Genomic DNA, 288,358 nt, shown 5'->3' with positions numbered 1-288,358 from the left:
TGTAGTTGTTGAGCGGCTTCACTGCATCTATATTTTATGTTTCGGACATTCAATAAATAAATAAATAAAAAATAATAAAAAATAAAATAAAACATTTAATTCTCTGGCAACAGCTCTGGCGGACATTCCTGCAGTCAGCATGCTTTTATTGTCCTCCGCACAAGGTGCACCTGTGTAATAATCATGCTGTTTAGTCATCTTCTTGATATGCCACACCTGTTATTTTGGCAAAGCAAAAATGCTCACTAACAGGGATGTAAACAAATTTGTGCACAAATTGAGAGAGAAATAAGCTTTTTGTGCATATGGAACATTTCTGGGATATTTTATTTAAGCTCATGAATCACAGGAATCATGTTGCGTTTATATTTTTGTTCAGTGTACAATGAGGGGAAACAGTTCTAATAAACCACATGGTGATCAACGATGATAAATTCTTGTGTAAATGAAAAGACAAAACATTGTAACAATGGTGATTTCTGACAACTGTAACCGCTTGGGACTGATGTGACAGCGTGCACAAGACCAGAAAATGCAGTTATCAAGAGAAATGATAAAGAATGTTGTTGAATTGGGACTAGAGTTCACTTAAAACAGAGTTTGTAGTTACATAAAGTGTACTCATCAGGAGTCAACTGTATATCATTACTCAAAAAATTTGAACAATATCATGAATGAGCAGCGTTAAGACAGAATGGATGAGAAATACTCTTAGAAAGACGGAAGGAGATTCAGGAGATTTATTTTTTTAATGTATCAATAACCACTACCTCATGGCAAAACATTTCAGTGCTTTTAACACGATATGTGATATCAAATGTAATTGTACTTCATTAACATACAGGCCCAGACAGCATCCCCAGCCACGCCCTCAGAGCATGCGCAGACCAGCTGGCTGGTGTGTTTACGGACATACTCAATCAATCCCTATCCCAGTCTGCTGTTCCCACAATGCTTCAAGAGGGCCACCATTGTTCCTGTTCTCAAGAAAGCTAAGGTAACTGAGCTAAACGACTACCGCCCCATAGCACTCACTTCCGTCATCATGAAGTGCTTTGAGAGACTAGTCAAGGACCATATCACCTCCACCCTACCTGACACCCTAGACCCACCCCAATTTGCTTACCGCCCAAATAGGTCCACAGACGATGCAATCTCAACCACACTGCACACTGCCCTAACCCATCTGGACAAGAGGAATACCTATGTGAGAATGCTGTTCGTCGACTACAGCTCGGCATTTAACACCATAGTACCCTCCAAGCTCGTCATCAAGCTCGAGACCCTGGGTCTCGACCCCGCCCTGTGCAACTGGGTACTGGACTTCCTGACGGGCCGCCCCCAGGTGGTGAGGGTAGGCAACAACATCTCCACCCCGCTGATCCTCAACACTGGGGCCCCACAAGGGTGCGTTCTGAGCCCTCTCCTGTACTCCCTGTTCACCCACGACTGCGTGGCCACGCACGCCTCCAACTCAATCATCAAGTTTGCGGACGACACAACAGTGGTAGGCTTGATTACCAACAACAACGAGACGGCCTACAGGGTGGAGGTGAGGGCACTCGGAGTGTGGTGTCAGGAAAATAACCTCACACTCAACAAAACTAAGGAGATGATTGTGGACTTCAGGAAACAGCAGAGGGAACACCCCTCTATCCACATCGATGGACAGTAGTGGAGAGGGTAGCAAGTTAAGTTCCTCGGCATACACATCACAGACAAACTGAATTGGTCCACCCACACAGACAGCATTGTGAAGAACTCCAGCCACTTTAATAATGGGAATTGATGGGAAATGATGTAAAATATATCACTAGCCACTTTAAACAATGCTACCTAATATAATGTTTACATACCCTACATTATCCATCTCATATGTATACGTATATACTGTACTCTATATCATCTACTGCATCTTTATGTAATACATGTATCACTACCCACTTTAACTATGCCACTTTGTTTACATACTCATCTCATATGTATATACTGTACTCGATACTATCTACTGCATCTTGCCTATGCCGCTCTGTACCATCACTCATTCATATATCTTTATGTACATATTCTTTATCCCCTTACACTTGTGTGTATAAGACAGTTAGTTAGATTACTTGTTGGTTATTACTGCATTGTCAGAACTAGAAGCACAAGCATTTCGCTACACTCGCATTAACATCTGCTAACCATGTGTATGTGACAAATACAATTTGATTTGATTTGATTTACATTCAGTCTATAATCAGGAGGGCATTTAGTAAATACTGATTCTTACATACAATAGTCATAACAATAGATAAAAATCCATCTCAATTTAACCTTGCGCAATAACCTAGATGAGGTTGCACCCCTAAAAACATTTCTCATAAGAAACTAGCTCCCTGGTATACAGAAAATACCCGAGCTCTGAAGCAGGCCTCCAGAAAATTGGAACGGAAATGGCGCCACACCAAACTGGAAGTCTTCCGACTAGCTTGGAAAGACAGTACCGAAGAGCCCTTACTGCTGCTCGATCATCCTATTTTTCCAACTTAATTGAGGAAAATAATAACAATCCAAAATTCCTTTTTGATACTGTCGCAAAGCTAACTAAAAAGCAGCATTCCCCAAGAGAGGATGGCTTTCACTTCAGCAGTAATAAATTCCTGAACTTCTTTGAGGAAAAGATCATGATTATTAGAAAGCAAATTACGGACTCCTCTTTAAATCTGCGTATTCCTTCAAAGCACAGTTGTCCTGAGTCTGCACAACTCTGCCAGGACCTAGGATCAAGAGAGACACTCAAGTGTTTTAGTACTCTATCTCTTGACAAAATGGTGAAAATAATCATGGCCTCTAAACCTTCAAGCTTCATACTGGACCCTATTCCAACTAAACTACTGAAAGAGCTGCTTCCTGTGCTTGTATGTCTTCCATTTCCTAATAATTGCTCCCACAGTTGATTTCTTCAAACCAAGCTGCTTACCTATTGCAGATTCAGTCTTCCCAGCCTGGTGCAGGTCTACAATTTTGTTTCTTTCCCTTGACAGCTCTTTGGTCTTGGCCATAGTGGAGTTTGGAGTGTGACTGATTGAGGTTGTGGACAGGTGTCTTTTATACTGATAACAAGTTCAAACAGGTGCCATTAATACAGGTAACGAGTGGAGGACAGAGGAGCCTCTTAAAGAAGAAGTTACAGGTCTGTGAGAGCCAGAAATCTTGCTTGTTTGTAGGTGAGCAAATACTTATTTTCCACCATAATTTGCAAATAAATTCATAAAACATCCTACAATGTGATTTTCTGGATTTTTTTTCTCATTTTGTCTGTCATAGTTGAAGTGTACCTATGATGAAAATTACAGGCCTCTCTCATCTTTTTAAGTGGGAGAACTTGCACAATTGGTGGCTGACTAAATACTTTTTTGCCCCACTGTAAATGCAGAGATGTAAGTATATACACACACATTTGCATTCCTACTGAAATTGAAAACAATTGAAACACAAAACAAAAGCCTTATACAACTTATCTTGTTGCATATTCCAAGCTTTGGATATACATTTTGCAACCGATATCACTCTGGATAGCCAAGTTTCTCTTCATCACTACTCCAGCATAGTCATTTTAAGGGTATTTTCTGAAGTTCCCAGTAAAGTCAATACTTAGACAAAGACCCCTGCTAGTTCAGCTGAGTTTAAGCCTGGTGAGGAGGGGACATACAGCTCAGTCCAGTCAGGACACCTAGAGGAAATGTAATCAGACTAACACAGGGACACATCTCACACCCAATGGAACAGATGAAAAACAGGATCATCACCTCACTCGCTCCCGTTATGAGAAAAAGAAATATTAGCAAAATGAGAAAGGAAGAAAGAAAGAAAGAGAAAAAGAAGGGCATAACGGATTCACGTGGGGGGGTTAAAGCCTGAGAAGACGAGATGAGATGAGAAAGAGGGCAATACAGGGAGAGAGAGAGAATGAAAGAGGGGGGGGGGAGTAGCATAGTAAAGGAAGCACTTGCAGCAGTCAGATTAGTGAGGGAAGCTGCAGTATATGTCATTCAGGCAGATTTCATGAAGCCAAAATCAAAGCAACAGCTGGAGGAAAAGGCCATGGAAAGACAGGAACATGTCAGAACACGGAGAGACAGGAACACGTCAGAACACGGAGAGACAGGAACATGAGACAGGAACATGAGACAGGAACATGTCAGAACAGGGAGAGACGGGAACATGAGACAGGACCATGTCAGAACACGGAGAGACAGGAACATGTCAGAACACGGAGAGACAGGAACATGTCAGAACACGGAGAGACAGGAACATGTCAGAACACGGAGAGACAGGAACATGAGACAGAATACGGAGAGACAGGAACATGAGAACAGGAACAGGAACATGAGACAGGAACATGAGACAGGAACATGTCAGAACACGGAGAGACAGGAACATGTCAGAACACGGAGAACATGTCAGACAGGAACATGAGACAGGAACATGAGACAGGAAACACGGAGAGACAGGAACATGTCAGAACACGGAGAGACAGGAACATGAGCCAGGAACATGTCAGAACAGGGAGAGACAGAGACACATGGAACACGAGACAGGAACATGAGAACAGGAACATGTCAGAACATGGAGAGACAGGAACATGTCAGAACACGGAGAGACAGGAACATGAGACAGGAACATGTCAGAACATGGAGAGACAGGAACATGAGACAGGAACATGTCAGAACAGACAGGAACATGAGACAGGAACATGAGAACAGGAGAGACAGGAACATGTCAGAACACGTCAGGAACATGGAACACGGAGACAGGAACATGTCAGAACACGGAGAGACAGGAACATGAGACAGGAACATGTCAGAACAAGAGACACATGGAGAGACAGGAACATGAGACAGGAACATGAGACAGGAACATGAGACAGGAACATGAGACAGGAACATGAGACAGGAACATGAGACAGGAACATGAGACAGGAACATGTCAGAACACGGAGAGACAGGAACATGAGACAGGAACATGAGACAGGAACATGTCAGAACAGGGAGAGACAGGAACATGAGACAGGAACATGAGACAGGAACATGTCAGAACACGGAGAGACAGGAACATGAGACAGGAACATGAGACAGGAACATGAGACAGGAACATGTCAGAACACGGAGAGACAGGAACATGAGACAGGAACATGAGACAGGAACATGTCAGAACACGGAGAGACAGGAACACGTCAGAACACGGAGAGACAGGAACATGAGACAGGAACATGTCAGAACACGGAGAGACAGGAACACGTCAGAACACGGAGAGACAGGAACATGAGACAGGAACATGAGACAGGAACATGTCAGAACAGGGAGAGACAGGAACATGAGACAGGACCATGTCAGAACACGGAGAGACAGGAACACGTCAGAATACGGAGAGACAGGAACACGTCAGAATACGGAGAGACAGGAACACGTCAGAATACGGAGAGACAGGAACATGAGACAGGAACATGTCAGAACACGGAGAGACAGGAACATGAGACAGGAACATGGAGAGACAGGAACATGAGACAGGAACATGTCAGAACACGGAGAGACAGGAACATGTCAGAACACGGAGAGACAGGAACATGTCAGAACACGGAGAGACAGGAACATGTCAGAACACGGAGAGACAGGAACATGAGACAGGAACATGTCAGAACACGGAGAGACAGGAACATGAGACAGGAACATGTCAGAACACGGAGAGACAGGCACATGTCAGAACACGGAGAGACAGGAACATGTCAGAACAGGGAGAGACAGGAACATGAGACAGGACCATGTCAGAACACGGAGAGACAGGAACATGTCAGAACACAGAGAGACAGGAACATGTCAGAACACGGAGAGACAGGAACATGTCAGAACACGGAGAGACAGGAACATGAGACAGGACCATGTCAGAACACAGAGAGACAGGAACATGTCAGAACACAGAGAGACAGGAACATGTCAGAACACGGAGAGACAGGAACATGTCAGAACACGGAGAGACAGGAACATGAGACAGGAACATGTCAGAACACAGAGAGACAGGAACATGTCAGAACACGGAGAGACAGGAACATGTCAGAACACGGAGAGACAGGAACACGTCAGAACACGGAGAGACAGGAACACGTCAGAATAAGGAGAGACAGGATGGTATCTGCAGGAGAATACCAATGAGTGTGGTTGTGTGCGCTTGTGTCTGGCATGTGCTTGTGGGAGGGCCTATCTGTGAGGGTGTATGAGTGTGTGTGTGTGTGTGTGTGTGTGTGTGTGTGTGTGTGTGTGTGTGTGTGTGTGTGTGTGTGTGTGTGTGTGTGTGTGTGTGTGTGTGTGTGTGTGTGTGTGTGTGTGTGTGTGTGTGTGTGTGTGTGTGTGTGTCATTCTAAGTAATTCATAAATCGTCCTCCCCACTGCCTTGCAAGCTTCAAGGAAATTTCCTGTGAAACTAATGCTGCTATCTTCAGGGGCTAATCTTTTAAACAGTAGCTAACTGAAGCTTCAGAATACATTTTGACGCCTGACTTTAAAAAATATGTTTAAAAAAATGCTAACCCCATCAAAGACTCCATCCACACTAAGAAAAGAGAGCAGTGTGTGAGCACCCAAACCAACTTTTTCCTCAAACATCAACTTTGGCACTGGCCTTGCTTGAAGCACCCTTGGGTGTAGATTATTGAAGCAGTGCCCTTTTTTGGCCTAAAACATTGATAAGCTCTGCTCTCGCTCCATTTTGGACTAGTCTAATACATCCTGTAAAACTCCCTTGCATGTGTAGCGGGGTAATATTTATCATTTATCTATATTATATGTACCTCACATGCGACCCGTAATAGGACTATGTCATTTGTATGTTAACAAAGTCTATTAAATGAATTATCTGACTCCGTGACGATGATTTAGCAATATGCAAGAAACTATCGTTAAGTTGAAGTAATACAAAGGTCAAGAAAGGTTTAAGAATTGTCTATATCAAAGGCAGATATTTAATTATATCGTAAAATGAACGGATTCACATGCAAAGGGAAAGGGAAGGGGGATACCTAGTCAGTTGTACAACTGAATGCCTTCAACTGAAATGTGTCTTCCACATTTAACCCGACCCCTCTGAATTAGAGAGGTGCGGGGGCTGCCTTAATCGACATCCATGTCTTCGGCACCCGGGGAATAGTGGGTTAACTGCCCTGCTCAGGGGCAGAACGACACAAGGCATAAAGCTTAAGTTACAAGACAATACTAGCATTATAACACATTATCCTAGGCATGATCAGAGAGAGAGAGAGAGAGAGAGAGACTGAAAGGGCATGCCCCAAGAGTACATGGGGAGGAGAGAGAAAAAGAGAGAGTTTATCTCACCAGCGCAGGTCAGGAACAAGCATCTCAGTTGTTTGGATTCAAAATATAAGTTGTTGACCAATAACATTACTGTTGAGTTAAGACAGACCTACATGATTGTAAAGGCAACATAACCTCTGCTTCACAGAGAGATGAGACAATGGGGGATGGCAAGAGCAACACGGAGAAGACTTAATTCCTGAGAAGACCATAAACATGCTTGTATACAGTTGCTGAGTCACTTCGGGGGCTGCCATGTTTGTCTCTTATATGCTCATTTGTTAAACTTCCTCATTACTACTGTACAGTACTGAACTGAACTGTAGAAATGCTATTGTATTGTGTAAAGATGGCTGCTATGTCTTCATCTGTGCATCTTCAGTCAATTTATCACAGCTGCAAAACACATTTCCAGTATGAGATAATGAAGCTAATTCGATGAGGGTAATTCTAAACATGCACATGGAGAGAGACTGTGGCCGTCTTTTTGTTGTTGCTGCTGAATTCATTATCCAAACTGAATTAGGCTGTATTAAAACCCCCTAGAGTCGAATGACACACCCAATCGAATTAGCATAATAAGCAAATCCCCATCATTTATGTTTATGAACCAAACGGAAGCAAACAGAGCAAAACGAGAGTTTCTATTGGGAGGTCCCAACCCCTTTCGTTCCGTTTGCTTCTGTTTCAGAAAAGTTTTGCAACAGAATCAGCGTAATGAATACACCCCTGTTTTTTTTAGCATGGGCTTTACCTCAATCCACCGCATCTGCCGATGTCGGCCTTCCGCATTGGCGATGGAAGGTGGCAGAGCAGCAGTGGTGTTTGTCACAAAAATGACTGTAACGACCTAACGGTTTGGGCTAGAAACTAATATGACCCCTCTATGGAAAGCTGAGTCTCTTTTGCTCTACTTCACAAGTGTCACAGGACTCATCTGAAGGTAACCTATTATGGGGACACTAAATTAATGGGGGTGAATAGGGCATTGCCACAAAGGGGTATGGCTGTAACGTAACAAAATGTGGAAAAAGTCAAGAGGTCTGAATACTTTTCCGAAGGCGCTGTATATGGGTCATTCCACTGTAAAAAACTAAAATACCAAATAATCTGAGCTTTCTTAAATCTCTCAGATATAGGACAGACACTAAAACATATTTCCTTCTGGTACATTCTTTTGGGACTGTTTTTCCATGTATGAATGTGTTATTCAATGTGTGTCTATGTGCTGTTCAGTGAAGGGAGTAGTACACAGCTTTGTACGAGATCTTCAGTTTCTTGGCAATTTCTCACATGGAATAGCCTTCATTTCTCAGAACAGGAATAGACTGACGAGTTTCAGAAGAAAGTTATTTGTTTCTGGCCATTTTGAGCCTGTAATCGAACCCACAAATGTTGATGCTCCAGATACTCAACTAGTCTAAAGAAGGCCAGTTGTATTGCTTCTTTAATCAGAACAACAGTTTTCAACAGTGCTAACATAATTGCAAAAGGGTTTTCTAATGATCAATTAGCCTTTTAAAATTATAAACATGGATTAGCTAACACAACGTGCCATTGGAACACAGGAGTGATGATGGCTGATAATGGGCCTCTGTACACCTATGTAGATATTCCATTAAAAAATCTGCCGATTACAGCTATAATAGTCATTTACAACATTAACAATGTCTACACTGTATTTCTGATCAATTTTATGTTATTTTAATCAACAAAAAATGTGCTTTTCTTTCAAAAACAAGGACATTTGTAAGTGACCCCAAACTTTTGAACGGTAGTATACATGCATGCGTTCACATACACATTCACACACAGACACATGCACGCGCACGTTTACACACACACTCACACACGCACGTACGCACGCACACTCTCCCCCCCCACACACACACACTGCTCTGAAAATGCTCCAAGGCATGTGGGTCTTCTCTCCACTGAGCTGCCATGCCCCATCTTCATTAGTGTCAGGAGCAGTGTTGGTGCTCTGGGTTAAAAGCTTTAAATATGAATCATGATATAACAGGGTACGCCAACATGCGGCAAGGGGAGAGACAGGGCTAGAGAGAGGAATATGAGAAGGCAGTGGAAAGGGCAGCTTTTATCAGGAACCACAGCCACGGTTTGTCAAGGACAGGACTGGTGCCACAATCTCAGAGAAGGAGACCATAAAACTGTGTGTGTGTGTGTGTGTGTGTGTGTGTGTGTGTGTGTGTGTGTGTGTGTGTGTGTGTGTGTGTGTGTGTGTGTGTGTGTGTGTGTGTGTGTGTGTGTGTGGTGTGTGTGTGTGTGTGTGTGTGTGTGTGTGTGTGTGTGCGTAGGTGCGTGCGTGCGTGTGTGTGTGTGTGTGTGTGCGCGTGTGTGCGTTTGTGTGTGTTGCTATCAGGGTATGTGTGAAGAGGGGTATATACAGACAGGGCTGATGAGCAAGAAGCTGACATTCGAAGAGAGCAATAGGAAAGTGTCAGAATCAATATATTGATATTGAAACGAGGTGGGGATGAGGACAGGAGAGTGGAGAGGTCAGGTGTTGACGGACCAGGCAATCAATACAAATAGAGAAAGAGGAAGAGATATTTCCCGGATAAAGATAACCCAGGTTGCAACGGGTTCTCTCTCTCCCTCCCTCCCAACATGGGAAACATATGTTTACATTGACAAAGCAAGTGAAATAGATAATAAGCAAAAGTGAAATAAACAGTCAGAAATGAACAGTAAACATTACACTCGCCATTTCAAAAGAATAGAGACATTTCAAATGTTATATTATGGCTATGTACAGTGTTGTAACAACGTGCAAATAGTTCAATACAAAAAGGGAAAATAAAGAAATATAAATATGGGTTGTGTTTCTTCTTCACTGGTTGCCCTTGTGGCAAAACCCCCTTCATCTACAGCCCAAACACTACAGAGTCAACCCACTGGATCCTTCATCTACAGCCCAAACACTACAGAGCACTCCCTGGATCCTTTATCTACAGCCCAAACACAACAGAGTCAGCCCACTGGATCCTTTATCTACAGCCCAAACACTACAGAGTCAACCCACTGGATCCTTCATCTACAGCCCAAACACTATAGAGCACTCCCTGGATCCTTTATCTACAGCCCAAACATTACAGTCAACCCAGAGCAAACACTCAGAGCACTCCCTGGATCCTTTATCTACAGCCCAAACACTACAAACTCCCTGGACCTTTATCTAGTCAAACACCACCCACTGATCCTTCATCTACAGCCCAAACACTACAGAGTCAACCCACTGGATCCTTCATCTACAGCCCAAACATTACAGAGTCAACCCACTGGATCCTTCATCGACAGCCCAAACATTACAGAGCACCCCCTGGATCCTTAATCTACAGCCCAAACACTACAGAGCACCCCCTGGATCCTTCATCTACAGCCCAAACACTACAGAGCACTCCCTGGATCCTTTATCTACAGCCCAAACACTACAGAGTCAACCCACTGGATCCTTCATCTACAGCCCAAACATTACAGAGTCAAACCACTGGATCCTTCATCTACAGCCCAAACATTACAGAGTCAACCCACTGGATCCTTCATCTACAGCCCAAACATAACTGAGTCAAACCACTGGATCCTTCATCCACAGCCCAAACACTACAGAGTCAACCCACTGGATCCTTCATCTACAGCCCAAACACTACAGAGCACTCCCTGGATCCTTCATCTACAGCCCAAACACTACAGAGTCAAACCACTGGATCCTTCATCTACAGCCCAAACACTACAGAGCACTCCCTGGATCCTTCATCTACAGCCCAAACACTACAGAGTCAACCCACTGGATCCTTCATCTACAGCCCAAACACTACAGAGTCAACCCACTGGATCCTTCATCTACAGCCCAAACACTATAGAGCACTCCCTGGATCCTTTATCTACAGCCCAAACATTACAGTCAACCCACTGGATCCTTCATCTACAGCCCAAACATTACAGAGTCAACCCACTGGATCCTTCATCTACAGCCCAAACACTACAGAGCACTCCCTGGATCCTTTATCTACAGCCCAAACATTACAGTCAACCCACTGGATCCTTCATCTACAGCCCAAACATTACAGAGTCAACCCACTGGATCCTTCATCTACAGCCCAAACATTACAGAGTCAACCCACTGGATCCTTCATCTACAGCCCAAACACTACAGAGTCAACCCACTGGATCCTTTATCTACAGCCCAAACACTACAGAGTCAACCCACTGGATCCTTCATCTACAGCCCAAACACTACAGAGCCAACCCACTGGATCCTTCATCTACAGCCCAAACACTACAGAGTCAACCCACTGGATCCTTTATCTACAGCCCAAACACTACAGAGTCAACCCACTGGATCCTTCATCTACAGCCCAAACACTACAGAGTCAACCCACTGGATCCTTTATCTACAGCCCAAACACTACAGAGTCAACCCACTGGATCCTTCATCTACAGCCCAAACACTACAGAGCCAACCCACTGGATCCTTCATCTACAGCCCAAACACTACAGAGTCAACCCACTGGATCCTTCATCTACAGCCCAAACACTACAGAGTCAACCCACTGGATCCTTCATCTACAGCCCAAACACTATAGAGCACTCCCTGGATCCTTTATCTACAGCCCAAACATTACAGAGTCAACCCACTGGATCCTTCATCGCCCAAACATTACAGAGTCAACCCACTGGAATCTACAGCCCAAACATTACAGAGTCAACCCACTGGATCCTTCATCTACAGCCCAAACACTACAGAGTCAACCCACTGGATCCTTCATCTACAGCCCAAACATTACAGGGTCAACCCACTGGATCCTTCATCTACAGCCCAAACACTACAGAGCACCCCATCTACAGCCCAAACACTGGATCCTTTATCTACAGCCCAAACACGACAGAGCACCCCTGGATCCTTCATCTACAGCCCAAACACTATAGAGCATCCTTCCTTTATCCTTTAGCCCAAACATACAGCCCAAACACGACAGAGCACTCCCTGGATCCTTTATCTACAGCCCAAACACTACAGAGCAACCCACTGGATCCTTCATCTACAGCCCAAACACTACAGAGTCAACCCACTGGATTCTTTATCTACAGCCCAAACACTCAACAGAGTCAACCCACTGGATCCTTCATCTACAGCCCAAACATTACAGAGTCAACCCACTGGATCCTTCATCTACAGCCCAAACATTACTGAGTCAAACCACTGGCATCCTTCATCTACAGCCCAAACACTACAGAGCAGCCCCTGGATCAACCCACTGGATTATTTATCTACAGCCCAAACACTACAGAGCACCCCTGGATCCTTCATCTACAGCCCAAACACAGAGTCACAGAGTCAAACCACTGGATCCTTCATCTACAGCCCAAACACTACAGAGCACCCCTGGATCCTTCATCTACAGCCCAAACACTACAGAGTCAACCCACTGGATCCTTCATCTACAGCCCAAACACTACAGAGTCAACCCACTGGATCCTTCATCTACAGCCCAAACACTACAGAGTCAACCCACTGGATCCTTCATCTACAGCCCAAACACTATAGAGCACTCCCTGGATCCTTTATCTACAGCCCAAACATTACAGTCAACCCACTGGATCCTTCATCGACAGCCCAAACATTACAGAGTCAACCCACTGGATCCTTCATCTACAGCCCAAACACTACAGAGTCAACCCACTGGATCCTTCATCTACAGCCCAAACACTACAGAGTCAACCCACTGGATCCTTCATCTACAGCCCAAACACTAGAGTCAACCCACTGGATCCTTCATCTACAGCCCAAACACTACAGAGCACCCCCTGGATCCTTTATCTACAGCCCAAACACTACAGAGTCAACCCACTGGATCCTTCATCTACAGCCCAAACACTAGAGTCAACCCACTGGATCCTTCATCTACAGCCCAAACACTAGAGTCAACCCACTGGATCCTTCATCTACAGCCCAAACACTACAGAGCACCCCCTGGATCCTTTATCTACAGCCCAAACACTACAGAGTCAACCCACTGGATCCTTCATCTACAGCCCAAACACTACAGAGTCAACCCACTGGATCCTTCATCTACAGCCCAAACACTAGAGTCAACCCACTGGATCCTTCATCTACAGCCCAAACACTACAGAGCACCCCCTGGATCCTTTATCTACAGCCCAAACACTACAGAGTCAACCCACTGGATCCTTCATCTACAGCCCAAACACTACAGAGTCAACCCACTGGATCCTTCATCTACAGCCCAAACACTACAGAGTCAACCCACTGGATCCTTCATCTACAGCCCAAACATTACAGGGTCAACCCACTGGATCCTTCATCTACAGCCCAAACACTACAGAGCACCCCCTGCATCCTTTATCTACAGCCCAAACACGACAGAGTCAACCCACTGGATCCTTCATCTACAGCCCAAACATTACAGAGTCAACCCACTGGATCCTTCATCTACAGCCCAAACATTACAGAGTCAACCCACTGGATCCTTCATCTACAGCCCAAACATTGCAGAGTCAAACCACTGGATCCTTTATCTACAGCCCAAACACTACAGAGTCAACCCACTGGATCCTTTATCTACAGCCCAAACACTACAGAGCACCCCCTGGATCCTTTATCTACAGCCCAAACACTACAGAGCACCCCCTGGATCCTTTATCTACAGCCAAAACACTACAGAGCACTCCCTGGATCCTCCTCCTGAATCCCCTCACATCCATTACATTTCCTCAATAAATATTCTAAACCTATTTCAAATGTCTGGTCCTCAATTTCTGAATTTAGCAGTCAGAGGTTCCTCAATGTCGCTAACGACATGGCTACAAGTTTGTTTATATTGTTACTCACCGCATCATCAGGGTTGGGTAGGTTACTTTCTAAGTGTAATCCATTACAGTTATTAGTTACCTGTTCAAAATGGTAATCTGATTACTTTCAGTTGCTTTTGGATTACTTTCCCCTTTAGAGGCATTAGAAGAAGACAAAAAGGATCCATCAAACGCATTTGATGTGTCATCATAGTGGTCTCTGTGTCACGGTTTTCATATGGTGAAGGAGAGTCGGACCAAACTGCAGCGTGTATATTGCGATCCATGTTTAATCAAACAACGTAAACACAAATAAACACAAAAACTACAAAACAATAAACGAAACGAAAACCGAAAACAGCCTAGAACACCCCACTAAGCTACAATCCCACGAAGCTACACACCACATACAAAAACCCATGTCACACCCTGGCCTGACCAAATACATGAAGAAAAACACAAAATACTTCGACCAGGGCGTGACAGAACCCCCCTAAGGTGCGGACTCCCGAACGCACCTCAAATCAATAGGGAGGGTCGGGGTGGGCGTCTGTCCATGGTGGCGGCTCCGGCGCGGGACGTGGACCACACTCAGTAAATGTCTTAGTCCCCTCTCCTTGCGTCCCTAGATAGTCCACACTAGCCGCCAACCATGGCCTAGTATTCCTCACCCAGAACCCCACTAGACAGAGGAGCAGATCGGGAGTGAAAGGAAGCTCGGGAGTGAAAGGAAGCTCGGGAGTGAAAAGAAGCTCGGGAGTGAAAAGAAGCTCGGGAGTGAAAAGAAGCTCGGGAGTGAAAAGAAGCTCAGGACAGAGGACAAGCAGTCTATAGTTTTATCTCATAAGTTTTTGAGCTACAGCCATCCTGAGTTGAAATTAATTGAATTGGATTGAAAAACGGCAGCTATTCCAAGGATTATTTTTCTAAGAAAAGGATGGTCCATTCCATGTCACAAGTTGTAACAGTCTAATGTGGAAATAGGCCATAATGTTGCCTTAGTTCTCCTTAATGGCACTGTGTAAAGACACCAAGGAATTCAACTCTGACTGTGTTCTAAGAGCTCTATGGAGACATTAAAGACCATTAGAAACCATAACATGGAAACCAGTAGAACTGCTGTAGCCTAATGGTTTGATTGTTCACCAGGGATGGTCTAACAGTAACTAATACAGACTGTTTTTGAAGGGAATAAACCACACACAAAGGACCATTTCCTGGACACAGATTAAGCGTAAAAGAAGGACAAACTGAATTACTTTCATCGAGGACTGGCATGAATTGTGAGGATGACCACACACAAAGTTGCAAAGAATATGTTGTGATCTATTTAATAAACACAAGAGACCAGCAAAATGGACAAAAGGGTGTTGTGGTATAGCAGGAACAGTGTTTTCTACAGTAGTGGTCAAAACCTAGCACTTGCACACTACTTTATGGTAAATAAGACAAAATTTCAATGAATAATTTCTCTGAACAGGGAATACATTACATAGTATGGAGAAGCAATACTCCAAGCCACAGCTTCATACTACTTGTCAAACATAGATAACTGAAACTGTATATTAGTTGTTGGGGTGGGATTGGCATGAGGTGTTTGGGGTTCTGAGGGTAGGAAGATTGTTCCAAATTGGTTGTTGGATACTATATTTATTGAATATTATCTGAATTCTATAAATAAATTAAAATGGCCAATTTGGGTGCAAAATTAAATGATATTTCAACAAAATAATGTTTCAGGAATGCTAATCGTATTTGTTACTAACTACAGAAACGATCTCAGAATAATCTGAGATGGTGGGAGTCGAAATCCTTTTTCTTGTGCTTTTTGAGGTGGAACAACCCTGTGACAATCACCTGTCACTTCCGTTACCAACACCTCGGTGTGGACAGTCCTTCTGGGTTGATGTGGCCCATAGACATGCATTATGGTGCATCCACAATGAGCACTATGGAGAATTAGCAGAGCCATGTGACGCTTAAAAAGAGGCCACATATTAAGACGATCTACTTCACACACACACATGCACACACATGCACGCACACACTGTTGTTCTTGAATTCCTAAATTAGTACACTCCCCTTCATGCAGAAATGTTCTCTCCAGTGTACTGAAATGATTTAGAAAAGCCAAGTGAAGCTTAAAAAAAAGAGGCCACATTTTAAGAGGATCTACTTCACACACACACGCGCACAAACACACGAGCACACACACACACACACACACACTTCCTGGTATGGTACCTACTATGTGTGCATGAGCTTAAACATGCACATAATTGGGAGCCTAAACATGTAATGTACATATAGAATCCCTTTTCATTTGATTAGAGCTCAGTGGGCTTAATAGTATATACAGTATTTGTAGTTTATCTTTTACATTTACATTTTACATTTAAGTCATTTAGCAGACGCTCTTATCCAGAGCGACTTACAAATTGGACTTTTAAAAGGTATTAACTTTTAATGTGGTATAAACACAACCAGTCGTGACGTTTTCATCTGATAGTCAAACAATCACTTCAAAAGGCTCCTCCTGTAAGCCTGGTTACCTGCGCACGTTCGTTCACTCTAAAATAATTCCCGCATCCATACAGTGCACTGTGCACCCGCTATTTGAAGAATGGGAAGAGACAACAGAACACCAAGAAGTGTAAGGAAGGACATTCGGGTGATTGACATTCATCAGGCCTACACTTGTACCCTGAATTGGTGCGTCCACTTGTCCGCGCACGTCTCAGTCTCGGCAACTCAATATCTGCCACCGCAAAATGTCCCTTATTGTCGAACCACACCACATTTTGAGCTATTCCACACATCTTCAAGTTCATTCACACATTTTTCATGTGTGTTATACGCATTAATGATACTGTAAATAATAGTGTAATACCTTACAGTTTTTGGGGGGGCATTTTTGTTTTAATTATTGTGATAGGTTCATGTTCAACCGGTAAGGCGCACACCAACTATTTGCAGCACTAAGCCCACCTCAACTACCATCATTTCCATGCAAGTGACCATGGAGTCAGACGACCACTTAACGCCGTGAACCGCATCTAGAAGACGATCGATCGATATTAGCCAGCACATGAAACTAATCATTAGAGGAGCCAAGCGGCTCAATCTCTCCCCTTAAGCAAAGTGCAGGCTCTTCCATAACACCCAGGGAGAGAGGCTGTCCCTCGGTGGTCCATATACAGGGCTAATGGACCTGCAAATGCAGCCTGTGCCTGGGCCCATCCTGGTGATATATACCAGGCAAATGGACAGGGCACTTGTCTCTTCATCCCGGATAATCGTCTTGCAGTATCTCGGCTGAGCTAATAGTTAGGGTAACTGATGTCTTGTCCTGATCAATGCCAAGCTAATAGTGGATGAGCAGAGTGCTTTCGAAAGGCGTTGAGGTAATGGTGATGGAATCAGACGCTGTCTGTCATCGAAGGTATTTCCCCTTTAGTAAATGCTGCCTCTGGGGTTGAGTTTGAATTCTGGCACTTCTTCAGTTCTAATCATAGACCACTTTATTTGACTAGTGCGTGTGGACTGACCTCAATCCTATAGAGAATTTGTGGGCAGAACTGAAAAAGCGTGTGCAAGCAAGGAGGCTTACAAACCTGACTCAGTTACACCAGCTCTGGCAGGGGGAATGGGACAAAATTCCCTCAACTTATTGTTGGAAGCTTGTGGAAGGCTGCCCGAAACTTTGACCCAAGTTAAACACTTTAAAGGCAATGCTACCAAATACTAATTGAGTGTGTGTAAACTTCTGACCCACTGGGAATGTGATGAAAGAAATAAAAGCTGAAATAAAAAATTCTCTCTACTATTATTCTGACATTTCACATTCTTAAAATAAAGTGGTGATCCTAACTGAAACAGGGAATTTTTACTCTGATTAAATGTCAGGAATTGTGAAAAACTGAGATTAAATGTAGTTGGCTAAGGTGTACGTAAACTTCCGACTTCAACTATACATGCATCTGTTGGTCATAGATACCTTAAAAAAGGTAGGGGTGTGGATCAGAAATCCAGTTAGTATCTGGTGTGACCCCCATTTGCCTCATGCAGTGCGACACATCTCCTTCACATAGAGTTGATCAGGCTGTTGATTGTGGCCTGTGGAATGTTGTCCCACTCCTCTTCAATGGCTGTGCGAAGTTGCTGGATATATGCAGGAACTGGAACACGCTGTCATACACATCGATCCAGACCAACTCAAACATGCTCAATGAGTGACATGTCAGGTGAGTATGCAGGCCATCAAAGAACTGGGACATTTTCGTCTTCGTGGAATTGTGTACAGATCCTTGCAACATGGGGACTGTGCATTATCATGCTGAAACATGACGGGATGGTGGCGGATGAATGGCACGACAATGGGCCTCAGGATCTAGCCACGGTATCTCTGTGCATTCAAATTGACATCGATAAAATGCAACTGTGTTCATTGTCCGTAGCTTATGTCTGCCCGTTTCAGCATAACCCCACCGCCACCATTGGGGACTCTGTTCACAACGTTGATATCACCAAACCGCTAGCCAACACGACGCCATACACGCTGTCTGTCATCTGCCCAGTACAGTTGAAACAGGGATTTATCACACTTCTCAAGTGTGCCAGTAGCCAGTGAAGTGAGCACTTTCCCACGACGCCAAACTGCAGTCAGGTCAAGATCCTGGTGAGGACGATGAGCACACAGATGAGCTTCCCTGAGACGGTTTCTCACAGTTTGTGTAGAAATTCTTCGGTTGTGCAAAACCACAGTTTGATCAGCTGTCCAGGTAGCTGGTCTCAGATGATCCCGCAGGTGAAGAAGCCTGATGTGGAGGTCCTGGGCTGGCGTTGTTACACGCTGTCTGTGGTTGTGAGGCCGGTTGGACCTCCTGACAAATTCTCTAAAATGACGTTGAAGGCAGCTTATGGTTGAGAAATTAACATTCAATTATCTGGCAACAGCTCTGGTGGACCTTCCTGCAGTCGGCATTCCAAATGCACGCTCCCTAAAAACTTGAGACATCTGTGGCATTGTTGTTCAACAAAACTGCACATTTTAGAGTGGTGCACCTGTGTAATGACCATTCTGGTTAATCAGCTTCTTGATATACCACACCTGTCAGGTGGATGGATTATCTTGACAAAGGAGAAATGCTCACCAACAGGTATTGTATGTAAACAAATGTGTGAACAACATTTGAGAGAAATAAGCTTTTTTGTGCATATGGAACATTTCTGTGATCTTTTATTTCAGCTCATGAAACATGGGACCAACACTTTACATCAGGGATCACTAGATTCAGCTGCGGGACAATTTTTTTCTTGAGCGAATTGTCAGTGGGCCGGAACACAATTAAGCAATAAGGCCAGAGGGGCCCGAGGGGGTGTGGTATATGGCCAATATAACACGGCTAAGGGCTGTTCTCTCCCTCACCAACTTTAAACATCTGCTAACCGACCGCTGCAGCTGTACATAGTCCATCGGTAAATAGCCCACCCAATTTACCTACCTCATCCCCATACTGTTTTTATTGATTTACTTTTTTGCTCTTTTGCACACCAGTATCTCTACCTGCACATGACCATCTGATCATTTATCACTCCAGTGTTAATCTGCTAAATTGTAATTATTCGCCTCCCTCCTCATGCCTTTTGCACACAATCTATATACACTTTTTTTTCTTTTTATACTGTGTTATTGACTTGTTTATTGTTTACTCCAAGTGTAACTCTGTGTTGTTGTCTGTTCACACTGCTATGCTTTATCTTGGCCAGGTCGCAGTTGTAAATGAGAACTTGTTCTCAACTAGTCTACCTGGTTAAATAAAGGTGAAATCAAAAATGAATACAAATTATGCACGACGCAACGCGAAGTGCCTGGATACAGCCCTTAGCTCTGGTATATTTGCCATATACCACAAACCCCCAAGGTGCCTTATTGTTATTATAAACTGGTTACCAAAGTAATTACAGCAGTAATAATACATGTTTTGTCATTCCCAAGGTTATATACGGACTGATATGATTTAACACAGTAAAACAGGTGCTTAGGGTGAGTTAGAGAAAATGCTGAAGTGAAGTAGCCAGCTGTACGTGACCCATGAGAGAATATAAGGTGTGATTGTGTGAGTGTGTGTGTGTGAAACATAACAGTCGACGTGCTGATCTTTCCCATCAAGTTCTGGGAAATGGACAGCGTACTACTGTGTAGACAGGATTGTTTAACAAGGCCCGGACCAATACTTTTCACTTCCAATTCTCTCTCAGTCACTTTCTGGAAGTTATTGATCTAGCATGGCCAGGGGGAACATAGTCAGCTGCAAAACCATACAGATGTAGGCTTTTAATTTGAGCCAGTTTGCTACAGCAGGGAAATAATCCTACAGCAACAGGACATGTGAATTATTATGTGGATTTCTGCAACAACAAAAAAATCTCAGCGACAGAAGAGTGATCAAATTAAGGTCCTACATCTGTATACAGCTAAAATGCCCCACCTCTGATAGCATTTTCAATCTTTAGTAAAAAGGAGTGGGAGAAGCAGAGAGCAGAGCACCCTGTCAGAGTCAGGCTGAACACCACAAAAGAAGAAAAACAACAACATGACAGTATACATCTCTCTCGACCCTCCTTTTCACAGAGTACTGTCAGCACTACATTTCCAAGCCAGGTAGTTATTACTTTCCAACAAATTGCCATAGCACGGTAATGGGGAGATGGAGAGAAGTAGCAGACCTTGGTGCCTGGCAGATTCATGAAGAGCACACGGCTGTGCCGACAGAGAGAAAACACACTGAATAATTTCAGTTAGCGCTGAGATTTGGAGAGTAGCTGGGTCAGGGGAAGGGCAGGTCTCCGCACCTCTACATTATTCATCCAACTATGCAAGGATACATCCAGGGTGACTTACATTGCTCATCATTTACATGCTATTGCTTTATGAATTATTGAGTCAATGATTTGTGGGGGAGTTGAACTGTGAAGGGGACATGGTGGAGGCTGTATGGACACATATAGGGATTGGTCACGTAGCTGTTAACGTGCAGGCTGTGCAGTTAAGTGAAACTTAGCCAAGCTCCTCCAGTATACTGTAGACCAACTGAGGGCTAAATTAATTCTGATTTTGTGATGCTATTCCATAACTAAAACTTTCACATTTTGGAAAATGTAATTGGTAGCATTTGAAACATGTGGGGTTAAAAGACATTGAAATGTATTTGAAAATGTGCATTACATTAGTATCTCCTGCAGTTCAACTCAGGCCTCAGTATATCTTTATACAGTTGTGACATCAATGTTTAAATTATTGGTTTTACATACAGTACGCATCAAAAGTTTGGACACACCTACTCATTCCAAGGTTTTTCTAGATTTTTATTATTTTCTACATTGTAGAATAATAGTGAAGACATCAACACTATGAAATAACACGTAGTAACCAAAAAACTCTTAAACAAATCAAAATATAGTTTATATTTGAGATTATTCTAATAGCCACCCCTTGCCTTGATGACAGCTTTGCACACTCTTGGCATTCTCTCAACCAGCTTCATGAGGTAACCTGGAATGCATTTCAATTAATAGGTGTGCCTTGTTAAAAGTTCATTTGTGATGCGTTTGAGCCAATCTGTTGTGTTGTGACAAGGTTAGGGTGGTATACAGAAGATAGCCCTATTTGGTAAAATACCAAGTCCTTTTTACAGTAAGAACTTTATTACTTTAAGACATGAAGGTCAGCCAATCAGGAAAATTTCAAGAACTTTTAAAGTTTCTTCAAGTGCAGTCGCAAAAGACATCAAGAGCTATGATGAAACTGGCTCTCCACAGGAAAGGAAGACCCAGAGTTACTTCTGGTGCAGATAATAAGTTCATTAGAGTTAACTGTACCTCAGATTGAAGCCCAAATAAATGCTTCACAGAGTTCAAGTAACTGACACATCTCAACTTTTCAGAGGAGACTGCTTGAATCAGGTCTTTTTGATCAAATTGCTGCAAAGAAACCACTACTAAATGACAACAATAATAAGAAGAGACTTGCTTGGGCCAAGAAACATGAGCAATGGACATAAGACTGGTGGAAATCTGTCCTTTGGTCTGATGAGTCCAAATCTGACATGTTTTATTCCAAACGTTGTGTCTTTGTGAGACACAGACTAGGTTAATGGATGATCTCCGCGTGTGTGGTTCCCACCGTGAAGCATGGAGGAGGTGGTGTGATGATGTGGGGGTGCTTTGCTGGTGACACTGTCTGTGATTTATTTAGAATTCAAGGCACACTTAACCAGCATGTCTATCACAGCATTATGCAGCAATATGCCATCCTATCTGGTTTGCGCTTAGTGGGACAATCATTTGTTTTTCAACAGGACAATGACCCAAAACACACAAACCAGGCTGTGTAAGGGCTATTTGACCAAGGAGAGGGATGGAGTGATGGTATCAGATGACCTGGCCTCCACAATCATCCGACCTCAACCCAATTGAGATGGTTTGCTGGTTGACAGAATGCCAAAAGTGTGCAAAGCTGTCAAAGGGTGGCTACTTTCAAGAATCTAAAATATATTTTGATTTGTTTAACACTGTTTTGGTTACTACATGATTCCATATGTGTTATTTCATAGTTTTTATGTCTTCACTATTATTTTACATTGTAGAACACAAAAAAAAATAAAGAAAAACCCTTGAATGAATAGGTGTGTCCAAACTTCTGACTGGTACTGTATATAATAATTAATTAAATTAATTTCAGATCTGCATGTAAAACATTTACATTTGATATTTTAGTCATTTAGCAGATGCTCTTATCCAGAGTGACTTACAGTTAGCACGTTCATCATAAGATATTTAGGTGGGACTACAACATATCACAGGATATGAACATTCCAGCTAAATAATGGACACATTTTAATACACTAATATCTATTAATAAAAAATCTGATAACAGTAATATTTTACACACACACATGAAATAAAAAGCACAGCCATTCATGCAGTAAACCCTCTACACTGTAGAGTCTACAGGATCGGTGTCCCCCCATGGGACGGTTGAGCTAATGTGCGCTAATGTGATTAGCATGACGTTGTAAGTAACAAGAACATTTCCCAGGACATAGACATGTTGGCAGAAATTATTGTTAATCTAACTGCACTGACCAATTTACAGTAGCTATTACAGTGAAATAATATCATGCTATTGTTTGAGAAGAGTGCACAGTTATGTACTTGAAAATGTATCAATAAACCAATTAGGCACATTTGGGCAGACTTGATACAACATTTTGAACAGTAATGAAATGGTTCATTGGATCAGTCAAAAACTTTGCACATACACTGCTTCCATCTAGTGGCCAAAATGTAAATTGCGCCTCTACTCCTAACTCGTAGCGGCCTTTCTCTTGCATTTCAAGGATGATGAAAGAAAGAAAAGATATAATGTTTTTGCTTTGTATTATCTTTTACCAGATCTAATGTGTTATATTCTCCCAGCACATTAATGTCACATTTCCACAAACTTCAAAGTGTTTCCTTTCAAATGGTATCATGAATATGCATATCCTTGCTTAAGGTCCTGAGCTACAGGCTTTTAGATTTGGATATGTCATTTTAGGCGATAATTGTAAAAAAGGGTTCGATCCTCAAGAGGTTCTTAACCACAAAACGAGTTACCATTCATTATCATAATATGAAGAGCTGTGCATCAATGGCTGACATTGGTGGAGGATAACATGTCTCTTTCATGTCAGAGCGCCCTTTAACTGCAATAAAGATCAATATTAATGCCCGTGCAAATGCCTCTTGACATGGCTAAAGATTAGTACAGTAAACAAACATTAGAATGTCACTGAATGAGACCTTTATTTGGCCCTCTAGTTTTTTATTTTTTATTTAACCTTTATTTAAATAGGCAAGTCTGTTAAGAACAAATTCTCACTTACAATTACTGCCAACCAAAATGCAAAAGGCCTCCTGCAAGGACAGGGGCCTGGGATTAAAAAGAAAAAAGAAATACAATATAAATACAGGACAAAACACACATCACAACAAGAGAGACGACACAACACTACATAAAGAGAGACATAAGACAGGAACATAGCAAGGCAGCAACACATGACAACACAGCTTAGTAGCAACACAACATTACAACAACATGGTAGCAACGCAAAATGGTAGCAGCACAAAACATGGTACAAACATTATTGGGAACAGACAACAGCACAAAGGGCAAGGAGGTAGAGACCACAATACATCACACAAAGCAGCCACAACTGTCAGTAAGAGTATCCATGATTGAGTCTTTGAATGAAGAGATGGAGATAAAACTGTCCAGTTTGAGTATTTGTTGCAACTCGTTCCAGCCGCTAGCTGCAGCGAACTGAAAAGAGGAGCGACCCAGGGATGTGTGTGCTTTGGGGACCTTAAACAGAATATGACTGGCAGAACGGGTGATGTATGTGGAGGATGAGGGCTGCAGTAGATATCTCAGATAGGGGGGAGTGAGGCCTAAGAGGGTTTATAAATAAGCATCAACCAGTGGGTCTTTCGACGAGTATACAGAGATGACCAGTTTACAGAGGAGTATAGAGTGCAGTGATGTGTCCTATAAGGAGCGTTGGTGACAAATCTGATGGCCGATAGTAAATCACTGTGCATCACAGATAATACAGTGTTTTAATTGACCCCTGTATAGGCAATGCACCTCATCTCATCCGCTCGATCTGATCAACTCTGTAGGGGGTGTGTGGATCTCCCCCAGAGGTCTCCAGGACTACTGCCAAGATTAAAGAGAAACAGAGGTCAAGCTAACAAGCTAACATATGTGTGTGGCTAGCCTAATAGTGAAGCCAATGTAAAATCGATAGGTAGCATGCGCTAACGGATGTTTGGAAACCCTCTGATCTTGCGTGATGCTTTTAGCATTAGCGATCTAAAAGCATTGGAGGAAGCCAATGATGTGATTAGAGTGCGGGATGGTTTGTATCTTCTAGCAGGTGATGAGAGGAAAAGAGAAGCTTGAATGACAGCAACCATGGGTCATAGGACACTGCCACTTTCCCCACAATGGAGGACCAGTAGGCCAGTAGGACACATGCAGTCTCCCCACAATGGAGGATCAGTAGGCCAGTAGGACATATGCAGTCTCCCCACCATGGATGACCAGTAGGCCAGTAGGACAAATGCAGTCTCCCCACAATGGAGGATCAGTAGGCCAGTAGGACATATGCAGTCTCCCCACCATGGATGACCAGTAGGCCAGTAGGACAAATGCAGTCTCCCCACAATGGAGGACCAGTAGGCCAGTAGAGCACATGCAGTCTCTCCACAATGGAGGACCAGTGGGCCAGTAGGACACATGCAGTCTCCCCACAATGGAGGACCAGTAGGCCAGTAGAGCACATGCAGTCTCTCGACAATGGAGGACCAGTGGGCCAGCAGGACACATGCAGTCTCTCCACAATGGAGGGCCGGTAGGCCAGTAGGACACATGCAGTCTCCCCACAATGGAGGACCGGTAGGCCAGTAGGACACATGCAGTCTCCCCACAATGGAGGACCAGTAGGCCAGCAGGACACATGCAGTCTCTCCACAATGGAGGACCAGTAGGCCAGTAGGACACATGCAGTCTCTCCACAATGGAGGACCAGTAGGCCAGTAGGACACATGCAGTCTCTCCACAATGGAGGACCAGTAGGCCAGTAGGACACATGCAGTCTCTCCACAAAAGAGGACCAGTAGGCCAGCAGGACACATGCAGTCTCCCCACAATGGAGGACCAGTAGGCCAGTAGGACACATGCAGTCTCCCCACAATGGAGGACCAGTAGGCCAGCAGGACACATGCAGTCTCCCCACAATGGAGGATCAGTAGGCCAGTAGGACATATGCAGTCTCCCCACCATGGATGACCAGTAGGCCAGTAGGACAAATGCAGTCTCCCCACAATGGAGGACCAGTAGGCCAGTAGGACACATGCGGTCTCCCCACAATGGAGGACCAGTAGGCCAGTAGGACACATGCAGTCTCCCCACAATGGAGGACCAGTAGGCCAGTAGAGCACATGCAGTCTCTCCACAATGGAGGACCAGTGGGCCAGTAGGACACATGCAGTCTCCCCACAATGGAGGACCAGTAGGCCAGTAGAGCACATGCAGTCTCTCGACAATGGAGGACCAGTGGGCCAGCAGGACACATGCAGTCTCTCCACAATGGAGGGCCGGTAGGCCAGTAGGACACATGCAGTCTCCCCACAATGGAGGACCGGTAGGCCAGTAGGACACATGCAGTCTCCCCACAATGGAGGACCAGTAGGCCAGCAGGACACATGCAGTCTCTCCACAATGGAGGACCAGTAGGCCAGTAGGACACATGCAGTCGCTCCACAATGGAGGACCAGTAGGCCAGCAGGACACATGCAGTCTCTCCACAATGGAGGACCAGTAGGCCAGCAGGACACATGCAGTCTCTCCACAATGGAGGACCAGTAGGCCAGTAGGACACATGCAGTCTCTCCACAATGGAGGACCAGTAGGCCAGTAGGACACATGCAGTCTCTCCACAATGGAGGACCAGTAGGCCAGTAGGACACATGCAGTCTCCCCACAATGGAGGACCAGTAGGCCAGTAGGACACATGCAGTCTCCCCACCATGGATGACCAGTAGGCCAGTAGGACACATGCAGTCTCCCCACAATGGAGGACCGGTAGGCCAGTAGGACACATGCAGTCTCCCCACAATGGAGGACCAGTAGGCCAGTAGAGCACATGCAGTCTCTCCACAATGGAGGACCAGTGGGCCAGCAGGACACATGCAGTCTCCCCACAATGGAGGACCAGTAGGCCAGCAGGACACATGCAGTCTCTCCACAATGGAGGACCAGTAGGCCAGCAGGACACATGCAGTCTCCCCACAATGGAGGACCAGTAGGCCAGTAGGACACATGCAGTCTCTCCACAATGGAGGACCAGTAGGCCAGTAGGACACATGCAGTCTCTCCACAAAAGAGGACCAGTAGGCCAGCAGGACACATGCAGTCTCCCCACAATGGAGGACCAGTAGGCCAGTAGGACACATGCAGTCTCCCACAATGGAGGACCAGTAGGCCAGCAGGACACATGCAGTCTCTCCACAATGGAGGTGGGCCAGTGGGCCAGCAGGACACATTCAGTCTCCCCACAATGGAGGACCAGTAGGCCAGCAGGACACATGCAGTCTCTCCACAATGGAGGACCAGTAGGCCAGCAGGACACATGCAGTCTCCCCACAATGGAGGACCAGTAGGCCAGTAGGACACATGCAGTCTCTCCACAATGGAGGACCAGTAGGCCAGTAGGACACATGCAGTCTCTCCACAATGGAGGACCAGTAGGCCAGCAGGACACATGCAGTCTCCCCACAATGGAGGACCAGTAGGCCAGTAGGACACATGCAGTCTCTCCACAATGGAGGACCAGTAGGCCAGTAGGACACATGCAGTCTCTCCACAAAAGAGGACCAGTAGGCCAGCAGGACACATGCAGTCTCCCACAATGGAGGACCAGTAGGCCAGTAGGACACATGCAGTCTCTCCACAAAAGAGGACCAGTAGGCCAGCAGGACACATGCAGTCTCCCCACAATGGAGGACCAGTAGGCCAGTAGGACACATGCAGTCTCCCCACAATGGAGGACCAGTAGGCCAGCAGGACACATGCAGTCTCTCCACAATGGAGGACCAGTGGGCCAGCAGGACACATGCAGTCTCCCCACAATGGAGGACCAGTAGGCCAGCAGGACACATGCAGTCTCTCCACAATGGAGGACCAGTAGGCCAGCAGGACACATGCAGTCTCCCCACAATGGAGGACCAGTAGGCCAGTAGGACACATGCAGTCTCTCCACAATGGAGGACCAGTAGGCCAGTAGGACACATGCAGTCTCCCCACAATGGAGGACCAGTAGGCCAGCAGGACACATGCAGTCTCTCCACAATGGAGGACCAGTAGGCCAGCAGGACACATGCAGTCTCCCCACAATGGAGGACCAGTAGGCCAGTAGGACACATGCAGTCTCTCCACAATGGAGGACCAGTAGGCCAGTAGGACACATGCAGTCTCTCCACAAAAGAGGACCAGTAGGCCAGCAGGACACATGCAGTCTCCCCACAATGGAGGACCAGTAGGCCAGTAGGACACATGCAGTCTCCCCACAATGGAGGACCAGTAGGCCAGCAGGACACATGCAGTCTCTCCACAATGGAGGACCAGTGGGCCAGCAGGACACATTCAGTCTCCCCACAATGGAGGACCAGTAGGCCAGCAGGACACATGCAGTCTCTCCACAATGGAGGACCAGTAGGCCAGCAGGACACATGCAGTCTCCCCACAATGGAGGACCAGTAGGCCAGTAGGACACATGCAGTCTCTCCACAATGGAGGACCAGTAGGCCAGTAGGACACATGCAGTCTCTCCACAATGGAGGACCAGTAGGCCAGTAGGACACATGCAGTCTCTCCACAAAAGAGGACCAGTAGGCCAGCAGGACACATGCAGTCTCCCCACAATGGAGGACCAGTAGGCCAGTAGGACACATGCAGTCTCCCCACAATGGAGGACCAGTAGGCCAGTAGGACACATGCAGTCTCTCCACAATGGAGGACCAGTAGGCCAGTAGGACACATGCAGTCTCTCCACAATGGAGGACCAGTAGGCCAGTAGGACACATGCAGTCTCTCCACAAAAGAGGACCAGTAGGCCAGCAGGACACATGCAGTCTCCCCACAATGGAGGACCAGTAGGCCAGTAGGACACATGCAGTCTCTCCACAATGGAGGACCAGTAGGCCAGTAGGACACATGCAGTCTCTCCACAAAAGAGGACCAGTAGGCCAGCAGGACACATGCAGTCTCCCCACAATGGAGGACCAGTAGGCCAGTAGGACACATGCAGTCTCTCCACAAAAGAGGACCAGTAGGCCAGCAGGACACATGCAGTCTCCCCACAATGGAGGACCAGTAGGCCAGTAGGACACATGCAGTCTCCCCACAATGGAGGACCAGTAGGCCAGCAGGACACATGCAGTCTCTCCACAATGGAGGACCAGTGGGCCAGCAGGACACATGCAGTCTCCCCACAATGGAGGACCAGTAGGCCAGCAGGACACATGCAGTCTCTCCACAATGGAGGACCAGTAGGCCAGCAGGACACATGCAGTCTCCCCACAATGGAGGACCAGTAGGCCAGTAGGACACATGCAGTCTCTCCACAATGGAGGACCAGTAGGCCAGTAGGACACATGCAGTCTCCCCACAATGGAGGACCAGTAGGCCAGCAGGACACATGCAGTCTCTCCACAATGGAGGACCAGTAGGCCAGCAGGACACATGCAGTCTCCCCACAATGGAGGACCAGTAGGCCAGTAGGACACATGCAGTCTCTCCACAATGGAGGACCAGTAGGCCAGTAGGACACATGCAGTCTCTCCACAAAAGAGGACCAGTAGGCCAGCAGGACACATGCAGTCTCCCCACAATGGAGGACCAGTAGGCCAGTAGGACACATGCAGTCTCCCCACAATGGAGGACCAGTAGGCCAGCAGGACACATGCAGTCTCTCCACAATGGAGGACCAGTGGGCCAGCAGGACACATGCAGTCTCCCCACAATGGAGGACCAGTAGGCCAGCAGGACACATGCAGTCTCTCCACAATGGAGGACCAGTAGGCCAGCAGGACACATGCAGTCTCCCCACAATGGAGGACCAGTAGGCCAGTAGGACACATGCAGTCTCTCCACAATGGAGGACCAGTAGGCCAGTAGGACACATGCAGTCTCTCCACAATGGAGGACCAGTAGGCCAGTAGGACACATGCAGTCTCTCCACAAAAGAGGACCAGTAGGCCAGCAGGACACATGCAGTCTCCCACAATGGAGGACCAGTAGGCCAGTAGGACACATGCCGTCTCTCCACAATGGAGGACCAGTAGGCCAGTAGGACACATGCAGTCTCTCCACAAAAGAGGACCAGTAGGCCAGCAGGACACATGCAGTCTCCCCACAATGGAGGACCAGTAGGCCAGTAGGACACATGCAGTCTCTCCACAAAAGAGGACCAGTAGGCCAGCAGGACACATGCAGTCTCCCCACAATGGAGGACCAGTAGGCCAGTAGGACACATGCAGTCTCCCCACAATGGAGGACCAGTAGGCCAGTAGGACACATGCAGTCTCTCCACAAAAGAGGACCAGTAGGCCAGCAGGACACATGCAGTCTCCCCACAATGGAGGACCAGTAGGCCAGTAGGACACATGCAGTCTCCCCACAATGGAGGACCAGTAGGCCAGTAGGACACATGCAGTCTCCCCACAATGGAGGACCAGTAGGCCAGTAGGACACATGCAGTCTCCCCACAATGGAGGACCAGTAGGCCAGTAGGACACATGCAGTCTCCCCACAATGGAGGACCAGTAGGCTTAAACGGTCCTTGATTACTCAACCACTTGGACCACCTTGAAAGAATGCACTATAACTTCATTAGTGCAAATACCAAAAAATGCTCAATAGTCTATTCATCATTATGATGACTAACTAGTAAAAATCTCCATGGACGCCTGATTTTTACACACCTAATACCCTCGGGGATGTTTCATCATTTTGAATGGACGGCTAATTAACTTTTTAGTGCTGATAAGTGTTTTATTTACATTTTTATTATCCCCCAACCCACCTTTCTCTCTCTCCCTCCTTTACAAAATGCTTTGCGTTTTCAGCTGTAACGTCATATAATAATATAATACATCTTAAATCTCATTACTCATGGTCTGATTTAATTTGGAGACTAACTGCACCCAAGACGTTAATAATGTAAAAGAGTATATGAATATTCATGACTGTATCAGTTGGCTTGCTTGCATCGCCACGAAACGTCTAATGTAAGAAAATAATAATAAGTGCTTTTGAGTTTTGAGTCACACAAAATCAGCCATGATGGATAAGTAACAGACGCAATTATGTCTGGCTTTAAAAATATGTTTATTGGATATAACTGACGAAAATGTGAAATGTATAAACAACATGGAAAAGGGTTATATATCAAATCAAATAAACATATTTGGGAATATCAGTTTTTTTTTGTTGTATCTGAGTTTTGACCTTTGTCTCTTGACATTTGACTCCTGGCTCAGTGCAAAAATAGAACTGAATCTGGCTCTTTCCCTTTGGACTATAGTTTCCCAATAGCTATCACACTGTAGTGCATTGGGAAAGTATTGGGAAATTCTTCCTGAACTCAAAAGCTATATTTTTAACTTTCCACGTCATCATGATGATGTGTTTTGGATATGACAGATTACTCTGTTTGACAGCACACCCATTACATAGCAGCTCCCCCATGAGCTTGAGACAGCATCCAACTCTTCACTCTCTATCCTCTCCTCCCAAGCGCTTTCCAATAACAGCTGAACACAAAATTTAAGGCTCTATCCTCTGAACTGTCCTTGGGTTTCTCTGTTCACAGATCCATATTGGATCCAAAGCTCATATTTAATTGAACTATATTCTGGAACTCTACTATTTATAGCTAAACTAATCCGTACTGTAAAATGCTTCCCATTTTCCCCTGTACTCCCAGGGCACTCCCACCAGGAACACATGAGATATTCAGCACTGCCGCACTCGTTCAGGTCACTTTGTGTGAGCGTCAGGGAGTAGAAGGGGGAGTACATGGGCACAACCATTCCATTACTAAATGATTAGTTGTGTTTGCAAACGTATCTAATCCCCCCACGCGTGCTGTCATGGTCACGTACTCAAAACGCCCCGGTACACGCAAAGGGAATCCAACAACACAGCACATGTATATTTCAAAGGCCAAACTTGGAATAAGTAGGCAACTAACATCCCATGTGTTTAACTTTTTGGGGGATGGAGTGTTCCTTTATTAAATGGGTATTCATATTGGATGTTGCTCCTCTTGGTAAATATTGGAGCCGTATGTGTTTACAAACTAGTTTGGCCTTGTCACTCTCCTATACTTGCCAGTAAGACAACATTTAATCTAAGTACAATACAGGTTTACACCATACACTAGGTGAAAATGACACAGAAAAGCTTTGAGTATCACCAAACAGTACAGACGAAGGTGCTGGCACTGACTGATCTTGTACAGAATATGTTAGATAATATTTATGGGAAGTCCTTACTATAGGGAGGGCTGGGGGAACATAAGGTCCCTGCTCTCAGATAGGGAAAATGAACAAGCTATTGGGGACGTGGGAGTGAAGTCCTTTAACGATGAACGGTGAGACTGGGTGAGATGGGAGGAATTGGGGCTATTTTAGGGCGAACATTTGCAACCTATACTTGTAAAAAAATGTTTAAAAAATTGAATTTTGAGCTAGAAGTTCATAGAAGCCACCAACCAACCACTATTTGTGCACAAAGCAACCAATAATCTTTCATTTTTAATTAAACAGTCAAGGGTGAGCTGAGAAGTCCTCACAAAACCCCTGAACATAAAAAAAAAAAAAGGCCAATAATTTTTATCTTGAGGCGATTCCTATTTATAATAGGAAAATGACAGTTCAGATTAGGATCAGTGACAGGCATTTGCTGCCCTCTGCTGGAGATAAGTGTTTTAGCGAGACAACGTGACTGGAGAGCATGAGGTAAACAAAAAATGGCAAATTCTTTATAACAATAACAACAATCGAGCATTGTATGAGGTAATGGAGAGGTTAAAATGACTTCTGGGGTATGTGGACTGTCTGTATATTATCATAAACATTGAATAACAAATTTAAAGCCACAGACATGAACACCTTAAAGCGTGTGGCTTCACACCTATGGATTCTTGTACTATCCTAACTCAGATTCAGCAACATATGGGGCTGGGCTTGGTTAGTGTTCATGGTTAGAGCTCAAATGACCCAGACTGATGTTTTATTGGCTGATAAGTGCTGGCCAGTATCCATGTCAAAGTATTCTACTAGTGTACTTTACTAAAGGATATCCCCTCAGTACAGCTTTGCTGCCATCAAGTGTTGGTTGGTTTACTGAGGTGATACAATTTTTAAATGTTATGTTAGGTAGCTATAAACAATTACAAATAAATTTGATTAGATGAATATAAAATTTTAATGTTGTGTCATGGTTTAACAAAACAATCAAGTAATCTTGTTAAACACCCAAGCCTAGACAAACCCTTTCTGAAAACATTCAGATACTATACAGAACAAAAATATAAACGCAACATGTAAAGTTTTGGTCCTATGTTTCATGAGCTGAAATTAAAATTGTGCACAAATCTGTTTACATCAGTGTTATTGAGCATTTCTCCTTTGCCAAGATTCCTGACAGGTGTGGCCTATCAAGAAGCTGATTAAACAGCATGATCAATACACAGTTGCTGGGGACAATAAAAGGCCACTAAAAAATGTGCGGTTTTGTCACACAACACAATGCCACAGATATCTCAAATTTTGAGCGAGCACACAATTGGCATGCTGACTGCAGGAATTTCCACCATTGCTGTTACAAGATAATTGAATGTTAATTTCTCTACCATAAGCCGCCACCAACATCGTTTTAGAGAATTTGGCAGGAGGTCCAACCGGCCTCACAACCGCAGACCACGTGTAAGCACGCCAGCCCAGGACCTCCACATCCGGCTTTTTCACCTGCGGAATCGTCTGAGACCAGCCACCTGATGAAACTGAGGAGTATTTCTCTCTGTAATAAAGCCCTTTTTTCTTCAATTAACTGATTTCCTTATATTAACTGTAACTCAGTCAAATTGTTTAAATTGTTGCAAGTTGCGTTTATATTTTTGTTCAGTGTCGATTCTGAATAAACGTCCCTTAAATAAATGAAAGTCAGAGTTTCCTAAATATTGTACAAATCTAACGAATTCACCATACTGTCACGCCTTGGTCATTGTATTTTGTGTTTTCGTTATATATTTGGAATACCAGGGTGTGACATGGGTTTATGTTATTGTATTTTCGTATTGGGGTTTGTAGTATTTGGGATCACGGCTGATTAGGGGTGTTGTATGGGCTTGGCTGCCTGAGGCGGTTCTCAATCAGAGTCAGGTGATTCTCGTTGTCTCTGATTGGGAACCGTATTTAGGTAGCCTGAGTTTCGCTTTGTATTTTGTGGGTGATTGTTCCTGTCTCTGTGTAGTTTCACCAGATAGGCTGTAATTAGGTTTCATGTTCCGTTTGTTGTTTTTGTATTGAGTTATTTCATGTATCGTTCCGTTTTCCTTCATTAAAGATCATGAGTAACAAACACGCTGCATTTCGGTCCGACTCTCTTTCGACAAACGAAGAACGCCGTTACACATACTATCTCAAATCTATTATTAATAAACTATCGTATATTCGCTGCCAGAGAGAAAATAAATCTACTTTAAATTACGTAAAGTGAATATCCATTTCTAACTTTTCATACGTGTCATTGTAGGTTATCACTAATTTATATACAAATATTAAGAAAAAGGTCATACAAAGACAAAACTTTTGTAAATGTATAATTAGATCATAAAACACCGTCGCCAACGGTAGACTCTCAACCTGGAAAGGAATATATAATTCAACAACATCAGCTATAATTCACAATGCTCTACAATGTATTTGTAAACAGACAGCATTATGCTATGAACAGGGCCAAAGTCTCTGTCGTACTTATTAATAGATTAGCCAACGACTGCTTTAGTCTACCGACATGGATTGTACTGTAAGAAGGGAGACACTTTCTTCTGGAACAACAAAGAACCTACACTTACGGGGGACACACACACACACACACACATGAATTTCACACGGGAACACAGTGTTCTAAAAACACGTTTTAATGTGATCTTACGTGAAGTTAATGTGATAGCGTGACAACATGGAAAGCAACATGTGACTACATGAAACTACACGTGAAGACGTGGTGGTCCAAAAAAAACTTTTCACATGACATTTTATGTGAAATCATGTGGTTTTTCTGTAAGGGTACATCTGTAGGTTCAGTGCCAGTCTGTGGCTAGCAAAGCTGGCCAAGTGACACCTGATGACTCACTTTCAGCACTGTACCTATCACTCTCCCTCAATCAATGTTTAACAAGCTGCTGGCTTTGGCTTCTAATGTTCCAAACACTAATTGGATTCGGGTTGCAATACCCATGGATTACTATCTAAAGTTGTATGACTAGTTTTGTACTAAGTAGGGGTTGAAAGAGAGCACAAGCCTAAGTGTTCAAGATCAACACTAGTGGAAATATTATGCTATTAATAATTAAGGCTCAGCTAATACGGACAGGGTCTAGATTCTAAACCACTTGGCAATGTCCAAGTCTCAGCAGCTTGCACAACGCATTTCTGTGGTCCGACTGTTTCGTTGTTTAACCAACCTAAAAATTACACTATTCTCATATGTAACAGAAAGACTTATCTCTACATAAGCTAACATGTTTTCAGCTTAACACTACTTTAAATGACCATTTAGAATAGAGGCAAAAACTCCCACCGAAGGTTTTCATAATGGACTTTTCCTGCTCAACAACTTTAAACATGAGCAGAGTTCTTTGAAGGTAGGATGACTTCGAGGCCTGGGTAGGTTTTTATACACCACGACAAAATACTGCTAAGGGCGTAAGGCCAACATAAGTTATGTTAATATCGCTTGCTACTGTACATTTGTCAGGAATTGACCAACTGTATTCAGGTGTACTATATGTATTTGAATAACATTGGTACACCCACTGAAGTTACGATCCTCATTCACTGAAACCAAATGCCAGAGATAAGCATGCTATTCTGTGTGGTTGGACTAAACAATGCCTATCATGTACAGGTATTCACTAGAAAGAAAGAACTGTTTGCTTGCCTGTAGAACTATGTGTTTTTTCTATGTAGGCCTACTCTTAACAAAACAAAAACACAAACATTTTAACCCTCATTGTTATAGGTTTTCATTTGTAAAATATATTTACAATAGTCCATCCTCCTTCTGAACTTAAGTGCCAAGAAAGCCCTAAGCTATATTTTTCCTAATCCACTATCAAGCGAGTACCTACAATTTCATAAGACTGTAATGTTGTTACACAATCAAACGAATAAAGTCCTGTGCTCTGTACCAGTCAGATCACACATAAACATCACATTGCTCCTGTGCAACAGACCTCACACACATTGAAAAACACTCGTGTTCTTTGCTACCTACTGTGCTAACAAACTAGGAAGGCGCACATACTTTGTTTTTTACTTCTAATAAAAAACAATATGCATTATCTCTAATGGTTGTACATTGAAACCCTGTCAGTCATAAGTGTAATTAATAAATCTTCTCTGCACTTGCTAAAATCCACTGAAGCCATTCATATTTGATTATAGTGCATTTTGTGGATATGAAAATGTTCCACTAAGTCCTTTTCTCCCTTTCATTGCCAGAATTTCCGTTGGGGGGTTATCTAACGCTGTGTGAAAGACTCTGGGAATTCATATCAAACAAACATTCATCTCAATTATCACAACCTCTCTTCAATCGGAGTAAACTGAGTGTCAGTTCTGAACACAACACTTTGTGCTGCGTAGTTCTCAGTTTCCGTTTCCCCTTTTTAAATACGCTTGTTTTGTGTTTGTTGCCATGTTGTTGCCATGATGACTCTGCTCAAAGAGTGTAAATACATGCTATGTGGCAAACTCCCAGTATCTATCTGTACTTGGTACCTTATTAAAACACCAACATTACAACATGTCATAACACATTTATAGCCTTTGTATCAACTGAAGGGATAGTTTGAGATTTTGTCAATCAAGCCCTATTTTCTACTTACCCAGTCGGATGAAGTCATGGATACAATTTTTATGTCTCTACGTGCAGTTTGAAGGAAGTCTTTAAGCCCATACAGCACTGCAATCTATTATTGTTGAATATACAATACTTAGAACAGGGATCATCAACTAGACCCAGCCGCGGGTTGTTTTTTTTCTTGAGCGGATGGTCAGAGGGCCGGAACATAATTACTAATAATTTGTAGACTGCAAATTGACCGCAAGACGCCCAAACAGATATGTCTGACTAAAACATAATCATTTCACGTCTCTCTATTATGCGTGGGAATACTTGGGAACAGATTTGTTAAATTGAAATCACTTGGGAGCTGATTTCCTGGTGTTTCTACAGTCTTTTATGTCCTACAATGAAAATCTCAGAAAACTTTGAGGGGACAAATAAAACCACCCAAGGGCCAGTTGGGGAACCCTGACTTAGAGTATGCAATATGTATGCACAAATGTTTTCCATGAACATGAATCGCCTAACCTGCTTTTCATCTTCTGCCCTAAGGGTCCCAACTGAAATGTAAATACAACAGATTCACAAAGCTGGAATTAGCTTTGGGGCCTGAGCATGTCTACTCTGCACTGTAGATTAAAGACTGCAATGTGAACAGACCTTTACTCTGGTTCAAATCAGAGCAAGGCAATCTAAATATGGAAATGATCAGATAAAATAAGTGTTGCTTAAACTTTCCAAACTCAGACTGAGTGGTCAAGGGGGGCTAAATATAAACCCTGTGGTCCCTCCTGTCTGACCACTGCAACAGTCAGAGCAACTCCCGAGCTAACCTTTTCTCTAGCAGTCTGTCCTTTCTTATGAGAGAAAGAGAGGATGAGCCTTGTGAGGACAAGATGCTAAAGAAATGTAGTTCTAATTCTAGAGGGCATCCATAACTGAGTGACATAACTTCCAAAATGTCTGAGTCTCACTTTTCTCAGGATCAAACTGCTCCGAGGTTTCTCCTCTCCACATTGTAACTCAATCTCAATACATCTCATACTACTGTATGTCCTCAAAGCCGTCACTTGCAGTGTTCTCTGTGAATTAAATCAAATGGACATAAAAGGAACCACAAATAAACACCACAGCACAGCTTCAATAGGACCACATAGGAGCTCGGACCCAGCCGAGCCCTGTAAGTCAATTCTGTGTTGTTTATCGCCCATAGGTTTCATTTAGCAGAGTGCTCAATAGCCCTGTGAGCCAGAGAGGGGCCATGGATCCCTATGGGCTGGGGGCCAATGCGGCGGGGCCTGATACTCTGTGTTTACAGTCCACAGGGAGATTGGAGGAATGGCGGTGTCCTCTTCCGCCCCATCAGTACTTGTTAATGCCAAAGATCCGAACTCCGTGAAGCTGGGGGAGCTTGGGAATGAGCACGGTCATCAGGGAGACCGTGTTGACCACAAAGTGGGCCCGGTCATACTTGGTGTAGAAGCTGGTGAGGATGTAGCTAGGGGGAGAGGGAACAAGTATGAGGAAGAGAAGGAAAGGGTAGGTCAAAGAAAGACTGGAGCTGGGTGAAGGAGGTCATTTAAAAAGGTATTGTCTGGATAACTACAGGTATCTGTTTTTTTGGTCGACAGTTACGTCTTTCCAATTCACAATGCCACATGTGAACATGTCAACTGTTGTGGAGGACTTTTGAAGATCAAAGTGACAAGGACTAAAATAAAATGTAGCGTAGAATGTAAGAGGACGTATCTGCAAATAGATCCATCATGGTTCATTGACCAAGCATTAGTGACAAACCATCTGTCAGCAGTGTCTCTAAATAGAGCCTTCCGCTGACAGCAGGCACCACAGCAGCCCAGACTCCCCACTGCCCAAAGACTGGCTGGACGAGGCTGCTGAAGTCATTAACAAGGACAGCGAGAAAAAAACTGTACTTAAAAAAATAGGCTAATGCTTCACTTCACAGTCCTATCACTACTAAAATACCATTGCAACACATTGCATTAAATTATACTTTATAAAGGACTATAAGTAGTAAACAGACTATTATTTTATAAATAGTCTATAAAGAATAAGGTAGTGTTGATGTCCTTACAGGACGATAGGAGTGATGGTGAGGAACTTGCGTGAGGCAGTGAACTGTACACCATAGTCCATCTGCTCCCAGTATGTGTAGAAGCGAGCCTTGCTCTGGTCCGGAGTTTCAAACGGGGTTCCTTTCACCAAGTGTAACAACAGGTACATGCACTGCAACACACACACACACACACACACACACACACAGAATAGTCAGTCAGGAAAGCTGTTATATAAAACATTGTACTGGGTAAAAGAGATACTGTGAAATTGTCAGTAGCCTAGAACCGCAAATCGATTTAGTTTGGAAAAGGATGTGGAAGCTGATCTGTTCTGTGACTTTTCATAGCAATGAAAATGCCACAAACAGAGACAAAGGTTCCAGACTGCCCCATGGACTATTGCTTTTATTCACTTTCACTCAGCACACTCCTAGTGACTGTGCAGACTGCAGAGTAGTTTGCTTATGGAGACTACCATTGTGTGCAATAACAGTGACTGGACCATCCACCTACAGTACTTATGTTATACAGTGGGTGAGATGCACTGGTGGCCCTAGGCATAGCCTACTAAGGTGCCTACTACCCACCAGGTTGTGTATGAGGTTGGTGAGCGTCCAGACCACGGGCACACTGGCGAAGGGGATGCTGAGCAGGATGACATGCAGCAGGCCGATGCCCAGGAGGTAGGAGAGCCAGATGCCCCGGCTGTTCATTACCCGTGTGTTGGGGTTCACCTCGCTGTGTGCCGTGCCCACATTCATGATGTCACGTTACCACGCTCCTCGTCTGCTTGGGGTCAACGTTGAGTGGTGGGAACAGAAGGGTGTGTGTAATTCCTTAGGTATGCCAGCAATTACGAATGATGCAAGCAATGCGACTAAGCTACAGCTTGACTATTCCATCCATGCACTGTTCATTATTGGACCCTATTGGGAGGGGGTGGAGTCCCTAGATAGGCTAAATTTAGTTGGAATGTGGTGCTGAACTAGGTTTTGTGTAACTTTGAGGAGGGGGAGTCTTGCAGAAATGTAGCAGAAAGTAGATTAGTTTTGGTCACACAGTATATTGGATACTCTTTAAGCATCAAAAATAGTAATTAAATAGATATGAGAATTACAACATAGTCATGACCCAGCATGTAGTGCAGGCTGAATCAACTCACATTCTTTCAGCTCTTCCAGAACTTTCCATTATTCAATTGAATTATGACATTATGATCTACGATATTGCATCATGCACTAGGACTACTCTATTCCAATATCAATAATACGTAAATAAAGTAGCCAAATAAAACAAGATAATACTTACAGGAGAAAATGGCTTCAATCGCACTTTTAGCTTCAGTCCGTTATATCGCTGTTTTCCTCTTATTCACTATCGCCTTCTCTGGTTAGGTAATTGGCATCAATAGGTCAGACTGCTATATCGTTTCGATTAGTCATTCATTCAAATACCTTCTTATTGCTTTCTTATGCAATGTTATTCAAGTATTCTTCAGTTTATAGCCCGACATTCACTCTAAACAGTTCCACTTCCACTACCAGCCAGCAATTCATGTAGAACGTCATCATTTTCAGAGCTCCACATTTGGACGTTGTTTTTTTATTTTTTTTATCGCTCTTAGCACTGATTGGTGTCTTTACATCACATGGGTCAAATTGACCAATTCAAATGGAATGCGTTGAAAACGTCACAGGAACAGGAGGGCGAGGGCACTTTTCATGAATGCAGAAAGGCACATTTTGAAAATAAGTGTTACATTTCAAGCATTATAAATTACTATTATCAGTAGGTCAACCTTTGATATCAAAACGAATGGTAAGAGCTTGATTTTTATTGTACACAAATCACCAAGTATTCACTGATAAATTAGATAGTAATTGGTCATTACACAGTAATAACCATTTCATATATTATTTGTTTCTTAGGAATTAATCAAATAGAGCACCACAGGCACCATTTGCTTCTGCATCTGCATTGCTAGCTCTTTGGTGTTCTGAGTATCTGTATAACACTTTGTGACAACTACTGATCAGAAAAATGGCGCCGACAGAGAGGGCTGCCTCGCTTCTAGTCCTTAGGAAACTCTGCAGTATTTAGTTTTTTTATGTATTATTTCTTACATTGTTCACCCAGAAAATCTTAAGTGTTATTACATACAGTCAGGATTATTTTTTACAAGCATTTTGTTACACTCACAATAAGGGGAAAGGGGCATACCTAGTCAGTTGTACAACTGAATACATTCAACTGAAACGTGTCTTCCACATTTAACCCAACCCCTTTGAATCAGAGAGGTGTGGGGGGCTGCCTTAATTAACATATTTGGCGCCCGGGGAACAGTGCCTTGCTCAGGGGCAGAACAACAGATTTTTACCTCTGCTGACCATGTGTATGTGACCAATAAAATTAGATTTGATTTGATGTAAAAAAAAAAAAAGGTCTTAATAAAATACATTTCATTTGGTAAGCTACCAACATAGTTACCAATTGAGTTAAATTCTTTGATGTAAGAAAAGTAGGCCTACCTAACATGTTATCAAGTACACTACATGACCAATAGTATGTGGACACCTGGTCGGTGAACATCTCATTCCAAAATCATGGGCATTAATATGGAGTTGGTCCCCCCTTCACTATTCTGGGAAGGCTTTCCACTAGATGTTGGAACATTGCTGTGGGGACTTGCTTCCATTCAGCCACAAGATCATTAGTGAGGTCGGGCATCCCAAAGGTGTTCGATGGGGTTGAGGTCAGGGCTCTGTGCAGGACAGTCACGTTCTTCCAAACCGATCTGAACAAACCATTGCTGTTTGAACTTCACTTAGTGCAAGGGGGCATTGTCATGCTGAAACAGGAAAGGGCCTTGCCAAAACTGTTGCCACAAAGTTGGAAGCACAGAATCGTCTAGAATGTCATTGTATGCTGTAGCGTTAAGATGTCCCTTCACAGGAACTAAGAGGCCTAGTCTGAACCATGAAAAACAACCTCAGGCAATCCTCCTCCACCAAACTTTACAGTAGGCACTATGCATTGGAGAAGATAGTGTTCTTCTACCACTTCACAGCTGAGCCGCTGTTGCTCAGAGACGTTTCAACTTCACAATAACAGCACTTACAGTTGACCGGGGAAGCTCTAGTAGGGGAGAAAATCGACAGACGTGTTGACATCCTATGATAGATTTTTTATTTTTTATTTTTTTTAATGTAAAAACATTTTTTTAGAAAAGCCTGTTGCGCACCAACTCACTGCCTTCCTGAAGACAAACAATGTATACGAAATGCTTCAGTCTGGTTTTAGACCCCATCATAGCACTGAGACGGCACTTGTGAAGGTGGTAAATTACATTTTAATGGCATCAGACCAAGGCTGTGCATCTGTCCTTGTGCTCCTAGACCTTAGTGCTGCTTTTGATACCATCGATCACCACATTCTTTTGGAGAGATTGGAAACCCAAATTGGTCTACACAGACAAGTTCTGGCCTGGTTTAGATCTTATCTGTCGGAAAGATGTCAGTTTGTCTCTGTGAATGGTTTGTCCTCTGACAAATCAACTGTACATTTCGGTATTCCTCAAGGTTAAGGACCACTATTGTTTTCACTATATATTTTACCTCTTGGGGATGTCATTCGAAAACATAATGTTAACTTTCACTGCTATGTGGATGACACACAGCTGTACATTTCAATGAAACATGGTGAAGCCCCAAAATTGCCCTCGCTAGAAGCCTGTGTTTCAGACATAAGGAAATGGATGGCTGCAAACTTTATACTTTTAAACTCGGACAAAACAGAGATAATTGTTCTAGGTGCCAAGAAACAAAGAGATCTTCTGTTGAATCTGACAATTAATCTTAATGGTTGTACAGTCGTCTCAAATAAAACTGTGAAGGACCTCGGCGTTACTCTGGACCCTGATCTCTCTTTTGACAAACATATCAAGACTGTTTCAAGGACTTCTTTTTTCCATCTACGTAACATTGCAACAATCAGAAACTTTCTGTCCAAAAATGATGCAGAAAAATGTATCCATGCTTTAGACTACTGCAATGCTCTACTTTTCGGCTACCCGGATAAAGCACTAAATAAACTTCAGTTAGTGCTAAATACGGCTGGTAGAATCCTGACTAGAACCAAAATATTGTATCATATTACTCCAGTGCTAGCCTCCCTACACTGGCTTCCTGTAAAGGCAAGGGCTGATTTCAAGGTTTTACTGCTAACCTACAAAGCATTATATGGGATTACTCCTACCTATCTCTGATTTGGTCCTGCCGTACATACCTACACGTACGCTACGGTCACAAGACGCAGGCCTCCTAATTGTCCCTAGAATTTCTAAGCAAACAGTTGGAGGCAGGGCTTTCTCCTATAGAGCTCCATTTTTATGGAATGGTCTGCCTACCCATGTGAGAGACGCAAACTCGGTCTCAACCGTTAAGTCTTTACTCATCTCATCTCTTCATTGGGTCATATGATTGAGTGTAGTCTGGCCCAGGAGTGTGAAGGTGAACGGAAAGGCTCTGGAGCAACGAACAGCCCTTGCTGTCTCTGCCTGGCCGGTTCCCCTCTTTCCACTGGGATTCTCTGCCTCTAACCCTATTACAGGGGCTGAGTCATTGGCTTACTGGTGCTCTTTCAAGCCATCCCTTGGAGGGGTGCGTCACTTGAGTGGGTTGAGTAACTGGGCTGGCGCCCCCCCTTGGGTTGTGCCGTGGCGGAGATTTTTGTGGGCTATACTCGGCCTTGTCTCAGGATGGTAGTTGGTGGTTGAAGATATCCCTCTAGTGGTGTGGGGGCTGTGCTTTGCTTTGGCAAAGTGGGTGGGGTTATATCCTTCCTGTTTGGCCCTGTCCGGGGGTGTCATCGGATGGGGCCACAGAGTCTCCTGACCCCTCCTGTCTCAGCCACCAGTATTTATGATGCAGTAGTTTATGTGTCGGGGGGCAAGGGTCAGTTTGTTATATCTGGAGTTCTTCTCCTGTCCTATCCGGTGTCCTGTGTGAATTTAAGTATGCTCTCTCTAATTCTCTCCTTTTCTCTCTCTCTCGGAGGACCTGAGCCCTAGGACCATTCCTCAGGACTACCTGGCATGATGACTCCTTGCTGTCCCCAGTCCACCTGGCCGTGCTGCTGCTCCAGTTTCAACTGTTCTGCCTGTGATTATTATTATTTGACCATGCTGGTCATTTATGAACATTTGAACATCTTGGCCATGTTCTGTTATAATCTCCACCCGGCAGTAGGCCATTCTACTGCCAATGTTTGTCTATGGAGATTGCATGGCTGTGTGCTCGAGTTTATACACCTGTCAGCAATGGGTGTGGCTGAAATAGCCAAATCCACTAATTTGAAGGGGTGTCCACATGCTTTTGTATATAAAGTGTATAATATGTAGCCTACATGTGTAACTGCCTTTTCATATTGATATTAAATAGATAGATGAATACTAATGGAAAAAGTAGGCCAACAGTAAAATAAAGTGTTACAAAATAGATATTTTTGCCAAATTGCACAATTTGATCAAAACAAATAGTCTAGCTCTTTAGAGAACTCTGACGTCCTTCCAATCATAATTTGATATTTGTGCACAAAAGAAGGCCATTGACTCCTATATCTGGTGGGACAGTGGAGGCTCCTCTAGGCTAGAAGCAGTGAGAATGATTGACGAGGTTGATGCCTGAGACTCCCAAATCAAAGAAGATCAAGAGTGTCATGTTCTAGATCCTCAGATAAGTCCAAACACTAATTTAGGGAACACCATTCCCTAAAGCTGAAGGGGTCAGCTATGTTCCATTTAACTGGGTGGTTATGTGATACCCACTGTTTTCTAAGGATACCCCAGAATTGAGTGCCATTAAACAGGTTTGGCCAGCTGACAAGGTATTATCTCATGGTCATAGCTCTGGGTGGTGTGTTAGAGATGTAAACTTAGATCTACCGTCACATGCAAATACAGAACAATGCTCTGAGATCCCAGCTGGCATTGGAAACAATGAGAAAAACCATAACAGCGCCGAAGATTCCTATCAAGTCATGGCCATATCATAATAGCTATACTTTTGTCATGGTTATCAAAGCTAAGTAAATTATAATATATATATTTTTGGGGGGGTACTTTTTACCCCCTTTTTGTGATATCCAATTGGTAGTTAAAGTCTTGTCTATTCGCTGCAACTCCCGTACAGACTCGGGAGAGGCGAATGTCAAGGGCCATGCGTCAACTGACACAGTGCTCGCTTAACCGGGAAGCCAGCCGCACAACTGGCAACAGTATTCAGCTTGCAGGTGCCCAGCCCGCCACAAGAAGTCATTAGAGCACAATGCGACAAGGACATTATTTACTGCTGCCCTTAAACTATTTGTTATTTTTATCTCTTACTTTTTTGGGGGGGTATTTTCTTAATTAAAACTGCATTGTTGGTTAAGGGCTTAGGAAGGAAGGGCGTATTCAATATATATTTTCAATGCCTGGGGGAGAAGGAGCAAGGTATTGCTTGTTTGTATAAATCAACCTTATCGTTATAATTTGATAATGTGTTTGTTGTACATGCTACGATTTTGACTTATGCATCTAATTTGTCAAATATAATATCCATAATAATCCATAATAATTCTCAGAAGTGACAACGTTCTCGTCATGAAACATTTCTAACCTTGCTGTAGGCTGAAGCATGGGCCTAGATCTTCAGCCCACTGTGGATATCTTCCATGTTTTATTGTAAAGCTACAGTACGATAAACACTCAGTCTGACGTGGGTGGAAATGTGATCCCTGGCCTATAACAACTCTGGATACCTTGGTGGATGATCAAATGGAAGCTTCAAAGTCCTTGTGGTCTTTTTTCCTCTTCCATCTCTTTTTCTAACACACGTTTAATAGTTGTTCAGATGTGTTCTGGAGCAGATTACATTTCTATACTCTCTGGTCCCTCGAGGCTCTCCCAGTGAGGCTTTACAATGTAACATGTTAATAGGACAGCTTTTAATGACGAGGTACCGTTCATGCTTAGATTCACTTTTGGCATTATTGTCTCTCTTGCTCTCTCGGGCCTTCGTTTCTGTAACATAAACACAATTTTGACCACTCCGATTCAAGGCTAGAACTACTTTTTTTTTTTTCTAGTGGTTCTAATGCATCTGACCTGATGTGTATTTTGATAGTGTTTCTATTTCCCTTTTGAATGTATTGTGTTGTTTACTAGGTGTTTTCCAATTAATTTGGACTATTGGCTGTTCTGTGACCACTCCCTCCTCAATCAGGGTTGATTGGAAAATGCTTTGATCAAAAGAAAATACATTGTACAGCAGGGGCGCAACTTTGGTTTTAGAAGTGGAGGGGACCTCTTTTTTTAAATATATATATTTTTTACATCCAGTCGGATAAACACTCCAAATAGCCTACCCGACCACTTGGAGGCGTCTGCATGGTCCTAAAGCAAACCTTTGCCTCGTTTTGTATCACATTCCAATGATAAATCTGGGGGGTGTCAAAAATGCAATTTCAGAATGTGGGCAAGCAGTGAAAGTTGCGCCCCTGTTGTACAGTATCATTCTAATTTTGTGCTACCTTATGTAGGCCATGCAGATGAAACGCATCACATTTTTCAATCTTTGTTCCATAGAACATGCCATACAAATGAAGGCATTTCAATTAATTATATGAAGAGTGCCTTGGTTCACCTTCTTCTTTTTTACCCAAGAGCACCTTCTATTTACAAAGACATACTATTGTGGACCCAAGAAGCGCTTCCCTTCCTTCTATTTTCTACATGGCCAATTTTGACTTTGCCACTGGCCTATCTAAGGAGATATCGCTCAGTTCTGCCTTCAGGACAAGAATCCTGACAATAAACATTAACTAGCCCTTAAGAATCTCATGTGACCAGTAGATGTCACCATCCTCACATTTCCAACTGGTCGCTTCCCCCCTCTGGGATTATTCTGACTGAGAGTGAATGGTACACCTGCAGTGAGAACCAATTGAACATGTAGTCAAGCTAAATGTGAAAGTGGACAGGACAGGACAGGTATGTTGGACATTGGTCATAAGACGTATGATAATGGAACAGAAAGGCATGATGTTGGGTAGTATGCTCATTGTTCATGCAGTCCATTATACAATGTCTCTGCCCAACTCTGCATTCTGTCACCCTCTGCCAAAATACAATTTAAATCAATCCCTTGTTATTTGAATTGTAAAACTAGCCATACATAGACATTTTTTGTTAAAGCAAAACTAAGGTTGGTCACTACAAGATGGAAGGACACATTTGCTATTGGCTCTGAGATGTGGCATCACCTTGAAATACAACACGACACTGTTACTGAAGTACTATAACTTCCAACACTGACTTCCCATCAACCTTTGAATTCAGCAGCACATTTGTATTGATTCAAGATAACATTGCATTTCACTAACAAATGCTACAGTGCTAGCTATAGTTTCTTTTCACTGACTGGGAAGGCATATAGTGCTGACATTGGAGAAGGAGAAGACTTGACATTGGAGAAGGAGAGGACTTGTGACCCGGGCTGGGAGAATGCTGCTAGCTATCGGTGCTGGAAAAGTCTGTCGCAGGGAGTCCATTATTGGCCCTGGAGGAAGCTGGGGATTAGAACACCAAAGAATTTCAATAAAATAAGTGTCTGTTTGGGGGGGGCTTGGGAGCGGGTGCAGAGGGGGCTCCCTCATTGTCCCATCAGTGACTGAGAGCGAGAAGAGGGGAGTGGGAGAAGCATTGTGTTTGCAGAGCCCTCTGAAGGTGGTGGTTATTAGGGGGGATGGCAAGAGGGCTGGCTGTTGACTTTGTCTTAAAGAGTGTGAACAAAGTCGCTGGTACATAGCCCCTCTTCTCTCTCGGTCTCTGTTCTCTCTCTCTGTTCTCAGACCACCTTGTTTACGAGTGCCATGAATACTGCCCCTCCACTCTGAGACCCCTGCCACCCCCAAACCTGCACGGCGGCTCATTGTGGGGCTTAAGTGCCCTTTAATTAGGCTTGGGCTCAATGTCCGACTGAAGACCGCCAGCCGAGGGTTTAAGGCTCTTCCCTCCCTGTGTGACAGTGGCTTGGCCTTCCACACCAACAGGGGATCCTGCTGCATAGCTAAAGGATGAAGTGTTTGCTGCTCTAATGAAAAAGGTTTGTTTGGGGGTGAGTTTTTGTCGCTCTTTGTCCCCAGCTTACAAAAATCCTTGACAAAGGCTGCAGCGATATTATCCAAATGCTCCCATTTCCAGGACACGTTAGCATTATAGCGTTCGGGAGATCCAGAGCAGATGGATGAGGATGCAGTCTCTGGATACAGAGAGGCCTACTGGTAGAGTGCGCCAGACATTCATGACAGCATACAACACAAGATGCATTTCCGCTGCAGATGGGACACATCTGCAACATCGTTGCATTGTCCCGGAGTGAAACAAAAAAACTGTGAGACATTGAATTGTATCTCTGTCAAACACATGTAGAGGCACAGGTGCATGCACATGAACACAAGCAACACACACAAACACACACCATTGTTATTGTGGTGGAGCGCATTTCATTATCATATCAGGGCAAGACAGAGGACTCCAAGTATGACAGGGGGAGACGGGCATTGAGAACTGACTGAACTGCGCTGGCTAAATGAGTAATTTCTGGAAACCCCATTGTGTCAGGAGCTTACAGAGTTAGGGATTTGAAAGAAAGAGACAGAGGAAGGAGAGAAAATGGGAGCGAATGAAATAAAAAAAAAGACAGAAAGATGGTCTAAGAAAGAACTAATGAAAGAAAATAAGTGTGTGAGGGGAGGGCGGAGTTGGGCGTGTTCAGAAACTTTTTCGCTACAGCCCAGTGTGTGTAGACACCCTCCTAATCCTGGTTTTATTGGCTGCCTGTGTCCGGCCACATTGGTCGGATTGAGTGGGAGTGGGCGGGAGGCGGGGGGCTGAACACATGTCCTCCTTTGTAGTAATACGCTGATCAGGCCTGAGAAAGAGCCGGACTTGGTTACAGCCTTTCTCAGGTCACCGTAGAAACCAGCACAGCAGGGGTCCTCTATGTGTTCCCCCCCCTCCTGGGCATATACTGATACAAGTACATAGTCTCTCTCTCACTTACACACAAATGCTTGAGGACGAGCACACGCATGCACAAGAATAGACACGCACACATGTTTTATGTCACTATTGAGTTTTTGACATACATCCATATATTACGTATTTAACAAACAAAGATTAAACAAGTTCTGATGTTTCACAGAATAGCCTACTTCTCAGGCTGTCATGAGTTATCTTCAGAGAGAGATATAGATACGTATGGTATCAGACAGACTACAGACGTAGCATCTTAATTTGATCACCCTGTTGCTGGATAATTTTAATAATTTTAACTTGTCGTGTATTTGTGGTTTAAAAAGGCTTCGGAAGTTTGTAATTTTCCCTTATGAAAAATGGCTCAATCCCTACAAAAATTACAATTAATTATAATCCACATAATAATGAGCATTTTCTGTTGCTGCAGGAATATCTACCTGCTGTAATAAACTGGTTCAAATTAAGATCCTACATCTGCACAATGGAAACTCTCCATGGGTCACAGTTCAGGACCAGGTTTTATAGAGTTGTAGATTCTAACTGTAAATGTCCAGACAGTTTATCACATTGTGGCTTTGACCTGCAGGGAAACGTGGTTTCAATGTTGTTCAGATGCAGACCATTCCATCGCCTCCAATCGTAAATTGCGCACTTGTCACATTCCCCATCCATCCATCGTTGGCCCCGCGAAGCGTCGATCACTCCTCAAGAATGCTGAGCTCGGCACATTTTCAAACTTGTTCACCGTAGCACAGGACAATGTCTGTGATCGAAAGCAGACCTTAGTTCCTTGTCGTGAGCCTCACAGATACATACCCCATCTTGGCGGGTACGTATACAAGGCCGTATGTCATTAATGTCAATATGACTCTAACATTTTTTTGTGGATAGTGACTGATGTTTTCTTTTCTCAAGCCAGGCGATATTTGGTCCCAAAGTGCATCGGTCACAGCTTCTTTGTTGTGGGGGAAGAAAACAGGAGGAGAGCGAGGAGTGTATTCTGTGACTGACCTCTAGGCTGGGGTCACTGGGCTCTGTCCCTGTGGTAGGTAGGCAGCTCTCCCCTCCAGAGGGCACACTCCCAGCCCCTACTGTGAAACCTTTCAGCCCCTTCCTTCAGCCCCTCCGGCACTCACTCCCTCCTGCCCTGGGGTAGAGCATGACCACCACCACCCCCAGGCAGCACATCAGTTGTCACCAGACAAACCTTACCCTGGGGTACATTTCATAGCCACACCAGAGAAGACGAGAGCTTTGATTGGTGGTAACCAATAGGGTTTATTTTAGGGATGTTGAGAGGTAGTAGTATAAATGAGGTTTGGATGAAGGGCCAACATGATCCTCATGGGTACTGCATGCAGAACATTAAAGCCGTGACCAATTCCTCTTTGAGGCACCTGTGCCACTATGTCTACATCAGTCCAAAAGCTACAACAGATCATCAAGGAAATCATTTAGACAAGTTTAGTCAATGAATAATATTTCTCAAAAGGATGACGACTTCAGTGAATAGCTGTGTGTCTCGTAAGAAATATAACGGTTGAATAAATCTCACGGTAAATCACTTTTAAATAACTCAGATTGATCTTGTTTTGACTCAGGCGTGATGTCACGGCATTGTGCAGTGTTTCTGTTAGAAAGAAAACACCATCTGAACACACAGAATCATAAGAACATAGAGGAACCACTAAAGAGCATTAGACATCATTCTCTAACCACACGATGCAACACACTGGCAAAACTCTAATAACAAGCTGTTCAACCGAGAATAGATTTTCTCTCTATAGGGGAAACATAAGAAATGTATCAATTTCCGCTAACGTACTGCAGTCTTTTCATGGGTTCATTTATGTTTTTGCTGTTGTGGTACAGTACATCAATATGCCTTTGTTGAAAATAAAACGTTTCCCTAAGTCTTGCTATAAATAAAACCCCGTGACTCAACAAAAGTGTGAAGTTTGTAATGGTCACAAATCAGTTTCCAAACATCTAAATTGACTTTGGGTTAGTTCTAGAAATAGTGCCCCCTTCTCCCTCCTCTCTCTCCGACTACTGCCTGCCCCACAGCCCATCAAAATGACAATGGTATTGATGTAAAATGTGTCACCTTTGGCCCACTACAGTATATAAACTTACGTGACTGGCTCGACCACCACGTTTTATGGCTTTATTGTGTCTCCTTTTATGTCCTCTTGTCGGTGTGGGAGGACAACAATTTAGAAAATCCACTGTAAATGTCTCCCTGTGTGCGTGACAGAGAAAGGGTGTGTGGATGCACTGTATGCACATATATCCGGATCAATTAGTCAGGGCACAACCCCTTAAAAATGGAGTCAACACTTCCTCCCCCCGTATGCCCTCCTCTCTGTTGTCAATCCCAAAGCCTCCATGAAGAGGCAGGCCTTACATCCTTTCACCTATCCTCAGCCACTTTAGGGAGTGCTTGCTTTGAATTATCATGGATGAAATAGATTGAATAAGAACTCTACCTTTTTCCTCTGTCCCTCCCTATACCTCCCCTCTCATTTTCCCTCCCTCTCGCCCTCCCTCTTTCTCTCTCCTTTTTTTTCACATTACCAGGGGGTGGTGTGTGATTGACAGATGGGAACAAATATTTTTTTTCGTAACCTAAGGCCATCCTCTGTGATTGGCTTGCCAGCTGACATCTCCAAACCTCGCTCGTCTCCCCCCTTTAATATTGGGCCTGTGGATGAGGCATCCTGAGGGAGAAAAAAAGTGGAGAGAAAAAGATATCTACCTTAGGAAAGAACCTCAGAGAGGGAGGGAAGGACAGGACGGGTAGGAGCGTGTGTGTGCGTTTGTGTATGTGTGAGAGAGAGAGACTTACTCTCTTAACTACAAGGAGCCAGACACACTTCCCTGGCCCGACTCAAAGAAGGGGGAAAACAGGAGTTTTTTTTTTGTTGCTTCAATTTCATTTAAATTCCCCTCCCTCAACAATCAAGCTTTTGCTAAACCTTCTCCTCCAGGAAGCCTGTTCTTCATTCCCCATTGGACATTCTATGTATTGATCCATTTCCACTCCTATCACCACAAGGCATACCTCATGGATTTGTACCTGATTGGATATATGATGTGTGTGTGGTTGTCCAGCTGGCGGGTGCTTGGAGGTTATCCCATCTGGTGGTGAGTACAATCTAGAGTTTCAGCATCAAATCCTAGTGCTGCTATAGACTTTTGGTCAATGATCATTTTTAGAGGGCAGAATAGAGTGCACTTTCAGTTGACTGCGTGGAAAAATGTTCTCCAGCCCAGTCCAAAAGAATCTTAACCTCAAACACTGGTGTAACGGAAAAGGCTTGCCGTTCTTTTCCTCTTCACTAAGGTCCATTTATCTTATTAGATAAATGTTGTGATGCTAAGGAGGTTGGAATTGTAGTTTTGAACATGAAGCTTATTCAATATCTATAGGGATTTTTTTAAAGGAGCCTGGAGCGTTTCTAAATAGCGGTTGGAATTAGTGTAATTATTGGTTTAGATAATGTCTCCATCCTCCAAGGACGATGACAACGTTGAACATCTTCAGGACAAACTAAAATTGTATAAACTCAACCATACATTTTGTGAGTCCAAATATATAAGTACTTTGTTGATTTTGTTAAATAAAACTATACTTTTATGTTTGGAGTCATACAATCAGGACCTTTTAAGTCAGCGTCATTTTGTTTTGTTTTGCCATTGTGGGTCCATATTCTACATTCTGGCCGTCAGCCCCCAATCATGCCGTGTAACTCTTCATTGTTAACTGAATGTTCTTCATTGGTTTTGTTTTCGAGGGAGTTATTCACAAAAAGTGTTAACTGTTTAGTACCATCAATAGTGTTTGAAATGACTTAAAGCCCTCTCATTTTGAAATTCTCCAAATCAATGAAATCAACAAATTTGTGAGACTGCCACAGTGTCAGATCTAATTGATACACAAATGGTTATAATACATTTTAATATACTTAATATAAACAATAATTAAGCATATACTTTGCCATTGAATTAGTATTGCAATATTTCCGAGGTCTATGGGAGTTTGTTAGTGTCATGATACAATCAGGTTATGCTCTGTAGGGCTTTACGTGTCTTTGTTGAAATATTCCAGAACCCGTTTGGCACCCTCACGTGAAATGTAGAGGATCATCTCATTACAAATTCAGCTTTATGCATCTGACCTCATAGGCCTTGCTCTTTTGTAACATGAAGTATTTTATTTTGGAGATATTTGTGAGTAGGTGTATGACAAAGCTTCTTTGGATCCCGACACAATACTTGTCAGAGCTACTGCACTTTTAGTAGCCCAGTTAGCATGTGGTCCCACAGCGGTCCTGCCCAAACCACCAAGCATCTTCTGGTTTCATTTACAGAGAGGGGAGCTGCCAAAGACACAGGCCACAGGGATGAAGTGTTAATGGCAGGACGACTTTACACCCACTCCCTTGATTCAGCACACAACATAACAAAGACACCAGGATTCTCTGTCTGAATTACCTGCAGCAGTTCTCTGCTCAAGGAGCTTACATGACACTGGTGTAATGTTCAGCTCCGGACAATGCGCACCACCTTTGATTTGGATAACTCATTTGAAGTGGAGGGTGGGGGAGGTGGAGAGGGAGAAAAGATTAAATGGCCTTGTATAGCTTCAGGTGGTCAGACAGGTGCTGAGGAATGGATGTCATGGGGCGCTGTCACTGTCGTCGTGGAGCGTTGTCGAGCAAATCCAAGAGTGGATAAAACAACGAGATGGGTACGTGGTGCGTCAAGGGAGAGGGTGCTAAGTTTCAGCGAGCCGGGGCTCCTTTCAGCTTCAGGGCAATGACTTGGTCGTAAATTCTCCAGCCAAGTGGGGAAGGGAGGGGAGAAGGAGTTTTGACTGCACCATGCCTGGCAGCCAGTCACACAATCACAAGATGGGGTGTCGAAAACAAAACAGAGCATAAATAACTCTGGAGATGTACATATGCACAGAGGAAGAGGTGATAGAGTGAAATAGCTAGCTAATGAAGGGGTTTGGAGAGGAGCTGGAGCTGGAGCTGGAGCTGGAGCCCCCAATGACGGCCTACCCCGGATGACGCTGGGCCAATTGTGCGCCGCCCTATGGGACTCCCAATCACGGCCGGATGTGATACAGCCTGGATTCGAACCAAGGACTGTAGTGACGCCTCTTGCACTGAGATGTGTGCCCACTCGGGAGACCGCTGCGCCACTCGGGAGACCGCTGCGCCACTCGGTAGACCGCTGCGCCACTCGGTAGACTGCTGCGCCACTCGGTAGACTGCTGCGCCACTCGGGAGACCGCTGCGCCACTCGGAGACCGCTACGCCACTCGGTAGACTGCTGCGCTACTCGGTAGACTGCTGCACCACTCGGTAGACCGCTGCGCCACTCGGTAGACCGCTGCGCCACTCGGTAGACTGCTGCGCCACTCGGTAGACTGCTGCGCTACTCGGTAGTCTGCTGCGCCACTCGTTAGACTGCTGCGCCACTCGGTAGACCGCTGCGTCACTCGGTAGACTGCTGCGCCACTCGGTAGACCGCTGCGCCACTCGGTAGACCGCTGCGCCACTCGGGAGACCGCTGCGCCACTCGGTAGACCGCTGCGCCACTCGGTAGACTGCTGCGCCACTCGGTAGACCGCTGCGCCACTCGGTAGACCGCTGCGCCACTCGGTAGACCGCTGCGCCACTCGGTAGACCGCTGCGCCACTCGGGAGACCGCTGCGCCACTCGGTAGACCGCTGCGCCACTCGGTAGACTGCTGCGCCACTCGGTAGACCTCTGCGCCACTCGGTAGACCGCTGCGCCACTCGGTAGACCGCTGCGCCACTCGGTAGACTGCTGCGCCACTCGGTAGACTAGAGCCATCTGATAAAGGTTTTGGCAGCCTGATGCCCATCTCTAATATAAATGTGTGGTATTTGGAGAAAAATCTGTGCTTTTTTAACTTTGTATAGTATGTCTATTACTCACCTCTTACGCTATACATAAATATAGTACATCTCACAAGTCTCATCTTATATATCAAGTATTTTGGAAAAGATTTGTGGCAAAGCCCTGTACTGCTTCAATACTGTATGGTGTCTTTTGCCAGGCTATAAAACTGGGATGTATGAAAATCTTTTCTTGCAGAATTTTGCGCCTGCTGTCGTTCATTGTCATCAGTCTTGTCCTGGAGGCAAAATTAACTGATTTCCCCTTAGATAGGCCAGCTGCAAAGTGATTGGAGAAAAAGGGTTGATATGCGTCAACTTTGTATTCTACACTATACTATACCTACAGTAGGCCTAAGTGTTTGTCATCATGGTAGAATGATGAGAACAGCAACTTAAAAAGATCTTGACAAATCATCAATGTAGTTTAGGATGAGCCCATCACACATTCAAATACCATCAACGCTTGGTGTACACACAAGTAATCCCTAAATGAAAGCGCTAAAGCTAACCTGTCAGCCAGTTCAGTCATTTCTGTTTGTATTCATGTTATAGACAGTGGCCATGATGAGTGAACGTTGACACTCCACATCGCCCATGTCTTACCCATTAGAAACTCTTCAAATACCAACCTTGGTGGAACAAAGATTTGAGGTGTACATTGCCGCAGAACCGCTAAACATTTACATCCAGCAGACTATTACCCCACTTAATATTCTGGTAATCATGGCCACTCTTCTGTTACAGAGGGAACCAGAGAGAGGATGTCACCTATGGAAACTGACTGAGCTGTGGCATTACCTTTTAATGCCAGAGTTTCTGGTGACTTGGTGAAATGTAGTTTTTAGCCGATCAGTGTAGCCTCCGGTAGCACCAATTTCAACACTGCCCTAGTTGGCATAATCACATCAGTTGCATGGAATCCACTTCCTGCAGGTCAGAGTAGGGATATATGGAGCACCAAAACTATCTATTTGCTACAATCGTGACAGACAAATACAAGACATTTGTCAATACCACAGACATGGAACACAGGAAATTGCAGAAATATGATGTTAACATATTATAACGTACATTCTCATGTCTGTTGGTAGTGAAAGCAAAGTGTTACTATAATAAAATAATACACAAAGGAAGTTAAGATTAAGGTATAGAAAGTAGATAGATGAAAGGCAGTGACATAGATATTGTATAAAACTAAAGCCCGGACCGATATATATTCACCAATATTACTATATTCACCAATTTTACTATATCGGTATCGGCCGATAACTCGATAAACCGATAAACGATATTCAATAAATAGGATGAGAAAAGGGAATCTCATGCTGATCTGAACACTGTGGCCATTCTCATGATGTGTCATTAATGTATGAAATCAACATTTGAAGCATAGTTATTAACCACCCCTTTTTTTCAATTTTCGCCTAAAATGACATGCCCAAATCTAACTGCCTGTAACTCAGGCCTAGAAGCAAGGATATGCATATTCTTGGTACTATTTGAAAGGAAACACTTTGAGGTTTGTGGAAATGAAAATGGAATGTAGGAGAATATAACACAATAGATCTGGTAAAATATAATACAAAACAAAACACTATTTTGTATTTTTTTTGTACCATCATCTTTGAAATGCAAAAGAAAAGCCATAATTCCAGCCCTTCTGAAATTTAGATTTTGGCCACTAGATGGCAGCAGTTTATGTGCAAGGTCTTAGACTGATCCAATGACTCATTGCATTTCTGTTCAAAATGTTGTATCGAGACTGCCCAAATGTGGCTATTTTTGTTTATTAATACCTTTTCATGTTCAAAACTGTGCACTCTCCTCAAACAATAGCATGGTATTCTATCACTGTAATAGATACTGTAAATTGTATATTGCAGTTAGATTAACAAGAGTTTAAGCTTTCTGCCAATATCAGATATGTCTATGTCCTGAGAAAGTTTCTTGTTACTTACAACCTCGTGCTAACTGCATTAGCCTACGTTAGCTCAACCATCCCGTGGGCGGGACACCGATCCCAAAGAAGTTTTAAGACAATTGCTCTTTTGGATGGAAATTTATGAGAAATCACTGTGGAAAAATTACACTTCATTTTCCCTGCTGTAAAACAGTATATCGTGCAGATATATTGGTATTCAGTACGTTTCGCCCCCCAACCAATCAGAATCAAACCCAAAAAAATCACATCAGTTGGGCCCTATATAAAAGGTTAGGTAGAGAGAGAGAGAGAGAGAGAGAGAGAGAGAGAGAGAGAGAGAGAGAGAGAGAGAGAGAGAGAGAGAGAGAGACGTGAAGTCTAAACACTGATTCCCTCTGTGATATGTGGGTAGCAGAGTAAATGAAATGGTCAATCTTCTCTAAGTCATGCCTACCATACACATCCCCTGTACTGCCCACCCCTGCCAGCTCTTGTGGCTTAAATGCGGGCTCTAGGGTCCATCTCTGGGTCTCTGGAATGTCATTATGTGACTGTGACCCCCCTGAAGGGGTCACTTTAATGATCCTCAGTGCGAGAACCTCCTCCGTCTGCAATCCTGGTGTGAAAAGATCAAGGATGTTCAGACATTATATTGAGCAGTGCAATGGGAGGGAGGGGAAAGAAAAGGGGAAATCCTTACAGAATGGTATTATTAAGACCGGTAAGGTTCCATAACAATGGCAGCGGCTGCCATACAAGCGGGTGTTAAAGACATCCCTAATGCCTGTGAGAATTATCTATGACTAGTATAGTGACTTCGACCAGACAGAGATCTGTACCATGTGAAATGCAAGTTTATTTTCCGATTTGGCTAACCTCCATTCTGTACAGTTGATATTGGACTAGCCTACATCACTTGAGCAGGTGGATAACGTTCCCTATTTGTGCCCCAGTTTGGGTTATATTGTGCTGTGGTTCCTTTGCCGCAGTGATAGCTACAGTAGCTAGCTAACTGCTTGAATTGCAATCGATGTACGTCATCCGAGTGAGCTAACACTCAGTTGACACAAAAAGAGCCTGACACCTGACTGTCCAGCTCTACAAAACAAACCACTGGCATGACGTTATCCAGTCTAACCAGACGGTTGGGAGAGAGATTCAAAGGAGGCTGGTAGTTCAAATTAGTAAAGGAGATTCCTAATCTCTGCATATCATCAAAGAACATGTGATGACAAAGTCCCACAGTGCAGGGCTATTACCTGCGTTAAAACACAGGTCAGGACAGTTCCTCAAAGAAAAATAGGCCAAAACGCCAAGAGGCACAGGAGTCCTCAGGGGCACACACATGGACTGAGAGGGAGAGAGAGAGAGAGAGAGAGAGAGAGAGAGAGAGAGAGAGAGAGAGAGAGAGGGGAGAGGGAAGTTATAAAGAGGGAAGGAACAAACTCCTTCACTCTGAAACAGAAACCCACACACGCACCACAGTATAAACCTTCATTGGCCAGAATTGCCCATTTTTATAGCTCCTGTTTGAAAATCTGCTACTGGGCTCCCGAGTGGGGCAGCGGTCTAAAGCACTGCATCTCAGTGCTAGGGGCATCACTACACACCCTGGTTCGAATCCAGGCTGTAGCACAACCGACCATGTTTGGGAGTCGCATAGGGCAGCGCACAATCGGCCCAGCCTCGTCCGGGTTAGGGTTTGGCCGGGGTAGATAAGAATTTGTAAATAAGAATTTGTTCTTCACTGACTTGCCTAGTTAAATAAAGGTTAAATAAAATGAAAAAAATACTGGGCAGTAGCTAATCATGAACAAGAAGCAACCTTTAGACAGGCCTGGTGTCTGGTGACAAATTAGTATTGGTCACACCTGTGTACCCTAAATGCTTAATTATAGTCAAACCTTCCCAGGTTATGTCTCAGGTCATACATGTATGCACAACACAAGATTCCAGATACACTATATATACAAAAGTGTGTGGACGCCCCTTCAAATGAGTGAATTTGGCTATTTCAGCCACACCTGTTGCTGACAGGTGTATAAACTTGAGCACACAGCCATGCAATCTCCATAGACAAACATTGGCAGTAGAATGGCCTTACTGAAGAGATAAGTGACTTTCAACGTGGCACCGTCATAGGATGCCACCTTTCCAAGTCAGTTAGTTTCTGCCCTTCTAGAGCTGCCCCAGTCAACTGTAAGTGCAGTGGAAACGTCTAGGAGCAACAGCGGCTCAGCTGCGAAGTGGTAGGCCACACAAGCTCACAGAACGGGACCGACGAGTGCGTAACTCGTAAAAATCCTCTGGCCTCGTTTGCAACACTACCGAGTTCCAAACTGCCTCTGGAAGCAACGTCAGCACAAGAACTGTTCGTCGGGAGTATCATGAAATGGGTTTCCATGGCCAAGCAGCCTAACACAAGCCTAAGATCACCATGCGCAATGCCAAGAGTCGGCTGGAGTGGTGTAAAGCTTGCCGCCATTGGACTCTGGAGCAGTGGAAACAACTTCTCTGGAGTGATGAATCACGCTTCACCATCTGGCAGTCCGGCAGACTAATCTAGGTTTGGTGGATGCAAGGAGAACACTACCTGCCCCAATGCATAGTGCCTACTGTAAAGTTTGGTGGAGGAGGATTGTCTGAGGTTGTTTTTCATGGTTCCGGCTAGGCCTCTTAGTTCCAATGAAGGGAATTCTTAGTGCTACAGCATACAATGACATTCTAGATGATTCTGTGCTTCCAACTTTGTGGCAACAGTTTGGGGAAGGCCCTTTCCTATTTCAGCATGACAATGCCCCCGTGCCAAAAGTGAGGCACATACAGAAATGGTCTGCCGAGATCAGTGTGGCCTGCACAGAGCCCTGACCTCCAACCCATTGAACACCTTTGGGATGAATTGAAATGTACAGTAAATCCCTGCATCAATGTTCCAACATCTAGCCTTCCCAAAAGAGTGGAAGCTGTTATAGCAGCTAAGTGGTACAAACTCCATATTAATGCTCATGACTTGCATCACCGCCAGGTATGGCAACTGCTCGGCAACCGACCGTAAGGCACTACAGAGGGTAGTGCGTACAACCCAGTACATCACTGGGGCCAAGCTTCCTGCCATCCAGGACCTATATACTAGGTGTGTCAGGCGAAGGCCAAAACAATTGTCAGACTCCAGTCACCCAAGTCATAGACTGTTCTCTCTGCTACCGCACGGCAAGTGGTACTGGAGCGCCAAGTCTAAGTCCAAAATGCTCCTTAACAGCTTCTACCTTCCAAGCCATAAGACTGCTGAACAGTTAATCAAATGGCCACCCAGACTATTTGCACTGACACCCCCCCCACCTTTGATTTTACACTGCTGCTACTCAATGTCTATTATCTATGCATAGTCACTTTACCCCTACCTACATGTACAAATTATATTGACTAACCTGTACCCCACACATTGACTCGGTACTGGTACCCCCTGTATATAGCCTCCTTATTGTTATTTTATTGTGTAACTTTGTTTTTGTCATTTTTTAGCAATTTTTTTTCTTTAGTTCATTCAGTCAGTAAATATTTTCTTAACAAATTTTCTTAAAACTGCAATGTTAGTTAAGAGCTTGTAAGTAAGCATTTCACGGTAAGGTTGTTGTATTTGGCGAATGTGACAAATAACATTTTATTTGATGATGTTCTTTTTTTAAACTTTGGAATTAGATGTTTGACGAGCAGGTATCCACATACTTTTGGTCATGTAGTGTAATTCAATAAATGTTATGTTGAATCAATATTGTTTCCACGTAATTTCAACCCACAAATTCTGTGATGACTTTGAATCAACATGGAAAACTAATTGGATTTGAAAAATGTAATTTTTCTCACCCAAATTTGAACCTTAATCAAATGACAAGGTGATATTTTTGGTTGATTTCACATTGACAATTCAACCAAATGTAAATCAAAACGAATGGGCACTGTCTCACAATGCTAGGAGAGGTAAAGCCAGGGTAGTCACTGATTACTACTGTTTCCTTTGGATGGTTCACACAAACACTTTGTAAACAGGCCATGCCGTTTTCTATCTGAACAGTTTCAGTTGTGTCTGTGCTCTGACATACAGAGCGAGACTGAGAGCAAGCAAGAGAGAGAGAGAGAATGAGAGAGAAAGAAAGAAAGGGCTATTTCCACTATGACTGGCACTGCTGCACTGAGTTAAACACAGTCAGTCAGAGTGTTCTGTCTGCTCCCCAGCGAACTGCAAACTGCACGGCTCTCACACTCAGTGTCGCTTCCTGACAGGCAGGTTCACAAGTTTACACCCCAGCTCCCTGTTCTCCTCTGTTCTGACTGCAGGGGCTCCCTGTCCCAGCTTTGCACTCGCTCTCAAAGTATTGAAGGAGGGAGAGCAAGAGCGAGGGAGAGAGGGATGAAGGGAGAGAGGGATGAAGGGTTTGAAGGAAGAAAAAAAAAACAGGTTGGAAAATTTTTCTGGGGTCCTGTCATTTTTTATCTGATCAGCCCAGAGCTGTTGGACTACAAATCAAAAGTGTGCCAAAGAAAAACAGAACACAACAACACAGAGAGGAGCTGTGCATTCCAGCCTCCGCCAGGAAAAGTCCCATCCTGGGGGCGAAGCCGACAACTTCCTGTGCCCCACTTACACTCTCTTCAGAGTGTCTTTGTCTCTCCTGTGGATTCTGTGGTTGGATTATAATTGAGATTCCGATGGCAATGTTTTGGTGTTCATCCTGAGTGCATGAGGCCTCATTTAGCACAGACCTCCAGGGTAAATCTGACAACTTCTGATGTCAACATAGAGCTAGAATAAAGTTTGATAGCACTTCATTGTAGAGAGCGCTCCTATAGACCGAACAGTCTATGGACTTTATATGGTGTCTAACTATCTGGAGTCTGAGTTTCATCTTGGTGTGATTGATAAGACAACTATCGTACGCAAATGGGACTGCAAATGGGAATCATGATTGCAAGGTGTCCCGGTATCTTTTCTAACTGTCCCGTTATGGGTTTTAATGTCCATTCTAGAATGCCCTAGCCAATCAAAAATGAGTATTCAACAATGCTGTGGTATAAGATGAATTGAATTAATCAAATCAAAGTTTTTCACACATGCACAAGACTGATTGGTATTCATCAACAACTATCACTATGCAAATGTGTGGTGGAGAAATCTTAAATTAATCCCACTTCTCTCTTACAACACAGATCTATCAGCAAGTCATTATCGACGGGTTATATTATGTGTAGGGGTGGTTGAGACTGAGTGTTCTACGCAAACAAACAAGGTACAGTCAGTCATCACATTGAAATTAAGTTAAATGTGATATGAGTCAAAAGGTTGGTATATCAGCATCCGCCAAATGTTCAGCAGGCTGTTATCTGTTTTATGAAGTAGCCAGTCAACACACTCAACAAGCAGGATAATGCAGTGGGTGAGGCTATGGTACAGTAGTTTCACTGAACATTCAGTTGAATTATAAGACAGCAATTTGTCCCCACAGCAGGGTATTTATCTGGATATAAATGGGGTTTAGGTGGTGGATGTGACAGTGGGGGTGGCCAATGGCGTGGTCAACGATTGAACATTTTAGAGGCTCTTCTCTTGGCCGCAGAAACAGAATTTGCTGTCTTACAGCTAATTTCCTGAAATTCTACACATTTTGCCATGGAGATAAATTTTTGACAATTTTAAAGCTGGCATCCTGCAATTCTACACATTTTGCCATGAGGCTGAGAGAACATTTGCAGTTTTAAAGCTAATTTCCTGAAATTCTACACATTTTTCCATGGCTTATACCCGAGTGACTCAAACAACAAAATCAATTGGGGCCCCATGCCATGACAAAAATACTCCTGAATGCATAGCTTACATTTTTGTGATTGTTTGGTCTCAAAGAATATCTTATTTAAAAATACATAGGTCCATAATAATAATAATAATAATAATAATATTTTGTGCATTTCTTTGAGAAAAGAAAACAAGAGCACTAAACATGTTATGTGACGTTCATAGGAGCACATCAAATTTGGTGTCAAATGAAAGCAAAGTCTACATGTTTGAGAAATTAAGGCATACAGTATATACATTACAACCATTTTCCATCTGACCAATTAGGAATAAGCAAAGGTTTTGGAAAAGGAAGATCTATCAGAAAAAGTATTAAAAGGCATTAGAAATACATCAAAACACATCAATATTTTCCAATTTCTCTCATGAGGGGGGAGGACAATGAAAGTTCACAGGTGTAACAAGTAAATGTAGACCTATCAATTAGTTATAGTGTTTTTACTGATAACAATTTGGTTTATGATTTATTAAGTCGGTAACAGAATGACCAAAAAAATCTGTAAAAGAATGGCTACAACTGAATTGGCAACAATGGGAATTCATAGTAGTCACACACCAAAATTGGGTCACCTGCTACTGTTCTCTCTTCCACTGGCATACTGTTTGGTTCAGCTTATAACAATTTTCTTTCTTTTTCTGTCGCTAGGTGGTCAAATCAATAGTGTGAAAACAGTCTGGACAACCCCTCCCTCTCTCTCTCCCTGTCTCTCTTCTCACTCTCTCCAGTTAATGTAATTTCTCCCGGCCCTTACTGACACCTACCCATGAGCTCCCTCTCTTTCCATTCACTGTAACCAGCCCACTCACCCACTGAGCACCGAACGACACTGGACGTCCACGGACGTTGAAAAATTGTTGAAATTGGGTCAGTCCAAATTTAAACCAATCATAGACATATATTTCACAAGTTTGAACAGCACAGTACAGTACAGTAAAGAAAAGTAGGTCAGTACAATACAGTTGTTAGCTACCTTTTGAATTTGTTTCCCGTGACGCGGTTAGCCGCAGTTGCTGGGACCGCTATATCTGTCCAGGGATCCAGCCTCAGTTGCTGGGACCGCTATATCTGTCCAGGGATCCAGCCTCAGTTACTGGGACCGCTATATCTGTCCAGGGATCCAGCCTCAGTTACTGGGACCGCTATATCTGTCCAGGGATCCAGCCTCAGTTGCTGGGACCGCTATATCTGTCCAGGGATCCAGCCTCAGTTACTGGGACCGCTATATCTGTCCAGGGATCCAGCCTCAGTTACTGGGACCGCTATATCTGTCCAGGGATCCAGCCTCAGTTGCTGGGACCGCTATATCTGTCCAGGGATCCAGCCTCAGTTGCCGGGACCGCTATATCTGTCCAGGGATCCAGCCTCAGTTGCTGGGACCGCTATATCTGTCCAGGGATCCAGCCTCAGTTGCTGAGACCGCTATATCTGTCCAGGGATCCAGCCTCAGTTGCTGAGACCGCTATATCTGTCCAGGGATCCAGCCTCAGTTGCTGAGACCGCTATATCTGTCCAGGGATCCTGCCAACCAAAAGTTTGAAGAGCTGCTGGGCGTAGCAGCTAGCCTTGCTGCTAACTAGCTAACCAGCTAGCAACGTTTCCTTAAAAGCTTGAACACAGGCCATAATGCGGTTAGCCCTTGTGGCTGGGACAGCGAATTATCTTGGGCTAGTGGCTGTCTAAATCCCTGCTGTTTGTTGCTGTTTAAATCTGCCCTCAGTATTTGGACAAAGCTCTTGAAGCTACACTACATGACCAAAAGTATGTGGACACATGCTTGTTGAACATCTCATTCCAAAACCATGGGCATTAATATGGAGTTGGTCACCCCATTGCTGCTATAACAGCCTCCACTCTTCTGGGAAGGCTTTCCACTAAATGTTGGAACATTTCTTCTGGAACTTGCTTCAATTCAGCCACAAGAGCATTTGTGGGGTTGGGCACTGATGTTGGGCGATTAGGCCTGGCTCGCAGTCTGCATTCCAATTCATCGCAAAGATGTTAGATGGGGTTGACGTCAGGGCTCTGTGCAGGCCAGTCAAGTCTTTCACACAGATCTGGACAAACCATTTCTGTATGGACCTCACTTTGCATGGGGGAATTGTCATGCTGAAACAGGAAAGGGCCTTCCCTGTTGACACAAAGTTGGAAGCACAGAATCATCTAGAAGGTCATTACATTCTGGGGGCAGGTAGCGTTCTCCTGGCATACGCCAAACCCAGATTAGTCAGTCAGGCTACTAGATGGTGAAGCGTGATTCATCACTCCAGAGAACGCATTTCCACTGCTCCAGAGTCCAATGGTGACGAGCTTTACACCACTCTAGCCGATACTTGGCATTGCGCATGGTGATTTCATGAAGCTCCCGATGACCAGTTATTGTGCTGATGTTGCTTCCAAAGGTAGTTTGGAACTCGGTCGTGAGTGTTGCATCCAAGGACAGACAATGTTTACGCACTATGCGCTTCAGCACTCAGCGGTCCCGTTCTGTGAGCTTGTGTGGCCTACCACTTCGCAGCTGAGCCGTTGTTCCGGGGCCTCTAACAGGGCAGAAATGTGAAAACACTGACTTGTTGGAAAGGTGGCATCCTATGACGGTGCCACGTAGAAAGACACTGTAAGGCAATTCTACTGCCAATGTTTGTATATGTAGATTGCATGGTTGTGTGCTCGATTTTATACACCTGTCAGTATGGGGTGTGGCTGAAATAACAGATTTGAAGGGGTGTTCACATACTTTTGTATATATTGTTTATTTTTGTACAAAATATCTAATAATGAAAGAGAAGGATTGCTGTTTAGAATTTTGACAAGTTAGTGTGGGAGAGGTGGAAAAACTATTGTTATCCATCAATAATAATAATAATAATAATAATAATAATAATAAGCCACCAGGCATAGAAACTATTGAGAATGATAGCAGACTGAATTGCCACCCCTATTTGCGTTATCTATTTGCATCATCTTTAATAAAAGCTTAAAGAAGTGTATGTCTGTTCTAAGTAAACTGATGGAGAGGATTGTGTTTGACCAAATACAATGCTAATTTTCAGAGAACAAGTTAACTACTGACTTTCAGCATGCATATAGAGAAGGGCACTAAACTTGTACTGTACTGACGGATGATTGATTAAAATAAATTGATAATATATTTGATAGTTGGAGCTGTATTCTTAGATTTCAGTGCAGCTTTTGAAGTTATTGATAATACATTGTTATAAAAAAAACGAATCACATTGTTGGAGAGTTATTTAACTAATAGAATCCATAGAGTATTATTCAATGGAAGCTTCTCTGTGGTGTCCCTCAGGGCAGTTCCCTTGGGCCTTTACTCTTCTCTATTTTTACAAATGATTTGCCACTGGTCTTACTCAAAGCTAGAATGACTATGTGTATGGATGACTCCACATGTCAGCACCCAAAGCCAGTGAGCTCACTGAAATGCTAAATAAGGAGCTACAGTCAGTATCAGAATGGGTGATTATTAATAAATTGGTCTTAGATACATCTAAAACTAAAGGGCATTGTATTTGGTTCAAAACGTTCTCTAAAACCTTAACCTTAACTTGAGTTGTACATAAAGGGCAGCAGACCCATTAAGCAAGTTGAGAAACCTAAACTCCTAGGTATATCATTGAATGGTCAATTATCATGGTCAAATCATATTGACAAAGTTGTTGTGAAGATGGCGAGGGGTGTGTCTGTTATTAAAATACATGTTGTGTTTTTTACACAAAAATGAACTGTACTAGCGCTGTTCTTGTCCCTTCTTGATTACTGTCCATTAAAATGGTCAAGTGCCGCAAAGAAAGAAAGCAGCAGCTGGCTCAAAACAGACACACACACAGACACACTCTAACACACACATTATTGTTGTTGTTGTATTGTTTGTATTATGTTTCAGTTGCATTGTTTGTATATCGTCGTATTTTAAATTTATATGGCACTCCTTGTCTATCAGTGTTTTGTTACTTTTCATGTTTTGTGTTTTTTTATGGACCCCAGGAAGAGTAGCTGCTGCTTCAGCAAAACTAATGGAGATCCAAATGAACAAATAAACTGTACTGTACTGTGATGCCCAAACTTTTGAAACAGACGTCTATGATTGGTACAGATTTTTACGGTCCAGACCAACCAAATTTGGTATTGTTTGGGGACAGAGCTCATTAGAATATTGGGCCAGTGAGTAGAATTAATACCCAAACATGCAAAGGAGGTTATTACATTTTTCTACCTTTTGTGTACCTATTCCGGATACATCACTATGAAGAGAATAACATTCATAATTATGCATTTCAGTATGGTACAGATCAGGGACCCATAATTTAATTATGTTACTGTAATTCCGTTACCAGGTGTTAATCCGCTTCACTTCACTTACTGTAGTTCAATAACCAAAATATAGTTTTTTTTAACTCAAGGTGTCATATCATAGCTGACACCCCGTTCTTTTTGCAGACATCTTGTAATCTTAATTCGGAGCATATACATAGAAATCGTGGTTGCATAAATCCCGAGGGAGATTTTGACAGAAATTCTGCTACCAAATTTGTTTCTGCACAGTGCTTCCAGTAAATGTGTTTTTGTAAAATTCTCAGTGGAAATTGTTCCAAGTAGTCTTTGTGCATAGAGTTGTATGGTTTGTTTAATTTTGCAATCAATGGTTTTTGTTTGGCCTATTTTAAAAGTGAAAAATCTGAGTCTCAGCGTAATTCTGTTACTGTGGAATGAATAGCCCTTCTCGACATAATCTATATCTGATTGTAGTCGTTTAAGTTTACACTAAAAACGTTTTACCATCCCGTACATTATGTTTATTTATTTTATTTTTTACTGTTTTGACTTCCTTTTCTATGCAGAAAAAGCACTGTACAGTAACTATGACAGGGTAACCATGTGTGCACCTAAATGCATGGCATGATAGGAGTAAAGCCTTTGAGTACAAGTAGCAACAGAGCCATCCCCTCTACACAAGCACACATCACCCTATTTTCCATGAAGCTTTGAACAGTGCCTGGGGAATAATGCATAGAGGGATGGATTGTGACAGGCTGGTTCTCTCTAATCCTTCTCTCCCTATCTGTTTAGCTCTCTCTTCCTAGGCCCCATTATGGTCATAGTGCCATGGGCAAACGTTGCATTTTTGCCGATTGCAACTCAGTCAGAAGACATTAGCAATACCCCTCCCGGAAATGTTGGTTACTGCAGTTAAGTGGCCTAGCCTACCTGCACTTTACTCAAGCTAAAGGGAGTTTGACAGCTTGTTGGGCATAATTGCTGCTCTCCATTCAACATCTTCATTGTTGCGTGTGTGTAGCACGTGTGAGTAGCCTAGGCTAGCCTAAAACCAGGCATGCATTAGCATATATTCAGGAATTAAATTGTCCATCTATTAACTGAACCGAATCCCCAGCCCTGTAACATTGCATGGATCTTACCTGATAACTTTTCATTGCTGAAAGAACGGCTGTCTGTCCTGCCGGTCTAGATAGTTCGTGTCGGTTTACTCTAGTTGTGTTTTTGAAATATCACATAGTGGCGACTCTCTTTGATATGATATATGTTTGGTAAACCTTTACAAGATTAAAGTTAGCAACGTAATAATGGTGAAGGTCTAAATGGGGCGCCATGTTCCCGAAGTTATGTTAACTCGTTGACAACTTGACTGGCATTTTCTGCGCTGTGAAAAACGTGTAGGCTATTTACATCAACAAGTAAACTTGAGCAATAATGGACCAAGCAACCACAAATCTAGTTCCAGAAGTGTTCCTCGTGATGAGGGCTCCAACAAAATGGTGAGTTCAGCAGTGACTTTAACAACACAAATATAAAGCATTATTGGAAATCCTAAATAATTCAAATGTGTCTACTAATACAATGACTGAAGCGATTTAAAACAGCAACTACATAGTCAGTGTCCTGTTCTTTTATAGGCCTATTACTGGATATATGGATGACAAACTGACAACAATATTGGTGAATTGAGATAGCTTGCTTAGTTATCCGCTTCACATGGCTACATTCAAATGATAGAGCATGGGATGAGTTGTAGCCTAGGCCTATTGAGGAAAAAAGTTGTCAACATGGTATAACAGCACTGTCATAGGGACATCATTTTCAGGAATATGCCCACTCACTTTACAAAGTAAGCCTATAGGCCTAATACAACTGAGTGATTGCACATGTTACAGTTGACATTGGCTTTATACTATTGGAGAGATTAAGAGGGCTACACATTTTGAGGTAATTGTCCTTGACTGGTGTTGAGCTGAATGCATGACTGGAGGTTAAAGTGATGATAGGATAGGAGGCCTAGTTGGTCATGAACTTCAAACTGCTCCTACATGCCACCAAGCTCAAGGCAATGAGGTCAGGTGTCATGCTTAAAGTGGTTGAGGGTCGCAAAGTGTTTTCTGTGCCTCTGGGCATGGAGTACCTGGCTGTCACAAAGGGAAAGTCTGCTCTTAGACAGGTATGACATTTTGACCCCAGTGATGTAGACCTCCCACAGAGATAGCTGCAAAATATTCTAGCCACACATACTGATTGAATCAAAGGTTATTCAGCAGCTAAGGGAGTGGTGAAGCAAACCTTCATAAAAGACATATGGAGCAGAAACGCAACCATCACAGAGGCTTTGCCCCTGTGAAAATAGCCTTGATAGATATGTCCTTAATTTCAACCGTTTTGCACTTTGTGGTGAAATCCCTTTGTCTCCTCTTCTTCGTGTCTGTGGTTTCTAGTGGCCCATATGCTCACGTCGAGTTGCTTTTGATACTGAGAAAACCCCCAACCAGCAGTACTAATCCCCCACAGGGCCAGAGGAGGCCCCACAGTCACAGACCTGCCTAGGCATGCACCTGCCAAGCAGTTTCTGCTCCTCTGTCTACTCCCCTAGAGCGGATTCCCCCGGCATTCTGCCTCCCTCAGCCCATGCCCTGCTGCTTCTGTGCTCCTCTCCCACTTGGTTGAGACACATCGCTCATGGCTTCCAAGAAGCGAGGCAAAGCCAACCGGCTCAGCGTGATATACGCACAGCGCTCTGTCTGTGTGTGTGTGTGTGATATGCCTGGCACCGACAGGCTTCTCCTCAGATCTAAGACTGTCATTAGCACCTAGCCAAAGACAACCCTTGCTTTCATCTCGTCAGTCCATTACAGACCAAGTGAGGCTCATCCTTTACAAACAAAATAAAAGAGGACGCAGAGCCTCAGCGTGTAGTCTAAACACGCTAAGTCCACAAGAAAACCCTCCTGCGGTTAAGTAATTGACTTCATCAGACATCGCCTCCGAAACTGGTGCGTCAGTAGCAAATGTACCAGAAGGAGACGGGGCGAGCCGATTGGCTGCGTGGTGCCAGGGATGGGCTCCACCATGGCAGGCAGCTCCATGCAGGGCCAGGGCATCAACTCAGGTCCGCCCCATAGCAGGTTGGGAGATTAATGGGCAGTAGCACAGCTGGCAGACTGTGTAATTACTCAACTTAGTCACTCAGTCACTCCAGACAGAGTGAAGTCAGCAACACTTGAACTCAGTGGCATTTCTGGGATTGGCCGATGAGTTTACAAGGTCTTCCCTCATGCCTGAGTAAACATGGCCTTAGATTACTGGATAACAGAAAAATATGGATAGATAAAAAATGACCGCACTCTAATTACCAGCACATAAATCAGAGGTCTATTTTTGTGCAAGGGAACATGAAATGTTATGGAACTATTTATTCAGTTGATATCATTGGGATATTGTTATTGGGCCGACAGATATTTATGAATACGAACACATGTTTCAAGTGTGTGTTTAAAATAACAAAACTGAGCATTGAAATGAGTTAGAGGTCTGAAGCCTGGGTGAATGCAGGTGAAATTACTTTAGCTTTACCGGGCATATTTTAATATTTTGAGATAGGACTGCTCACTGCAATAGACTTTGAACTAGTCACTTGTCTTCCCTCCATCTTCATTTAGTCCAGAAATTGCATGATCTTTCTGAACATTATTGGTATGTTAGTGCAATATGAACATGTGGCAGGCCAGGCAGTGATGACTGTTGACAGTCTCACATGTTCCATCAGCTTAGCTGCAGTACTAGCCAAGCCATTCAGCCTGCTGTCTCAGTGTGTAAGCCCCATTGGCAAGCAGTGAAACCTGGGAGCCTGCTGTAACAATGCTCACCTGTATTCCAAAGGAGATCAAAAAGCAAAAGTGTGAGGAAGGTGGTGGTGGTGGGGGGGGTTGTGGCTGGGAGAGAAAGCAAAGCGTACATGAGCTGTGAACTTTTCCCTCTGACTTCAATGGCTTGGCTTTTGTGTTGGGGTGGCTCATCTTTCAGAGTCAGTGGCTGCCGTGATAGAGCTGCGCCCCGCGGCTGGCCTGAGGTCTTCCCGAGTGGCGCTCTGATCTGATCAGCACCGATTGTTCCCCATGATTCTCTCTCTCTCACACAGTCTCTCTCACACATCCTCTCTTACACTCTCTCACACTCTAAAATGTCTGTGTATGCTGATGAAAAAATCAGTACAGTACAATATCATGAAACAGATAAGGATCATGAATGCTCTGTCTCTTGAGAGAAGCTACTGCTAAATTATAGTACTGTCAATTTAGCTTACAGGACTTAATATCTGCAGCAATGTGTTGTGGTGCATGGTGGATTGCGCCACTTCGCATAGGTAGGTAAGGGCATGTTTATAAAAGTGGCATACACTCGCAAATAAATAAACAATAAAACCTCAATGTCATAACTACTTTATGGCAAACATAGCATCTTTAAGAAGGTGCAGTTTTGTTTGAGCCTGTCATCACAGTAAGCATGTTAAAACATGGACATAGCAAACATCACCTTTTCCTCTCCTTCCCTTATCTAAGGAGAAAAAACAGGCAATTAAAATTAATTACCTTGATGAAACTATAATGGTTTCTGGCATCCCTGTCTGAGCTGGGCTGTCTCGTTGTGGTGATTAATCCATGTTTAGGCACATCTTTGCCAGCACGCTGGTGAAGCACAAGGAGTTTCAGGAATGCCATATGTCCAATACGACACATGGCACAAACTTAACTGCACGCACACACACACACATCACATCACATCACATATCAGAAATTAGGCTAATAACAGAGAATTGAGCATGTGTGTTTGTGTGTGTCTTATCTAGAGGAGAAACTAAGAGACAGATTAGTGTGTGTTCTCTTTCGGATCATCAGGATCTGCAGGGGCTAACAAGAGGGAGCTCTTTGAAAAGTCAATACTAATAGGTCATATCCCTTTCTTGAAGAGGGGCTATTAGCTTCTGTAAGTGCAACTGCATTAAGCACTCATGCAGCCAATAAAACACTCACTGAGTCAACCCAACCCCCACAGAAAAACAATAATCAACACCACCTACTGCAAAAGCAACTCTGAGCACAGAATATAAGTTTCATTTTGTATATCAAGAGGCAATCTGCTTTCTTTCTTTGAACAAAATGCCTCTGGAGGGTCTCCCTGGCATATATAACCTCCCTGCCATTGAGGCAGTGAGTTCAGGGAGGGCCCTCTTTTCTCAATGGCAGCAGATCCTATAGATGGCTTCTCGTTAGAAAGCTGAATGGAGATACAGAGAGACTGACAGACTGTGTAGGGTAGGCGCTAGACTAGACAGTAATATACTGTAGGTCTGGATGGGCAGGTACATGACACACTCCCCCGTCCTTCCCTCTCCCTGTGTTGCAGGTCCCTAGCTTTGGGGCAGCAGTACTCGTCTCTGGGCTCCCAACCCATCCTGTGTGGCTCTATCCCCGGCCTGGTGCCCAAGCAGCTGCGCTTCTGTCGCAACTACATCGAGATCATGCCCAGTGTGGCCGAGGGCGTGAAGCTGGGCATCCAAGAGTGCCAGCACCAGTTTAGGGGGCGCCGCTGGAACTGCACCACCATCAAGGACAACCTGGCCATCTTCGGGCCCGTACTGGACAAAGGTAGGCCTCCTACTGTAACAGGACTGTTTGTATGAAGAATACAAATATACTCTTTCCTCTATACTGCCAGTGAGGTATTCATATGAGGGATGTAACTGAGATATCTTTGGGATATATGAATTACAGCCAAGTACCATATAAAACATACAAAAAAAACGCATTGATGTACAACAACCATGGAATTTGACTCCTCAGTAAAAGATGAGCTAATCTGACTTCAACAGGCGATTGCAGGTTGTATGAGGAAACTACTTTTTCTCATAGCGGTGATAAAAACATTAAAGGGACATATCAGCAGTAGTGGAAAAAGTACCCAATTTACTCATACTTGAGTAAAAGTAAAGATACCTTAATTTAAAAGGACCCAAGTAAAAGTGAAAGTCACCCAGTAAAATACTACTTGAGTAAAAGTCTAAAAGTATTTGGTTTTAAATATACTTAAGTATCAAAATTAAATGTAATTGCTAAAATGTACTAAAGTATCAAAAGTAAAAGTATAAATCATTTCACGTTCCTTATATTAAGCAAACCAAACGGCACTATTTTCTTGTTGTTTTAAGTTACGGATAGCCTGGGGCACACTCCAACACTCAGACATAATTTACAAAAAAGCATTTGTGTTTGGTGAGTCTGCCAGATAAGAGGCAGTAGGGATGATCAGGGATGTTCTCTTTAAGTGCGTGAATTGAACAACTTTCCTGTCCTGCTAAGCATTCAAAATGTAACAAGTACTTTTGAGTGTCAGGGAAAATGTATGGAGTAGAATGTACATTATTTTCTTTAGGAATGTAAAAGTTGTCAAAAATATAAATAGTAAAGTAAAGTACAGATAACCCCAAAAACCTACTTAGGTATTACTTTAAAGTATCTTTACTTAAGTACTATACACCACTGCATATCAGTGAGAAAATGGGAAACAAGGTGTGTAAACAAATGTGAGGTAAGTACCGTAAACTGACATGGGGATAGAAGAACCCATTGCTCTGCTGCTGAGCACTGCCTGTTCTACATGCTCCTATTGACAAATGACCCGCAGGGTAATTACAGTAATATACACCTTTCCTTACTGCAGTGAGAAAGGAGCGCTGGTACAAGCACTGACAGATTATTTGACGTCCATCCATCTCGCTACCTTCAACATCACATTTGTCTTTTGAATCTGTGTGTCTTCTTCTGAGCTTCCCAACCTTGTTGATGTTTTCACACATGAAAGTAAGTTAGTGTTATAAATCTCTCAAGATTAGCTCACACAATTACAGTTGATACACAGTTGTCACAGTTAATACACTGGAGATCATCTGCCAAGCTTTTCACAGTGAATACTAATCATCAACGGTCTTAAGACTGACTGGGTGCTTTAAACAATCTGATACAAAAGCACAGAACGCACTAAGAAAACAGAACCTGGGGTGCTCGGAGTAGGCCTTTAAATACCTAATGATGAAGATGGGTCTTTGTGTTGCGGAGTGAGGCTGCTGATTGGATATTAATTAGCCTGCGTGTCAGAGGGAAAGGGATCTGGGCAGGAATGGGCAGTGTGAACCTTCATCTCTCTCCTAAAAATACATTTTAAAAAAGGGAGCGGGAAGGCCAAATGAGATTACATGCAATAGAAAGGGGCTGGAGGGCTCAGCTCAACCCCTACTGTGCCTGAAGACCAGTGCGCGCCTCACACAGCCCGGCTCCCACGGACGCCCCATTCACACGCCCTTTTGACTCTGTCATGAAAACAGGCTGAAAGGGAATCTCCCAACCTACCCTAGGCCGGCATGTTGGGGTGAGGTGGAAGGAAGGCAGGGGGTGCTGGCGAGGGAGGGGGGGCAGCCTGAATCGGGAGTGACGGCATGGGGTTGACGAGGGAGGGGGTCCCAGACCAGGGTGGCTATACCCTTTCCCCATCATCCTTAACTACTATGGTGTTTATGGTGGTGGCTACAGGCGGAAAATGGGGGGTTGAGGGTGCAAAGTGGCGGTGGTAGTGGAGGATGGGCTTTCAGGGTGGTGGCGGAGAGAGGGTGTTGGAGGGGGGGAGTTTAGGGATTGCCAACTCTGGGCAGAGCGGGGCTGCAGGGGCGCGAGTCGCTGGGCCCTTTGTGTGGGTAATCTAGTGTGACACAAGGGAAACAAAGGCGGATTGATGGGCCCAGCAGGTAGCAGGAGCAGCGCAGCCTTGGCTGACAGCCAGAGCTCCTGGGGCCCACAGCTCACAGGCCCCCGTTGTGGAGAGCCCAGCATGGCTTGCCAGGGCTAGCTGGGACTCCCCCTCGCCTCTCAACCAGAGGTGTGTGCGATCCAATCAAACAAACATTGAGGTTTTAGCACAAAAATTACGTTTTAGCGCTGTTTACCTAGAATGAAGCACACTGGAAAACATTTTTGATTGTGGGCACTTTGGACAATGTCTTTAATCATGGTTTTGTGACCATATATTTACAAGATGTATTACCTGATTGGATATTGTGTGAGACATGTTGTCATGTAGATAACAGGGGTGATGTTTAGTGTTAGTTCAGTAACTATATTACATTTCCACTTCCCAGGATTTCCCATCAGTGCAGCCATATGACCTCTCACCCTATTATGAACTGTGACTCTATTCAGCCATTCACATAAAGGTTTCACTCAAACAAAGGCTTAAATGCAAAAAATAACGTCATTAAAGGTTGTGCGCTAATTAACTTTATGAGCGCGTTAAATGTCCCCTAGCGACCGAAACGACAACATTTTTCAATTATCTTTCTCTCTGTTTCATGCAAATTAACACTACAAAGACTTGTAGATCGCCTTGCACTGTAGAATAACTAACTTCCCTGCAGGTGTTTAGTAGAGAACACTACTAACTGCAGTCAGTTTTAGAGGGGCTAGGCCTCTCTAAATGCTTTAACAGTGGCTCCATTGCAGAGTGGGCCCTCCCCATACCCTCTGTGTGTGTGTCTCTGCCGGTGTGTGTGCAGTGCGAGGTGGTGCAGTAGAGAAATGGGTAAGCCCTCAGCACACACAGTAAGTGAGCTGCGATTGTGAAACAATGGTGTCTGGTTACATAATAAGTTGTTCCGTTCAAAGGAGGCGTAACTCCATCTCTCAGCACAAACACGGAGCAAAGCAGACGCACTGCAAGGTTTCTACCTAGAGGCCCTGTGGGCTCTGACAGGGAGGGGGGCGACATTCCTTAAATACTTTCCAATGCAAAACAGCACACCTCAGGGATGACAGAAGGTCATTGAGATCTCACTGAGCATTAGGCCCTACTGACACCAGCCACAATATGGCGATGCCACAGCTAGGGGACATGTCTCATGTAGCCATCTCTACGACGCTTTCCAAAATCGGTAGAACACACCACCCCCCAAAAATAATTAATCGCTGATTTATTGTTACCGCAAAAATGTGTCAATTTATCGCAATATGGATTTTTGTCCATATCTCCTAGGTCTATGGTAGATGTTGAGATGATGAGAGTGAAGAGAATTTCACCCAGTGTTTTCTACACTGATCAGGGCCCAATGTTTTAAATCCTCTCAAGGACTTTTTTCCTGAAAAACATTATTTTTGCAGTACATTGTGTGTCAACCAAGTATTTATCGCTATGATATATGAATACCTGCTTGAAGGTGAAAAGCTGTGTTAATAGGTTTGTGCCCAAGGGTGTCATTTTCATTACCCCTGATGTATGGAAGTTGGCAGCAGTGAAGATTGCAGAAACTGTTTTGTTAAGAAGATGGTACTAAAGATTAATTGATTGAATTTACTCCTTCCTTTTTCTCGCTAGCCACCAGAGAGTCGGCGTTTGTCCACGCCATCGCCTCTGCGGGTGTGGCGTTTGCTGTAACGCGGTCCTGCGCTGAGGGCACGTCCACCATGTGTGGCTGTGATTCCCACCACAAGGGTCCCCCGGGGGAGGGCTGGAAGTGGGGCGGCTGCAGCGAGGACGCTGAGTTCGGGGTGCTGGTGTCCAGAGAGTTTGCCGATGCCAGAGAGAACCGGCCCGATGCACGCTCTGCTATGAACCGGCACAACAACGAGGCAGGACGCACGGTAAATAGGCCTACACTGGCCTACACTGAGGATTTACTAGAATGGATATATTGGTTATACATACTATACAACGTAAATATGTAATGTAAATACACATACAGTAGAAGTCGGAAGTTTACATACACTTAGGTTTTCCACCACTCCACAAATTTCTTGTTACCAAACTATAGTTTTGGCAAGTCGGTTAGGACATCTGCTTTGTGCATGACACAAGTAATTTTTCCAACAATTGTTTACAGACAGATTATTTCACTTATAATTCACTGTATCACAATTCCAGTGGGTCAGAAGTTTACAGTTGACTGTGCCTTTAATAAACTGCTTGGAAAAGTCCAGAAAATTATGTCATGGCTTGAGAAGCTTCTGATAAGCTAATTGAAGGTGTACCTGTGGATGTATTTCAAGGCCTACCTTCAAACGCAGTGCCTCTTTGCTTGACATCATGGTAAAATCAAAAGAAATCAGCCAAGACCTCAGATTTGGTTTGTAGACCTCCACAAGTCTAGTTCATCCTTAGGAGCAATTTCCAAATGCCTGAAGGTACCAAGTTCATCTGTACAAACAATAGTAAGCAAGTTTAAACACCATGGGACCACGCAGCTGTCATACCGCTCAGGAAGGAGACGCGTTCTGTCTACTAGAGATGAAAGAACTTTGGTGTGAAAAGTGCAAATCAATCCCAGAACAACAGCAAAGGACCTTGTGAAGATGCTGGAGGAAACAGGTACAGAAGTATCTATATCCACAGTAAAACGAGTCCTATATAAACATAACCTGAAAGGCCGCTCAGCAGGAAACCGCCATAAAAAAGCCAGTCTACGATTTGCAACTGCACATGGGGACAAAGATCGTACTTTTTGGAGAAATGTCCTCTGGTCTGATGAAACAAAAATAAAACTGTTTGGCCATAATGACCATTATTATGTTTGGAGGAAAAAGGGGGAGGCTTGCAAGCCGAAGAACACCATCCCAACCGTGAAGCAGGGGGGTGGCCACATGTTGTGGGGGTGCTTTACTGCAGGAGCGACTGGTGCACTTCACAAAATAGATGGCATCATGATGGAAAATTATGTGGATATATTGAAGCAACATCTCAAGACATCAGTCAGGAAGTTAAAGCTTGGTTGCAAATGGGCCTTCCAAATGGACAATGACCTCAAGCATACTTCCAAGGTTGTGGCAAAATGGCTTAAGGACAACAAAGTCAAGTTATTGGAGTGGCCATCACAAAGGCCTGACCGCAATCCTATAGAACATTTGTGGACAGAACTGAAAAAGCGTGTGCAAGCAAGGAGGCTTACAAACCTGACTCAGTTACACCAGCTCTGTCAGGAGGAATGGGCCAAAATTCACTCACCTTATTGTGGGAAGCTTGTGGAAGGACACCTGAAATGTTTGACGCATGTTAAACTATTTAAAGGTAATGCTACCAAATACTAATTGAGTGTATGTAAACTTCTGGCTCACTGGGAATGTGATGAAAGAAAATAAAAGCTGAAATAAATAATTCTCTACTATTATTTTGACATTTCACATTCTTAAAAAAAGTGCTGATCCTAACTGACCTAAGACAGGGAATTATTTTCTAGGATTAAATGTTAGGATTTGTGAAAAACTGAGTTTAAATGTATTTGGCTAAGGTGCAAAAAGTAGCACTTCATCTTGAAAGACTGGGTAATTATCTGATATAAAAAAGTTGCCCCTGCCTTTCATGCCTCACATCCCATCCGAAATTCCCTGACCAGACAAATAACCTGAGTTAGTTGAGGGGGAAGAGAAGGGAATCAGCCTGGACTTAAACCATCACTCGTTGCTGTCATTGCTCAGTGAAATATCTGGCGAGCTACTCCTCACCAGCACGCTGAGGGGCAATTGGAGAGACCACACGGCAACAAGGCAGCCTTTTGATCTGACTAGACAGGAGCAGGGAGCCCACAGGAGCTGCAAAAGGCAGGCAGCCCTGTCACAACCCCTCTCCCTCTCTCCATCACCCTGATCCTAGTCGCCCCACCTGGCACTCTTACACTCCATTGTTTCCCCCCAGGGCCCCTGGGAGATGCCAGGGGCCAGACGAGCCCAGGACATGATGTCAGAACTAAGAACCCCTCCACCCCTCAGCGCCCCCACTCCCCTCTCGCCCAAAGGTGCCACAAGCACCTGCCTTCCGGCGCAGGTGGGGGAATTCTGCAGCTAAATATAGCCAGAGAATTAAAGCTAAGCAAATCTAAACAAAGGCTAAGAGAGCCGGTGGCGTTGCTCAGGTGAGTGCAGTGACTTCTGAGGGAATTAGCTGCTGCACACTGCAAAGGCCTGCCTCTGTTTCACAGCTGCCTGAACTGAACTACACCTGAAGACTCAGCCAAGTAGCATGTTGTTCTCAACCTACAAGTCGGTCGTCACTAGCCAGGTTATTGGTAAGAGTAGTTAATCAAATGGACTTTCCGGTAGTAGACTGACAAGCTACCAATCGATATCACATTTACACTGTGCTGAAAGAAAACAGGATTATTCTATCAGTTTCTGAACTGTTTCCTTCTCCCTATTTCTCTTTTTTACCCAGACCATCCTGGACCACATGCACCTTCGCTGTAAATGCCATGGCCTGTCTGGCAGCTGCGAGGTGAAAACGTGCTGGTGGGCACAGCCCGACTTCCGCATGCTGGGTGACTACCTGAAAGACAAGTATGACAGCGCCTCGGAGATGGTGGTGGAGAAGCACAGAGAGTCGCGTGGCTGGGTGGAGACGCTGCGCGCCAAGTATGCCTTCTTCAAACACCCCACGGAGCGTGACATGGTCTACTACGAGGGCTCGCCCAACTTCTGCGAGCCCAACCAGGAGACGGGCTCGTTCGGCACCCGCGACCGTGCCTGCAACTTGTCCTCGCACGGCATCGAGGGCTGTGACCTGCTCTGCTGCGGCAGGGGCCACAACACCCGGACTGAGAAGCGAAAGGAGAAGTGCCACTGCATCTTCCACTGGTGCTGCTACGTCAGCTGCCAGGAGTGTGTGCGTGTCTACGACGTACACACATGCAAGTGAGAGCCTGTGCCCTCGCTCGGACAGACGGACAGAATGATGGACCATAGCGCCCATCGCAGACACACAAACACACACTGCAGTCCTTGCGTATATACAGACAGACAGGCACCAATGAGGAATGGCACTTTGTACTGGAACTCTATTCTTCTGCACCCTTGTAATAAAAAAAAAAACATATCCTTCTTCCAAGCCCTGCATCCTCCTCCTCTATTTGAGTAGGTAGTTCCACGAACGGACATATGGGAGGGCCCATTTCCTTTGGAACAAGCTGTCAGTTTGACCTGTTCCCATTCCTGCACCATTGGGCCATGACCCCTTCTTTATTTATTTCCCCCACACACGGCTGTGCAGTAACCAATGACTTTCCAGACCGTTGCTATTGAATTGACATATTTTTAACTCACACCTGATTCCACCAGTCAATCACCTGGCTGGCTGACTATTGAGAACTAAACCAACTCTCCAACAGTACTAAACACACAGCAACAGCCCAGGAACCTACCATTTTAACTACTGAACCCACTGAGTGGCTGTTACTGGACCCTTCCCTCCTAAACTAAACTACTGAGCTGATGAAATCTCCTCTTTCCCAACCCCTGCACACTGTACTGATACTGAACTACAGCTGTCGCCTGGCTGGGATGCCTGATGCCTGGAAGATATGCTAGAGCCTGATTTTATAGCCCCACATTTCTGAAATATTAGCAATGGGCCAGGACTGGAGGTGGTATGCAGGAGGGGACATGTGCAGGAAACAAACACACTCGTTTCCACTAACGAACATTTCTGCACGTATGTACTATTCAGCTGAACAAGAACTGTCTAGAGGTAGTGAAATGTTGGCTATTGCTATTTATGAGAGAAAATACATTCTTCTTGTCTTAACCAGTTACATTCTAACATACAGTAACACAACTGAGATTGTTCATCTCATTCAGATCAGAGACGTTTCGCTGTAATTTCCCTTTGAGTATGAAACAAGACAGATTTACAGTATTTGAGGAAATTATAATGAATTATAAACTGGGTGGTTTGAAGCCCTGAATGCTGATTGGCTGAAAGCCATGGTATATCAGATCGTATACCACGTGTACGACGAAACATGTATTTTTACTGCTCTAATTATGTTAGTAACCAGTTTATAATAGCAATAAGTAACCTCTGGGGTTTGTGATATATGGCCAATATACCACGGCTAAGGGCTGTGTCCAGGCACTCTGCGTTGCGTCGTACATAAGAACAGCCATTAGCCGTGGTATATTAGCCATATCCCACACCCCTCGGGCCTCATTGCTTAAATGTCATATAGAACAAAATATTCACAACAAACAGGTAGGGTTCAGGTATAAGAGACTTTATTGGATTCATTCGTCATCAGTTTATTTTGCACTTGCAATAGGCCTAATGCTAATTAATTATTCTACTCATAGCAGTCATACTACGACAATGAGATCATTTATCCAACACACTGACATTTCATTATGTTCCTCATAATACTGTGAAGTCCTTGTCTAAGCTCTAAACCCTTCTCTCACCAGTGAAATGTGATGACAAGTGGAGACCAGAGGGGAGAGAGCAGAAAGTGTCCTAATAGTCTTCAATAGGCCTCTTTCCTCATCTCCTTCCCTGGATTGCCACTGATGTGAAATGTCTTGACAATAGAAGCAATATGGTGGAATCCTGTTCAGAGATTTGAAGTATCTGTGGGAAACAAATTAAGGAGACAAGGGTAGGGGGGGTTACTTAGTGTTTTGGGACACAGCCAATGTGAGTGAAGGTGAATGTGTGTTTGTGCTGCTTCCAGTGACGGGTGTTAGAGGGACGGCAGGCAGGCATGCTGGCTTCACAAACGTGGAACCTGTGAGAGGTTTCCACACAACATGTTCTGACAGTCCTACGTGCTTCCTATTCATTATATTTAACAACAAAAATACAACTTACCTAGGTAGTGTAGACTCCTCCCTTTGTGACATAGCTTAGTATCTGTGTCACCCTCAAAGGCTCTCCCTACACGGGCCCTTTCTGTGTTCAGTTCCTTCCTTTCCTCACCGCTACATCCAAAGTTTTGTACAAAGGTTTTAAAGTTAATAATTCCCTTTTTATTTTATAATCTGAAAATGTTATGTTTTTATAAATATAATTTATTATACAATGTATATATCTGTATGACTGAACTAAGATTATATATTTGAAGAACAAATGATTGGCTCATGCTTTTGCTTCTTAGACAGAGGTACTTTTCTAATCATTGCAGTTTGTGGGCATCGATTCCTCTACGTTTCCTTACCAAATCATGTATATGGGCATTGCACATAACACTACTGAACTAATTTCTTACATGGCAAGCTGTGATGGTGTTCCCAACTGTGATCGTTATCCATCATACAATCCTTTCAATACTATAAATCAGAATGTCAATCTGCTCTAGGACACATCTGTGAAATGTCTCATTTGCCTCGGTCCATCTCATTTCCCCCTGATAATAGGTGAATGACAAGTAAATTACCACTGCATCTGCAGCATCAATCAATAATACACATATTTATAAAAATGTTCAGAAGAGTACTGTACCAAATCTTCATTAATACAATTTCAACTTGCCATAAAACGTTTCTTACAGATTTTGGACAAAAGGCGCACTGGTCACAGCAAATAATATATAGATCTGGTCAATATACATATATACACTCAGTGGCCGATTTATTAGGTACATTACCCATTCACAAAAATGGTTAGCTCCTACAGACACGTGGCCAAGCTTGCTATATAAAGCAGACAGACCGGCATCGAGGCATTCAGTTATTGTTCCATTTAACGTTAGAATGGGCAAAACGAGTGATCTAAGCGACTTTGATGAAAGGTCGAAGGAGAATCGTGCAAGCTAACAGGCGGGTCCATGGCCCAATCCTGCTTGTTTACAACGGTACAGGCTGGTGGTGGGTAAGTAATGGTGTGGGGAATGTCTTCCGACCCGGCACTGGATGGTGTACCTAATAAACGGGTACTTGACATGTGATTATCTGGGGGAAAAATAACTGCATACTGTAGCTACTGTATGTAAATGGAAGTTTGTTAGGCATGCACACAAATGGGGTGAGACGTGGTGCAATAGTGTCTAATATCGACATTATCCTTCTATTTTAGGGTGCAAACACTCAATAGAGTACCACAGTATGAGTCAAAATACGAACGGCCCAGTACATCACGGGGGACAAGCTTCCTGCCATCCAGGACCTCTATACCAGGCAGTGTCAGAGGATTGCCCTAAAAATTGTCAAAGAATCCAGCCACCCTAGTCATAGACTGTTCTCTCTGCTACCGCACGGCAAGCAATACCGGAGCGCCAAGTCTAGGACTAAGAGGCTTCTACCCCCAAGCCATATGACTCCTGAACACCTAATCAAGTGGCTACCCAGATTATTTGCTCTTTAATTACTTGTTACTTTTATTTCTTATTCTTATCCATATATTTTTTTAAATGCATTGTTGGTTAGGGGCTCGTAAGTAAGCATTTCACCGTAAGGTCTACTACACCTGTTGCATTCGGCGCATGTGACTAATACAATTCGATACCCATTAAACCTAGAGGTCAAACAGGGAAATGGTTCTAGAAACACTAAAAATTAGGGGTGTGTTTCGTGTAGGCTTAACCTGGCGTGACGTTTTGATAATTGTGACTTTCATCAATATATTTGCCTGTATTTACCTCCCCCCAAAATGAAATGCCAATTAGCAGCTAATGTGGCTATCTTGAAGAACTAAATGTGCCATGATGATCTGGACGAGACTGCCAAATTGAGGCAAAGTTAAGAATCTCTGGATTAACTATATGTTAGCTAAATGTATACTGGGGTAGCCTAGTGGTTAGAGTGTTGGACTAGTAACCGGAAGGTTGCAAGTTCAAATCCCCAAGCTGACAAGGTACAAATCTGTCGTTCTGCCCCTGAACAGGCAGGCCGTCATTGAAAATAAGAATTTGTTCTTAACTGACTTGCCTAGTTAAATAAAGGTAATTTAAAAAAATAAACGCAACAATTAATGGTTTTACTGAGTTACAATTTTAACAAATTCATCAGGCCTAATGTATGGATTTCACAACTGCACATAGGCCCACCCACTTGGAAGCAGACAATTTCCCCACAAAAGGGATTTATTACAGCCAGAAATACTCCTCAGCTGTCCGGGTGGCTGGTCTCAGACGATCCCCCAGGTGAAGAAACTGGATGTGGAGGTCCTGGCCTGGAGTGGTTACGATGTGGTCTGTGGTTGTGAGGCCAGTTGGGTGTACTGCCAAATTCTCTAAAACGACATTGATGAACATTCAATTCTCTGGCAACAGCTCTGGTGGACATTCCTGAAGCCAGCATGTCAATTGCACGCTCCCTCAAAACTTGAGATATCTGTGGCATTGTGTTGTGACAAAACGGAACATTTTAGATTGGTCAGTTATTGTACCCAGCACAGAAATAAGCTTTTTGTGCATATGGAACATTGTGATCTTTTATTTCAGCTCATGAAACATGGGACCAAACACTTACATTTCTTTAAATGGACAATTCTGTAAACTGTCTTATGCACATTGACCCAATACCTGTTAACAAACGTACCTGCTAGAGATGACGTGCAGGAGCTTGCAGGGATTTGAAGTTTTGTGTGATATCTACTTTGATGCTAATTAGCATTTTTGAATCAGAGAGTGAATAGAGCCAAAAATATTGAGATGAACATGTTTATCAAAAAGTCACACCAGGGTAAACCTACACAAAACACGATCCTTATTTTAAGTGTTTCTAAAAGGCAAAGGCATGCCAGAGGGTCTCCAACGATCCTTCGTAGAGAACAGCACAATGCAGAAAAAAACAACCTGTCAACAGTATCATGTGTGTTCGCACACGTGTGTCTGTGAGTGGTTGGGGAGAGGTTTCCTTCTAAAATGGTCTGGGTCTGAAAATGAATCACTTTTTCCAGTTACTAGCTAATCAATATTAGTAACATTATTATTAATTCATAACAATTATTCACAAAACAGACTGCTGTGATACTTTGGTCCTATTAGGTTTTGTGTGAGTAGAGTTAAGAGTAAGGCTTGGAACCATCATTTCCTGGAATGATTATAAAATCTAAGCACATAATATATTAGAGCACACACAATACATGCCGCAATTAATCAGTTTCACCATCATGTTGCGCATATTCAGCATATGATGCATTTATAGAGAAGTTTGACTGGTCAGTTATGCATACAATTTGAAAATTGCTTTGTCAAATGCATTATGCCCAATGTTGGAGTTGTATCAAACTCAAATAGGTCATCATATACAGAGTACAAAACATTATAAACACCTGCTCTTTCCATGACAGACTGACCAGGTGAAAGCAAGGATCCCTCAAAATTAGTGTAGATGAAGGGGAGGCGACAGGTTAAAGAAGGATTTGGGACAGCCTTGAGACAGACATTTGAGAAATGGATTGTGTAGATGCCCATTCACCCTCTGAATGGCACAAGACTAAATATTTAAGTGCCTTTAGACGGGGTATGGTAGTAGATGCCAGGCACACTGGTTTGAGTGTGTCAAGAACTGCAACGTTGCTGTTTTTTGTTGTTGTTGCTCAACAGTTTCCCATGTGTATCAAGAATGGTCCCCCACCCAAAGGACAGCCAGAAAACTTGACAACAGTGGGAAGCATTGGAGTCAACATGGGCCAGAATCCCTGTGGAACGCTTTCGACACTTTGTTGAGTCCATGCGCCAACAAATTTAGGCTGTTCTGAGGGCAAAAGGGAGTGCAACTCAATATTAGGAAGGTGTTCTTAATGGTTCATACACTCAGTGTACATGGTTTTGCATACACTTTTCTCATGTTTAGTTATAAACATACATTTGATTTTTATACATAAAATCCCCTGGAGTGCTAGCAGCACAAATCACAACACTTTGGATGCATCTCAAATGGCACACTATTCCTTATACAGTGCACTTCTTTTGACCAGGGCCCATAGACACCTGGTCAGAACCTAGTGCACTGTACAGGGAATAGAGTGTCATTTGAATCACAACACTTTGCCTTCAGAAATAACAATTACAGACTTAGTTTACACACACAGAGAAATAGTGCTGATGAGGAAGGAGGACGACGCTGGTCGATCGAGTTGCCCTCGAAACACACGGTACAGCGATTTACGCGGCGAGCGTTTGCGATGGCCAGATTAGGTCGGAGATATATAATCTCTCGCTCACTCCATCTTGCCGGCCGCATACGGGCTTCCACTCCTCGCCCACTGAGGGTAAAAGACAGAATAAAAAAAGTGGGAGGAGTTAGAAGAGCAGGAAGGAAGAGAAAGAATCTGCTAATTTTGTTCCAAACCCACTCTAACACGCCCCTGCTCTACCCTCTGTTCAAGCACTTACTGTGAGAGGCAGCTACTGCTGGGCAATGCAGCTCCACCATGGGCTTAGATGGCTATGTGCTTGTCAGAACCCAGCCTGTGGGGAGGGAAGGAAATATACATGGATTAAACAGTCAACCAACTACACAAGAATTAGCTGGTGTGAGATTGGGGACAGAACAGAATAGTGCTCTACTTACGCTCCCTGTTCTCTCAGCAGGGTCAAGAACTTACTAACTCGGTATTCAGGATCCATCTGGAAGACACACACGTTAGCTCTCTGTGCATATGTCCATACACTGGCCTACATAGCCTCCTTTCCTATAAACGTGTCGAAAAGTACAGGCAGGCCCGGGGCCAGCACAGCAAACGTTTACGCAGGGCTGTCTGTAATTGGCTGGGAAGGTGTGAGTGAGGGGCTCACAGAAACAATGTTACGTAACAATGCAGATATGTGGTAGCATTCAAATATGGTCGTCTTCTCAGTTTATGATGGAGATAACGACTCAGTGCACAGTTTATTAGGTACACCGCCCTGTTCACAAACATTTTTCACGTGGCTGTGGCTTGCTATATAAAGCATGCAGACAGGCATGGAGGCATTCAGTTTTGCCCATACAGTTAGAATGGGAAAAAGCGAGTGACCTAAGCGACTGAGCATGGTATTATTGTCGGTGCCAGACAAGCCAGATCCAGTATCTCAGAAACAGTCGTCCGACTGGGCTTTTCACGCACAACAGTGTCTAGGGTTTACCGAGAATGGTGCGACAAACAAAAAACATCCAGTCAGCGGCAGTCCTGTGCGTATGTGTAACCTTTATTAAACTAGGCAAGTCAGTTAAGAATTTGTTCTTAACTGACTTGCCTATTTAAAATGACAGCCTACCACGGCCAAACCCGGACGACGCTGGGCCAATTGTGCGCCGCCCTATGGGACTCCCAATCACGGTCGGATGTGATACAGCCTGGATTCAAACTAGGGACTGTAGTGACACCTCTTGCACTGAGATGCAGTGTCTTAGACCGCTGCGCCACTCGGGAGGCTGAAAACAGCTCATTGATGAAAGAGGTCGAAGGAGAATGGCAAGAATTGTGCAAACTAACAGGCGGCCCACAAACAGGCAAATAACGTGGTAGTACAACAGTGGTGTGCAGAACGGCATATCGGAACTCACAACCTGTTGGTCCTTGTCACGGATGGGTTATTGCAGCAGACGACCACACCGGTTTCCAATCCTATCAGCTAAAAACAGTGGGTACGCGATCACCAACACTGGACAATTGAAGAGTGGCGAAACATCCCCTGGAATCCCAGTTCCTGCTACGTCATGCTGATGGCAGTCATGATATGGCGTAATCCTGCCTGGTGTCAACGGTACAGGCTGGTGGAAGTGGTGTAATGGTGTGGGGAATGTTTTCCTGGCACACGTTAGGTCCCTTGTTACCAACTGAGCAACGTTTCCATGCACCAAAGAATTCAGGCTGTTCTGGAGGGGGGTCCGACCCGGTACTAGATGGGTGTACCTAATAAACTGGCCTCTGAGTGTATATGATTGATTTGGACTGAACACGATTAACTGTGTTACATAAAATATGTGGAATTTCAGACATGACCTCGAGTTCATGCTTTTCTATAGAGGAAACAGGATTTGAAGATGTGTGTGTATCATGTGTGTGTGTGTGTGTTTGTGTCACGTCAGTTGGAGCAGGGAGTCTGTGTGCAGCATGTCTCGGCAGACACTCGTTCATATTTCTCCTGGATGGAGGGAGGGAGCTGTGCGTGTGTGTGTGTCGGTGTGCCAACTCAACATGGCTGCATTAGTGCATACCACAGCAATTAGGCTACACGGCATTCAGCAGCCACATGGACAAGCGAACAGAGACCATACAACCAAGCACACCACAGCCACATACCGTAAACTATGGTTACTACTATACAGTAGTAACACTTGCACTGGATTTTTACACCCTGGTCCTTGGGAACCACATCTGATTCAACCAATTCAAGTCATCTTCCAGCCCTCGATTAGCTGAATCGGGTGTGTTAGCGCTGGGCAATAACAAAAACATGCACCCCTCTATGAGGAAGTTTCTGGACGGGGCCTAAGAGAGTAACGACCCTCACAACAGTAGATAAGACATTTCCAAGGTGCGATGTGGTCTTTATGTGTGGCATCCCTCTACTAGTCAGAGCATGTGAACACATAAGACAGGGAAGTATGCGGAGAATGATCGGGAACTATAGCGATGACATTTTTGGGGCTCACCACAAAAATCACTTTTGAATCCAAACTGGTTTTAATGAAAGGTCGTAATTAACAGCAGGTTGTTTTGACTGAAACCAGACGAGATTCCATCTGTGACTCCCAAGACTGTGGTTGTCTAGGCCCGGGGTTCTCCAACTCACACTCTGGGAGAGCTAAAGGGTGTGTGTAGGCTTTTGTTCCAGCCCAGCAGTAACACATCTTAACCCGCTAATCGTGGTACAGATTGAAGAAGGCCACGGTTAGGTGATTATTTGATGGTTAGTGCTGGGCTGGAATAAAAACGTGTCACCTAAACCGGGGCTTTGTCTCTGTCACCTGCACCGCCATCTCGATGACCATCGTCAGCTTCTTGATGCCGATCCACACCGCCTGGCTCTTCACAGCCATGGCAATGGCTGCCCGCTCTTTCTCCTGGAAACTCCCCAGCATCTACAGCAGACACAGAAGCAGTTTAAAAGCTCACTCAACAAATCCATCACTACTTATCACAACTTTAAAACCGGAGAGCGAGGAACATCCATTTCTGTGTGTGTGTGTGTGTGTCTGTGTGTGTGTGTGTGTGTCTGTGTGTCTACCTCCAGGGCTTCAACCAGCTGCTCTCCTCTAGAGATGTTGGGGATGTGGATGGTGGTACTGAAGGCGTCCAGCATCTCCATCTCCTGCAGCACGTCCTTCCTGCTGGTGGTGCCAATGATCAGCAACTTACGGCCCTGTGTGTGTGTGGGGGGGGGGGGGCACACATGATGGAGAAGGAAATTAAGCTCAGTGCCAGACAGGGCTTCCTGTACCATATCATGTACGGAAGTGTATCAAACACATTTCAAAACGCCGTGCTTCACATCATCAACGGGTTGGAAAAGGTGGGGTCCCTACTGCCTAATATGAGCCTTGTGGATTTTTATCAACCTTTTGCATTTTTATCAAGCTTGATTCTGGTCAGTCTGTCAGTCTCTCCACGGTCAACCACCTCTACATAGCTGCTTAAGTCTAGGTGACTCTGAATCAGGAAAGTGAATAGTTTCTTTCCCCAGAGGCCCTAGTCGCTCGTTCGGGGCCAGAGGAGAGGAGGATTATGGGCTGCCCCCCCCCATTGTGCGGAGGGGGTGTGCCCATGCATGCAGATGAGGTACCACACAGGCGGCGGTGCTGCCAGGTTGTCCCCCCACCCCCCCGGCTCTCTCACAGAGCCCATTCTCTTCTGTTGTCCCCCCTCGAGGCAGGCCTCCCCTGGCCTCACCCGGGCCGGGCACCCCGCTGGGCCTGGAGCTTCACAAGCCTGGAGAAGCAGCCCCGGCTCCCATTCACACCCAGCACAACAGCCTGCCTGGACCAATACATTATCATACTCATTGACAAACGCTCACAGCTGAACGTAGGCCTACAGCCTTAAATGTGGTAGTGTCTTACATTCAGGAGATATAGCTCCTGCACACAGAAACACAGGGGTAAAGATGTATACTGTCCCACAACTAGGATACACTTTGATTCACTCTGCATGGAAATGACTTGCATTACTGAGGGCATCAGTACGATCTGCTGACATCTGTCTGTCACTGGCAAAATAACGACTAGAGCATACACAGAAACATTTAAATGCTAAGACTAAACACACACACACACAAGTAAGTGCCAAAGTTCACAGAATACTGACTTTGGGAGGGGGTTTCTTGAGGAGAACCAGCAGAGCTTGAAGGACCAGGTTTGAGAAACGAGGGCCAATCGGGACATAGTCTGAGAACAAGGACACCAAAGCACAAAGAGAGAACGAGAATTTTGAATAAATATTCCGACCTCGTGATTCAATGATCTGTGGACTTTTACCATCAAAGTGATGCTTGGGTTGAAAATATAAGAGCATGGTTTTCCAACCCATGGTTCTTTAAAAAGGTCTGTAATCCTAAGCAAACTGCCCAGTGTTTACTGTATGTTACAACCCTGAACTTAGGATACTTAAAAAAGAAACGAAAAGGAGAACAGTGTAACCACAATGCAAGCAGGACCTTACCCAGCAAGCGTTCAATGTCGTCCACCACTACACAGCTCAGCTGGGACTTGTAGGCATCGTCAAATATCTGGAACAAAGAGGGTTAAGGGTGGTCAAGACACAGGTACTGACACAGATGTGTGTGTGTGTGAAACCCTTTCCTCACCTTCTTGATGGCCTGGCACTTAGCGATTTCAGAGTGACCGATCATCTTGTCAGGAGAACAGATCTTTATAAAGGGAAACTGGGATTCCTCTGCGATCTTAGCAGCTAGGGCCGTCTTTCCACTGTTGGGGGGACCTAGGAGAGAGAGAAAACAGGAAACTATATATACCGCTATCCTGTATTTTGAACCAAAGGAAGTCTTAATGATAATATGACTATTTGAATAAATATTTGCATTTATCAGTATGCTTAAATATATCTTTCAGCTCTTATAATGCCAAACGTTGGAAAAGGTCTTTCTTTTATACATCTTCATTTTACCATATTCATGCTGGTGTCCCATTTAGCAGTAAAGGGGTAAAAAAATATATACTATAGATACTATACATGTTGCAATGTTCTATAGTATATTCTATAGATGTGTTGCAATGTTCTATAGTATATTCTATAGATGTGTTACAAGGTTCTATAGATGTGTTACAATGTTCTATAGTATATTCTATAGATGTGTTGCAATGTTCTATAGTATATTCTATAGATGTGTTACAAGGTTCTATAGTATATTCTATAGATATACTATAGAACATTGTAACAGTTGGTGTCATCGCTTTTCTTACATGCACTGACTTTGCTCAGAGTTGCTTTGCTGAGGGAAATTTTAACTACTATGTAAGATGCTGTGAGATGCTCCTGTGTGGCGCAGTGGTCTAATGTGTCACTACAGACCCTGGTTCTATCCCGGGCTGTATCACAACCAGACGTGATCGGGAGTCGCATAGGGCGGTGCACAATTGGCTACGCGTCATCCGGGTTAGGAGAAGGTTTTCCCGGGGTACGCCGTCTTTGTAAATAAGAATTTGTTCTTAACTGAATTGCGTAGTTAAATAAAGTTTAAATAAAATGTGCTTGTTGTATCTAGCTACCTTAAGATAAATGCACTAACTGTAAAAGTGTGTGTGTGTGTGTGTGTGTGTATTACCTTCCAGGAGCACAGACACCAGCGGTGTGCGGTCGCTGTTCTTAGTCTGCTGCACCAGCAGCTCCCCATCATCCAGCACAGCAGTCACCGGGTCGCCCCACTTTATGATGCCATTCATGATGTAGCTGGCATAGTCCTCAGAGTTGGTACCAAACGCCTGGCCATTGGAGAGAGAGAGAGAGTCAGCTCCACTAAACCAGGGATCCTAAATAGGCAGCCCGCTGGCCAAATTCAGCCTGCGGGGGATTTTATTTGGCCCCCCAAGTTTTTTTCGGAAAAACATTCATTCTTGAATATTAAGACTGTATAATTACCAGGACATGAGCTCAAAGTGATTTTAACGAAGGAAATCTGTTCCCAAGTATTCCCACGCATAAATAGAGAGGCATATGTGATCGCTTCCAAATGTAATCAAGGTTTGAAAATATTCTGTTTTTGTCATATACTATATCTGTTTGGGGTTGCTGCAGTCAATTTGCAGTGTACAAATGATTTATAACTATGTTCCGGCCAACCGACCATGCACTCAAAGAAGAATTGGCCCACGGCTGAATGTAACTGGGGACCCTTGCACTTAACCATCCATAGCCTGAAAGGGTCCCTTATTAAAATCACTTATGAAAAATATCTCAAAATGATTTTAAAAAATATCTCATTCCCTGCGTATAGTGGACACTGCCATCAACTACAAGTGGATGATGTAAGTCCAAATGTTGAGGGGGACTTTTGGATGTAGGCAATGGTAAAGAGAGGGGTCTAGAGAAAGGTAAAGAGATGGAGGACGGAAGGGGTCTACTCACAGGTTTGATGTCGTTGTCCAGCGAGGCCAGGAAGTCATCTCTGTGGACCTGCAGATTCACAGCCTTCTCCAGGTCCACCTCCACGGTGGCACTGGCCTGCAGGGGGACAGAGGCATGTTATTAGGATGGTCCAATACAGACGGTTAATAGATGTTCAACTATCAACAAACTGTTCGACTAACTTTAATGCTAAGACCTGACACTAGATTAATTAGACAAATTGTGGACAAAATGTTCAAGCTAATCATTGATAGTATCTACCTTTATTTAGTCCTGTAATGATGACAAGCTAATAGTGACTTTTGGGTCTTACTGATTTAACACACACACACATGCACGCACGCACGCGGCCAGATTAAGTGAGGTGGTAGTCTGTTAAGTGGTCTGCCCCCCCCACCACACTCCTGGACCATATTAGAGGGTGATGACATGGACAGAAAAGGGCTTACACAGGTGGAATGGCTGGAGTGCTCCCTCCCCTCTGTCTCTCTCTGTCCTTATCACTCGTTTTCTCCCTCCCTCCCAGACGAGAGTTGTCTGACCTTTCCGCTCTGAGGGAGCACTTTGTCTCATGACTGATTGTGAAATAACTACCGAGACCTACAGCCCCTTAACGCATAAAGATGTTCAGTTGTAGAGTTGATGTTGAAGAGGGGATAAAAACGCCCTCTATCTTGTCCAGGGCTGCCCAACCCTCTTTCTGGAGATCTAACGTCCTGTAGGTTTTCAGTCGAACCCTAACTTAATATATCTGAAATGGCTACTTAAGGTCTTGGCGAGCAGCAAATAACTAGAACCAGATGTGCTAAATCAGGGTTGGACTGAAAAACCTTCAGGATGTTAGCTCTCCAACCAAGAGGGTTGATCTAGGCTAATGAAAATGGCCGCCTGTGTGTGATATTGACCTTGATGTGTCGGTTCATGGCAGTGGACTGGGCAGCTCTGACCAGCCCCTCCAGCTCGGCTCCGCTGTAGTTCTTGGTCTCGGCGGCCAGCTCGCTGACGTCCACGTCGCTGCCCAGCAGGTTGAACTGGCGCATTTTAGCCGTGTGGATGTTGAGGATCTGGACACGCCCCTTCTCATCAGGCAAACCTGGGGGAGGAAGCGCGAGGGGAAACGTCTCGTATATATCTGTGTTTTTTTTACCGCGTAACTGCATACTGTACAAGAGATGGACCTGGAACAGTAGAAATGTCTGGGTGTTGTTTTGTTGGTTGTCGGGTAAAAAGGTACAACATCTATGAATAACAATGTCTTCCTCAGAAGAAACTACCTGAAAACAAACTAATACCGGAATACAGTAAACTAACAAAAATTAAGCAAGGTCTTTGGTTAGGGTGGATGCTTTGTGGTGTACTACGTTGTGCTTTCTTACCGATCTCCATTTTGACTTCCAACCTGCCTGGTCTCAACAAGGCCTCGTCTATCAGGTCCGGCCTGTTGGTCATTCCTTAGAGGCACAGAGGGAGAGATAGAAGGAGAGGGAGAGATAGAGGGAGAAGGAGGATGAGATAGAAGAAGAGGGCAAGAAATGCATAGCTCAGATAATCCCGCTCATCTTCTCAGACCACAACTCGGCCGGTCAGTCAAGCAGACTGTGGCCCTACTATATACTATTTTAGAAAGTACTGTTTAGTAAAAACGTAAGCAGTAAGCAACAAATATCAACATACTACTCAACCATACTGATAAGGCGTCATCTAACGCGCAATCATGCTTGTTGCGTGCCATTCATTCATTTTTGTAGTGTCCCCTATTCTGTCCCCTATTGATTAATTGATCTTATAAACTGGTTGGTTCGAGTCCAGAAAGCTTATTGGTTGACAGCCGTGGTACAGTATATCAGACCATATACCACAGGTATGACAAAACATTTATCTTTACAGCTCTAATTACGTTGGTAACCAGTTTAAAATCGCAATAAGGCACCTCGGGGGGGTGTGGTATACGGCCAACATACCACAGCTATGGAATGTAGCCAGGAAATCTGCGTTGCGTTGTGCTGTAGAACAGCCCTTCGTCATGGTATTTTGGCCATATACCGCACCCCCTTAGGCCTTAATCATACTAAACAAAAGATAAATAACTTTGATTTTTCAAAACGAATCCAAGTAGTTGGACTTATTGCAACTGTTACAGAGATGGTTGTTCCAGTTTCGAAGGTTGAGGTAGTCTTGTTTGACAAGCTCTTCACCATAGCAGTCGCTCTGAATGCAGGTTGTCGGTGATAAAAAAGTTCAAATTGTTGAATATCCTCCCTCTGGCTGGATTCCAATAGGAATTACAAATCATTTCACTAGCCAGCATATTGTGACTTGCAGATCTGATATGGCACATGAGCCAGGATCATCAGATCACAATGTGAGACTTCAGTGTTTTGTTAGACTTCAGTGGGGCTTTTGGCTTTATCGATCATAGTTGCTGCAGGAAAAACGTGTGTTATGGCTTTACGCCCCCTGCTATATTGTGGATAAAGAGGTACCCATTTAACAGAACACAGAGCGTGTCCTTTAATGGAAGCGTCTCCAACATATCCCGGTAGAATCACGAATTCTCCAGGGCAGCTGTCTAGGCCAGTGTGTCTATGTATGCGGATGACTCAACACTATACGTGGCAGCTACTACAGCGACTGAAATGACTGCAACACTTAAAGAGATGCAGTTAGTTTCAGATTGGGTGGCAAATAATAAGTTAGTCCTAAATATTTCTAAAACTAATAGCATTGTATTTGGGACAAATCATTCACTAAACCCTAAACCTCAACTAAATCTTGTAATAAATTATGTGGAAATTGAGCAAGTTGAAGTGACTAAACTGCTTGGACTAACCCTGGACTGTAAACTGTCATTGTCAAAACATATTGATACAACAGTAGCTAAGATGGGGAGAAGTCTGTCCATAATAAAGCGCTGCTCTACCTTCTTAACAACACTGTCAACAAGACAGGTCCTACAGGCCCTAGTTTTGTCACACCTGGACTACCATTCAGTTGTGTGGTCAGGTGCCACAAAAAGGGACTTAGGAAAATTGCAATTGGCTCAGAACAGGGCAGCACGGCTGGCCCTTGGATTTACACAGAGAGCTAACAGGAATAATATGAATGTCAATCTCTCCTGGCTCAAAGTCGAGGAGAGATTGACTTCATCACTACTTGTATTTATGAGAGGTATTGACATGTTGAATGTCACCCATGCATACCCTACAAGACATGCCACAAGAGGTCTCTTCGCAGTCCCCAAGTCCAGAACAGACTATGGGAGGCGCACAGTACTACACAGTACTACACAGAGCCATGACTACATGGACATCAAGTAACTGATGAAAGCAGTACAATTATATAAAAGAAAATGATACAAATACACGTTATGGCGGGGACAGCGGGGACTGTGAAGCAACACAAACATAGGCACAGACACATGCGTCCACACACACACACAATAACATATGCACTATACACACACATAGATGTTGTATTGTAGATATGTGGTGGTGGTGGAGTTGGAGCCTAAGGGCACACAGTGTTGTGAAAACTGAGAACGTATTGGAATGTTTTTAAAATTGTATAACTGCCGTAATTTTGCTAGACCACAGGAAGAGTAGCTGCTGCTTTGGCAATGGGGATCCATAATAAATACAAATACAAATGTTAGGGAAGAACTAGGCCATAACTAAAGGCCTTATGAAATGTCTAATATATGGTCATAAATGTTTTACTTTTAATTCAAACACATTCACTTCAAGGTTTCAGGACTATACGTTTTTGACTGCAAAAACCACACCTCCGTCACTAACACACACATTCATGGGTCGGTATGTCTAACATAGACTTGAAAGGCATGCTGGGAAATATGTAAATGAGGCTCTACATCCTACAATGTTAAAACATCCCAAAATATTACTTTAACACAACGAAGTGTTCTTTTAAAGATGCATTATGTAACTTTTTGGGCGACCTGACAAAATCCACATAGAAATGTGTATTATAGCTTTGTCATTCTCATTGAACGCAAGTCTAATAAGTGGTTGATCTGTTCTATATGCGCCATTTCTACGTTTTCCATTTTAAAGTTTCCGTTTTTGGCTCTTTTACTTTCAGGTTTGTACACCAGTTTCAAACAGCTGAAAATACAATATTTCTGGTTATGGATAATATATAGCGGTTAAGATGGTACAATGATTCTCTACACTATTGCTTGTTTTGGTACATAAACTGAAATTAGGAAAACTATTAGAATTTTTGCAACAAGGAAAAGGCGAAAACAATTCTGCATAGTGCATCTTTAAGTCGGAATTTGCAACACCCACAGTGTTAGTGATCCAACACTCTTAGGGTGTTAGTTTATCAACACTTTGAAAAGTGTTGGTTTAACACTATTTCAGTGGGTCACTCAATCAATTTTATATTTGAGATTCTTTAAATAGCCACCCTTTGCCTTGATGACAGCTTTGCACACTCTTGCATTCTCTCAACCAGCATCACCTGGAATGCTTTTCCAACAGTCTTGAAAGAGTTCCCACATGCTGAGCACTTGTTGGCTGCTTTTCCTTCACTCTGCGGTCAGACTCTTCCCAAACCATCTCAATTTGGTTGAGGGCAGGGATTGTGGAGGCCAGGTCATCTGATGCAGCACTCCATCCCTCTCCTTCTTGGTCAAATAGCCCTTACACAGCCTGGAGGTGTGTTGGGTCATTGTCCTGTTGAAAAAAAAATGATAGTCCCACTAAGCCCAAACCTGATGGGATGGTAAATCACTGCAGAATGCTGTGGTAGCCATGCTGGTTCTAAATAAATTACAGACAGTGGCACCAGAAAAGCACCCCCACATCATAACACCTCCTCCTCCATGGTTTACGGTGGGAAATACACATGCGTTCACCCACACCGCGTCTCACAAAGACACAGCAGTTGAAACCAAAAATCTCCAAATTGGACTCAAGACCAAAGGACAGATTTCCACCACAGATTTCCACCAGTCTAAAGTCCATTGCTCCTGTTTCTTGGCCCAAGCAAGTCTCTTATATTATTATTGGTGTCCTTTAGTAGTGGATTATTTGCAGCAATTCGACCACGAAGGCCTGATCCTCTGAACAATTGATGTTGAGATGCGTCTGTTACTTGAACTTTGTAAATCATTTATTTGGGCTGCAATTTCTGAGGCTGGTAACTCTAATGAGCTTATCCACTGCAGCAGAGGTAACTCTGGGTCTTCCATTCCTGTGACGGTCCTCATGAGAGCCAGTTTCATCATAGCACATGATTGTTTTTGCAACTGCACTTGAAGAAACGTTCAAAGTTTTTGAAATGGTTTGTATTGACTAACCTTCATGTCTTAAAGTAATGATGGACTGTTGTTTCACTTTGTTTATTTGAGCTGTTCTTGCCCTAATATGGACGTGGTTTTTTACCAAATAGGGCTCTCTTCTGTATACCACCCCTACCTTGCCACAACACAACTGACTGGCTCAAATGCATTAAGGAAAGAAATTCCATAAATAAACTTTTAACAAGTCACACCTGTTAATTGAAATGCATTCTAGGTGACTACCTCATGAAGCTGGATAAGAGAATGGCAAGAGTGTGCAAAGCTGTCATCAAGGGAAAGGGTGGCTACTTTGAAGAATCTGAAATAAAATAGATGTTTTTTTTTTTAATTGTGTGAATTTGTTTTACCCCTTTTTCTCCCCAATTGTTAGTAGTTACTATCTTGTCTCATCGCTACAACTCCCGTACGGGCTCGAGAGAGACGAAGGTTGAAAATCATGCGTCCTCCGATACACAACCCAACCAAGCCGCACTGCTTCTTAACACAGCGCGCATCCAACCCAGAAGCCAGCCGCACCAATGTGTCGGAGGAAACACTGTGCACCTGGCAACCTTGGTTAGCGTGCACTGCGCACGGCCCGCCAAAGGAGTCGCTGGGGCGCGATGAGACAAGGATATCCCTACCGGCCAAACCCTCCCTAACACGGACGACGCTGGGCCAATTGTGCGTCGCCCCACGGACCTCCTGGTCGCGGCCGGTTACGACAGAGCCTGGGCGCGAACCCAGAGTCTCTGGTGGCACAGCTGGCGCTGCAGTACAGCACCCTTAATCACTGCCCCACCTGGGAGGCCATAATAAAATATATTTTGATTTGTTTAACACTTTCTTTGGTTACTACATGATTCCATATGTGTTGTTTCATAGTTTTGATATCTTCACTATTATTGTACAATGTAGAAAATGGTAATAAATAAAGAAAAACCCTGGAATGAGTAGGTGTGTCCAAACGTTTGACTGGTACTGTATGTGTGTCTGTGTTTCTGTGCGCACATATGAATATGCGCATGTATGTGTGGTTTACCTATGACCAGGATGTTGTTGAGCTGCTCTACTCCGTCTATCTTGGAGAGCAGCTGGTTGACCACCGTGTCGTGGACACCTGTGCTGCCTGCCATGCTGCCACGTTGCTTACAGATGGCGTCGATCTCGTCAAAGATGATGATGTGAAGCCCACTGTTGGCGCCCAGCTGTGGAAGGAGAGAGGTATGGGTGAATAGAGCAGGAGGAAGGATTCTGTGGTCACACAGGCAATGCAGTGCTAACTTAGGAGAGGATGTAGAATGTCTACCACTCGCAGCCATGGCTGTTCTGGGCTAAATTCTCCTTTCAAAGCCTCCTCATCCTCCCTCTGCTCTACCATGGAGGGACAAAGTCCACACAAACAGAGAAAGAGAGAGTTTGTGTGAGGGAGAGACCGGGAGAGACCGAGAGAGACCGGGAGAGCCCGAGAGAGACCGAGAGAGACCGAGAGAGAGAAAAAGAGAGCGATGTGAGAGAGACTGTTAGCAAGAGATAGAGAGAGCGGGGTGGGGGGTTATCTGTCCATCTCTGGCCCTGTCAGTCTCCAGACGTAGCATTTAAAGCAGGTGTGGAGCTTGGCTTATTGTGGGCTAGGTGAGAGAGGGGGACAGAGAGGGGGGCAGAGATAACCCAGCAACTCATTAGGTGGCGAGGAGTGAGGCCGTCACTGTCACACCGGCGTCACCATGGAGTCTCAATACACAACTGTCCCCCAGTATGGAGAAACCCACAGACTTTTCCACCGTTATTATTACTAATATGCCTCTTTAAAGGGCAAATCAATCTTCTGCAGGAGAAATTAGCTTCTCTGTGAAGATTTGTGTGATGCTTATCTGTGTTTCGTGGAGTAGGCTGCATATTGGCCTCAGGATAAGGAATCCATTTAGTATGACATCTATTTGATTGACTTGTTATCAGGTATGTTGTGCTTGATAACCACACAAGTAATTGCAGTGAAGGTACTGGGTGGATTTAATGACATACACAATTGATTTACTGGTGTGTGTGTGTGTGTTTGTGTGTGTGTTTGTGTGTGTTTGTGTGTACGCATCTTACTGAGTTTTTATCTATGTCACATAGTGTTTATGATTTTTTTTCTCCCTCCCACCCTCTTCTGCTCGTCCTCTGCGTCGGCGAACAGCTTCCTGATGTTGGCCTCGGACTCTCCCACGTACTTATTGAGGATCTCGGGGCCGTTGACCACCTTGGGCTCGCGGGCGTTCAGCATCTTCCCAATCTGCCTGGCCATCAGAGTCTTACCACAGCCAGGAGGCCCGAACAACAGAATGCCCTTCACATGCTTACAGCCTGACAGGGAGGGACACAGACAAAACGTTCAAAGAAACACATCAGACTCGGTGTGAATGGTTTGTGTGCGTCACAATCGTATCAGCGTCGGTGTGAATGGTTTGTGTGTGTCACAATCGTATCAGAGTCGGTGTGAATGGTTTGTGTGCGTCACAATCGTATCAGAGTCGGTGTGAATGGTTTGTGTGCGTCACAATCGTATCAGAGTCGGTGTGAATGGTTTGTGTGCGTCACAATCGTATCAGAGTCGGTGTGAATGGTTTGTGTGCGTCACAATCGTATCAGAGTCGGTGTGAATGGTTTGTGTGTGTCACAATCGTATCAGAGTCGGTGTGAATGGTTTGTGTGTGTCACAATCGTATCAGAGTCGGTGTGAATGGTTTGTGTGTGTCACAATCGTATCAGAGTCGGTGTGAATGGTTTGTGTGCGTCACAATCTTATCAGCGTCGGTGTGAATGGTTTGTGTGTGTCACAATCGTATCAGAGTCGGTGTGAGGTGACTTTGGCCTTAAAGTCATTGTCCGATCTCATCCCTGATATCATATGTCACATCCAGATATGAAACATTCCCAAGGTATTTAAAGTTCACAAGTTCAATTTGTGAGAATGAGCAGGAAAAAACTGATGAATGGGCTAGATTTACTGTATTTACTGCTATGATTCACTACAAGTTGACTCTGTGGTGTGTTTCTTATAAAGATCAAGTCTTGTGATTAGACCCAACCAATTTGGAGCAGTTTTGGGTCTAGACTGAAACCCAGACTGCATTGGTCCTAGCAGCTTTTTGCACCTGTTTAGTGACATTTGCTCCCGACTCATCGAGGGGCCAGAGATAGACATCGCCCCTGTCATATATACGTGCTGAAGGGGAGACAGACAGGGGTAATGAGGAGGGGCTCCAGGTAAACCATTATAGTGTGTGTGTGTGTGTGTGTGTGTGTGTGTGTGTGTGTGTGTGTGTGTGTGTGTGATCCCTTGCTGTCTTCCTGACTTTTGCGGGAGTGTGAGGAGACATGGAGAGAGTGAGAGCCCCACCACACACACACCTCCCCCCTATGATCATCTCTCTCAGCACCTGCGCTCCCTGACACTCCCCAATTACACCCTCACCTTTAGACTCTCCTCTATCAGGGCTCGCCATCTCATTAGACCAGCCAGCTGGCCACAGCCAGGGGCCAACTCCTGCACCCCATAGCACCCAGCCGCCCTGCTTAAGGTCATCTCTCGCACTCACACTGGACGCCACGAGGCTAGGACTGGGGCTCTTTCTCTCTGTGTGTGTGTGTGTGTGTGTGTGTGTGTGTGTGTGTGTGTGTGTGTGTGTGTGTGTGTGTGTGTGTGTGTGTGTGTGTGTGTGTGTGTGTGTGTGTGTGTGGCAGAAGAGCACCTGACTTGCTTTCACTATGAACCATTCTTTAGTGATGGGAATCAGCATCGTAATCTGAGACATGTCAAACAACTATTTACCAGTGCATGCAAGGATTATTCCATGGGGGATGGATGCCTGCGTCATAACTGACAGATGACTGACGAATGAGAGCAGCTTCTCGAGAGGACACTACATTGTCTGTCCAATAATGGACGCCCCCTTGGGCCTAACCGAGTGAGTGAGACAATTCATTTTTCAAATAACTAGTTTACCGGTAGTCTAGTGTTCAGTAGTGTTGTCAAACAAAGAGAGAAGTCTTAAAAGTCTGAAACTACATTGTCAGTCAAATAATAGTATCCCCGTTCGGTCCACTTGTTTGAGACTTTGTCACAATGTGCAGTAGTATTGGTCTGAAAACCAATGCCATCAGAACACAGAGAGTCTTATTCATATCATGGTGTTTCATCCAGAGACCGATTGTGTGATTTGGTTTGGCTGGCTGTCCTGCCCTCCCCCCCCTCCCCTCACAGTGGCTAATGGTCTGTCTGACGTTAGGCTGGAACACAGGCTCACTGGGACCTTGAAAAGTGGTTAGCGGGGGGATGCGGTGAGAGAAAAATACACAGAGAGCTATAAAAAGTACAAGTAAGAGAGCGAGAAACTGAGTGTGCAAGAGAACAGGCATGTGTGAAAATAAGACTGAATACAATGGATTGAGTGAAAGTCAAGAAAGAGAAACTGCTGTTGAGAAAGAAAGATCTGGAGGACGAGAAAGACCAACAGAGACAGAGAGGAGCTCACCCATCTGCTCCACGATGTCTGGAGGAAAGACTCGAGAGGCGAAGGCCCTACGGAAGATATCAGAGAACTCCTTGTCCAGGCCACCGATGCCCATGCGCTCAAAGTTCCAGTCTGGGTTGATGATGGACTGACGAGACTCTCTGGTCTTCGCTTTCCCTTGATTTTCAGAAAGGCAAACACACAAAAAGGGCTAAATACTTTGTTAACCTCAGGTTCTCATCTATTTAACGTTTGACATTTTCTTCTTAGTGTTTTGTATGTGTGTAAACCTAGCACCAGTGGCAGCTCATAGATGGGGAATGGTGCAAAGCTTTTAATGTATTAACTAAATAGTCCATCAAAGACATAATGAAGAAGATGTACTCTACATGCCACTGAATGAATGACACTTTCCTCTCTAGGAAACTTTCGCCATCTCAATTTCGTCACTCAAAACAGCTGAAAGCAAGGAGAGGATAGCCAAACATAAAAAGTGGACAGGGTGCCCCCTTGGGGTCGTATTGGGTTACAACAAGCACATGCCACAAACTGATAAAGTCAGTCAGGGTGGTTTAGTGAGGCCGAGTGTCACTTAGCTTAGCCTTGTAAACACATCCACTTTGGTTCATTATGGAAATATCAAGCCTAATTTGTTTACATCTTTATATCCCGGGTCTATTACGCTTTGAGCAGACCAACTTGTCAGATATACACAACCCTGATTTACAAATACCGTAACGGAGTGAGACTAAATAGATTTGCTGTAGTCACTTAATACAAGACAGCGTTTTCCACATGAGAGCAAGCCGAGGATGACACTTACCAATGAGGGTAAGAGAGGAGCTCTCTGCCTTCTCGAAAACCACCTGGCTGTTGCCCAGCAACAAGCCAATGTCAATCTGTAAAGACCACGGAGATAGAAGACAGTTAGGAGTGAGATGGTGGACAGAGAATTCCACACGTTTTCTATGAGAATTTACTTTACTAACTAGCTAGCACCTTCGGTGTGGCTTACATCACCATGTTGTGTACACAATAACTACTGTATAGTGTAACTATAATAACTCAGGAAAAAAAAGAAACATCCTTTTTCAGGACTCTGTCTTTCAAAGATAATTGGTAAAAATCCAAATAACTTCACAGATCTTCATTGTAAGGGTTTAAACACTGTTTCCCATGCTTGTTCAATGAACCATAACCAGTTAATGAACATGCACCTGTGGAACGGCCGTTAAGACACTAACAGCTTACAGACGATAGGCAGTTAAGGTCACAGTTATGAAAACTTAGGACACTAAAGAGGGCTTTCTACGGACTCTGAAAAACACCAAAAGAAAGATGCCCAGGGTCCCCGCTCATCTGCGTGAACGTGCCTTAGGCATGCTGCAAGGAGGCATGAGGACTGAAGATGTGGCCAGGGCAATAAATTGCAATGTCCGTATTGTGAGACGTCTAAGACAGTGCTACAGGGAGACAGGACGGACAGCTGATCGTCCTCGCAGTGGCAGACCACGTGTAACACCTGCACAGGATCGGTACATCCGAACATCACACCTGTGGGACAGGTACAGAATGACAACAACAACTGCCTTACACCAGGAACGCACAATCCCTGCATCTGTGCTCAGACTGTCTGAAATAGGCTGAGAGAGGCTGGACTGAGGGCTTGTAGGCCTGTGGTAAGGCAGGTCCTCACCAGACATCACCGGCAACAACCCACCGTCACTGGACCATACAGGACTGACAAAAAGTGCTCTTCACTGACGAGTCGCGGTTTTGTCTCACCAGGGGTGATGGTCGGATTCACGTTTATCGTCAAAGGAGTGAGCATTACACTGAGGCCTGTACTCTGGAGTGGGATCCGTCATGGTCTGGGGCGGTGTGTCACAGCATCATCGGATTGAGCTTGTTGTCATTGCAGGTCATCTCAACGTTTTGCGTTACAGGGAAGACATCCTCCTCCCTCATGTGGTACCCATCCTGCAGGCTCATACTGACATTACCCTCCAGCATGACAATACTGCTCGTTCTGTGCGTGATTTCCTGCAAGACAGGAATGTCAGTGTTCTGCCATGGCCAGCAAAGAGCCCAGATCTAAATCCCATTGAGCACGTCTGGGACCTGTTGTATCGGAGGGTGAGGGCTAGGGCCATTTCCCCCAGAAATGTCCGGGACCTTGCAGGTGCCTTGGTGGAAGAGTGGGGTAACATCTCACCGCAGGAACTGGCAAATCTGGTGCAGTCCATGAGGAGGAGATGCACTGCCTTACTTAATGCAGCTGGTGGCCACACCAGATACTGACTGTTACTTTTGATTTTGACCCCCCCCTTTGTTCAGGGACCATTATTCAATTTGCTAGTCACATGACTGTGGAATGTCTGTTGCTGAATCTTGTTATGTTCATACAAATATTTACATGTTAAGCTTGCTGAAAATAAACGCAGTTGACAGTGAGAGGACTTTTCTGTTTTTTCTAAGTAGTTATGATTAGTTATAGTGTATGAATAGTCCTATGTAATGTAACATGGAATGGTGCTAATCTGACTAATAAAGCTCATGAGAGGGTTGATGCTGGAGGTACATGTACATTGTGCTTCTTCCCAGCGCCTGCATTTCCCTTGAGGATGCTGGGGTCCATGGCCTCGATGTCCTTTATCAGGAGGCCAAATAGCTTCTCGCAGAAACTAAACACCAGCTATATAGACAGAGAGAAACAGGATGAAAAGTGGACAATATGTCATAAGAATGTAAAGCATAACAGCATGTGAACAAATACGTTGTGACAATTTGCTACGGTTTGTAAGTACACCATTCTCAAAGGTTCTTGCACGCCATCAATGAGTATTTCGATCATCTAATCGATGGGGATAAACAGGATTTGTTAAGGATCGCCTTGCAACAGACGATGGAAGTTGACTATTGCATGTGATACATTTTGATTCCCCTGACATCTTACCATTGGATGCAGAAAAAGCCTTTGATAGGTTAGAATGAGAGTACCTACAGATCGCACTAGGTCATATGGGCTTGTGTGCTAAATACATCAATCTGATTTTGTACGCCAACTCTTGCGCAATGGTGATGACCGGCACTAACTGCTCCTCCTTCTGTCCCCATCTCTAGAGCTTCTGTCCCCATCTCTAGAGCTTCTGTCCCCATCTCTAGAGCTTCTGTCCCCATCTCTAGAGCTTCTGTCCTCATCTCTAGATCTTCTGTCCCCATCTCTAGAGCTTCTGTCCCCATCTCTAGAGCTTCTGTCCTCATCTCTAGATCTTCTGTCCCCATCTCTAGATCTTCTGTCCCCATCTCTAGAGCTTCTGTCCCCATCTCTAGAGCTTCTGTCCCCATCTCTAGAGCTTCTGTCCCCATCTCTAGAGCTTCTGTCCCCATCTCTAGAGCTTCTGTCCCCATCTCTAGAGCTTCTGTCCCCATCTCTAGAGCTTCTGTCCTCATCTCTAGATCTTCTGTCCCCATCTCTTCGTTGCTTCTCATTCTCTCACTTCAGCCTCTTGCCCGAGCCGTACGGCAACCCAATGCCATAGAACCAATTATCATTAATGGCTCTTCCCATTTTATCTCGCTGTACGCAGATGATGTCCTCTTGTTTTAAGCAACATTTTTATTGAGTACATTTAGTAGCTTCTCGGGATCGAAAATTAACTGGCTAAAGTCTGGACTGTTGTCCCTTAACAATTCTAATGACTCTGTAATAGCTGGTATACCTTATGTTGAAGACCTTAGATATCTGAGCATTGACAAGAGTCTGGAAGTGATTGTGACAAAGACATATACTTCCTTTCTAAACAAGTTTGAATGTGATTTAAAGAGACGACTCAGTCCTCATTAGCTTCCCAGTCTTGCGTTTCTGTAATTAAAATGAATGCGTTGCCCCTTATGAACTTTATTATCTCTATGATTCCGCTGTGTCTACTATCAGGATACTAGGACAGGCTTCATAGTGCAATCATAGAATAGCAAAATACAAATAATCAAATGATCGACTTTACAAAGACCCAAGCCTGCTGTTGGGTGGGGTGTTCCGGATGTTACATTTTATCACTGGGCTTTTGTATCACGACCAATTCCAATATAGATAGATCCCAGTAGTGACATAGATTGGCGGTCAAATGAGGAGAAACTTGTTCTTTACGCGGTTTGTTCGTTATCCCCTTGAAACAAGCTAGATTTCATTATGGCCCAATCATTTCTAAGGTTCTGTCTATGTAGACATTAGCAATGAGAGACACACTCATGTAGTTTGTTGTATTCCCAATGGAGTTAAAACATTTTATTTACACTTAGAGATTTATTTGACTCTCAAGGACTAGGTGCTTTTTCAGATGAACAACAGATGTTTAATTTATCTTCATTTTGTATGTGTGTATTTTACCACTTTTTTTTAGCTTGTCTCATCGCTGCAGCTTCCCAACGGGCTTGGGAGTCGAAGGTCGAGTCATGCTTCCGCCAAAACATGACCGGCCAAACCGCGCTTAACACCCGCCCGCTTAACCCGGAAGCCAGCCGCACCAATGTGTCGTTGGAAACACCATTCAACTGCCAACCGGAGTCAGCCTGCAGGCACCCGGCCCGCCACAAGGAGTCGCTAGAGAGCGATGAGCCAAGTAGAACTTCTCCGGCTAAACCCTCAATTAAGAACAAATTCTTATTTACAAAGACGGCCTACCACGGCCAAACCCTCCCCTAACCAGGACGACACCCTATAGGACTCCCAATCATGGCCGGTTGTGACACAGCCTGGGATCAAACCCAGGTCTGTAGTGACGCCTCTAGCACTGCGATGCAGTACCTTAGGCCGCTGTGCCACTCGGGAGGCCCTTTGTTTTCTAGTTATGTGCTACCTTAAAGGCTTATGGTGTTCTCTGGATTTCACATTTATGTAAACATCCATTTACTGACTGGATGTATGTAAAAATCTAAAACCAAAGGAATTGTATCAGTTATTTATTTGAAAATAGTTTATGGTACAAACAAACCCTTGAAGTTGAATGAAACCATGGAATAATGACTTTTGAGTTCTAGAGGAAGACATTGGAGTGGGAAACTGTGTGGAGTACATAAGTGGAGCATCTCGGGAACCTTAACCTCAAAACAATTCACTTCAACTTCATTCATAGAACGTATGCTACTCCACACAAAATATATCAAATGTCTTTAGTACCCTCCCCTTTACGTACCTTCTGATTACAGACACTGCTTTATTTATGCATGTAATGTGTAATTGTCCTCAGGTTTATTGTTTTGGGAAAAAGATCACTATATGTCTATCTAAAAATACTTGGGAGAAAGTGTAAGATCTCCCTGCTCTCCTGTTGTGTTGCTGTTGAATGACAGCACATCGGGATCAATGTCTTTAGATCACAAAAGGGTGTGGCTAGCAGGCCTAACAACTGCAACAACAACAATGCTTGTCTTGAGATGGAAGCTCCAATGGTTGTTCTCATTTTTAGATATTGTTATTTAGGAATTGTCCACTGCTCGTTTTCAAGGTGACAGTGAAAGAATCTTATTAAGGTGGTCAAACGCAGCTGAAAGTGTAAGATCTCTTGCTATGAGAAGTTAAATCAAAAGAGTCACGGGTGGAATGTTGTGGGTTCTATTTTGGGTTTATTTTCTAATTCATCTTGTTTTTTTATTTTACTTGCTTTGGTGGACTCAATTAGCATAGCATTTATTGTTGCTTGGTAAGTGCATGTACTATGAATGTATCTTGTGGTATTGATAAGCATGTAATGATTGTCATGTGATATGGACATGCGCTGACAAGGTATTTATCATTTGTCCAATGCTGTTTATTCTGCCAATTGATTGAATACAGAATAATAATAAAAACATATTTTAAAAATATATACAAAATGTAAGTACACAAAAAAAAAGTTTGGGCAATTAAATTATTTGACGAGATGTGCGCTCTATACTACCCCTCAACCAAAAGCCAAGAGTTCGACAAAGTTAAGCCTTGACAATGATCTACAGTCAGTTTTGCCACTTTGCAATGATTAAGGATTTAGGATAAGGGTAAGCTGATCCTAGATCTGTGTGTACGGGCAACTTATACCCAGAGCTTCAAGACCAACAAAGTCCTCGAGGAGGTAGTGTGTGTAACCCCAACCAGTCATCCTAGCCTTCCCCATCCATCTGTAGGCTACAGTTCCAGTACCTGCTGGCCTACACTGAAGGCCTGGCTGTTGAAGTGCTGGATGAACTCTGCAGCCATCTTGTCTGAGTCGTATGGGCTGCTGTCCACGCTCTTCTTCTGCAGGAAGTCAATCTCCACTATCATGGTGCCTACACACTGCTTGGACTTGTCAAAGTTGTAGCCGGTCACTACATGGACACAGAGCGGAGAAAGGACACACACTGAGAGATGGCAAAAGAGTAGTAGCCCAATTACTTTTCACCTTGTTTCTCAGTTTTTATTTTCACGTACAACGTCAACTGTCTGGTTGGTGTTCGATTACAGTACCTTGCTCGTTAGTGCTATTCACGTTGTAGCATATTGAACTGAACAACCTCATCTACGACTAACAACTAATTATTACCATTTGTTAGAGTGTACTGTTCACGTTACAGTAAGTTCAAATGGGCCTCTGTCGTTCAGGGCTTCACATCTGAGAGAGCACACTGCAACACGGGGCTGAAAGTGATTAAGGGAACCAGCTGTTCACAGTGCTCCGTCCACACCTGTTCACACCGAGCTTGTGTTGCCGTACCGCCGTTATGCAAATGAGCCATGTCGCGGATCTATTCCGGGGCAGGGTGTCTTTACATATCAACACTTTGCTAATTTAAGGGCTCATATTTTGATTTGCCTAGGCAGAGCTAGTCTGGTCCCAAACCGCATGTGCTGTAGCCAACTGTTGTTGCCATGCCTACATGTTTGGCTTGACAAAGAACGAACACAGAGAGGAGTTGGCTGTAGCACTAAAACAGATTTGGACTATGAGGCTAAGGCAGAGCTACAGGACTTAGGCCTATTACAATAGGCATTGTCGCTACAGATATAATCTGATAGTAGGTTTATAATGGCTTTGGTCACTACATGATTCCATATGTGTTATTTCAAAGTTTTGATGTCTTCAATATTATTCTACAATGTAGAAAATAGTTAAAATAGTAAAGTAAAACCTTGGAATGAGTAGGTATGTCCTAACTTGACTGTTGCTGTATATACACTACCAATCAAAAGTTTAGACACCTACTCATTCAAGGCTTTCTTTATTTTTACTATGTTCTACATTGTAGAATAATAGTGAAGACATCAACAACTATGAAATGACAAATATGGAATCATGTAGTAAGCAAAAGTGTTAAACAAATCAAAATAAATGGTATATTTGTGATTCTTCAAATAGCCACCCTTTGCCTTGATGACTGCTTTGTACATTATTGGATTCTCTCAACCAGCTTCACCTGGAATGCTTTTCCAACAGTCTTGAATGAGTTCCCATTGCAAATAAAATCAACGACAGCGTCACCAGCAAATCACCCCCACACCATAACACCACCTCCTCCTCCATGCTTCACCGTGGGAAATACACATGTGGAGATCATGCGTTCACCCACACCGCATCTCACAAATCTCCATCGGTCTAAAGTCCATTGCTCGTGTTTCTTGGCCCAAGAAAGTCTCTTCCTTTCCTTTCCTTTGTGTCCTTTAGTAGTGGTTTCTTTGCAGCTATTCGACCATGAAGGCCTGATTCACGCAGTCTCCTATGAACAGTTGATGTTGAGGTGTCTGTTACTTGAACTCTGTGAAGAATTTATTTGGGCTGCAATTTCTGATGCTGGTAACACTAATGAACTTATCATCTGCAGCAGAGGTAACTCTGGATCTTCCTTTCCTGTGACGGTCCTCATGAGAGCCAGTTTCATCATAGCACTTGATGGTTGTTGTGACTCTGCACTTGAAGAAACATTCCAACGTTTTTTCCCGTATTGACTGACCTTCATGTCTTAAAGTAATGTTGGACTGCCGTTTCTCTTTGCATATTGGAGCTGTAGTTGCCATAATATGGACTTGGTCTTTTACCAAATAGTGATATCTTCTGTATACGGGGGTTACCTTGTCAGAACACAACTGATTGGCTCAAATGCATTAAGGAAAGAAAGAAATTGCACAAATGAACTTTTAAGAAGGCACACATTCTTAAATGCTGCCAAAGATACTTCAACTGAGTACTGAGCATCTGAATACTTATGCAAATGTGATATTTCAGGTTTTTTTTTTAAATATGTACCCAAAACATTTCTGCAGCATTGAGGTCCCCAGTGGTCTCCATCATTCTTTCTGACAGAGCTCCAGAGTTCCTCTGTGGAGATGGGAGAACTTCCAGAGGACAACCATCTCTGCAACACTCCCCAATCAAGCCTTTATGGTAGAGTGAGGCACCACACCTCAGTAAAGCACATACTCAAAAGGCACCCAATGGTTTGATGAAACCAATTAGCAAAAATATAACTTTTTTTTGCTTTGTCATTATGGGTTAGTGTGTGTACATTGAGGGGAAAAAGCAATTTAATTAATTTTTGAATAAGGCTGTAACGTAACAAATTATGGAAAAAGTCAAGGGGTCTGAATTCTATCAAATATATTCAAAAATTATAAAAATATTCATACAAATACATTTGAAAGAAAAATAACACCTTCTTACTATTGAGTTGTATTTTTGTCTTTCCCATGCACCCTCTGAATGGCACAAATACACAATCCATGTCTCAATTGTCTCAAGGCTTAAAAATCCTTATTTAACCTGTCTCATATCTTCATCTACACTGATTGAAGTGTATTTAACAAGTGACATCAATAAGGCATCATAGCTTTCACCTGATCAGTCTATGTCATGGAATAGGCAGGTGTACCTCATGTTTTTTACACTCAGTGTATTGCAATCAACTGGAAGCTCTATCACTGCAGCAAAGGATCATGGGATAATTGCCATTTCTCTGACATAGTAGAAACATCTATAACCATTAGAGTGAAATATGATTAGGTTGCAGGGTTTTTGCTAGAGAAGGATGCTGGGTTGTTATTGTTGAGACTGAGTGGTTATTGTGGCTATGGACCAGAGTTAACCATCAATAGGAGAGCAATAATACAATGGCAATGGTAATCAATTGCCTTAAAGAGGCTGCTTGAAGCCTTCCTGCACTCGCACACAATCACCTCACAGTTCATGCTTTACTCTTACCTTCCACATCCTGACCAATGGAGATGCCTGCCCATTTTCTCTGAAAAACAAGTCATTTATCCCAATCAGTGTACAGTTCACACATTTCCTTTATATAAACTATTTATGGCAGGGTTGGGCCAACTATTTGGCTTGAGAGCCACAATGTGATTTCGAAATCCAACAGAGGGCCCACAGATTTTTTCTTACAGATATGTTTGTCAATATCATTTTGCGGGCCAGAAAAGGGAAGTTATTTGAATATATATAGGTCCATTATAATTTAAAAGGAGTGGCCTGGAGTGTTTTTTTTTGCCCAAAATAAATCACCCCCCCACCCTGATTTATGGCATCCAGTTTCTCAGCAACAAGGTATAAACAGGCCCAGGAAAAATACATTCTTGCATATGTGGACGACAGTACATCTCCAACGCAACAACACTAATAAATAGGGTGTTCTGACAAAAACAGTGGTGTAACGTTCCTCTCAAACATGGTCTTGTTTTACAACCCATTTCATCTTTCAAGAAGAACATCAGTCACACAACGGTCAAAAACCATCAGGACCAGGCAACAGGTTTTTGACTGATCGTGAACTGATGTGTCACCTACTTTATATGATTTAGGCCTAAGCTCATGGCTGATGTATGGAGCATTACTTTACATGACATAGGCCTAAGCTCTTGGCTGATGTACGGAGCATTACTTTACATGACTTAGGCCTAAGCTCTTGGCTGATGTACGGAGCATTACTTTACATGACTTAGGCCTAAGCTCTTGGCTGATGTATGGCACATTAGGCCATTGACAAATGTCCAGTGAAGAGTTATGGTGTAGTGCTTCGCTACACCTTCAAATGTTTCTTACGTTTACACTCCAATCTAGTTGTAAAATAAGACCGGGGTGAGGATGTTACCGTAGTACCTGTGTGCTGCTGTGGCTGCAGAGTTTAAAGATGGAGAAAGAGCAGGCAGTCAGGCAAGGTCAAAGGTCAAAAGCAGTGACACACATGATAGAAAGACAACAGACCGAGAGAGGAGGAACACACAGACAGGCCATAGAAGTCAGACAGCTAGAGCACAGTACAGCCCCAGCTGAAGTAAGACGCTCAGATGGCGTCAGTTACATCCACAAAATGTTCCGGGATCTGCACTTGTAGAAACCCACTTCATCCTCATTGATTAAATAATGGCTTTATTTATAAACGCCCTAAAGATGTGGGTTAGACCTTTAGTCCGTTTACTGTTACAAGACATTTTACACAAGACATTCAAGCAAGGATAGGCTTAAACACAGTGTGTAGCCTATTTCTGAAGGCCATGATGGTGGCTCCTACCTGGGGAAGACTGAAGGCGATGGTTCCTGGGACCACACTCTGGTGAGTCTTCACTGTGAACACAAACTTGTGGGTGGGCGTGGTTCTCACCGTCACGTGACTGCGTAGAGGAGAAGAATATCATACAAAGTACTAGATATGCATGGATATGCATGGATAGCAAGCATTCTATTGAGAGAGAGAGAGATTTTTCCATGTTCCATGTTGTGTGTTAAAGACATATACTACCATTCAAAAGTTTTATATATACTACCATCCCAATTTTGTATTTATTTATTTTATTTTACCGCCTTTTTCGTAGTTACTATCTTGTCTCGTCGCTACAACTCCCGCACGGGCTCGGGAGAGACGAAGGTCGAAAATCATGCGTCCTCCGAAACACAACCCAACCAAGCCGCACTGCTTCTTAATAACACAGCGCGCATCCAACCCGGAAGCCAGCTGCACCAATGTGTCGGAGGAAACACCGTACACCTGGCGGCCTTGGTTAGCGCACACTGCGCCCGGCCCGCCACAGGAGTCGCTGGTGCGTGATGAGACAAGGATATCCCTACCGGCCAAACCCGGACAACGCTAGTCCAATTGTGCGTCGCCCCACGGACCTCCCAGTCGTGGCCGGCAGCGACAGAGCCTGGGCACGAACCCAGCTAGCGCTGGTACAGCTAGCGCTGCAGTGCCCTTGACCACTGCGCCGCCTGGGAGGCCCTACCGTCCCAAACTTTTGAACGGTAGTGTACATATTTAGCTTGGCTATAATACAGTATATGTAAGCCTAACAGACATCAGAAACCTGGAGTGAACTAGAGCTGGGAATTGCCAGGGACCTCACGATACCATATGTATAGTGATTGGACACAGAGATTTTTATTTCAATTTCAAGTTTCAAACACATTGCTGACTATACGTCTGCTGCAGAGAGACAAGGGAAAAAACATTTTTGATCAGTCAGGGAAATTAAAATGCTGAAAACAGAATGGGTTATTTCTTTCACCAGGTGAGAAGGTTTGTTGAGTCCCCACACCTGCCCCAGAGGGACATGTGCAGGCCAGAGATGAGAAAAGGCAGAGACAATTTAGTGACATGATAGAAAAGGAAATCAGAGCAGCCATAGTGTGATTGCCCTGAGGCTTTTTTTGGCATCGTGCCTAGAGAGCTGAGCCCCAGTTATGCACTGTGACCTGCCACTAACCACACACTGATTTAACAGAGGCACCTCAGGGCTGGGACTCAAAACACACACACACACACACTCACACCTTACTGTTCAAACTGTGACTCCTTCTCACTCACGACTGCACAGTTGGTCAGTGACAGTTCATCTGTTGGACATCGCCCGGCTTGCAGAGTCTGGAAAGGAGAAGAAAAGGAGGCTCAATAACCTTTACAAAAGGGACACATGACCCAATGACATATATGTATATGCTGTAATGAGAAGACCTCTTCCCTTGGCTGTGAATCCTTACAAGATCACAGCAACTGTACTGATGTAAATGGGGCCAATGTGTGACATTGGGATCAACATTTCAAAATGTTTGAAACAAAAAATAATTCATGCAGTTCCACGTGTGTACTAAAAGGAATAAAAGTGAATATATGCAAATTTGCCCATAACCTATTCAACAACATATGCTTAAAACTATACATCCTTTGAGCAGGGTTCATAGATACATTGGCAAGTCACATTCAAGGACATTCAGGGGCTTTTTCAAGCACTTAATTGTAATTTTCAAGGACCTCAATGTTATACAATTGTATAATGTATATAATTCTACATATAGGGCCTAATATAGAACCCTCCCTCCTCCCAAAAATGCATGCAAAAAGTTTTTTTTTTAAATAAGAAAAAAGTAGGCCATTATCACTAAGAATAAAGCATTATTATGCCGACCTGTGTGGTCGACGCAGGCACACATTTTAAATATATGAATAGCGATTGAATTGATCTCACTATCGCTGTTTTTATCCTGAGAAAGTTACCAAAAACCAGGTTACGTTTTTTTTATGTGAGGATTTGTATGGAAAGGCAAGTTGAAGCCAACATCAGATGTTGGCATCCCCATAATAACAGCACGTGGTTTTACAGCAACAGAGTAACGCAACACCCTTCAATTGAAGCGGTGGGAAACAAACGAAAGTGGCCACAACTCTCACAAAAAATGTATCAAAAATTAAATCAAATTCAAGTTGAAGTAGGCTAATTCAAGCCCCTTGTATTGTTTAAAACTGCAGGTCTAACATTGAAAACAAAATGTATGTTTTGAACGGTCATCCAGCTCGCAATTCCAAGTCGGGAACTCCGGCCTCTTTCTAGAGCTCCAACCTGAAGATCATTGACGTCCTGAAAGCACCATAAATCCAGAGACTGACAGACTTTGAAGACAAAGTTTGATGAAAGTTCGCCCATAAGAAGGACCGCCTCGCCACGTTCAAGTGAGACCATGTCTTGTATACTGCTGCATAAATGATGTAATATGACAGGGAGATATGTATACTGTAGCTAAAAAATAAAACATGTATGTTGTGTAGTAGCCCATGTGTCTCACCTTAAGAATTTGGTTCCTCTCCCCCTCATAACTTAGCCTACTGTTCTGACTTGGTGGTGCACATGTAGCGTCTAGCCTGTTTTAGAGAAATATTATCATTGAATATTGTAAGAGCTTTCATTGTCTGCTTATATGCCCATGTTATTTATCCTACGGTTCTGACTTGGTGTACTGGGAGAATACTGTAACAAAGGCCCGTGTTCTGAATTCTGTCTCTGTACATTCAAAAGTGCTGAATTGGCTACTCGCTCATTATGTCATAGTTTGTACATCTCAATTGTTTCATTGCTTATATTGTAGGTGTATCTCATTAGTACACTACATGACTAAAAAGTATGGACACCTGCTTGTCGAACACCTCATTCCAAAATCATGGGCATTAATATGGAGTTGGTCTCCCCTTTGCTGCTATAACAGCCTCCACTCTTCTGGGAAGGCTTTCTACTAGATTTTGGAACATTGCTGCAGGGACTTGCTTCCATTTAGCAACAAGAGCATTAGTGATGTTGGGCACTGATGTTCGGCAACTATGCCTGGCTCGCAGTTGGCGTTCCAATTCATCCCAAAGGTGTTCAATGGGGTCGAGGTTAGGGCTCTGTGTAGGCCAGTCAAGTTCTTCCACACCGATCTCGACAAACCATTTCTGTATAGACCTCGCTCTGTGCACAGGTGCATTGTCATGCTGAAACAGGAAACGGGCTTCCCCAAACTGTTGCCACAAAGTTGGAAGCACAGTATCATCTAGAATGTCATTGTATGCTATAGCGTTAAGATATCCATTCACTGGAACTAAGGTGCCTAGACCGAACCATGGCAAACTGCCCCAGACCATTATTCCTCCTCCACCAAAATGTACAGTTGGCACTATGAAGTTGGCACTATGCGGCTGAGCTTTCGTTGCTCCTAGATGTTTCCACTTCACAATAACAGTACTTACAGTAGACCGGGGCAGCTCTAGCAGGAGAGAAATTTGACGAATTGACTTGTTGGAAAGGTGGCATCCTATGACAGTTCCACAATGAAAGTCAATGAGCTCTTCAGTAAAGTCAATCTACTGCCAATATTTGTCTATGGAGATTGCATGCCTGTGTGTTCAATGTTATACACCTGTGAGCAATGGGTGTGGCTGAAATAACCTAATCCACTCATTTTCAACTGTTCTGCCTGCGGCTATGGAACACTGACCTGTTCACCGGACGTGCTACCTGTCCCAGACCTGCTGTTTTCAACTCTCTAGAGACAGCAGGAGCGGTAGAGATACCCTTAATGATCGGCTATGAAAAGCCAACTCACATTTACTCCTGAGGTGCTGACTTGCTGCACCCTCAACAACTACTGTGATTATTATTATTTGACCATGCTGGTCATTTATGAACATTTGAACATCTTGGCCATGTTCGGTTATAATCTCCACCCGGCACAGCCAGAAGAGGACTGGCCACCCCTCAGAGCCTGGTTCCTCTCTAGATTTCCTCCTAGGTTTTGGCCTTTCTAGGGTGTTTTTGCTAGCCACCGCGCTTCTACACCTGCGTTGCTTGCTGTTTGTGGTTTTCAGCTGGGTTTCTGTACAGCACTTTGAGATATCAGCTGATGTAAGAAGGGCTTTATAAATACATTTGAGTTGAAAGTGTCCATATACACTATATATACAAAAGTATCTCATTCATAATTTTAGGCAATGTTGGAATGATTTCATTGTTTTGCTTACTTTGTGTATTATAATTAGCTCGTGTGTTTTCCTTCACGAGGAGGGGATATTATATAATGTTGTTGGGTCTGTAACCATGCTTCCCATTCAAATATTTGTTTTCAACAGAAAAGCTCAGGAATGGACCCTTGTATTTCCAGTTGATATTGCGAGGGTTGTTTTGTTTCTATAAAAGTGGATCCCCGTGATTGTATTTTCCTTCCTTTTTAGACCACATAGGCCATATAAAATCACACAAAGCAGTGTAGTGGCTTTGCTGGCATGCTGGTGTGAAAATAATCAACTAATCAGCTGGACACCAAATACACATCCAACAAGTATTGTGTATAATTATTTTAGAACCATGTTAATTACAGTATCGATTTAGGTTTTAAGTATCAAGGTACGGTGACTCCTTCAGTAAGAAGCATTTGATTTGAGGATATATAGTAAACCTTGCACAATCTGACAATCTCTTAGAGGGGGAAAAAAACTATTGGAACCAAGACTTTAAAATAACTGATATTGGTATAAAAATGGAGGGGATGAAGGAGCATAACTAATGAAATTACAGTTAATGAAAATATATGCTCAATTCAGTATAAACTAATATATCGAATGCATTATACAAGAGTCTTAAGTGTAAAACTAACAATGCCTTCTGGGAACGCTATAAAGCCCAAAAGTTACGAGTTAGAAAGTTGGCTGTTTTTTAATTAAAAATGTCATTTTAATCCGCCCGTCTGCATATTTCTAGACATGGCACACGAGGGTGCAGTGAGATACCGGATGGGTTGGATGATACGTTTCTCCTCAATCCTCTTGAAAAAGAAAACAGAATACTTAACTGGAAATCAACCAATCCTCCATCGTTAACACAATGGAAAGGTCAAAGGTTTTATTATCCAAATGTTGAACGTGTGTGGATGATAGACAGAAACAAAATGGTGCCGTTTGAATCTGTGTCGGAGAGTGATACAGACGCTGGAAATGGGGGGTGTGAGCAGGTGGGTCTTGGTAGATCGTTGATGTTTGTATTGTCGTCTGCATGCTGTCATTTGTATGTTTTGTACCGTTTGAAAAAATTATCATAGTACAAAATAAAAAGAAGCATTCAATTTTGCAGTGCATAGATTATTTGGAATTTGTGTTCCCATAAAGTGTTTTCACCCTGTAACATAAGGAGACAGGAAATGTTACACTGCATTTCTGAGATTTCTATACAAAAAAAATGTCTGACTGCTAGATCCACGATTCTTACAGGGTTCAAGTTCAATGTCTAATTTAACTGATTAATGCTTAATATATGATATGACAACTTACACTGCCATAAATGCAAGGACAGCAAAGTCGTGTTTTATGTCACACCAATTTAGACAAGTCCGTCAAGACACCAACCATGATAAAGGGTTAAACATTCATTTTTTTAAACCGACTCGTGAATTTGATTTAATCTAGATATGATTCCCCCCTTATATCGTAATGTAACGACATGTAAAACATAGGCAGATTATTATAAACGACTTAACAGCTGTAACAATTTGTCCAGTGTAGAAAATCCTTACTGATAGCTTAGTTTATAGAAAAACCCAAATGTTATCACATGGCCATGGCCTTTTAATGAGCATAGCTATTTGAATGGATTGTACTGCTAACAAGCTGCTCTAATTCATAATATCCTCAACATTGTAATGTGAGGAGTCTACTACGCAAACATATTACACACACGTCTACATGTGGGAAACAGGTTCACTGCCTTGCATTCCTGTGTAGATTGTCAACCGATGCACCTTTGCCAGACGGCTTGTGTTCAAATACACTGCTCAAAAAAATAAAGGGAACACTTAAACAACACAATGTAACTCCAAGTCAATCACACTTCTGTGAAATCAAACTGTCCACTTAGGAAGCAACACTGATTGACAATACATTTCACATGCTGTTGTGCAAATGGAATAGACAGCGGGTGGAAATTATAGGCAATTAGCAAGACACCCCCAATAAAGGAGGGGTTCTGCAGGTGGTGACCACAAACCACTTCTCAGTTCCTATGCTTCCTGGCTGATGTTTTGGTCACTTTTGAATGCTGGCGGTGCTTTCACTCTACTGGTAGCATGAGACGGAGTCTACAACCCATACAAGTGGCTCAGGTAGTGCAGCTCATCCAGGATATACACCCATGAGGGGCCGCAGTGTTGAGAATCAGCGTGCAGACGTGTTGTTGCCTACCCTTACCACCTGGGTGCGGCCCATCAGGAAATCCAGGATCCAGTTGCAGAGGGAGGGGTTTAGTCCCAGGGTCCTTAGCTTAGTGATGAGCTTTGAGGGCACTATGGTGTTGAACGCTGAGCTGTAGTCAATGAACAGCATTCTCACATAAGTGTTCCTTCTGTACAGGTGGGAAAGGGCAGTGTGGAGCGCGATAACGTCATCTGTGGATCTGTTTGGGCGGTATGCGAATTGGAGTGGGTCTAGGGTATTTTTATTTGACCTTTATTTAACTAGACAAGTCAGTTGGAAGTTTACATACACTTAGTTTGGAGTGAATAAAACTTGTTTTTCAACCACTCCACAAATTTCTATAGTTTTGGCAAGTCGGTTAGGACATCTACTTTGTGCATGACACAATTTTTCCAACAATTGTTTACAGACAGATTGTTTCACTTATAATTCACTGTATCATAATTCCAGTGGGTCAGAAGTTTGATCGACCTTTCAGGTTATGTCGATATAGGACTCGTTTTACTGTTGTTCTGGGATTGATTTGCACTTTTCGCACCAAAGTACGTTCATCTCTAGGAGACAGAATTTGAATACTTGTAGGTCTTCTATCCCTGATATCCTTCAACCCTGATCTTATTCTCTAGATATTAGCTAAAAATGCCAACATCGGAATCAGCCGACGTCTAGTTTAACGCCGATGTTAAAAACCGATGTCAAAGCTACCGTGCATACCTATATAACGTAGGTACATGACGCAATGTCGCCACGTAATATTTTGCGCTACACATGCAACACAGCATTCCTAACCTAGCCCACAATGTCTGCTGTGTGAATCAAGCAGTCAACAAGTTGAGCAGTCATTTGAACGAGTAAGAACATTTCAGCGAGACACTCAAAGGTGAAATCCATTAAAGCCAACATAATGGAATTCATTGCCCTTGACAATCATCCGGTCTCTGTTGTGGGTGATGTTGGCTTTCGCCGACTGGTCGAGCACCGGTACACACTACCAAGTGTGCTATTTTTCAGATGTTTCCCTACCGGAGTTACACAGTAATAGTGTCACTGATATTAGCTTCACGACATACTATGGAATGCCATTTGGCTCTTTGCGTGTAAAAAAAATACAGTAGCACTGTCAAAGCAGTACAAAAAATGTCTGCAAACAAGTAAACCCCGGACACGAATGATGTGTTTACAATACCCCGTTGGTAATAAAGCATCATTTGTTCGACTGCAACTTCTGGGGTTGCTAGCTTTAGCTTGGTACCTAGCTAGCACCATTACAACCAGCCTGAAAACAATGACCAGTCGAAACTGCAGTCATTTTCATTATTCTTAGCAATGATTTAGGAAACCTTGTGAGTAAGTATTAGCAAGGTTGCCACTTGTTGTTCGCCTATTGAAATTTAACTTCAGTTCATGAAAATAAATAGCTAGCCAGCTACTTAACCCTGTTGCCCAATTCTAATGTTATAAGCAGCCAGCTAGCTTCATCTGGCTAGTGAGACTCGACCGGACCGGGTTATGTGTTGTGAAGCTAGCAATTTAGGCACAATAGTGGAATTTGCATCTATGAGCTAGCTAGCTTTTTTTAAATGACCAGCACTGTAGATACGCGAGACAACTCTACCAGCATCATAGCACACATATCGATGAATTGTTGTGACATGAAATACGAGTGATAGTGTAATCAATGTGTGATAACTACGTAAAAAATGTCTGAAAGTGTTAAATTATTATGTAACGTGCAGTCATATTCAAGTCCTGATTGGTCAAAGAGTGTTATTTGACGTGTATCTTTTTGACACACAAAGATCCAAACGGCGTTCCATAGAAATCCTGGTTGACAATGAAACGACTGAACAAATGAACAACGAAACATCACAGCAAGTAAGTGAAAGAAATGGGTTTTGATTCTGTTTTACTGGTAATGGGGACATACGTCCCTGGTGACGCTGGGCCAATTGTGCACCGCCCTATGGAACTCCCGATCATGGCCGGAAGTGATACAGCCTGGATTCGAACCACGGACTGTTGTTTCACCTCTTGCCTACGACCGCTGCGTCCATGTGTGTGTGTTAACTATTTAACTGTACTAGAATACTTAAAAGGCCGCTAATTTTTTTTTTTTTTTTCATTTTTATTGGCAAGGAAAATATTGAATATCGGTATCAGCCAAAAATGCAATATCGGTGCATCACTCATTTCAATCCAAAAAATGGAAGGGGCTTAATGTTTACGGGGCCTTAATAGGTACACTTACCACATATGCTGAGCACTTAATGGAAAACTGTGGAATACTGAGCTCAGTTGGCTGACAGGAGCAAATATCTAGGGCTTTTCACCCTCTAAGGCAAAGAAAGACTTTCTAATGATGTGTGGAACACTAAGAGCACAGTTTTAACTAAGCAGTTTCAATTAAGTTATTGCGAGTTGCAGATTTTGTTAAGGGAATTCTTCACATTCTTTTGAAATGTAATCAGCTCAAAATGAAAAGAAAAAACCTACAGGGAAAACTACACGTGAACAAGACTCTGCTTGATTTAAGTACAATTAACTGCCAAAATAAAGAACCAAAATAAAGTGTCTGAATAAGGCGTTGGGCCACCACGAGCCAGAACAGTTTCAATGCATCTTGGCATAGATGGTACAACTGTCTGAAGGTCTATTGGAGAGATGCGACACAATTCTTCCACGAGAAATTCCATTATTTGGTGTTTTGTTGAAGGCGTTGCTTAAACTGGTGCAGTGATTTTCAATGCCTGTATGCAGATAATAAACTGTGCCCACTAGATTCCAAGGCCAGAAAAAGTCCAAAATCTCAAATGTGCTATTTGGTAATGATAAACACGGGTGAAATTAGTGCAAGGATGGAGGCCTCTTGTTTCTGTTTTTGAGGAAGGAGACTTCACTTCCTTCTTTTCCAGAACAGAAAAACCTACTGAATGCAGCCGGGCAGGATATGAGATATTATTTTTGGTAAACAAGGAAATTAGTGATGGGTGAATGCTCAAGCAATTATCCTATTCTTGCAGACAGTTATGCTGACAGCTGCGGCAGGGGCCCGAGTCACATCATAACATTTTGTTATCCACAGATTCCACACATTTACAGTCAAAGATTAATCTCCATTTCATATGTGCTACAGTGCCACTGTCAGTCAGTGGATACCCAGATGGCTAGCTAGTCCACATTGTTCATAGAGCTAGAGCGAAAGTGGAAAGCTATAGGTAACATTAAATTACATTTGGACTTCACTATCGGTTGTGCCTCTTTCCAAGCAGTTGGCAATTTCAATGTCACTTCCCTGCTGGTACGAGTGTGTGTGGGCATGGGAGTATCTACACTAGAGTACGTGGACACCCCTTCAAATGAGTGGATCTGGCTTTCAGCCACACCCGTTGCTGACAGGTGTATAAAATCAAGCACACAGCCATGCAATCTACATAGACAAACATTGGCAGTAGAATGGCCCGTACTGAAGAGCTCAGTGACTTTCGAATTGGCATCTCCAACAGGTCAGTTTGTCAAATTTATGCCCTGCAAGAGCTACCCCGGTCAACTGTCCGTGCTGTTATTGTGAAGTGGAAACGTCTAGGAGCAACAACGGCTCTTCCGTATAGTGGAAGGCCACACAAGCTCACAGAACGGGACCACCGAACGCTGAAGCACAGCGCGTAAAATTCATCTGTCCTCGGTTGCAACACTCACTACTGAGTTTCAAAACTGCCTCTGGAAGCAATTTCAGCACAATAACTGTTTTCGGGAGCTTCATGAAATGGGTTTCCATGGCCGAGTAGCAGCACCCAAGCCTAAAATCACCATGCGCAATGCCAAGTGTCGGCTGGAGTGGTGTAAAGCTCGCCACCATTGGACTCTGGAGCAGTGGAAATGTTTTCTCTGGGGTGATGAATCACGCTTCACCATCTGGCAGTTCAATGGACAAATCTGGGTTTGGATCATGCCAAGACAACGCTACCTGTCCCAATGCATAGCGCCAACAGTAAAGTTTGGTAGAGGAAGAACAATGTTATGTGGCTATTTTTCATGGTTCAGGCTAGGCCCCTTAGTTCCAGTGAAAGGAAAGCTTAACGTTACAGCATACAATGACATTTTAGACAATTCTGTGCTTCCAACTTTGTGGCAACAGTTTGAGGAAGACACTTTACTGTTTCATTGTTACCATTCCATACAGAAATGTTTTTTTGGAGATCGGTGTGGAAGAACTTGATTGGCCAGCACAGAGCACTGACCTCAACCCCACCGAACACCTTTGGAATTAATTGGAACACCGATTACGAGCCAGGCCTAATCGCCCAACTCAAGATTAAAGCCCAAGATTTTGGAATGAGATGTTCGACGAGCAGGTGTCCATATACTTTTGGCCATGTAGTGTACCTAGCTAGACTGGTCATAAAAGCTACTCAACAAGTTATCCAGCTGTTAAACCTTGGCAGGCGGGATTTAGAAGAGCGTGGGGCCTAGGATTGAGCCTTGGGGTACTGTATGACAGTCATAGACCGGTTCGGCAAATTGAAAGACAGGATGGCATTAATTGGCATTTCTCTACAAGTAGGGTGAGTGAACATGTTTTTTCTACTTGCGTACACACACAGAGAGAAATCAGTACCATGGACAGCTACATCATATTAGTTTACATTGATTGGCCCAAATTGTTTTTGGTATATTTTAGTTGTCACTGTATTAGAATAAGCATAAGTGATTTGATGATGTTGAAATATTGAGTTGAAATGGTGCTGGAATAGTGGAGGCAGCTCCTGTTTTCTTTGCAACTTTCGGGTAACTCTCCATGGTTCAATCGATAGTTGTTTAAGTAGTCTGAAAAATGCTAAATGCTTTTGTGGACTTCACCGGACAGATGTTGTTTTGTGATGAAACAACGGTGTGGTTGAAGTTATTCTGGCACTGTGTCTTATTGCCTCAACTTTAGGTCTATATCACAGTGGCAAGGCATATGAACGAACAGGTTATAGAGTAAACAACGCAACTATCACAACACATAGGTTGTAATATGGCTTTATTTTTCTGGCTTGGCTTCCCCAGTTCTTTTACCCACGCACCGGTACTCGCATTGTGTTGCTAGCAAGATAGATATTGCATGGCTTGCAGTCACTGAGGTATGCTCGCAGTGGACACTGGGCATAAAATACTCGGTCTTCCGGGCTAAGATTTGAATTACGTAAATTGCTCTGCCACACAGGCTAGTGAGTTAGAGGTAGTAGCAGATTCTGAAAAATCCTTAAAACACAGCATTGTTATCATTCTCGCCAATGTGTAAATATGTTTAACTAAAGCCATTTACTTAAAAGAAACTCACCCGGCCGGCCATCTTGGTGTTTGTTGTCGTTTTTCAAATGCAATTCAGCATAAAAGTTCCCAACACTGCTGTCAGCACAATCGTGCGTTGAACTCCACTACAGGCTTGAAAAATGAAGTGGGCGGGATCGACGTTGCTTCTGAAGTGATGTCATCACGTACACGTTGGCGACGAAATCTTTGACCAGATACTCAAATGAAAAAAATAAAAATGGAAGGAAGTCGGGAGGAGGCAATATCAAGTGGGACCATTCCAGCCAATGAGGGGGCAGATACGTGTTGCTTTAAAGGCACAAATCTGATATAAAGTGCATTGTTTCAAAGTTGCCGGGATGTCACATGTCCTATTTATAGCAGCACATTTTTATTTGTATTTATTTAACCTTTATTTAACTAGGCAAATCAGTTAAGAACAAATTCTTATTTACAATGATGGCCTACCAAAAGGAAAAAGACCTCCTGTGGGGATGGATTAAAAAATTTAAATAAATGAATAAATAACATTTACATTTACATTTAAGTCATTTAGCAGACGCTCTTATCCAGAGCGACTTACAAATTGGTGCATTCACCTTATGACATCCAGTAGAATAGTCACTTTAAAATAGTGCATCTAAATCTTAAAGGGGGGGGGGGGTGAGAAGGATTACTTATCCTATCCTAGGTATTCCTTAAAGAGGTGGGGTTTCAGGTGTCTCCGGAAGGTGGTGATTGACTCCGCTGTCCTGGCATCGTGAGGGAGTTTGTTCCACCATTGGGGGGCCAGAGCAGCGAACAGTTTTGACTGGGCTGAGCGGGAACTGTACTTCCTCAGTGGTAGGGAGGCGAGCAGGCCAGAGGTGGATGAACGCAGTGCCCTTGTTTGGGTGTAGGGCCTGATCAGAGCCTGGAGGTACTGAGGTGCCGTTCCCCTCACAGCTCCGTAGGCAAGCACCATGGTCTTGTAGTGGATGCGAGCTTCAACTGGAAGCCAGTGGAGAGAGCGGAGGAGCGGGGTGACGTGAGAGAACTTGGGAAGGTTGAACACCAGACGGGCTGCGGCGTTCTGGATGAGTTGTAGGGGTTTAATGGCACAGGCAGGAGCCCAGCCAACAGCGAGTTGCAGTAATCCAGACAGGAGATGACAAGTGCCTGGATTAGGACCTGCGCCGCTTCCTGTGTGAGGCAGGGTCGTACTCTGCGGATGTTGTAGAGCATGAACCTACAGGAACGGGCCACCGCCTTGATGTTAGTTGAGAACGACAGGGTGTTGTCCAGGATCACGCCAAGGTTCTTAGCGCTCTGGGAGGAGGACACAATGGAGTTGTCAACCGTGATGGCGAGATCATGGAACGGGCAGTCCTTCCCGGGAGGAAGAGCAGCTCTGTCTTGCCGAGGTTCAGCTTGAGGTGGTGATCCGTCATCCACACTGATATGTCTGCCAGACATGCAGAGATGCGATTCGCCACCTGGTCATCAGAAGGGGAAAGGAGAAGATTAATTGTGTGTCGTCTGCATAGCAATGATAGGAGAGACCATGTGAGGTTATGACAGAGCCAAGTGACTTGGTGTATAGCGAGAATAGGAGAGGGCCTAGAACAGAGCCCTGGGTGAGAGCGCGTGGTGAGGAGACAGATTCTCGCCACGCCACCTGGTAGGAGCGACCTGTCAGGTAGGACGCAATCCAAGCGTGGGCCGCGACGGAGATGCCCAACTCGGAGAGGGTGGAGAGGAGGATCTGATGGTTCACAGTATCGAAGGCAGCCGATAGGTCTAGAAGGATGAGAGCAGAGGAGAGAGTTAGCTTTAGCGGTGCGGAGCGCCTCCGTGATACAGAGAAGAGCAGTCTCAGTTGAATGACTAGTCTTGAAACCTGACTGATTTGGATCAAGAAGGTCATTCAGAGAGAGATAGCGGGAGAGCTGGCCAAGGACGGCACGTTCAAGAGTTTTGGAGAGAAAAGAAAGAAGGGATACTGGTCTGTAGTTGTTGACATCGGAGGGATTGAGTGTAGGTTTTTTCAGAAGGGGTGCAACTCTCGCTCTCTTGAGGACGGAAGGGACGTAGCCAGCGGTCAGGGATGAGTTGATGAGCGAGGTGAGGTAAGGGAGGAGGTCTCCGGAAATGGTCTGGAGAAGAGAGGAGGGGATAGGGTCAAGCGGGCAGGTTGTTGGGCGGCCGGCCGTCACAAGACGCGAGATTTCATCTGGAGAGAGGGGAGAAAGAGGTCAGAGCACAGGGTAGGGCAGTGTGAGCAGAACCAGCGGTGCCGTTTGACTTAGCAAACGAGGATCGGATGTCGTCGACCTTCTTTTCAAAATGGTTGACGAAGTCATCTGCAGAGAGGAGGAGGGGAGGGGGGAGGATTCAGGAGTGAGGAGAAGGTGGCAAAGAGCTTCCTAGGGTTAGAGGCAGATGCTTGGAATTTAGAGTGGTAGAAAATGGCTTTAGCAGCAGAGACAGAGGAGGAAAATGTAGAGAGGAGGGAGTGACAGGATGCCAGGTCCGCAGGGAGGCGAGTTTTCCTCCATTTCCGCTCAGCTGCCCGGAGCCCTGTTCTGTGAGCTCGCAATGAGTCGTCGAGCCACGGGGCGGGAGGGGAGGACCGCGCCGGCCTGGAGGATAGGGGACATAGAGAGTCAAAGGATGCAGAAAGGGAGGAGAGGAGGGTTGAGGAGGCAGAATCAGGAGATAGGTTGGAGAAGGTATGAGCAGAGGGAAGAGATGATAGGATGGAAGAGGAGAGAGTAGCGGGGGAGAGGGAGCGAAGGTTGGGACGGCGCGATACCATCCGAGTAGGGGCAGTGTGGGAGGTGTTAGGTGAGAGCGAGAGGGAAAAGGATACAAGGTAGTGGTCGGAGACTTGGAGGGGAGTTGCAATGAGGTTAGTGGAAGAACAGCATCTAGTAAAGATGAGGTCGAGCGTATTGCCTGCCTTGTGAGTAGGGGGGGAAGGTGAGAGGGTGAGGTCAAAAGAGGAGAGGAGTGGAAAGAAGGAGGCAGAGAGGAATGAGTCAAAGGTAGACGTGGGGGAGGTTAAAGTCGCCCAGCACTGTGAGAGGTGAGCCGTCCTCAGGAAAGGAGCTTATCAAGGTATCAAGCTCATTGATGAACTCTCCGAGGGAACCTGGAGGGCGATAAATGATAAGGATGTTAAGCTTGAAAGGGCTGGTAACTGTGACAGCATGGAATTCAAAGGAGGCGATAGACAGATGGGTGAGGGAGAAAGAGAGAATGACCACTTGGGAGAGATGAGGATCCCGGTGCCACCACCCCGCTGACCAGAAGCTCTCGGGGTGTGCGAGAACACGTGGGCGGACGAAGAGAGAGCAGTAGGAGTAGCAGTGTTGTCTGTGGTGATCCATGTTTCCGTCAGTGCCAAGAAGTCGAGGGACTGGAGGGAGGCATAGGCTGAGATGAACTCTGCCTTGTTGGCCGCAGATCGGCAGTTCCAGAGGCTACCGGAGACCTGGAACTCCGCGCTGGGACCACCAGATTAGGGTGGCCGTGGCCACGCGGTGTGGAGCGTTTGTATGGTCTGTGCAGAGAGGAGAGAACAGGGATAGACAGACACATAGTTGACAGGCTACAGAAGAGGCTACGCTAATGCAAAGGAGATTGGAATGACAAGTGGACTACACGTCTCGAATGTTCAGAAAGTTAAGCTTACGTAGCAAGAATCTTATTGACTAAAATGATTAAAATGATACAGTACTGCTGAAGTAGGCTAGCTGGCAGTAGCTGCGTTGTTGACACTACACTAATCAAGTCGTTCCGTTGAACATAGAAATATAGGACAAACACACATCACGCCAAGAGAGACGACACAACACTACATAAAGAGAGACCTAAAGACAACAACATAGCAAGGCAGAAACACATGAGAACACAGCATGGTAGCAACACAAAACATGGTACAATCATTAAGGGGCACAGACAACAGCACAAAGGGCAAGAAGGTAGAGACAATACATCACGCAAAGCAGCCACAACTGTCAGTAAGAGTGTCCAGGATTGAGTCTTTGAATGAAGATATTGAGATAAAACCGTCCAGTTTGAGGGTTTGTTGCAGCTTGTTCCCATTCGCTAGCTACAGCGAAGTGAAAAGACGAGCGACCGAGGGATGTGTGCGCTTTGGGGACCTTTAACAGAATGTGACTGGCAGAACAGGTGTTGTATATGGAGGATGAGGGCTGCAGAAGATATCTCAGATAGGGGGGAGTGAGGCCTAAGAGTGTTTTATAAATAAGCATCAACCAGTGGGTCTTGCGACGGGTATACAGAGATGACCAGTTTACAGAGGAGTATAGAGTGCAGTGATGTGTCCAATAAGGAGATTTGGTGGCAAATCTGATGACAGAATGATAAAGAACATCTAGGCGCTCGAGCACACCCTTACCTGCTGATCTATAAATTATGTCTCCGTAATCTAGCATGGGTAGGATGGTCATCTGAATCAGGGTTAGTTTGGCAGCTGGGGTGAAAGAGGAGCGATTACGATGGAGGAAACCAAGTCTAGATTTAACTTTAGCCTGCAGCTTTGATATGTGCTGAGAGAAGGACAATGTGCTGTCTAGCCAAACTCCCAAGTACTTGTATGAGGTGACTACCTCATGCTCAGAGGTAGTAATCACACCTGTGGGGAGAGGCACATTCTTCTTACCAAACCACATTACCTTTGTTTTGGAGGTGTTCAGAACAAGGTTAATGGTACAGAAAGCTTGTTGGACACCAAGAAAGCTTTGTTGTAGAGCATTTCAAACTAAATCTGGGGAGGGGCCAGCTGAGTATAAGACTGTATCATCTGCATATAAATGGATGAGAGAGCTTCCTACTGCCTGAGCTTTGTTGTTGATGTAAATTGAGAAGAGCATGGGGCCTAGGATTGAGCCTTGGGGTACTCCCTTGGTGACAGGCAGTGGCTGAGACAGCCATTTTCTGACATTATACACTGCCCTATTTGAGAGAGGTAGTTCGCAAACCAGGCCAAAGACCCCTCAGAGACACCAATACTCCTTAGCCCACAAGAATGGAATGGTGTACCCTATCAAAAGCTTTGGCCAAGTCAATAAAAATAGCAGCACAACATTGCTTAGAATCAAGGGCAATGGTGACATCATTGAGGACCTTTAAGGTTGCAGTGACACATCCATAACCTGAGCGGAAACTAGATTTCATACCAGAGAGAACACTATAGACATCAAGAAAGCCAGCTAGTTGATTGACACATTTTTCCAACACTTTTGATAAACAGGGCAAAATAGAAATAGGCCTATAACAGTTAGGATCAGCTTGATCTCCCCCTTTAAATAAAAGACGAACCGTGGCTGCCTTCCAAGCAATGGGAACCTCCCCAGAAAGGAGAGACGGGTTAATAAGGTCTGAGATAGGCTTGCCGATGATAGGGGTAGCAACCGTAAAGAATAAAGGGTCTAAACCATCTGACCCAGATGTTTTTTTGGAGTAAAGTTTCAGGAGCCCCTCTAGCACCTCAGACTCAGTGACTACCTGCAGGAAGAAACCTTGTAGCGGGGCATTCCTAACAACCTAAGCATTACGGAACTTATATTAGATCAAATAAGCCTCACATATTAAATACACCATTACATTTTTGGGGACCAAATTCAACACTATAATTGAGCTTCATTCAAACAATCCGCTTGGTGAGAAAAAATAAGAAACACCACATGCAGATTTTGGGCCCAGTTATCCCTCGCGCTTCACCTCTTCCTCTCTGTACAAACTCACTGGGCATCTTTGCCAGTAATCCACAGATACAATAAGTACATTTACACAGTGGTGTAAATTGCTTAAGTAAAACTACTTTCAAGTACTACTTAAGTATTTGGGGGGGATATGTACTCGACTTTACTATTTACATTTTTGACAACTTTTAGTTTTACTACATTCCTAAAGAAAATAATGTACTTTTTATTCCATACATTTTCCCTGACACCCAAAAGTACTTGTTACATTTCGAATGCTTAGCAGGAAAGGAAATTGTCAAATTCCTGCACTTCTCAAGAGAACATCCCTGGTCATCCCTACTGCTTCTGATCTGACTGACTCACTAAAAACAAATGCTTAGCTTGTAAATTATGTCTGAGTGTTGGAGTGTGCCCATGGCTATCCTTAATTTGTTTAAAAAAAATAATACACTTATCCCATATGGTTTGGTTAGTATAAGGAATGTGAAATGATTTATACTTTTATTTTGATACTTAAGTATATTTTAGCAATTACATTTACTTTTGATAGTTAATATCACAGCCATATCACAAACCCCCAAGTTGTGTGAGGTTCTGTGTTATGCACTATATCCCCGTTACCATATCATATGTAATGGAATATTATTTGCTGTTGGCTTGTGTGGGTGTATGTGTTATGCAACATAGGGCGGCAGGGTAGCCTAGTGGTTAGAGCGTTGGACTAGTGGTTGCAAGTTCAAACCCCCGAATCTGTCGTTCTGCCCCTGAACAGGCAGTTAACCCACTGTTCCTAGGCCGTCATTGAAAATAAGAATTTGTTCTTAACTGACTTGCCTAGTTAAATAAAGGTTAAATAAAAAACATTGTTAACAGTTTCAGGGCCATGGGCCTTTCTCGTGATGGAAAAATACAGAATAACATAAAAACGGACACATACAGAACATAGTGTAGGGAACAAATGGTATTTTGTTAGATAACAGGAGCCAGGTGTGTGATAACTGTATCGAGTGCATGGGCGCATAGATATTCTACACAACTACAATGACTGACCGCTGAAGCGCCAGCTCGTATGCCAACAATCAACAATAGGCTGAGTGAGTTTAAACCACGCCCAGTCTCTACTCTGACAGGCCGGCTCGGAAGCAGGAACTACTTCTGTCAGAGTATATTATAATAACTTTGTCAGGAACAAGTCAGTTCTCTGTTTGCCCTGCGAGGTGTGACAGTGAGCCCGTATATACGGAAATTGCATTTACCACTTATTGCTTATCTAATAAAAAGTACATAGTATGCAATTCGGTGACTCAGTGTCATACTTATCCTGATACCAGATTCGATTGACGCAAGCCTTAACAGTTGCCTTATTGCTATTATAAACTGGTTACCAACGTAATTAGAGCAGTAAAAATACATGTTTTGTTTGACCCGTGGTATACGGTCTGATATACCACGGCTGTTAGCCAATCAGCATGCAGGTCTCGAACCACCCAGTTTATAATACACAAATGACCACCGGCTAAATCTATGACATTAAAATGGCTATTTACTCTGTTTCATCTGAGTGCGCAATCCACAGTCTCATCAGCCTAGGCAGGGAAGTTATAAACTTGCTCTCCGCTATAAAAAGCATCTAGACTTTATCTCACATTTCTTTTAGACTAACATTTCGTTTTCTACAGGGGAGATTTGTATAAACCTTATTGTCTGTCTCCCCGGCATTTGCAACATTGTTTCAATATTCAAATTCTATCTACAACTGTCCCATAGTAATGAAAGTGTAGGTATCAGGACGACAGAGAAGGCAGCGTTTCTCAGCCAGTCGAAATCATGAATCAGCTGGCATCATTTTTATGTATATATAGAGAAAAGTCAATTGAATTGACTCAATTGAAAACAGGTAAAACTAAACGAAGTGCAGCTAGTTTGCAGTCTTTCCAGCTTCAGTTCTAAGTTGTTGTGTTAGCTGTGTTGTTGGATAGCTCCTCTGAACAACAGTGTCCTGACGAGAGAGCACATTTTCTATGCCAGGCGAAATCGTGCCTCATTAGCTCATTGTTATGGTCTCCAAATAAATGTCAGACGAAAACGGCTTAAACATGCAGCTACTTTGCGGTTATTCTGGCTGCACTTTTTGACGTGACTGTAAATTAGCCGTAGTTGGCTAGCTAGGAAGCAAGGGATAAGACCGTTGCCAGTCAGTATGACAAGGGAACATTTAGAACGAACGACTGTCGCGTCAATAGCAACAATGATTGGTGTCGGGACTATACCTCGTGGAAGGATGAAATAGTACGAATACATTAATCAAAATAACGTTTTTAATGAAAATATGTCATCATAATTTGAATATGTTGGTAATATGTTTGAAAAGTCAAATGGAAAAGTGAATACCTTATTGCAAATAGGCTGATCCATTGATCATCACTAATCCATCATCAAAACACTAAAACAGAAGAGAGAACTCAAACATTTTTGGAAAAAAAAGAGATTTATTTTGAACTCATCTGAACATCAGATATACTCGGTAATTGTTGGTCAGCAAAAACCGTTTGTACATTTGATATTGATGTGTATAGAAATCCAAAACAAGCAACAATACTTTTTTGGGTTTGGAAAACTGGGTGAAGCGGTTGGATGGCTTTAGGGGCTATATTACATACCTGTCAAATATACATTTAAAATAAAAATACACAAAAAGTTGCTTGAGGGGCCATGGTAGATGTGTTATATCTACTCTATTTTTCATAAAAATGTTGGGCACTTTCTGTAAACAATAAAATAGGTCCATCATGTTTCTGCTCAATGTTATACCTACATGTACATGGCATCTATTCACCTCAAGCTTTTAGTTTAAAATTGCATTTTGTCAAAATCGTTTGTCTCAAAATTAATGGATTTACACATATAGGCCCTATGTAACAGATAAAGAGATGTGGACATCCTTGAAATGGGACTTCCACTAGTGAAAGTGTTTAATGGCTGTGCTTTTTGTCCACATACTGAAACACTGAAATGCTTCACTGACAACAAGAGGGGAAAAAGCTTGATTTCACTTCAGTGCAGTTTATGGCACTTTAATATTGGAGAACTCTGGTGCACAAGAAACAGAAGTCATGAACTCTACGTAATGATGAACCGTCTGAACCAAAACTTGAGCGAAAACAGAATATCATGGTCTTATCCAGTGCATAAACACCATGTCAGAATCCATAACCTTCCCTTTTCAACTCAATGACCACATTTCATTTCACAAACAGGTTCATAAAATGTTTACATTGTACATCTGTAAAAAAAAAACAATAATAAAAAAAAACAATCCAAAGCTGTCATTGAAATGGTGTTTTAATGCCCTTTGGGACGAGGCCATTTTCCAACACAGGAACATTTGCCCAACAGGAGTAAAGACCATACAGAACGCCATCAGTTCTCCTATACAGCATTCATAACCCTCTAATGCAGTTCACAACATGGTAATCCCAGAGTTGATTGGACAGGGATTCTTCCTACTGCATACACTTCTCTTCCCTTTCATTTTAGTCTCTTTCCTTCCACCCAGTAAGCAACTAGGAGGCATTCATTATTCACCACCCAGTTGAAGCTGCTAGTCCTAGCAGACATTTACTTCCAAGGCCTTGGTCTATTAGACCTTCATTTCGACACTGGAATCTAAATCAACTGAAGTCAGTAATCCAACAATGGGCACCCAACATCCTACCCCTATTACCTCAGCACAAGAGCACATCAGAGGGCTTTGTGCACATCAGAGGGCTAAAATAGCCCAATTGAACTTGACCACGGTCAGTGATGTTTTTTTCCAAGAGGCAGACAAAAACATTAAAAATACAAAATATTTATTTTTGAAAATGACAAATGAAACGAAACAATTGTTTGGTTACTAGCATACCACACTAGGGCTAGGCAATAACAATGGATAATCGTTCACTTCGGTTCACACAGACGCTCAGAGGCAAATCAATAAATCTCACATTTCTATACCCCTAAATGATGTTGCAGCCAAACGTTGAGGCAAAGCAGAGGGCCGGAAAGGGGCCACTGGCATTGTGAAATGGCATCCATTCTGCTCTATGTACTTAAGGGGACAAAAAATGTTGTCAGGCAATTTATTTTAGTTACAAAACAAATGCAATCCGAATGAAGTGAGGTTGACAACCATTTGAAATGTCATGTAGGGGAATTGGACTGACTGTTGGCATGGATATGATGAGAACAGCAAGAGCTAGAGGGAGCTCTTTGACCAAATGTAACTGCCGGGATATCCCAATATTTTCTAACCTACCTCCAACTAGCTAAAAACCATGTGCTTTAGAAAGATATGAACAGAGGGGATGGGGGAGACCGCCTTGACCAAAAGCCTTGTCCCTGCATGTAAAAGAAGCGTGATTGGTGGCGCTTGCTTGTGGTCGATATTGCACCTTTGTGGGTGGTAACGGAGTCAGCTGGAGGCTTTATAAGCCCAATCTTTATTCTACAGGAGATAAAAGTGTTTAATCTTTCTTAATATTTTGTGGTTGTACAATATTCCCTGATGGCCTGCTGTGGCCGATGAGATTTTAACAGAATCCTAAAAGAAAAGAAAAAAAGGAGAAGAAGAAGAGATTATGAAATTGTCCATTGAGGGGGAACTTTCATGAGGGGGAACCGGGAATCCTGTTTTTGTTGCAGTTTGTTGTGGGACTTGTTGTTTTGTCACTCTCCCTTGTCCCTTTCTTAAAATGTTACACACGCTGGTCACACACACATCCGCCACTGTGCTGCTGTGGTCTCGCCATTTGTTCTGAGGACGAAAAAGACAAGATCTACAAGTAAGCACAGTGGTTTTAAAAAAGTCTTCCTTTGCTGTTTGAAAGGATTGCAGTGAGTTGTGCAATCTGACAGAACATGTGACATGTCTCTCTTGAGGAGCCCTACCTATGTTAGCTTCTTCGCTTTGTTGTAAAGCGAGTCCACAACTTTGCTCATGTTCTGAATAGTTTCCAGGGCCGCGCCATAAGTCTTGTCCACAGGTGGCTCGTCAAATATGATCAAGACACCCTCGCCTTGGTCCAGGATCCCTATAATGAGTCATACAGGCATTTTAGACGACATTTACATTTCACTGAACGAAAGAAGCGCAACACAAGTAGAGTTATGGTACAGTCGTTTATACCAGGCTGGTACCAACCAAACCGGCAATTTACCATGAAACTTCTTGTCCAGGATCATCTGTGACAATTTCCTCTCGACATCCGCCTGAGGGAAATGAAACATATCCACTGATTACTGACAACATTGAGAGCTGTACATGTATCACGGGATAGAAGACTTCCGATGTGTCACTCTTGTACCACAGGACTGGATACTTCAAATATGAAGATATTAAAGAAGAAACCTCCATACCTTTGAAAGTTTGATGAGACCTGATATGTGTTCAATCTGGGGGGGAAAGCAACGCCATAAAGGATTACGATTTAAGGGTGGTTAGCCTCACCAAAAAAAAAGAAGAAGAAAAAAAGCAATATTAACTGTACCCAGATTAACGTTCTGTACCTGTACTCTGGAGAAGGGTTCGATGACACGGATAAGGTTCCCTTCCAGCAAGTTGTCATACAGCGTGGCCAGGTGGGTTCTGATGATGGGGTCGTCCCTCAACTCTGCTTTGTATTCCGTAAGGGCCTAGAAAGATAAAGGGAGGAATAGGAGGAGAGGAAGAGAAGAGGGTTAGAAGGGAGAACACAAATGGGCCTGGCACAATAGAGATCCTCAGAGAAACAAACATAGCAGCAAAAATGAGGGCTATAAAGGAAGGTCTTACCTTTTCAAAGTCGGCTAATGATCTGTTCTTGCTGGCTTGTGCAACGCATTTCAGTGCATCCGTCTGCAGAGTGAGGGAGGAAGTGACCACGGTCAGCCAGGTACCAACCAATTTAAACGTATTACACAATGCAATTTGAGAAAGACCGCCCAACTGCCCCCCACAAAAATCGTGGGTTCTTACCTGTCGGCCCGCATGCCGCAGGGCCAGTTTTCCGCTAATCAGGGACTGCACCTCTTCTGGTCTGAAAGAGAACAGCAACAGAGGGTCAACCAAGCCGTACCTGTATGCTTCATATCATTGCAACACAGCAAGGAGGTAGTATCACTCACAGGCTAAGCATGATCTTGCAGAGCAACATGTATTTGAGACCGGTGATGGCTTTAGGGTGGTCGATGGAGTCGTAGCCCTCGAAGGCCTCAAAGAAGTAGGAGTAGGCAGTCTTCCAGTCCTTCTCCGAAGCCGCATGGACGATCCCTGCAGGTGAGGAAGCACGGTCAGTCGTTCACACTAAGCATGGCACTCTTCCACCTCAACACACAGCTCTTCTTCATTTGGGTCCGTAAACTAATATTTGGGTTTTACAAATGAAGAAGACAGAAACTAGTTTTCCATCCAATTAGCAACCGATTTTTATGTGAATATTCTCAAATCTGCTTAAAAAGAAGGAGCATTTTCCCATCAGAGATGTTTCCATCAAATTAACTTAAAGAGAAAAGGCTGTGGGTGACGTAGTGCACATAAAAATAACTTTTGCTGTTAAATTTCCATGTGAGGAATAAAAAACACAATTTAAATGGGTTTCCATCACATTTTTAACTCCACTGATGGTTTTGTAAAAATGTGTTATATTTATTAGGATCCCCATGATCCCCACTAGTAACAGCTAGTCATACTGCTAGTCTTACTGGGGTCCAAAACATAACAAAGTGGACAGACAAAATACTTCATAATTTAATGTGCCCACTCTGACCTTGGCACGTGCGTTCTAGCCAACAGCTCGCAGATACAGTAGAAAATAGCCTACTACATGAGATTATTATGGACAAAAGAGTGAGATTATTTTATTTGTCAAATTGCAAGCAAATAAATAGAAATAAATGTTTTATTGTCAGATACACCAGATAAATACAGTGAAATGTGTTGTTGTACAGGGTCAGCCATAGTAGTACAGTGCCCCTGGAGCAAATTAGGGTTAATTAAGTGCCTCGCTCAAGGGCACAGACCAATTTTTCACCATGTCGGCTCGGGTATTCGAACCAGCAATCTTTCAGTTTCTAGCCCAAAGCTCTAACCGCTAGGCTACCTGCCGCACTAAGCATCGATCATTATGTCACCAGAATTAGACCCTGAATATTTATTGAAAAGGAGCATCAAACTCATCACTGTGCACTTTCACCAACCTGTGAAGTTCATAACTTATTTCATCTGTAGCCTGAATGTTTTCCTTAGTCTTAGTTGGATGTCCACACAACAACATATCGCGCGACTACAAGGTTACTACGATAGTTATTATAGCATTTCCACCGCCATTTCTCATGTTAATTCATTTTACTGACACAAAAAGATCCCACTTTGTCTAGCGTATTTAGTTTTTTTCGACATTTGGAAAGTTTACGGAAAAATGTTCCGTTTCCACCAGGCCCGTAGTGACATTTTTTTATCCAATATGTACTTTACTCATAAAAAGTCTGGATGGAAACCTGATTAATGACTCGCTGAAATGTCTGGTAAATGGATAAACACTGTGCACATAAGCCCTCTGATTGATTTACAGTTCCATAGATTATTTTATCAGTTGAACAAAATGCATACAAGAGCTCTGAGTGGATGCTATTCTGTTGTTTCTGCCAAAACAACAGCTTAAGCTACCATTGGTTTCTAAGCAATTGAAGAACACTATAGGGAGGCTTTAGATGGAGGCTTGTTCACTGGGACTGACCTGACATCATGTCCAGGGCGGCCTGCAGCTTGGGGGGACAGTAGATTCCGTTGGCCGTAGTGCGGGCGGATGTGAGGGCGGCGCGGGCCTTGGGCAGGTTGCTAAGCGCGTGGTACGTCTTGCTCTCCTGCAGCTGCACCTCCACCAGCAGCGCCTTGTCGTCCATCTTCTTCAGCTCATGGAGCAGCTGGGTGCCTGAACACCAGAGAAACAATCTACCTTACTTTGGAGATACCACAGCTTCTGTATACAGTATGTGGTCCACAACCCTGGTGTTGAGGAATATCAAAGTTCAATGTCATCATGACTCAAATTGTTTGACTCCTCATCACAAAGCTTCCAGGATAATGGGATACTGAGTTCTGCTACATAGCTATGGGTAAACATATCCAAGCATTGCACAATTCTTAGCCCTCCCTGCTCAGACAGATGCTAAGCTCATTTAGGAGGGATAATATTGTCAGTCCATTCAAATGGAGCGGTCACTCACCAAGCGCCAAGGCCTCCTGGTATCTTTTGGTGTCAAAATAGAGTGAAATCAGGCGGGCCTGGAGAAAGGGGAAGATAAAGGTGACATTGCAACACTCACAGTATAGTGTAAAAAATATTAATCATATCACTCTGAGGTGGTAGGGAAATGTGTTGAAAATAACCACATGAATTTCAGTCTCCAAACTAAAACGCCACCGCATAGGAACAATAGCTTGTCTTTTAGGTGAAGAAGACACCCAGGCCAGCTTACCTCCAGAGCCTGCCTGAGGAAGGTCCTCTTCTCCACCTTGGCCCACTCAATGCATTCCAGACACAGATCCACCTCCTGGCCTGTGGCTGCCTCCATGTCCAGGAAGAGGTCCAGCAGGGAGCGGACCAGCCGGGCCGCCTTGGCCTTACTGATGGAGATGAGGAACGGCCGCACAAACTTCAGCAGACCCCCCAACTCTGGAAGAATCACCACAGCAGAAAATAGGGCTAAATGAATAGCAACAGTAAGCATATATCTGTCCAAGGTTCTGTTGTCTACTGTCAAACGAGTGACATTCGCTTCATAAGCAGTTCTTGTGTACTACAGCAGTGGTTCCCAACCAGGGGTACTAGGACCCCACTGTGGGTACTTTATTTAACTAGGCAAGACAGTTAAGAACACATTCTTATTTACAGTGACGGCCTAGGAACAGTGGGAACAGGGGCAGAACAACAGATTCTTGTCAGCATCGGGGATTCGATCCACCAACCTTTTGGTTACTGGCCCAACGCTCTAACCACTAGGCTACCTACCTTGAGAAGAATCATAAGAGCATAGGTTTTTTTTACTGGTAAAATGCACAAGGTGATTCTTCAGGGGTACCATCCAGGCAAGGGGGGAAATCAGGTGGTGGGACAGTAACCGCCGAAAAAGGTTGGGAACCAGTGTACTACAGAACAGTTAGGCAATGGCACATACAGTGAATCATCGTGCAGTTACTGGATGAATCACCACCAAGTTCCTCAAGTTCAACAGCCAGGCAAATAGACCAGATTATGTGTTTGGTGTTTTGAGTCTCACCTGCAGCCTGTCCTGTTTTGGCCAGGAGTGACCCCAGCTCCAGGATGCTCTGTTCTTTAACCCGAACGGATTCTTCATCACTGTCCTGGATATTTCTCCTCACTGTGGGGACAAGGAAAATAATGCACTGATTCACATTGACTATTTAACATACACTGACAGTCTCCTATTCTAAACTATTGTTTGTGTTCCTTATTGTCATTTTCCTGAGTTACTGTTTATCTGGATCAACGAGGCTAACAAGTCAACAGCTAACTGAGGCCCTGTGACTAAGGCAATTTTTTGGACAGCCACATGCTAGTACAAAGCTAGCTACAGAACTGTCAACAAAAGCTAGGTATCTAGCTAGCTAACCGTTAACTAACGATAGCTACGTTAACTTAATGAACAGTGAACTTGATCTCACTGTTAGAGTATATAGGAAGCTATATTGTAAACACCAAAATGACATAGCTACATCAATGAACTTGAGAATTGAATGGATCTTGGTTAGCTAACTAGCTAGCTGGCTGGCTAACTAGCTATAACATAGGGTGCTTGACTAACGTTAGCTAAATAGTAACGTTGAATTGTATTGCGATACTGTTTCATAAAGACAACATAAATAGTTAGCTAGTTAACGTCTCTTTCCAGTTCATCATGGCCTAGCTAGACATCCAGGGACTACCTAGCTAGCTAGCAACCCCACGATTCTACAGTGAGTCAGCACGACACACAAACCGGCTCTTGTCAGTGTATAAAACTGCCTTTGCGATGACTTAAATCAAGCATAAATTCAAAAATAAGACGAGACATTCTCGTCTGAACGCCTACAAACATCACTTACCAATAGAATGTAGAATATCAATAGAGGCGTTACGATCCGTGCTAATAAGAGACTGAGCTCTCTGAAACTCAACCACTGCCGCAGCCGCCATCTTACCTATTCAAAAGCTGCCTGCCTACAACAGTCAAGAATGCGATAGGAAATACGTAAATGAGCTACTCGGATACATCACGAGAGGGAGCCAAATATACTTTCTGGGGATTGTAGTTCAGTATTTTACATTAACCAGTTGATATACATTATAGCACAATGTTCCTATTTTGTCATGCTGACTCATCTTATCAAATAAACTGTAGCAGAATGTCATGGTCATTTTACCTGAGACCCCCATTCATAATTTATACTGTAGGCCTTACAGGCCTATTTAATCCAAAGTGGTCTGTTCATGAAATAAGTGAACATTGAGCTGGATGATAGACTATAGGAATTTGTTGGATCATGTGTTTATTAAAATGGTAGGATGTTATGGTAAATTAATACACGCCTATTAGTTCTGTACAATGACAGCTAGACACTTAAAACGGGATGGTGCATCAGAAGAGATTTCATCCTGCACAATTTCAAATAAATGGCCTAAATACATGTTGTTGTTTTTTTTAAATATCAGGTTATCCCCAAGCTACGTTGTTACGTATGCCCCTCGTTTTAATAGCTTAAATGCGATCTAACATGTATGTTATTAGTAAATACAAATAGTTTTCATGTGGACATGTATTTATTGGTTAGGCCTACTTGTATTGTGTGATTGAAACAACCCTAGTCTACATGCTGAAAACCATGAATTGTTTTTCAAGACATGGATTTCAGTTCATTGAGTGCATTGTGCTTTGAGTTCATTGAATGTTTGTTGTGATGGGGCGGGGTTGCAAATCTGTATGTAGCCTATCCCCGCTGCGCTGTATCAGCAAAATAAATGGACAGTGCACTACACACTAAAACACTAGTGAATATAGGCTACAAGATATATTGGGTAATTCACCTATTACAAACAGCCTTTGTGACTGCAGCCACACACAGCTGCAAATTACAGCACCACGGACAGAGCACAGAGTGGCGCCCGACCACTGCCTTTCTCCTTTTTTACACCAGCCATCCTTTCACTAGCCACAAGCTAGTGAGAGCGCAAAGAAACCCTCGAACCCGTATCTCTTGCGCTGAGGACCAAATGCACATCTTCATATCAGCATCCGTTCCATAGTTGCCTTACCTACCGCCTGCGCAGCAGAGAGACTGGCGATTCCTTGACTATGTCAAGGTGTGCGGATATTCTGGCTTGATTAACGCCTTTTCTTTTCTTGGATTGTACGGTGTTTTTTTAACCGCATTTTTCCAAGATGGTTAATAAGGTTTCACCTTGATGTGCACCATATCAAAGGAATTAGCTGTTACTGTTAAAGAAGCCATCATTGACTGGAGGAAAAATATCAAGTAAGTATAATATTTTTATATTATTTTATAATGTGTCTAATATCGTAACCTATTTCGAAGGATAACCTGCTGAATTATTGTAAACATCAACATGTAAGAATATAGGCGACACGTCACTGAGAAACATTGGCTATGCTGCCAAATTTGAAGGTATTCTATATTTCTCTGAATAACACTTTGCATAACACGAGGCCACCCATATGCACCATAATAAACATGAGTCATGTCAAAGCGGTTCTTTAGAATTCTGCACCTTTATTAGCAAGCGGACGCTCATTTCAGAACCATGGACAGCAGCCTATGTACACAACCACAATAACAGCCTTTGACTCAAAGCTTTGCCGCTAAACAAACTGTCTTGATCTTTCAATTAACACGTAAAATAGCAAAACATATTTTAGATTTTCTAACAACTCGACTAGCCTGCTTGAAAGTTTTTTTTGTGGCTGTTTCGGTTACGGCTGAATCTTTAAAAAATTCTCAACGCACATCATGAGCTGTAGACACATTATTAGTCTAGCCTAAAGATGCAAATGTTGTTATACAACATTATACAAATTCGTTTACATTCGGATTATATTACAAACCTCGTTTTAAAAGTGGATGATTTAGGCTATCAAAGGCGACCTTCACATAAAGGTGTTTACATTTCAGGTTTCCATTTGAAATGGAAGGTGCCAGCCAACTATATGAGCAGGAATGCATCCTTCGTTAGGCTTCAATCGAATGAAATTATGTTCATGTAAATCAGGATGTGAGCTTCGAGAAAAGCATTATTCTTAGAAGAGAAATTTGATATGGGCTGAAAGATGGGCATGCCTTAATCAACAATTGATGAGCCAGATGTGATCTTTTTATAATCGGTATGAATAGTTAAGGGGAAATCTGATTGAAAGTAGCTAACCTGCTCTCGATTTCAATTCAACAGGAGACCACGGTAAACGTTGCTGTAAATTGCGCGGCTGTTAGATTTGTTTGAAAGGTATAGAGATGTTTTTACATCGGTTTACTATGCGGATAGTCAGGAAGCAAGCAGTGTTGTTGCCTCAACTAGCTTGTTGTCATTGCTGTCTGATTTGCTGAGCGCTAAGAGACATCATAATATTCCCTGGCATAGGCCCTACATTCACCTATGTATTTTTAAATTAAAATCAATTCAGCTAATTAGACTATTCAATGTGGATGACCGAGCACTTGTCGATATAGAATTTACTGTGTACACATTTATGAAAGCATGTCTGGATGTTTTGGTCATTCCTGTGAATTATTAGAGACAAGCAAGATATCTCAACATAGCCTTCACAGCATCCTTTTATGACATGCTCCTTTATTAGAACAACGCAGACGCTTGATTTCAGGACCTAGGACAGCAGCCGATTTACACAACCATATCAGATTTGAAATCAATGCTTGTCGCCAAACAATTCATCTTTATCTTCAATTAGTAAGAAATATTGAAATATCTTTGGATTAACAAAAATGTAAAATCAATATCGCAATCACAGCCGAGATATCTGATTTTCAACAACAAAATGATGTACACACAACCTTAATGTTAATGATACAATGAAAGTGGGAACATGTAACTACTAGCTACTGAAGCCATGCATTTTGTTTTCCACAGGCACTATTGACCCAGATGAGAAGAAGAGCTAAGTGCCCAGAGAGAATCTGCTCAGATCAACTCCTAATCCATCCAGCACGTACCTTCCTATCAGGACCTACCGTGGCATTAGATGCCTGAGAAGAACCCACGCTTGTAGCCAGGGTCTCCCAGATCAGAAGCATTGAGGCCCTCAGGATCTCCCCTGCCATTCTCTCTGGTCTGTCATCCACTAACGAAATTGCTACTCGGTCACCATGGGAACCGTTCTGTCTCTCTCTCCAAGCTACAGGAAGGCGTCCCTCTTCGAAGATGGGCCAGCCACGGTGGGCCACTACACAGCTGTTCAGAATAGCAAGAATGCCAAAGACAAGAACCTGAAGCGTCACTCGCTCATCAACGTTCTGCCATGGAAGCGCATCGTGGCAGTGTCAGCCAAGAAAAAGGGCTCCAAGAAGGTGCAGCCCAACACCACCTATCAGAATAATGTGACCCATCTCAACAACGAGAACCTGAAGAAGTCTCAGTCCTGTGCCAACCTGTCCACCTTCACCCAGGACCAGAGCACCCCAGCCCTCGTCAAGAGCTCCAACAACGCTGTCTCGTCGGTCAAGAAGGCCCCCCTGACCAACTCCAATGCGGCCCCCGGCACGCCCAAAAGAGTGATCGTCCAGGCCTCCACCAGCGAGCTGCTGCGCTGCCTGGGTGAGTTCCTGTGCCGGCGCTGCTACAGACTAAAGCACATGTGTCCCACCGACCCGGTCCTGTGGCTGCGGAGCGTGGACCGCTCGCTGCTCCTCCAGGGCTGGCAAGACCAGGGGTTCATCACCCCGGCCAACGTGGTGTTTGTCTACATGCTGTGCCGTGATGTGGTATCCTCTGAGGTGGCAAACGAACATGAGCTGCAGGCCGTGCTGCTCACCTGCCTCTACCTGTCCTACTCCTACATGGGCAACGAGATCTCCTACCCACTGAAACCCTTCCTGGTGGAGAGCTCCAGGGACATCTTCTGGGACCGCTGCCTGTCCATCATCAACCTGATGAGCACTAAGATGCTTCAGATCAACTCGGACCCGCACTATTTCACCCAGGTGTTTGCCGACCTGAAGAACGAAAGCCAGAAGGAGGAGGAGAGGAGCCGCTTGCTCATTGGTCTGGACCGGTGAGGGCCCTGGGGAGAGGGGCCGGGGAGGGGGCAGGGGCCTACTCCAGTCTGGCATTTCAAAATGGGGGAGGGGGATTGGTTGAGGGAGTAGGAAGAGGGGAGTGGGGAAGTTTTGATGGGAAGAGATTAATTTTGAGGGTTGATATAAGGGTTAATTTGGCATAGATATACCCCAAAAGTTTTTGATTATAAGCATGTTTAACAGCTAACATTACAACAGTTCACTGGAAGAGGGACATGAGAACACAGTTTGATTAAAAACAAATGACATTTTATGGTAAAAATATTATTTATCTCAATTTATCTTAAAACCAACTAATGTTTTTCGAAAGGAAAGAGGATTGTATTTTCACTGCACCTAAGAATGAAAGCTTTTGACACCTAAAAAAAAATGCCAGACTTGGGTACATCCTCTGTTTACGAACATGTATATAAAAACATTGAAAAATACAAAACCAACAATAATACACAATTTAAAAAAACAGTAGAAAAGGAACACAAATCTGCAGCTATGAATGTGTAGAGGACTGAGACCAGCCAGCTGCTGACTGTCTGAGATGCACTGCCTACTGTGTGACTGGGCTACTACTCACATCATGGATGAACAGACAAGCTGCAACCCTGGTTCTTCAGACTGAAGTGAACACCCAGCTCTGCTGCAGCGTAAACATGATTTGACCTGAAAGGAAAAGTGGGGCCACCGATGCAGATTCATGTTGTGCGTTTATTTTTTGTGACTTGGCGAGAGGGGTTTGGTGGAGAAAGATTGGTTCAGAAGGATTTGAAAAAAAGCCTGCATTGCATTGTGGGATTTTTTTGACCACAACACAACAGGACATGAGGAATTACAGTACAACCTAAAGACACAACACTTGATGGTCGGTCACACTACATGTTAAGAAAGACCTACTTTATTTTCATCTCAGAAAAAAATAAATGGATGTTCAAAGTCTCAAGCCCAGGGAGGCTTATCTATTGCCCTTTTTCTTTTTTTTAACTTCGAAATAATAGCCTAATGCACGTGTGCCATGCAATTTTGGAGGGCAGGAATGACTTAACTGCATCTGCATTAGAGAATGCTGTGAACAAAGTGATAACTAGTTTATTTAGCTATGCTTGCTTAAATAGGCTATTTGTTTACCAAGGACTTCTTTTGTACTTTTGTCTGATGGTTGTGTCTAAAAACACTTGGGAATGAAGGTCCATATTGTGCTACAAGACATTCAGCATTAACAAATGTTTAACTAGTGCCATATATTTGATGAAAATCCTGTAGGTCTGAAAACACAGCGAAAGATGTCCAAATGTTGAGTGAACTTAATTTATTGTAATTTTATGTTCTCTTGGCACATCCCTTGTAATCAAAAGATCGTGAATGAATGATCAATTGGTCTCTTTCAAATTACAGGATATGGTGGGAATGAAGATTGATGGTTGTTGCAAATGAATGTTCCATGGAATAAGCTATAGATTAACCCTAGATTAACAACCAATGAAAATCTGACCATCGACAAAGTAACCAACACATCAGAGAGACCTTGAGTAAAGACAAAACCCCTTAGAACCTTTAGCACCCCTAGAACCCTTAGAACCCTAGGCACAGAGCAATCCCAAACCCAACACACCACCCAGCTCCACATATCAACAAGACAACATAACCATCAGCCAATGGCAGGGCATTTCACTCAAAACCACTCAGTGGCACAGCATAAACATTTACAGACAGCCTCCCCTGGTGTAATCTCTCCATGCCAATATTAATCAAATCTAAGAGAACAATGTATTCAGCTGGGGAGGAGATGAGGCTATGGTCAGGTTAGATTCTAGTTGACCTCCATGGAGATAATCAGGTTTGCAAATCAGCTGAAGCCACTAGGATAAATGGAAGAGCATAGAGGGAAATAAGAACACCATGGCAACCTGGACTACATCTACATGAGAGTTTACGGAGCAGTCAAGATACATGGCTATCATTTGCATTGAAGAATTGTAGAGGCTAGAAAAGATTATAGAACTGATAGCATCTCCAATAACTGAGATAAAGGGAGGTGGTAGGTTTTTCTGTCAACCACTGTTATATGTTGTAAGAGATATGTCGAATTGAATCCACAGATGAACAGGAATATGTTTTCTATAGTATACAGTACAGAGACTTAACTGGACCTTGGGGGAAAAGAAAACAACAAATGAAAATAATGCACATAAAAACAAGCAAATAAAAAGTAGTATTTGCCATCTTTTTATCACCTCAACAGTGAGAAACTCCGCATGCTTTCTTTCATTAGTTGATTCTCAAATTTCTTTCTAGAAACGCAAAATGGTTATAGTCATATGCAGCGAATAAATACCATTTTCATTTGTATGTCTTTTCCATGCCCACAAAAGGCTATTCTCTTCTGTCATGTGATGAAGGTTGTTCTTGGGGACTGTTGGTTGACATATGATAGATCTCTCTCCTCTGCTGTATCAGTGGGAGTCAAAGAGAAAAATGTATGGTGCAAATGGACATGGTTGTGGAGCGGTACCGTGGCATTGTGCCTTGCAATGGGAAATGGGTTGTTGTGTGTAGCGCAGTAGGAGGGACACACACTTTGGATGGGCTACTGCTTTGGGGAAAAAGCAGGGCATTGGGGTAAGGTGTCAAAAGCAGGGGAATCTTGACCCTCTGACTGTTCACTCGCCCCAACTCACTCAAATGTGCCATTTTTTGCCACTTGCATCACTGACTAGTTGTTTGAAAGACTTGGAAAAACCTTACAAAAAAAAGAGAAAAAAAGTGATTATGTTTGAACATTTCAGTCGACTTCGATTTCAGTATCTTGTTGCTTACTTTGTAGAACAAAAAAAGGGTGTTAAAGAAGATGAAAAGGGGGCATTTCAATGATGCATGTGAGCGCAAGTGTGTGAGAGTTCATCTGTACAGAAGAATGTGTGAATTTTGTTTTCTTATGACAAAGAGGAAGTGGAAAAGAGGATACTCTACACTGATAGACTACTGGGACAGGATGTGATCACTGATAGACTACTGGGACAGGATGTGATCACTGATAGACTACGGGGACTGGGATGTGATCACTGATAGACTACTGGGACTGGGATGTGATCATTGATAGACTACTGGGACTGGGATGTGATCACTGATAGACTACTGGGACTGGGATGTGATCACTGATAGACTACTGGGACTGGGATGTGATCACTGATAGACTACTGGGACTGGGATGTAATTTTTGGGGGTGGGGGGTTAATTAGAGCTGTTCAAATATGTTATTTTGAAAAAGACAAAAAATACATTGCTCCAATTGAACTTTTCTCAGTTTGTTTCTGCTTACTTTAATTTATTTTTGTACTGTGATGGAAAATAAAATGCACTGATTGTTCATGACGCACAAATGAGTGGTGTCTTCATCTGCAGCTGAACCCTTCAGTGATATAATCACATACTTGACACTTTGTTTACTAGACCCCACAATATACAAGTCTATAGTCCATATACTGTATAGTTAAAGAGTAGCAGGGGTTATGAACTGACTAATCTGTGGAATGAAATCCATTAAATAATCATTTGAAGATTAAACATGGCATAGATCTCATATCCAGAAGAGATTCCAGCTAGTTACAAAAGATTGAGACATAAAGAATAGAATCTGGTTGAATCATTGCATTATCTATGACCATTCAATCTGTCTCAATTTGATTTAAATTGGCCATGGGGTAAATCAAAGGCAATATAATCAAAGAGTATGAAATATAGCACAACTGCCGACTCTTAGTTTGACCTAATTTATACCAACATGTCATGTGCAACCAGAGGGAAAAATAACTCGAGACCACCTTTAGTCCACACACAGAGAAGTGTACAAAGCTCTCCCTCGTCCTCCATTTGGCAAATCTGACCATAATTATGTCCTCCTGATTCTTACTTACAAGCAAAAACTAAAGCAGGAAGTGCCAGTGACTCACTCAATATGGAAGTGATCAGATGCACAGATGCTAAGCTACAGGACTGTTTTGCTAGCACAGACTGGAATATTTTCCGAAATTCATCCGATGGCATTGAAGAGTATACCACATCAGTCACCGGCTTCATCAATGACATCTTCACAACAGTGACCATACGTACTGTACATATCCCAACCAGAAGCCATGGATTACAGGCAACATTCGCACTGAGCTAAAAGCTAGAGCTGCCGCTTTCAAGGAGAGGGACACTAATCCGGACACGTATAAGAAATCCCGCTATACCCTCCAACAAACCATCAAACAGGCAAAGTTTCAATACAGGACTAAGATTGAGTCCTAATACACCGTCGCTGACGCTCGTTGGATGTGGCAGGGCTTGCAAACTATTACAGATTTCAAAGAGAAGCCCAGCCGCGAGCTGCCCTATGACACAAGCCTACCAGACGAGCTAAAATATTTCTATGCGCGCTTCGAGGCAAGCAACACTGAAGCATGCATGAGAGCACAAGCTGTTCCAGACAACTGTGTGATCACGCTCTCCGTAGCCGATGTGAGTAAGACCTTTAAACAGGTCGACATTCACAAAGCCTCAGTGCCAGATGGATTACCAGGACGTGTATTCAGAGCATTCAACCTCTCCCTGACCGAGTCTGTAATACCTACATGTTTCAAGCAGACCACCATAGTCCCATAGTCCCTGTGCCCAAGAACACCAAGGTAACCTGCCTAAATGACTACTGACCCGTAGCACTCACGTCTGTAGCCATGAAGTGCTTTGAAAGGCTGGTCATCAACACAATCACCCCAGAAACACGAGACTCATTCCAATTCGCAAACCGCCCCAACAAATCAACAGATGATGCAATCTCTGTTGCCCTCCACACTGCCCTTTCCCACCTGGACAAAAGGAAGATCTACGTGAGAATGCTGTTCATTGACTAAAGCTCAGCATTCAACACCATAGTGCCCTCAAAGCTCATCACTAAACTAAGGACCCTGGGACTAAACACCTCCCTCTGCAACTGGTTCTGGACTCCCTGACGGGCCAGCCCCAGGTGGTAAGGGTAGGCAGCAACACATCTGCCACGCTCTTCCTTAACACAAGGGATCCTTAGGGGTTCGTTCTTAGTCCCCTCCTGTACTCCCTGTTCACCCACGACTGTGTAGCCAAGCAAGACTCCAACACCATTATTAAGTTTGCCGACGACACAACGTTGGTAGACCTGATCACCGACAACGATGAAACAGCCTATAGGGAAGAGATCAGAGACCTGGCAGTGTGGTGCCAGGACAACAACCTCTATCTCAACATGAGGAAGACAAAGGAGCTGAATGGCTCCATTCAGATCGACAGGGCTGTAGTGGAGTGGGTCAAGAGTTTCAAGTTCCTTGGTGTCCACATCACCAACAAACTATCATAGTCCAAACACACCAACACAGTCGTGAAGAGGGCACGGCAACACCTATTCCCTCTCAGGAGACTGAAAAGATTTGGCAATCGGTCCCCAGATCCTCAAAAAGTTCTACAGCTTCACCATCGAGAGCATCCTGCCTGACTGGTTGCATCACCGCCTGGTATGGCAACTGCTCGGCATCTGACCACAAGGCGCTACAGAGGGTAGTACGTATGGCCCAGTACATCACTGAGGCCAAGCTTCCTGCCATCCAGGACATCTATACCAGGCGGTGTCAGAGGAAGGCCCTAAACATTTTCAAAGACTCCAGCTACCCAATTTCTAGACTGTTCTCTCTGCTATCGCACAGCAAGCGGTACCAGAGCACCAAGTCTAGCTCCTTAACAGCGTCTATCTTCCAAGCCATAAGACTGCCGAACAGTTCATCAAATTACTATTTGAATTTACCCTACTTATTATCTATGCATAGTCACGTTACCCCTAATGTACAGATGACCTCGACTAACCCGTACCCCCACACATTGACTCGGTACCCGTTCCCCCTGTATATAGCCTCATTACTGTTATTTTACCGTGTAACTTTTTTGAACTTCAGTTTATTTAGCAAATATTTTCTTACTCAGCATTGTTGGTTAAGGGCTTGTAAGTAAGCATTTCACGGTAAGGTCTGTTGTATTTGGCGCATGTGACAAATTTGATTTGATTTAGTGATCGTCCATCGGAGGGCTGATGATGTGTCTGTTGAGGACAGGGAGAGGGAAGTGGTGATGCTGTCGACCTGACCTGTGACCTGACTGCAGAGGCTTTGGCTGTCGCGACGTCATCTAGGGAAACAGCCGCTAGGTTAGCAGGCGCTTTAGCGTGGTTTTGCTCCCCCCCAAAATCACACAGACAACACAACAGCTGGGAGAAGGAAAAAAAAACCCATCACAGACTAGCCTATATACCAGCAGACCTTGATGAACCATGTCTTTTCCTGGTTGAAGAGAGATAAAAGGGGTGTCATCATCACATCTCCCCATTCACAAATTTGCACACACACGCACACACACACACAAGACTAGGTGAGTAATATCAAATGCTGTATGCCAACAAAAGATGAAGTCATTGAGCAAATTTGAGCAAATACATTTATTAATCAAATGATTGATCAAATAACTATCATTGTGGCTCTTGCATATAACATAAAACAGTGACGTTCCCTTCAGATTTGGTCCAAACACTTTTTCTTTCATCATCAATATTGATATATTACATAAATATGCAAAATATAAAATTAGGCACGTACATTTTCTGATCAAACTATCTATATATTCATCTAGATATTTGGTATATTGAATACATTGAAGGAAATGAGAAGATACAACAATGTTATCAATATTCCCCAGTTTAACATTTTTGGATATCTTTTTTTGCAGTACAATTTAAACCATTTTAACCATGAAAAGTTGGGAATACGGGACACATTGTAATCAAAAGGGTTACCAACAGAACAAACCCAATGAAATAGCATAGACTGGGATCCCTTTCTGAAGGAACGTTAGTGATATCCGGCTAGGAAAAAAAATAACAATTGAAGGGATTGTAGGTAAAGCTTTGGATCAGACAAGTCAAACCCAACACAAACCAATGAGGGACAAGGATGCAGCAGACACAACACCTTCTAGAGTCACAGATCACAAACTGTAAGGTACAGCTGATAGAACATTTGAGTGTAAGAGACTAAATGGCTATGGACTCAAACAAAAAAATCTGGAAAAAGTGATGGAAAAAGTAATCTATTTTCACTTTGATGACTTTTTCCCATTTGCACTGGATGTACGGTAGAGGACTCAGGATGTGAATAGTCTCCTATTGCTGCACCCCAAAGAGTGTCAGTGAACCATCAGAATCCTTTACTCAACTGAAGAACCACGTGTTGTTCCCATCTTATTTATGTAGTAGTGGGGAAATTGGGCATCTCATCTAGCTCAGTGTCTTCATTGATGCACTTTCCCTCTCTCTTTCTCTTTCTCTTTCGTCTCCTCCTCCCTTTCCCTCTCTCCTCAGGGCACGAGGGGGTCAGAGTAAACTCCTCCTCGGCTCTGCAGTGGCACAGTCTACCCACCCGGGCATAGTGCCAAGACGTGATGGAGTGAGGGGAAAGAGAGAGAGCGATAGAGAATAAGAGGGGAGGAGAGGAGGCAGCCAGGCTGGGCTTTTGTTCTCAGACAAAAGTATCCTTCCCTACAAGACAGGCATGTCGGTAGACAGGAGATAGAGAAACCTATTTCGGTGGGATGTGACACACAGTCACAGACAGAGCATTGTAATGAGTAGTGGAATAGAGAAGCCCTGTCGAACAACATATTGTATAACTGGAGGATATGGGGGGATAGCTATAGTTGGCCTTCTCATAATAACCAAGTCTTACAGGCAGCCCTGAGGACTAGCCACATATTAAAAACCTGCCGTTAGAGATACTACTGTGACGTCCCTGATAATAGCCACAACACAATACATAGCCTACAACTTTCCCCCCAATACAGAGACATTTTCTGGTCTGAAGTGGCTTATTATCCAACAGAACAAGGTCATTATAAGCCATAGCTGCAAGGTAAAGGAATATTTGATCAGTTGAGAGGGACGCTAACTAACTAATTACAATACCGATTTTTACGGACGATATTCAAAGCAATTAGCGCTCGGCAGCAATTCTGAAAGTGATTGGAGAAAACTTTTTTCACTCTGAAAAGAATGCCAAGTGACAGTGCGATATCTGCAGCAGTGCTTTGACACTGAAACTAGAACTACTGGAAGTAGGCCAAGGATCTTGGGAAATGGCGGTGTTCATAATATCCCTCCACTGCCACCTCAGTCTAAGTCAATACCCACTGGGCACAGACGGCAATTCAACGTCTATTCCAATTGGTCCATTCCAATTCAACGTCTATTCCGAGTGGGTTCAAAGTCTTTTCCTTGAAATGACATGGAAACAACGTTGATTTAGCCAGTGCGTGCCCAGTGGGCAGGCCGAGTCAGTCACTGATTTACTGCGCGGGTACAGTGTCGACATCCTTTCTCTCGTCTATGGAAAACGTACAACATCTGGCTGTGTCGTCTATGGAAAACGTACAGCATCTGGCTGTGGTCATATAGCATAGACGTGCTGAAATGTTGACATAATGGTTGAAGTAATTTACGGTGCATCAATAAATCATTATCTAGAACTATTGTCATGAAATGTACACAATCTGGCAGGGGCAAGTTCCAATTGGAATAGACATTTTGCGTAATACTATAAGCATGTAGAGTACTATTAATGTACATACTGTACACAGAGAGAACAGATAACAGGTTTTAAATTGAGATTTTAATGCTCCCCTCAGAGCACGTCGTGACGTTCGGGTTCAAGATATGCTCAACACATCCCACTCCACACCCTGTGACTAACCGACTAAACACTTCTCATCTGTGCCTCTGACACGGGTTCTGTCCCTGAAATACACGGGACAACATTCTCTCCCGTTCTTGTTTCCAATGTGTACATGTAGGACTGTCTGTGAGTCTCTAGTCCAAAACAAAAGGGTAGTGTTAAAAAAAACATTCCACCAAATCTCCACTTTAGATCAAAATAAATAACGAAATCTGATTCTAATCAAAATAAACCAAAGCTAGCGTAATATAAAACGATTAATGCCCCAACTAAACATATGAACTTGATATTGAAAAGTGAGGGGGAAAAAATCTACTCTTTGATGAATTATTGTTGTGCATGTGTGAGAGTCTGTCAAACAAATGTTGTTTTTTTTGCATGTGTTAAACATCTTACATGTCCTTTTTGAAATGTTTTGTTGTTGAGTAAAATGAATACCCATTCAAAAAAGGTACACATTTGGCATGTCTGTCATTCTGAGAGCTCAAATCATCCCATGTATCATTTCCATACTATCTAGTTCACAAATCAGCTCTATACCTAACATATATATGGTTCCTGTAGTCTTCATTTGACACTTGTCATCGTCACAGACCGAGTGGCCCCCGAGGGGCCCTTTTAGTTTCCAGGAACAGCCAGAATGTAACCGGAGCGGCTCTTAGTGAAGTCTGGCTGTGATTGGTTGATTTTGGGCTCCACAATGATGGTGCACTTCCTGCCGTTCATACTGCACTGGATGGGACTGGCGATATTCACTTGCAGCTTCCTCTTCTCACTGCAGAGAGAGGGAGAGAGAGGGAGAGAGAGAGAGAGAAAGAGAGACTTGTTAAGCATGTGTTGAACATGCATAGCTTAGAGCTGTTACATCCATATCAACAGAGAGAGAGAGTATGGTGTATGATGTTTGGTGTGTGTTTCTTGTTCAAAAGGCTAAAGGCCTTTTTACATCAAAAACACTGACATGGTTCACTACAATTGAATGTGCATCCTTCACCATTGTCAATATTCCTCGTCATAATATGGACATGACAGCGAACTGGATGCCAACGGGCATAGATATAGACTATAGAGCAAGGCTCTCCATACCTGTTCCCGGAGAGCTACCATCCTGTCGGTTTTCGCACCAACCCTAATCTAGTGCACCTGATTGTAATAATTAGTGGGTTGACCAGCTGAATCAGCTTAGTTACAACTGGGGTTGGAGCAAAAACCTGCAGGAGGGTAGCTCTAAAGGGAACAGGGATGGAGAGGCCTGCTATAGACCATTTTAGACTGGCAATGTAGATTGACAATAGCGAGCCCACGCTAGGCTAGCCTATACCCCAGGAATGATCCCTGTGCCTGTACTGTAGGTACGGCAACCAGCCGATTGGATTTTAGCGCTTGCCATCTAGTGAAGGGGTTTCTGGCTGAATGGCCATCTTGCACTATTCCCTCTTTGAGAGGATCAATGAGGCAAATCAAAGATTTGTTGAGGGGGAAAAAAGCATTTGTGAGGGAGTCTGGATGTCTGGGCAAACAGACGGAGTGTTTTAAAGTGTGTGTTTAAGAGCTGTAACTAGTGCTACAGTGAACGACAGCACCTGGGAAGAGAGGGATAGAAATGCTTGTCTACGTAATCCAACTCTCATCCTGACACCATTCCACCATAACGACGGTCGCTCGCATCATTTGTCAACAAAACATAATTCATGATAATACACTTGGTGACTCGTGGAAATGGCCGGAGGCAAAACATCCACTCAACCAGCGGCGCTAAGTCTACAGAAATTAATCAGCGCGACCTCGACACCCATTAGTTACGCAACAATGCCTAACAAACAAAAATAAATCACCTCAAACTACCCACGTCAGACTTCTGCATTTTACATACAGCACTGTAGCCTAGCAATGAGGGCTGCATCTGTCATGGCCGCCCATGCCAGGGCCAGCCAATAGGACAACAGCTCTGATGAATGCCCGAGCCTGTCTCTGGTGCTTTCACCACCTCTCTTTCTCTGTCCGTCCGTCTCTGTCCGTCCGTCTCCGTCCGTCCGTCCGTCTCCGTCCGTCTCTGTCCGTCCGTCTCTGTCCGTCCGTCCGTCTCTGTCCGTCCGTCTCTGTCCGTCCGTCCGTATCTGTCCGTCCGTCTCTGTCCGTCCGTCTCCGTCCGTCCGTCTCCGTCCGTCTCTGTCCGTCTCTGTCCGTCCGTCTCTGTCCGTCCGTCTCCGTCCGTCTCTGTCCGTCCGTCTCTGTCCGTCCGTCTCTGTCCGTCCGTCTCTGTCCGTCCGTCCGTCTCTGTCCGTCTCCGTCCGTCCGTCCGTCTCTGTCCGTCCGTCTCTGTCCGTCCGTCCGTCTCTGTCCGTCCGTCCGTCTCTGTCCGTCCGTCCGTCTCTGTCCGTCCGTCCGTCTCTGTCCGTCCGTCTCCGTCCGTCCGTCTCCGTCCGTCCGTCTCCGTCCGTCCGTCTCTGTCCGTCCGTCTCTGTCCATCCGTCCGTCTCTGTCCGTCCGTCTCCGTCCGTCCGTCTCCGTCCGTCTCCGTCCGTCCTTCTCTGTCCGTCCGTCTCTGTCCGTCCGTCCGTCTCCGTCCGTCCGTCTCCGTCCGTCCGTCTCTGTCCGTCCGTCTCTGTCCGTCCGTCTCTGTCCGTCCGTCCGTCTCTGTCCGTCCGTCTCTGTCCGTCCGTCTCTGTCCGTCCGTCTCCGTCCGTCTCTGTCCATCCGTCCGTCCGTCTCTGTCCGTCCGTCTCGGGTAGCCTTCCACAAGCTTCCCACAATAAGTTGGGTGAATTTTGGCCCATTCCTCCTCACAGAGCTGGTGTAACTGAGTCAGGTTTGTAGGCCTCCTTGCTCGCACACGCTTTGTCAGTTCTGCCCACAAATGTTCTATAGGATGGTGGTAAGGGATATGTGGTGGCCAGTCCAATACCTTGAATTTGTTGTCCTTAAGCCATTTTGCCACAACTTTGGAAGTATGCTTGGGGTCATTGCCCATTTGGAAGACCCATTTGCGACCAAGCCTTAACTTCCTGAGTGATGTCTTGAGATGTTGCTTCAATATACCCACGTAATTTTCCATCCTCATAAACCATCTATTTTGTGAAGTGCACCAGTCCCTCCTGCAGCAAAGCACCCCCACAACATGATGCTGCCACCCCGGTGCTTCACGGTTGGGATGGTGTTCTTCGGCTTGCAAGCCTCCCCCTTTTCCCTCCAAACATAATGATGGTCAGCATGGCCAAACAGTTCTATTTTTGTTTTATCAGACCAGAGGACATTTCTCCAAAAAGTACAATCTTTGTCCCCATGTACAGTTGCAAACCGTAATCTGTCTTTTTTATGGCGGTTTTGGAGCAGTAGCTTCTTCCTTGCTGAGCGGCATTTCAGGTTATGCCGATATAGGACTCGGTTTACTGTGGATATAGAAACTTTTGTACCCATTTCCTCCAGCATCTTCACAAGGTATTTTGCTGTTGTTCTGGGATTGATTTGCGTGGTCCCATGGTGTTTATACTTGCACACTATTGTTTGTACAGATGAACGTGGTACCTTCAGGTGTTTGGAAATTGCTCCCAAGGATGAACCAGACTTGTGGAGGTCTACAATTCTTTTTCTGAGGTCTTGGCTGATTTCTTTTGATTTTACCATGATGTCAAGCAAAGAGGCACTGAGTGTGACGGTAGGCCTTGAAATACATCCACAGGTACACCTCCAATTGACTCAAATTATGTCAATTAGCCTATCAGAAGCTTCTAAAGCCATAACATAATTTTCTGGAATTTTCCAAGATGTTTAAAGGCACAGTCAACTTAGCAACTTGGTTGAAATCGGAAGTTTACATACACTTAGGTTGGAGTCATTAAAACTCGTTTTTCAACCACTCCACAAATTCCTTGTCAACAAACTATAGTTTTGGCAAGTTGGTTAGGACATCTACTTTGTGCATGACAAGTAATTTTTCCAACAATTGTTTACAGACAGATAATTTCAATTAGAATTCACTGTATCACAATTCCAGTGGGTCAGAAGTTTACATACACTAATTTGACTGTGCCTTTAAACAGCTTGGAAAATTCCAGAAAATTATGTCATAGCTTTAGAAGCTTCTGAAGCTTCTATTTGGTTTGGTCAGGGTGTGATTTGGGGTGGGCATTCAATGTTTTGTGATCTACGATTTTGTATTTCTATGTTTTGGCAGGGTATGGTTCTCAATCAGGGACAGCTGTCTATCATTGTCTCTGATTGGGAACCATACTTAGGTAGCCCTTTTTTCCTCCTTTCTTTGTGGGATGTTGACTTTGTTTAGGGCACATAGGCTTTGAGCTTCACGGTTTGTTTTTGGTAGTGTTTATTGTTTTGTTCGGCGTCATTTAGATTAATAAAAGAAAATGTACGCTCACCACGCTGCACCTTGGTCCTCTTCGGAGAGGAGGACAGCTAAGCTACCTTCCATCCTCCTCTGGCTACACTGACTTCAATACAAAACCTAGGAGGCACAGTAATTAAGACAACTTCCAGAGGACGTCCTCCAACCTATCAGAGCTCTTGCAGCATGAACTGACATGTTGTCCACCCAAACAAAGGATCAGAGAATTAATCTAGTACTTAAATCATAAGCTACAGCTAGCTAGCACTGCAGCACATAAAATGTGGTAGTTGACTCAAAGAGACAGAAAGACAATAGTTGAACAGTTTCAAATTAATTTCTTCAAAAACAAAAGAGAAGCAGCGTAAAGAGAGAGATAGCTATATTTAATATTTTTTTCACTTTAATTTACTTCGCTAGTTAATGCAGCTAGCTAATTTAGCCTACTCAAATACCCGGCTCATACCGAGAGGAATGCTATTTATGTTGGATAGCCTTAGCCAGCTAGCTAACACTGGAACTCTTCCAAGTCAAGGTAAGCTGTCGGTTGTATTAATCTATTGCAATCGGGGCCCGCTAGTGTAACTGCTAAACTGCTTGCTGTACACTGTACTGCGTGATTTGCCTAATAGAAACATTCGTTTTCAACTGTTGGACTAATGATTACACCCTAAATCAGCTAGATGCAGGCAGGAGTGTGCAAGGCAGTATTGAATGTGCCACTGTTTTGATTCTCCAATTTGTCTTTTGAAATGTGCACCGTTATAAACCTTCATTCATAGGCTTGGTTGTAGAAACCTCATGATGGGTATAGGGAATATTTGAGTATCATGTAATAGCCTAAACCTATGGATTTTACATTGAGCTGGGTGAATGGGATATGAATGAGAGTCATCCAATATGCTGTAATAGAAATAAAGCCATGCTCATAAAAAAAATAAACATCCTCCCTAATCTTAAACAGCACCGGCCGCCAATGACACACACAGACGTTGCATAGAATATGTGTATTGGGACATCTTTATATGTGGTTAATACTAAGAAACGCTTAAGAAATAATTTTATCCATTGTAAAATCCCTGTGATTCTGGTAGACGAAAATGCTACGAAAGCAAATCAGTCGACTGTTGACGCCTCATCAATCCAATACTAAGTGACCAGTCTTAATCGAGTTATCTCCCCAGGGGGACACTCAGACACCACTGCCTCTCCTCTCCTACTAGAAAAAAACATGATTTCCTACTCTCTTCCCCAGTAACTGTCTCTTCTCTGACTTATGAATCCTCTACCTCAGCCTCTCTGAGGATAAAGTGGAAGAACAGGAAGAGAAGTAGGGAATCTTCTTAGAGGTTGGGGACCGACAGGGCAACCTATCTGCATCCACGCTACACCGCTGACTCATCCTTTTAGGAGTGTTTTTGTCTCGGCGCCAAGCTCTCCTGTCTCCTGCAAAATATATGAGAACTTCCCATACTTAAGAGATACAGGTAAAGTCACTCAGAAAAGCCACTGTGGCTTGCAGAAGACTCTGGGCTCAGTATAGCCCATTGTTGCAACATGCAACAATATTTATAATTTTACTGAGTTATAGTTCATATAAGGAAATCAGTCAATTGAAATAAATTAATTAGGCCCTAATCTATGGCGTTCACATGACTGGGCAGGGGCGCAGCCATGGTTGGGCCTGCGAGGGCATAGGCCCACCCACTGGGGAGCCTGGCCCAGCCAATCAGAATTAGTTTTTCCCCACAAAAGGGCTTTAGCTGTCCAGGTGGCTGGTCTCAGACGATCCCGCAGGTGAAGAAGCCGGATGTGGAGGTCCTAGGCTGGCGTGGTTACACGTGGTCTGCGGTTGTGAGGCTGGTTTGACGTACTGTCAAATTCTCTAAAACGACGTTGGAGGCGGCTTTATGGTAGAGAAAAGAACATTCAATTCTCTGCGAACAGCTCTGGTGGACATTCCTGCGGTCAGCATGCCAATTGCACGCTCCCTCAACTTGAGACATCTGTGGCATTGTGTTGTGTGACAAAACTGCACATTTTATAGTGGCCTTTTATTGTCCCCAGCACAAGGTGCAACTGTGTAATGATCATGCTGTTTAATCAGCTTCTTGATATGCCACACCTGTCAGGTGGATGGATTATCTTGGCAAAGGAGAAATGCTCACTAACAGGGATGTAAACAGATTTGTACACACAATTTGAACGTTTTAGAGAAATAAGCTTTTTGTGCGTATGGAACATTTCTAGGATCTTTCATTTCATCTCATGAAACATGGGACAAACACTTCACATGTTGTATTTATATTTTTGTTCAGCGTAAAATAATTGATATGTGTAGGTATATTATATTTAGACCATTTAAAATCTTCTCTGAGAGACTTTAAAGTCCCTTTCAATGGGCTATGCTGGGAAATACCTATCAAGCTAACTAACAACAGAGGACTTGTTGTAGTGTGACGCAAATATGTGCAGATTACTGCAAATCTGGACAGTGCATGTGAATAGACTGTCTGTGGCAGAGACAAAGACAGACCAGATGCTCAACAAGAGTGCAGGTTCTATGCCAAGAACAGCACGCCTGCCCCGAGGGAGGGGCTCCATAGGGTGCTGTTGATGTGGATCGGAGATGGAGAGAAACCCCCACTGTTCGCCCGTCAGATTGAATTTCCCTGCTTTCCTTAACAGCAGTTCTAAAATAAAACCTGCCCGCCTCCTCTGATCAATACTGAGATTGTGTGTGTGTGTGTGTGTGTGTGTGTGTGTGTGTGTGTGTGTGTGTGTGTGTGTGTGTGTGTGTGTGTGTGTGTGTGTGTGTGTGTGTGTGTGTGTGTGTGTGTGTGTGTGTGTGTGTGTGTGTGTGTGTGCGCGCGCGCGCGTCTTTACTGACATTTTCAACCTCTCCCTGACCGAGTCTGTAATACCTACATGTTTCAAGCAGACCACCATAGTCGCTGTGCCCAAGGAAGCGAAGGTAACGTCCCTAAATGAATACCGCCCCGTGGCACTCACGTCTGTAGCCATGAAGTGCTTTAACCTGTTACTCCTACCCCCTACTTTTTCGAACATTCTGTTAAAAATCGCGCAACATTTCAGCGCCCTGCTGCTCATGCCAGGAATATAGTATATGCATATGATTAGTATGTGTGGATAGAAAACACTCAGACGTTTATAAAACTGGTTAAATCACGGCTGTGACTATAACAGAACGTGCGTTTCATCGAAAAGTGCAGGAAAATCTGATCACTGAAAATTGGAAAATATATCAATGCGCCACTTGCATGAATTGTCTATGGGAAAGCAAATTACCTGGAGCCGAGATTGCAATTCCTACAGCTTCTACACGATGTCAACAGTCTTGTCATTTGCCTAGGCTTTGTTTCTTGGTCAAACGAAGAAGAGACAGCCGATTTCTTCAGGTCTCGGACCGGATATTTTGTTTGAGATTTACCCGGACATTATTTCCAGACGTACACCTATCGAATATACATCGCCTCGTGATCAATTTGATCGCTTATTAACGTTTACTAATACCTAAAGTTGCATTACAAAAGTATTTCGAAGTGTTTTGTAAAATTTTATCATCGACTTTTTTAATTTAAAAAAATTACGTTACGTTATAAGACGCTATTTTTTTTTAGTTTATCACACAGTCTTCATAGATCGATATCTAGGCTATATATGGACCGATTTAATCGAAAAAAAGACCCAATAGTGATTATGGGACATCTAGGAGTGCCAACAAAGAAGATGGTCAAAGGTAATGAATGTTTTATATTTTATTTGTGCGGTTTGTGTAGCGCCGACTATGCTAATTATTTTGTTTACGTCCCCTGCGGGTCTTTTGGGGTGTTACATGCTATCAGATAATAGCTTTTCATGCTTTCGCCGAAAAGCATTTTAAAAATCTGACTTGTTGCCTGGATTCACAACGAGTGTAGCTTTAATTCAATACCCTGCATGTGTATTTTAATGAACGTTTGAGTTTTAACTAGTACTATTAGCATTTAGCGTAGCGCATTTGCATTTCCAGATGTCTAGATGGGACGCCTGCGTGTCAGGTATGAGCAAGAGGTTAAAAGGCTGGTCATGGCTCACTCACATCAACAGCATCCTCCCGGATGCTTTCTCACCTGGACAACAGAAACACCTATGTGAGAATGCTGTTCATCGACTACAGCTCAGTGTTCAACACCATAGTGCCCACCAAGTTCATCACTAAGCTAAGGACTCTGGGACTAAACACCTCCCTCTGACACTGGATCCTGGACTTCCTGACAGGCCGCCCCCAGGTACTAAGAGTAGGCAACAATACATCTGCCACGCTGACCCTCAACACTGGGGCCCCTCAGGGGTGTGTACTTAGTCCCCTTCTGTATTCCCTGTTCACCCACGACTGCGTGGCAAAACACGACACCAACACCGTCAAGTTTGCTGACGACACAACAGTGGTTGTCGATCACCGACAACAATGAGACGGCCTATAGGGAGGAGGTCAGAGAACTGGCAGTGTGGTGCCAGGACAACAACCTCTCCCTCAATGTCAGTGAGACAAAGGAAGTGATCGTGGACAACAGTAAAAGGAGGGCCGAACAGGCCCTTATTAACATCAACGGGGCTGTAGTGGAGAGGGTCGAGAGTTTTAAGTTCCTTGGTGTCAACATTACCAACGAACTATCATGATCCAAACACACCATGACAATCGTGAAGAGGGCACGACAAAACCTTTTCCCCATCAAGAGACTGAAAAGATTTGGCATGGGCCCCCAGATCCTCACAAGGTTCTACAGCTGCACCATCGAGAGCATCCTGTCCGGTTGTATCACCGCCTGGTATGGCAACTGCTCGGCATCTGACCGTAAGACGCTATTGATGGTAGTTCTTGAACTGCACTGTTGGTTAAGGGCTTGTAAGTAAGCATTTCACGGTAAAGTCTACACTTGTTGTATTCGGCGCATGTGGCAAATAAAGTTTGATTTGATATGGGGACAGTATGCTCATGTGTTTCTGCTTATTACTATTGTCTGTGGGGGAGCGGCTGGGGGTAGGAGAGTGTCGAGACGAACCAATGGCCCACATGTATCCGATAGATAGCCAACTCCTCTCACAAATTCAACACCCAAGCCAAGCGGCCAACCCCCAATCCAGTATTCCACAACACGAGCAAACATAATCCAGCCCGAGGAGGAGGTATAAGGAAGGAGGGGGGAGAGAAGGAATAGAAATGGTGGATAAAAGAGTCTCTACAGCCGTCATTTCCACCTCAACCATCCACCCTCTCCCTCCCAATGGATCTGCATCCACTCTCTCACACGTCTCCCATGTTCCCCGCCAGCTCCAACCTAGACATCCCACTGGAGACGGAGGGAAAAGTAAACACACCTCTTTCAGGTCGCTAAAGGTTCTAGCCAGGCGGCACAGCGGGTTTAGAATTGTCCTTCAGTCGCGTCACAACAGAGAGAGTGATTCATAGTTCAAGGCAGTTCCGCTGGCATCGGCGGCACTACAGGTCAGAGAGAGGTGGTTAGTGAGATGATGTTGGAGTGCTTTCAACTCAGTTGAACAGTTGAAGGTATGAATATAGAGTCTCGGCGACTCAACTGAATTTACAACAAGGTCGCCATTAGCCAATGCTTCCGCTGTCTCGCCAAATCACACTTCCTCTCAGTTTCTTCTCAGACATGTCTCTTCCAGCCTCTTCTGCCCCAGAATATCCAATGTGATATTAAACCACAGAGAAATCAACAACAGGAAGCAACAACAAAACTGCTCAAATGCAGGAACTCCGACCCTTCAAAACAGCCCGACAACCATTACAATATTTAGTAAGCTGTGAAAGTGCAGATATCTTCCTCTCCTCCTCTGTGTCTCTTTCTCCACCATTTATTTCATGAAAAGAAGAGCTATATACTCTAAAATGGTGGAGATGACTAAGTAGGTCATTTAAAAATGTCTTAGCAGCAAAAAGTCTATTGATCAATGAGCCCTGAACGTAGAGAAGGAGAAGAGGAAGAGCACAACCAATCTGAAGGAAAGAGAAAGAAAGAGGGAGGAAATGGAGACACGAGAGAGACAAGCACACAATAACACACAATAACACACAATACACACACACACACACACACACACACACACACACACACACACACACACACACACACACACACACACACACACACACACACACACACACACACACACACACACACACACACACACACACACACACACACACAGAGAAAGCAGCCTAGCACTGCCAAGGAGTGTTGATCAAAGCCACTGTAGCCTAGGTCAGCTAAGTGCCTAATGTACAGTAGCAGTGGAGGGAGGGGTCAAAAGGCCTTAACTATAGAGATCCTATAATGTAACTCCACACTCTTAATCATGTGAGGCGGCAGGTAGCCGAGTGGTTAGAGCATTGGGCCAGTAACCGAAAGTTTGCTAGATAGAATCCCCGAGCTGACAAGGTAAAAATCTGTCGTTCTGCCCCTGAACAAGGCAGTTAGCCCACTGTTCCTAGGCGGTCATTGTGAATAAGAATTTGTTCTTAACTGACTTGCCAAGTTAAATAAAAAATATATAGTAGAGGTTCAGCTGGTCCTGTAGGACACGTGTGTTGTACCGCCGTTCGTTACAACCTTCGCTGACAATAAGGTTTTATTTAATGTGCTTCAGAGTACATGATATGAAATATGAATGCATTATAAGAGCACAATAATTGAACGGGAGGGACGACCAATACTAAAAATCCACTTCCAACAGGACTTAACCAACAGTTGGACCTCAGTACCTCCAGGCTCTGATCAGGCCCTACACCCAAACAAGGGCACTGCGTTCATCCACCTCTGGCCTGCTCGCCTCCCTACCACTGAGGAAGTACAGTTCCCGCTCAGCCCAGTCAAAACTGTTCGCTGCTCTGGCCCCCCAATGGTGGAACAAACACCCTCACGACGCCAGGACAGCGGAGTCAATCACCACCTTCCGGAGACACCTGAAACCCCACCTCTTTAAGGAATACCTAGGATAGGATAAAGTAATCCTTCTCACCCCCCCCCCTTAAAAGATTTAGATGCACTATTGTAAAGTGGCTGTTCCACTGGATGTCATAAGGTGAATGCACCAATTTGTAAGTCGCTCTGGATAAGAGCGTCTGCTAAATGACTTAAATGTAAATGTAAATGGATTGGATCGTCTCATCATGCCTACTGATGGGACTGATAACGTCAGTGTGAACCGAACACGTTTTAGCTGCGACAGTGGAGACAGCGGAGACAGGTTTAACGAACGGCAAAGTGAGACCAGCTCTACTCCCATAAGGGTAGAGACACTACTATTATCAGGGGCGGTACAGAGTATTCATCAGTCCTCCTAGACAGATAACCGAGACAAAGACACACCTCTTCTGCTGTCCTCGGTGTTGACGTCCTCTCTTTATTGTTTATGTTCATTTAACTAGGAAAGTCAGTTCACAGCAAATTCTTATTTACAATTGACGGCCTACCCCGGCCAAACCCGGACGACGCTGAGCCAATTGTGCGCCGCCCTATGGGACTCCCAATAACGGCTTGTGATACAGCCTGGAATCGAACCAGGGTCTGTAGTGACGCCTCTAGCACTGAGATGCAGTGCCTTAGACCACTGCGCCACACGGGAACCCCCTTTAAACGATCAGCAGGGTCAATGACTGTGATACGTCCCGGAAGTGGACAAAGCAAAAGCAACTTCCCCCTGAAGGACCGTTGATAGTAGTACACACTCTACACGGACAGCTGAGTCTTCACACTGATGGAGCCACAATGGCTTCACAACAGGAGTCTCCGTCCATCTTAAACAATCACGCCTGGCTCTTCAAATTCTCCAGTTTCTCTTCTCTCCGTTCGGTTCAATAGGCCTCGCATGACACTGGTCAATGAACCAGAATCCCTCGTGTCTCTCTCTCTTCTTCTGAAGCACCCAGTATAATCACATGGGTGGCTGAACCACTGAAGGACCATCAGGGAAATCAATATATCGATGAGGATGAGTCAAGCGCAGGGAAAGAAAAGCAAGAAGAGTGTCTTCAATGGGTTTCTTCATTACAGATGGAGCGACCGCTCCCTTTTAAAAGAGACTCGGCTCTCACTTTGTCACCCCAGCCAAAATCAATAGATCAACGAAGACGCCATTCCTTCCAGCTTATCGATGCTTCACGGGTCCGAGTGACATGGGGGAAGGGGACGAGGTTTGCGTTTGGAACCGGGATAATAGAGTTGACAGGCCCAAGCTGGAGGTGACGGGGAAAAGACGAATGGGGAGAAGCGAGGGATCAGAATGATCAGGAAAAAGAGTGGAGGGTAAAGGTCAAGCGGGGGCTACATCTCGGTATACTGTACAAGGATCGAGAGGCTTGCAGCAAGATGGTAGAGTACGTGGGTGTCTCTGTGTGAGCGTAGGTGGAAAGGTAGGAAGGGAGGCCAGGGACCTTTCACCCCAGTCAGGGGAGGGGATGTCTGGGGCCACAACACCACTCTATGAGCATGGTAGAGGCCTGTTGACCTGCACCTCACTGCGTCTTTTACTGGTTGGTTGGTTGGCAGGCAGGCAGGCAGACAGCACTGCAGTGGTGCAGGGACCCACGCAGAGGGAAACTAGGTCAGATCCCATCTCTCTCAGACACACACACACTCAGTCTACACCCCTCCCCTTCAATCACTCCACCAACCAAGTGACCCCCCCAGGCTGATATTAAATATAAAACAGAGCAGGACTCTCTACTGTCCAGCAAAAACAGTGTGTGTGTGTGTGGTGGCTGTAGCCACATGTAAGTGTGTTATAATGACACGCGCACGCGCACGCACACACACACACACACACACACACACACACACACACACACACACACACACACACACACACACACACACACACACACACACACACACACACACACACACACACACACACACACACACACACACACACACACACACACACACACACACACACACACACATTTATGCAGGAGGTAGCAAAAACACCATTTTACCGTATGCTTTTGTAAGGCAAATGAGTGTTTATACGGATGTCTATCATTGGTGCTCTGCACAGTTTTACATGATAGGAATAGTATCCAATCCATCACCTGGATAATGTATAAGGATGGAGACAGATCCATTCATGGCACAAAAAAAAATACTCTCCCTCCCTCTAGCCCCCTGTTTCTCCCTCTCCCCCTCTCTTTGTCCTTCCTACAGCTTCTGTTTACCTGTCTGACACTGTTTTTCTGCCTCCCCATCCTTTTCCTCTCTTCTTCTCTGTCACTCCCTCCACCCCCCTCTCTCCCTCTCTCCCTCTCCAGAGGAGATGAGTTAGTTCTCAGCCAGCAGGGTTATTATTGGACTAAATACCAGACAAACATGGATCGGCTGGTCGCTATGGCAACTGCATCTGCAACACCGCACAGGGAGGGAGGGAGGTAGGAAGTGTAGGAGGGATGGAGGAAAAAAGGGGAGGAATGCTGACAAACAGAGGGGGGGCAGAGAGGGAGGGGGGAAGTGGGAGGGAGTGAAGGAGGGATAAAGGAGAGGGAGTGGAGGGGAGCATGACTTCCTTAAGTCTGAAATGCTCCACTCAGCATAAAGGGTGACCTTGATGGCGTAGGGAGACAAAATCACCAGTTAGCAGCACGCCGCCTCTGTCTGTCTTAGTGTCTTTAAGCGTGATGATGATGATGATGATGATGCCATTTCAAATTACACAGGAAAGTGCAGCACGACACATTTGTTCACGCCAAGCAGCACTTCTTCAAGGTTTGAATATTCATCACGCTTCCGTTGTACTGACACTGCAATAACACAAACTTAACGGATCGTCTTTCTCCAGAAAGGAAAACAGATGCCTACCTTCTCTGCCCGGGGAGGAGAGCAGAGAGGATTCGCCAGAGCAATCAGCGGCCTCAGACTTCTGCTACCTGGCTGACAACAAGCAACAGATCTGTCACAGTCTCTTATATCTCCTTCTCTCGCTCTCCTATGGCTCATCTTCTCTCTCATGAGTCAGCAGTATGAAGCCCATAGCCTCTGTATTGATCTGATGTAGCCTTTTGGTTATGTTCTGACCTGGGGCTGAACTGAGGGCTTGAATTGATCATGTAACTACGCTGCCCTGTCAAATCTGGGCCAACCTCAATCTGTGACACACATAACAAGGGAGAGAGAGGGGGGGGGGGGACAAAAGAAGAGAGCTTGAATGAAAGGAAACAACAAAATGGTAGAAGGACTAAGCAAACAGTTACGTCCAATAACTGGTGTCACAAAGACATGACCAGTATTACAGCGCAGAAGTGTCTCATATCTTTAGTTTGTCGGGCGCCCTCTCTCCCTGTCTTTCCCTAGTGCTATTACGCGAGTGATGCTTTCCTTCTTATTACCGGGTTAGGCTGGGCCCAGAATAACACCATTCATCTCCACAGTGGGAGAACACAGGAAAGAATTCCTGGAGAGAGAGAGAGAGAGAGAGAGAGAGAGAGAGAGAGAGAGAGAGAGAGAGAGAGAAGAAAGAGAGGGCAAGAAGAGCGTGAGAGAGAGCGAGTGAGAGTGGAGGAAGAGACAGCGACAAGAGACACACACTCATCCATCGTTTGCCTTCACAAGGATCTCTCCCTCCACCCTCCGTGTCAATACTTTCTGGACTTTCAGTAGTCACTGAAACAGCAAGACAACAGCAAGACAACCTACCACAGAACGCTCTTTTCTCAGAACCCAGTAGTTCAAATACAATGGCGAAACAAAGCTACATCTAGGACCGAGACCATCACAACAGAGTCATCTCTGTCAGGGACTTACACATCTCACAGTGGAACGTTCTCATTGGATCGGGTTCCACTGGAGCACAATGTATAGTTTAGAAACCATAACAAAGGGAAGAGTCATCTCTGTCAGGGACTTACACATCTCACAGTGGAATGTTCTCATTGGATCGGGTTCCACTGGAGCACAATGTATGCACAATGCACAATAGTCCACCCATTTTCACCTACCTCATCCCCACAGTTTTTATTTATTTACTTTTCTGCTCTTTTGCACACCAATATCTCTACCTGTACATGATCATCTGACCATTTATCACTCCAGTGTTAATCTGCAATATTGTAATTATTCGCCTACCTCCTCATGCCTTTTGCTCACATTGTATATAGACTCCCCTTTTTTTCTACTGTGTTATTGACTTGTTAATTGTTTACTCCATGTGTAACTCTGTGTTGTCTGTTCACACTGCTATGCTTTATCTTGGCCAGGTCGCAGTTGCAAATGAGAACTTGTTCTCAACTAGCCTACCTGGTTAAATAAAGGTGAAATAAAAAATAAAACATAAAAATAGTTTAGAAAGCATAACAAAGGGAAGAGTCACTACATGGAAAAGTAGGGAAGTAGGTCTGAGTCCGAATCAGATGGACATTGAGTAGAAAGACATAGCTAGACGTTTGAATTTGGACGTGAAGACAGAGCTTGTGCATTGCTGGTATTTCACCGAGTTAGCTTCTTTATAATTCCTGAGAAAAATGAATAATTAACAAGGAGGCTATTTTTAGGACAGGTGTGAACTGGTGATCGGGTAAGCTGAAAGTAATGCACATGTAATGTACACTGACTATACCAAACATTAGGAACGCCTTAATTTTGAGTTGCATCCCCCCTTTCACCCTCAAAACAGACTCAATTCGTGGGGACATGGACTCTACAAGGTGTTGAAAGCGTTCCACAGGGATGCTGGCCCATGTTGACTTCAATGCTTCCCACAGTCAATTTGGCTGGATGAACTTTGGGTGGTGGACCATTCTTGATACACACGGGAAACTGTTGAGTGAGAAAAACCCAGCAGCGTTGCAGTTCTTGACACAAATCGGTGCGCCTGGCATCTACTACCATACCCCGTTCAAAGGCACTCAAATATTTTGTCTTGCCCATTCACCCTCTGAATGACACACATACACAATCCATGTCTCAAATTGTCTCAAGGCTTACAAATCTATCTTTAACCTGTCTCCTCCCCTGATTGAAGTGGATTTAACAGGTGACTTCTATAAAGGGATCATAGCTTTTACCTGGATTCACCTGGTCAGTCTATGTCATGGAATGAGCAGGTGTTCTTAATGTTTTGGACACCCAGTGTGTATCAGGGTCATATACAGTCAACTGTAATGTACTGCATGTAGGGTGGATGATGTATAAGTAGTGGTCAATCCTCCTCCTGGAAAGCTGCTGATGTGCCCTTGAGCAAGGCACTTAACCCGTAATTGCTGTAAGTCGCTCTGGATAGGAGCGTCTGCTGAATGACTCAAACGCAAATATAAAAACGTACTGGGTATGCATGCAGGCTTTTGATCCAGCCCTGCAGTAACACACCTGATTCTACTAATGAGTTGTGTGTTAAGTGTTGTGGTGTGTTGTGCTACAGTGGGGTGCATGTCAAAAGAACATAGGTCTGGGCTAAATATAGGAGAGAGAGAGCAGAGCAGAGCAGCTCATCACCTTAAATATTTAATCTCTCCTCTTCTGAGTTGGAAGGAGAGGGGTAGGGAGGGAAGGACGAGAGGGAGGGATGGGGGAAAGGGAGGGGCAGGAGAGATGGAGGGGGGTATGAGAATGATAGAGTGAGAGAGAGGAAGAGAAACAGATGGAGGAAGAGAAACAGAGAGAGAGAGAGAGAGGGAAGAGAAACAGAGGGAGAGAGAGCAAGAGAGAGAGGAAGAGAGAGCGAGAGCGAGAGAGGGAAGAGAAACAGAGGGAGAGAGGAAGAGAGAGGATGAGAGAGCGAGAGCGAGAGAGGGAAGAGAAACAGATGGAGGAAGAGAAACTGAGAGAGAGACAGAGAGAGGGAAGAGAAACAGAGGGAGAGAGAGCAAGAGAGACAGGAAGAGAGAGAGAGCGAGAGAGGAAAGAGAAACAGAGGGAGAGAGAGCAAGAGAGAGAGGAAGAGAGAGCAAGAGAGGGAAGAGAAACAGAGGGAGAGAGAGGGAGAGGGAAGAGAAACAAAGAGAGGAAGAGAAACAGAGAGAGAGAGAGAGGAGAAACAAAGAGAGAGAGGGAAGAGAGAGACAGAGAGAGAAGAAAGAGGGAGAGGGAAGAGAAACAGAGAGGAAAGAGAAACAGAGAGAGAGAGAGAGGGAGAGAGGGAGAGAGGGAAGAGAAACAGAGAGAGAGGAAGAGAAACAGAGAGAGAGAGAGAGAGAGAGAGAGAGAGGAAGAGAAACGGAGAGAGAGAGACGGAGGTACAAAGAAGAGGAATGAAAATAGGGGAATGACAAAAAAGGAAAAAGAGATGAGAAAAGAAAAGAGCGAGGGAGGAAGTGAGAGCATGGGAATATAATCCGTTTTCATGCAGAAGCGGCTGGACTATTTGTGAGTTTCTAGACAACTGTTGTGCGTCACAGCCGATAAGAGGGTTATGTTCTTATTCACATGTGGAGCAGAATTCGCCGCGTCTGTTTTACTCTCAACAGATTTGGCCCCGATACATTCTGAGAGGGCGCCTATCTACTCGTAAAATATGACAGCTTTGACATTTCTTGAACAAACCCGTCAAGTCGCGAACTCAATCTGAAAAGTAGCCTTTTGCCCCCCCCCACCCCCACCCCCCCCCAGTGAAATAATCCCCCATATTGAAAGTTGGAACTCTCATACACAAACTACACAGAGAAAGAACCACTGTTATTTGGAGTGGGGCTTACACAGTGTCACTATCACTCTGCACTGCACATGCTGTACATTTGGGGAATTAAAAAGCCAGCCATTGACACTGGGTCCCTGTGTGTGATGTAAGCTGCTATGGTGCTCTGCTCAGTATTGTGTGGGCTGTGCACCATGCTGAAGGACAGATAAAGGTTACATCTACAGGGATGTGTAGGGCACATAACACATTATACACACATTATACACACATTATTCAAACATTATACACACATTATACAAACATTATACACACATTATACACACATTATAGCTAAGGGATCTTAGCTATAATGTGCTACTAACAATTGGACACCACGAAATTGGGGAGAAAAAGGGGTAAAAAAAAAGAATGGTTCCCCACCAAAGGACATCCAACTAACTTCACACAACTGTGCATTGGAGTCAACATGGGTCAGCATCCCTGTGGAACGCTTTCGACACCTTGTAGAGTCCATGCTGAGAGTCCTGTTCTGCAACTCAATATTAGGAAGGTGTTCCTAATGTTTGGCGTACTCAGTGTACATGGAAACACACACTGAGATGTCTCGGCGTGGCCTTTTGTTCTGGCCACGTTTCATTGTGATAGATGGGCCTCGATAGGAAGCACATGGAGACTAATTAAGAGGGACCCAATGGCAGAGGGCTTTCTCTCTCTCGGTCTCTCGCTGAGAGCGCGTATACAATGAGACATGATAGCATCGGAGCAGAGGCGTATTCAGGCACATCCCCCCCCCCACAAAATAGACCCGTTTCAGACCAGAGGAAGGATATGATAAAGTGCCTTGGCTTAATTATAATGTAGGTATTCTACAGCAGGGAAAACATGCTGCAATCATCTATCATACAAGGCCCAACTTAAAAACAACACGACATTAATGCTTGTTCTCTTGTCCGGGACAAGTAAAATAAATAATAATAATAATAATAGTCGCACGAGAAGAATATAGTTTTAAGTTGTCTGAAAGGGCAAGTAAAAAAGTAAGTAATGAAAATCACACAAATCACGATATCACAAGCATTGGAATAATATACAAGTCACTGTGTAGGTGCTACGCATATTGGCTACAGCCTCGCGTCCAAACCGATGCTGACATGAGGAAGGCGCCAGAAAATGGAGCCAAACTTTAATGACACTTTTAATGACAGAAATATAGGCTAAACGCCAGTCAGGGTTGACAGGTATAATGAAGGATAATTAACATTAACATTTGAAAGGCTCGATTTGGTTTACGTTCTGAAGGCACGGTCGGGTCAGATCAAATGGTCAGACTACCGGGGAGTGAAGGACAGTGCCTGACAGGCACCACACATCACCCACCTTGAATCGGAGCAAAGGTGGTCAGCATTTTGAAACTATTTAAAGATATACTTGTTTAAAACCTGGATATTTGATGTCCTTTTATGAAGCAAGTCTAACCTGGTTTCAAAGTAGCCTAGTCAAAATACGACCAAATGCTGAGGGAATTACTTAAACACTTAATATGTCATTGAAACCAGCATTTTTCAGGTAAGATTGGTTTTCAAATCAACTTTATTTGATTGTGCAGCAGCAAAAGGCATAATCCTAGTCATATTAGTAACCCGAGCCAGTTGATGCATCTTTAGATCTCCTCTCTTCATTTGTAACGGATATTTTAATCTCTGTCACATGAACCCGCTCATGCGTGCGGTGAGAGCGGTGGTTTGTCGCTAATAGCATTTCGGAACATTAGTGTGTAGCCTACAGCCATGTGCACACAGTTGATCTTATAATATGAAGAAATACAACTTCATCAACATTTTAAGATAAACGGTCTGACCTGTTGCATCTGCCTCATTGCTTTTACATTTTCTTCATGTTCAGCGGTATGAATTTTGGATCTGTCGTCCCAGAACTTTTGAACCGTAGACATATTTTGAATCAACCAACGGACAACGGGACACCTTTAATTACCAGCCCTGGGGGGAATTATTTTATAAAAGACATAACAAGTATTTGGTTTTAATTGTAATGTTGTAATATTTGATAGGCTACCTAGGGTGGCCAACCATCCTCCAGGAGAGCCTTAAAGGGGCAGTGTTGTATTTTGAGACAGCCTTGAATATGTAAAGAAGCCAACAGGCAGAGTGTAACGTACATTTTTGTCTGATTCTCTGTGGTAAAAAAAAAAGATAGTAATGCAACAAAACACAAATATTTTGGGGGGGACAAGTGACTTGAGCTTTTGGACAAGTAAAAACAATCTGTCCTCCTTGTCCTAAGGACAAGTGTCGAAACAAGTTCAAAGTCAAGCCCTGGTATATAATAGATGTACAGTACCATATCAGGTGGGACAGTAGAGCAGTTCAAATCTGCTGCGTGTGCAGTTTTTCCAGGGGTGACTGAAGGGACAGTGAGTAAGTAACACAGTAGGTGGGGGGTGACAGCTGGCCTGGACCACAATCTCCTTTCCTGTCTGCACATCTGAGAGAATGCACCATACAGAAGGTGCTGGACTTTGCTTACAGGAGAGCACAGGAGGCTGCTGAAGGGAGGACGGCACATATTAACGGCTGGAACGGAGCGCATGGAAAGGCATCAAACACATGGAAACCATTAGTTCCACCGATTCCGCTCCAGCCATTACCACGAGCCCGTCCTCCCCAATTAAGGTGCCACCAACCCCCTGCGGAGGACAGGTTCTGTATAGCTGTACTGGTTCTATGGCTCCCTGCAGACACACGTCACCAACATACGCAGACAGACAGAAAGACGAGTAGAAAGACAGACCGACCCACTGACCGACCGACCACCTGACCGACCAACAGACAGAAAGGCAGACACATGCATGGCACACATAAACACCCACTGGTTACCTTTTGAAGTGGCTGAGCAGGGTGCCCACCAGCTCTCCAATGCGGCTGTCCCCGGCAGGCATCATGCCCTTTAGACAAACCACCAGGTCCCGGCTGTCCTTAGTGTGAAACACCACCAATTGATCCTTACCAGGGGACACACTGATCCCAGTCACCTGGTAGGACAGAGAGAGGACACACGCATAAGTACGCACGCACGCAGGCAGACACACACACACACACACACACACACACACACACACACACACACACACACACACACACACACACACACACACACACACACACACACACACACACACACACACACACACACACACACACACACACACACACACACCAGGGAAGTTTGAGTTAGCGCAGCTCAATGGACACAGCAATACACTAGCGGTTCTCAGACTGAATCAAAATTGCTATCCATCACCCCTCATTTGCTTAGTAAGGAAAGGGACCAGGGCTTATTCTGACATGGTCCTACACAGACTGCAATAGACAGGTAAAACCCCAAGGTTCTGTGTGTAACGTCTGGCTGCTTCAAGGGTTATTGTTCCTGGTGTGATTTTTTTATTTAACGGAACATAACATCTCTAAGGAACGTAATGAAGATAATGAAAAGTAGACTGTATATTGTGCATTTGTTTGCTCTGGAATTAATCATATTTTGTTTTGTTTATGAATTTTTGCTGAGTGGGTTATACTGTTAAATAAATATGAACTGAACCGAGCAGAACTGTGTTTGTAAAAAAAAAATTAAAAAGTGGTTGCTCAGAGAGGCTGAGAAGAATGTGGCCAAATATCTTCTTCAAGATAGAAATGTTTTCAGTTATTGGTCTTGATCCCACAGGACTAATCAATGACTGATCGAGGCTCATTGAACCAGCCAGTTTGGTCAGATGCCAACATTCTGCAGGTGTGTAGTTGGGCTTTACTGAGCTCTGCAAAACCCCACCAAATGTGTTAGACCTAGCCCTAACCTCTATTTAATAGCATCACAGGTAAACACCGCTTAAAGATGAGGGCTATGCCTAAAGGTCATGGTGTGTCAAATTACCTCTCTCTTAGACACCCTCCTTCTCTGTCTCTGTCCCCCCCCCCATCGTTCTCTCTCTCTCCCACAGGTCAATACAGAGCAGAGGTTAGGGTCTAATGCTCATAGCTTATAGTTTCTTGCTTTCTTTCCCTCTCTCTTTCTATCCCTCCCTACCTCTCTTTTTCTATCCCTTCCCCTTTTCACTCCTTCACCCTGTCTCTGTGAGTCCAGGCCCTATAAGCACAGTGTAGAGTAGACTATGGCAAGAGTCTTACACATTAACCCTTTAGCCAGCATCATACTGGGACAAAATAATAATTATCTATATCTCCATCAGATGAAGGAAATGTGACAGCTTCACCATGGCAACATGCGTCAAGGGGTAAACAACCAATAGCTAGCTGCTTCACCAATAGCTAGCCGAAATAACTGAACGTGAAATGAGCCCAGGGGTTAGAAACGATTTCAACAGGTATACTCCCAACACCATATGCTCGTGTTCGTGACAGCATATTGTGGCAAAGAAGGGGGTCGAGTGATAAGTGGCAGATATGTGAGAGCAGAACTAATAAACGGGCTCTGCCCGATCACTAAAATGGCCACCCCTGTCAGAACTACAGATCACAAAATGGCCGACTGCCAAAACTACAAGTCCCAGAAACAAGGGGAACCCTCAGAAGGTGGAGCCGACTCACAGATAAAGGGTCAAGAAAAACCAGGAAGAGGAAGAGAGGGTGCTGGAAGGATCTATGAACAATAGAGAAAGAGACTATAGAGTTTGGCTGGATTTACCGTGTATGAGCTGGATTGTTTTGGACTTACCTGTTGGCGTTTGGACCTGGACCTACCGAGAACCCGATTCGTGTACCGAACCCTGCTATCCTTGACCTCGCCTACGGCCTGGGTGGACCAGGACGGAGAAACAAACGAACAGGTACTGTCCTGTTCGAAAGAACTCTCATTCTTGGGTGATTTGGTGACAGTTTACCACTAGTTTGTGACAAACGCTCCTAACCTTGAAGAGGTTTGCCACAATATTAAGAGGAACAGGTTACATTTATATTTAAATTAACAGGTCAATGGATTGGAACGAGCCTCATTTCTTTTTAATTAGTTGGGATAATGAAACAGTCAGACTGGCGTTTTTTGATTTGGCTTCTTTCATCGAAATCAAATAAAATATTATTAGTCACATGCGCCATATACAACAGTGAAATGCTTACTTACAAGCCCCTAACCAACAATGCGGTTGAAAAAATATGAAAAATAAATAAAAAATGTTCAGGAGTCTTATGGCTTGGGGGTAGAAGTTGTTTAGAAGCCTCTTGGGCCTAGACTTGGTGCTCCGGTACCAGGGTAGCAGAGAGAACAGTCTATGACTAGGGTGGCTGGAGTCTGACAATTTTTAGGATCTTCCTCTGACACCGCCTGGTATAGAGGTCCTGGATAGCAAGAAGCTTGGCCCCAGTGATGTACTGGGCCGTACACAACCAGTCAGTATGCTCTTGATGGTGCAGCTGTAAAACCTTTTGAGGACCTGAGGACCCATGACATACTTTTTCAGTCTCCCGAGGAGATTTTGTTTTGCCCTCTTCACGACTGTCTTGGTGTGCTTGGACCATGTTAGTTTGTTGGTGATGTGGACACCAAGCAACTTGAAGCTCTCAATCTGCTCCACTACAGCCCCGTCGATGAGAATGGGGGCGTGCTCAGTCCTCCTTTTTCTGTAGTCCACAATCATCTCCTTTGTCTTGATCACGTTGAGGGAGAGGTTGTTGTCCTGGCACCACACGGCCAGGTCTCTGACCTCCTCCCTATAGGCTGTCTTGTTGTTGTTGATGATTAGGCTGTTGTGTCATCGGGAAAACTTAATGATGGTATTAGAGTTGTGCCTGGCCATGCAGTCATGAGTGAACTGGGAGTACAGGAGAGGACTGAGCACACACCCCTAAGGGGCCCCTGTGTTGAGGATCAGAGTGGCGGATGTGCTGTTACCTACCCTTACCGCCTGGGGGCGGCACGTCAGGAAGTCCAGGATCCAGTTGCAGAGGGAGGTGTTTAGTCCCAGGGTCCTTAGCTTATTGATGAGCTTGGAGGGCACTATGGTGTTGAACGCTGAGCTGTAGTCAATGAATAGCATTGTCACATAGATGTTCCTTTTGTCCAGGTGGGAAAGGGCAGTGTGGAGTGCAATAGGGATCGCATCATCTGTGGATCTGTTAGGGCGGTATGCAAATTGGAGTGGGTCTCAGGTTTCTGGGATAATTGTGTTGATGTGAGACATGACCAGCCTTTCAAATCACTTCATGGCTACAGACATGAGTGCTATGGTCGGTAGTCATTTGGGCAGATTACCTTAGTGTTCTTGGGCACAACATGTTTAAAACATGCTGGTATTACAGACTCGGACAAGGAGAGGTTGAAAACCTTCTCCTATAGAGCTCCATTTTTATGGAACGGTCTGCCTACCCATGTCAGAGACGCAAACTCGGTCTCAACCTTTAAGTCTTTACTGAAGACTCATCTCTTCAGTGGGTCATATGATTGAGTGTAGTCTGGCCCAGGAGTGGGAAGGTGAACGGAAAGGCTCTGGAGCAACGAACCGCCCTTGCTGTCTCTGCCTGACCGGTTCCCCTCTTTCCACTGGGATTCTTTGCCTCTAACCCTATTACAGGGGCTGAGTCACTGGCTTACTGGGGCTCTCTCATGCCGTCCCTGGAAGGGGTGCGTCACCTGAGTGGGTTGATTCACTGATGTGGTCATCCTGTCTGGGTTGGCGCCCCCCCCTTGGGTTGTGCCATGGCGGAGATCTTTGTGGGCTATACTCAGCCTTGTCTCAGGATGGTAAGTTGGTGGTTGAAGATATCCCTCTGTGTTTTGGCAAAGTGGGTGAGGTTTGGCCCTGTCCGGGGGTGTCCTCGGACTACCTGACATGATTACTCCTTGCTGTCCCCAGTCCACCTGGCCGTGCTGTTGCTCCAGTTTCAACTGTTCTGCCTTATTATTATTCGAACATACTGGTCATTTTTGAACATTTGAACATCTTGGCCATGTTCTGTTATAATCTCCACCCGGCACAGCCAGAAGAGGACTGGCCACCCCACATATGCTCTCTCTAATTCTCTCTTTCTTTCTCTCTCTCAGAGGACCTGAGCCCAAGGACCATGCCCCAGGACTACCTGACATGATGACTCCTTGCTGTCCCCAGTCCACCTGACCGTGTTGCTGCTCCAGTTTCAACTGTTCTGCCTTGTTATTATTCGACCATGCTGGTCATTTATGAACATTTGAACATCTTGGCCATGTTCTGTAATAATCTCCACCCGGCACAGCCAGAAGAGGACTGGCCACCCCACATAGCCTGGTTCCTCTCTAGGTTTCTTCCTAGGTTTTGGCCTTTCTAGGGAGTTTTTCCTAGCCACCGTGCTTCTACACCTACATTGCTTGCTGTTTGGGGTTTTAGGCTGGGTTTCTGTACAGCACTTTGAGATATCAGCTGATGTACGAAGGGCTATATGAATACATTTGATTTGATTTGAAATGTCAGTGAAGACACTTGCCAGTTGGTCAGTGCATGCTCGCAGTACAAGTCCTGGCAATCTGCCTGACCCTGTGGTCTTGTGAAGGTTGACCTGCTTTAAGGTCTTACTCACATCGGCTGCGGAGAGCGTGATCACACAGTCGTCCGGAACAGCTGGTGCTCTCATGCATGTTTCGGGGTTATTTGCCTCGAAGCGAGCATAGAAGTAGTTTAGCTCATCTGGTAGGCTCATGTCACTGGGCAGCTATTGGCTGTGCTTCCCATTGTCATCTGTAATGGTTTGCAAGCCCTGCCACATCCGACGAGTGTCGGAGCCGGTGTAGTACGATTCGATCTTAGTCCTGTATTGACACTTTGCCAGTTTGATGGGTCGTTGGAGGGCATAGCGGGATTTCTTATAAGCTTCCGGGTTAGAGTCCCGCTCCTTGAAAGCGTCAGCTCTAGCTTTTAGCTCAGTGCGGATGTTGCCTGTAATCCATGGCTTCTGGTTGGAGTATGTACAGTACGGTCACTGTGGGGATGACATCATCGATGCACTTATTGATGAAGCCATTGACTGATGTGGTGTACTCCTGAATGCCATCGGAAGAATCCCGGAACATATTCCAGTCTCTGCTAGCAAAACAGTCCTGACCACTTTTTTATTAACCAAGTCACTGGTGCTTCCTGCTTTAATTTTTGCTTGTAAGCAGGAATCAGGAGGATAGAATTATGGTCAGATTTTCCAAATGGAGGGCAAGGGAGAGCTTTGTACACGTCTCTATGTGTGGAGTAAAGGTGGTCTAGAGTTTTTTCCCCCTCTGGTTGCACATTTAACATGCTGATAGAAATGTTGTAAAATGGATTTAAGTTTCCCTGCATTAAAGTCCCTGGGAGCCTCTGGATGAGCATTTTCCCTGTTTGCTTATGGCAGTATACAGCTCATTGAGTGCGGTCTTAGTGCCAGCATCGGGCTGTGGTGGAGTGTTCCGACAGAGATGGCCGCCTCGCTTCGCGTTCCTAGGAAACTATGCAGTTTTTTGTTTTTTTACGTGTTATTTCTTACATTAGTACCCCAGGTCATCTTAGGTTTCATTACATACAGTCGAGAAGAACTACTGAATATAAGATCAGCGTCAACTCACCATCAGTACGACCAAGAATATGTTTTCCTGCGGAATCCTGTGTTCTGCCTTACAAACAGGACAACGGAATGGATCGCCTGCAGCGACCCAAGAAAACGACTCCGAAAAAGGGAAACGAGGCGGTATTCTGGTCAGACTCTGAAAAAGGGCACATCGCGCACCACTCCCCAACATTCTTATTGCCAATGTCCAGTCTCTTGACAACAAGGTTGACGAAATCCGAGCAAGGGTGGCATTCCAGAGGACATCAGAGACTGCAACGTTCTCTGCTTCACGGAAACATGGCTCACTGGAGAGACGCTATGCGGTGCAGCCAACGGGTTTCTCCACGCATCGCGCCGACAGAAACAAACATCTTTCTGGTAAGAAGAGTGGCGGGGCGTATGCCTCGTGATGAAGGAAACATACAGGAACTCAAATCCTTCTGTTCACCTGATTTTAGAATTCCTCACAATCAAATGTAGACCGCATTATCTTCCAAGAGAATTCTCTTCGATTATAATCACAGCCGTATATATCCCCCAAGCAGACACATCGATGGCTCTGACGAACTTTATTTAACTCTTTGCAAACTGGAAACCATTTATCCGGAGGCTGCATTCATTGTAGCTGGGGATTTTAACAAAGCTAATCTGAAAACAAGACTCCTAAATTTTATCAGCATATCGATTGCGCAACCAGGGGTGGTAAAACCTTGGATCGTTGTTACTCTAACTTCCGTGACGCATATAAGGCCCTGCCCCGCCCCCTTTCGGAAAAGCTGACCACGACTCCATTTTGCTGATCCCTGCCTACAGGCAGAAACTAAAACAAGAGGCTCCCACACTGAGGTCTGTCCAACGCTGGTCCGACCAAGCTGACTCCACACTCCAAGACTGCTTCCATCACGTGGACTGGGACATGTTTCGTATTGCGTCAGATAAAAATATTGACGAATACGCTGATTCGTGTGCGAGTTCATTAGAACGTGCGTCGAAGATGTCGTTCCCATAGCAACGATAAAAACATTCCTAACCAGAAACCGTGGATTGATGGCAGCATTCGCGTGAAACTGAAAGCGCGAACCACTGCTTTTAATCAGGGCAAGGTGTCTGGTAACATGTCCGAATATAAACAATGCAGCTATTCCCTCCGCAAGGCTATTAAACAAGCTAAGCGTCAGTACAGAGACAAAGTGGAATCTCAATTCAATGGCTCAGATACAAGAGGCATGTGGCAGGGTCTACAGTCAATCACTGACTACAAGAAGAAACCCAGCCCAGTCACGGACCAGGATGTCTTGCTCCCAGGCAGACTAAATAACTTTTGCCCGCTTTGAGGACAATACAGTGCCACTGACACGGCCTGCAACGAAAACATGCGGTCTCTCTTTCACTGCAGCCGAGGTGAGTAAGACATTTTAACGTGTTAACCCTCGCAAGGCTGCAGGCCCAGACGGCATCCCCAGCCGCGCCCTCAGAGCATGCGCAGACCAGCTGGCCGGTGTGTTTACGGACATATTCAATCAATCCCTATACCAGTCTGCTGTTCCCACATGCTTCAAAGGGCCACCATTGTTCCTGTTCCCAAGAAAGCTAAGGTAACGGAGCTAAACGACTACCGCCCCGTTCACTTCCATCATCATGAAGTGCTTTGAGAGACTAGTCATATCACCTCCACCCTACCTGACACCCTAAACCCACTCCAATTTGCTTACCGCCCAAATAGGTCCACAGACGATGCAATCTCAACCACACTGCACACTGCCCTAACCCACCTGGACAAGAGGAATACCTATGTGAGAATGCTGTTCATTGACTACAGCTCGGCATTCAACACCATAGTACCCTCCAAGCTCGTCATCAAGCTGGGTCCCTGGGTCTCGACCACGCCCTGTGCAACTGGGTACTGGACTTCCTGACGGGCCGCCCCCAGGTGGTGAGGGTAGGCAACAACATCTCCTCCCCACTGATCCTCAACACGGGGGCCCCACAAGGGTGCGTTCTGAGCCCTCTCCTGTACTCCCTGTTCACCCACGACTGCGTGGCCACACGCCTCCAACTCAATCATCAAGTTTGCAGCCGACACAACAGTGGTAGGCTTGATTACCAACAACGACGAGACTGCCTACAGGGAGGAGGTGAGGGCCCTCGGGTGTGGTGTCAGGAAAATAACCTCACACTCAACGTCAACAAAACTAAGGAGATGATTGTGGACTTCAGGAAACAGCAGAGGGAACACCCCCTATCCACATCGATGGAACAGTAGTGGAGAGGTTAGCAAGTTTTAAGTTCCTCGGCATACACATCACAGACAAACTGAATTGGTCCACTCACACTGACAGCGTCGTGAAGAAGGCGCAGCAGCGCCTCTTCAACCTCAGGAGGCTGAAGAAATTCGGCTTGTCACCAAAAGCACTCACAAACTTCTACAGATGCACAATCGAGAGCATCCTGGCGGGCTGTATCACCGCCTGGTACGGCAACTGCTCCGCCCTCAACCGTAAGGCTCTCCAGAGGGTAGTGAGGTCTGCACAACGCATCACCGGGGGCAAACTACCTGCCCTCCAGGACACCTACACCACCCGTTGTTACAGGAAGGCCATAAAGATCATCAAGGACATCAACCACCCGAACCACTGCCTGTTCACCCCGCTATCATCCAGAAGGCGAGGTCAGTACAGGTGCATCAAAGCTGGGACCGAGAGACTGAAAACAGCTTCTATCTCAAGGCCATCAGACTGTTAAACAGCCACCACTAACATGGAGTGGCTGCTGCCAACACACTGTCATTGACACTGACCTAACTCCAGCCACTTTAATAATGGGATTGATGGGAAATGATGTAAATATATCACTAGCCACTTTAAACAATGCTACCTTATATAATGTTACTTACCCTACATTATTCATCTCATATGCATACGTATATACTGTACTCTACATCATCGACTGCATCCTTATGTAATACATGTATCACTAGCCACTTTAACTATGCCACTTTGTTTACTTTGTCTACATACTCATCTCATATGTATATACTGTACTCGATACCATCTAATGTATGCTGCTCTGTACCATCACTCATTCATATATCCTTATGTACATATTCTTTATCCCCTTACACTGTGTATAAGACAGTAGTTTTGGAATTGTTAGTTAGATTACTTGTTGGTTATCACTGCATTGTCGGAACTAGAAGCACAAGCATTTCGCTACACTCGCATTAACATCTGCTAACCATGTGTATGTGACAAATAAAATTTTATTTGATTTGTAGACAGCTACGAAAAATACAGATGAAAACTCTAGGTAGATAGTGTGGTCTACAGCTTATCACGAGACACTCTACCACAGGCGAGCAACACCTTGAGACTTCCTTAGATATTGTGCACCAGCTGTTGTTTACAAATATACAAAATCACTTGATTTTGTAATGAAACACTGAGAATGGTGTTGTTTTTTTTATTCAAGATGTTGTTTGATTTTGTAAATGTCATGTCGGGGGGTAGCAGGTAACCTAGTGGTTAGAGTGTTGGGCCACTAACCGAAAGATTGCTGGATCGAATCTGCCGTTCTGCCCGAGCAAGGCAGTTAACCCACTGTTCCGCGGGCTCTGAAGAAGTGGATGTTGATTAGGGAAGCCCCCCTCTCTGATTCAGAGGGGTTGGTTTAAATGCGGAAGACACATTTCAGTTGAATGCATTCAAATGTACAACTGACTAGAAAAAAGCAGGTCCGGGACAAGGTAGCACGTCAGGGGAACCGGTCAGGGTTCCATAGCCGCAGGGAGAACAGTTGAATCTGAAGCAGCAGCACGACCAGGTGGACTGGGGACAGCAAGGAGCCATCAGCCCAGGTAGTCCTGAGGCATGATCCCTTACTGATGTCACTGGTAAATCCACTTCAATCAGGGTGAATGGGCAAGACAAAAGATTTAAGTGCAATTGACTGGGGTATGGTAGTAGGTGCCAGGTGACAGAACTGCAATGCTGCTGGGTTTTTCACGCTCAACAGTTTGGTCCACCACCCAAAGTTCATGCAGCTAACATAACACAACTGTGGGAAGCATTGGAGTCAACATGGGCCAGCATTCCGTTTTTACACCTTATAGAGTCCATGCTTCGATGAATTGATGCTGTTCTGAGGGCAAAAGGGGGGGTGCAAGTCAATATTATCACGGTGTTCTTAATGTTTTGTACACTCAGTGTATATTGATAAGATCATCTTTGAAAACTAACAACCACCAAAATAAAAACTAGACAGTCAGGGAGAATAAAAAAATCCCAAAATGTTATGGCATGAGGAAACCATTGATTTAGTTATACTGTTGGAGTCACTCAATGTTGGAGATAACCTAAGAACATGTATAAGCCATGGCAAAATGTGTAAAATTGCAGGAAATTAGTTTAAAACAGCAACATGCAAACTTCGCCCCGCTGATGAAAAAAAATCCTAGGGGAAACACTGGGGAAACAATGCATGTTTGGAGAGATGGAAAGATAGAGTGAGAGGAAAGACAAATAACCTCTATTGGAAAGCGGAGCACATGTAGCAGCCAGGCGATTTGTGCACATGCCTGAACGACACCAGACATCAGCTGATCTGCCCTCCCGCACGGTCGTCATGACAACCCCGTCTCCTGGGAAGTTGGCATGACAACGGCGGAGGGAGAGAGCAACGGCCGGAGAGGGAGAGGGAGAAAGATGGCAGGAAGCAAAGGGAATGTGTTGGGAAAAAGAGGGATGGAGGGAGGTAGAGAGGGATGTACAACAGATATTTGTTTTATAAAAAAAAAAAAAAAAATTCAAGGGCACAACAGTTAACACACTAACGATCGCTGTATGCACCGCAAGGTGGTGGTTAATTGACCTATAAATCGGAGGTAGACAGCCATGACTCCTCAGTATCATGGACGTATGGGGAGCTATCCATCTCCTAGTGGATGCGTCTCAAGTCGCACCCTATGGCGGACTACTTTCGTCCAGAGCCCTATGGACTACAGGGAATAGGGTTCCATTTGGGATGCACAAATTGCCTCTGGTTCCTGCAGGGGCAGGAAATAAACACAAGGGCAGCCAAGATTTAGCGTGGCAGCAACCCAGCTAGCTCGCTAATCTACAGGCCATTCCCCTCCATCTGACCTTCAAGTAATCGACGGTTCCTCGTCATGCCTCGCTGGCTCCCCTAGCAACCATACGTCTCCATTCCAACCTACTCTCCCACCTTGACCAGCTCTCTAGCTCCTATAGATGACATTCAGAATAATGGAGTATTTCGTCATACATACAGTATGTGCGACCGCACTTGAAGAAACCTTCCGGATTGACTGACCTTCATGTCTTAAAGTAATGATTGACTGTCATTTCGCTTTGCTTATTTGAGCTATTCTTGCCATAATATGGACTTGTTCTTTTACCAAATCTTCTGTATACCACCCATACCTTGTCACAACACAACTGATTGGCTCAAACGCAGACTGGTACTGTACTGTAGCTGTACACAATGTTCTATACTGTAAGTATTGTGGGCACCATCATTTTCTACCCGTCCGAGTAGTCTTCTTATGTCTCCCAGTCTGTTCAATTTAACAATACTGAAGCTTCAGCCCGTGTGTCCAGCACACACACTTTCTCTCTCCTGGATCTCATGCGTGTGTGTGTGTGTAAACAATAGCCAATAGCCCTTCAGCCAACCCCATTCTCCTCCTAGCCCTGCTTGTCCATTTCCATTACAGATGCAGCGATAGGACTGGGGTGTCCATCCTATAATTCTTTCCTGACAGTTTCTCCAGATTGAACACCGTGGTTCCTTGTCATAGTTGCTATCGGTCGCCTCAGCTCATTCCTCACTTATGACAACAGCACATGGAGGGAATATCTGGTCAGACGGATGACCTTTTTATACCTTTCTATCCTCCCTCCCTCTCTCTCACCCCCCCCCCCCCCTCCCACTGTTAGTATCTGCCTGTTCTGTAATACCAGAGATTATACTTTGCCGCGCACTTTGACTCGTACGTGGAACGAGGACAGAGGCTTAAATGCGGGTGTAGGTTACATAAACGAGTTCTGATAAAAAGCCAGGGTGTTTTGGGTAAAAACAGGGACGCACTGCTGTGAATCTAAAAAACAACCATTCTCACCATGGAAACAAGGCTCATTGTCTTTGTGTGCCTCATAGTCCACCAATCAGTGAGAATGTTTTTAACATAACATGAATGCAGCAGGGAGAAAGAATTGGGAGAGTTCCACATTTAAACGCTGTTGCCTTAGCTACAAATAACAGGCTCCGTATATAGCATAATAAGAGACGATTTAAAACGAAACAAAATCCCATCTAACCTTTTTTCAATGGAAGTCTACCAGGACATGGGAAAGACAATTATTCCATTATCTCAACACAGGGTTCAATTTTTTCTCCTCCTCCTCAAACCGTGCTGTTATTAATTATCAATTGAGAATCATTTAGAGAGATCCATTATGCTGTTTGGAGCAGCAGCTAGTAAGATCCCCATCAAATCCACCACATTAAGAACACAGGGGAGATGATCCTACGTTGTAGAGGGGGATGCTCTTCATGGGTTTGTACTGCTTCAGGGGGTCCATCTTGTACAGGTGGCGGTCTGTGATGAGGACGGCTCGGTCCTCTGCCTTGTGGAAACGGTTGATCTGAGAAACACAAAGGTCCTCATCAGTTGCCCCAACAGGAGACACACAGCACTGGGAGTTGGCTAAACTCAGAGACAGTTAGGTAGGTGCGTGTGTGTGTGTGTGTGTGTGAGATGTGATCGAAATCTCTATTGTGTGTGTGTGGGTGCGGGTCCGTGTCTGCATCTACGTACCTTGCGCACGTTGCAGGAGAAGAGAACTCTCATGAACTTGTCCTTACGCTGCAGCTCACTGGACACCAAGGTGAAGGAGGACGCTGTGTCAGGACTGTCTCGTTTCTGAACACACAGACACACACAGACAGGCAGACAGGCAGACAGACAGGCAGGCAGACACACAGACAGAGACACACAGACAAAGACGGTCATGAAGATCATCAACTCTACAAAGACAAACCTCTTTCCATTGTATTTTAGTTCCAACAATACACACGGCGCACACACACATTTACAACTACATTCAAATAAAAAACTAAAATCACACACATCAGAGCTACAGTGTCAGAACCCCCCCCAGCCAGTTCAACTCACCAGGTAGTTGCCCTCCCAGGTCCTATGCAGCCCCAGGTCGGGTCTCTGGTCCTTGAGGGCCTCCAGGGTGGCCCCCTTGGCTCTGATCCGTAGCTTCTCCTCTGGAGTCATGTCTTTGATCAGCATCCACGCCCGCCACCTAAAGCAGCATGGAAACACCCACAGGAATAGCCATGGAGCCAAGATATCGACTCTGATACAGTAGAATCTATAGCCTTGACAACGGGATTGGCTATTTCTGACGTGATGATATTGTAGAACAGTGATTTCTTGGGGGGCTGCACTCTCTCTGACAAGAAACATCCTGCCTTGAAACTGTACTTTCGGGGATTTACGTGTGGAATTTCACTTTCTCCGGATGAAAGTATTGAATGAGGCTTTGATGGGGGAAAATCAATGTCCACCACAGAGCTGAGGCTGGAGGAAACATGGGTAAGCACCTTCAAAGGAAACCGGTTGGAGTTTAAATCAGCACCCCTGGTTATGGCACTCCACAGAATTCTTATCACACTGATGATATACTGATGGAAGGGCTTACAGTGCATTGCGTTCAAGGGTTGATGTTCTGTCTGAACAGAGGTGAGACAAGTCATATTACAACCTTGTGTGTGTGTGTGTGTGTGTGCTGTTTGTTAACCTGTTGTAGAAGCTCCGCAGCGCCTCTTCAAACCTCCTCAAGACTTTGGGCGGCGTGGGCCACTTGACGTGCTTGCCGTGGTCCTTCATGGAGCGCACGTTTTTGAATTTGCGGTTGACGTCTTTGATGTAAGACTTGACTTTGAAGCACCGGTAGGCCCGTAGAATGATGGCGGCGGCACGCATGCGCCGGTAACGCATCCTGGCTATGGTACCGCGCCATACCTGGTGAACAGGACCGAAGAGAGAGAAGGGGATGGAGAGGTTCATACAGTGGAAGTGAATAAACTTTATTGATACCACCCAATAACAACTTTTACGTGAACAGGATGTAGGTCTAGAGTATGAAACAAACTAAATATAATACCTGTAAAATGTATATAAAGGAATACTTTTTTCTCTATATATTTTGTGTATGTTTTAATGAACTCAAGCAAGAAAGCAAAAACAAAGATTAACATAATTACATTTCACGTTCAAGTTAGTAGCTGTAAATCTGAACAGCTTGCATGTTGGACTATTACTGAAAAGAGCCAGCATAACCACCCCACCCCACCCCACCACCTCATCAAATCCCTCATAGCTATCCTTTGACAAATGACAGGAGTGGCAAAGAGTGGAATGTCAGCTAAAAAGGCTGGTACCCAGGCTGCTCAAACATGAAAGAATGAACTTTATAGCCATTAGTTATTTCCGTGCATTACAGAGATATAATGCACACTAGAATGTCAGAAACTACACTGAACAAAAACATAAACGCAACATGTACAGTGTTGGTCCCATGTTTCATGAGCTGAAAGAAAAGATCCCAGAAATGTTCCATACTCACAAAACATAAAACAATTGTTAACTCATTTGTTTACCTCCCTATTAGTGAGCATTTCTCCTTTACCAAGATAATCCATCCATCTGACAGGTGTGGCATATCAAGAAGCTGATTAAACAGCATGATCATTAAAAAGGTGCACCTTGTGCTGGGGACTTTTTTTAATTTTTTTTTACAACTTTACAATTTGCAGTTTTGTCACACAACACAATGCCACAGATGTCTCAAGTTTTTAGGAAGTGTGCAATTGGCATGCTGACTACAGGAATGTCCCCCAGAGCTGTTGCCAGAGAATGTAATGTTAATTTCTCTACCATAAGCCGCCTCCAACGCTCATTTAAATAAAATTGTCAGTACGTCCAACCAGCCTCACAACTGTCATATGGGTGAGCGAATTGCTGATGTAAACACTGTGAGCAGAGTGCCCCATAGTGGTGGTGGGATTATGGTATGGGCAGGCATAAGCTACGGACAACGAAAACAATTGCATTTTATCGATGGCAATTTGAATGCACAGATATACTATCACGAGATCCTGAGGCCCATTATTTGATATTATTTGGCCATTCATCCGCCGCCATCACCTCATGTTTCAGCATGATAATGCATGGCCCCATGTCGCAACGATCTGTGCAAAATTCCAGGAAGCTGAAAATGTTCAAGTTCATGCATGGTCTGCATACTCTGACATGTCACCCATTGAGCATGTTTGGGATGCATATCTGTATTCCCAGTCATGTGAAATCCCTAGATTATGGCCTCATTTATTTATTTCAATTGACTTTCCTTGTATGAACTTTTAACTCATTAAAATCTTTTAAATTGTTGCATGTTGCGTTTATATTTTTGTTCAGTATAATTGAATACAGATCCACAAAAAACATTACTTTTCTAAACTATTTGAATACAGAATTCAGAAAGTAACTACCTTTTAAAACCGGACACATATCAGAGAAAGCAACTAATTTGTCATTATGGGGTATTGTGTGTAGATTGATGAGGATTTTTTATTTATTTAATCCATTATAGAATAAGGCTGGAACTTAACAAAATGTGGAAAAGGGAAGGGGTCTGAATACTTTCCGAATGCACTGTACTCTAATGTTAAAGTGAATCCATGTCCTTCATGTATTTAATTATAGGATATAGGCGATATCAAGATGAATATCCAAGAGCCCTCCAAAACATGTGCTAATGATCATATATATAAACTAATTCAACTAACTGTTGTAGTTTTTGGATTTTCATCAAATATTTGGCAGTCATCACATTTGTTTTGTTTTCAAATAACTTGCATATTTTCAAATACCTTCAAATATGATATGGTTTTCTGAGAGGTATTCATAATACCTTCAAATATGATATGGTTTTCTGAGAGGTATTCAAAATACCTTCAAATATGATATGGTTTTCTGAGAGGTATTCAAAATACCTTCAAATATGATATGGTTTTCTGAGAGGTATTCAAAATACCTTCAAATATGATATGGTTTTCTGAGAGGTATTCAAAATACCTTCAAATATGATATGGTTTTCTGAGAGGTATTCAAAATACCTTCAAATATTATATGGTTTTCTGAGAGGTATTCAAAATACTTTCAAATATGACTTGGTTTTCTGAGACCTGTATTTGAAAATCAAAGAAAATAGTTGTCTTTATTTGAACCAAAAAATATATTAGACTACCTTGAGATTTGAATGTTGCTATTTAAAAATAAACTACAAAATACAACTATTTTCTGCCCATGTGCCTCACACTCCCCCAGTCCCCCACCTTGCTGCCCTAGGTGACTCAGAAATAAGGAGGGACGAGAGAGATCAGAGTGATTCATATTCATCGGTCCCATCTACCCATGGGCTGTATTTATTAGGCAGCAAACAGAAGAAAAAAAAATACTGAAAACCGGGAGGCACTAACTGAACTTGTCCAATAAGAAACCCTCATTTTCGTTTTCCATTGCAAAATGTTTTACTACAGTGTGCAATAATGAATACAGACGGGCCTGTTACTATCCTCCCACGTGACAAGGATGATGATGAGGTGAATAAATGAATGGAATCCAAATCATAGACGGTCCCCACTAGCTAACAGTGTTAGAAAAAAACACATTCTAATTCAGATCTGATCAAATGTTTGGAGAAATGAAGTCTGTTTAAGGCGAACAGCATTGAGATAAGATATTATAATACAACATATTAAAATGTAGATGGAGAATTAAAGATATTTCTTAAGGGACCCGAGTGTATTATGGTCTTGGGTTGAGATTCACATAATATGCTTAAAGGTGCAATATGCAGACATTTCTCCACCATTTCCTGGTTGCTAAAATTCTAATCGTTTGCCTAATTTCAGTTTATGTGAAACAATAAGCAATATTGTAAAGCGTATAGTATAGTGTAGAGAATCATTGTGCCATCTAAACCGCTGTGAAATATATTTTCATTTAGCAAAAATATTGTATTTTCAGCTGATGTACAAAACCGAAAGTAAAAGACGCAAAAACTAAACTCAAGAACGGAAAGCATAGAAATAGTGCACATATAACCACTCTACCGCTTCTTAGACTTGCTTTCAATGAGAATGACAGATCTTTAACAAAACATTTCTATGTGAATTTGGCTAAATATTGCCACTTTAAACTGATTGTGAGCAATATACTGTAGGGCTATTGGACCCTCAATGACCTTCTTCACTTTGATTTTAAACAAAGACTGGGATTGTGAGCAGAGAGATGGTGGGATGACTGCGTGTCAAAAGAAGCTCTCGAGTTAGAAGAACCTCGCAAGCTGATTTCATACAGTACATCCCTTCCTAAACATTTCATATGAGAAATGTTATCTAAGTGACAAAATACTGTAACCACAAAATACTGTAGTCACATATTATGATACAACTGTGGCAGTGGTGTCATAATAATGCTAATTGATGGTAGCTACTTAGCATCAATCAAGCCCTTTGTATAAACATACATTTCAATGCGAATGTCCTGAGCTAAAAGTAAGAAGCCCGGTTACAGGAAGAGCAACAGCTGCATTGGATAAGGCCTAACGTCATCTAAATCTATCTGAATTATCTTAAGCCGACTAAAATATACAACAGGTAAACGGCGGGATGTGTGTATTCACCATGGATTTAGGTGGACCGCCCGCCTGCCCAACACACACACCCCACTGCTTGGCTGTGCTTAAACAAAGGAGGGGCAGACAGTGTGGGATGATCATGAGTAGGAAGGTGGGGAGAGGAAAGGACGACACCCAGGGGAACGTGTGTAAATCAGGCCAATAACACGGCCGGACCTCCGTCTTCTCCAATAAAGCCATCTGATGAGCTTTTTACAGACTCCCTCCATCCTCCCTACAACATTGGGTCGTACTAGCCACACGCTGCCCTGGCTTTGGGGCACCAGATTTACGAGCTCGTCAAAGCCAAATTGGGGGTGTCTTGGCCAGACAAAGTGGGACAGATTGGTAAGGCTTTATTGGGGCGCTTTGAAATGCATGCTGGGTAGAGAGAGGCCGGCCGGCACAAATCACGTACCATGACAATGGCTGGGTGTGTAGGGGGTTTGAGAGATATATATCTTCATGTAAACGTAGAGATATATAGGCTACACCAAGCGATGCAACTGCTTTAGGCTTACTGAATATCCATATACCATTCATAGTCTCTGACCAAACATGCTAAACAAAATATCCTTTTATGTCATCCACAAAACGAATCAAACATGGAAAGACGGATAACCTAGTCAATTTGGGCCGGCGGGGCGACACACTCGACTACAATCCAATGCTGAGCGCCACTATTTCCCTGTCCTCTGGGGACACCAGGCTGGTTTTCCAGTGACATGCTCAACACCAAGGTGGGTGGAGACGGCATCAAGCGGAGTGTGTGACACAATTTAACAAGGGCACCACACACACACACTCTGACCGCAGGCAATCACCAGGGACACTGGGTGAGACACTGGGCCAACGGGTATTAGCATAAATCCATCCAGCGCTCGGGTGAACAGCAACAGCATCGCCACATGCTCAAGGCAGCAGGCTTGCTCTGAAACCCTCATTAGACTGACATCCTCTGTACATGATCACCATGTTCCATCATTGGGCTCATGTACTGTGTGACAAAGGATTTTTAACAATGGGAATACTGGAACTGAAGTGATGAGGAAACAGGCTGGCTACGGATACTGATACGAATTTTGATATAAATCATTTGTGTTGCCTCCAATGACCGACTGTCAGACGCTAAAATCACTAACTGAATCAAAGAAACCATCCGAAATTATCGCTTGTATCCGGTCCGTCAATTTTAAATCCAGACAAGTAGATCATACTGTATTGTACATGAACAGACATGCCAGAGGATAGAAAGCAAGGGGGGATTCTATGAGGAGTCGGGGAACATTTTAAATGAAGGTCATCTCAGAGGAAAGGCTGGGAGCCAAACCTTGGTTGCCATGGTGAGAGCCCCGTCTATCCATATCCTTCCACTGTCAGGGGGATGCGTCAGGTCAGTGGAATGTTTTGAATGTGGAACGCCTGGCAATAATGTATCTTGTTGCTAGTGCGGTGAATCCGAGCGTGAATAATTATACTCAAAATAGCCTACAACTAATCAATTACATGACCAACTCAAGGATTTTTTTGCAATAAAACATGAGCCGGTATTAATTCGGTTTGCATTGTAAAATATCAAATAAGTATGTAATTATGAATTCAAAGGAAACAGCGGTGCCTTGATTGTTCAACAGTGGGAAGTGGGAAGTTGTCGGTGCAATGAGAAGTTGCAGCAAAAGAGAATAATCAAACTGTCACGGCGCTAGTTGACAGCACAGAACAGAACAAACAGCATGAAAGAACACAAAAGGAGATCGCAGCTGAGCTCCGAGAGGCAAGAAGGAAAAATACTCCGGTACAATCTAGACACACTTCTTCATCATCAAAGTCTTCCTTAATAACAGAGGATGCATGTGCAGTATCTCCCTAAGCGAAGCAAAAGTCACTGACAAAAGGAATGACAACAAGAGAAACAACATGGTTTCAACCTGACGAGGCATTGGGGGATAATTTACTAAACAACAGTTGCAGACTTCTTACGTCTTACAAACACGTACGTTATCAAATGTCCTAGACTTTAGTAGCAACATTTGCATTGATGTGACGTTGTTCTAACTCAAATGTGTATGTATAAGGGGAGCTGACCCTCATAAGCCAAATTGTATCTTAAAAGGCATCGTTTCAGACTGAGGGGTGCTGTAACTCTGTTAGGGTTTGCTGTTCTTCTGTCTGTCTGTGGCATGGCCTCAGGGAGAGAGTGGAGGGGTCAGAGACAAAGCTCAACAGGGTCACAGCGCAGGGAGAGAGAGCAGACTGAGCGAAGTTCCGACGGAGGCCGTGGGTGCGACCGACAAACACACGACCACACCTGACATCTGGAATGAGGTGAATGAGCTGAGAGACATGGTGGTGGAGCAGAGAGAGAAGCTGAGGTACACGGAGGCCAGAGTGGCAGCAAGGGAGGGCCTTACAGTGGAGCAGAGAATCACTACGAAAGAAGTAGACAAACTGAAGTCAGACAATACGGCCTTGGAGGCCAGACTGACAGCCAGTGAGAGCCAGGTGGAGGAACTGAAGAACAAGAATGCAGGTAGGCCTAATACACCTGTGTACGAATTACGACGAACAACATTTTGTTCCTCATCTGCTTTATATGAGCATTAATGGCTTATGTTTACATAATTTCAAGCCAAGAAGCTGAACTGTCAGGAGCGGAAGCCAAAGAGACTGCCAGTGAGACAGAGTACAGCCAGCGAGAGAACAGAACAGCGCAAATCAGCTCTAACCAGAATAGAAAGAGGAGTGGCCCCGATGCACAACTGAGCAAGAGGACAAGTACATTAAAGTGTCTAGTTTGAGAAACAGACGCCTCACAAGTCCTCAACTGGCAGCTTCATTAAATAGTACCCGCAAAACACCAGTCTCAATGGCAACAGCGAAGGGGCGACTCCGGGATGCTGGCCTTTCTCAGGACAAGAATAGACTGATGCGTTCCAGAATAAAGTTCTTTGTTTGTGGACATTTTGAGCCTGTAATCGAACCCACAAATGCTGATGCTCCAGATACTCAACTAGTCTAAAGAAGGCCAGTTTTATTGCTTCTTTAATCAGGACAACTGTTTTCAGCTGTGCTAACATAATTGCAAAAGGGTTTTCTAATGATCAATTAGCCTTTTAAAATTATAAACTTGGATTAGCTAACACAACGTGCCATTGTAACACAGGAGTGTTGGTTGCTGATCATGGGCCTCTGTACGCTTATGTAGATATTCCATTAAAAATCTGTTGTTTCCAGCTACAATAGTAATTTTCAACATTAATGTCTACACTGTATTTCTGATCAATTTGATGTTATTTTAAATGGGCAAAAAAAATGAGCTTTTCTTTCAAAAACAAGGACATTTCTAAGTGACCTCAAACCTTTGAACAGTAGTGTATGTCACTAAAGGGTGTAGGCTATATGATGATACTAATCACATGATCTTTAGTAGCTTCTTGCTCTACACTGTGCGAGAACATTGTGAATACTCAATGCTGTAATGGTCTGAGGTGAACCTATTTTTGGAGCCCCAAATGCATGATAAAAATCAATACTACTTGGTGTTGTTCATTAACAAAGACATTGTCGACAAACCTTGGAGTAAAACAACCTCATATTGTGTTATAATGAGGTTAGACAGTCGTTCTCAGCTCATGAGGCATTTCAAAACTGCATTATTCAAAAATGAAACAGGCCTACGTCACTAACTGAAATGATCATTGAAGAGTTGTTCATATTGCAGAATGTATCTTTACATCCTATTTTCATTTCAACGTGATCATGCGGAAAGGGTATTATCAAATCAAATTCGTCACATGCTTTGTAAACAACAGTGAAATGCTTACTTACGGGCCTTCCCAACAATGCAGAGAGAGAGAGAGAGAAAATGTATAGATAATAGAAAAGTAATAACACATAATAATAAAAACAACAATAATAATGAATACATAGTGAGTAACGATAACCTGGCTATATACACTGTACACAGGGTACCAGTACTGGGTCGAGGTATTATCTGTTCTGCTGTAACAGTTCTACGAACTTCTATCACATAAAAAGACATTGACAAACTTGCATATATTCCTGTCAGATTGCCCATTTTGGAGGTAGCTAGGTGTTTTGCAGTCAGCAGGTGTAAATCTACCATAAGTAGTAGAACACCATACATGCCGCTGCAATAATGCCTACATCAGACCAATTAGGATCAGGTTACATAGTGCTGAGGCGTATGGATATAGAAGGGGATCAGTTCAGGCCCAGTAGGCAGACAGACAGGCTAACGCTAGCCTAGCCTAGCCTACAGCCTCACTGATAAAAACCTCAGCCGCTCAGATACATGTAATGCTTTCAATAGCGATTGTTGCCCAGTTCCTTATACACAGGGGACTGACTCTCTGTCATCTCAGCTAAAAGAAAAGCCCTGACAGAAACTGATGTGGATGGCTGGGCTTAAATGTATGAAATATTCATTTAAAAAAAAGGGTAGAAGCTCATGAATCATTTATAAAGTCTCTGCATTTGTGTTGGATTGTAGTATTTAATCCCCTTTAGGTTGGTTCAGATTGGGACTAATCGGCCCTTTCTGAGGATAAGGTTCTGACTGCGGGTTGGATGGGGACTTGTGTGCTCAACTGCCCTCACACTAGGGAGTGGGCAGTGGAGCAGATACAGGCCATTGATAGTGGGATGTAGTGCACTCAGTCAGCGGGGAGGGCAGAGTTGATAGCCGTGACGGTGGATTCAGCGGAGCCAGGGTTCTATCCGCTGGCTTGGGAAACAGAGGAGAGCCGGAGTGGAACGACTTAGACGGGGGCTCGGGAGAACTGGGCGGAACCCGAGGAACGACAGAGCGGAAGGTAGCGTGAAATGAGACTGGGAGAGAGTCCCTTTCTCTCTTCCCCCGCCCTCTTCTGGGGATGAGGCTCACGTAACGAGGCTGTAACGAGGGGATGACGGGGTGGTAAGGAGAAAGGTGCATTGTGTACTCCAGAACCAGGCATGGAGAAGGGTACCTCAAACCTAATTGTCAGGTTCTATATATAGGACCTCTCACTTCTTATGTGGAGTGCAGTCACTGACAAGCACTTGTGTTTGTCTGGGGAAGGAGGCTCGTATGGGGGGAGCTTGAGATACTGGCATGGGTTCTGCCACCCCTGGCATGGTGGGGCCCATTGGCATAAGGCACATTGGTGTGCCAGCTGCTGATAAGGGGATTGCGTCGCACAGAGGATGAGCTGAGTGAGCTGAGCAGGGAACAAATAGAGTAAAATAGCAGTCTATTTTGCTTATTTCTGGAGGGTGGTGCATGAGTGTGTGTGTGTACCTGCGTAGGTGTGAGCAATGTCCAGTGACAAAGAACTTCTTATTGTTCTTATTGTCTGGCAGAGCCCCTACACGATTCCTTCCACCCTAAACCTCTCTTTTGTGTGATGTTTGTTTTGGTAGAACGCCGGGAATTCTCTCTGGTGTTTGTACTTGGTTATCAAAGTGACAACATCCTTTGAGGTAGGAAAACAGGAGCACGAGGCGAGCTCGTCTGTTGGGCAGCCCAACCAGGTCCTTGTAGATCAATACAGAGGTCAAACAATCGATCCCAGACTGAAGCCATTTGGCTGGTTTAAGCCTTTGATGTCTGTGGGCAGTTAGATCGCAGCACAGTCCTCTGAGAGAGCTGACTGAATCAAAGTTTTGAACGTGAAGGAATGTACTCCTAGGGATTTGAGTAGCATTAACAGGCTAGGTAAATGTATAGCGGTCAATCTTTATTCTGCCAGAACACCAAACATATAGATGGCTCCCAAAATAGGCGTTCAAATCCCAAACTGGGAAAAGGAAAAACGAAATAGAACAGATAGACAGGCGCTGAGAAATTGACATTTTGGAGCTCTGTACAGAGAAGGCATTACCTTTAGAGATGCTCAGCTAGATTTCACAGCAAATTGACAGCGCAACATCCCCCCCATCTATACAGAAGCATTGTACAGTCCTAGGCTGTCTTAGTGGGTGTGTAGGACACGTGGTATGACACACGCTATCATCACATCAGAGTTGCAACCGTTCTTACCTGAGGAGTACTCTCATGCACCACACAACCACATGGCTTTCTTTACCAACCAATCAACGGAGGAAAGCATATAGAAAATCCAACATCCATGTCCCCAATCCAATCACATAACAGAGAACATTTATGGAGAATTGGCTGTAATAAAGCAATAACGGATTACGCTCCGGTCTGTATCAACGTCATAACAACTGTCAATATGATAAAAGGGCCTCGTACTAAATGGATTTCCCCTACAGCTACAGTACATTAGCTAATGGTTTATATTGATACATGTGGGTATCAGCATCTCAGGAGCTGTGGTGATATATTCCAACTAAGAGAGGGAGTCGCTGATAAAGGTTGAATAGGAGTATAGGGAACATTTCGATTCTGTTTTCACAGTTGGCTTGTTCTTTTAGTGTGCATGAGTTGCTAGCGGCGTCGCAGAAGTCTGCAGTGCGGATGTGTGGACCCCTCTTCTCTCCTCCAGATCATTTACTGAGCTGGGTCGGCGTGGGCAGATGAAACCCAGAGAGGAAGAAAGAGAAAGCCAACGCTATAATAATACAACATTATTTTAGGCTCTGAAAATATCTCGGCGCCTTGCGGCATATCAAGTGCTGAGTCGTTCCAGTCTCGGGAGTTTGTTACTCACATGAGAAGGAAGGAGAGTGAATTTAAATGAGGACACAAGAGAACGAGGTCACTGGATTTTAGGTAGCTTTGACCAACAATCAGGCTCCCTGACAATGTGATATTGAATATTAAAGTGTCCGCTATTGAATTTGTAGCGTATTTTTGTCTTAAAACGTATTTGTATTCATTTATTATAATAAATGTACCTGTAGAGGTAACACCTATACAATGTTTGCACTCGACCTAGGGCCGTTGCGATGGAGACCAGGCCAAAGGTCAAATGTGACGAGATTGACACTGACCTTCTGAAGGAAGAGAACGATTCTCCCAACCATTTCGGTCCTCTGCTCCTCCAGGCAGAAGAGGGTGCGTGGCGTGCGGATGAACACCTTCGTCTTGCCGTACGCCACGTCCTGCTCGAAGCCGCAGCCCTGCAACAGCTTCTTTACCGCCTCTTTTTCCGATGGGAGGTCGTGATTGGGCCACGTGAACTCCGAGATCATCTTGTACCTGAAGGGGTGGAATGGAGGCCGAGGGGAAAATACTTAAGCACGATCGCAAACCAGAGTGGTTCTGATTGCTCAGTGGTCAGAGCACGGGGTGTACAAATTCCCATTTATTGGTTTAATTCCTGCACGGGTCATAAACACGGTATACAGTGTGTTAAATGTATGTCAAAAGCATCAGCTGAATGACTAGGACTTAAATTCCTAATGGTGATGGCTTCTTTTATGAAACCTGAACAACAGAAAAACTGCCCAGCAAAATACAGAATGATTTGTAACTACTACAGGACACTGTGATAAGATATTATTTGACTGCCAAGAGAGGTCAGCAGGCCTGACAAAAAAAATCCTACATTATTTATTTCACTGGCATTTTACTGCTAAGGTATGATGTAATACCAAATTATAGCAAATTCCAGTGAATGAAATGAGTGAGTGGGATAGTTAGAGGAGAAGTGTGCAAAATAATCACTGTTAACTATCACAGCTATTACCTAATCTATACTGAAAAAAAGTATCAACTCAACATGTAAAGTGTTGATCCCATGTTTCATGAGCTGAAATAAAAGATCTCAGAAATGTTCCAAACGCACAAAAAAAAGCTAATTTCTCTCAAATTGTGTGTACAAATTTGTTGACATCCCTGTTAGTGAGTATTTCTCCTTTGCCAAGATAATCCATCCACCTGACAGGTGAAGAAGCTGATTAAACAGCATGATCATTACACAGGTGCACCTTGAGGCCACAAAAAATGTGCAGTTTTGTCACAGAACACAATGCCACATATGTCTCAAGTTGAGGGAGTGTGCAATTGGCATGCTGACTGCGGGAATGTCCACCATAGCTGAAGCCAGAGAAATGAATGTACATTTCTCTACCATAAGTACGCCCAACCGGCCTCACAACCGCAGACCACTTGTAACTACGCCAGCCCAGGACCTCCACATCAGGTTTCTTCACCTGCGGGATCATCTGAGACCAGCCACCCGGACAGCTGATCAAACTGAGTATTTCTGTCTGGAATAAAGCCGTTTTGTGAGGAAAAACTACTTCTGATTGGCTGGGCCTTGCTCCTAAATGGGTGAGGCCCTCCCAGGCCTCATGGCTGCACCCCTGCCCAGTCATTTGAAATACATAGATTAGGGCCTAATTCATTTATTTGAATTGACTTATTTCCTTATATGAACTGTAACTCAGTAAAATCGTTGAAATTGTTTCATGCTGCATTTATATTTTTGTTTAGTATAATTTGACCGAGGAAGGGCAGGGGAGTGGGAGATCGAGACAGCTGTGAATGAATTAGGGAAAGGGATTAACAGTTAAGAGAGTGTGTGTGTGTTTGTGTGTGTGTTTGTGTTTTCATCATTTGGAGCTTGTGTGTGACAGTGCAGTTTGGACCAATTCCTAATTAAACATTTGGTCAGTCTTGACTGCCAAGAGTCCAAAATAAATCCTAGAAAAATCCTCATTTTGCACACAATATAAACCTGTTTCTGTTTCCTAGATAACACACTTTTAGAGAAAAGTGTCCGAATTTATTATGCAACATCTCATCTGATGTAAGAGACTTGTAAGAGACTTGCTGCCACCTCAGTGACATCACTGCTGTCGCTTAGCGCCCGATCTAGCTCTGGAACAGAGACGCAAGGTGATGTGGTCCTTCTGTAGCTCAGTTGGTAGAGCATGGCGCTTGTAACGCCAGGGTAGTGGGTTCGATCCCCGGGACCACCCATACGTAGAATGTATGCACACATGACTGTAAGTCGCTTTGGATAAAAGCGTCTGCTAAATGGCATATATATGATGCAAAGCCCATCCTCCTTTCTCCTCTGCACAGATCTCTATGACCTAGTCCAGTACTGACTGGATTCTGCTTGATCAAACTCAAGCCCAGGCCTGGTTAATTCACGAGTTGGTGTTAGTAGGAGAACTGTCGTACACAAAATAATATCATAGTATCATGGTAGAGAAACATGGTTGGGAATGTTCAGTCTATACTGGTGAATGGATTGAAAACAGAGGCAAGAAGAAGGGAGGGTCACAGAGATTTTTTTCCCACTGAATGCGTCGACTGAATTCGATGAAAAGGAAATTCATTAAATAAATCCACTCTGTTACAAGGCTGTTCCTAGTCAAGGGCACAGGAACATTGTGTTGGTGGGGAAGTATCAAATCAATTGTCTGGGACATTGGCTAAACAACACCTTAATATCGGACTGCAGGAAGTAACAAGATAAGGATGAGGTAGGTAGGGAGGATGACGTTGCCCCTAGCCAATGATCTTATGCAGGGGTGGGCATCTTGTTCAGGCTCTTGTTCCAGCCCAGTTATAACACGGATGTAAGAACATCTTGCAATGAAATCACACATATTATCATGTATTTATTAGCACTATGAAAATGTTGCTCTCACAGTAAAACTGCTGATCTAGGATCAGGATCACAACTTTTAGATCATAATGAATAAGATTATATGGACAGGAGAGACTTGATCGTAAAATCAGTACAACTCTGAGAAGCTTTTTGAATACAGCCCTGATTCTACTTCTACCCGGGAGATGGGGTGGAAGCTCATACCTCTGGAGGAAGCGGGGGTACTCCTGGCGGTTGGCGAATCCGGCGCGGCGCACACGGACGTTCTCCAGTAGGCCTAGGTACTCGACCTGGTGGCGACAACGCTCGTGCTCGAACAGCAGGGGCGACTTGACGTCGTTGGGCTTGATGCAGCGCACGTAGTACGGCTCCTACACACACACGCCACAGTAAGGTAACACATCATTGGCTACTATGGGGTTCGTCAGAAAGTGGCACTGAACACTGACAACAAGTCAATAGTCTGACATGGCTTTACCCACTGGTCTCCTATCTATTATCTACACTGTTGTGGAAGAACGGGAAACGGGAAAGCTCATTTGTGTAGGATAGCCAACATGTTTTTTCACCTATCCTGTGAGTTCACATTTGTGTAATTTTGGAGGAGAGGAGCTGAGGAAAGAAAACCACTTTAGACGTTGAAATACACACACACCAGCCAAGTCAGTAGTACAAACAAAAATTGGAAGTTGTTGGCCAATGAAATAGTTGCCCGGCGGTGGCCGCGCCCCTCACCTTGCAAGCCAGGTTCTCCACCAATGCGATCATGGAGTTCTTAAAGAGGGTAGCGGCCGTTAGGGGTCGTTTGGTGACCTCAGTGATCTTCAGCTTGCCCTCCGGCCACATCACTTTCAGCACTGGGTTGGAGCTACGGAGAGAGAGAGGAACAGAGATTCAGCTTCAGAGATTCAGAACAGAGATTCAGCTAACCACGGTTTGTGGTCATCAGCTATCCTTTAGCTCGAAAAGCTATCGGCAGTTTTGTACAACGCGACTCAGACCAGAACATACCGGACCTTTTTTTCTCTCCATATCCCCGAATTTCTACCACAAGCTCTGGACATTTACATCTGGATATCGCAGCTAGCTAGCTGCTATCCGTGTGACTATTGGCTTACGTCGATCCTGGAGCAAACATCAATTATTCCGGAGCCAGCTGAAGAGTTCCATCACCCACTCCTGGGCTACAATCACCTATCCGGACCTGTTTTACTGCCGATGCGGAGCCCCACCGGGCCTTCACGACTGGACTACCGACATTATCTGCCCGAGGGAGTTATCCAACTGGCCCCTCTGTCGCAAAGTTACCTGAACGCCCATCTGCGGCCCGCTAATCGTTAGCTGTCTTATCGGCTGCTATCTGAATAGGCCTATCGGACAGTTTATCTTGGGTCACAATAACTATATCTATTTTGCCAATTGGATTGATCCCCTCTACTACACGGTACCCCACTAATGTACTGACGGAAACGCACGAGGTGGCTAAAAACAGACCTCCCTCCTATGCCAGCTTGCTACCGTTGGCCCGGCTAGCTGTCTGAATCGCCGTTACCCCAACCAACCTCACTTCTCACTGGACCCTTATGATGACTCGACTAAGCATGCCTCTCCTTAATGTCAATATGCCTAGTCCATTGCTGTTCTGGTTAGTGTTTATTGGCTTATTTCACTGTAGAGCCTCTAGCCCTGCTCATTATACCTTATCCAACCTTTCAGTTGCACCACCCACACATGCGATGACATCACTTGGTTTCAATGATGTTTCCATATCTCTCAATACCTAGGTTTACCTCCACTGTATTCACATCCTACCATACCTTTGTCTGTACATTATACCTTGAAGCTATTTTATGGCCCCCAGAAGTCTCCTTTTACTCTCTGTTCCGGATGTTCTAGACGACCAATTCTCATAGCGTTTAGCCGTACCCTTATCCTACTCCTCCTCTGGTGATGGAGAGGGGAATCCAGGCCCTGCAGTGCCTAGCTCCACTCCTATTCCCCAGGGGCTCTCTTTTGATGACTTCTGTAATAGTAATAGCCTTGGTTTCATGCATGTCAACATAAGTTTTTTTTATTCACTGCTTTAGCACACTCTGCCAACCCGGATGTTCTAGCCGTGTCTGAATCCTGGCTTAGAAAGACCACCAAAAATTCTGAAATCTCCATCCCTTACTACAACATTTTCAGACAAGATAGAACGGCCAAAGGGGGCAGTTTTGCAATCTACTGCAAAGATAGCCTGCAGAGTTCTGTCCTACTATCCAGGTCTGTACCCAAACAATTTGAACTTCTACTCTTAAAAATCCACCTCTCTAAAAACAAGTCCCTCACCGTTGCCGCCTGCTATAGACCACCCTCTGCCCCCAGCTGTGCTCTGGACACCATATGTGAACTGATTGGCCACCAGCTATCTTCAGATCTCGTGCTGCTAGGTGACCTAAACTGGGACATGCTTAACACCCCAGCCATGTTACAATCTAAGCTTGATGCCCTCAATCTCACACAAATTATCAATGAACCTACCAGGTACCACCCCAAAGTCACCCTCATAGATATCATCCTAACCAACCTGCCCTCTAAATACACGTCTGCTGTTTTCAACCAAGATCTCAGTGATCACTGCCTCATTGCCTGCATCTGTAATGGGTCAGCGGTCAAACGACCTCCATTCATCACTATCAAACGCTCCCTGAAACACTTCAGCGAGCAGGCCTTTCTAATTGACCTGGCCGGGGTATGCTGGAAGGATATTGATCTCATCCTGTCAGTAGAGGATGTCTGGTAATTTTTTTTAAATGCCTTCCTCAACATCTTAAATAAGCAGACCCCATTCAAGAAATGTAGAACCAGGAACAGATATAGACCTTGGTTCTCTCCAGACCTCACTGCCCTTAACCAACACAAAAACATCCTATGGCGTTCTGCATTAGCATCGAACAGCCCCCGTGATATGCAGCTTTTCAGGGAAACTAGAAATCAATATACACAGGCAGTTAGAAAAGCCAAGGCTAGCTTTTTCAAGTATAAATTTGCTTCCTGCAACACAACCTCCAAAAAGTTCTGGGACACTGTAAAGTCCATGGAGAATAAGAACACCTCCTCCCAGCTGCCCACAGCACTGAGGATAGGAAACACTGTCACCACTGATAAATCCACTATAATTGAGAATTTCAAGAAGCATTTTTCTACGGCTGGCCATGCTTTCCACCTGGCTTCCCCTACCCCGGTCAACAGCACTGCACCCCCACAACAACTTACCCAAGCTTTCCCCATTTCTCCGTCTCCCAAATCTAGTCAGCTGATGTTTTGAAAGAGCTGAAAAATCTGGACCCCTACAAATCAGCCGGGCTAGACAATCTGGACCCTTTCTTTCTAAAATTATCTGCCAAAATTGTTGCAACCCCTATTACTAGCTTGTTCAACCTCTCTTTTATGTCATCTGAGATTCTCAAAGATTGGAAAGCAGCTGCGGTCATCCCCCTCTTCAACGGGGACACACACTCTTGACCCAAACTGCTACAGACCTATTTCTATCCTACCCTGCCTTTCTAAGGTCTTCGAAAGCCAAGTCAACAAACAGATTACTGACCATTTTGAATCCCACCATACCTTCTCCGCTATGCAATCTGGTTTCAGAGCTTGTCATGGGTGCACCTCAGCCACGCACAAGGTCCTAAACGATATCTTAACAGACATCGATAAGAAACAATACTGTGCAGCCGTATTCATTGACCTGGCCAAGGCTTTCAACTCTGTCAATCACCACATCCTCATCGGCAGACTCGATAGCCTTGGTTTCTCAAATGATTGCCTCGCCTGGTTCACCAACTACCTCTCTGATAGAGTTCAGTGTGTCAAATCGGAGGGCCTGTTGTCCGGGCCTCTGGCAGTCTCTATGGGGGCGCCACAGGGTTCAATTCTTGGACCAACTCTCTTCTCTGTATACAGCAATGATGTCGCTCTTGCTGCTGGTGAGTCTCTGATCCCCCTCTACGCAGACGACACCATTCTGTATACTTCTGGCCCTTCTTTGGACACTGTGTTAACAACCCTCCAGACGAGCTTCAATGCCATACAACTCTCCTTCCGTGGCCTCCAATTGCTCTTAAATACAAGTAAAACTAAATGCATGCTCTTCAACCGATCGCTGCCTGCACCTGCCCGCCCGTCGAACATCACTACTCTGGACGGTTCTGACTTAGAATAGGTGGACAACTACAAATACCTAGGTGTCTGGTTAGACTGTAAACTCTCCTTCCAGACTCACATCAAACATCTCCAATCCAAAGTTAAATCTAGAATTGGCTTCCTATTTCGCAACAAAGCATCCTTCACTCATGCTGCCAAACATACCCTTGTAAAACTGACCCTCCTACCGATCCTCGACTTCGGCGATGTCATTTACAAAATAGCCTCCAATACCCTACTCAAAAAATTGGATGCAGTCTATCACAGTGCAATCCGTTTTGTCACCAAAGTCCCATATACTACCCACCACTGCGACCTGTACGCTCTCGTTGGCTGGCCCTCGCTTCATACTCATCGCTAAACTCACTGGCTCCAGGTCATCTACAAGACCCTGCTTGGTAAAGTCCCCCCTTATCTCAGCTCCCTGGTCACCATAGCAGCACCCACCTGTAGCACGCGCTCCAGCAGATATATCTCTCTGGTCACCCCCAAAACCAATTCTTCCTTTGGCCGCCTCTCCTTCCAGTTCTCTGCTGCCAATGACTGGAAAGAACTACAAAAATCTCTGAAACTGGAAACACTAATCTCCCTCACTAGCTTTAAGCACCAGCTGTCAGAGCAGCTCACAGATTGCTGCACCTGTACATAGCCCATCTATAATTTAGCCCAAACAACTACCTCTCCCCCTACTGCATTTATTTATTTATTTATTTTGCTCCTTTGCACCACATTATTTCTATCTCTACTTTGCACATTATTCCACTGCAAATTTACCATTCCAGTGTTTTACTTGCTATATTGTATTTACTTTGCCACCATGGCCTTTGTTTTGCCTTTACCTCCCTTATCTCACCTCATTTGTTCACATTGTATATAGACTTATTTTTCTACTGTATTATTGACTGTATGTTTGTTTTACTCCATGTGTAACTCTGTGTTGTTGTATGTGCCGAACTGCTTTGCTTTATCTTGGCCAGGTCGCAATTGTAAATGAGAACTTGTTCTCAACTTGCCTTCCTGGTTAAATAAAGGTGAAATAAAATAAATCAATTAAAAGATAGAGGACGAGAGGAAAAGAGACAGGAGAAGATTGTTTATCAGTTCATCATTGTAGGTGCTGTTGTTCTGTTAATTGAAGGCTACTGCGGTGTCATGTGAGGGGAATAGGAGGAGAGGAGAGGGGAAAGCAGGTGTGTGTTGAGTCTCACCTGTTGTACAGTAGCCTTTTGAAGTCCTGGAAGAGAGTGTCCTTGTTCTTGTCGATGAAGCCAACCACCGAGTACCTGTGCAAATACAAAAGTGCACACACACACACACACACACATACACACACACAAACCTCTTGATCATCTTTTCTGACACTAAGACCGTCTTAAAACTTGCATCACCGAAGACGGTGCTTACAAATGACAACAGCGTCTCCTAAACCCTACTCAGAAACGATTAAAATGGATGAATCCCAGAAGAATTAGAGAACAAATCCTCTGTTTCCAGTCTGAGACAGTGGAAGAGTAGGAGCCATCTGTGTTACTCAGTAAGACCCAGGGGAAACTGGCCCATTACACCCCTTACTCTACAGTATCAGCCTGCATCTCAAATAGCACCCTATTCCCTATATAGTGCACTCCTTTTGGCCAGAACCCATTGACCAGAGACCTACAGTATGGTCCCTGGTCAAAGGTAGTGCACTATCTAGGGAATAGGGTGCCATTTGGGATGCAGAGAGTCTGAAGTTTGAGTGCTCCCTGAACCAATTAGGCTACACTGCAGGAGGCAGAGTACATGGTTATTATAATGGTCTCATCTTTAAAGCCATATAATATGTTAACTATGGGGAGTTAGCTAGAGCTGCTGGGCTGGACAGGCAAACAGGCACTGAGGATGGTTGGCACACTGTAGCATACAAAACTTGTGATTTGGTTGATAGTGTTGGATGATCTCACGCTGTTGTACTGATTAGGGTATTAAGAGAACACAGTGAACTCCCTACTGCCGCCACAGTGACTTTTAGCCGAGAGTGGTTCCATACAGTACACCACCGCAGTGGTTACTTACACCACATTCCCTGCATAGTGCCGGACACGGAAATCTCTGTCAAACTCCAAACTCTTGTCTGTCGGGGAGAGCTGAGGATGGAGAGAGATAAATAAAGAGAGAGAGACAGAGAAAGAGAGAGAGGGAGAAAGAAAGAGAAATTGAGTAACACAACCCGGGGGAAGTGGGGACATGTAACCTAATATCTCCCGTGCAGAGGAGCTAAAAAGAAGGGGCAATATACTCTGTAATATCAAGGATACCTGTTTTCATATGTGCTATGCTCAGTTTTTCCTTACGGGAAAGTTGCTTCCCCAGATATAACATAGTGTGCACCATTAGAGAGCGACAGAAGCAACATCCCCAGATGAGAGAGAGAGGAAATCTGTGCACATGAAATATGAATGAGCTGTGTGTGGTGCCGCAGGAACTCATGTGGATGGCTGTATGTAGGCCAGTGGTGCTATAGGAACTCATGTGGATGGCTGTATGTAGGCCAGTGGTGCTATAGGAACTCATGTGGATGGCTGTATGTAGGTGGTGCAGGAACTCATGTGGATGGCTGCTGCTATAGGAACTCATGTGGATGGCTGTATGTAGTCCAGTGGTGCTACAGGAACTCATGTGGATGGCTGTATGTAGGCCAGTGGTGCTGCAGGAACTCATGTGGATGGCTGTATGTAGGCCAGTGGTGCTGCAGGAACTCATGTGGATGGCTGGATGTAGGCCAGTGGTGCTACAGGAACTCATGTGGATGGCTGTATGTAGGCCAGTGGTGCTATAGGAACTCATGTGGATGGCTGTATGTAGGCCAGTGGTGCTGCAGGAACTCATGTGGATGGCTGTATGTAGGCCAGTGGTGCTACAGGAACTCATGTGGATGGCTGTATGTAGGCCAGTGGTGCTATAGGAACTCATGTGGATGGCTGTATGTAGGCCAGTGGTGCTACAGGAACTCATGTGGATGGCTGTATGTAGGCCAGTGGTGCTGCAGGAACTCATGTGGATGGCTGTATGTAGGCCAGTGGTGCTGCAGGAACTCATGTGGATGGCTGTATGTAGGCCAGTGGTGCTACAGGAACTCATGTGGATGGCTGTATGTAGGCCAGTGGTGCTATAGGAACTCATGTGGATGGCTGTATGTAGGCCAGTGGTGCTGCAGGAACTCATGTGGATGGCTGTATGTAGGCCAGTGGTGCTACAGGAACTCATGTGGATGGCTGTATGTAGGCCAGTGGTGCTATAGGAACTCATGTGGATGGCTGTATGTAGGCCAGTGGTGCTGCAGGAACTCATGTGGATGGCTGTATGTAGGCCAGTGGTGCTATAGGAACTCATGTGGATGGCTGTATGTAGGCCAGTGGTGCTATAGGAACTCATGTGGATGGCTGTATGTAGGCCAGTGGTGCTACAGGAACTCATGTGGATGGCTGTATGTAGGCCAGTGGTGCTATAGGAACTCATGTGGATGGCTGTATGTAGGCCAGTGGTGCTGCAGGAACTCATGTGGATGGCTGTATGTAGGCCAGTGGTGCTACAGGAACTCATGTGGATGGCTGTATGTAGGCCAGTGGTGCTATAGGAACTCATGTGGATGGCTGTATGTAGGCCAGTGGTGCTACAGGAACTCATGTGGATGGCTGTATGTAGGCCAGTGGTGCTACAGGAACTCATGTGGATGGCTGTATGTAGGCCAGTGGTGCTACAGGAACTCATGTGGATGGCTGTATGTAGGCCAGTGGTGCTACAGGAACTCATGTGGATGGCTGTATGTAGGCCAGTGGTGCTACAGGAACTCATGTGGATGGCTGTATGTAGGCCAGTGGTGCTACAGGAACTCATGTGGATGGCTGTATGTAGGCCAGTGGTGCTACAGGAACTCATGTGGATGGCTGTATGTAGGCCAGTGGTGCTACAGGAACTCATGTGGATGGCTGTATGTAGGCCAGTGGTGCTACAGGAACTCATGTGGATGGCTGTATGTAGGCCAGTGGTGCTACAGGAACTCATGTGGATGGCTGTATGTAGGCCAGTGGTGCTACAGGAACTCATGTGGATGGCTGTATGTAGGCCAGTGGTGCTACAGGAACTCATGTGGATGGCTGTATGTAGGCCAGTGGTGCTACAGGAACTCATGTGGATGGCTGTATGTAGGCCAGTGGTGCTACAGGAACTCATGTGGATGGCTGTATGTAGGCCAGTGGTGCTACAGGAACTCATGTGGATGGCTGTATGTAGGCCAGTGGTGCTACAGGAACTCATGTGGATGGCTGTATGTAGGCCAGTGGTGCCGCAGGAACTCATGTGGATGGCTGTTTGTAGGCCAGTGGTGCTACAGGAACTCATGTGGATGGCTGTTTGTAGGCCAGTGGTGCTACAGGAACTCATGTGGATGGCTGTATGTAGGCCAGTGGTGCTACAGGAACTCATGTGGATGGCTGGATGTAGGCCAGTGGTGCTACAGGAACTCATGTGGATGGCTGTATGAAGGCCAGTGGTGCTACAGGAACTCATGTGGATGGCTGTATGTAGGCCAGTGGTGCCGCAGGAACTCATGTGGATGGCTGTATGTAGGCCAGTGGTGCTACAGGAACTCATGTGGATGGCTGTATGTAGGCCAGTGGTGCCGCAGGAACTCATGTGGATGGCTGTTTGTAGGCCAGTGGTGCTACAGGAACTCATGTGGATGGCTGTTTGTAGGCTAGTGGTGGAGTGCAGTGAGGAGAGAAACGTAGCGTGACAGGAAAGGCAGAGAGGTCTGCCGCAGTCCTCTGCAAACTCTGTAATGAGCCTGTGTGTGTATGTGTGTGTATGTGTGTGCGTACCTGTTTGTGTGTGTCTATATATACAGTGCCTTGCGAAAGTATTCGGCCCCCTTGAACTTTGCGACCTTTTGCCACATTTCAGGCTTCAAACATAAAGATATAAAACTGTATTTTTTTGTGAAGAATCAACAACAAGTGGGACACAATCATGAAGTGGAATGACATTTATTGGATATTTCAAACTTTTTTAACAAATCAAAAACTGAAAAATTGGGCGTGCAAAATTATTCAGCCCCCTGAAGTTAATACTTTGTAGCGCCACCTTTTGCTGCGATTATAGCTGTAAGTCGCTTGGGGTATGTCTCTATCAGTTTTGCACATCGAGAGACTTACATTTTTCCCATTCCTCCTTGCAAAACAGCTCGAGCTCAGTGAGGTTGGATGGAGAGCATTTGTGAACAGCAGTTTTCACAGATTCTCGATTGGATTCAGGTCTGGACTTTGACTTGGCCATTCTAACACCTGGATATGTTTATTTTTGAACCATTCCATTGTAGATTTTGCTTTATGTTTTGGATCATTGTCTTGTTGGAAGACAAATCTCCGTCCCAGTCTCAGGTCTTTTGCAGACTCCATCAGGTTTTCTTCCAGAATGGTCCTGTATTTGGCTCCATCCATCTTCCCATCAATTTTAACCATCTTCCCTGTCCCTGCTGAAGAAAAGCAGGCCCAAACCATGATGCTGCCACCACCATGTTTGACAGTGGGGATGGTGTGTTCAGGGTGATGAGCTGTGTTGCTTTTACGCCAAACATAACGTTTTGCATTGTTGCCAAAAAGTTCAATTTTGGTTTCATCTGACCAGAGCATCTTCTTCCACATGTTTGGTGTGTCTCCCAGGTGGCTTGTGGCAAACTTTAAACAACACTTTTTATGGATATCTTTAAGAAATGGCTTTCTTCTTGCCACTCTTCCATAAAGGCCAGATTTGTGCAATATACGACTGATTGTTTTCCTATGGACAGAGTCTCCCACCTCAGCTGTAGATCTCTGCAGTTCATCCAGAGTGATCATGGGCCTCTTGGCTGCATCTCTGATCAGTCTTCTCCTTGTATGAGCTGAAAGTTTAGAGGGACGGCCAGGTCTTGGTAGATTTGCAGTGGTCTGATACTCCTTCCATTTCAATATTATCGCTTGCACAGTGCTCCTTGGGATGTTTAAAGCTTGGGAAATCTTTTTGTATCCAAATCCGGCTTTAATCTTCTTCACAACAGTATCTCGGACCTGCCTGGTGTGTTCCTTGTTCTTCATGATGCTCTCTGCGCTTTTAACGGACCTCTGAGACGATCACAGTGCAGGTGCATTTATACGGAGACTTGATTACACACAGGTGGATTGTATTTATCTTCATTAGTCATTTAGGTCAACATTGGATCATTCAGAGATCCTCACTGAACTTCTGGAGAGAGTTTGCTGCACTGAAAGTAAAGGGGCTGAATAATTTTGCACGCCCAATTTTTCAGTTTTTGATTTGTTAAAAAGGTTTGAAATATCCAATAAATGTCGTTCCACTTCATGATTGTGTCCCACTTGCTGTTGATTCTTCACAAAAAAATACAGTTTTATATCTTTATGTTTGAAGCCTGAAATGTGGCAAAAGGTCGCAAAGTTCAAGGGGGCCGAATACTTTCGCAAGGCACTGTACATCCATCCATCCATGTCTGCACATCTGTGTGTTAATGTGTGTGACTGCGTCAGTGGTATATTGGTGTGCTACTGTAGAGCAGCTAGTGTGTCTGGTGACAGGGAGAGGACGCCCTAGGCAGCCCTGTGGCATGGTGGAAGTAGCATTATACCGTGGGTTTCATAAGTATTCACCCCCCTTGGATTTCTTCACATATGTATTGTGTTACAAAGTGGGATTAAAATGTATTTAATTGTCATTTTTTATCAACGATCTACACAAAATACTCTGATATTTTTTGTATTTGTTGTATTGAAAAATAAAACACTAATATATCTTGAATAGATAAGTGTTTAACACCCTGAGTCAATACATATTAGGAACAGCTTTGGCAGCAATTAAAAGCTGGGAGTCTTCTTGGGTGAGTCTCTAAGATTTGCACACCTGGATTGTGAAATATTTTCCATTATTATTATTTTCAAAAGTCTTCAAGCTCTGTCAAAGTGAAAGTGATCATAGCCAAACAGCCATTTTCAAGTCTTGCCATAGATTTTCAAGCAGATTGAATTCAAAACGGTAACTTGGCCACTCAGGAACATTCACTGTCTTCTTAGTAATCAACTAGTGTAGATTTGGCTTTTTGTTGGAGGTTATTGTCCTGCTGAAAGGTGAATTCCTCTCCCTCTCCTGTTTCTATGTTGTGTCTGGGTGGTTTAATACATCATCCAGAGCATAACTATTAATGTGACCATGCTTAAAAGAGATATTCAATGTCTGATTTGTTATTGCTACCCATCTACAAATCACTGCCCTTCTTCATGAGGCTTTCGAAAAGCTCCCTGGTGTTTGTAGTTTAATCTGTGATTGAATTCAATACTTGACTGAGGGACCTTACATATGTTGTATGTATGGAGGACAGAGGAAGTGGTGGTCATTCAAAAATAATATCAACCCCTATGTAACATATTATCTCACACAGAGAGAGAGAGTGTGCCTGAGTCATCAAGCGGAGAGAGAATAGTCCCATTAAAACACAAGGCAGAAATGATTTGCACACAGCAATAGATTAGAGAACCTCCAATAAGCCATTGGGACAGACACTGCTATATAAAACAGGGACAGCCAGGACGTTTGGAGGAGCAGAGAGAGAATAGAGAGCCTGAGTGCCTGAGTCATCGAACAGAGAGAGAATAGAGAGCCGGAGTCATCGAGCAGAGAGAGAATAGAGAGCCTGAGTTATCGAGAGGAGAGAGAAGAGAGCCTGAGTGCCTGAGTCATCAAACCGAGAGAGAATAGAGAGCCTGAGTCATCGACCTGATAGAGAATAGAGAGCCTGAGTGCCTGAGTCATTGAACAGAGAGAGAATAGAGTGCCTGAGTCATCAAGCTGAGAGAGAATAGAGAGCCTGAGTCATGGAGAGAAGAGAGCCTGAGTGCCTGAGTCATCGAACAGAGAGAGAATAGAGAGCCTGAGTGCCTGAGTCATTGAGCAGAGAGAGAATAAAGAGCCTGAGTGCCTGAGTCATCAAGCGGAGAAAGAATAGAGAGCCTGAGTCATCGAGCGGAGATAGAACAAAGAGCCTGAGTCATCAAGCGGAGAGAGAATAGAGAGCCTGAGTCATTGAGCAGAGAGAGAATAGAGAGCCTGAGTGTCTGAGTCATAGAGCGGAGAAAGAATAGAGAGCCTGAGTCATCGAGCGGAGAAAGAATAGAGAGCCTGAGTCATCGAGCCAGGAAAGAATAGAGAGCCTGAGTCACCGAGCAGAGAGAGAATAGAGAGCCTGAGTCATCAAGCCGAGAGAGAATAGAGAGCCTAAGTCATCGTGCAGAGAGAGAATAGAGAGCCTGAGTCATCGAGCGGAGAGAAAATAAAGTGCCTGAGTCATCGAGCAGAGAGAGAATAGAGAGCCTGAGTGCCTGAGTCATCGAGCGGAGAAAGAATAGAGAGCCTGAGTCATCGAGCGGAGAAAGAATAGAGAGCCTGAGTCATCGAGCGAGGAAAGAATAGAGAGCCTGAGTCACCGAGCAGAGAGAGAATAGAGAGCCTGAGTCATCAAGCTGAGAGAGAATAGAGAGCCTAAGTCAAAGCAGAGAGAGAATAGAGAGCCTGAGTCATCATCAAGCAGAGAGTCAGAGAGGAGAGAGCCTGAGTCATCGATTGTAGGAGAGAAAATAAAGAGCCTGAGTCATCGAGCAGAGAAGAATAGAGAGCCTGAGTGCCTGAGTCATCGAGCGGAGAAAGAATAGAGAGCCTGAGTCATCGAGCGGAGATAGAACAAAGAGCCTGAGTCATCAAGCGGAGAGAGAATAGAGAGCCTGAGTCATCAAGCGGAGAGAGAATAGAGAGCCTGAGTCATCGAGCATAGAGAGAATAGAGAGCCTGAGTCATCGAGCATAGAGAGAAGAGAGCCTGAGTCATTGAGCATAGAGAGAATAGAGAGCCTGAGTCATCGAGCATAGAGAGAATAGAGAGGCTGAGTCATCGAGCATAGAGAGAATAGAGAGCCTGAGTCATCGAGCGGAGAGAGAATAAAGAGCCTGAGTGCCTGAGTCATCGAGCGGAGAGAGAATAGAGAGCCTGAGTGCCTGTGTCAGTGAGCAGAGAGAGAATAGAGAGCCTGAGTCATCGAGCGGAGAGAGAATAGAGAGCCTGAGTGCCTGTGTCAATGAGCAGAGAGAGAATAGATAGCCTGAGTCACCGAGCAGAAAGAGAATAGAGAGCCTGAGTCATCGGGCATAGAGAGAATAGAGAGCCTGAGTCATCGAGCGGAGAGAGAATAAAGAGCCTGAGTGCCTGAGTCATCGAGCGGAGAGAGAATAGAGAGCCTGAGTGCCTGTGTCAATGAGCAGAGAGAGAATAGAGAGCCTGAGTCATCGAGCGGAGAGAGAATAGAGAGCCTGAGTGCCTGTGTCAATGAGCAGAGAGAGAATAGATAGCCTGAGTCACCGAGCAGAAAGAGAATAGAGAGCCTGAGTCATCGAGCGGAGAGAGAACAGAGAGCCTGAGTCATCGAACGGAGAGAGAATAGAGAGCCTGAGTGCCTGAGTCATCAAGCGTAGAAAGAATAGAGAGCCTGAGTCATCGAGCAGAGAGAGAATAGAGAGCCTGAGTCATCGAACGGAGAGAGAATAGAGAGCCTGAGTCATCAATTGGAGAGAGAATAGAGAGCCTGAGTCATCGAAAGGAGAGAGAATAGAGAGCCTGAGTGCCTGAGTCATCAAGCGTAGAAAGAATAGAGAGCCTGAGTCATCGAGCAGAGAGAGAATAGAGAGCCTGAGTCATCGAGCGGAGATAGAACAAAGAGCCTGAGTCATCGAACGGAGAGAAAATAGAGAGCCTGAGTGCCTGTGTCAATGAGCAGAGAGAGAATAGAGAGCCTTAGTCATCGAGCGGAGAGAGAATAGAGAGCCTGAGTGCCTGTATCAATGAGCAGAGAGAGAATAGATAGCCTGAGTCACCGAGCAGAAAGAGAATAGAGAGCCTGAGTAATCGAGCGGAGAGAGAACAGAGAGCCTGAGTCATCTAACGGAGAGAGAATAGAGAGCCTGAGTCATCGAACGGAGAGAGAATAGAGAGCCTGAGTCATAAATTGGAGAGAGAATAGAGAGCCTGAGTCATCGAAAGGAGAGAGAATAGAGAGCCTGAGTGCCTGAGTCATCAAGCGTAGAAAGAATAGAGAGCCTGAGTCATCGAGCAGAGAGAGAATAGAGAGCCTGAGTCATCGAACGGAGAGAGAATAGAGAGCCTGAGTCATCAATTGGAGAGAGAATAGAGCCTGAGTCATCGAGCAGAGAGAGAATAGAGAGCCTGAGTCATCGAACGGAGAGAGAATAGAGAGCCTGAGTCATCAATTGGAGAGAGAATAGAGCCTGAGTCATCGAGCATAGAGAGAATAGAGAGCCTGAGTCATCGAACGGAGAGAGAATAGAGAGCCTTAGTCATCGAGCGGAGAGTGAACAAAGAGCCTGAGTGCCTGAGTCATCGAACAGAGAGAGAATAAAGAGCCTGAGTGCATGAGTCATCGAACAGAGAGAGAATAGAGAGCCTGAGTCATCGAGCGGAGATAGAACAAAGAGCCTGAGTCATCGAACGGAGAGAAAATAGAGAGCCTGAGTGCCTGTGTCAATGAGCAGAGAGAGAATAGAGAGCCTTAGTCATCGAGCGGAGAGAGAATAGAGAGCCTGAGTGCCTGTGTCAATGAGCAGAGAGAGAATAGAGAGCCTGAGTCACCGAGCAGAAAGAGAATAGAGAGCCTGAGTCATCGAGCGGAGAGAAAACAGAGAGCCTGAGTCATCGAACGGAGAGAAAATAGAGAGCCTGAGTGCCTGTGTCAATGAGCAGAGAGAGAATAGAGAGCCTTAGTCATCGACCGGAGAGAGAATAGAGAGCCTAGGTGCCTGTGCCAATGAGCAGAGAGAGAATAGATAGCCTGAGTCATCGAGCGGAGAGAGAAGAGCGCCAGAGTCATCGAGAGGCGAGAGAATAGAGAGCCTGAGTGCCTGAGTCATCAAGCGTAGAAAGAATAGAGAGCCTGAGTCATCGAGCAGAGAGAGAATAGAGAGCCTGAGTCATCGAACGGAGAGAGAATAGAGAGCCTGAGTCATCAATTGGAGAGAGAACAGAGAGCCTGAGTCATCGAAGAGGAGAGAGAATAGAGAGCCTGAGTGCCTGAGTCATCAAGCGTAGAAAGAATAGAGAGCCTGAGTCATCGAGCAGAGAGAGAATAGAGAGCCTGAGTCATCGAACGGAGAGAGAATAGAGAGCCTGAGTGCCTGTGTCAATGAGCAGAGAGAGAATAGAGAGCCTTAGTCATCGAGCGGAGAGAGAATAGAGAGCCTGAGTGCCTGTGCCAATGAGCAGAGAGAGAATAGATAGCCTGAGTCATCGAGCGGAGAGAGAACAGAGAGCCTGAGTCATCGAGAGGAGAGAGAATAGAGAGCCTGAGTCATCGAACACAGAGAGAATAGAGAGCCTGAGTCATCAATTGGAGAGAGAATAGAGAGCCTGAGTGCCTGAGTCATCGAGCGGCGAAAGAATAGAGATCCTGAGTCATCGAGCATAGAGAGAATAGAGCCTGAGTCATCGAGCATAGAGAGAATAGAGAGCCTGAGTCATGGAGCGGAGAGAGAATAAAGAGCCTGAGTGCATGAGTCATCGAACAGAGAGAGAATAGAGAGCCTGAGTCATCGAGCGGAGAGAGAATAGAGAACCTGAGTGCCTGTGTCAATAAGCAGAGAGAGAATAGAGAGCCTGAGTCACCGAGCAGAAAGAGAATAGAGAGCCTGAGTCATCGAGCGGAGAGAAAACAGAGAGCCTGAGTCATCGAACGGAGAGAAAATAGAGAGCCTGAGTGCCTGTGTCAATGAGCAGAGAGAGAATAGAGAGCCTTAGTCATCGAGCGGAGAGAGAATAGAGAGCCTGAGTGCCTGTGTCAATGAGCAGAGAGAGAATAGAGAGCCTTAGTCATCAAGCGTAGAAAGAATAGAGAGCCTGAGTCATCGAGCAGAGAGAGAATAGAGAGCCTGAGTCATCGAACGGAGAGAGAATAGAGAGCCTGAGTCATCAATTGGAGAGAGAATAGAGAGCCTGAGTCATCGAGGGGCGAAAGAATAGAGATCCTGAGTCATCGAGCATAGAGAGAATAGAGCCTGAGTCATCGAGCATAGAGAGAATAGAGAGCCTGAGTCATCGAGCGGAGAGAGAATAAAGAGCCTGAGTGCCTGAGTCATCGAACAGGGAGAGAATAAAGAGCCTGAGTGCATGAGTCATCGAACAGAGAGAAAATAGAGAGCCTGAGTGCCTGTGTCAATGAGCAGAGAGAGAATAGAGAGCCTTAGTCATCGAGCGGAGAGAGAATAGAGAGCCTGAGTGCCTGTGTCAATGAGCAGAGAGAGAATAGAGAGCCTTAGTCACCGAGCAGAAAGATAATAGAGAGCCTGAGTCATCGAGCGGAGAGAGAACAGAGAGCCTGAGTCATCGAGAGGAGAGAGAATAGAGAGCCTGAGTCATCAAGCGTAGAAAGAATAGAGAGCCTGAGTCATCGAGCAGAGAGAGAATAGAGAGCCTGAGTCATCGAACGGAGAGAGAATAGAGAGCCTGAGTCATCAATTGGAGAGAGAATAAAGAGCCTGAGTGCCTGAGTCATCGAGCGGAGAGAAAATAGAGAGCCTGAGTGCCTGTGTCAATGAGCAGAGAGAGAATAGAGAGCATTAGTCATCGAGCGGAGAGAGAATAGAGAGCCTGAGTGCCTGTGCCAATGAGCAGAGAGAGAATAGATAGCCTGAGTCATCGAGCGGAGAGAGAACAGAGAGCCTGAGTCATCGAACGGAGAGAAAATAGAGAGCCTGAGTGCCTGTGTCAATGAGCAGAGAGAGAATAGAGAGCATTAGTCATCGAGCGGAGAGAGAATAGAGAGCCTGAGTGCCTGTGCCAATGAGCAGAGAGAGAATAGATAGCCTGAGTCATCGAGCGGAGAGAGAACAGAGAGCCTGAGTCATCGAGAGGAGAGAGAATAGAGAGCCTGAGTCATCGAACACAGAGAGAATAGAGAGCCTGAGTCATCAATTGGAGAGAGAATAGAGAGCCTGAGTGCCTGAGTCATCGAGCGGCAAAATAATAGAGATCCTGAGTCATCGAGCATAGAGAGAATAGAGCCTGAGTCATCGAGCATAGAGAGAATAGAGAGCCTGAGTCATCGAGCGGAGAGAGAATAAAGAGCCTGAGTGCATGAGTCATCGAACAGAGAGAGAATAGAGAGCCTGAGTCATTGAGCGGAGAGAAAATAGAGAGCCTGAGTGCCTGTGTCAATGAGCAGAGAGAGAATAGTTAGCCTGAGTCACCGAGCAGAAAGAGAATAGAGAGCCTGAGTCATCGAGCGGAGAGAGAACAGAGAGCCTGAGTCATCGAGAGGAGAGAGAATAGAGAGCCTGAGTGCCTGAGTCATCAAGGGTAGAAAGAATAGAGAGCCTGAGTCATCGAGCAGAGAGAGAATAGAGAGCCTGAGTCATCGAACGGAGAGAGAATAGAGAGCCTGAGTCATCAATTGGAGAGAGAATAGAGAGCCTGAGTGCCTGAGTCATCGAGCGGCGAAAGAATAGAGATCCTGAGTCATCGAGCATAGAGAGAATAGAGCCTGAGTCATCAATTGGTCAGAATTGGAGAGAAATAAAGCCTGAGTGCCTGAGTCATCAAGCGTAGAAAGAATAGAGAGCCTGAGTCATCGAGTAGAGAGGGAATAGAGAGCCTGAGTCATCGAACGGAGAGAGAATAGAGAGCCTGAGTCATCAATTGGAGAGAGAATAGAGAGCCTGAGTGCCTGAGTCATCAAGCGGAGAGAGAATAGAGAGCCTGAGTGCCTGAGTCATCGAGGGGAGAGAGAATAGAGAGCCTGAGTCATCGAGTAGAGAGAGAATAGAGAGCCTGAGTTATCAAGCAGAGAGAGTATAGAGAGCCTGAGTCATCGAGCGGAGAGCTCACACACACCAAAGGAAGAAGATAAAGTCCCTGTAGATGGGAGTGAGGATGTTGTTAACGAGAGAACAACTCACAGGCAGCAAACTGTGGAGGAAAGTATACACATCTCTGTGTGACCGCATTCAAGTTCCTATTCAAAGCATTGAAAATGTAACATGTTTTCCATAGCAGAAATACTTCAGTGGAGCTGTGATAGGGAATTGATCCATGAAGGGCCCCATGCTCTTTACAGGCCAGTACCGCCAGCCAACCTGGCAGCTGGACATACAGCCATCTAGCCAGACAGACAGACGGAGGCTGCTGGAAGCCACCTTGTCCTCATCTATCACAATAAGTCCCCCCCCACGCACACTGCCAGCTATACTATTACCACCTCTCTCTCTCTCTCTCGCTCTCTCTCTCTCACTCTCTCTCTTTCTCTGTGTCTGTCACTCTTTATCCAGCCTAACGCCTACTGTATATCAGATGAGAAAGGGGGGGGAGACGGAGGTAGTGTTATGGGCAGGGGGGGATATTGGGTTCTTCACAGGTAGATATAGGACACATAGAACATATAACACATCAGGTGGATCCAAAACAGGTTTTGAACAAGTATATTGTGCCTATTTACACAGTCATGTGTACACGGACTGTAATCATTGGCATAAGTTCCCTTGCCTTTTGCATCTTTTAGTTCCACATTCATTCCTTGGAGAACGACGCTGCGTCTGCACACAAAAGCACCAAACGTTCTCGGGTTGAAATAGTACGTGAGCATGTAGGCCATTCATATCTGTAAACTCAGAGAAACGGGCCCCATGCATTTGTAATCCGAATAAGGCGATAGCCTGGTGTGTAAATGGGTGAACAGCTTTATGGCAGAGACCCCTTCTGATCACCCCAACACCTGCTGTCCCTCGTCCTCCTGCCCAAATTTCGCCCTCCCTCCAGCATCTCTCCTCTCCTCTGCCACCTCCGCCGCCATCCTGTTCACCACCTGTGCCTCACTCCCCCCCACCCCCCCCTGCTGACTAAGCTGGCACCTGTCGGATAAACACGCCAGGCGGGCCGACTGACTGGATCCAAACCAGTCAATCACTCACCACAGGAGCCAATCAGGACACAGGGAGATGGACGGTGCAGCTGTCATGGTATTTACTCTCTCACTACATAACCTCTCTAGACTGCAGATGATTACTTATTAAAAACAGAAACAGACAGACACTGAGTGTACCAAACATTGGGAACACCTTCCTAATATTGAGTAGCAATACCATTTTGCCCTCAGAACAGCCTCAATTCGTCAGGACATGGACTCTACAAGGTGTTGAAAGCGTTCCACAGGGATGCTGGCCCATGTTGATTTCAATGCTTCCCACAGTTATGTCAGGTTGGCTGGTTGGCTTAAAAATCCATCTTTAACCTGTCTCCTCCCCTGATTGGAGTGGATTTAACAGGTGACATCTATAAAGGGATCATAGCTTTCACCTGGATTCACCTGGTCAGTCTATGTCATGGAAGGAGCAGGTGTTCTTAATGTTTTGGACCCTCCGTGGATAAACTAGGCACCCACTTCTAGGACGAGTTCAAACGTAATATCAAGAGTATGAAGCATTGAGAGGTAAAAAAGACATTGCGTTGGAACCGGAGAACTTGCGAAGCTTTCTCCCAGACGTGAATGAGAGCACTCTAGACATCCTTCCTTCCTGCCTCTCCAGTGCTTGTGCTGTAAACACCCTACAGCCTTGAACAGCAGGCCCATGCTATTAGCATCACATGGTGTATGCTAGGGTAATCACTTAACGATGGCCTGCCGCTGCCTCTGACGCACGCACGCACGCGCACGCACACACACACGCACGCACGCACGCACGCACGCACACACACACACACACACACACACACACACACACACACACACACACACACACACACACACACACAGCATCCTATGCTGCATCTGAACAGAGACAGGTCAGGATCAGTGGGTGGATAGAAGAGAGGGGGGATGAGGGAGAGGAGGGAGAGGTAGTGTGTGTGTCAAATAAAATAGTATTTGTCACATGCTTCGTAAAAAACAGGTGTAGACAAACAGTGAAATGCTTACTTACGCCCCTTCCCAACAATGCAGAGAGAAACATAGAAAAATAATAAATAGACCATTTGTAACGATAACGTGGCAATATACACAGGGTACCAGTACCGAGTCGATGTGCAGGGGTAATTGAGGTAGATATGTACATATAGGTAGGGATAAAGTAACTAGGCAACACAATAGATAATAAGCAGTAGCAGCAACGTATGTGATGAGTCAGAATAGTTAGCACAAAATGGGGTCAAATGCAGATAGTCGGAGTAGCAACTTGTTTAACTATTTAGCCGTCTTATGGCAGAAGCTGCTCAGGGTCCTGTTGGTTCCAGACTGAGAGAACAGTCTATGACAGGGGTGTCAAACATACGGCCCGTGGGCGGAACCTGAGTCCCCCAAGGAGGTTCGATCAGGCCCGCAGGATAATTTGAAAGTGGAAAAAATGCATAAAAGACATGGAATTAATATTTTTAATTCGCTGCAATTCATGGATTATCCGCTAAGGGGCGCACTCTTTCCATCAGAGTAGAAGACAAGCCGCATCACTGAGACAGACTGAAAACAGCAGACGGTATCAATGCGCCATCTGCTGCTTGTTACGACGTTGTTAATACCTTGGTCTCTACCTCTCCGCTACACCCTCATTAGCCAAAATGTCGTTATCCAAACGGAGAAAAGTAGATAAGGAGTGTAGAATTTTCAAAGAAAAATGGACCACGTCCTATTTATTTACAGAGATGCACGGAAAACCTTTGTGCTTGGTGTGTTTGCAACAAGTTTCGGTATTGAAGCTCCATACTCCAACTCCATAAATTTTCAGTATGTATTGTATGTGTATGTATGTTTCATGTATGAAGTTTACAGATTTACAGGACAGGCGAACACTTTCTTCATTACACATTTAAAATCACTCTCCTTAGTTTGTAAGGTGTACGCAGGGATTACATTTAGATTTTATATGCGTATGTGTAAGTGGTTTAAAAATTCCTTTCTTTAAAAGTCTCATTTAATCTTAAAGTGCATTACTATATTTTTCAGTACCAATTAAAGTTTTGTGCCTTTGTACAATCAGTGGGATCAGTTGCAATGCATATTTGTGAATGATAAAAGTAAATTGCACATTTGTCTAAGGAAATATGAGGTGTTTCATGAAATGTTTTGTAAAAGGATAGTTCATTAAATTTCAATATTTTCCTAATGTTCTTGTGCTTCTTTACACCAAAACAAAGGAAAGACATGATATTTTGGTTATTTATAGCAGAGTATGGTATAATTTTAATGGTCCTAGCCCAATTGACATCTCCAACGTAGGCCGTATGTGGCCAAATGCAGATGCGGAAATGAGTTTGACACCCCTGGTCTATGACGTGGGTGGTTTGAGACTGACAAGTTTCTAGGGCCTCAAACACCGCCAGTTGCCATACCAAGTGTCGATGCAGCCAGTGAAGATGCTCTCAATGGTGCCGCTGTGTAACTTTTTGAGGATCATGCCAAATCTTTTCATCCTCATGAGAGCGGAAGAGGTGTTGTCGTGTGACTGTGTTGGACTGTGTGGACCATGTTAATTTCCTTAGTGATGTAGAAAAGTAGCCACAAAAAATACTGAATTCCTAGCATGTACAAAGACAGGGTATTACAGGGGTACGACCTCACAAAGTGTACAAGAGAAGGCGGAGAGCAAATTTGTAACGGTAGCGTTCGGTGGAAGGAGAGGAGGACCAAAGCGCAGCGTGGTATGTGTGGTACGAATGACACCTGCCTCTGATTGAGAACCATACCAGGCCAAACACAAAACCACAACATAGAAAAAGGAACATAGACTACCCACCCTAACTCATGCCCTGACCAAACTAAAACAATGACATAACAAAGGAACTAAGGTCAGAACGTGACAAAATTGGGAGATTCGAAATTTGAGGATGGTATCAACTAGTCTGGCTGACACCTAACTTGAAGCCCTCGTTACTTCGGAGTCTGGAAAGGCTATTTTGACGTTGTCGGTACGGTGTGTTCATAATCAAGGGGCAGTGCTGTTTTACAGATTGGGTCTCCTCTGTGTCATTCTCACTCAAACAGCCACATGGACAGCCACACACAGTCCCCCAGAGCGCCGCCTCCTTCCAATACAACTGTTGGAATTATTTCAACCCCCTTCTTCGCGAATACTGCACTAACAACAGACTCCTGTCCAGACCAGCGTGTCACAGCTATCCCTCGCTGTGTACCACATCAGCCAAGTTAAGTATCGACATCAGCATGTACGAGGAGAAGCAGGGAAACGTTTCCCAAAACAACTTTATATAGCTACAACAACTGCAGTCTGTTTAAAACTTCTTCAAAGTTCTATTATAAAGTTGTCAGGAAGTAACCACTCCTGGAACACCACAAAGAGGAAGTAACCACTCCTGGAACACCAGAAAGAGGAAGTAACCACTCCTGGCACACCACAAAGAGGAAGTAACCACTCCTGGAACACCACAAAGAGGAAGTAACCACTCCTGGAACACCACAAAGAGGAAGTAACCACTCCAGGAACACCACAAAGAGGATGTAACCACTCCTGGAACACCACAAAGAGGAAGTAACCACTCCTGGCACACCACAAAGAGGAAGTAACCACTCCTGGCACACCACAAAGAGGAAGTAACCACTCCTGGCACACCACAAAGAGGAAGTAACCACTCCTGGAACACCACAAAGAGGAAGTAACCACTCCTGGAACACCACAAAGAGGAAGTAACCACTCCTGGAACACCACAAAGAGGAAGTAACCACTCCTGGAACACCACAAAGAGGAAGTAACCACTCCTGGAACACCAACAAAAAGAGGAAGTAACCACTCCTGGAACACCACAAAGAGGAAGTAACCACTCCTGGAACACCACAAAGAGGAAGTAACCACTCCTGGAACACCACAAAGAGGAAGTAACCACTCCTGGAACACCACAAAGAGGAAGTAACCACTCCTGGAACACCACAAAGAGGAAGTAACCACTCCTGGAACACCACAAAGAGGAAGTAACCACTCCTGGAACACCACAAAGAGGAAGTAACCACTCCTGGAACACCACAGAGAGGAAGTAACCACTCCTGGAACACCACAAAGAGGAAGTAACCACTCCTGGCACACCACAAAGAGGAAGTAACCACTCCTGGCACACCACAAAGAGGAAGTAACCACTCCTGGCACACCACAAAGAGGAAGTAACCACTCCAGGAACACCACAAAGAGGAAGTAACCACTCCTGGAACACCACAAAGAGGAAGTAACCACTCCTGGAACACCACAAAGAGGAAGTAACCACTCCTGGAACACCACAAAGAGGCAGTAACCACTCCTGGAACACCACAAAGAGGAAGTAACCACTCCTGGAACACCACAAAGAGGAAGTAACCACTCCTGGAACACCACAAAGAGGAAGTAACCACTCCTGGAACACCACAAAGAGGAAGTAACCACTCCTGGAACACCACAAAGAGGAAGTAACCACTCCTGGAACACCACAAAGAGGAAGTAACCACTCCTGGAACACCACAAAGAGGAAGTAACCACTCCTGGAACACCACAAAGAGGAAGTAACCACTCCTGGCACACCACAAAGAGGAACTATCCACTCCTGGCACACCACAAAGAGGAAGTAACCACTCCTGGCACACCACAAAGAGGAAGTAACGACTCCTGGAACACCACAAAGAGGAAGTAACCACTCCTGGCACACCACAAAGAGGAAGTAACCACTCCTGGAACACCACAAAGAGGAAGTAACCACTCCTGGAACACCACAAAGAGGAAGTAACCACTCCTGGCACACCACAAAGAGGAAGTAACCACTCCTGGAACACCACAAAGAGGAAGTAACCACTCCTGGCACACCACAAAGAGTGATGCCATGATCACAATACAGAGGCAAAAAAACATCCACCTGAACGTCCTGGCCCATCATAGTCCCATTATATCAAATACATCCAGTAGTTTTATCTAAGCGAGAGGTCTATGTTAACAACAACCCAGCTCCAACCACCCCTTGATGTATACATAAACAGCCCTGACAAGACTGAAAACCAAATACAGGGATATTTAAAAAGGGATATTTTCATTAGACAACATGCGCCTGAAGACACAGCCACTGATCAAGACACTTCATCGTTTCCACTTTCTCTCTGATCTGGAGCGTGAGGTCTTTGCCAAAGGGTGGAACAGTGTGTGTGTGTGTGTGTGTGTGTGTGTGTGTGTGTGTGTGTGTGTGTGTGTGTGTGTGTGTGTGTGTGTGTGTGTGTGTGTGTGTGTGTGTGTGTGTGTGTGTGTGTGTGTGTGTGTGTGTGTGTGTGTGTGTGTGTGTGTGTGTGTGTCAGAGTGTTTACGGGGTGACAGTCAGCCAGGAGAACAGAGAGAAGCCTGGTGTGTAGCAGCTCTAGGTCTTCTTCATAAAAAATAGGGTGACAACATTAGTGCTGACAGACAGTGCAAATCTTATAACAGGCTAATCCACTATTATAGCACTGCTTCTCTCGCTCTCTCCCTCTTTCTTACACCCCCCTCCCGCATCCCTCGCTCTCTCACTCGATAGCCTTTCTCACCCCCTCCCTCATCTTTCTACACATCCCCCACTCCCTCTGTAACACATCCCCCACTCCCTGTCTTCCCTCTGTAACACATCCCCCACTCCCTCTGTCACACATCCCCCACTCCCTCTGTAACACACCCCCCACTCCCTCTGTAACACATCCCCCACTCCCTCTGCCACACATCACCCCACTCCCTCTGTCACACAACACCCCACTCCCTCTGTCACACATCCCCCACTCCCTCTGTAACACATCCCCCACTCCCTCTGTCACACATCCCCCCACTCCCTCTGTCACACATCCCCCCACTCCCTCTGTCACACAACACCCCACTCCCTCTGTAACACATCCCCCACTCCCTCTGTAACACATCCCCCACTCCCTCTGTAACACATCCCCCCACTCCCTCTGTAACACATCCCCCCACTCCCTCTGTAACACATCCCCCACTCCCTCTGTCACACATCCCCCCACTCCGTCTGTCACACATTCCCCCACTCCGTCTGTCACACATCACCCCACTCCCTCTGAAACACATCCCCCACTCCCTCTGTCACACGTCCCCCCACTCCCTCTGTCACACATCCCCCCACTCCCTCTGTCACACATCACCCCACTCCCTCTGTCACACATCACCCCACTCCCTCTGTAACACATCCCCCACTCCCTCTGTCACACGTCCCCCCACTCCCTCTGTCACACATCCCCCACTCCCTCTGTCACACATCACCCCACTCCCTCTGTCACACATCCCCCACTCCCTCTGTAACACATCCCCCACTCCCTCTGTCACACATCACCCCACTCCCTCTGTCACACATCCCCCACTCCCTCTGTCACACATCCCCCCACTCCCTCTGTCACACATCCCCCACTCCCTCTGTCACACATCACCCCACTCCCTCTGCCACACATCCCCCACTCCCTCTGTCACACATCACCCCACTCCCTCTGTAACACATCCCTCCACTCCATCTGTAACACATCCCCCACTCCCTCTGTCACACATCCCCCCACTCCGTCTGTCACACATTCCCCCACTCCGTCTGTCACACATCACCCCACTCCCTCTGAAACACATCCCCCACTCCCTCTGTCACACGTCCCCCACTCCCTCTGTCACACATCCCCCCCACTCCCTCTGTCACACATCACCCCACTCCCTCTGTAACACATCCCCCACTCCCTCTGTCACACATCCCCCACTCCCTCTGTAACACATCCCCCACTCCCTCTGTAACACATCCCCCACTCCCTCTGTCACACGTCCCCCCACTCCCTCTGTCACACATCCCTCCACTCCATCTGTCACACATCACCCCACTCCCTCTGTAATACATCCCCCATTCCGTCTGTCACACATCACCCCACTCCCTCTGTAATACATCCCCCATCCCTCCACATCACCCCACTCTCTGTCACACATCACCCCACTCCTCTGACCACACATCCCCCATTCCCTCTTCCACACATCCCCCACTCCCTCTGTCACACATCACCCCACTCCTCTGTAATACATCCCCCATTCCGTCTGTCACACATCACCCCACTCCCTCTGTAATACATCCCCCCATTCCGTCTGTCACACATCACCCCACTCCCTCTGTAATACATCCCCCATTCCGTCTGTCACACATCCCCCCACTCCCTCTGTCACACATCACCCCACTCCGTCTGACCACACATCACCCCACTCCCTCTTCCACACATCCCCCCACTCCCTCTGCCACACATCCCCCACTCCCTCTGTCACACATCACCCCACTCCCTCTGCCACACATCACCCCACTCCCTCTGTAACACATCACCCCACTCCCTCTGCCACACATCCCCCCACTCCCTCTGTAACACATCCCCCACTCCCTCTGCCACACATCCCCCACTCCCTCTGTAACACATCCCCCACTCCCTCTGTAACACATCCCTCTGCCACCACCACCCCCTCTGCCACACACACCCCACCCCCCCACTCCCTCTGCCACACATCCCCCACTCCCTCTGCCACACATCCCCCACTCCCTCTGTCACACATCACCCCACTCCCTCTGCCACACATCCCCCACTCCCTCTGCCACACATCACCCCACTCCCTCTGTCACACATCACCCCCCTCCTCTGCCACACATCCCCCCTCTGTCCATCACCCCCACTCCCTCTGTCACACATCACCCCACTCCCTCTGCCACACCCCAACCCTCTGTCACCACCCCACTCCCTCTGTAACACATCCCCCCTCCATCTGTCACACATCACCCCACTGTCACACACACCACCCCCCACTCCTCTGTCACACACATCCCCCACTCCCTCTGTAACACATCACCCCACTCCCTCTGTCACACATCACCCCACTCCCTCTGTCACACATCACCCCACTCCCTCTGCCACACATCACATCCCCCACTCCCTCTGTCACACATCACCCCACTCTGTCACACATCACCCCACTCCGTCTGTCACACATCACCCCACTCCCTCTGCCACACATCCCCCACTCCCTCTGCCACACATCCCACCCCACTCCCTCCCACATCACTCCCCCACTCTGTCCCCCACTCCCTCTGTCACACATCACCCCCGTCTGTCACACATCACCCCACTCCCTCTGTCACACATCACCTGTCACACTCCCCCACACATCTGCCACACATCCCCCACCCCACTCCTCTGCCACACATCCCCCACTCCCTCTGTAACACATCTCTGTCACACATCACCCCACTCCCTCTGCCACACATCCCCCACTCCCTCTGTAACACATCACCCCACTCCGTCTGTCACACATCACCCCACTCCCTCTGCCACACATCACCCCACTCCCTCTGCCACACATCACCCCACTCCGTCTGTCACACATCACCCCACTCCCTCTGTCACACACCACAATTCTCACACTCACTTGAGAAGAACTCCAACAAAAACTGCAATTTTAAAAAACTGCCCGAGGTCTTTCAAGTCTGCAGAGTCTGAGCCCACTGAACCTGGCAGCCGTGAGCATGTCTAAACTTTTCAAGCAGAGCTGCTTGTAGAGTATGGGATGTGAAGCGTGAAAGTAAAAATGTATCCCTCCAACGCACCAGGGATCAGCCTTAGAGCATTTTCACATATGCTTTTGCAATAATTACCACTTCTAAAAGTAGTCTTAGAGTTTTTTTCTGCCTCCTGATAACAATGAGAGTCAAACATTTTTACTATGTCTACCCAGACCGTGGCTGATAGCATAACCACTCTCTGGAAAAAGACATCCACATGCACACAATCATGTGACATTCTAAACTACCTTTCTCTCTCATTCTCTGCTTTTTAAAAATGGTTTCATGTATGTCGTTCTGTCCTTGAGCTGTTCTTGTCTATTGATGTTCTGTATTACGTCATGTTTCCTGTTTTGTGTTGGACCCCAGGAAGAGTAGCTGCTGCTTTTGCCACCTCTAATGGGGATCCTAATAAAATACCAAATCTTCTCCACTGGAGTCTTTGGGGACCGTGTACTCAAGCACACACCAAATAAAACAAAATGTTATTTGTCTCACGCGCCGAATACAACAGGTGGAGACCTAACAGTGAAATGCTGACTTATAAGCCCCTAACCAACAATGCAGTTTAAATAATAAGAATAAGAAAAAGAGGGAACAAGTAATTAAAGAGCAGCAGTAAAATAACAATAGCGAGACTATATACAGGGAGTACAGGTACAGAGTCAATGTGCGGGAGCACCAGATAGCCAAGGTAATTAAGGTAATATGGACAGTTGAAGTCGGAAGTTTACATACACCTTAGCGAAATACATTTAAACTCAGTTTTTCACAATTCCTGCCATTTAATGCTAATACAAATTCCCTGTCTGTTAGGATCTCCACTTTATTTTAAGAATGTGAAATGTCAGAATAATAGTAGAGAGAATGATTTATTTCAGACTTTATTTCTTTCATCACATTCTCAGTGGGTCAGAAGTTTACATACACTTAATTAGTATTTGGTAGCTTTGCCTTTAAATTGTTTAACTTGGGTCAAACGTTTTGGGTAGCCTTCCACAAGCTTCCCACAATAAGTTGGGGGAATTTTTGGCCCATTCCTCCTGACAGAGCTGGTGTAACTGAGTCAGGTTTGTAGGCCTGCTCGCACACGCTTTTTCAGTTCTGCTCACAAATTTTCTATCGGATTGAGGTCAGGGCTTTGTGATGGCCACTCCAAAAGCTTGACTTTGTTGTCCTTAAGCCATTTTGCCACAACTTTGAAAGTATGCTTGGGGTTATTGTCCATTTGAAAGACTCATTTGCAACCAAGCCTTAACTTCCTGACTGATGTCTTGAGATGTTGCTTCAGAATATCCACAGCCATCTCTGGGCAGCCATCTCTGGGCAGCCATCTCTGGGCAGCCATCTCTGAGATACTGGATCCGGTGTGCTTTGCACTGACGATCATACCACACTCAAAGTAGCTTAAGTCACTTGTTTTGCCCATTCTAATGTTCAATCGAACAGTAACTGAATGCCTCGATGCCTGTCTGTCTGCTTTATATAGCAAGCCACAGCCACGTTACTCACTGTCTGAAGGAGAAATCAATCTTCATGAACAGGGTGGGTGTACCTTATAAACTGGCTGTTGAGTGTATGTGTCTCTATTATGCGTGGGAATACTTTGGAACAGATTTCCAGCTGATTTGCTGGTGTATTTACAGTCTTTTATGACAAACAAGAAAACTTTGTGGGGCAAATAAATTCAACTGGCTGCCAATTGGGGAACCCTGCCATAGAGAAACAGCTAAGGTGATGACACATAACACAGTCTAGGAAGTTGAGGGTAAAACAACCTGGCTGTTAGTGATAGGTCCTCTATCTTTACCTTGTGCCTCCCCTCCTCTCCATCTGTTCCTCTTGTTATGATTCTGTCTCTTCTCCCTCTCTCCCTCCCTCCCTCTAACACCCATGCCAGCACAGCGAGACACCAACTCCATTGACTCCCATTGGCTGCCAGTGACATCACTGGGGGCAGAGTGTTGAGTCAGATAGAGAAACGAGTGCTGGGCTGACGCTTGTCTCCCTCTTGTGGTCCACTGAGTGAAATACAACCCTGTAAAATGCAGCCTTCTGAGCCACTGGGGAACAGATGTGCAGGTCAATTAGTTCATGTTCGTCTGGTGGTGCTTTTACACCTGCATTGTTTGCGGTTTGGGGTTTTAGGCTGGGTTTCTGTACAGCACTTTGAGATATCAGCTGATGTACGAAGGGCTATATAAATACATTTGATTTGATTTGTGTACAATGACTTTAATGCCAATTAGACTTTAAACAGGATTTGATGGAACTGATAATTGAAACGTATACAGTATATGTCTCATCTTATGTTTTAAAATACTACTCCTCCTCTGTTCCTCTGGTGATGTAGAGGTTAACCCAAGCCCCCAGTACCACACCTATTCCCCAGGAGCTCTAATTTGTTGACTTCTGTAACCGTAAAAGCCTTGGTTTCATGCATGTTAACATCAGAAGCCTCCTCCCTAAGTTTGTTTTATTCACTGCTTTAGCACACTCCACCAACCCTAATGTCCTAGCCGTGTCTGAATCCTGGCTTAGGAAGGCAACCAAAAATGCAGAAATTTTCCTCTCCAACTACAACATTTTCCATGAAGATAGAACCGCCAAAGAGGGTGGAGAGGCAATCTACTCCAGAGATAGTCTGCAGAGTTCTGTCATGCTATCCAGGTCTGTGCCCAAACAGTTTGAGCTTCTACTTTTAAAAATCCACCTTTCCAGAATTAAGTCTCTCACTGTTGCCGCTTGTTATAGTACCCCCTCAGCCCCCAGCTGTGCCCTGGACAACAAATGTTAATTGATTGCCCCCATTTATCTTCAGAGTTCGTACTGTTAGGTGACCTAAACTGGGATATTCTTAACACCCCAGTCATCCTACAATCTAAGCTAGATGCCCTCCATCTCACACATATTATCAAGGAACCTACCAGGTACAACCCTAAATCCGTAAACACGGTCACCCTCATACATATCATCCTGACCAACCTGCCTTCTAAATACAACTCTGCTCTCTTCAACCAGGATCTCAGCGATCACTGCCTCATTGCCTGCGTCCGTAATGGGTCCGCTGTCAAACGACCACCCCTCATCACTGTCAAACACTCCCAAAAACACTTCAGTGAGCAGGCCTTTCTAATAGACCTGGCCGGGTGATCCTGGAAGGATATTGACCTCATCCCGTCAGCAGAGGATGCCTGGTTATTCTTTAAAAGTGCTTTCCTCACCATCTTAAATAACCATGCCCAATTCAAAAAATGTAGAACTGAGAACAGATATAGCCTTTGGTTCACTCCAGACATGACTGACCTTGACCAGCACAAATACATCCTGTGGCATACTGCATTAGCATCGAATAGCCCCCGTGATATGCAACTTTCAGGGAAGTTAAGAACCAATATACACAGTCAGTTAGGAAAGCAAAGGCTAGCTTTTTCAAACAGAAATTTGCATCCTGTAGCACAAATTCCCAAAGGTTTTTGGACACTGTAAAGTCCAGTAAGAGCACCTCCTCCCACAGGGCAGGAATCTCCGTCACCACTGATAAATGTACAATAATTGAGAATTTCAAGAAGCATTTTTCTACGGCTGGCCATGCTTTCCACGTGGCTACCGCTACAGCTCTGCACCCCCCGCTGCAACTTGCCCAAGCCACCCCCCACTTCTCCTTCACTCAAATCCAGATAGCTGATGTTCTGAAAGAGCTGCAAAATATCGACCACTACAAATCAGCTGGGCTAGACAATTTGGACCCGCTCTTTCTAAAATTATCCGCCGCAATTGTAGCAACCCCTATTTACTACCCTGTTCAACTTCTCTTTCGTATCGCCTGAGATCCCTAAAGATTGGAAATCTGCCACGGTCATCCCCCTCTTCAAAGGGGGAGACATTCTAGACCCAAACTGTTATAGACCTATATCCATCCTGCCCTGCCTTTCTAAATTCTTTGAAAGTCAAGTTAGATCACCGACCATTTCGAATCCCACTGTACATTCTCCGCTATCTGGTTTCCGAGCTGGCCATGGGTGTACCTCATCCACGCTCAAGTATGAAACGATATCATAACCACTATCGAAAAAAGACAGTACTGTGCAGCCGTATTCATCGACCTGGCCAAGGCTTTCAACTCTGTCAATCACCGCATTCTTATCGGCAGACTCAATAGCCTTGGCATCCCAAATGACTGCCTCGCCTGGTTCACCAACTACTCTCAGATAGAGTTCAGTGTGTCAAATCGGAGGGCCTGTTGTCCGGACCTCTGGCAGTCTCTATGGGGGTGCCACAGGTTCAATTCTCAAGCCGACTCTCTTCTCTGTATATATCAATGATGTCGCTCTTGCTGCGGGTGATTCTCTGATCCACCTCTACGCAGACGACACCATTCTGTATACATCTGACCCTTCTTTGGACAATGTGTTAACAAACCTCCAGACGAGCTTCAATGCCATACAACACTCCTTCCGTGGCCTCCAACTGTTCTTAAATGCTAGTAAAACTAAATGCATGCTCTTCCACCAATCGCTGCCCGCACCCGCTCGCCTTGCATCACTACTCTGGACGGTTCTGACTCATGTGGACAACTACAAATACCTAGGTCTGTGGTTAGACTGTCCTCTCCTTCCAGACTCACATTAAACATCTCCAATCCAAATTTAAATCTAGAATCGGCTTCCTATTTTGCAACAAAGCCTCCTTCACTCATGCTGCTAAACATACCCTCGTAAAACTGACCATCCTACCGATCCTTGACATTCAGCGATGTCATTTACAAATAGCCTCCAACACTCTACTCAGCAAATTGGATGTAGTCTATCACAGTGCCAACAATTTTGTCACCAAAGCCCCATATACTACCCACCACTGGGTAGTATATGCTCTCGTTGGCTGGCCCTCGCTTCATATTCATCGCCAAACCCACTGGCTCTAGGTCATCTATAAGTATTTTCTAGGAAAAGCCCCACCTTATCTCAACACACTGGTCACCATAGCAACACCCACCCGTAGCACGCACGCCAGCAGGCATATTTCACTGGTCACCCCCAAAGACAACTCCTCCTTTGGCTGCCTTTCCTTCCAGTTCTCTGCTGCCAATGACTGGAACGAATTGCAAAACAAAAATCACTGAAGCTAACTTTAAGTATCAGCTGTCAGAGCCGCTCACCGATCACTGCACCTGTACACAGCCCACCCAACTACCTCATATTGTTATTTATTTTTGCTCTTTTGCACCCCTGTATCTCTACTTGCACATCATCATCTGCACATCTATCACTCCAGTGTTAATGCTGAATTGTAATTATTTTGCCACTGTGGCCTATTTATTTCCTTACCACCCTAATCTTACTACATTTGCACACACTGTATATATATTTTTCTATTTTGTTATTGACTGCTCGTTTGTTTATTCCATGTGTAACTCTGTGTTGTTGTTTTTGTCGCACTGCTTTGCTTTATCTTGGCCAGGTCGCAGTTGTAAATGAGAACTTGTTCTCAACTGGCCTACCTGGGTAAATAAAGGTGGAAAATAAATAAATCACTGGGCTTGGTTGTTGCATTACTTTATAATTGCCGGGAGCAAGCCTTTCAAATCACAAATGTTTTATAATCGCTAATGTTGTCCTAAAGTTAACACCACGCCATGTGGTAAGAAGAAACCCATTGGTGCATGAAGCCTAGGTTGATCAATTCCATGTGTCCACATTGTTGGTGTGAATTCCACTTTCAATTCAGTCAATACTGGAAATTAATACAAATTAAATTAATGAATTGCCAAAGATTTCCAACGTACCTTACGGCTGGTGTAGTGGGCGTGATTGGCCAGCTTGGTGTTGAGTCCCTGTAAGAAGACCTTGTCGGTAACTTTGCCAACATTCATACAGGCCTCGTCCAGCACAGAGAAGATGCCCTTGTGTTGCAGCTCCACCAGGTCCACAATGATCTGGTTGTTGAAGAAGTCAATCTACGCCCAGGTACAGAGAGAAAACAGGGGATCAGTATATCATTACAACTAAAACCAGTACAGGGAGGAAGACGCTCCTAGTAGTCATATTCAATGGGAAGGAGAATGACTTGAGGCAAAGCGACAATGCTGCCGTAGAAGATACAAGACATGAGTGGTGTGGAACCAAGATGCGGCCTTACATGTTTCCAGGGGATTCCCTCGCGCTTGTACTCTTCCTGTTCCTGCCTCAGCACCAGCTGAATGAAGAGCTGCTGCAGCTTCTCATTACAGTAGTTAATACAGAACTGTTCAAAGCTGACAGACAGACAGACAAGGAGAGGGTGAGTGAATGACTGTGACCCTGGTTTAAATTGAACTAGACCATACATGTTTTACGCTGTGTTACATACAAATCAATGAAGTGTCATGACAGAGAGATTGACACTAAATCTGTATAAATCCAGTACATTTCATATTGATGTATAAGAAAAGAGACCAACTCAAGTAGACGTTCTATGCTGAAGTACATTCTATGTTGACCTATTTCTAGCGGACACGGCTCATAACCTGTTGTTCTGAAAGATCTCAAAGCCGTAGATGTCCAGCACGCCGATGACCGTGTTCTTCCCGTGGACTTTGGCATCATAGTTTTTTACTTCGATGACATCATTGATCCTTCCCACGATCCAACAGAACATTCTTTCGTACATAGCCTGTTGGTCACAAGCCCCAACACCAAGGCAGACAACAGTAGACCAAAATCAATTGACAGAAAGCAGAGTGAAATGCATCCATAGTCAGCCTATCTACATTGGTTCCTCTTTTACACAGAAGCATTCATAAGATGTTACACTGGTTACGTAAAAAATGGGTAGCCCTACCACGTCTAAATCAACATTGGGCCCATTTCACAAACCCTTTTTGAGAGTTGGCATTATCATTGAGAGTTGGCATTATCGTTGAGAGTTGGCAATAGCTGCTGTTAACGAAGCGGCTAATGTAGTGTAGCGTGCTAGATAGCTACCTTAGCGAAGAGTCAGCATGTTGACAGTTAACTGTGCATCGGTTAATATAGCGTACTAGCATTAGCTACCTTAGCCAAGGCGTCCCGGCCATAGCTGGCCTCCTGGGCTGTGTGCTGCTTGTCAATGACGTCACGGCCGGTGGCCACAGTGCGGTAGAGCAGGGCCTTCTCAACATTCTCCTCCTTAGTGGCCAGCAGGTCCCCGATCACCGCCACCACCTTGGAGTTCTCAATCAATGTTGTGTCACCATCCACACCAAACGTCAGGTTGCCCTGGGAGAGGTCACATGGAGGTAAATACAGGAAGAAAACTGTAAAGTAAAAAGAGACTATGTGGAGTAATAGCATTGGAGAAAAGGGGAGGAGAATAGCACAAACAAAGGGCTGGACAGTTTTCATTCAAATGACAACGACATATTGCTGAGTATACAGTGCCTAGTGAAAGTCTACAAACCCTTTACACAGTCGTCACATTTTGCTGCCTTAAAAATACATCTAAAAAGGATAACATTCATTTATTTTCCTACAGATCTACACAACCTACTCGACGTTCACAAAGTGAAAGACATTTAGAACATTTTCCAAATGAACACATAAAAAACACTTGGTGGACGCTCCTTCGGCAGCCATTACAGCTGTGAATGATTTTCAAATAATATTCTACCAACGTTGCTCAACTCTTAGGGCAACATATGTTTTTCTTCAAATTTCTCAGTAATGCTCATGAAATTTGGTTGAGAATCATTGATGGACAGCAATATTCAAACCTCGTCTCTGATTTTCATGCAAATTTAGGTCAGGAATGAGGCTAGACCACACAGGAACACTTAACACCTCTTGGAAAGCCATTCTGGTGTGTCTTTAGATAAAAATGTGTGTAATTGTCTCACTGCAAAATAAAACTACATCCCAGGGTTAGGTTTTCCTTTAACTAACAAACTCCCCAGTCCCTGCCGATGACAAGTATACCCATAACATGATGCTGCTACCACAATACAGAGGGTTTCACTTCTGCGTTGTGTTGTATTAGATTTTACCCAAATCTGTAGTTTTTAATTTAGGCCAAAAAGTGTGTCGTTGCGGAGTTATCTTGCAGTATTATTTAACAACCTGTTTGCAAATAGTCCAGTCAGAAGGTTTGAATATTGCTGTCCATCAACGATTCCCAACCAAATGTTCTGAGCTTGAGCAATTTTGACAAAAACAATGCATATACAGCATGTTGTGCAAGGTTGGTAGAATCTTATTGAAAATGATTCACAGCTGTAATGTGTGTAATGTATTACCTGCTTCCACCAGGCAGTAACTCTTGGTTGTGGAGACATACGCAATCCTCATTTTGTATTTCTTCAAAATCTGTCATATATTTTTAGAATGTGGAGTAGGTTGTATAGATCGATAGGAAAACAATCTAATGTAGTCAGTCCATTTTTAGATGACATTTTAAAGCAGCAAAATGTGAAGACTGTACAAGGGGTGTGTAGGTTTTCACAAGGGACTGCACATTTAACCCTGTTCCATTTGAACCTATGCTAACCCTGCTGGCAGGCCAATAGGGTTAGGAGTTAGTATGGGGTATTACCAGGTGCAGGATAGTGGCCAGGACCTTGTAAACCGTCTGGAGCTCATCTGCTGTGAAGCCGATCACCTTCATGGCGTCTGCCACTGCTTTGAAATCGCCACCATCGTCGATGGACGACTGTGACAGGGAGAGAGAAAGGAGGGAGATGGAGGAGTAGAACAATTGGAAAGTATTTGTCCCCTCATTTCACACAAATCACGTTACATTTGGTCAGTTTTGAAGGAAAACTTCCAGCTAGTGTCGTGAATTTAGTCAAGATATTTACTTGGCATCTACTTTGGGTCCGTCTGTAACACTGGCCAACTACACCACTTCCTCACTTTGGCAAGGACGAGTTCATTCCTTACATGTTTCCCCTCCCAGCAGCCAAAGTCATACAGTAGGAATCACTAGATGACCACAAATGTCTTCAAGACAGAACACTGAGTGTCAGTCGGGGACTATTCCTATGAAAATGGGACCATGTACAAACCACTTCAGCAGTGTGGGCCCTAGCTCTGTTCTGTTCCATGATGTCACGTTGTTTGTTGCTATAAAATATTGTTTTGTTCCTACTCGTTTAGCTTAAAGTGCAGAGACAGCAGAACGGATATGCCTGCTTTAATTAAACAATGTTTTAATAGCTGGGCTTGTGTATCTTTATTCCTGGGAAAATAAACAGTGTGACCAAATAAACACAGCATGATAGTGACATTCTCTGTCTAGAACTTGTTTTTGTGACCGTTTCTACAAAATTAGGGTTCAAACTAGATATAGTTCTGTAGTAACCTACAGTACCTTGATGTGGCCTCCCACTTTGATGTAGTTGAAGGCTGTGGGGTCCTTCGAGACGTGGAGGGACCGCAAGAGAGACTCAGGACCTCCTTTAACCATCTGAAGAGAACGGATCGAGAATGAGAGAGATAGAGACTGAGTCAGTACTGACACATGCCAATGACTGTTCAGTATTTACATTCTAAACCACTTACATTTAGCAACTTACAGGAGTAATTAGGGTTAATTGCCTTGCTCAAGGGCACAGACATATTTTTCACCTAGTCGGCTCATGGATTCGAACCAGCGACCTTTTGGTTACTGGCTCAATGCTTTTAACAGCTAAGCTACTTGCCGCCCCCTATTTAATTTGAATGTTGCCATTAGTCATATGTAACTCGCCAGTAAAATGGAGCAAAGGAAAATAATAATCTAGATAGTGAGACCGGACCAATGGAGGGTGAAGTCCCTTGAGAATCGGGAGTTTATGGAGTGAGAAAGATGGAGGTTTATTAGTGGAGATAATGGGGTGAGAAGATGTATATATATTTTCAACTGACAGCACGGGGCTGTAACAGCTATGACATCACCATGCCTTTATGATTAACACAGTCACAGACCCACGGCCCATCTGGTCTGTATACCAGCTTATGGTGGCATCAGTCTGGCGTGTAACACATAGGCAAACGCTCACACACACCTGGTAGAAAGAGTGGAAGCTTCTCTCCCCCTCCTGCTGGAAGATGACTCTGGACTGTAAGAGAAACAGATTTAGTTTAGTTGATTCAGAGATAAATATATTAGATCTTTATTTATACAGGTGATCTCATCGGGAATAAAACATGTATTTTCTAGCGCCCCCTACCTTCTCCAGCAGGTAGTTGTTGATGTGGCCCCCGATGGGATCTCCCTTGAAGTCGAAGTTGATGTCCATGTACTTGCCGAAGCGGCTGGAGTTGTCGTTGCGGTTGGTCTTGGCGTTGCCGAAGGCCTCTAGTACACAGTTGGATTTCAGCAGCATGTTTTTCACCCTGGAGAGAGAGGCGACACATGTTCTCAGTGATACTAACGGCTCGCCGGTCTCCTATCAACTGATACTAACCCACGGAGATAAACAATAAGGTGGCCTATGGAGGACGACAGGGATGAATATAGTAGTGTGAGGTAGATACACGAGAGTTAAGACTTAAAGGGATAGTACGACATTCTGGCATTGTTCTACTTACTCCGAGTCAGATGAACTCGTGGATACCATTTCTCCGCATGCAGTATGAATGAAATTAAAGGTAGCTTCGCGAGCCATTTCTAACATGCGTTAGCACAGCTGGCCAGAATCTTACACTATCCCTGTAAGTTCTCCATTTTACACCGATTTAGGTAGAACTGTCATTACTCGGTCAGATCCTACAGTTGCCTGTCCCTTGCGGGGCCCATCTGTGTTAGGACAAGGTTATAGATGGTTGGAGTGTCTTATATCAACATGTTTATGTGCTGTATACGACAACTCCATTTAGCACAGAGACTACGTTGGCCCTGGATATTTATGCTGTGTATTTATGCTGTGTAGTGCTGGGTCAGACCACAGGCTCCTCACAACATACTCTGTGCTGGGGTGCACACCTCCTCCCATGGCCCATACAAACACGAGCACCGCAGCGCACATATACCATCCGCTGTGGCTATCCCATTAGTCGGAGCTCCATACAGCCTGTAGCATTTCCCTACAGGCAGGGCAGAACTGGGAGAGTTGTGGGCTTATAAACGTGACTTGTACTCTCTGTCTTAAAATAACACAAAACGACAGTTTTACTCCTTTAAAATGGCTACAGGGAAGATGTAGTGGGTCAAGGGCAATATATTCAGCACTAAAAGGCCATAAACAGCCCTATTTCTGGGATTTTATTTATTTATTATTATTTATTATTTATTTTTTATTATTTATTTTTTGTGCCAATCATGTGTGTGTCATAAGGAGGGTTATAAAGCATTTATACAGCTGAGCTTTGATCCTTGGGGCAATGTAGAAATTATAATAGGGGTAATAACTAGTAATGACCTGATAGGCAGGGGTGTAGTGCTGCATGGAGTGATACTCTCTCACTTTTGGTCAAACAAATTCTGTAAAATTAATTTAGATTCATTTTAAATAAATTATATTTAATTACCACTGAAATTCAATGAAAAACGATACAAAGACAAACCAAATCAATATGTATAGCAGCCTAGAGATAAATGGTGGTTTCTTCCCTGTCTTCTCTGGTGTTGTCAAGGACGATGAAGAACTGTAGGCTTCGCAATAATGCATTTAGGTAATAGTTTTTAACAACGGGTCAAACAAGCTGTAGCTAGCTACAAACTAAACTGAAAAAACACGCTGCCGTGAAGCTACATTTTCAGATATTATGTTTCTTAAAAATAAAAAAAATTCTCCCCAATTTCATGATATCCAATTGGTAGTTACAGTCTTGTCCCATCACTGCAACTCCTGTACGGACTCGGGACAGGCGACGGTCGAGAACCATGCGTCCCCTGCCAAGCCTTACTGTTTCTTGACACACTGCTCGCTTAAACCCGGAAGCCAGCCGCACCATTGTGTCGGAGGAAACACTGTACAGCTGGCGACCGAAGTCAGAGTGCATATGCCTGGCCACCACAAGGAGTCGCTAGAGAGCGATGGGACAAGGACATCCCAGCTGGCCAAACCCTCCCTTAACCCGGACATCGCTGGGCCAATTGTGCGCCGCCTCATGGGTCTCCCGGTCGCAACACAGCCCGGGATCGAACCAGGAACTGTAGTGACCACTGCGCCACTCGGGAGGCACATTTAGTTTATAGTTTAGGATGAGTTAATAAACTACACTAAAAGATTGATTTTATGGCTATTTTTAAATTAATTTCCTGCAATTCTAGGTAGTAATGATTTATGTACACTACTTGGTCAATTGATTTGATAACCTGTTTAATCTATGCAAATCAATTATATGAATTGATAGTTGATGGTTTTACGGTTTTCACTTTTTAATTACCGTTCTTTTTCACTCCGGACGCTTTATCTGGACACGATTCGTCAGGACCTCCAACAGCCGAAGCTAAGTAGTAACATTAGCATGATGCCTTCTAATTGTTAGTCGCTGTACTCGCCTTACGGCGAGGATAGCTGTGCTACAAGCCCAGCTTCAGACGCAATCGTTAGGCAAGGGTAATTTCAGTGTAGGAAAGGATGAAACAGCGTCTGTGCCACCAGTAAGTACAGATAGTAGTATAAATCCCCTGGCACAGTCCCCGCAGCCGGACAACTTTCTCACGGTTTCTGGAAGGAAATGCTGTAGGAAAGCTCAACCGGTGTCGCTCATTCAGCCGACAGAAACTTTCAACCGGTTTTCCCCATTAAGCAGCGGGTCGGAGTCAGAGGCCGAGTCTTCTCTGGTCTCTACTCCTCCCGTTACGGGGTCTGAGACGCCGAAGCTTCCCACCATTAGCTCTGACAAATTGAAAACTCTAGTCATTGGCGACTCCATTACCCGCAGTATTAGACTTAAAACGAATCATCCAGCGATCATACACTGTTTACCAGGGGCAGGGCTACCGACGTTAAGGCTAATCTGAAGATGGTGCTGGCTAAAGCTAAAAATGGCGAGTGTAGAGAGTATAGAGATATTGTTATCCACGTCGGCACCAACGATGTTAGGATGAAACAGTCAGAGATCACCAAGCGCAACATAGCTTCTGCGTGCATATCAGCTAGAAAGATGTGCTGGCATCGAGTAATTGTCTCTGGCCCCCTCCCAGTTAGGGGAGTGATGAGCTCTACAGCAGAGTCTCACAACTCAATCGCTGGTTGAAAACTGTTTTCTGCCCCTCCCAAAAGATAGAATTTGTAGATAACTGGCCCTCTTTCTGGGACTCGCCCCCAAACACGACCAAGCCTGACCTGCTGAGGAGTGACGGACTCCATCCTAGCTGGAGGGGTGCTCTCATCTTATCTACCAACATAGACAGGGCTCTAACTCCTCTAGCTCCACAATGAAATAGGGTGCAGGCCAGGCAGCAGGCTGTTAGCCAGCCTGCCAGCATAGTGGAGTCTGCCACTAGCACAGTCAGTGTAGTCAGATCAGCTATCACCATTGAGACCGTGTCTGTGCCTCGACCTAGGTTGGGCAAAACTAAACATGGCGGTGTTCGCCTTAGCAATCTCACTAGGATAAAGACCACCTCCATTCCTGTCATTACTGAAAGAGATCATGATACCTCACATCTCAAAATAGGGCTACTTAATGTTAGATCCCTTACTTCAAAGGCAATTATAGTCAATGAACTAATCACTGATCATAATCTTGATGTGATTGGCCTGACTGAAACATGGCTTAAGCCTGATGAATTTACTGTTTTAAATGAGGCCTCACCTCCTGGCTACACTAGTTGCGCAGCAACTCACTGCCTTCCTGAAGACAAACAATGTATACGAAATGCTTCAGTCTGGTTTTAGACCACATCATAGCACTGAGACGGCACTTGTGAAGGTGGTAAATTACATTTTAATGGCATTGGACCGAGGCTCTGCATCTGTCCTCGTGCTCCTAGACCTTAGTGCTGCTTTTGATACCATCGATCACCACATTCTTTTGGAGAGGTTGGAAACCCAAATTGGTCTACACGGACATGTTCTGGCCTGGTTTAGATCTTATCTGTTGGAAACATATCAGTTTGTCTCTGTGAATGGTTTGTCCTCTGACAAATCAACTGTAAATTTCGGTGTTCCTCAAGGTTCTGTTTTAGGACCACTATTGTTTTCACTATACATTTTACCTCTTGGGGATGTTATTTGAAAACATAACATTAACTTTCACTGCTATGCGGATGACACACAGCTGTACATTTCAATGAAACATGCTGAAGCCCCAAAATTGCCCTCGCTAGAAGCATGTGTTTCAGACATAAGGAAGTGGATGGCTGCAAACTTTCTACTATTAAACTCGGACATAACAGAGATGCTTGTTCTAGGTCCCAAGAAACAAAGAGATCTTCTGTTGAATCTGACAATTAATCTTAATGGTTGTACAGTCGTCTCAAATAAAACTGTGAAGGACCTCGGCGTTACTCTGGACCCTGATCTCTCTTTTGAAGAACATATCAAGACCATTTCGAGGACAGCTTTTTTCCATCTACGTAATATTGCAAAAATCAGAAACTTTCTGTCCAAAAATGATGCAGAAAAATTAATCCATGCTTTTGTCACTTCTAGGTTAGACTACTGCAATGCTCTACTTTCCGGCTACCCGGATAAAGCACTAAATAAACTTCAGTTAGTGCTAAATACGGCTGCTAGAATCCTGACTAGAACCAAAAAAATTGATCATATTACTCCAGTGCTAGCCTCTCTACACTGGCTTCCTGTCAAAGCAAGGGCTGATTTCAAGGTTTTACTGCTAACCTACAAAGCATTACATGGGCTTGCTCCTACCTATCTCTCTGATTTGGTCCTGCCGTACATACCTACACGTACGCTACGGTCACAAGACGCAGGCCTCCTAATTGTCCCTAGAATTTCTAAGCAAACAGCTGGAGGCAGAGCTTTCTCCTATAGAGCTCCATTTTTATGGAACGGTCTGCCTACCCATGTCAGAGACGCAAACTCGGTCTCAACCTTTAAGTCTTTACTGAAGACTCATCTCTTCAGTGATTGAGTGTAGTCTGGCCCAGGAGTGGGAAGGTGAACGGAAAGGCTCTGGAGCAACGAACCGCCCTTGCTGTCTCTGCCTGGCCAGTTCCCCTCTTTCCACTTGGATTCTCTGCCTCTAACCCTATTACAGGGGCTGAGTCACTGGCTTACTGGGGCTCTCTCATGCCGTCCCTGCAGGGGGTGCGTCACCTGAGTGGGTTGATTCACTGTTGTGGTCATCCTGTCTGGGTTGGCGCCCCCCTTGGGTTGTGCCGTGGCGGAGATCTTTGTGGGCTATACTCAGCCTTGTCTCAGGATGGTAAGTTGGTGGTTGAAGATATCCCTCTAGTGGTGTGGGGGCTGTGCTTTGGCAAAGTGGGTGGGGTTATATCCTTCCTGGTTGGCCCTGTCCGGGGTGTCCTCGGATGGGGCCACAGTGTCTCCTGACCCCTCCTGTCTCAGCCTCCAGTATTTATGCTGCAGTAGTTTGTGTCGGGGGCTAGGGTCAGTTTGTTATATCTGGAGTACTTCTCCTGTCCTATTCGGTGTCCTGTGTGAATCTAAGTGTGCGTTCTCTACTTCTCTCCTTCTTTCCCCAGGACTACCTGACATGATGGCTTTCCCCAGGACTACCTGAGTTTCATGATGGCCCTCCATGCCCCAGGACTACCTGACATGATGACCCCAGTCCACCTGGCCATGCTGCTGCTCCAGTTTCAACTGCTCTGCCTTACTATTATTTGACCATGCTGGTCATTTATGAACATCTGAACATCTTGGCCATGTTCTGTTATAATCTCCACCCGGCACAGCCAGAAGAGGACTGGCCACCCCACATATGCTCTCTCTAATTCTCTCTTTCTTTCTCTCTCTCGGAGGACCTGAGCCCAAGGACCGTGCCCCAGGACGACCTGACATGATGACTCCTTGCTGTCCCCAGTCCACCTGACTGTGCTGCTGCTCCAGTTTCAACTGTTCTGCCTTGTTATTATTTGACCATGCTGGTCATTTATGAACATTTGAACATCTTGGCCATGTTCTGTTATAATCTCCACCCGGCACAGCCAGAAGAGGACTGGCCACCCCACATAGCCTGGTTCCTCTCTAGGTTTCTTCCTAGGTTTTGGCCTTTCTAGGGAGTTTTTCCTAGCCACCGTGCTTCTACACCTGCATTGCTTGCTGTTTGGGGTTTTAGGCTGGGTTTCTGTACAGCACTTTGAGATATCAGCTGATGTACGAAGGGCTATATAAATAAAATTTGATTGATTGATTGATTGATTGACCTCTGTTTTCTTTTATTCTGTAATAGGGTATATTAGGGTAGGCCGTCTTTGTAAATAAGAATTTGTTCTTAACTGACTTGCCCAATTAAATAAAAGGTTACATTTAGAAGAAAAAATATATAAAAAACAAAAACAAAAAATATTGTAACCATGTGTTCAAGTTAATCAAATCAAAGTTGATTGATGATACAGTAGGCTACAAAATACAATCAAATGCCTACTCGCAACTAAAGCTCTCCTCGCAAACAGTGCAATGATATCAAGCTAAATGTATTTGTATTTACATTAGGCTGTAGTGTACAAATAGCTATACCACGTGGTCGTAGGTCTATTAGGCAATACTGCAAATTATTCCTGAACTGACCGAATGGCTAAGTTGGTTCAACTTCTTTATCATTGAGCGATCCTGACGCTGTCCTTTCATCACCAGGAAGGGTGCTCCAATCGTTTAAAGTAACACTCATCAAGATATGTTGCCTATGGCTAATAGTCATTCTCATCACTTAGGCCTAGTATTATTATTACAAAGAGAAGATTATCACTTCTCACAATGGTGCTCGTTTAGTAAAGTTAGATCAAAGCTAAATCAATGTCTCGCAAGATCACATAATGATTCATTTGAGTTTTGCAAAACAGAACTAAATATAATAGCATAGAATAGTAGGCCTATAATGTTACACCAAAAACACCTAACTTCTAACGAGATTTTAGGATGGTTAGCTGAGGCGGACGAGTCCCCAAAAAATGATCATGCGCCAAATCTCAACATGCGCCAAATCTCAACATGCGCCAAATCTCAACATGCGCCAAATCTCAACATGCGCCAAATCCAAACAAAATACAAGAAAAGGCTAATAGTTTGTTGACACCATCTGGTCTAATTAGCTGAAAATGCATATTGCCATGAAACTGATTAAGATCAATCAAATTATTAGCATGCAGACGCAGTTTTGAATTTTTCAACTGAAAAAATTCACGATGGACAGTGATTTTGAAATGAGGAATGTTTGAGGGTATACGTTTTTTTGCATTTCCTTGAGACAATATGTGTGGGCATAGGCAGACATTGCAATTTGTTACATTAAAAAAAATGGAACCTTTATTAACTAGGCAAGTCAGTTAATAACAAATTCTTATTTTACAATGATGGCCTAGGAACAGTGGGTTAACTGCCTTGTTCAGGGACAGAACGACAGATGTTTACCTTGTCAGCTCAGGGATTTGATCTAGCAACCTTTTGGTTACTGGCCCAATGGCTACCTGCCACCCCAAATTGGAGGATGTATTGGATAATGTATTTTATGCATAGGCCTGTTCTACAATGATATTTGATACGCTACATCTGTCGGTACAAACTTTCAGGAAATAATGATGTCATTAATAGCACTACACTACTGCTGATAGGAGATATAATACAGCATGTGTACTTTAGAAGATAAGGCCTATAAGGATTTATACAACGGGTGGGTCTAATCCTGGATGCTGATTGGCTAAATCCGCATTCCAGCCGGTGTCTAATCCACAAGTTACCACCAGCTAAAAGCTATGAGGTTGAAATGCCTATTTACTCTGTTCCATCTCACTGCACAATCCACTGTCTCAACAGCCCAGCCAGGCAATGTATAAACTTGATATCCATTATAAAAGCATCTAGACATTATCTCCAATTTATTTTAGACTAGCAGTGGAGATTTGCATAAACCTCTCTGACATTTGCAGCATTGTTTCCATATTGAAATTCAATCTCCAGCTGTCCCATAGTAATGAATGTGTCGGTACACGACAGACAGGCAGGGAGGGAGCTTTTATCGAAATCAAGAATCAGCTGGCATAATTTTTAAGGATATATACAAATAATGTCAACAGAAAACAGGTAAAACTAAACGAAATGCAGCTATGCAGCTGTCTTTCCAGCTTCAGTTTTGTCACGTTCTGACCTTTATTTCCATTGTTTTGTTGTTATTTAGTATGGTCAGGGCGTGAGTTGGGGTGGGCAGTCTATGTTTGTTTTTCTATGATTTTGGGATTTCTATGTTTCGGTCTAGTATGGTTCTCAATCAGAGGCAGGTGTCTCTGATTGAGAATCATACTTAAGTAGCCTGGGTTTCACTGTTTGTTGGTGGGTGATTGTCTATGTTAGTTGCTTGTGTCAGCACAGTTCTTATGATAGCTTCACGGTCGTTATTTGTTTATTGTTTTGTATAGTTTGTATTCAGTTGTTCAGTGCTTTCTTTAATTAAAAAATCATTATGAACACATACCACGCTGCATTTTGGTCCGCTCCTTAGGACGATCGTGACAAGTTTGAAGTAATTGTGTTGGCTAGCTCATCTGAACAACAGTGTCCTGACAAGAGAGCACATTTTCTATGCCAGGCGAAATCATGCATCATTAGCTCACTGTTATGGATGTATCCAAATAAATGTCACTGGAAACAGGTTAAACAAACGCAAATGTAGCTAATTTGCTGTTATTCTGGCTGCACTATTTGACTTGACTAAGTTAGCCGTAATTGGCCAGCTAGCAAGCAAAGGTTAAGAACGCCAGCCTGTATGGCAATGGAAAATTTAGAATGAACGAATGGGTCGCATCCATAGATATAGAACAAAAATACTTCTCTGGCAACAAAAGACCAGCTGGCTTGGGTAGCAACCTTAGATTTGTGTCGGGACTATATTTCGTGGAAGGATGAAATAGTATGAATAAATTAATACAATGTTTTTTTAATGAAAATGTGTCAAACATGATTTGAATATTTTTCTAACCCATATAAAATGATAAAGCCCTGAAAGCTGGTGTTTGGAGGATATATTGGCACGGATTGCAGGCCCTGGACTTTGGTTAAAAGCCTGGGTGGAAGACTCGCTGGCACGAAAATAGGCATGAATGATCAATTCCCGAAAGAAATTGGAGAATGGTGCAAATTTTCTGTACCCAATCTTCAAGGTGAATAGATTATAAGGGAAACGTGTAGCTCTCGTAGTCGATAAACTGCATATTGATAACCAAATGTTCCGAGACACAAACACTTATCCATGGCTATTCTAAATATTACAACGATCCCATAGAGGAGTCGAATAATGGTAAGAAAGACCCAATACTAGCCATGGTAGGGATTGCAATAAAATATATACAGTTGAAGTCGGAAGTTTACATACACCTTAGTCAAATACTTTTAAACTCAGTTTTTCACAATTCCTGACATTTAATCCGAGTAACAATTCCCTGTTTTAGGTCAGTTAGGATCACCACTTAATTTTAAGAATGTGAAATGTCAGAATAATAGTAGAGAGAATGATTTATTTCAGCTTTTTTTTCTTTCATCACATTCCCAGTGGGTCAGAAGTTTAAATACACTAAATTAGTATTTGGTAGCATTGCCTTTCAGTTGTTTAACTTGGGTCAAACGTTTCAGGTAGCCTTCCACAAGCTTCCCACAAACCTTGGGTGAATCTTGGCCCATTCCTCCTGACAGAGCTGGTGTAACTGAGTAAGGTTTGTAGGCCTCCTTGCTCGCACATGCTTTTTCAGTTCTGCCCACACATTTTCTATAGGATTGAGGTCATGGCTTTGTGATGGCTACTCCAATACTTTGACTTTGTTGTCCTTAAGCTATTTTGCCACAACTTTGGAAGTATGCTTGGGGTCATTGTCCATTTGGAAGACCCATTTGTGACCAAACTTTAACTTCCTGACTGATGTCTTGAGATGTTGCTTCAATATATCTACATAATTTTCCATCCTCATGATGCCATCTATTTTGTGAAGTCCACCAGTCCCTCCTGCAGCAAAGCACCCCCATAACATGATGCTGCCACCCCTGCACTTCATGGTTGGGATGGTGTTCTTCAGCTTGCAAGCATTTTTCCTCCAAACGATGGTCATTATGGCCAAACAGTTCTATTTTGTTTCATCAGACCAGAGGACATTTCTCCAAGAAGTACGATCTTTGTCTCCAAGTGCAGTTGCAAACTGTAGTCTGGATTTTTTATGGCAGTTTTGGAGCAGTGGCTTTTTCCTTGCTGAACGGCCTTTCAGGTTATGTCGATATAGGACTCGTTTTACTGTGGATATAGATACTTTTGTACCTGTTTCCTCCAGAATCTTCACAAGGTCCTTTCTACCACAAACAACCATAAGCTCATATGCTCAAGTCTTTCCATCCCTGAGCCCAATTCAAGAAAAGACTTGATTTACAAATTCATATACAGTTGCAGCTGTTTGAGAACGCATGCAAAATTGAGCTAATGCTGGCAAAAATGGGGAGATTTGATTAACCATTTTCAAGTCCTGGGTGATGGAGATCAGATACACCCCCTTCCCCTGAAACACACACACGCTGGTCCCCCGTTGTGACCATTTTCCCAAGCATCTCTGTTCCGTCAGACTTTGGGGCCACAATAATATGCCCCCTTTCTGATTGTCCGAGGGTGACCCCCTCCCAATGGGTTACTGCATCTAGTGTTTCCAGAACTGCCATGACCTGGGTGGGGGCACCCCACCGGAATCCCCACCGGCTAGGTACAAGGTCGTCAAGGTTCTCATTAGCAGCTTTGGAATTTTCTTGTATAGTATGAGTGTGTGTATGTGTGTATGTATCCCACATCTGTTGCTAGAGGGTAATGATGTTAGGATGAATAACAACAATTGTGTCTGGTAATCTACCATTTATATAGGAGTGGTTAAAACATGCTAATAACGGTCCTCTGAGAATATAAAAAAAGTCAAAGGTTTGGACACACCTACTCATTCCTGGGTTTTTCTTTATTTTTACTATTTTATTCATTGTAGAATAATAGTGACGACATCAAAACTATGAAATAACACATATGGAATAATGTAGTAACCAAAAAAGTGTTAAACAAATCAAAATATATTTTACATTTGAGACACTTCAAAGTAGCCACCCTTTACTTTGATGACAGCTTTGCACACTCTTGGCATTCTCTCAACCAGCTTCATGAGGTAGTCGCCTGGAATGCATTTCAATTAACAGGTATGCTTTGTTAATAGTTCATTTGTGGAATTTATTTCCTTCTTAATGTATTTGAGCTAATCAGTTGTGTTGTGACAAGGTAGGGGTGGTATACAGAAGGTAGCCCTATTTGGTAAAAGGCCAAGTCCATATTATGGCAACAGCTCAAATACGCAAAGAGAAATGACAGTCCATCATTACTTTAAGACATGAAGGTCAGTCAATACAGAACATTTCAAGAACTTTGAAAGTTTCTTTAAGTACAGTTGAAAAACCATCAAGCGCTGTGATGAAACTGGCTCTCATGAGGACCGCCACAGGAAACGAACACCCAAAGTTATCTCTGCTGCAGAGGATAAGTTCATTAGCACCTCAGATTGCAGCCCAAATAAATGGAGTTCAAGTAACAGACACGTCAACATCAACTGTTCAGAGGAGACTGCGTGAATCAGGCCTTCATGGTCGAATTGCTGTAAAGAAACCACTATTAAAGGACACAAATAAGAATAAGAGACTTGCTTGGGCCAAGAAACATGAGCAATGGACATTAGATCGGTGAAAATTTCTCCTTTGGTCTGATGAGTCCAAATTTTGGATTTTAGGTTCTAACCGCCGTGTCTTTGTGAGATGCAGAGTAGGTGAATGGATGATCTCCGCATGTGTGGTTCCCACCATGAAGCATGGAGGAGGAGGTGTGATGGTGCTTTGCTGGTGACACTGTCTGTGATTTATTTCGAATGCACACTAAACCAGCATGGCTACCACAGCATTCTGCAGCAATACGCTATCCCATCTGGTTTGTGCTTAGTGGGACTATCATTTGTTTTCAACAGGACAATGACCCAAAACACACCTCCAGGCTGTGTAAGAGCTATTTGACTAAGGAGTGATGGAGTGCTGCATCAGATGACCTGGCCTCCACAATCACCCGACCTCAACCCAAATTAGATAGTTTGGGATGAGTTGGACCGTAGAGTGAAGGAAAAGCAGTCAACAAGTGCTCAGCATATGTGGGAACTCCTTCAAAACTGTTGGAAAAGCATTCCTCATTAAGCTGGCTGAGAGAATGTCAAGAGTGTTCAAAGCTGTCATCAAGGCAAAGGGTGGCTGCTTTGAAGAATGAAAAATCAAAAATATATCTTGACTTGTTTCACACTTTTTTGGTTACTACATGATTCCATGTGTGTAATTTCAAAGTTTTGATGTCTTCACTATTATTGTACAATGTATAAAGAAAATAGTGAAAATAAAGAAAAAACCTGGAATGAGTAGGTGTGTCCAATCTTTTGACTGGTACTGTATAGCCATTGATTCTTGAGGAATATAACTTAGAAATGCCTCATGACCTTCAGTTGAACTGGAGTGTGACAGATTACTGACTACAATATTGGACAGGTAACTAGTAACTGTAACAGATTACATTTAGAAAGTAACCTACCCAACCCTGGTTATAAGCAGTGCTGTAGCATGCACCTCCGTGAGGCGGTATTTTGTATACAATATTGAACATTTAGAAATAACACCGTATATGGTGTGACGGTATATCACCCAAGCCTACCTTCAACCAATATTAATCTTGCATGGAAAGCAACGCACTTTTACTCAAGACTGTGTCCCAAATCATCACATTCTCTACGGCGATAGAGAGGCATTTCTGCTCCATCTAGCAGAAACCCTCCCAGTGCATACCACAGGTGAAATGGTGACAACGACCTCAACCTTTCGTTTATCATACTGTACTCCTGGGAATGCAAACAATTTCTGATTACTTCTGCATTCCCAGGTCATTTAGTATGGACGGCAGAATGTCTCACCTTTCCACCTCCGCTCTTTGCCCGGGGTTTGTGATAGCAGCAATGTATTGCATTATATATTTGCTGGCTTCAGTCTTCCCGGCGCCACTCTCCCCTGCAATGAAAAAAAAGAAACAAAAAAAACGTGTTAGAAAGTGCCAGGGCATCCAATGAGAGCGTCTAAAATGTCATCTATATTAACACAGGCTTGTTCAGGGTGAGTTTTGGGATTGATGCCTTTTGATACAGAATATTCCTCTCTTCACCACTAAGTGGCACTCTGTCAACCAAATAGATTCACCACGCTGTCACAGCATGTGGCCACTTTCAATGTTTTCTTAGAAATAAGGTGAAGAATTGGTCCTGCTATTTTCAACTATATAGGGTCATATTGAGTTCCCCAAAAGGCTTTCCACTGAAATGACAAACTCACATTACTCCAGACAGAAAACTTTATAGCAAAAGTCAGACATGACTTCAATATTTTGAGAAAATATTTTACACTTTAAAAAGGTACGTTTTCAAACGAAAACTAAAGTTGGCATCAAGGAAGACGCAATTTGACCTGAACCAGTGCTATGTACGTGTATTACTTCTTATAAGCATTTATGAGCTCTTATAATATCCTATAATGTTGGGTATTTCTATGCTGCAATTAATTCACTAGACAGATAAGAATTCATCAATCAAAACTGATTTGGTTGGCCGTTTCTGGGGGCTTCCCCCGTTACCTGAGATGACAATACAGGTGTCCTTGTTCCTCCTCTTCATGGCTTTGTAGGCTGCGTCTGCGATGGCGAAGAGATGTGGCGGTCGCTCGTACAGCTCCCGGCCCTTGTACTGCTCGATGGTGTCTCGACCGTAGATGTTCATGGCGCGGTAAGGGTTAACCGACACCACCACCTCGCCGATGTAGGTGTAGATACGACTCTTCTCAAACCTGCAGCCACATGAGACAACGAGCATGGTCAACTCCTCCTCATGTCACCTGACAACGTACCGGTACCCCCCCCAGTATATAGCCTCGCTATTGTTATTTTACTGCTGCTCTTTAATTAGTTGTTAATTTTTTTATATTTAATTTTTTAATTTTTTAACTGCGTTGTTGGTTAAGGGCTTGTAAGTAAGCATTTCACTGTAAGGTCTGCCCTGTGGTATTCGGTGCATGTGACAAATAAACATTTGATTTCAACGTGTGATGCTACACTGCTGATTCATACGATTATTAGAGGAAAAGGACCGTTTTTGGAGTAGAATGTATACGTTTTCAAAAAGGCATATATTTAAAACATTTGTGGATAAAACATATCCACAAATGCTGGTCAGAAGTACAGCTATTCCAGTCAAATCTAACATTTTAGCACAACAACAAAAAAGCTCAAGACTATACGAGGTCATGTTTGGACAAGCAAGCAATCTGCTCTCGCTCTCATCATAACGCTTGATTAGCCTTTATGATGTTCTACCACCAACCTTATCATCCCAACATCGACAGTAATCCACTGACTCTGTGCAGAGGTAACAGCATCTAGCGCTGAGAAACATTACATTAGTGTCCAGCTCTCTATGTAAGACTATAAAAAAAAATGTTTTATTGTCACATATACCAGATAGGTGCAGTGAAATGTGTTGTTTTACAGGGTCAGCCATGTTCAAGGGCACGTCAGATGTTTCACCTTGTCTGCCCTTTTGGTTGCTGGCCGAATGCTCTAACTCAATAGGGGGTGCAAAGTACAGTCCGCCGGCCACTTCAATCCGTATTTACAGTCTTGTCCCATCGCTGCAACTCCCGTACGGACTCGGGGAGAGGCGAAGGTCGAGAGCCATGCGTCCCACGAAACACGACCGAGCCAAGCCGCACTGCTTCTTGACACAATGCCCGCCTAACCCGGAAGCCAGCCGCACCAACGTGTCGGAGGAAATACCGTACACCTGGCGACAGTGTCAGCATGCATGCGCCCGGGCCTGCCACAGAGGTCGCTAAGAGCGCGATGGGACAAGACAGCTGTGCCACTCCGGAGGCCCCCGCCAATTGATTTTATTAAACAATTGGTCCCCCAAAAAATGCGTCCCTCCGTTGGATTTCAAAATCCCGATGTGGCCCTCGAGACCAAAAAGTTTACCCACCCCTGCTCTAACTGCTTGGCTACCTGCAGTCCTATCTAAACAGAGGTCCTCCATCACTATAGAATGAAGCATCCCTCTCTATATCTCAACCTTCCTTTCAACACAACAACGTGTCAAACAATGATAGCTGTCTATACTGATCTGCAGCCTAGAGGGATGCATGTATGCAGGCATGGATGCTACCAGGAACATGGTCTTGGTAGGTCCAACTCCAATGGCTACACACATTATGGAGTTGAAGACACTGAAACTACAGCTGTGTAGAATGCAGAGAGAGGAGCTGACTGGGGCTGATCTTGGCCTTCTCACTCTCTCTCTCTCGCTCTCTCTCTCTTTCTCTGCCCTCCAGCAGCCTGCCTGCCTGTCTCACTTCCTTCCTCTGCTGGACCAGGGTCTTTTCCCCCTACTCAGAAGAATAGAGCCTTTCTTCTCAGCTGCACCCCGGGCCAAGCCTACCTCTGCTCTGGCCTCTGGGTTCCTCCTGGCAGCTCTGGGTTCCTCCTGGCAGCCCTGGGTTCCTCCTGGCAGCCCTGGGTTCCAGAGGCCTACACTAACAGACAGTGGAATACAGCTTCAGGATCACTGCTTTTCCAGACTGTGTACCTCTGTATTGATGTACTTATGTGATATATTCAGGTAAGTTACTAAGAAAATATCCTATTTTACAGTATTTCAAAGACCCGGGTTATCGTAATTACATTCTTAAGACCTTTGCTACAGCACTGCCCTTGCACAGAGTCCCTGGAAAGAAACCTTGGCTTCTGATTGTCGTGTCTTTACTATCATTAACTGAGGACTTATAGTTTTTATCAAAGATTCTCTGTAATTAGTTATTACGCGATCAACTGATTAATCACGTAACTAATTAACTAGGAAGTCGGGGCACCAAGGAAAAGTATTCCGATTTCAAAGTTATCATTTCCTAAAATAACTTTTCAGATATTTTATCTGATCAATTAGTCTTCGAATTAATGAATTATTTACTGTACCTCACGTTAGTCTCATTCCAAACGTCGTAAATGGTTGGTTATCTGCACGAACCCAGTCTTCACTATGAGTCATCCATACACACGTTAGTCTCATTCCAAACATCGTAAATGGTTGGTTATCTGCACGAACCCAGTCTTCACTATGAGTCATCCATACATCAATTAAATAATGTATTTATTACTAAGTAATTCACAGAAATGCATAAACAAACAAACAAAGGTAAATGTAATGATAGGAGGATGTGCCCTAGTGGGCTAAACCAGCATGTCGGCTTGTTAGACAAAAGGGGAAGTGGTGGTCGACTAAGAAGTCACTACAGAGTTATAATTATAACAATTGAAATGCTAATCCTTTACACATGAACGCTCACTCATTCGGGAACAATTGCAATCAATATATATATTTACGCTCAGTGTGTCGTCTTGATCGCTGGTGAAAAGTTTGTGTCTTTTGTAGATTTGTCCGTCTCTCTCCCGGTTGTGGTTAGAGGGGATTGTTCAGAGTGATAGAATGGATGTTTCGGCGGTTGTCGTTCTTCGCGTTCAATGATACCGAATTTCTAGCTGCAGACTAGTAATTAATTTCAAAGACTTGTTCTCATTCTGTCGGTATCGATAGTCTAAGAGTATAACCTTGTGGTAATGGTTAAAAGATTCAGCAATGGTCCACAACCTTTGTCCCTCCTAATGGAGAAAACATGTTCTGCAACCTTTAGCCGTCTCGTAATTGAGGTAAGCTCGGTCTGCTGATCGAAAACCCGAATGGGGTTTTATTCAGATAAAGCAAGCAATCTTGTGTTGTTAGATATAGGCCTATTGATAGTCATGGTGTGTTGTGCATTGGACATGCTTAAATGATGAACACTGAACGGAGCAACATACAAACATTGACAGAGCAATTGAGGTAAGCCACAACATACACACAATGGTTGTTGAAGAACTGGCCAAAACACACACAGAGCTGACTGAAATCGAACCAGTGTTTCAGCTGAAACGCCCAGACAGACAAACAGAAGAGAAAGATGGCTTTAGATATTAAATGAGAACTGAGAGAACAAATGAAAAGAGACCGAGAGCTTAATTAAAGTACACTACAGTGCACTACCCAAACAACCACGGCTAATTCTCTGACAGGTCAACACAGGTGGTGACCGGCTCATTCTCCTGCAGCCAGCCATCTGTGAGCCCTCTCATGTCGTCATGCCACGCGCCACTGGGCATGGCTGACACAGAGACGCCGTGTTCGTGTGCCCAGGTTGGCATCGTGTGCCCAGGCTGGCATGGTTGCCCATGCCCGAGGGCCTATGGAAGTGGTGGGCAGGCTGCTAAGCCTGGCAGGTTGGCTGGTGGCACCTCCCCTGGCACTAGAGAAGGAGCCATTGTGCCATCCTACAGGGCAGAATGCTGCTGTGTGCACTGCCCGCTCCATTGTTCACACGTCAATTGGGGGTCTTTGTATGAGAAGCACAGATAGGCCTCCTTTCCACTACATAACCTGGGCCAACACAGTGAGCTGCCCACTTAAAGTGCACGTGTACAATGTGATCTGGGGGAATGTAAACAATGAACTACCAGGTGGGAGTGTTCCATCTATGGCTGTGATCTCTGCTGGTTAGGAGTTGACAGCAACAAAAAGAAAAATTGCTGAATGCGAATCTACGTAACACAATATAGGCTACTGTAGACCTAACAGGTTTCAGACGGGACGTGGGGAAGTATAAGTCCAAAATCGAGAACATCGCTAGGGAGTGTGATTTTGCCATTGTGGTTTGGTTTCCATCCACACTCAGTAACGTCATATATGGTAGAGAAGAAACACAATGGCAGACAAGGAAACAATCTGTTTGCGCTATATTACCGTTCCACCCAAACAGTCCGTCAGGCCGTTTCAACAATACAGACAGTGTCCTGGTGTTTTCCGAACCTCTGGGGTTTTAATAAATAGACATTATGATTCATGTCCTATTCCATCCTCATCTCTTCAGGATCAGAGGGCATCTGTCCAAAAACAGAATCAATTGTGCGCGTATTATGATGAGAGACACATCTGTGGGAGAGTATGTGTGACACCACTGGATGGCTCAGTGAGTCTCATTCCAGGGGATTTCAATAGCGCAGAGAGATTATTACAAAGATAAACAAACAGACTGGAGTGTGAGTCTAGACTAAACGTTTGGTGGCTGTTTCTGGGAAGGTTGAGAGACGTTCTAGATCCCGGCTAGGGTCTTTAGAAAAACTGGAGGTGGGTGGGAGGGTACTATGGCAACTCTAGCGTCAGAGCGTGAGGGTGTTGATGTCAGCATGTCTCAGCGCTCCTCCCCTCTCTCCCTCCCTCCTTCTCCTCCGGTTTCCCGGCAGCTCAAGGGAGGGGTACTGCTGGAAGGACATGAATGCTGTGGGTCATGCCAGTCAGACACTCTTCAACTCACAGCTGGGCCCAGAGCAGAAAGAGGGAGAGGGAGGATGAGAGGTAGACAGCGAGAGAGTACAAAAAAAGTACAAAAATGTATGAGCTTACCAGGATTGAGGGCAATTACATGTACATATTACCTCAGCACCGGTGCCCCCGCACATTGACTCTGTAGCAGTAGCCCCTGTATATAGCCCCACTATTGTTATTTACTGCTGTTCTTTAATTATTTGTTATTCTTACCTCCTACTATATTGGGGGGTATTTTCTTAAAACAGCATTGCTGGTTAAGCATTTCACTGTAAGGTCTACCTACACCTGTCGTACTCGGCACATGTGACAAATACATGTTGATTTGATTTGAATTCCAATTCAATTCAGGAAGTACACGAAAATTCCAATTCTCTTCAATGCTTTTCAATGAGGAAAGTTTGGTTCACTTTTTGAGTTGACTGCACTCTGGATAAGAGCATCTGCTAAATTACTAAAATGTCAAATGAGAGAGAGAGAGACTAGGGAGAGAGACCAGGGAGAGAGACCAGGGAGAGAGACCAGGGAGAGAGACCAGGGAGAGAGACAGGCAGAGAGACAGGCAGAGACCAGGAAGAGAGACGACCAGAGAGAGAGGGAGACAGGCAGAGACCAGAGAGAGAGAGACCAGCCAGAGAGACCAGAGACCAGCCAGAGAGACCAGATACCAGCCAGAGAGACCAGAGAGAGAGCGGGAGAGACCAGAGAGAGAGCGGGAGAGACCAGAGAGAGAGCGGGAGAGACCAGAGAGAGAGCGGGAGAGACCAGAGAGAGAGAGAGACCAGAGACCAGCCAGAGAGACCAGAGAGAGAGCGGGAGAGACCAGAGAGAGAGCGGGAGAGACCAGAGAGAGAGCGGGAGAGACCAGAGAGAGAACGGGAGAGACCAGAGAGAGAGAGAGACCAGAGAGAGAGAGAGACCAGAGACCAGCCAGAGAGACCAGAGAGAGAGCGGGAGAGACCAGAGAGAGAGCGGGAGAGACCAGAGAGAGAACGGGAGAGACCAGAGAGAGAACGGGAGAGACCAGAGAGAGAGAGAGACCAGAGAGAGAGAGAGACCAGAGAGAGAACGGGAGAGACCAGAGAGAGAGAGACCAGAGACCAGCCAGAGAGACCAGAGAGAGAGCGGGAGAGACCAGAGAGAGAGCGGGAGAGACCAGAGAGAGAGCGGGAGAGACCAGAGAGAGAACGGGAGAGACCAGAGAGAGGGAAAGGTTGGATAGGGAAAGTGTGTGTATTTTGGACTCAAGATTAAGGTGTGGCCAACATTTTGGGACTGTCGTTTTCACTCCATTTTCCTTGACCTCTCCTGCCCTCTTCTTTTTATACCGCATTTCCCAGTTTCCAGTGACTTGTGCCTGAGGTAGTTGATTGGGACTGGGCCTCCTTACACAGTACAAAAAGCGGAGAAGCGATATCCTTTGAGCTACACCCCAAGCTAGACCACAAACAATCAATCTCAAGAGCTACCTTGGGCTTGGAGCTTGTTGAGCCACTGTAATGTCTACTTCACTATGACTGTCTGTCCCTACCGTTCGTATAACGATTCCAATGCCAGCCCATGCGCACACACCCCTCAGAAGTGAATTACAAGCCGAAGCAAAGCATATAACCGCTGGCCCCAATCTTGTTTGGGTGGGTCTTTTATGGTTCTTTGTCAGTGGTTAACTAGGGTGGGGAGCAATTTTTTCACTCAAGTTTAGTTTAAAGTTGTATTGGTCGTATGTACAGGATACCCACGGTATACATCGACCAATGAAATGCTTACTTGCAGGTTCCTTCTCGACAATGCAACAATAAGAAATAAGAAAATGTGAATACGAACATAAAATAAATGGCAGTAGAATGGATTAATACATTTCAGCATAAGCATAATACAGGAACAATTTATAGTGCAAATATTTACACGTGTTTTGGGAAATGGGGATGGGGGCAAGTGACTAAATTGAGCAGAGCAAGTATATATATATATATATATGACCCAGGACTACCTGACATGATGACTCCTTGCTGTCCCCAGTCCACCTGGCAGTGCTGCTGCTCCAGTTTCAACTGTTCTGCCTTATTATTATTCGACATTGCTGGTCATTTATGAACATTTGAACATCTTAGCCATGTTCTGTTATAATCTCTACCTGGCACAGCCAGAAGAGGACTGGCCACCCCACATATGCTCTCTCTAATTCTCTCTTTCTTTCTCTCTCTCGGAGGACCTGAGCCCAAGGACCATGCCCCAGGACTACCTGACATGATGACTCCTTGCTGTCCCCAGTCCACCTGGCCGTCCTGCTGCTCCAGTTTCAACTGGTCTGCCTTATTATTATTCGACAATGCTGGTAATTTATGAACATTTGAACATCTTGGCCATGTTCTGTTATAATCTCCACCCGGCACAGCCAGAAGAGGACTGGCCACCCCACATAGCCTGGTTCCTCTCTAGGTTTCTTCCTAGGTTTTGGCCTTTCTAGGGAGTTTTTCCTAGCCACCGTGCTTCTACACCTGCATTGCTTGCTGTTTGGGGTTTTAGGCTGGGTTTCTGTACAGCACTTTGAGATATCAGCTGATGTACGAAGGGCTATATAAAATAAAATTGATTTGAAATTTGATTTGATATATACCGTATACTAGGGTATTTGAAAATAGCCACGGGATGTTTTTCAATACCCGTCAATACCGTTGAAACAAATTCTTTGAAGTCGTTCTATACATTTTAATATTTGCAGCTACTTTTTAAGCACCTGCAGTCACCTTGTGCCATACGTTACGAGATCAATCAGATCAAGTTCTTCATTTCGCCTGTCACATTATGGTGGTCCTTCTGTAGCTCAGTTGGTAGAGCATGGCGCTTGTAACGCCAGGGTAGTGGGTTCGATCCCGGGACCACCCATACGTAGAATGTATGCACACATGACTGTAAGTCGCTTTGGATAAAAGCGTCTGCTAAATGGCATATATTATTATTATTATTATTATTATATTACATTATGAAGATTACTTTAGTTCCCCTGAACAGGTGAGCCAGTCACGTGCTTGTTTGTAAATAGCACAACGGGAGGAAATGGGAGCAGGTGAGTCCTATTGACAGGGGTCGCGTTTATTAATATATGTCATTTAGAAGTCGCTTTGGCCATACATGCATACATTTTTACTTATGGGTGGCCCCGAGAAAAGTCTGTGTTTTTCTGCTTCAATAGAGTGATCAGGGACGCGCAACAATAGTTTTCCTTCACAGATAATGCATCAGTGCAACACATTCGACAGAAAATCGCTTCAATTTCATCGGATGACAACAGAAGTGCAAAGCTATTTTCTGCCTGCAGCCACACAAGTAAATGAGCTTACGATGGAAAAGCAAGGTCTTTTTGAAAGAACAACGCATGACTATCATATTTCAAATGTTTTGCTTAAAGTTAATCTAGCATTTTACCAGAGAAAATTAGATACACATCAGTCATAACACTGTCTGCAGATAGATAAGAATTCACAATCAGCCATTCTGAGTGGAGAAGCGCAACTGAACCACACAAAAATGTGTCCCTCTAGCAGAGATGACAATAAGAAGCATTTTAAATCTGCATTTACAAAAAAAAGTAAGTGGCTGAATGAATAAGGTGGCGGGACATCTTATTGTGTTAGCTTTCTGCCGTGTCTCCTCCGAGCAGAGCAGGCAGGCCCGTTGCCCTAGCGACTCCAGTCTCCACACAGACACAGTGGATACATGCTGCTCCAAAGCCAGTACTGTTCTTCTTTCATACAAGCAAGTGTGGGGCCTCCCGAGTGGCGCAGAGTTCTAAGGCACTGCATCGCAGTGCTAGAGGGGTCACTACAGACCTACGTTCGATCCCGGGATGTATCACAACCGGCCATGATCGGGATTCCCATGCGCACAATTGGCCCAGCGTCGTCCGGGTTAAGGGAGGGTTTGGCCGGGGGTGCTTTACTTGGCTCATCGCGCTCAAGTGATTCCATGTGGCAGGCCGGGTGCCTGCAGGCTGATCTCGGTTGTCAGGTGAACGGTATTTGCTCCGACACATTGGTGCGGCTGGCTTCCGGGTTAAGCTAGCGGGTGTTAAGAAGCGGGTCATGTTTCGGAGAACGCATGACTTGACCTTCACCTCCCGAGCCCGTTGGGGAGTTACAGCAATGAGACAAGATCAAACATTTGGGAGAAAAAGGGGTTAAAATATTTTAAAAACTGACGGAAGTTTTGTTGTCTGAAGAGAAAGCCTTGAATTGTACATCTTGTCTCATACAATCATTGGTTCCTGTAGGTGCTGGGTTGAGATATGACAGAGAGACGGTCATGGCCCCCTCCTCAGACTTTTTGGCAGAACGCCCAGAGTATGTTCTATAAGTTAAGATAGGAGACGGTGCCAGTCACATGCAGGAGCCAAACGTTAATTATGAATTCATTATGATCCATGAATAATGTAAATCATGCAAATATAACTTGTCTATGTAAGCAGTATATAACAGAACTAACGGGACTGCCCCGGAAGAGCTCCCGACCGACGTGTACTATGGTGCATTAGGTTTGTTGGAACCTCTCCAGAACCTCTTAAGTTTGACTTTGAGTCCCTGGTGGTAATTTCCACAACACAAACATGCCTCAAAACTTTGTTCATTTGCACATTTTCATATTCGCTTGTAAAATGTCCAAACTCACCAAAAATGGCATTCGGTAGCTTCTACCGATATACTGTATGTATAACTTTATGAGCTGCATAGCCTGTCTTTGCAATTAGTTTATGTTCTTTTGTACTGTTTAGCATATGTAGCAGCAGGCTCCACGAAAATTCGCTATTTTTTGTGGTAATTATGTTAGCATTCTGGTAATAGATGCACAATGGCCGTTTTATTGTTTTTCTGGCGCCCACTTGTGTACTTAGCCGGTAATACCATAAATCCCGGAATGAGAGAAACGGTGTGACGACATGAAAATCTGGATACCGCCCAACCCTATCTGGTAGCAGCAGTTATGATGTGTGTGTAGCATGTGTGTGTGTGTGTGTGTGTGTGTGTGTGTGTGTGTGTGTGTGTGTGTGTGTGTGTGTGTGTGTGTGTGTGTGTGTGTGTGTGTGTGTGTGTGTGTGTGTGTGTGTGTGTGTGTATGAGTCAGTGCATGTGTGCTAAGGTGTGGAGAATCAGAGCACGTGGTCAGTCCAGTTCAATTGTTCAGCAGTCTGATGGCTTGTAGATAGGAACTGAATGACAATTCTTAAAAATACAGATAAAGAGAAGAATGCAACCTCACGAACGTACGTATATAACATAGCATGGTGGTCCTAAGAGACCTCTTTAAACCAAATAGCCTCTAGAGCCTATCCCCTAGACCAAGGGGGGACATTGTACCAGGCTCTTCAATCCGGCCCACGAGACATTTTTTTTACCCGAGCCATTTTTTTTTACCCCTTTTTCTCCCTAATTTTGTGGGATCCAATTGGTAGTTACAGTCTTGTCCCATCGCTGCAACTCCCATACGGATTCCGGAGAGGCGAAGGTCGAGAGCCGTGCGTCCTCCGAAACATGACCCAGCCAAGCCGCACTGCTTCTCGACACAATGCCCACTTAACCCGGCCGCACCAATGTGTCAGAGGAAACACGGTACCCCTGGCGAACGTGTCAGCATTCATGCGCGCGGCCCGCCACGCCACAGGAGTCACTAGAGCGTGATGGGACAAGGACATTTCGGCCTGCAAAACCCTCTCCTAACTCGGACAACGCTGGGCAAATTCTGCGCCGCCTCATGGGACTCCCAGTCCCGGCCAGCTGTGACACAGCCTGGGATCGAACCCGGGTCTGTAGTGACGCCTCAAGCAAAATGCATCCCTCTGTTGAATTCCCAACAGGTTTGCACACCACTGCCCTAAACACTTATGTACAGCTGAAAGGATTGGAATGGCATATTTCTAAAAAACAGCTCACGGTGGAATTGTTACCATATTACCTCATCATTCCAAACCTTCAAAAGATGCCTAGGGGTAAAAGGAATAGGACACAGCCAGTGTTATCGCCAAGGATCCAGTATAATAGACAACACAACACGTGCTGGCTGGCTGTTATCAGTGACTGTGACCTTGTTGGGGATTTCCAGTAATCAAGACAGGGATAATCTCTGGCTGTTCCAATTTTCTCTCTCCCCATGAATTTACCACCAAGCAGTCTTCTGCTGTCCCTGTTTAGACTGATTGAATGATTTACAGCTTATCTGGCCCAGTGCATGCTGGGTACGACCTCTCAGGGATTACGATTTTTTTCACACTTTTATGGAGCTGTTTCATAGAGAGAAATGGAAACTGGTGATTCTGGCATAAATTAAGTTTGTCTACTGGTTAAGTTAACGGTCATTTGAGGACATTTTGGGTCATTTCAGCCAGTGCTATTTCAAAGGAAAGCATAGTTCTGGAAAAGTGTTTGAATCCATTGAAGAGATATTCACTTCAAAAACTCCCATTACTGGTCAATATTTATATGTACATATTCTTATTCATTACTTTGCAGTTGTGTGTATAAGGTAGTTGTTGTGAAATGGTTAGGTTAGATATTACTGCATGGTCGGAACTACAAGCACAAGCATTTCGCTACACTCGCATTAACATCTGCTAACCATGTGTATGTGACAAATACAATTTGATTTGATTTCATAGATATAAAACACATATTTAATCACAGGCATCAACAGACAAATCTCCGAAATCTAGATATCTCTGAAGACTTTGATCAGCTGAACGACAACTACGAGTCAAAGTACATACTATATCTGATCCGATACAAAATGTTATCTTATGGCCAACTGGCCATTACACCTGAATGAAGCAATCCTAACATTGATCACGCCCACTCTCTTCACAGCCATCTATGGGCCTCCTTCTCCTTCAGATCTTGTCAAACATCTGAGAACTGCATTGGGAGATTTTCCATTGCTTTGTAAACTGTTCCTTAGTGCTAAAGAGAAGCTCCTGGCTCCCACTCCAGCCTGTCTGCCTGGGGCCTTAAACACAACACTCCCAGCCCTTGGCCCACAGACAAATCAATTTTCACAAGCACATACTGTAGGAGTGGATCTGGACTCCCCCTCTGTACCATAGTGCAGCTTCTGCAGCACAGCTGGCACAGAGCTGACTGGGTGAGATCACTACAGTACCTCCCCTTCCCTCTACTCTAATGACAGCACGTCTGCAGATTTATGATAGCAATCAGATGGGTTAGCAACTAGTGTTAGCGGCTCTTCTGGCTCTATAGGGGAGAGGATGCAGCTGAGAGTCCTTTACTTTTCAATGGTTTGGGACAGATGTTAGGATGTGACAGGGAAAATACAGGACATGACACACCCAGTATTGAAAGGGTGAGACAGAGAAACAAACAAGGTAACCTTCCCACTATTTTGAAATGAACCATTATTTCCGAAATGAACCATTATTATGAACCAATCATATGATTGGAGTTTCTCCTGACCACGTGACTAGGAAAACCTCTGGGTCATAGGTCATACATTGTAGGCCCTTCATATGATGACAATTACTAGAGGTGCCCATCTTGTCATCTTACACATTCAGTCATAAGAACACTGAATGAAATGTAGAATAAAGCAGCGGGGCATATTTTGTGTTGACGCGTGAGATACAGACTAGCATGTGTTCCCATGAACTCCACTTTCATTGGCTCGCGTCTGAATACTTAGGAAATGGGAGCCAGGTGTAAGTAAACAGCTTGGCTGGAGATCTGGTGGCTGACAGACAATAGTGTTTCTTTGGGCCTCGGCCCTTTACTGTTTACTACTCTGACGGAGGAGATCACAGCTACTTCCCAGGCCGATCCTGAGCTAGGGGAGCTCAGCGAGAGAACAAAAGATTCATTTTAGTCAGATTAAGTTTCAAGAATTCAATAAAGAGACTTCAGAGAAGAGAAGGGAGGGGAGGCTGGCTGGCTGTTGGGCCTGGCTGCCGGTCCGATGCGGAACATGCTTGCACTTTAACATGTTGGCCAGTCCATTTACCTATGGAAATTCACAGCCAACCAGCCAATGGGAGGATGACGACAGGCCGCTGGAGAGAGAGAAAGACAAGTCCATCCAAATTGACTCAGACGTTACTCAGCAGGCTATTTTAGGAACTGAGATTTCTGTCAGGGGTAAAAAGAGGGCAGGAAAAAGCACCAAAACAGACAGAGGGAGACAAAGAGAGAGGGAAGGGAGAAGTTAGGGTAGAAATATGAGAGCATACTTAGCTACAGTATAGGGATAGAGGGACCATAGGATAGATATAAAGAGAAAGAAAGGAAAAGAGAGAAAGAGAGAGTGTCTCGGTGGGCATTCAAAAGGTATGTGAAGTGAGTCATGCTGGGGCTGTGATCTGATCTCAGACCTGGCTGTGAAAGCCAGATCCCCCACAGTGCCTTAGGGCATTGAGCCAACAGGTAGACAAGGGAACAAAAGATCTAGAGAATGACATCGCCCAGCCACTACACCCACACAGTTTGACACACACACAAGCACAAAAAGGTCCAAAGCAGCCATTTTCATCTAAATATCAAATGTAACCCGTTTCAAGAAGCTAGGCTTATGTCGCAAGTCACTATTTCACAGGAGAGGCATTTGATTTGTTTCATTTTTTACATTTATTTATCAAAATGCATTTTTTGGGCAGAAATGCCTCCTCGAACATATGAACTTCCATGACCCCTTAATAACAGACTTGTATGCCATCTGCAAATACGAATGTAATTGTTAAATTACGAGCCTAGTTGGTTTAGAACCTTCTCGCAAGCTGTGATTGCCTGAGATAATGGATGGGCTAGACATCTGTAACATGCCTACAACATGAGCTGCTCGGTATGTGTAGATAATCCTTGCTACAGCGGCTTTTATAAAATGTATAATGTTAGCCATGTAGAACTGCAAAAGTGTTGCTACTGCACTCAACAACATTGCTGCCCAGAATTTAGCAGGCGCTATCGACAAAGATCAATGAGAAACAGTTGTGAGGGACTACTTTCTGCACACGGTCAGTGTGAACCGGAGCAACTTGATACAACAACGGGTCAAACAAGCTGTAGCTAGCTACACACTAAACTGAAAAAACACGTGAAGGGTTCATCCATGTACTTTTATTTGATTTTTTTTTTATGTATACACATTTTTCTCAGAAATTATATATATTTCTTTTAAATTATTTTTCTCCCCAATTTCGTGGTATCCAATTGGTAATTATAATCTTGTCCCATTGTGCTGAAACTCCTGTACGGACTCGGGAGAGGTGAAGGTCAAGAGCCGTGTGTCCTCCAAAACACAACCCAGCCAAGCCGCACTGCTTCTTGACACAATGCCCGCTTAGCCAGGAAGCCAGCCGCACCAATGTGTCAGAAGAAACACTGTGCACCTGCCGATCTGGAAGTGGTCTGAGTGGGGAGGGGGAAACTAAAAACTAGCTGTTATTGGCAGAGAGTTTAGGAACTCTTTTTCTTATTGGTCTATTAACTAATTTACCACCTTGTGATGGCACCAGGTAGGCTAAAACGCCATCCCACTAAAACAGCTTATCACCATTTTCAACATTTCCCAGTATTATAGTGTGGAGATACTTTTGTATATATAGTGTATAGTGGGGCAAAAAAGTATTTAGTCAGCCACCAATTGTGCAAGTTCTCCCTCTTAAAAAGATGAGAGAGGCCTGTAATTTTCATCATCGGTACACTTCAACTATGAGAGACAAAATGAGAAGAAAAATCCAGAAAATCACATTCTAGGATTTTTTTATGAATTTATTTGCAAATTATGGTGGAAAATAAGTATTTGGTCAATAACAAACGTTTTCTGTAAATCTTCACAAGGTTTTCACACACTGTTGCTGGTATTTTGGCCCATTCCTCCATGCAGATCTCCTCTAGAGCAGTGATATTTTGGGGCTGTTGCTGGGCAACACGGACTTTCAACTCCCTCCAAAGATTTTCTATGGGGTTGAGATCTGGAGACTGGCTAGGCCACTCCAGGACCTTGAAATGCTTCTTACGAAGCCACTCCTTCGTTGCCCGGGCAGTGTGTTTGGGATCATTGTCATGTTGAAAGACCCAGCCACGTTTCATCTTCAATGCCCTTGCTGACGGAAGGAGGTTTTCACTCAAAATCTCATGATACAGGGCCCCATTCATTCTTTCCTTTACACAGATCAGTCGTCCTGGTCCCTTTGCAGAAAAACAGCCCCAAAGCATGATGTTTCAACCCCCATGCTTCACAGTAGGTATGGTGTTCTTTGGATGCAACTCAGCATTCTTTGTCCTCCAAACACGACGAGTTGAGTTTTTACCAAACAATTCTATTTTGGTTTCATCTGACCATATGACATTCTCCCAATCTTCTTCTGGATCATCCAAATGCTCTCTAGCAAACTTCAGACGGGCCTGGACATGTACTGGCTTAAGCAGGAGGACACGTCTGGCACTGCAGGATTTGAGTCCCTGGCAGCGTAGTGTGTTTCTAATGGTAGGCTTTGTTACTTTGGTCCCAGCTCTCTGCAGGTCATTCACTAGGTCCCCCCGTGTGGTTCTGGGATTTTTGCTCACCGTTCTTGTGATCATTTTGACCCCACGGGGTGAGATCTTGCGTGGAGCCCCAGATCGAGGGAGATTATCAGTGGTATTGTATGTCTTCCATTTCCTAATAATTGCTCCCACAGTTGATTTCTTCAAACCAAACTGCTTACCTATTTCAGATTCAGTCTTTCCAGCCTGGTGCAGGTCTACAATTTTGTTTCTGGTGTCCTTTGACAGCTCTTTGGTCTTGGCCATGGTGGTGTTTGTAGTGTGACTGTTTGAGGTTGTGGACAGGTGTCTTTTATACTGATAACAAGTTCAAAACGGGTGCCATTAATACAGGTAATGAGTGGAGGACAGAGGAGCATCCTAAAGAAGAAGTTACAGGTCTGTGAGAGCCAGAAATCTTGCTTGTTTGTAGGTGACCAAATACTTATTTTCCACCATAATTTGCAAATAAATTCATAAAAAATCCTACAATGTGATTTTCTGGATTTTTTTTCTCATTTTGTCTGTCATAGTTGAAGTCTACCTATGATGAAAATTACAGGCCTCTCTCATCTTTTTAAGTGGGAGAACTTGCACAATTGGTGGCTGACTAAATACTTTTTTGCCCCACTGTATGTGGACACCCCTTCAAATGAGTGGATTTGGCTATTTCAGCCACACCAGTTACTGACAGGTGTATACAATTGAGCACACAAACATTGGCAACATGACACCTTCACAGGATTCCACCTTTCCAACAAGTCAGTTCGTAACATTTCTGCCCTGCTAGAGCTGCCCCGGTCAATTGTCTGCGCTGTTATTGTGAAGTGGAAACATCTAGGAGCAACAACAGCTCAGCCTCGAAGTGGTAGGTAACACAAGCTCACAGAATGGGGCGAGGGCTGAAGCACATACAAATCATCGGTCCTTGTTTGCAACACTCACTACGCGCGTAGCACGAGCTCCAGCAGGTATATCTCACTGGTCACCCCCAAAGCCAATTCCTCCTTTGGTCATCTTTCCTTCCAGTTCTCTGCTGCCCATGACTGGAACGAATTGCAAAAATCTCTGAAGCTGGAGACTCACATCTCCCTCACTAGCTTTAAGCACCAGCTGTCAGAGCAGTTTCCAGATCACTGCACCTGTACTTAACCTATCTGTAAACAGCCCATCTATCTACCTACCTCATCCCCATACTGGTATTTATTTATTTATTTATTTGGCTCCTTTGCACCCCAGTATCTCTACCTGCACATTCATCTTCTGCCGATCTACCATTCCAGTGTTTAATTGCTATATTGTAATTACTTTGCCACCATGGCCTATTTATTTCCTTAACTTACCTCATTTGCACTCACTGTATATAGACTTTTTGTTTTCTTTTGTCCTACCTGGTTAAATAAAGGTGAAATAAAATAAATTAAATAAAACTACCAAGTTCCAAACTGTGTCTGGAAGCAACATCAGCACAATTTATATTTAACTAGGCAAGTCAATTAAGAACAAACTCTTATTTACGATGATGGCCTAGAACAGTGGGTTAACTGCCTTGTTCAAAGGCAGAACAACAGATTTTTACCTTGTCAGCACGGGGATTCGATCTAGCAACCTTTCAGTGACCGGCCCAACGTTCTAACCACTAGGCTACCTGCCGCCCTGCTCAAACAATAACTGTTTGTCAGGAGCTTCATGAAATGGGTTTCCATGGCCGAGCAGCTGCACACAAGCACAATGCCAAGCGTTGGCTAGAGTGGTGTAAAGCTCACTGCCATTGGACGCTGGAGCAGTGGAAACACCTTCTCTGGAGTGATGAATCATGCTTCACAATCTGGCAGTCCGACGGACGAATCTGGGTTTGGCGGATGCCAGGAGAACGCTACCTACCCCAATACAACCAACTGTAATGTTTGGTGGAGGATAAATAATGGTCTGGGATTATTTTTCATGTTTCGGGATAGGCCCCTTAATTCCAGTGAAGGGAAATCTTAACGCTACAGCATACAATAACATTCTAGGTGATTCTGTGCTTCCAACATTGTGGCAACAGTTTGGGGAAGGCCCTCCTGTTTCAGCATGACGATGCCCCTGTGCACAAATAGAGGTCCAAACAGAAATGGTTTGTCAAAATCGGTGTGGAAGAACTTGACTGTCCTGCACAGAGCCCTGACCTCAACCCCATTGAACACCTTTGGGGTGAATTGCAAGCCTAATTGCCCAAAAATTGTGCATGACCTCACTAATGCTTTTGTGGCTGAATGGAAGCAAGTCCCCGCAGCAATGTTCGAACTAGAGGTCGACCGATTAATCGGAATGGCCGATTAATTAGGGCAGATTTCAAGTTTTCATAACAATCGTTAATCGGTATTTTTGGGTGCCGATTTGCAGATTTTTTAAATGTATTTATTTATTTTTTTATACCTTTATTTAACTAGGCAAGTCAGTTAAGAACACATTCTTATTATCAATTACGGCCTAGGAACGGTGGGTTAACTGCCTTGTTCAGGGGCAGAACGACAGATTTTCACCTTGTCAGCTCGGGGATCCAATCTTGCAAACTTACAGTTAACTAGTCCTACGCAATAACAACCTGCCTCTCTCTCGTTGCACTCCACAAGGAGACTGGCTGCCTGTTACGCGAATGCAGTAAGGTAAGGTAAGTTGCTAGCTAGCATTAAACTTCTTATAAAAAACAATCAATCATAATCACTAGTTAACTACACATGGTTGATGATATTAATAGATATTATCTAGCGTGTCCTGCGTTGCATATAATCTGACTGAGCATACAAGCATACAAGTATCTAAGTATCTGACTGAGAGGTGGTAGGCAGAAGCAGGCGCGTAAACATTCATTCAAACAGCACTTTCGTGCATTTTGCCAGCAGCTCTTTGTTGTGTGTCAAGCATTGCGCTGTTTATGACTTCAAGTCTTTCAACTCCCGAGATGAGGCTGGTGTAACCGAAGTGAAATGGCTAGCTAGTTAGCGCGAGCTAATAGCGTTTCAAACGTCACTCGCTCTGAGCCTTCTAGTAGTTGTTCCCCTTGCTCTGCATGGGTAACGCTGCTTCGATGGTGGCTGTTGTCGATGTGTTGCTGGTTCGAGCCCAGGGAGGAGCGAGGAGAGGGACGGAAGCTATACTGTTACACTGGCAATACTAAAGTGCCTATAAGAACATCCAATAGTCAATGGTATATGAAATACAAATGGTATAGATGGAAATAGTCCTATAATTCCGATAATAACTACAACCTAAAACTTCTTACCTGGGAATATTGAAGACTCATGTTAAAAGGAACCACCAGCTTTCATATGTTCTCATGTTCTGAACAAGGAACTGAAACGTTAGCTTTCTTACATAGCTCATATTGCACTTTTTCTTTCTTCTCCAACACTTTGTTTTTGCATTATTTAAACCAAAATGAACATGTTTCATTATTTACTTGAGGCTAAATTGATTTTATTGATGTATTATATTAAGTTAAAATAAGTCTTCATTCAGTATTGTTGTAATTGTCATTATTACAAATACAATTTTAAAAATCGTCCGATTAATCGGTATCGGCTTTTTTGGGTCCTCCAATAATTGGTATCGGCGTTGAAAAATCATAATCGGTCGACCTCTAGTTCCAACATCTAGTGGAAAGCCTTCCAAGAAGTGTCGAGGCTGTTATAGCAGCAAAGGGGGGACCAACTCTATATTAATGCCCATGATTTTGGTATGAAATGTTCAACGAGCACGTGTCCACATACTTTTGGTCAGTGTGTGTGTGTGTGTGTGTGTGTGTGTGTGTGTGTGTGTGTATATATATATAAATCACACGGAAACATCTAGTTTTTGACTGCACTGGGCCTTTAAGGGATTCTTGGATGACATGACAAGGGATTCGTGACAAACACCTTACTCATTCATTACAGAAACGGATCGTTAATCACATGAATGCAACATGCGTCATGTCTGTAAGTCAATTGCTTTCTGGGAAATTACAGCAGAAAGTTAATGTAGTGGAGGATGTGCTTCACCTCGTTAAAGCCAGACAGCCTTAATTGGGAAACCTAATCTCATTGAATCTATCAAGATTGAATCAAGGTCTTCCCAGAGCTAGGATAGATTGCCCTGTGCAGTGAGCATATGCCAGACAGAACTGTCTACTGAATGAGTAGCACACATCCCATACATAAGATGGGTAACTTACTGTATGACCCTACCGTACATATTTTGATTTGTTAAACAGTTTTTTTGTTGTTCATTTTTTATTTATTTAACCTTTAACTAGTCAAGTCAGTTTTGAACAAATTCTTTTTTTTTAATGACTGTCTAGGAATAGTGGGTTAACTGCCTTGATCAGAGGCAGAATGACAGATTTTTTTACAGTCAGCTCGGGGATTCGATCTTGCAAACTTTCAGTTACTAGTCCAATGCACTAACCACTAAACTACCTGCCGCCCCATGATTACCAATAACACATGATTACATATGTGTTATTTCATAGTTTTGATGTCTTCACTATTATTCTACAATGTGGAAAATAGTGAAAAGAAAAACCCTTGAAGGTTGACTGGTATTGTATATAAACGCAACATGTAAAGTGTTGGTCCCATGTTTCATGAGCTGAAATAAAAGATCCCAGAAATCATCCACACCATTTGTCCTTTGCCAAGATAATCCATCCACCTGACAGGTGTGGCATATCAAGAAGCTGATTAAACAGCATGACCATTACAGGTGCACCTTGTGCTGGGGACAATAAAAGGCCACTCTAGAATGTGCAGTTTTGTCACACAACACAATGTCACAGATGTCTCAAGTTGAGGTAGCATGCAATTGGCATGCTGACCACAGGAATGTCCACCAGAGCTGTTGCCAGAGAATTGAATGAATTAAACTGCCTCCGTCGTTTTAGAGAATTTGTCAGGCATAAACTACGGACAACGAACACAATTGCATTTTATCGATGGCAATTGGAATGCAGAGATACTGTGATGAGATCCTGAGGCCCATTATCGTGCCATTTATCTGCCACCATCACGTTTCAGCATGATAATGCACGGCCCCGTGTCGCAAGGATCTGCACACAATGCCTGGAAGCTGAAAATGGCCCAGTTCTTCCATGGCCTGCATACTCACCAGACATGTCACCCGTTGAGCATGTTCAGGATGCTCTGGTTCGATGTGAACAACAGCCAGTTCCCGCCAATGTCCAGAAACTTCGCAGTCATTGAAAAGGAGTGGGACAACATTCCACAGGCCACAATCAACAGCCTGATCAACTCTATTGGAAGGAGATGTCGCGCTGCATGAGGCAAATGGTGGTCACACCAGATACGGACTGGTTTTCTGATCCACACCCCTACTTTTTTTTAAGGTATCTGTGACCAACAACTGCATATCTGAATTCCAAATCATGTGAAATCCATAGATTAGGGACTTATTTCCATTGACTGATTTCCTTATATGAACTTTAACTCAGTAAAATCTTTGAAATTGTTGCAGGTTGAGTTTATATTTTTGTTCAGTGTATATTACACCGATAGTGTACATCAGGAAGAGGAAGTAGAACTTTCGACCTCTCTCGTCTGCTTCTGCTCACTGCACCTGAACTGTGGAGAGACTTTGATCCCTGTGTTTGCTCTGCAGGGAGGGAGTCGGGTTGCTATGTTCGGCGTGTCGCACCTATTCCACGATTAAATCTGCTGTTACGGCAACAAATTAATGTTAACAAGCCTGAAATGGGAGAAGCTGCCAGGCCCTATTTGTTCAGCACTTTCAGTGAAGAAGAAGTTAATTGTTTTTTTTTATAACCAAATCTAAATGTTTATGTAAATAGCATGTTATAGAAGGGTCCAGACACTTGCGAGTTTACTTGTTTTGAGAAACTTACCCCAACCAGCAATTCACTTCCTCATCCTTGTTGTGCAGTACAGGGGCTCTGAAAGATCTTGAACAAATGCTCCAAAAACACCCAAATTCGTCTTTTTAGAAATGGAAACACTCTCAGTATAGTGATTCAGGTCTTTCCATCCGGTGTATTCTATTTTGTGTGACTCAAGCAGTTTCCCCTATCCAGCTGTTCCATTCTCCATGTAGCCTGCTGCTAGAATGAACAGTCACTCTAGTCGCAACCAAATGGTATAACGTTGCAGATCAAATTCAGAATGACAATTACATGTGTACAACATCTAAAGACCTGCATCACTATACAGAGCTTTTCCGTTTCTAAAAGGGCTTATTTTAGTATTTTTGGAGCATGTGTTCATGTTTTTCAGAGCCCCCGTACTACACAACAAGGATGAGGAAGTGAATCGCAGGTTTGGCTAAGTTTCTGAAAAACAAGTGAAATTCCGAAAAAAAAAAAGTATCTGGAACCATCTATAAAATAGAGATTTGGTTGTAAAAAAAAAGAAGAAAAGCACAATTCTCCTTTAAAGCCATAGGATACACTGCAGATACTGGGTTACAGTGGGGCTCAATGGTAGACCAGACACACAAACTCAATTTCGCAGAGCATGCCATTCCTAGCCAGAGTGGACTCTAACAGCTCTCCCTGAGGAATTGGGAGGTGCTTTCATGCAGATACAGTCCCACTCTGAGCAGGAAGTGGAGCGCCAGTTCTGTGTACGGTACATGAAAATCATGAGCCTATTCCTCATGTTGTCATTTGAGTGTTATTATTTTAATCTTGTCATCATAACTTCAGTAGGACTTGCAATCTCGACATTGTGCCTTGTCAGTTTCAGCCAATATTCAGGCTTAGAGAGGACATGCAGAAACAATGAAATGTGAGGCCAAAGAAAGGGAAATGCCAATGGGAAAAGGCAGCTTTCCTTTGCCTTCCTCCAGATGCCATATGTTTGTCTCCTTCCTTTCCCAATGCCCCAAAACCCTCTTAGGAGTTCAAAGATCAAACCAATTGAAACGACGATAGACACAGAACATTTTTTAGCTTTGTATACTACACAAAAAGAGTAATACTGTAGTCCCTAAGTCATGATGTTCCCTACAAGGGATACCACCATCTTCATGTTTTGATTAGGTGTAAAGCATTATCTCTTGGCTGGCAAAAGAAACCTGCATCCTAATCTAACCAACCCAACACAACTAGAGTAGTATTGATGGGCAGGGTCACTATAAGGCTAGTTGTAACTATTTTTCTCATTAAAAAATAAAACGTGTTTTTTTTTAAAGTACACATTTTCAAAGAAATGTCTCAATCTGGTATTTATTAGGATCCCCATTAGCCACTGCAAAAGCATCAGCTACTTATGGTCCACATAAAACAGTACAGAACATTTTTAGTCAAGGCTTGAAATACACAGTGCATTTGGAAATTATTCAGACCCCATTCACTTTCCCCACATTTTGTTTCAGCCTCATTCTAAAATGTATTAAATTGTTTCCCTCACCCCCTCAATCTACACACAATACCCCATAGTGACAAAGCAAAAACGGGTTTAAACATTTTTTGCAAATGTATTAAAAATGTAACTGAAATATCACTTTACTCAGTACTTTGTTGAAGCACCTTTGGCAGCGATTACAGCATTGAGTCTTGAGTATGAGGCTACAAGCTTGGCACAGCTGTATTTGGGGAGTTTCTCCCATTCTCTGTAGATCCTCTCAAGCTCTGCCAGGTTGGATGGGGAGCGTCGCTGCACAGCTAGTTTCAGGTCTCTCCAGAGATGTTTGATCAGGTTTGATTCAGGGCTCTGGCTGGGCTACTCAAAGACATTCGGAGACTTGTCCCGAAGCCCCTCCTGCGTTGTCTTGGCTGTGTGCTTAGGGTTGTTGTCCTGTTGGAAGGTGAACCATCACACCCAGTCTGAGGTCCTGAACGCTCTGTAGCAGATTTTCAGAGAGGTCCTTGATGTACTTTGCTCTGTTCATCTTTCCCCTCAATCCTGAAATGTCTCCCAGTCCCTGAAAATCATCCCCACGGGATGATGCTTCCACTACGCTTGACTGTAAGGATGGGGCCAGGTTTCTTCCAGACGTGACGCTTGGCATTCAGGCCAAAGAGTTTGATCTTGGTTTCATCAGACTAGAGAAGCTTTTTTCTCATGGTCTGAGAGTCTTTAGGTGCCTTTTGGCAAACTCCAAGTGGACTGTCATGTGCCTTTTACAGAGTGGTTCAGTCTGTCCAATCTACCATAAAGGCCTGACTGGTGGAGTGCTGTAGAGTTGGTTGTCCTTCTGGAAGGTTCTCTCATTGCCACAGAGGAACTCTGGAGCTATGTCAGAGTGACCATTAGGTTCTTGGTCACCTCCCTGACCAAGGCCCTTCTCAACTGATTACTCAGTTTGGCTGGGTGGCCAGCTCTAGGAAGAGTGTTGGTGGTTACAAACTTCTTCCTTTTAAGAATGATGGAGGCCACTGTCTTCTTGGGGTCCTTCAATGCTGCAGGAATGTTGCTGTACCCCTCCCCAGATCTGTGCCTGCACACAATCCTGTCTCTGCGCTCTAAGGACAATTCCTTATACCTCATGGCTTGGTTTTTGCTCTGATACACATTGACAATGTTGGGACCTTATATAGACAGGCTTGTGCCATTCCAAATAATGTCCAATCAATTGAATTTAACCACAGGTGGACTCAAGGATGATCAATGGAAACAGGATACACCTGAGCTCAATTTCGAGTCTCATAGCAAAGGATCTGAATACTTATCTAAATAAGGTATTTATTAAATGTTTTATATATACACATTTGAAAATGTTCATTATGGGTTATTGTGTGTAGATTGATGAAGGAATTTTAATTTTAATTTTATTTTAGAATAAGGCTGCAACGTAACAAAATGTGAAAAAAGTCAAGGGGTGTGAATACTTTTCGAATGCACTGTACATTTAAAACATCACACATAGCCTACATATCAGTACATACACACAATATATTAGTCTAATACATAGTACAGTGGAAATTACAATACAAGATGTATAAAATGGCTGTGTCTCTTCACAGTCCCCTTTGTGCAGTAAGGTGTTCTTTTATCTGTTTTTTTAAACTGGTTTTATTGCTAGCTTGAGTTACTTGGGGTGGCAGAGAGTTCCGTGTAGTCATGGCTCTATTTAATACTGTGCATTTCACAACCTCTGTTCTGGACCTGGGGACTGTGAAGAGGCCTCTGGTTGCATGTCTTGTGTTGTACCAATGCGTGTCCGAACTGTGTGCCAAATGCACAAAGACCAATAGCGATGCAGTCAATCTCTCCTCAACTTTGAGCCAGGAGAGACTGACATAGAAACGTAGAAAGGCAAGATCTAGAAAGAGGATGGAGGTTTAGGCATCAGTGAGAGAAGAGAACATTTTTAGCTACTGACAAGTAGAGTGGTTGTCAACTATTTCATCTGCAGTATGTGGGATGCCCGTTTTGGAAGAATTTAAAATAAAAAAAAACTAATTGTTTTGTTAATGGTAGCAGTGTGCCAAAAAAGTTCCCTGCAGACCCAACAACAGACAAAACAACACTGCCAAAGTGCCATATTAAGACAAACAGTGAACAGTGATAACATTGTGCTCCAAAGAAGAGTACTTGGTGTACACCCCCAGAGGTATATATCAGGAGGTTCCAGAATCAGACATGAGGAAAGAAACTTCGAGACTACCATCTTTCCTTTACAGTTTCCACCATTGTTAGGTTGGATCACAATGGTTTATTTGCTCAGTTCCAATGTGCTACAGAGGCTTCATGGCCTCTTATCTGCTGACTGGTCCATTGAAGCAAATTCCCAAGACCTTTACTGGAGTTTCACTGTTTTCATATGGAATGTTTCCAAAGAGATTGGGCATCTGTTGGGGTTATATTTAGGAAGTTCCTTGGCACTGTGCTCCCTGAGGCCAGACTGTTCAACTTTAAGTCAAACAAAGTAAATGTCAACTGGACAAGCACTCTGGCCAAAAGAAGACGGAAACTAAGCAGGCTACTCCACATCATTTATCATATAGTCACTAGGGGATAGATTCTGATTAGCGACTCAACATGGCTATCATGGGCTGACCGCAAAATACACCCCCGAGAGCCACGATGGCATTGAAAGTGGATATTTGGGAAATTTCGCACCTCAAAATAGCTATTGAAGGAGGCAAATAGATGCCTCATGTACTCTTGTCGGTGTATCCCTTCTCCAAGTGTTTCTCTATGCCTCCTTCACCCTGCTGCACACACACACACAGGATGAGAGGGGACAGGAGGAGGAAGTGCTCCTGGTCGGTCACACCCTCTGCAAATAACAACTTGCATACATCCTCTCCACTCTGGCTTGTCCAGCTGGAGGGAAAACAAACAGTAGGTCCAGGGAGAGCTAGGAAAATGATGCATGCAGATCCTGCTGCCTGGCTTTCAAATGCAAACAGCTACGTTATAAACTGGATGCTTATCAGGATAGAAACACCAATAAAATCGAGTAATTGTGAGGACAGCATTAGACGTGTGTCTGTGAAAAGACTCTTGTACTGAACTACATGGTCTGTCTGTGGCCTGTCAAATAGTTCCCAAACCCACTATTCAACCCTGACCCTACAAGGTCCAGAGCCTGCTGGTTTTCCACCTGATAATTGCACACACCTGGTGTCCCAGGTCTAAATCAGTCTCTGATTAGAGGGGAACAATGAAAAAAACACAGTGGAACTGGCTTCTAGGTCATGAGTTGAGTTGGAGGGCACTTTCTCCACTCAGTTACAACCAGGGCTCGCCAACCCTGCTCTTGGAGAGCTACCATCCTGTAGATTTTCGCTCCGACCCTAATCTAGCACCCCTGATTCTAATAATTGATAAGATTAATCAGGTTAGTTACAACTGGGGTTGGAGTGAAAACCTACAGGTGGGTAGGGACTCCAAGAACAGGTTTGGAGACCCCTGGGTAAAACATATATGACTTGGCACCAATGTTACGCATGATAAAGATAATTTCAGACATATAATATGTAGGCCTGTCTGTTTACACATGCATTCAATAACAGAGCTGCATGTTTCCCATTTCCATGCATGGATTACAAACTGCGGTTTGTATAATACTATAGTTCAGATAATGGGTTGAGGCCCATTAAAGGATGACAAGTTATATGGATGTTTATTTGTGCAGAAACAAACATTGGAGAGGCTGCCTAGAAAGTAAGGTCTTTTGGTAAGCTATATAATTGATCTTCAGGAAACTAGATCCTCAAGGGGAGAACGGCTCATAATAATGGCCGGAACGGAGCAAATGGAATGGTAAACACCTGGAAACCATGTGTTTGATGTATTTGATACCATTCAACTCACTCTGCTCCAGCCATTACCAGGAGCCCATCCTCCCCGATTAAGTTGCCACCAACCTCCTGTGGGCTATAATGTTCCAAATATTTAGAGGTAATTTCCTTAAAAGTCTCAAACGTGGTTACGTTAAGCGAGTAAGCTAAAGTTCAGCTCGTCGCCATTACCTGCAGTAATTCGAACAGGTCGGGGTGTTGACATCGTTCATCGTCGTCAGCAATAAGGAAGTGTGACTTGCACTTTGATGTAGGCTCGAGGTGCTTAGGAAAACAGACTTAAATATTGTTCCAACTAATTTCATTGCATTATCAGAACAGAAAATGATTTGAGAAGATCTACTAGAATCATCTCTGGCCATATTCAAGTCAAACAGGAGTAAGCTATTACAATGAGCATTACATAAAAAATGGACTCCCATCCACAAGTCCCCACCCTGACATTCGATAGTGTCAGAAACCACATGCAAAGTTGCATGCAGCTGCAGCAGAGGACAGGTACACAGGGCCAGGGCAGTGAGTGACTGAATCTTTCCCACATTCACTTTCCCAAACATACCATGCTTGGTTGGCATCATCCCACAAACCACTCATGATGCAAAAATAGCCTTGGACAATCTGTATGTTAGGATGACGCTTTTCATCGGGAGCACCGTGAATCCTTGGGTGAAGCCCCATTCACACACAGCATGGCTCATATAATTACCAGTCGGACAAAGACAACATCTCTGAGGAATGCTGTGTGTCTGGACAGAATTACGGTCCAAGAGGAAACTATGTCCATTGTTCTATGTCTGACCTGCATACATGATTCAAAAAGATCATGTATGCAGACAAAACACGAGGAATAGTGTTCACATGATAGGTCAATTCCTGTAGTAAAGGCCAAGTAATAGAACTGCTGTTCCTTGTTTCATCCGTCAAATGACAATGAATAACTGGCACATCTATAGCTAGGTTTGCATCTCATAATTTGCGACAGATTTTCATACGAATATTAAAAAATCTGCATAAAACAATATTCTTCACGGAATCGTGGCTGAATGACGACATGGATATTCAGCTAGCGGGATACACGCTGCACCGGCAGGATAGAACAGAACACTCCGGTAAGACGGGGGGGTCTGTGCATATTTGTAAACAACTTCTGAGGAAGTCTCTAGATTTTGCTCGCCTGAAGTTGAGTATATTGTGATAAACTACAGGCCACACTACTTGCCTAGAGAGTTCTCAGCTATACTTTCCGTGGCTGTTTATTTACCACCACAGACAGATGCTGGTACTAAGACCACACTCAGTCAGCTGTATAAGGAAATAAGCAAACAGGAAACGACTCACCCAGAGGCGGCGCTCCTAGTGGCCGGAGACTTTAATGCAGGGAAACTTAAATCAGTTCTACCAAATCTCTATCAACATGTTAAATGTGCAACCAGAGGGAGAAAAAAATTCTAGATCACCTGTACTCCACACACAGAGACCTACAAAGCTCTCCCTCGCCCTCAATTTGGTAAATCCGACCACAGCTCTATCCTCCTGATTCCTGCTTACCAGCAAAAAATTAATCAGGAAGCACCAGTGACTCGGTCTATAAAAAAAATGGTCAGATGAGGCAGATGCTAAACTACAGGACTGCTTTGCCATCACAGACTGGAACATGTTCTGGGATTCTTCCGATGACATTGAGGAATACACCACATCAGTCACTGGCTTTATCAATAAGTGCATTGAGGACATCGTCCCACAGTGATTGTACTACATACCCCAACCAGAAGCCATGGATTGAGGCATGCACGTGACAAAAACTTTGATTTGAGCATTTCCCCCACCAGCGATGTTTCCATCACTGACTTTTTTCGGATAAAAGTCTGTGGGTGATGACGTGGTGGGCATAAAAATTACTTTTGCCGTTAAATTCCCATGTACCGAATTAAAAATAGAAATTCAATTGGTTTCCATCGCATTTTCAACTCTACTGATTGTTCTATCGCAAAAACTATTGCATTATATAACAAATGTGCCCACTCTGGTCTTGGTACATGCGCTCCAGCCAACAGCTCGCAGATACAGTGCGGGTAGGGTACCATTATTATGGATAAGAGCAATATTATTTCACTTTATCAAACGGCAAAAACAATTTCATGTTTTCATCAGCCTGCTCGTGGCTTTTTTTCAGGTTATAATTCATCGGCATGAAATGGTTGGATGGAAACGTGACTAGTGATAAACAAATGTAGCTCTGCAAGATGTGCACTCCATAATTGAATGGGAATTCCATTTATATTACTCTGAAAAGTCATTAAATAGTAGCCTCGGCTATGGCATCGGCAGTCTGGCACAGCCAACTAAAAATAAACAAATCTGACAATTATATTGTAAGGTGTGGTGTAGGAATGTAGCACTGCAACTCTGACCTGTCAAAATGAACAGCAAGCACTCTTGCACCTGTGGTGCTTGAAAACAACTCATACATTAGTCAGTCCTATACACATAATGGCCTAATTGAACGAACAAAAAAAGTATAACTATTTAGGCTTAGTACTATAAAAAGCGTCCATCAGACAGGGAAAGATGGCTTTCCTGAACCAGCAGGCTACGTCTCGCCTCATTGAGGTGAATGACCGTGGTGGACGCCACTGCTTACCTGAGCTTTAGGTTAGCCATGAATTCCTCCAAAGAAACATTGTCCAGAAGAACAAAGTCAGCCTTTCCAAACTCCAGACTCTCGTGTTCTGCCATGTTGTATTTTTTATTTTTTTGATCGGTTCAGAAGAAAATACTTTTTTGAAAAAGACAACTTCACTGTTTTGAGGTGGTCCTCCGCGACACCGGGTAAACAATGGCGAGCTGGTCAGTGCACCTATTCAAGCTCTAAATGATCGAGGAGCATTGTCTTCATTCAAGGAACGTTAGTCAACAGTACAAGTGATACGATGTTATTTTTTACTCATTTTGAATGAGCTGCAAAAAAAATAAGGAAACGATACAAAACAGACAAACTTATAGCAAAACGTATCTAAGTATTTGTTCTCAATACAACGGACGGTTTCAAATAGAAATGGTTAGTTCAGAATATGCTTTCATATCCAGACACTTGTTGCTTTCGCCGAAAAGGTATTGTCCGGAGTCCCGTTACACTAAACGCCTATCAATAGAGCCCTTTCCTTGAATTTCTCGTCTCGACTCGATACAGACGAATACAATCCTACCCGCCTCGCAACGCTCCACCCCCTGGTCAGAAGTGTTGGTCTAAACTTGTCATGTGTACATTTTGAAAAAAGTACAATTCCCATGACAACTGAAGAGTTTTAATACATTTCTTGGTTGACTAGTAATTTTGACAAGTTCTTCGAATCCAATTCAGTATGCCTAGTCAGGGCCTCAAATGATTCCCAATAATTACGCCATATAAGGAAACATTCATAGCCTACAACATCTCTTATGTGCAGACTAATCTACATAGCAGGCCTAAAAGAAACACCTGAAACTTGATCCCCCAACATTCTGGTCTTGACTGGAATAAAAATAATACTGTTTGGGGAAGGTTCTCTGCACTGTTCAAACAATCCAGTAAATGTGAAGGAGTTAAGATAGAGCGTGGTGTATGCTTGTTTGCATGTGACTATTCCTCTTTTGTTTGTTGATATTTGTAAATTAAAAAATAGAGCGTGGCCTTGTTAACTTCCAAAGGTAGAAGTTGCATCACAGGTGCTCTCTACCGTTTCCCTTGAAAATCGGAGCTTCCGGTTGTCAACAACTCAGCCTAGCTACATGCAGGCCTGCCATTTGTGACTTTGGGTAGTTTTTGTATGTCAAAAATAATAGGATGTAAAAAATAAAACACTTATTTTTTTTCAAGACAGCCTGTAATTTTTAGGCTCAACTCAACTCCCTGTTACAGAATTTGTACCATTGACTGACCATATAGATGATGATGAACATATGACAAAAACACACTCAGCACTTTTAATTTATTGGAATTAGGCCTACTGAACACTGGCAAAATAAACTCAACATATAGGTTTATGACTGACAGTCTATATCACTTCACTGATGCTGCTGTAATTTGTCTACTAATTACAATTGTATGCCCTAGTATGCCATCTTGTGTTTGAGAGAGGTAGGCTATTATTTTACAATCTCTTATTACTGTAATTGTATTAAAATACAAAAGGCCTATCTTAGTGATATAGAGTATCAACTAACACAGCATTTTACTCTGAAAACATCACGGGCGGGAAATATTTTTCTTACTGGTGCCTTTTGCGAATGTCAGCAAAATATGGAAATTAAATGTCAAACAATCTGAGAATTACATTAAGACATGCCTCATTTCAACTCTTGAGAATCTAAATTGTTTTCATTTTGAATTAAAGCAAACTTTCACTTACTACAGAAGCAACATACAGTATTTATTTTAAGCCAAATGATTGATGTCCATGCATCTGACTGTAAGTTGCTCTGGACAAGAGTGTAGACTATGCTAAATGACCAAAATAAAAAATAAAATGTTAGAAGAAGTGTTTTCAACTGCAACGCTGTTTTGACAGAAACACCATTAAATCTATAAATAAGAATCATATACTAAATGAAAACAGACACATATTGGCTTTAGTCTACCTCTTCGACTGAATAAGCAGTGACCCACCAAATGTGATGGTATTGGACGAAGCAGTGGCCCAAGAGCTACCACAGTCTTGGCTCACATACACCAGGGACCCTCTGCGCAGAAAGGTCATATAAGTGGACAGATTACCCACAGTGGAGGGACTACTGATTTTGGTGTGAGAGACAGCCACCCAGTAACCATTGATCACCAACCATAGGTCCGTCTTGACACCATGTTTCCCACTCTGTGTGGAGAAGAAGAACTGGTAGACTCCTTTGACAGGAGCCCGGAACACCCCGGTCCTCCGGTTGAAGGCTCGCCCAACGTTCACAAGGACAGTCCTGTACTTGATGCGGTTCACCTTGCCTGAGATGGGCCCGGGATAGGAGGCAAAGAAGTGGACTTTTCTCTTCAGGGCTGGAGGAGAGAAAATGACCAGAGATCAGCATGGACATTTGGAAATGAATTTTGATTGTTTTAATTCAAAATGTTTTATGACCACTCACGTTTTGGCTTCTTCTTACACCTCCAGTTTATATTGTCTCGACTAACACAGGTCTCGCTTTTCCTGCACTTTCCACACACAATGGTGTTGATATCTGACAGGGGGTGTCACATGTTCAAATTGTAAAACACTCATGAACTACCACAATGAGAGTTCTAGCTATACATATCGTGTCTGTTTCCCAGACACAAATTATAGCCAAGTCCTGCCCTAAAAGGCGTTTTTAATGGAGAATCTCGATTGAAAATGCTTTTAGTCTAGGACTTACACTTAGTCTGTGTCTGGGAAACTGGCTCACAAAGACCAATCTTACCTGCACAGTAGGCCAGGTGACATGTTGTCGGTTTGGTTAACTTGTAGACGTAATAATTGCCCTGGCACTTCTTCACTTTGATGGGTGTGGACTTGAAAGCGCAGCAGTTCTTGTTCCAGTGGCCGCAGACCTTGCGGGTGACGATCCCTTCCCTCCTCTTCGGGTGAGGCCCGGCCAGCCACAGGGGGGCGTGGGTGCCACACTTGTTCATGGGCACACACCTCTCGGGCATCTGCAGACTGTTGCCCTTGTAGAACAGGCGGTACCAGCCTTGCCACTTGACGTTGCGGTCACACATCTTGTTCTTGATGCTAGTGTTAGTGGCCCTCCAGGGCTGGTCCAGGACGGTGTAGCGGAAGCAGGGATCGAAGGGTCGCATGGAGTCTTCTTCCTCTGATGACCGCACGATGTCCCCCTCTCCATGGTTTGGGGGGTAAACAAGAGAAGTGCTGCCTAACAGAGATATCACATAGACAGAGACCAGACAGGAAAGGAACAACAGACCAGTTATGCTCACACTAACGCTAGTCATATGGAGATCTTGTCAAGGATTATAATGATGATCAAATTTTACTTATCAACAATAATGAAATCGACTGCAGTAAATGTCAGACAGGTATACTACATAACAAGCTGCACAAACTATCATTGTAAAAAAAGTTGTAGAAATGTAATTGTGACGTAAAGGACTAATAATCATATCATTTCATTCACTGACCTATTTCTGTTGTAGTCTCATTCTTAGGGCTTGTCAGCATCTGTGGAAGAAGAATCAAAAAGTCTAATCTGCCCGTTTAAAGAAGTACAAAATATTTTCACAAAAGATAGATCTTAATTAAGTGGAAAATCCCTTACCTGATTCAGGGCCTCCAGCTGTTGCCTGATATTTGTTTGTTCACATTTGAAGTGTTCCATTTCCTGAATAGATTTTTAATATTTTTTTTATATGACAATAACCAATGAATAACTAATGAATCTTGTCACGCAGCATTATTGTTTAGGGGCGAACAAAGATTGATTCTTAGACTACATCATAGAAAGAATTTCTAAAACATGGAAGTTAAGTCTAAAAAATTGCATTACCTTGTAGACAGCAGCAAGTTGCATCACCCAAGGTTGATCCTCAAACTTCCAAATCTTAAACTCAACCTGGAAGATTAAGATTTTTTAAAAGCGTTATCCATTCGGCAAACCTTTGGAAGTGTTATAGCACTGTGCCAATCTCAATATTAGGTTGGGTTTGGAACTTCCATCTGATGTAAACAACATGGGGAAGAACGTATTTAATACATCATATATCATTTCTATATTCCAAATCTCCATCTGCTCTGCTTTTGAACATCACTCTGAGTAGTTGATACTCACAGAACTGGCATTCCCTACCGAGCCCACTGTGTAGGATGATAGCACAGCAAAGAACACAGCCACAGTTAACACAATCATCTAGGGAAAACAGTGACAAATCAATTATATAAGATAGTACTATTTCAATTATTATACATTTCTAAGATTATTTTTTAGATATTGTGCTATTCCCAAATGAATGCTCTTGTAATTACATATGTAATTACATATTAATTAGAAGAGGAGCGTGATCAGATATAAGGTATTTCGTTTTAAATTATGCTAAATTATTCTTACCTGGAAACACTGCATCTCAGAGCCAATGATGAGGGACCCTGTAGATTAGGATACCAAAGTTAGGGAAACTATAAGGCCTGTCAAATCCCTCTGGCAAATGTGTTGAATCAGCACATATCAGAACATATCAGCATCATGATTCACGTAATGCACCTAAAGGATTCGAAATGGTACCAACGGTACAGGAACTGATATTTGTCTTTAAATAATATAACCCTACAAAGCACTTGAAATTTAATAACGTGTCCCCCCACCTGTTTAGGTCAACATCTTGAAAATCAGTCCGCGGATGGACTTATATACCCATGTACGGGGACTAATGTCACACACAGAAAAAAGAGAAGTTATTAAGGACTTCAGTTAAACAGCATTTTACCCACTCAGTAAGTTTAGGTGTTACTTTTCACAGACAAGATGCAGACGTGTACATGAAATGATCTTACTATCAGCAGTTTTGGATGCAGTGTGGTCAACAATGGCCCATGGAAAAAGTTGTTGGCTATACATATTCATGAACTGCATTTGGACTTTTCATGGGTCAAAATGGGTTCTCATCGGGGTACAAAATCACGGGTGAATTGGGAAAGAAACTTTCAGTGTTGATTATATCAGACAACCAGGACAGTTAAACGTATTCTAATGGGGCTGATTCAAATCAGAACAAAACAGATACTAAGTGGTAGATCAATATAATAGATCAATATAATAGATCAATATAATAGATCAATATAATAGATCAATATAGCCAAGAATTTGATGCTGTCCATTAAATAAAATGAACCCGATCTGAAATGTAAAATCAGAAATGGCTCTTCAAATGAAAAGGTTCCCTGTCAAGTAGTTTTCATCTGTTTGATTTAGGTTTTGAGACATGTTGCTTGTGTAAGCAGCTAATGGGGCAATGCATGGGAAAACCACATGCAAGATATGATTGGTTGGAGCCATGGGTGTGCAAATGTTTTTTCAGCATCAGCAAAACTAAGAGCGGTGACATAGGCGGCAGTATGAATCTAAAAACACTTTACCTGCATTTTCCATTCAATCGTTTGTGGGCTAAACCTAGAATTGAAAAACAATGATACTTGAAACATTGATTGGATTAACGTGTGAAAATGTTGAATACGTAGTACTACTTCACGTTTCCTCTGTATTGAAAATGTCCAGTTTTTACATGCGTAAATGTCAGCAATGCACTCAGCACTGTAATAACCCGAGAAAATAGGTCCTATTCTAGACTGAGGGGTGCAGGCATTTTTACATTTTAAATGTAATTTATTTAGCAGATGCTCTTGTCCAGAGCGATTTGGTGACTCAGAGACTAGTGAGTGCATACATTTTCCTATTTGTTTGTTCTAGAACCCACCACCCTGGCATTGCAAGTGCCATGCTCTACCAACCGAGCCACACGGGACCCAGCCACTGAGGAATAAAGAACTTGAGACTACGTCCAAGATGTCCGAACGTTGATTTCAACATGATCTACTCGTGCGATCGATGGCCCGTCTATATCCAGCTTGCATTCGGTTTAGACGGCCCAATTTCACACTCAGTGCACACAGGGAGCAGCGCAAGCAGCGATAACTTCATCACGTTATCCAAAAACATGGTAGACATTGGATGAATATAAAATGTTAATATTTTCAGCTGTTAGTGATGGGAAAAATAGGCCTCATCGATAGTTATTTTAATAATTCAAAGGATATTTTGTACACAAAGATGACTAAAGTGTCTTATTAGGAATTTTCTATGCGGCTGTCTATGGAAATTGGCTTTATGGGCCCAGCTTCAATTAAACTGCAGTACTAAATCAAGACTGTAGGAGCAGTCCAAACCGTCTAGACCAGAACCCTGGCCCCTTGGGGCCGGTCGTCACTTCTTACCACAGCCACAAAGTCATAAACCCTGCCTATTTAGACAATTTAACTTATTAAAATGGGATTGTACATTTAACCCTAACCACACTGTTAA

General features: G+C 44.2%; 7 protein-coding genes across 12 annotated transcripts; 2 read left to right on the top strand and 5 right to left on the bottom strand.

Moving 5' to 3' along the window:
- Window positions 1-34,664: 34,664 nt before the first annotated feature.
- On the bottom strand, window positions 34,665-40,579 carry ormdl3 (ORMDL sphingolipid biosynthesis regulator 3). 2 transcript variants are annotated; one of them, XM_035750169.2, is made up of 4 exons: window positions 40,317-40,579; window positions 39,596-39,797; window positions 39,026-39,177; window positions 34,665-38,428 (listed from the first exon to the last, which is right to left on the bottom strand). In XM_035750169.2, the coding sequence occupies exons 2-4, from the start codon at window positions 39,767-39,769 to the stop codon at window positions 38,293-38,295; spliced, it is 462 nt and encodes a 153-aa protein (XP_035606062.1). In that variant the 5' UTR covers window positions 39,770-39,797; window positions 40,317-40,579; the 3' UTR covers window positions 34,665-38,292. The 2 variants fall into 2 exon arrangements, with proteins under 2 accessions (XP_035606062.1, XP_035606055.1); XM_035750162.2 differs by having other exon boundaries at window positions 39,596-39,794.
- Window positions 40,580-67,782: 27,203 nt separating this feature from the next.
- LOC118367101 (proto-oncogene Wnt-3-like) lies at window positions 67,783-81,735 on the top strand. The gene is made up of 4 exons (XM_035750148.2): window positions 67,783-68,586; window positions 72,500-72,741; window positions 76,511-76,776; window positions 79,337-81,735. The coding sequence occupies exons 1-4, from the start codon at window positions 68,522-68,524 to the stop codon at window positions 79,814-79,816; spliced, it is 1,053 nt and encodes a 350-aa protein (XP_035606041.1). The 5' UTR covers window positions 67,783-68,521; the 3' UTR covers window positions 79,817-81,735.
- A 2,567-nt stretch (window positions 81,736-84,302) lies between these two features.
- Window positions 84,303-124,689, bottom strand: LOC118367095 (vesicle-fusing ATPase). 2 transcript variants are annotated; one of them, XM_052490330.1, is made up of 22 exons: window positions 124,521-124,689; window positions 113,988-114,073; window positions 112,727-112,826; window positions 111,412-111,451; window positions 108,381-108,547; window positions 104,790-104,897; window positions 103,026-103,101; window positions 102,224-102,379; window positions 99,853-100,052; window positions 98,746-98,911; window positions 93,775-93,849; window positions 93,304-93,491; window positions 92,399-92,494; window positions 91,599-91,755; window positions 90,621-90,754; window positions 90,476-90,542; window positions 90,122-90,201; window positions 89,046-89,180; window positions 88,786-88,899; window positions 86,404-86,459; window positions 86,226-86,300; window positions 84,303-86,095 (listed from the first exon to the last, which is right to left on the bottom strand). In XM_052490330.1, exons 1-21 carry the CDS (start codon window positions 124,530-124,532, stop codon window positions 86,270-86,272), a joined length of 2,244 nt encoding a protein of 747 aa, XP_052346290.1. In that variant the 5' UTR covers window positions 124,533-124,689; the 3' UTR covers window positions 84,303-86,095; window positions 86,226-86,269. The 2 variants fall into 2 exon arrangements, with proteins under 2 accessions (XP_052346290.1, XP_052346291.1); XM_052490331.1 differs by having other exon boundaries at window positions 113,983-114,073; window positions 124,521-124,602.
- A 7,817-nt stretch (window positions 124,690-132,506) lies between these two features.
- LOC118367090 (26S proteasome non-ATPase regulatory subunit 11B-like) lies at window positions 132,507-140,470 on the bottom strand. Its single transcript, XM_035750122.2, has 13 exons — window positions 140,330-140,470; window positions 139,504-139,605; window positions 138,703-138,899; window positions 138,451-138,508; window positions 137,961-138,155; window positions 136,351-136,495; window positions 136,202-136,262; window positions 136,019-136,081; window positions 135,754-135,879; window positions 135,604-135,639; window positions 135,405-135,456; window positions 135,136-135,278; window positions 132,507-135,001 (listed from the first exon to the last, which is right to left on the bottom strand). Exons 1-12 carry the CDS (start codon window positions 140,418-140,420, stop codon window positions 135,136-135,138), a joined length of 1,269 nt encoding a protein of 422 aa, XP_035606015.1. The 5' UTR covers window positions 140,421-140,470; the 3' UTR covers window positions 132,507-135,001.
- Window positions 140,471-141,275: 805 nt separating this feature from the next.
- cdk5r1b (cyclin-dependent kinase 5, regulatory subunit 1b (p35)) lies at window positions 141,276-144,562 on the top strand. The gene is made up of 2 exons (XM_035750109.2): window positions 141,276-141,757; window positions 143,382-144,562. Exon 2 carries the CDS (start codon window positions 143,618-143,620, stop codon window positions 144,524-144,526), a length of 909 nt encoding a protein of 302 aa, XP_035606002.1. The 5' UTR covers window positions 141,276-141,757; window positions 143,382-143,617; the 3' UTR covers window positions 144,527-144,562.
- A 6,453-nt stretch (window positions 144,563-151,015) lies between these two features.
- On the bottom strand, window positions 151,016-283,130 carry LOC118367064 (unconventional myosin-Id). Of its 2 annotated transcripts, none has more exons than XM_035750065.2 (22): window positions 281,967-283,130; window positions 252,742-252,950; window positions 252,032-252,125; window positions 239,166-239,331; window positions 239,001-239,054; window positions 238,325-238,420; window positions 237,548-237,664; window positions 236,035-236,238; window positions 235,509-235,654; window positions 235,142-235,256; window positions 234,789-234,959; window positions 207,437-207,507; window positions 206,590-206,664; window positions 201,929-202,061; window positions 201,398-201,564; window positions 198,618-198,825; window positions 187,713-187,936; window positions 187,076-187,214; window positions 186,719-186,823; window positions 186,432-186,545; window positions 174,205-174,359; window positions 151,016-154,093 (listed from the first exon to the last, which is right to left on the bottom strand). In XM_035750065.2, exons 1-22 carry the CDS (start codon window positions 282,059-282,061, stop codon window positions 153,937-153,939), a joined length of 3,015 nt encoding a protein of 1,004 aa, XP_035605958.2. In that variant the 5' UTR covers window positions 282,062-283,130; the 3' UTR covers window positions 151,016-153,936. The 2 variants fall into 2 exon arrangements, with proteins under 2 accessions (XP_035605958.2, XP_052346249.1); XM_052490289.1 differs by lacking the exon at window positions 281,967-283,130 and adding an exon at window positions 254,594-254,611.
- Window positions 283,131-283,276: 146 nt separating this feature from the next.
- On the bottom strand, window positions 283,277-286,698 carry LOC118367070 (uncharacterized). 3 transcript variants are annotated; one of them, XM_035750078.2, is made up of 9 exons: window positions 286,645-286,698; window positions 286,391-286,428; window positions 286,115-286,192; window positions 285,833-285,898; window positions 285,605-285,667; window positions 285,468-285,507; window positions 284,750-285,202; window positions 284,438-284,530; window positions 283,277-284,348 (listed from the first exon to the last, which is right to left on the bottom strand). In XM_035750078.2, exons 2-9 carry the CDS (start codon window positions 286,403-286,405, stop codon window positions 283,939-283,941), a joined length of 1,218 nt encoding a protein of 405 aa, XP_035605971.1. In that variant the 5' UTR covers window positions 286,406-286,428; window positions 286,645-286,698; the 3' UTR covers window positions 283,277-283,938. The 3 variants fall into 3 exon arrangements, with proteins under 3 accessions (XP_035605971.1, XP_035605980.1, XP_035605988.1); XM_035750087.2 differs by lacking the exon at window positions 286,645-286,698 and having other exon boundaries at window positions 286,133-286,192; window positions 286,391-286,638; XM_035750095.2 differs by lacking the exon at window positions 286,645-286,698 and having other exon boundaries at window positions 286,115-286,140; window positions 286,391-286,638.
- Between the last annotated feature and the right edge of the window lie 1,660 nt (window positions 286,699-288,358).

This window comes from Oncorhynchus keta, chromosome 3 (genome assembly GCF_023373465.1).
Source record: "Oncorhynchus keta strain PuntledgeMale-10-30-2019 chromosome 3, Oket_V2, whole genome shotgun sequence".
In the NCBI taxonomy this organism is placed as follows: Eukaryota; Metazoa; Chordata; class Actinopteri; order Salmoniformes; family Salmonidae; genus Oncorhynchus; species Oncorhynchus keta.
The sequence above is the reverse complement of the archived record's forward strand: the minus strand, read 5'-3'. Positions and strand labels throughout refer to the sequence as shown.

Coding starts and splice junctions, on each gene's coding strand:
- ormdl3 (XM_035750169.2), bottom strand. CDS start 39,769: ATGAATGTGGGCACGGCACACAGCGAGGTGAACCCCAACACACGGGTA. Junction 39,178..39,595: donor CCAACCTCATACACAACCTG/GTGGGTAGTAGG, acceptor TGTGTGTTGCAG/TGCATGTACCTGTTGTTACA. Junction 38,429..39,025: donor ACCATCACTCCTATCGTCCT/GTAAGGACATCA, acceptor CTCTCCCCCTAG/CTACATCCTCACCAGCTTCT.
- LOC118367101 (XM_035750148.2), top strand. CDS start 68,522: ATGGACCAAGCAACCACAAATCTAGTTCCAGAAGTGTTCCTCGTGATG. Junction 72,742..76,510: donor CGGGCCCGTACTGGACAAAG/GTAGGCCTCCTA, acceptor TTTTCTCGCTAG/CCACCAGAGAGTCGGCGTTT. Junction 76,777..79,336: donor ACAACGAGGCAGGACGCACG/GTAAATAGGCCT, acceptor TTTTTTACCCAG/ACCATCCTGGACCACATGCA.
- LOC118367095 (XM_052490330.1), bottom strand. Junction 104,898..108,380: donor CCTTCAGTGTAGGCCAGCAG/GTACTGGAACTG, acceptor CTGTCTATATAG/CTGGTGTTTAGTTTCTGCGA. Junction 90,543..90,620: donor AGTGCCAGGCCATCAAGAAG/GTGAGGAAAGGG, acceptor TCTTTGTTCCAG/ATATTTGACGATGCCTACAA.
- LOC118367090 (XM_035750122.2), bottom strand. CDS start 140,420: ATGGCGGCTGCGGCAGTGGTTGAGTTTCAGAGAGCTCAGTCTCTTATT. Junction 138,900..139,503: donor CAAAACAGGACAGGCTGCAG/GTGAGACTCAAA, acceptor TGATTCTTCCAG/AGTTGGGGGGTCTGCTGAAG. Junction 136,496..137,960: donor CGCCCTGGACATGATGTCAG/GTCAGTCCCAGT, acceptor CCTCACCTGCAG/GGATCGTCCATGCGGCTTCG.
- cdk5r1b (XM_035750109.2), top strand. CDS start 143,618: ATGGGAACCGTTCTGTCTCTCTCTCCAAGCTACAGGAAGGCGTCCCTC.
- LOC118367064 (XM_035750065.2), bottom strand. CDS start 282,061: ATGGCAGAACACGAGAGTCTGGAGTTTGGAAAGGCTGACTTTGTTCTT. Junction 252,951..281,966: donor ATGGCTAACCTAAAGCTCAG/GTAAGCAGTGGC, acceptor ATGTGGCTGCAG/GTTTGAGAAGAGTCGTATCT. Junction 235,257..235,508: donor GAGATCTTTCAGAACAACAG/GTTATGAGCCGT, acceptor TCTGTCTGTCAG/CTTTGAACAGTTCTGTATTA.
- LOC118367070 (XM_035750078.2), bottom strand. Junction 285,899..286,114: donor CGGTAGGGAATGCCAGTTCT/GTGAGTATCAAC, acceptor TTAATCTTCCAG/GTTGAGTTTAAGATTTGGAA. Junction 284,349..284,437: donor GTGTAAGAAGAAGCCAAAAC/GTGAGTGGTCAT, acceptor TCTCTCCTCCAG/CCCTGAAGAGAAAAGTCCAC.